We start from the raw sequence: 222,171 nt of genomic DNA on the forward strand, positions 1-222,171 counted from the left end.
CGGCCCGAGGCTCTCCCGGCGGCGCGGTGAAGGGTGCCGGCGGGGAGGGCGCGCAGCGGGAGCGTCCGCCGCCCGCGGTGCCACTCCGGCCTGGGCGGCTAGCGGGAGCCGGGGGCGGGGAGCCGGGAGCACCGCCCCGCCGGCGCGCCCCGCCCGTGGGAGAGGAGGGGCTGCGGCGCGGTGGACCACTGGAGGCGCAGCACAGCCACCGCCGCCGCTGTCGGTGCTGGAGTCCGCGGCTCCGCGCAGGCGGCGCCCGCGCCTCCGCTCCCCGGCCAGCCCGCGCGCCCGTCTGTCCGCCCGCCCGCCAGGGCCGCCCCCCGCCGCTGCCGCCGCAGAATCGGCGGTGCCGCTGCTCGCCTTCCAGGTAGGTGTCCTAGCTGAGGGGACCGCGGGAGCAGACACCGCGGTGCCAGCACCGCGGCCCGGGGGCATTGTGCGCGTCCGGAGGGCCGAGGACTCGGAGGGACGCGCGGGTGGGCAGCCGAGCTTTGGGCCCTGGAGGCGTCACCGCCCCCTGAGGGTTCCCCTGACGGGTAAGCCCGGGCGGCGGGGGCGGCGGTGCCATTCCGGCCCCATGGCCAAGGTGGGAGGGGGTGTCTGGGTCAAGGTCCCCCGCTCGCCACCCTCCCTTCCCCCTCGTTGTTGGGGAATTCCGGCCGCCTGGCTCTCGCGCCCGCATTCCTCCGCGCTGCCCGGCGCCCCCGCTCCTCCAGGCTGCCGGGGATTGAAGCTGGGGCCGGGAGAAGGACTGATGTAATTGTCAGCGGAGAACCGAACCCGCGCGGTGGGAGCGCCGGCGCCAGCGCCCGCTCCAGCTAACGCCTACGCCGCACCTCCCAGCGAATCCGGGGAGCCAAGAGGAGCGGCTGGGGAAGTTGTGCATTGGGTTTTATTGTGCGCGTGCACTGCGGACTGCCCTCGCGGGGTACCCCTGTCCACCCGCTGCTGGCTCCCCTGCAGCCTTCCCTGCAGCTTTGGTCCACACCTCCAGTCAGGGCCGAGTCTGCCTTCCCCCGTTCAGATCGGGACAGCGTTTGCATTGCAGTCAAGACGTGCTTCCCCTGCATCGAACCGGGAGCTGCCCGCAGATCGTGTCGCCGGGGATGCTGGGGGAGGAGGGGAAGGGAGACCTGGGAGGAAGCCGGGAAGAAGTAATGACACCAGCAGATTTTTTTTTTTTTTTTTTAAGCCTCTACTGTTATGGGCCCATCCGCATGACACCTTTGGAGCTGTTTTTGAAAGTTATGACCAGATACTGATTTTGTGGCTATTCTGTGATATACCTGAACGGTAGCTTAAACAGAGACCCAAAGCTGGGGAAAGCATTACATAATGGACATGAAGCAAATGACACGAAACTAAGTGAACCCAGTGGGTTGCCAGATTATTTTTCTCCCAGACGCAAAGTCCTATAGGTTTTTTTTTTTTTCTCCGTACAAATTTCCTTTTTTAAATCATTGAACTAGTTTTAGCAAATTGTATGTTATATTCACTTGTGATTTTTTTCCCTAAATAAGAAAACATTTTTCCTGGACATCTTTTCTTAAATTAAAAAAATTTCATGCTAGCGGATAGTTGTATATCACGGAGATGATTCATAAATGTAGTCTTTCATCAAGGTAAAATTTAAAAATATCCCGTCTTAATGTCATTAACTTTGTTTTCCTCTTGGTTGTGTTCTTTCCTCCCTTCTCCACCCCCATTTGTTTTTGGGAAGCATTTCTACAGTGTTAGGTACTGCAAGCTCACAATGTTGATATTCCTATCCAATGCTACAGCATTGCAGATACAAAGACTAATAATAAATGAAACAGAAGACCTCACAGTAACTCAGAGTGAGCAGAGTTCCCAAGGTCGAAGGGAAGCTGCAGTGTAACTCTGCTATAATCACCTATAAAGAATATGCATAGTCCTCATTGAGTTATAAGGAAGGTCCTGATTGGTGGAGTATTATTCCTATTATTCTTTTACCCCTGAATTTCTTGTGTTTCCCCCTAAAAAATAATTTTTTTCTCAATGTAGAAACAAAACATTTTCAAATTAGTATCTTTGCTTTTAGACAACCTAAAAATCCTGTTTTTGCTCATATTTTCAGTTTTGTTTTTGATAACTCAATTATACATTCAATGGGTGGATTCCTTTTGGGATATTGCAGTTTCAAATTATGATGGCTTATCAGATGTCTCTTGGTATACAGTGTGATGTGATTCTGCTGAACTTTTACAGGATCTCCTAAGTTTTCTTGTCCCTGGATTGCTTTAACCTCATGTTAACTTTACTCTGAGAAGAAGGATAAAGTCCTTCTAAGCTGAAATATTTGTGGTTGGAAATTTGTAGTACCACCACAGAAATACAATTAGGTTAATGCATAAGTAGGTAAAAGTTTTATGTGACTTTATTCATGAAGCTGTCGGATTAGGGAGAAGATTTAAATTTCATTAAAATGCCTTGGTTAGGTAGCATTCAGTGATCATTCAATGGATAATTACTTATGAACATCCATCTGTTCAAGACACTGGTCTAGGTACTCTGGGAAATACAAATAAGAATAAAAAGATGTCTCTGCCTTCAAGAGTTTGTCGTCTAGTTTGGGGGGTAAGTCATGAATTCTCAAGAGGTTTTTGTTTGTTTGTTTTTTGTTTTGTTTTGTTTTTTTAACTGCAAAGGTTAAGTAATGATTATAATACTTTTTAAAAGTTTGTTTTTAATCTTGCAAGAAAGATCTTAAACCACCCATTGACTTCTGGGAATGTTTTTCCACTCAACATTATATCACTATGATTCATTCATGTTGTATATAGCTGTAGTTCACTGACTTTCATTGCTGTACATTATTCTATTATGTGTCTGTAGCAATATATTTCCCTGTTCTGCCAATGGCTTTTTTTTTTTTTTTTCCACTTGAAAAAAATTTACAGAGAGTGCTGCTCTGGTCATTCATGCTTCCTGGAGCATGTGTGCAAGTGTTTCTCTTTGGTAAATACCAAGGTACAGAATTATTGATTTGTAAGATGTGCAGGTATTCAATTTACTAGATATTGCCAAATTATTTCCCAAAATTGTACTTGTACTAATTTGCACAAGCCAGGGAAATAAGCAAACACAAGTCATCAAATTCAAACAAGCATTTATATAGGGGTGTGTGTTGAAATACTTTTTTTTTTTTTTTTAAAGCAGGAGGATAAACTTAAAACCTAGGACAGCAGTTGTGTTCTGAGAGGACCAGGCGGATGGCATGGGGAGGAACACATAGGTAGATATAAGTTATTGGTAATGATTTAGTAGCTGGAGTAAGTTCATAGGTGATCATCATATTGAAAGAAGGAAGGAAGGAAGGAAGGAAGGAAGGAAGGAAGGAAGGAAGGAAGGAAGGAAGGAAGGAAAAGAAAGAAAGAAAGAAAGAAAGAAAGAAAGAAAGAAAGAAAGAAAGAAAGAAAGAAAGAAAGAAAGAAAGAAAGAAAGAAAGAAAGAAAAAGAGGGAGTAAGGAAGGAAGAAGGTCTCATGCATGGATCAGTAATAATTTAAAATTCTAAGGAAAAAGAAAATAAAGACAATATAGAATTATCATAAGGCAGACCAGACTCCTGTACCAAAAGACCCACAAGACGTCAGTTGAAGGATGAGGAAGCAGTCCCTGTGTATAGGCATGTACTGTGTAGAGTTCATGGCAGAGGCTTACAGGAAAGATGAGCAGGAAGTGGCCTTGCTGAGAAGAGGAACCTCAGCCATCTTGGACAGAGGAAATGAACAGAAGTAGAAGAAGCCATGGGAAATTTTCCAACAATGACCTACTCAAAGAGTTTATTAAAATGTCTAGAGAACTGATAGAGTGGTGGGGGGGCGTGGGGGCGGGGAAGAGATTCAAGGCAGGATCCCTGGTTTGGAAGCTGCTGATTGAGATGAGAGTTCTCCATTTGGAGAGAACTAAAAAGAAAGAATGGATTTTAAAAGATGCCGGGAGAAGAATCCAAGGCTTAAGATCCTAAGTAGGAGGAGGACGAAGGAGTCAAAGATGTTTCGCTTTAAAAGAAATAGAGAAGTTGTGGTAGGAGCTTTAAGTGTGATTAAGACATGTCAGGTGTGGGGTAATAGGTATTCAAGCTCATGTTTGAAGACATGAACATGGAGCTGGTGGGCAGTTAGGACTCTCACAGTGAAGACTGTGATTTTCTAATGATGTATCTGGTGCGTGTGGAAGAGTATCCGAGAGGGAAGAGTACATAAAATGCATTTGTGTAATTTTTTATTTCTTGTGTAAAGGAGGTAGATGATTAGTGGCTTAAGGTGTGAAGAAGATGTTTTGGATTGACAGGAAGTGGGTTCAGGGAATTGAGAGTGTGCTGGCATCACAGTCAGAAGAGTTGGAATCAGATCTTTCTTGACAGTTTACTAGTTGTGTGTCATTTGGGGAAACAAACCCCTCTGATCCTCGGTTATGCACATCTAAAATGAAGATACTAATAGCCACTTCCTGTGAGGGCAGGGAACAAGGTGTGATTGAGGGACTAGAGTCTTTAGGACTGATGTTTGCTTTCATACTATTTCCCATCTAATGTTGTGAAGTGGCACGTGCATTTATATTCTCTGACATATACTCCCTTGAAAAAGATAAAGGATTTCAACCCTTGAAGTTCTCTTCATTAAAATAGAGAGTTACTTATACTCTCCTATGGGGACAGGATAGGGCTTTTATTTCTAGGGCTATTTTGGAATAGCGTCATTTGGACTGAATACCATTTTAGCTGGCATTCTAATTTGTAAATAGTATGATAGGTATCCAGCATTTTCTCATCCTATTTTAAAATTGCTTTTCTGATTTTACTTACATTTCTTGACTTCTTCTCATCCTCTCTAATGTTCTTTTCTCACTGATTTCGCACCAGCTGATACAATGATTAGTGGCTGTATAGTTTTCTCTAAGGCAATCTAATCCTCAGTTGCCTTTCCTTGGCATAGTGATTTGGAGAACATCTTGACATCTTGCTGGTAGTTCCAACAGCAATCGAATGGAAATGTGGCAATATCTTAAAGAAAAAAAAAAAAGAAAAAAGAAAAAGAGAAAGACAGACATCCTGGAGGAAAAAGTTTGTTGTTTACTATTATAGTCAAAAGTTATCAAAAAGCTCCTCAGAGAGTAAAGGACTCTCGCCATAAGCCTCTGTTATTCAGGGAGGATTAGTCACATCTCTCGCTTCAGCTCTACATTCCCTACATCCCCTAAATAGATACAAATATTTAGTGATTTAAAGTCCAGACTGGACTCAGTAGCTGTGGTTAAAACAATGAGCTAAAATTAATTTTAGAGCTAACTGGCATGATATACATCTCACTCAGTGGAATTGCAGTGGAATTGGTGGTCTGCTCTTCTGGCGTGGTTCTGAGTGTCTGTGAACTTTGGAGGCAGTCCTGCGTCTGTACGTTCAATTACCACACCCCACGCTGATCACGTTCACGGAGAGGTGACCAGAGTCTGTGGGTCTCACGTGAACGTGACATGGGCCATCAAGTACCTTTCTTCTTTATTCAGCCCATCTTTACTGAGTACCTACTATGTACCAGACATCATATTAAGTGCTACCCAAGGCAGACTCGACAAAAAACAAATCACTGTTGAATATGTATGCGTGTGTGGGGGGTGGATCTGGCTTTGGGTTTGGAATTTGCATGAAGTATCTATTTTTTCTTTTGTTCCTTAAACTTTTTCCAGATTTATGTTTAGACCTCCTGGAATTGAGAGTGCTATGAGGAAAAAAAAAATGCAGTCCCTGCAAAGAACAGTTACTTTAAATGTGCTTGTATTTTAATGACTTTTTAAAGCAGAAGGCTTTAAACTCATGGTAAGTCCTTTTGTTATGAAGACACTTCAGTGTTGTCAAGTAGGAGAAAGACAGAGGTCAGGGAAGGGAGAGCTGGGTAGGTGAAGTCAGCTTTGTGAGAATGGAATGTGTCTTAGCGCTGAATTGATTTTTAAAGGGAAAAATAGAAAATAGACAAAGATGAATGGTTATTAAAAGATCCAGTTGTATTACAGGGAATTGACTGTATTGAATCATGATGGTCTCAAGATGAGGTTCCTGGTGGGTTACCCGAACCCTTCTCTTTGAGTTTGTGTTACTTACTTTGTGTAGTAGTATAGTTTTAAAAATCAGTTCTTTTTTTTTTGAAAGTTTATTTACCTTTTTAAAAATCTCTACCCCCAACGTGGTGTTCGAACTCACGACCCCGAGATCAAGAGTCTTCTGACCGAGCCAGCCAGGTGCCCCTTAGTGTAGTTTTTGTATTAAAATAAATCATAATGTAAATGTTGACTATTTTTAAATTGTAAGGATTACATTAATTATAGGAAGCAGAAAAGTCCAATGACTCTTTGTGCTGCTGGTTTGGCAGTTTCCTTGAAAGTAAAACCTACGCTGGGTGAGGATATTCCATCCAGCAGGACTAGTGTCTCAAAATCCATGGTAAGCTGTCAAACGGCAGAGCTAGAAAGGAGGCCAAAGCAGGTAGCTTACTATCCAGGACTGTCTACGGGATAACTGGCTTAGAGAGAGATTGTTAAGTATGTAACTTAGCTCTTAAGCTTCAAGTAAGTTCCAGTAAGTAAATATGTAAACAAGTTTAAGTAAAAGTAAGTTTAAATAAGTAAGTAACATTTAAACAAGATATTGGCAGATTGTCATTTGAATGTGTTTCTCCAGTGTTGACACTGAGTACAAAGAATTCATGATTAATACACCAAAAATTATCTTCTCCTTTAGAGATGATGGATTATGTTTTTCTCTGCTCACGAAGACCTATATATCAATTTATGAAATAAATGAAGAAAACACTCAGGCACTAGAAATACTCATCTTTGCTTGATGGCTGGTGCTTGGATTACCTTTATATTAGATTACTAAGATTTAGAGCTGAAAGAGGTTTAAAAAATCATCTATTCCAACCTCTCCCATTTTCCAGCTGGGTAACCTGAGGTCTGGAGACTTGCCCAGTGAGGTGCAAGCCCCACGTACAAATATAGCTGGAAGTTAATGTGCCAAATAATTTACTTCTGTTGGGGGGTAACAGGAAATAATGCTGTTCCCTAAATTATGGGTAAGTGAGTGGGAGAATGAACCAACAGCAACCTCTGCAGTGGAATTTTAACCTTCTTCTGTATCATTCTCCTTCTTGAGTAGCCAGTGTAGAAAGTGAAATCGTATCTAGATAGATAGATAGATGGATAGATAGATAGATATAAAATTTTCTTGGGTTTTTAGAGAAAAGACTTTGTTCTGAGAGTATGATGAAAGGAATGAACACTACAAATACCATTATTTAAAATTTTTTGCTGTTTGCTGTTTTGATCCCCATAATTTTGTCTTTAACTCCATGGGCAGGGAAGGATAGAGAAAAATTAAATTATCCCGGGCTAGATACTTTTGTCTTTTCCTTTGACATTCTCTTTCCCTATGCTAATATAAGAGAAAATCAAACTGTGGAGGGAATTGAGTCAGGAATGGAACATTAACTTCTACTTTTTTATCTTGCATCATATCGAGGCAATTCTCACCATAGCTCTTGAGACAGAGACCTAGCCACCTTTTGAAAAGAGCGTGGAAGTAGAAGGGAGAACAACAGCAGTATATTTTTAGAATCTTTTTTTCAAAAGTCAAACCTAAAATAAACCTGGCCTCAATTTTTAGGAATAGCTTTATTTCACATCTTCTATACCAGTGCCTAAGTTTTATCCTAATTTGAAGAAGTTGCTTTGATTTTTTAAATATGTAATACATTGATGCTATAAGTAACAAACTTATCAATTACTAAAGTTTAAAGAATAAAGTATCTAAAAGAACATTAAAAGTAAAAAAATTGTTTCATGTCATTTCTGGAGATAAAGTCTGATTTTATTTTAAATTAAGATAACATTTTTGCTTTCTGTTTATCTGTCGCAGCTAGACAATCTTTTGCATATTCGCAGCCCATCAGGCAACAATCTGAGCAGTTTTTGTTGTATAATTTTCCTAGAATAGAAAAAGTAGCACAGTTTGAATGGCATGTTGATTATGAAAAGACATTAATGAAATTCTTTCTGATCTCAGTAAACTTCAAATCGAAGCAAGAACTATAAAAAGAGTGTGATCTCCAAGGTAGGCCAAGCAAATGTAGGATTCACATGAAATTCCATGAAGAAAGCAATGAAGGAGCAAGTAAAATCTGCAAGAGCTCAGGGTAATGGAAGAGGAAGGTCAGGGAAGGAAGTAGATGGCTCTTCTAGCCCAGCTTGTCTTCCAGTCTCATTTCAATTCCATCTGATGGAGATCAGATATTAGGGAAGGGTATCTGTCTCTACACTTAAAAAAAAAAAAAAGCTTTTATTATTTTGAAGAATATGGAATGAGTAAAAGACTGATAAACTCTATTTAAGGAAAAATATCTGTACTGGCAGAAGATAAATATTACCACATGGGAAAGAAACTATAACATGTCACAAACAAGGTTTAACTCCTTAAGATCCAAAGAGCTCCTATAGATCAATTAAGGAAAATGTTAATCTAATAGGAGAGGGGGCAAGGGAATGAACAGTTCACAAAAAAGGAATTACAAGTGATACTTACAAATATGAAATTATGCTCAACTCATGATAAGGGAAATGCAATTTTAAACTATTTAACCTATTTAGTTGGAAAAGATTTTGATGTTTGTTAATACCTTATGGTGACAAGGCTTTGGGGGTAACTGACAGGTTGATGCATTATTGGTAGGGATACAAAATGGTACAACATCTATCAATAGCAAAATTAAAAATTCACCTACCTTCTCACCCCTGGAAATCTAAGAAATTTTTCTGTAGATCTACTGTACATCGCAAGATGAATTTGCGCAAAGATGTCGATTGCAATCCGTAATGGCAAAAGACTCAGGGAAAGCTAAATATCTAAATATCTATCAGTTTGAGATTGGTTAAATAATTAGGAGCCGAAACAAAACGAGGTAGCTATAAGTAACAAACTGTTATCAATTACTAAAGTTAAAGAAGTAAGATCATTTTATATTTGCTGATATGAAATGATTTCTAAGGTATAATGGAACAAATCAAGGTGTAGAGTGGGAGATGGCCATTGGTATTATATATGTGTATAGCTATGTGTATAACTGTAAAGACTATCTCTGGAAGATGGCATAAGAAACTGGTAACAGGGGTGCCTGGGTGGCTCAGTCCTTAAGCATCTGCCTTCGGCTCAGGGCGTGATCCCAGCGTCCTGGGATCGAGCCCCACATCAGGCTCCTTGCTCCTCTGGGAAGCCTGCTTCTTCCTCTCCCACTCCCCCTGCTTGTGTTCCTTCTCTCACTGGCTGTCTCTCTCTCTGTCAAATAAATAAATAAAATCTTAAAAAAAAAAAAAAAAAGGAACTGGTAACAGTGATTGACTCTGGGGAGGAAAACTGGATGGTTGGGATGGGGATGGAAAGGACACTTATTTAGGACACTTATTTAGTATGCCCCTTACTACCTTCTGGATTTTTAAACATGTGAACATATTATCTATTCAAACCAAGATCATTTTAAAATTTAAGAAGTACAAACTTTCAGTTATAAAATATTTAAGTCATGGGGATATAATGTATAACCTAGGGGATATAGTGACCAATATTGTAACCACTTTGTTTGCTGACAGATGTTAACTAGACTAATAAATGGGGATCATTTCATAATGTATAAAACTATCAGATCACTATGATGGACACCTGAAATGAATAGGATATTATATGTATGTTATATTTCAATTAAAACAATTACTTGAGGATCACTTTTACTGATCAAGAATGTTGAGTAATTGTAACCAAGCAGTTGTAACAAGTAGTTGTTAAACTTGTAACCAATAGCATTCCTTTGCAACTTTGGGGCTCATTATGATCTGATGTAAGAACACAGTAGTTACCATAAAGACTCTCCTTTACCCTGACATGCTAAAGTCCAAAGAAGAGGGAAACCGCAAGTGGTTGCCCTTTGGGACAGAGTTGTTGGCCCCTGCCCTTTCCACACCCAGGTCTCTCTCTCCCATCACTTCTGTCTCACCCCCTCTTACCTCATCATTCCTGAAACCCCACAGCAGGCACTATCCCCTACAACTTAGCGGTTCCTTCTTGTTCCCTGTTCCACCAAGGGTCTTCCTTTGGCTGCCCCTTGTGGATTTTGTCCTGCCAAGCAGAGCAGAAGCTTCTTTTTTGGGCCAGTTTATACTTGTTCAGAGTATTGGAAGTGAATGATCATTCTGATATTCTTTAATCCTGTCATCTTTCTCAGGATCATTAATTTATTTGACAAAATATCACTTGAGCACCTACTAAGTCAGAAAAGGACACAAAGTCAAAAAGTGCTCATGAAATTCACATTCTAATGAAAGTAAATAAAAAGTGAAAGACAGTTAATTGCTGTTTTAGATACTATTAAGAACTGTAAGGACAATAAACGTGATCGATGGGGCCTGAGAGCAGTAGGTAGTGGTGGTGGGTGTATGTTTCCTAGCACTGCTATAACAAAGTGCCAGGAACTGGGTGGCTTAAAACAAAAGAAATGTATTGTCTCAGTGCTGGAGGCTTGAAGTTCAAAACACAGGTGGGTCCCTCCGTGCCTCTTCTACCTTCTGGCAGCCCTACGTATTCCTTGGCTTGCAGTAGCGTAACTCGGTCTCTGCTGACCTTCTTCCCATGGCCTCCTTCCCATGTCTCTGTTTGTGTGTCTCCTCTTTGTATAAGGACACCGGTCATGATGGATTAAGGGCTGACCTTACTCCAGTATGACGTCATCTTAACTACATTGCAACGATCCTATTTATGAACAAGGTCATATTCTAGGGTATTGGGGGTTAGGAATTCAGCATATCTTTTTGGGAGATACGATTCAATCCATAACAGTGGGCTGAACTGACCAGGGAAAAGGCCTTCCTAGGTGAAGACATTTGAACTGAACCTCAGTGATGGGGAAGAGCAGGTTGTGAAATATCGGGGTGCAGATCCTTTCCTGCCAGAGGCAACAGCAAGTGCGAGGACCCAGGGAATGAGCCTGTTGGAATCTAAAGTTTTACATTCTTAAAAAAGGCAAAAAGAGTATCTGGTTTGGCCGGTTACTTTTATGGTTAAAGTCAATAGGATTTTACTTTTGAACACTCTTGGATGTTTTCACTCTTGGTGAGGCAGAAAGCAAAACATTTTTTCCTTAAAAAATAACTGCTGAGGGGGCACCTGGGTGGCTCAGTTGGTTAAGCGTCCAAATTCTGATTTTGGCTCAGGTCAGGATCTCAGGTTTGTGAGATCCATGCCCAGCGTGGAGCCTACTTGGTATTCTCTATCCTCCTCTCCCTCTGCCCTTCTGCCCACCCCCTAAAATATTAACTGCTGAGAAATCAGGCCTACAAGCAGTGGCTTATCACATCTTAAGAATTTTGTTGATTAAAAGTTTGCTTTGCATTTTAATATTAGAATTCTCCATCACTATTTTGGGGTTTATTAACCTAAAAACTTCAAGTATAACAACATCTGAGAATTAAGTAGACTTTGTAATAATAGAGATTATTTTCTAGAGATTAATTAAGGCTAAATATGGCCTTTAAAAACCTAACATCATATATTAAATTGTCATTTTCAACAAGATTATAACATTTTTGTAGTTCTCCTCTGTGATACCTAATGCTAAGTAGCATTAGCATGATTTTTATTACATATTCATGAAAATTCTTAGTTTTCTTGAATTTAAAAATTGATTCAGAGTACAGAAAAATCTATATGGAAATATAAATTTCCTGGGATGTTAGACTGGTACCATCTTTTAGTATTCAGGAGTTAAGATGAGGTAACTTAAAATATTATAATATTTAATGCAAAATTGACAGTATGATATTTGCATTAGGATATTATATATGCATACTTTAGCCAGAACTTTGATGTGGTTAATTCAGATATATTTGTTTATATTAGAGAAAAAATATTACTTATGAGTAACAAGCTTCTGTAAAAAATTCTGAATGAGTTAAAAAATGCTTATGTAAAATACAATTTTTATAGAGAATGGCTATTTAGGTAAAGCTTGGGGTTATAAACATAGACTGGGGCCAGTCTGGGTTCAAATCCTGTCTTGGCTTTGTCCAGCTGCATGACTCTGAAACAAAGTCAATTAGCTCTACTTTGCTTTGGTTTCCAAAATGGCAAATATAAAAATGGTGCCTAACACAGAGGATTGTTAGGAAGGTAGAGTGATTAATGCATACACATTTCTAAGAACAGGGCACCTAGTAAGTGCTATGGAAGTGCTAGCTGTTAATATTTTACTGTGTTAATTAAAAATTAACTATATTATTCACGAGTTGGACACTTACTATGTAAAATGTAAATATGGTCCTAATGTCTTTTATGCCTTGTTACAGATCAAAAAGCTAATTCGAGGGAGAGAAGAAAATTTTCAACAGTATTTGTTAGGCTCTGTTTTAATGTTACTAGCCTGTCAAAAGTATTTTATATGCTGACCCACGTAGTTACTGATAGCAGTGACTATGTTCAAGAGATTTTGTTAGGTCTTAAAGAAGAAAGAAAGATGATTAAGCTGTCAATCCTGCTCTCAAGAACCTGCCCATCCAGTAGGGGAGATAAGACATAGTTCAGTATAATACTGAGTGTAATGGCGTAAGTTTCACACCCAGAGTGTGATTTAGTACTGTGAGTGCCTGTGGAGGCTGTGACGTATCTGAGGAGGTTTTGTGGTTAAGAGGGGCATGGATAGGGGTGCCTGGGTGGCGCAGTTGTTAAGCGTCTGCCTTCGGCTCAGGGCGTGATCCCAGCATTCTGGGATTGAGCCCCACATCAGGCTTCTCCGCTGGGAGCCTGCTTCTTCCTCTCCCACTCCCCCTGCTTGTGTTCCCTCTCTCACTGGCTGTCTCTCAAATAAATAAATAAAATCTTTTTAAAAAAGGGGGGGGCATGCATAAAAATTTAGGAACTGATGACATTTTTAGGGGGTGGGAAGACAAGATGGAGAAATGTGGGGTAGAGGAGGAACAGAGAGATGGATGGGCGAAAGACTGAGAATCATGTCCCCGAGTCAAGAGAGGAAAGAATTTCTGGGACGAGAAATGGACTATCACAAATGTAACAGAAGAGTCGAGGAGAGCAAGATTTTAGAAAGACCATGAAAAGCATTCCCTCCTCATCCTCCTTGGGCCAGAGATTTGTTTGGGTATTCATTGACTTTTCTTGACAAAACAGCATATAATAGAATTTCTGGGACATGGCATATAACTGAAAGAATCATTAGGTCAGATAAAATATCATTTATTTTTATTGATATGATTCAAATATAGTAAAATTTCTAGTTGTGTGTGTGTTTTTAATTCTCTAAAGAGCACTTATAAGACTAGCTACCATTTGTTTAGCATTTTTTTGTCTGCCAAGCATTCTCTGAAACATTTGAGATGATTATCTTGTTTAAAGCCTTGCAGATGCTCTTGTAGTCGATATTGTTACTTTCATTTTATGGATAAGGAAGCCATGATCCAGGGGGAGGTGACCAACTCAATCCAACTGTAGCAAGTGACCAAGGTGGATTCGAACCTGGCCTGTCTGGTCCCGAAGCCTGGACTCTTAACCAATTTTAGTTATAATAATTATTCAGTACCTTCAAGGTATTTTAGATGCAGAGTTGTTAAGACCCAACCTCTACTGATGACCGGCCACACCGGCCTTGTTGCTGTTCTTTCCATAAGCCTGTGTTATAACTCCCACCTCAGGGTCTTGGCACCTGTTCTTTTTCTTTCTTTAGAGCACCTTTTCCTCCTGGGCTCCTCCTTACCTTTCCCGCGTCAGCTCGGTTATCAGAGAGGCTGTCCCCAGCACTCCACTGAAGTGTGTCCATCACACCCCCATCCACCCCCATCCGACAACATCTTCCTTATGAGTTTATTTGTTGTTTTTCATCTCCTGACTTTCTTTGTCTATCTTAGTTACTGCTGTATTCCCAGGACCTAGTTCATGATGGTCGTTTAAGATTGGTGGGATGCATGAGTACATGATATCTCGGAGATACAGGATTTTAAGTCATCAGTGAGATTCTGCAAGTTCTTGGAAATGCTAGAAGTGTTCAGTCATGTCAGTGGTTGTTCCTTTTCTATTTAACATGTCTTTTTCCAATAACTTTGACTTGAAAACTAGGTGACATTTTAAAGGACAGTAATAAAACTTTCTGCTGTATTTAAAGTGATACAACTTCATTGTAGAAAATTTTGTAAACACAGAAAAGCATATTTTACAATCACTTTCACTCATCTTTCTGGAAGCTAAATTTTAGCGTTTGGATGTATGTTTTCAGTTCTTTACAGATTGCTTTGTTTTTCTCAGCAATGAATCATGATGATTTCTTGGGTCATCCATTATTCTTCTCAACTTAATTTTAAAGTAGACTTTATTTTTAAGAGCAGTTTTGGGTTCACAGCAAAATTGAACAAGAAAGCATAGAAATTTCCCATATATCCCCTTCCCCCAAACAAGTTAAGCCTCCACTATCCACACCCTGTACCAGAGTGGCACATTTGTTAAAATGGATGAATCAGCTTTGACACATCGTCGTCACCCGAAGTCCATAGTTTACAGTAGGGTTCACTCTTGGTGTCTTATATTCTGTGGATTTGGACAAATGTATGGTGACATGTATTCACCATTATCGTCTCATAGAGAGTAGTTTTACTGCCCTAAAAATCCTCTGTGTTTCGCCTTTTCATCCTTCCCCCCAACATCATTGCCTAGCAACTTCTGATCTTTCACTGTTTCTATAGCTGAACGTAATTTTTAATAGGTGTAGAATATTCCATTTTATGCACTTGCCATGTTTTACTTAATTCTACTTGGACAGCGAGGTGGTTTTTCTGCATTATAAATAAGCTGGTGAATGGCCTTGTACACAGATTTTCACTTACAACTCTGATTATTCCCGAAAATGGCCATATTGAGTATTAAAGGATATGAACACTTTAAGGCCTTTCTTACATATCCTCTAACAGCCCCATCCTTCAGATGTTTTCTAAAACTGTTTTTCCCTCCCACTAAGAATGTATGAAAGGGCTTAGTAGGAAGAATTGTCCTATTAGCTGCAAAAATATAGACACAGTAATAATCACGGACGTATGTACAGTTCATATGTGCCAGCCATTGTTTTAAGTGCTGTTCTTGATTTCACTCATTAAATCCTCACGATAATGCTGTTGGTTAGTACTATTATTAGCTCCATTTTAAAGATCAGAAAACCAATTCTCAAAGAGGTTAAGTAACTTGCCCAAATGGTTTTCTTAACTGTAACGTAAGCCATAAACCTCAGCTTATTGTGTCATGTGTTGTGTTTTTCTGGCCCATAGTACGAAGTCACCAAATGTCACCAGTAGTATTTGGGATAGAAGTAGTAACATCAAAGACATTTGAGAACTAAAATGGTCATGGAGAATTTTTTTTTAAAGATTTTATTTATTTGAGAGAGAAAGAGAGAGAAAGAGAAAGAACGAGCAGAGGGGAGGGGCAGAGGGAGAGAGAGAAGCAGATTCCCCGCTGAGCAGGGAGCCCGATGTAGGACTCGATCCCAGGACCCTAGGATCGTGACCTGAGCTGAAGGCAGATGCTTAACTGAGACACCCAGGCGCCCCTAAAATGATCATAGAGAATTTTATTGGCTCTTAGGTTTTCAGTTAATGGATAATTACTCAACTAAAATTTTCCTTAATTCTTTCCTTCAGATTTCAATCTTAGATCTAACTCACTTGGCATTTTAGTACAACATTTATGTTGATTAACTACTTAATGACAGGTTATAATTTTTTTTTTTAATTTTCTGAGAAGAAACTGGATGTAGCATAAGTCCATCAGATGCTTTGAATTCTTAACTCTGCGTTTGCTATTTTAGTATACAAATGCTCTCTGGCAAATTGTAAAATATGACCAAAATTATTATTATTTTTTTGACCAAAATTATTAATCCCAATTGGTGATTAAAAGAAACATAGACAAAACTCCACTTTTCTTTAAACCAAATAAGAACTTCCATATGACAGCAGGTGAAGGCAACATTTTAATATTTGGCTTTACTGTGGAAATTCTGTTTTAAACAAATAAAAAGACATACTCTTTTTCCTCCTTTCCACTGTTCTTCCCCAAACCTCAACCATTACCCTTCATACACATTTTGTATTTCTGTTGATTTGCTCCTGAGGACGCTTGCATATTTGCTGCTAAGTGCTTTTCTGGGCCTTTTTAGAAAAAGGCAGACTGGTTTATTGCCTGGGTTTGGGGCTATATCCTATGGTTTCCTGGCTCACTGAGATATTGAGTCTTCAACCTTTAGCTGCCTTTGAGTGAATTTCCCCGATGTCATGGGGAGCCTCAGTGGGACTGATAACCATTAAGGGTTGTTTTTTATTTTCACTTGTTAAATCCCCAAAACTAATGCTATTAGAGGGCTTTTCATAGAAACAGAAAGCTCGGTCTATTCATCTTTTTAACTCCCACATCACACAGCCTTGTACATAGTGGGCATTCAGTAAGTGTTGTTGAATATATAATTTTTGTTAATTGATTCATATAAAATTACACTGTATATTGTTTGCTATTAGAAATGCTAATTATGGGTTTATTTAGTTTGTATTTACACTCTAATCTTTGGGAGCATTGAAGAAAAAGCTCGTAGAGTTTTTCCTTTAAACTTTAAGGGAAAATACATATTTGGATAAAGCAGTGCTGTACTTCTATTTTCAAATGTCCATTATAGGGTCGCCAACTGGCAATTATTTGCTTCTCTATGTAAGAAATATATTTTAAAAAATACTTTGAGTAAAATGCCTAATTGTTCTTTGTAAGCAGATCACATAATGTGAAATGATAAGGTTTAGGAATTACATTTTTCAAAGCCAGCAATAAAGTAAACAAAGGTTAACATGCATTTCTTTAAGTTGAAGATGCTAGAGTGGTTTAAAATAGTCCATTTGACATTTCTTTACAAACCAGTAACTTGTGAGTTAATTGCAAGTAAGGTTCTGTTTCTTCAGACACATTAAAAAACTATCCACAAACTTTCTTCCTTTCTCCTCCTCTGGCATCGGTATGATGACTGTACTTGAAACAGGAAATTAGTAATTTCTTTTTGAAGGTGGTGGTAGAACGTTGACTTTGACAAGTTAGTTCACATCTGCCCCCAAGTTTTAGTTTAAAAATGCAACTTGGATGATAACATTGCATCTAAAGGAACTTTGTGCCAGGATGTATTACTGGGTTTTGGGGGGGAGGGAGTTACTTGATAATTTTATGCAGTTTTTCATGCTTCCTTAGAATTGTATTTCTAAAATGGATGGATTTTCTTTAGGAATTCTAGAAAGCTTTTAGGGGAATATTCCTAAAATTGTATGCTCTACATACATTATTATTTTATTGAGAAAGTTAAATTCATCTCTTTGATTTGAAGGTAGTTAGGAATCGTGGTTAGTCCCCTGCCTAAAGAAGATATTGGTAGGCAGTGTTGGGAGTTGGTGGGTGGTAGACAGCTGATTTCCATAAAATCAGAATGACAACGTGAGAGGGGAAAATGGCCATGCCTCAAAATCATGGTTTTGGGAGAATTACTTTGAGAGTATTTTGTGACAGACAGATGCCCAAAGTATCTGTCATTATATTCTCTTGTTGTCTTAATACCTAAGACTTAACTAGCACATTAGCCTTTCTAGCATTACCCAAAAAATCACAGAAAGGACCTTCTGGTCTACCTCTCTCATTTTGTAGGTGAGGAACCTGAGGTTCTGAGAGGGTCATGGAGGTGTCCAAGCCAGGGCCAGTCTTATATTTATCATCACACGTCTGGCTACTAATCCATCCAGACCTGGTACACGGTACACATTAGGATTGATTTGCAAATATGTATACAGATGAGGAGAAAGTCCTGATGGGACCAATGGTATTCTTTTTCATCCTGAGAAATCTGTCTACCGATTAAGGTTCATGGCTGTTCTTACAGTGCCTTTTCAGATGTGATGTTAACTTTAAAATCAAGTCACATCGTAGGCAGAAATAGATCCTGCCTTGGTCTGTTTGGGCTGCTATAATCAAGTACCAAAGACTGAATAGCTTATAACAACAGAAATTTCTTTCTTATAGTTCTGGAGGCTGGAAGTCTGAGATCAGGGTGCCAGCATGGTTAGGTCTGGTGAGGTTATCTTCCAGGTTGTAGACATCTCATATCCTCACATGGCAGAAAGAGTTGAGGTTTTCCTCATGTTTCTTGTACTTGGGGTTCATTGAGCTTCTTGGATCTGTGAGTTTTTAGCTTTCAAGAAAGTTTGAAAATTTTATATCATTATTGCTTCAAAATTTTTTTCTACCTCTTCTTCATTCTCCTTCCTTTGGGAGTCTGTATTTACCTGTATATTAGACTGCCTGCAGTTGTCTTACAGCTCACTGATACTCATTCACTTTTTAAAAATTCTCTTTTCTCTCTGTTTCATTTTGGAGAGCTACTATTGCTATGTCTTCAAGCTTACTCATCTTTTCTTTGGTAATGTCTAAAATAATCCAGTCCAGTATATCTTTCATCTCAGACCTTGTAGTTTTCATCTCTTGAAGTGATATTTGGGTCTTTTGAAATATCTTCCATGTCTCTAATTAACTTTTGAACATACAGAATACAGTTATAGCTGTTTTAATGTTCTTGTCTATTAAATCTAGTATTTGTATCAACTCTGGATTGAGATTGATTGATTTATGTCCTTATTATGAGTCATAATTTCCTGCTTCTTGTGCCTGGTAATTTTTGATTGGATGCCAAATACTGTGAATTTTATCTTGTTGGTCCTGGATATTTTTAAATTCCTATAAATATTCTTCAACTTTGTTCTATGATGCAGTTAATTTACTTGGAAATAGCTTGATTCTTTTAGGTCTTGTTTTAAGATTTGTTAGGTAGGATTGGAACAGTGCTTAATTTAGAGCTAATTATTTCCCAGAACTGGGTAAGATTGTTCCATGTACTTTGTCCAGTGTCCCCTGAATCATTAGATTTCACAGTGTGGCAGGTGGGAGCAGGCACTGTTCTTGATTCTGTGTGAGTGTGGGCATTGCATTGTTACCCCCAATCCTTTCTGACTTTTTTTTTTTTCAACCTCCTTAATTTCCTTATACTCATGAGCAGGACTCAGCTGAGTTCTCGAGGAGAACTCTCTGCATCTCTCCAGAATTTTCTCTCTGTGAAGCTCTCTACTTTCCTTTGAACCATAGCTGTCTTGGTCTTCTGGACTTTTAACTCAGTAAGTCTGCTGGTCCCTGCATGGCTTCTCCCTCTCTGTGCTGTGGCCAGAACTCTCAAGGCAGTAAGCTGGTACAATCTTAGAAATCACCTCACTTTCTCATCTTCCAGAAATCACCGTTGTTGTTGCTAGATGGTGCCTTGAAAACCATTTCTTCATATGTTTTGTCTCCTTTTTGGTTGTTTTCAGTAGGAAGGCAAATTTGGTCCTTGTTAGTTCATCTTGGCCAGAAGTGGAAGTTCCCTGGGTCTTTGGAAAGTAAGGAGGCAGTCAGAGGAGTGAAATAGAGGCCTTGAGAGGTTGTGGGAAAAGTTTACACAGGCAATGTGGTAAATGGGAAAGCATAGTTAATGTGCTAAGTTTCTCCGGCAATATTCGGAAGCCAACTGAGGGAGGGGGCTGCTGGCTTTATTGATTCATTGATGATTCTTTAGTAGCCAGTATTTATTTATTTGTTTGTTTAGTGCCTGCTCTGTGCCAGGGCCTTGACATACCTTATTTCTCATTTCTGCAACAAGCTTGAAAGGTGTTGTTATTGATAATCCTTCTCCACCCCCCACTTTCTTCCCACCCTCAGTCCCAGCCCTTCTCAATGTCAGAGGTGAAGAAATAGAAATGTGAAGTGACTGCCAAAGTCTTGCAGCTTGTAGATTGTATAATTAGATTTCAAGCCCCATTCTTGTAGCTTCCAAACCAATTGTTCCCTACTACTTTCTCCTTGTCAACAGTGAAATTTGTGTTGAGAGAGTGATAGGGCAATTGAGCATGCTAAAAAGGGAGAGGTTGCAGGGACAGCTCCTGACTAACTAGATCAGGAAAGGAGAGTGTCAAAGATGAAAGCTGATGGATGAGAAAAAGAACAGTTTCAGAGGCCTTAAGGTCTCTGTGGCATAGTTAGCCTTGGATTATGGCAGTGAAAGTGATGTGGAAGAAAGACGTTCCCAGAATTGTACCTGATTTTCTGTTTAATTCTGGATCTCTAATAACAGTTCCAGATACATTATAGATCTGAAAAAGATAAAACAACAATGCTTCTAGAAAAGAAATAAGGAAAGGTTTTTTAAAAAAGATATAAAGAGTACTCATCGTAAAGGAAAACATTGAAAATTTGACTGTAGTAAAGTTATTTTATTAAAAACACTGGCAGAGAGCAAAAGAGCAAGCAATAGAGTAGAAGGTATTTCCAGTGCATATATCCAAATCATTTTTAGGTCAGTCACTTGGACAAGTGGGAAGTTAAAGGTAGTCACTTATTGAAATACTCATATGTTCTATTCTTTCTATCAGAAATTCATTAACAAACACAATGGCTTTGTATATTTCCAGAATTGTTTGTCTAATCCTCTTAAGGGCATTATGCCACTAAGCAGCACAGCTAAGTGTTTGATCAGTTTTAATTAGAGTGATCATTTGTCACACTTTAGAAGCATTTGGCTCTTGGCTATAGAAGTATCAAAGTCTGGGCAAAGAAGTATTCATTCTGCCATCTTTTAAAGTTATATCTCAAACTGTTAAAACCAGTCACACTTTAGTTGTTATGAAACCTTCAGCTACTGAAGTTTATTCAGTATGCTGATTAATCAAATTATACATCTAATTTTCCACAGTGATTCTTTTGTTAATATATGAAGGCCATGCAATTAGGATTTATCTTATTGGCTATTTTGAGAACGTCACCATCTAATTTTTGTTTTGTGTGAAGGATTATAGTGTTTTCCAGTAGATGGAATGCAACAACAACAACAAAAGATCCTTTTTTGGATTCTTGTATGAGTAAAAAGCTTTTGTATACTATGTCAACATAAAGAAAAGTGAGAACTCACAGATTAAGTGAGAACTCAGGGATCATGAGCAAAGACATAGCAGTGAGACTGGGTCCACAAGTTGCATGTGAAAAAAGTGTCACTCGATAGTTTTCTTCTATATACAACAGACCAATGGGACAGAGAGTCAGAGCACAAAACCCTGAAGCCAACAGCAGTTCAACCTATATACCAAGTGATATTACAATTCTTCCTTTATTTTTTTGTTTGTTTTTAAAGATTTATTTATTTATTTTAGAGAGGTGGGGAGGGGCAGGGGAAGAGAGAGAGAAGCAGATTCCATGCTGTGCAGAGCCAGACATGGGGCTCAATCCCATGACCCTGAGATCATGACCTATGCTGAAACCAAGAGTCAGAGGCTTAACTGACTGAGCCACCCACACACTCCTCTCCTTTGGTTTTTAAGATGAAGAGAGAGTTAGAAAATTTGATTCACGTGGAATCACTTAAAAAAGGATTTAGTTCAGTTACCAAAGGCTTTTTAAAATATATATATATTTTTATTTTCAGAGAGAGCGAGTGAGCAAGGGGAGGGGCAGCTAGAGAAGGAGAGAGAAGATCTTCAGCAGACTCTGTGCTGAATGTGGAGCCCGAAGCAGGGCTCCATCTCACGACCCTGAGATCATGACCTGAGCTGAAATCAAGAATCAGTTGCTTAACTGACTGAGCCACCCAGGTGCCCCACCAAAGGCTTTTGTAACATCTTTTCCAACTCTCCCTTATAGGAGTTGGATTTTTTTTTAAATGAGAAAATGGTATAGCTGGTGGGTCCAGCTTATAAAGGTGTGTGCACCCGTGTGTGCTGGCATAGTGCTGTGGTATATTAGTTTCCTATGGCTGCTGTAAAAAAATTACCATAAACTTGGTGGCTTAAAACAACACAAATTTATTCTTTCATAATTCTGTAGAAGTCCAAAATCAGTTTCACTGAGCTAAAATCATGGGGTTGCAGGGCTGCTCTCCTTCCAGAGGCCCTAGGGGAGAATCCATTCCTTGCCTCTTTCAGCTTCCACACTGCTGGCATTCTTTGGTGTTTTTTTAGCTTGTGGCCACATCTCTCCAAGTCTCTGTCTCATCTTTACATCACTCTTTCCTCTGTTCCATCTTCTCCTTTTGTGTCTTTTTTAGAACTCCCTCTCCTCTCACTTATAAGTATACGTGTACTTGCATTTAGAGCCCACCTAGGTAATCCAGGATAAGAACCTCTTCTCAATATCCGTAACCATATTTTTTTCCCATATGAGATAATATTCTGTCTTTGGCTGTATAAGGTAACATTCACAAGTTCTGGGTATCTTGGCGGAGCCATTTTTCAGCCTGCTACAGTTGGTTTTTCCAGCTGTGGGTACACCTGCCACCAGGAGATGCCTGCAGAGGTGCATTAGCAAACATCTGGATGCCGTGAGTATGCAGGGGAAGTCACCTGCAGGAACCCCAGGTGTGCTGGACTGGAGTTACTGCTCTTGGGTGTGTTTGAGAAGAGGAAAAGATGGAGGTGGAGGGAATATTTTGAAAGAATCTTAAGAGAAGATAATCAAATGTTCAGAGACCTTTCTAAAGCTACAGTGTAACTAGTTAAAGAAAGTCTAATTTAAGAGGTAATGACTTCTGGCTAGTATTGAGACTACTTTTACTTTTTCAACTATTTGATGTTTAACGAATATTAACCAAAATATGGAGATTAAGTTTAGAGAACTGATATGCCGGTGTGATGAGTAAAAAGGTTTTATTAGAATCAAAGCATTGTTCAATTGTTGTTGCTCAGTTTGGTCTTAAACTTTTTTTTTTTTTAAATTGACATACACTTAAAAAATGTGCAGGTTTTGTTCTAGGCACTTTTTACATTTATTAATTAATTTTACATTTATCATACTTTATTTCTTTTTTCATTTTTAAAACTCATAATAACCCTAGTAAATCAATAACTATTATCCCTGCTTTACAGATTTATCTGTAAAGAAACTGAGGCACTGAGACGTTAAGTAACTTGTTCGTGGTCACACAGTTAGTAATGGATTACCAGGATTTGAACTGAGAGTCTATATTCTTAACTATATAAGGGTTGGCAAGATTTTTTTTAAAAGGGCCGGATGGTAGTTATTTTAGGCTTTGCAGGCCATCCAATCTCCGTTGCAGCTGTTCAGCTCTGCCGTTGTAGTAGTAAAGCAGCCGTAGATAATATGCAAATGAATGGATGTGGCTGTGTTCCAGTAAAAGTTTATTCACAAAACTAGGCAGTGGGCCAGATGTGGCCTGTGGTCCATAGTTTTCAGCTTCTGCACCGTGCTGTACAAAGATGTTTTTTATATATTGCTTTAATTTTGTGTTTTCAAATAACTTTAGACTTACAGAAAAGTTACAAATGTACAACAAGATTTCCAGGTCAGCTCTCATGTGTTCCTCCTAATGCCAACATCTTATATCACTATAGTACACAGATGAAAATAACATTGCTACAGTACTGTTAGCTCAACTATAGACCTTATTTGAATTTCACCATTTAAAACCATGTGATCCTTTTTCTGTTCACAAGATCCAACCTGGGATCATCTCACATTGCATTTAATTATTATGTCTCTTTAGTCTCCTCCAATCTGTGACAGCTCCTTTGTCTTTCCTTATCTCTGATTACCTTGACACTTTTGAAGAGTACTGCTCAGATATTTTGTAGGGTGCCCTCCAATCAATGATGGCCTGATGTTTTCTGATGATTACAATGAGGTTATGCATATTAGCCAAGAATACCATAGAGGTGATGTTGTGCCTTTCTCCAAGCATCATATCAGGAGATGCATGATGTCAGTGTGTCTTATTATAGGTAATGTTGACCTCAATCACTGGATTAAGGTGGTGTCTGCTGGGTTTCTCCACTGTGAAGTTACTATTTTTCCCTTTGTAATTAGCAAGTAGGTTGGGGGAGATAGTTTGAGAGTAAGCACGAATCCTGTTTCTCTTCAACCTTTTACACACTAATTTTAGTATCCATCAGTGGGTCTTGACTGTAACAGTTATTACTGAGGTGTTTCCCTAATGGTGAGAAATGCCTCCCTTCTGTGAGAAAGAGCTATCCTTTCTCACTCGTTATTTAAGTATTTATGTCAGTATAGACTCTTGGATATTTACTTGATTGTATAGGTTATAATTCAATTCTAACATTATTTTCTTTGTTTCTCAAATTGTTGAAACTCTGGCCGCTGGAAGCTCTTTTCTTTTTGAGCACTGCCTTATAGTTTAACCAAAAATAACAGTAGTTTTGTAGTCTCCTCCATCCTCTTGCCTCCTTCTCAGAAACAACCATTGTCACCCCCTTTAGTTAATTGTTTTGATATTAACCTCCCTAAGCTAAATATATTGCTATTTTATTATTTTTAAGTTGTAAGAATTGCATAGTAATTTCTTACCATGGAACATTAGAATCAGCTTCTTTCCTTTTCCCTACCACCAACTTCCCATCGTCCCTCATTTCAATAGAGTTATATTTTGGTTAGATCAGTATTCAGTACCTATGTTACTGTGACTAGGAAAACACACTGCATTGCTGAGCCGTGGAGTAGACAGACCATAATTATTCTTCTCCTTCTACAAAATTTTGCTTCACTTTAGTTGATAATTGTGGTTTTTGTTTGTGCTTTGCTTAGTCTTCTATGTATTTATCATGAACTTAACCCAGCTTTTCATCAGTTGTCTAAGTCTTTGCTTCTCAAATTGTGATTCTTGGCCCAGCAGGCTTTGCGTCACCTGGAAGCAGAGTATAAATGCAGAAACTCACGTTCAACCTGACCATCTGTATCAGAATCCATATTTTAACAAGATTCCCCCACATTAAACCCTAAGAAATCTGGTATACATTTCCTCTAAAGATGTTTACTGACATCACCACCACAGCTTTCTGGCTTTTACTTCTCCAGCTGGGCTGCCTTCTGTACTCAGCAGGGCACGTCTGTCATCCCATGTTCCCTTTGGTGTTTTCCAGGGACTCCCCTCCATATCTCTCTCTCTACCTCTCTCTCCCCTCTTCCTCCCACCGTCCACCCCCTTTTTTCCCCTCCTCCAAAAGATTTAATAGGTACAATATAAAGAATTATTTCCGACAATGTGAAGACCATCAAGTCTGATGCTAAAAAAGGATACAAATTTCTTAATTGTATTGTGCAGGTATATATTCTTAGTAAATTTGTCTGCTTGTTTTTCACGTCTGACAGAGTTATGTTAAGATCTCCCACCACAATTCTGTATTTGTCACTTTCTCCTTTTAGTTCTATCATTTTTTGCTTTATAAATTTTAAAGCACTATTATTAGGTGTGTAGAGTTTATGGTTGTGCTGTCTTTCTGGTGGATCGACCCATTTATCACTAAGAAATACTTTTTTAAAAACTCTATTAATGACTTTGACTTTAAGTGTATTTTATGTGATATTACTCTAGCTAAACCATCCTTTTTTTTTTTTTTAAATCCAGGCTCTTATGTTCAACTTTTCTGTATTCAAATTATATTTCTTGTAAGCAGCATAAAGTTAGGTTTCTTTGTTTGTCTGAAAATCTTTGTCTGTTAGTTTGAATATTTAATCTATTTACATTTTAGGTGCTTACTGACATATTTGGAATTAAATCTATTTCTACATCTTTTTCTCTCCTCTCTAGCCTCTTTTGCATTAATCCAGTATTTTTTTTATTGTTTTATTCCCCACTCTCCTCCATTTCTCTTTCACACCCTTCATTAGCTTCCTGAAGCTGTTTTGACACTTTAAATGTCTATAAATGTTTTTACCTATTCTTATTCTTTATTGCTGATTTGATTGGACACAGAATTCTAGGTTGGAAAATTTCGGACTATTCAAGGCATTATTAGTCCATTGTTCCTTAGGTTCCAATGTTTCTGTTAAGAAGATGAAAGCTGTTCTAAAACCTCATTTGTAAAAATTTAATCCCAGTTTACTTTTTGTCTGGCTGTTAGTAATATTTTCTTTTTTTGAATCCAGTTTTTTCTGGGTATTTGGCAGGCTAGTTCAGCCTAGGAAATTCAGGACCTTAAGATCTGAAACATCTTTAGTTTTGTTGATGGTTTTCCTCCCTCATTTCCCTCTATTATCTCTCTCTCTCTCTCCCTCTCTCTTTTTTTGGGGGGGTTGGGGGATTCTTTTTATTTGAGTATTGGTCTTCCAGAATTCATTGGTTCTCTAATTTTCTTATTTTTTCTCATATCTTTTCATTTTTAATCTTTGTGCCTAGCTTCTGGAAGATTTCCTCAGCCTTATTTTTCAGCCCTTCTATTGAGTTTTTTATATCTTGATTTCTTTTTTTCCCCCCCTTAACTATACCTTTCCTGTTTTGTGGATATAATATGTTCTCTTACTCCTCTAAGGATGTTTTCTCTTCCTTGTACAATCTCTAATTCCTTCTTGTTGCTTCCCTTCTGCTTGCTTGTTGGCCTATCTTTCATGTTAGAGCTTTTCCTTAAATATCTGGTGATCCTCGATGGTTTACTTTTATTTAAGAGTGAGTCCCCAGAGAGCTGATTTGGACTTTGCCAGCACTCAAGTGGGTGTTCTAAAGTGAAGACATCAGACAGAACCAGTTCAGTTCCTTGAGGAAGCCTGCCCCACTATCCTAGCAACATCTTTAGGTTTTTCCTGTTGGTCAGGACAGATTTCATAGAGAAAAATCTCCCAAGCTTCTACCTGAAGACTCTTGGCTTGGCTACCATTTCTTCTTACCTGCTAAATAACTTAGACGACTTTTTAACTTTTTAAGACATAATACCTTCTTCCTCTTTTTTTCCCCTTCCTATATTATTGCTACATGTAGATATACCACTGTAATGAAAGTAAAAGCTGAAAGTAAATTTAAAAATTAAAAAAAAAAAAAAGGCTTTCAAACTGGCCTTCCCCTGAGGTGAGGACAGACTATTAGATGATTCAACCCAAGGATATTGTTTGATGGCCATCCTTTGAATATCATGGCTTGATGGCTTTTTAAGTTTTGATATCAATTTTGAAAGACTAATGTAGACACAATATGCCTTATGTACACTGGACATATAAGTGACCACTGCCTATCTCTCTCCCGGGACAGAACAGAGGCTAGGACAGGAAGTAGGGTGAAGATGGTTATCGGGAGTCAAGCTATCAAGTTCAGATGGGGCGTGACTATGTGGATAGACCAAGATACAAAGTCCAGGAGTTTCTGAACCTAGTAAATCCTAAGAAGGTTGGGCAGAGGAGGTGCCTGTGTACAAATAGGGGAGTAGCTGCATACTTTTTATATGGCTTCAGAGACTTTGGATAGCAGTATGTCCTGAAAACCCAAGGGTCTTCGGTCTTCGATTAATATTTGACCTTACTTAGGACTCGCCTTTTACATTGTCCCTGACCCCAAAACTACCTTTCCCCTTCGGGCTCCTGCCAGAGCATGGTTGCTTCTGGAACTTGCTGCTTCCTTCCTGACCACGGCCTGATGTCATTTTGTAGGGAATCCCTAACCCTCCTCTACCCCTGTGGCCCTGCCAAGGCTTGAGTCCTTGCCTTAGCATACTCTGAAGTACCCGCCACATCCTCGTCTTTGGATTTGGATGTATCACATGCCAGCCACTGGCCCTGACTCCCCGCTGCTGCCCTGCATTACCCCTCTGCCCAGCTTTCCAACTTTTCCTGTGGTGAGGAGTATCATCTTTGTCCGTTCTGGGATTGCTGCAGAGGGAAGCTCCCTCCTTGAATACTAAATTGTGCTCAATGTATTTTCTTCATCAAAGCATTGTTACAAATGGTGGTTAGGAACTCTAGTTAAGCTCTATTATGGTTAGCACGTAGCCTGGGCTCCACCATTTATAAAACACAATTTTTAAGGAAAAAAAGTTTCAAGCTCCAGGTGATAGATTTGAAAAAATGAACTTTTTGGCACAAGTCCCATTGGTAAGTTGGGGACGACCTTGTAACAGTACGCAAAGGAGGAAAAGTGTCGTCAGCAAATATTCATTAAGTTCCCACTCGTGCATCACACTGTTGGGGCTGCTGGATCTGTGGGCCTCTGCTGGGCCTGTTTTTATAAGTTATAATAAGGCCGCCTTATAAAGTGCCCTCTGAACGTTGGCACATTGTAGAGCTTTCCCTGACATCTCTTGTGTCGTACTAATGGGGAGGATTAAGGCAAGAAGTGTTCCCAGTCGGAGAAAGTGCAGTTTCAGTTTAAATGTGGCCTTTCCTAGAGCAGGTTCTTTTAGTCACTGAGCCTGCACTAATTTGTGTTACTCTTCTGGGTGCTGGGGCTCTCTTAGAACCTTTAAAAAATTAGCACTTTCTGTCGGTTCAGTGTTATCTTTCAAGTGAGACGCTTTTAGAATAATGTGACACACAGCGATTTTCAAAAGATTAAAGCAGTGTGTTCGAATGTGAGCCTTACAACTAATTGCCTGAACTAATTATACATAAAGGGCCAAGCCATTAGTGTTAATAAGAAGTGACTTCAGAAAGTACAGTTTGACCCAGACACTGAATAACTATTGCAAACAGTCTTCGGTGAGGTGGTATTCATTGCATATAACAGCTTTAGCTAGAAATTGTTCATGTCCATTCAAATTGGGTTTTCCCTAAGTTGTTACTCTTATACTTGGTTAGTTCCTTGTCAGTGAAAATGTGTCCCCTTTTGAACGTGGAGGCTGAACTAGAATAGCTCACAGAGAAGTTTTTTGCATAAATAAATGTGTACTCTATGAACATGGATCTTCTTGATTGCTCCCATTCAGGCTCTTTTTCCCACCCACCTGAAATGTCCGTGCTCCCAGGGCTCTATCCTGGGTCTTCTTCTCACTCTATAGTCCTTCTCTGTTTGACCTCATCATGTTCTGACTCTGTGCTAACAAATTCCCCATATTTATCTAGACCAGGTATCTTCTGGATTCCAGATGCATATTTTCATGGGGATATCTTATAGGAATGGCAGAGTTGTGCAAGCCCAAAACAGAACTGTGAACTCTCCCAAATCTCCCCTCTCCCACCCACCCTGGCTCTTCAACTTGGGAAGTGATCCAACACAACTCCATGTCCTGGTGATTCTCTTCCAACCATTTCTGTCTGTCCCCATCACCCTGCCCTTCTATGTCCCTATTGCCTCCTTCCTGGACAGTAGCAAAAGCCTTGTAACTGATCTCCCCAAATTCAGTTTGCCTTCTGCCAAATTTTACACAGCTGCTAGGATTAAGGCACAAATCTGATCAGGTCGCTATCTGCTTTAAAGTGTAGAGTGATTACCCATTATAAGGATCAACGTCTTTCACTAGTGTGGGCCTTTGATCTTGTATGCTCGTCATCCCTAGGTCATAATAGTTTGGGGTTGCTGGCCCTCTTTCAGGTGCTTGAATTCACCTAGATCCTTCCCTGTGCAAGGCCTTTGTACAGATGGTTCCCTGGGCCTGGGATGCACTTCCTTTTATGCTCTGTCTGATTACTGCCTACTTGCCCTTCTGGTTTTAGCTTCAGTTTAATTTTTCAGTGACGTTCCCAAAAGCCTTCCCCAGTTGGTTAGATTCCCCTATTAAGTATGCCAGCAGCATCCTGTATTTCCTACCACTCATCATAATTATAATTAAATGAGTATTTGTATAATTACTATTTTGATGCCTGATTATCCTACTAGGCTGTAAACTCCCTGAGAGCAGGGACCATGCCTGTCTGGCTCACCATTCTCTCCCCAGTGCCTTTCATAACAAATATTTGCCAAATGAATGTATAATGAATGCTGTCGGACAGAAGCTGCGGCATATGTTATGTGTATCTGTACTTATGTTTGAATAGGGGGTATCTGATGTTCTAGGACTCGAACACTTCCCACTCCATAATGAGCAATACTGGGAAAGCCTTATTTAGATCCTGTTAACTGTTCAGCTGTTGTGTGCTCTTTCCCCCTTTATTCTGGAAGTAGACTGTATTGGTCAGGGTTCTGCCAGAGAAATAGAACCAGTAGGAGCGAAAAGATGTACTGCAGGAATCGGCTAATGTGATTGAGGGGGCTTCAAGGCAAGTACGAAATGTGTAGGGCAGGAGGTCAGGAAAAGCAGGCTGGAACTCACGGACACAGGGAGGGCCAAGCTGCTGCTCACAGGTGGGATTTCTTCTTCAAGGAAGCCCCAGTTCCACTTTTCAGGTCTTTTGATTGGTTAAAGCTAGCCCACCCAGATTATCTATGATAATCTCCCGTACTTAAAGTCAACTGATTATGTACTTCAATTGCATCTCGCAAATGCCTTCACAGCAACCCCCAGGTTAGTGTTTGTTTGAATAACTGGAGACTGTAGCCTGTATCTAAGTTGACACATGAGGCTGACCATCAAATAAACCTTTGATACAAAACACCAGTTTAAAAACAAAGTGAACCTTAAAAACAACAACTTGGCACTTCTGGAATTGAGAATAGTAATTAAATACTTATTCAGTGGGCTTATCAGCTATGGAGATAATGGCCATTCTAAAGAGGTTTTGCCTCTTCCGCTGAAGTGTGCCAAATAACCTAATTACTCTGCTATTCAAAACAAATATGTGACTACTTCAAATGTGAATTAGTAATAAAATTCTAGGAAAACTGGCTACACATAAGTGTAGTGCTCTTAATAAGTGGACAACAGTGTCTTCCGTGGGTGCCTTTTGATTTAGTGACACAGCAAACATTTCCTGAGCACAGAGCTGGGCAGTAGAAATACAAGGTGAAGCAGAATGCTACCATATATTTTGAGGTCTTGTGGTGAATTTAAGTGGACAAACAAGTAAAAAAAGAATCGCAGGCCTGCAGTTTAGTGGGTTTGTAGTATAGAATGAGAGGGTGACATGGTTGGGTGGCAGAGTCTGAAGTACCCTCAGCCCCAAGCTTGGGGAAGCACCTTGATTCTTCAGGGAGAGAAGAGGTTCTCTTTTGGGGAGTGCCATGTTTCTAGAATCTAGGAAGAGGCATCTGAAGTAGAAGGTGAAGCGAGGGAAAGAGAGGGTTAATAGCAGGAGTCTAACTAGAGGCTGGATTCCAGCATGACCAGAGTTTATCAGTTGAGTGAGGGAGAGAGAGGATTTGAAGATGAAACTTGGAGGTTAATTGCTTCAAAGATGGGTACTGTAACAAGACCAGTCATGGCGGTAGTTGTATCAGAGGAGGAATGGATGTTTAGTTCTGAGGCAGGTAAAAGGACAAAAAGAAACACTACTTACTGAGCATCTGTGCTGGGTCTGCTGCATTGACACACATTCTTTCATGTCAGTTGAGATGCTGATGTGACTTTTAGCCTGTATGAGATCACCCAAGGAGTATCCTGAACCAAGGGAGAAGTTTGAGGAAGATGCTTAGTATTGAAGATTATTTTTTAGGTGTTCAGTCTTTTTATAAGGATAATATAGGTACTTCATTTTGAAAATTAGCTGACATTTGATTCTAAGAGGATATCTGTTTATAATTAAAAATGAATGTCAGCTAGTCACTATTGGGAATGAAAAAAAAAAGACTAACATTCGTCAGTGATTTCTGTGTGTTGTCTTGCAACTCCCAAAGCAAATTGAGAAAGCAGAGTTTTTTGGCCTCCAGCATGCTTCTTGGTACATGAAATTGTATTCACTAAACCTGCTTTCCAAATAGGCAAGTGCAAAGGGCTCTCACTGATCTAATCTGGGAAAATTGCAGCACCAAAATAAATAATGTTAGTAATGTATGATAAACCATCAGATGAAATAAGATTTGGTGAATCTATATTGATCAGTAAATAAATGGGAATGGGCGAGGGAAAGCTCTTCCTTATAGGAGAATGCCAACAAATAAATATGGAAAAATGGAAGAAAATAGAAAAATCACCATTTGGCAAACATCACAGTGATGGTTGATGACTACAGGAGTTGTCAATGGGTGGGTGGATGTTTGATGAAGAACAGGATATTGGAACAGGCTTATGGTATTTTTCCACAAAATACTCATTATTCCAGAGGAGGAAATGGTGCGTGACTTTACGGTGAAGACTGGCAGATACAAACCTGTCCAGGTGATGAAGGCTAGCACCATCGGTGATGGGGTGATCTGACATCCTGTGCCTCTTGGTGTGATGTGCTGAGAAGAGCACAGCATCATTTGTGGGCTCTTCTTGCTAGGAATACATGGTCCAAATCTGTGCATGAGGAAAGATCAGAGAGGCCCAAATTAGGGTGACCCAGGTCACCTGAGAGAGTCAAAAGTTTTGACTCTTTAAAATTGTCGAGGATGAGACAGACAGGTAAAGACTGAAGAACTGTTCCAGATTGAAGGAGACTTGTGAATGTCATGTTGAGTGTGTCATTGTTTGGAGAAATACATATTGGAAAATACAAGAGCGAGGGGCTCCATATCCCCAATTTACTCTTGCGTGGTTCAGAAAATATACTGAAGGAGGGAAACTGAGAGACCACAGTAAATACAACGAATGATCTGCATCGGTTCCTTTTGCCACAAAGGGAATCATTGGGGTAGTTGGCAAAATTTCAGGAGGGTTTTTAGGTGAAAGGGTGAGTGTTCTTTGTCCTGTTCTGGCAATTTATCTGTAAGTTTCAAATTGCTTTGAAATGAAGTTTTTTTGTTTTTGTTTTTTTTTTTAAAGTGCTAGTGCTTTTCTGAAATCCAAACTAACTTTAATTTCCTTTTTCTTTGGTCAGAATTGGATAGGATTTGTTCCTGCTGTCAGAGGGCAAGCACACTGCACTTTTAATGAGTATATTAAAGAATGTTAAACATTTCAAGAGTAGGAAAATGCCCAAGTGACGCATCTGTAGGCAAGTCGACTTCTTGATTCTTTGCCCTCAAATGTAAATCCAGGGTAATCGTATTTACCTGGCCTGTCTCGCAGGGTGGGGGCTTCTTAGGGCAAAATGAGACAAATATGTAAACATTTTTCAAAAAGAGAGAATACTAATGAAATATAATCTGTTATTGACCAAATGGTGTGTAGAGATGTGTGGTCTGATTTCTGATATCTTAATACTAGTACTAATAGAAGTGTTCTGCTTTGTTAATGGGAATGCTTTTCCCTGTGTTTCTCTTTTTTCCTCTTTTGCTTCTCAGATATCTCCACACTCATCCGGTGGCTCCTTCTCATCCCTGCTTCTCTTTCAACTTCCACTTTTCCCAGCTTTCCTTTCTTCTCTAAATTTTTTCCTCTCACACAAATTCTTTGCTTGTATATTTTATTCTGTCTGCCTCTTATTCCCTTCTCCCCCTTTTATAGTCTTGTTTCTCTGCCCTTTTTGTTGTAGCCTCAAGAAGTCTTGATATAATGCTTCCATTTGCTTGTATTCAAGAGGAAGGCCAATCTGAATTAGACTCTTAGCAACAGACTATTGGTAACGAACGAACTTGTATTAATAGCTACTATTGATTGACTGCGTACTATGGGTCGAGGATTGTTGGTTGCATTATCCATATTCACATTTTATCCTTACAACAACATTTCGGAGTAGGTATTTTTATCCCCATTTTACAGAATAGGAAAGTGAAGCACAGATGTTGAACCATTTACCCAAAATAAAAAAATGGTAAGTGGTAAAGCCAGCTTCAAAACCCGAGTGAATTTCAGAACGTGGGGTGCTTCATGGGCTACCATGTAGCCCAAGGATATTAGCTCCATTCCAGTTGGGTTGTACAGTTAGTGCCCTGGTCAATGAGTATCAAAAAGGAGTGAGGGACAACAATGTTGTATTGTTGGTTATGCTGGCGGCAAGGAGAGGCGAAGCTGACTTACATGTCAGCGTCTGAATGGCTGGTTCTTGGCAAGTAATTATCTATAATCAGTGCATGTTGCTGCTGAAAGCTTTCCCATTGGACCCCTTTCCAGCAAGATTCTCCTTTTGGAGTGTAACAGGAACTAATTACGTGCTATTAAATCCAAGACCCATTTCATAGTCAGAGGTTCCAGTGGTAAACCTCACATGTCAGAAGCAATTAGCGACATCACGAGTGTCATCTTCAATATGCTGACCTCGGATAGTTCTAAATAACCATCACCGCGGTGCTATCTGAGCAATGTGATTTCAAGGCAACACATTCTGGACATTGTCCTAACTAGTGTTCTGGAGATTTCAGAAACGTGAGAAGCCAGTTAATTCTGACAGTTTTTAGATTTTGAGTGTCCAGGAAAGGGGCTAGAAGTGCTGGGCAGAGGACGAAGCCATGCTGCCACGGTTTGCGAGCTGTTCTTGGGGCCCCTATTCTCACGCAGTTCTGACGCAGTAGCAGCTTTGCACCAGTGGCCCCTGGGCATGCACGGACCAAATGCCAGGATGTGAAAAACAGGCTTGGCCAATGCGTGAGAAACCAAGTTCTGGTGGGCTAGTTTGCTACCTGGGATTAATGGAAAGTATAGCCTCCACTTTTTTTTTTTTTTAAAGCTATGAAGCGAACAAACTCCTAATTGGAATTTGAAATACTTGCTAATAAAATGTATCTCATAGCTATATGTCCTGATTCTATTTTTATAAAGAAAAATGTGAAATTCAAATGTATTTTTCTTCTGGAAGTAAAGTATGTTGCAGAAGTGTCATCAGTGGGGTTGTGTACAGAGGGTACTTATAGGTTGCTGACCTTAGGATTATCTCCTGAAGTGGGATCTTCCTTTTGGTTTTGGATTTTTACCGTGTTACTGAGACACTGTATGGGAAAATGCAGTGACTGGATGCTGCTAGAGTGTGGCTGAGCAGTGAAAGCATCTGAAAAAAGATTGCCCTCGTGGGATAACTGGACCGTGTCCATTAAGCCAGGTTCTGTGCCAGAATGCCGGCTCCGTTTTAGGCTTAGCTCAGAGGTAATTGACTCTTCAGCTCACCAAGGCTGCTCGACGACTCTCTGTGGTAAAGAACGTTTTTGTTTCCCCCTCCATTCTGGGGCTTGGCTGTTTCAACTAGACTTTTCGTATCGACTGTAAATTCTAACCGCTGCAAAGCAGTCTCTGGAAATCCCAACTGTGCACAGCTGAGAGATGGCCACTTAGCATATGCCTTAAAAAAAGGAGAGAAAAGGGGCGCTTGGGTGGTGCCGTCAGTTAAGCATCTGACTTTTGATTTCTGCTCAGGTCATGTGCTCAGGGTTGTGAGATCGAGCCCTGGGTAGGGCTTGTGGGGCATTGGCTAAATTTGGGTGGGCATGGTGTTGTCACTTATTTTAATGTAGGGTGGGAACACTGCTAGGAAATACCTGATAAACACAGTACTGCTCTATGAGTACATTGTAAAGTAAACATACAGCCCTTTGATAAATGAGTGTGTCAGTACTGAGTGAAACTGAAAGAAAACAGCCTGTAAGCGGAGATGAAGCTATGAACATGATTTTTAGGACATAGAAGTTAAATTCTAAAATTATTTGGTCCTAAACCTGTTTGAGGGATGTGTGTATGTGTATGTGTGTGTATGTGTGTACGTGATGCATTTTTTCCCTTGTCTTTCCCAAGTAATAAACTTCTAAAATATCTTCACAATGATATTGGCTAACCCTCAGTTTGGGAATAGAAGTTAGCAGTGTCCGTCAGTCAAGTACAGTCTGTTCCTACAGGGACGTAGATTGTAAAGGGTGTGGCTTTGATTAGTGAGCAATACTCACAGGATCACTGATCGAGTCAACAAGCCAAGTTTTTGGCGGTGGGCAGAGGGCTGGTTTCACAGTTGATGATACATGAAGTACCATGCTTTAGATACTTCTATTTGGCTGACCAGGTGTAAATGAATGTATTTTACTTTCCTGAGCTCAGATCTGTACTGCCAAGTGACCCCACACAGACACAGCATTTAAATCATCCCCACTGGAGTCAACCACGCCAGAGTTCTGTATTTGAAAAACTGCGCATTCTTCGATCCCATGCTCTCTATTGTATCTCTTTCTATGTATGCATTGGGAATAGAGGGGAAAGAGGGAAAGCGTCGGCTAACGAAATCACCCTTACCCAGTCTGTAACCGGAGCTGGCTTGCAGCACGTTTCTGTCCAACTCCGGGAAGTTCTGATTCTGTGATGTCAGAAGCAGCCCTAGGCTACAGCTTTCCTGGGTAACCAGCGTGGCTTCCAGGAATTGATGCTGGTGATGTCATTTTAACCTCCTGTCCATCCATCTCCCTAAAATCCATATGTGCTTAAGGACCTTCTATATTCTTTTTTTTTTAAGATTTTATTTATTTGACAGAGATAGACAGCCAGTGAGAGAGGGAGCACAAGCAGGGGGAGTGGGAGAGGAAGAAGCAGGCTCCCAGCAGAGGAGCCTGATGTGGGGCTCGATCCCAGAACACCGGGATCATGCCCTGAGCTGAAGGCAGACGCTTAATGACTGTGCCACCCAGGCGCCCCAAGGACCTTATATATTCTAATTCATAGAGACGCAGATATTGCAAAGTTGTTTAATAACCTTAGCCTAAAGCAAAGGTTTGTTGAAAAAATAAAACTTCTTGGTATGCATGAAAATTAGTTACAATTCCTTTTAACATTTCAAAACTAAATGTTGCTATGGGAAGTAGTATTTGTTCATGGCCAAAAAAAACATTAAAGTGGAACTTCACCCAAAAAGTAAAAATCACCTATAATCCCCTTATCCAGAAATAAATAGCATTTGGTGTTAAATACTCAGATTTTCTTCCCTAGGATTTATATTCCTATAAATAAGTTATTATGTGTATATTTTTTTTCTTAGAAAAATGGAAACATGCTGCTTTATAAACCTCTCCCTTTCCTTAAGCTTGCCCCAACCAGAGAAAATATTTGAGCCATTTTTTTCCCCATGTTGGTGGCTATATATTTACATCATCATTTAGAATGGCTGCAGAGATTTGCCAGACACATAGGTAGTGCCCTGATTTTTTGCTATAATAAGCAATAGTCTGATGAGCATGTTCATACCTATGAATGGGCACTTGCTTGATTGTATACTTAAGATACACATTTAAACATAGTAGAGAGGTGCCTGGGTGGCTCAGTTGGTTAAGAGACTGACCCTTGATTTCAGCTCAGGTCTTGATCTCAGGGTTGTGAGTTTGAGCCCCATGTAAAATAAATAAATAAATAAAAATAATTAATAAATAAAATAAATGTAGTAGAATTTGTTAGATCAAAGTAGAACATATGTGGAAAGCTTGTGAGACTTGTTACTATGTTACTTTCCCCAAAGTTTATTTTGATTCTTTATCCATTTGTTATGTTAAAAGTCATTTCTTTTAAATTGCATCCTTGTTTTTCAGGCTGAGCATTTATTTCTCTGTGATGTGCTGGCCATTTGAATTTTGTGGTACATTGACTAGTTTGTGTTCTTTTCCCATTTTTCCATAGAGGTGTTCCTGTTTTGGCTTATTGTTTTGTGAGCGCACTTTATGTTTTAGGCACATGGGTTTCCTCTCTGCATTGTAGGTATTTTGCCCAGTGGATTGGAATTTTGAATGAGACTTAGTCAAATGTAACATTAATTTAGTGAGTATGGGCATGTTTTTCAATACTGAGTCTTGCTATTTGAGAATAATAGCTTAAACACTTCTGATCTAAGGAGATTATAAGGAGTAAAGGTATGGAGTGACTTTTCCCAGGCCTTTCAGTTTATTGCCTTGCCTCAGAGTAGAACTGTTTTTACATCATTTGAGAAAATGGAGTAGCTTAAGTGTTTTTACCAGCTAAGTGATTGGATTCCATCTGTTTGGTTTTTGATTTATTCTTTTTAATGATTTTAGCATACTCACCTATTGTTATTCCTTTTCAAAGCTAGTATCTTTGGCTCTTTGAAATAGATTGTTCACATGGGTCCTTATGGCTTTGGGAGTCTGACAATTTTATGATTATGCAAATGTTATTGAGCTCATCTTGATGGATGTTCCCTGAGCCCTTGGCTGATTGCATAGAGACTGCGCCTTTAACTGTCACAGGGTTGGCTAGTGTGACCTTCACATCAGGCTGCGTAAAACATGCTTGCCAGGCATCTTAGGACAATTTGGAGCGGTTGCCCGGACAACCTCACTTGCTTCTAATCAAATGCCCAAAGGATAACCCAAGTCCCAGTGGGAATGCCTCTTCTGAAGGGAGGAACTCTGTCTTTAGCAGCGGAAGTGCATTTGTCAATTTTAGGGCACTTTGCTAATGTGTCGGGGAGATGAGGTTATGCCATGATCTGACAATGAACTCAGGGAAGGGAGAGAATGAAGGAAAAGTGCATCAAGAGAACAGGGATAGAAGAGAGGCAAGAGGGAGGAGAAGGTCGCCTTGAAGTAAATGGTAGAAATCAAAATAATGAATACCAGCATAAAAAACACTGTAGCACAGGCACTGAAAATGAATACCAAAAAGTTATGTTTAGGAAAAAAAAATCCATGGCCAGTAAATGAATATCTGGCAAGGGAAAAAAAGGTGGTGAAGACTTCTGAAAAGCATACAATAACAATATTTTTTTGCTGAAACAGACTCATCTAATGTGTTTGGCCAACCCTGGTCTAAGGAAGTAACACTGTTTTCATCTTGTACTCATCACTGTGGCCTGAGTAAATCATGAGTGATTTTTCTGGAATTAGAATGATGCCACTCAGAATCATAGTACACACTTTTCCTTGTTAATTCCATGAATCAGAGCTGTTAGAGATTTGAAACAAGTGTAGTTAAAGTCAGTTTGGTTTTTCTTTTAAACAGAACAAGTCTACAGTAAACCGAGATGTTTCTTATGACAGGTGGCAGGGTTTTAGCTGCTTGAATAAGTAGAATGCAGATTTGAGCAGAAAGGCATTGTGTCACCCTAGGATGAAAGCCTTTCTGTGAACATCAGTGAGCTGACCATTCTCTGTTCTCAGAACCATCAGTCAGGTGCTTAATTCATCCCATTACATTAAAAAAAAAAAAAAAAAGTCTGTGACTCACTCCTAAAATATCCACAACTGGTCTTAAGACTCCCTTTTTTGAAGATTGCAAACCAAGTCCAAGAGAGATGCAAACTTTACTGTTGTCAAAACTGGCATAGCCAGCGCGTGATAAGAGGTGCTATCCAAGGTAGTTACTCGATAAATGTTGGGCAGTGGTGATATTGTCCAGATTTCAGAACCTTTGAAAGCATAAGCCTTGCTCAGATATTTTCTAGAGATTGGATTTCTTAGTTGCAGAAAACTATGGTTTCCGTTAGAGTTCTGGCAGGTAAGGGATGGCATATTGTATAAAAACAACAACAACAACAACAAAAACAACACAAAAAAAGAACGTGAGGAGTATTTAGTGAAGAAGTGATTTAAAGAGTCGAGAGCAGGGCTCAGGGAACCCCCCAGGTGATGGCAAAGCACTCCACAGGTAACAAAGGTGGGAGCCAACACTGTCTCTAGGCCAGAAGGAATGAGGGAGGAAGCAGTGTTCTGGGACCCAGTGAGAACCAGTGCCCATGGAACTGTAAGTGTAGATCCAGCTCTAGGCAGGACTGGGACAGGTAGGAGATGGGGGTGAGTTCAAGTATGTCAACTCCTCTCCCCTCGCCTCTCCAGTCTCTTGCTGGTAGCTTCTATCTGGGAGCTAGAGTAAGGCATTCTGGGTAATGCAGTTTATATTGATCAATTTCCTGGAGCCAAGAGAAGGGTGGAGAAGGCAGGATCATGGCTCTGGGGTGGGGAAGGGCAAATGGAGAATAACTAACACAGTGTGTAAATCTTCTGTTCTCTAAGGATCTTCTTGCCCTTTGGAAGCATACACATTTGGAAGAGGAGTTATTTATAAAAGAATGTCTTTTATAGGAGCTGGGTACTAGAACAGAGACACCAGTCAGTCTCATGATTTTCCCAGTTGATTACTTCCTTTTTCATGCTCCACTGAGTCTAGTGTATATTGTATAATTGCTGTTATTTCTTTACATGTGTGTCTCCCTCTCTTAACATCAATTACAAACTTCCTTTTATCTGTCTTAGTTTCTCCAGCATCTAGCCTAGTGCCTAGCTTTTAGTAGAAGCTTATGTCTTGAGTAAGTGATGGAACGACTGTTTCCTAGCCTATCTCAGGATAATTTTGACTTCTGCAGTGTACAGGCTTACCTCAGAAATGCCACGGGTTCAACTCCAGACCACCACAATAAAGCACATCTCATAATAAAGGGAGTCAGATGAAGTTTTTTTGTTTGTTTGTTTCCCATTATATATGAAAGTTATATTTACTCTATACACTAGTCTATTAAGTGGGAAATAACAGTATGTCTAAAAAACAATGTATATACCTTAATTAACAAATACTTTATTGCTAAAAAATGCTAACCATCATCTGAGCTTTCAGTAAGTCCTACTCTATTTGCTGGTGGAGGGTCTTACCTCAGTGTTGATGGCTGCTGACTGATCAGGGTGGTGGTTGCTGAAGGTTGGGGTGGCTGTGGCAATTTCTTAAGATAAGACAACAAGTTTGCTGCATCAATTGATGCTTCTTTTCACGAACAATTTCTCTGTAGCATGTGATGCTATTTGATAGGATGTAATATTCCATCTAAATCATTTGTTGTCATTTCAACAATCTTCATAGCATCTTTGCCAGCAACTGATTCCATCTCAAGAAACCACTTTCTTTGCTCATCCATAAGAAACATCCCCTCATCCATTCAAGTTTTATCATGAGATTGGAGCAACTCAGTCACATCTTCAGGCTCCACTTCTAATTCTAGTTCTCTTGCTATTTCTACCACATTGCAGTTACTTCATTCATTGAAGGCTTGAACCCCTCAAAGTCATCCATGAGGGCTGCAATCAACTTCTTTCAAACTTCTGTAAATGTTGATATTTTGACCTCTTCCCATCAATCACAAATGTTCTTAATGGCATCCAGAATGGTGAATCCTTCCCAGAAGGTCTTCAATTTACTTTGCCCAGATCCATCAGAGGAATCACTATCTATGGCAGCCTGTAGCCTTATGACACATATTTCTTAAATAGTAAGACTTGCAAGTTGAAATGACTCCCGGATCCATGGGCTGCAGAATGAATGTTTTGTTAGCAGGCATGAAGACAACATTAATTTCATCGTACGTCTCCATCAGAGCTCTTGGATGACCAGGTGTGATGTCAGTAAGCAGTAATATTTCTAAAGGAATCTTTTTTTCTAAGCTGTAGATCTCAGCAGTGGGCTTAAAATATTCAGTAAACCGTGTTGTAAACAGATGTGCTGGCATCCAGGCTTTTTTGTTCCATTTATAGAGCTCAGGCAGAGTATTAGAAGTCACATAATTCTTAAGGGCCCTAGAATTTCAGAATGGTCAATGAGCATTGCCTTCCAATCAAAGTCACCAGTTGCATTAACTCCTAACAGGAGAGTCAGCTTGTCCTTTGAAGCTTTGAGGCAGGCATTGACTGCTCCTCTTCAGCTATATAAGTTCTAGATATCTTCATCCAATATAATGTTGTTTTGATTACATTGAAAATCTCTTGTTTAGGTAGCCACTTTCATGAATTATCTTAGCTAGATCTTCTGGATAACTTGCAGTTCCTACATCCACACTTGCTGCTTCACCTTGCACTTTTATACCATATACCAAATATATACATATATATATAAAAACTCCTTCTGGAGTCTTAAATGTCTTAAATGTCAGGAAGAAAACCTTAAGACTTGGGTAAGAAAGGATTTCCTAAGTGTTTTCTACTTTTAGTCTTCAGAAAAGATTTCTTAAGATACAACAACAAAAAACAAAAACCCACACATTTAATATAAAAGAAAGACTGACAAATTGGACTATATTAAAATTAAGAATTTTGTTCATTTAAAGAGGCATATTGAATTCCATAATGCCTAAAATTTGCTTCAGTATGATTTGTGGGAGGGGAGATAGGGGCATAGATGAAACAAGACTGGCCATGAACTGATCATTTTTCAGAATATACAAAGAAGTCCTACCAATCAGAAGAAAAGCATGAACAACCCACTAGAAAAATGGGCAAGGATATGCATGGGTATTTTATAGATACAGATAAGGAAGCACAGATGGCCAAAAAAATATATATAAAATGTTCAACTTCGTTTTGTGATTTGGAATACATCTCAGAGCCCCAATGAAATGCCATTTTATACCCATTCAACTGGGAAATTTGAAAGATCTATTAATGTCAAGTGCTAAGGCAGATGGAGATCCAGAGGATCTCACAACTGCTAGTATACTGGTGTAAGTACCTAAGGAAATAGTATTGGCATTATCTCATGACCACATTTCCAACATTTTACTCCTAAGTATATATGTAAAAGAGATTCTTGCACATATGCACCAGGAAATATGTGCAGAAGTATTTATGGCAGCACTGTATACAACATCAAAAACCTGGGAAAACCTGAAATGTCTGTGGGCAAGAGAGTGGATTAATAAACTGTAGTATATGCACCCAATGGGACATATACCACAATCAAAAGAAAGTATAACAAAAGAGTAATTTTAATAGTACATATACTTCCCTTTTCTAGAAATTTAAAAACAACTAAAATTGTAACGTAGGTTTTAGGAGTACATATAGGTGAGATGATAATATATAGAGAGAAAAGTAGTAGAATGTTGAGTACAGGATTCAGGATGGTTGTTACCTCAGGTAGTAAGAACCAGGAGGATGAGACTGGAAGAGCCATTTGGGTAGATAAGTTATGATAAAGTCTATTTTTTGTGGCAGGGTGATGGGTTCATGGTCACCTATCACAGCTTAGAAGGAGTGAATGAGGGCAGCTCATGTGGCCCAGAGATGTGAATGTGTCTCATCTCAAGACGGTGATTAATCCAGCTCTGTGCAATTGAGGTTGAATAAAACAAGAAAGGAGGATTAGGATGAGTGGAAAGGGAGCAGTAGCATAATACATTCAGCACCAGGAATTTGGAAATTATACATTTTACATAGGAGGATAATCAGGGTGTAGGCTAAGCAGCTATTACAAAGAGACACAAATAAAGCTAATTGCCCCAACAAGATGGATGAGCTCTTTCCCACTTTCTCTCTCTCGTTCACATAATAGTTTAGATCAGAGCCATTTAATAAAAACACATGAGCCACATGTGTCACAATATTAAATTTCCTAGTAGCCACGTTAAAAAAGGAAAAAGTGAAATTTGTTTTAACAACATATTTTATTTGACTCAGTATAGTCAAAATGTTACTTCAATATATACTCAGTAGAAAAAGTACTGATGAAATATGTTATATTCTTTCTCGCTTACTAAGTCTTCAAAGTCTGAGGTCGTTTACACTTACAGCACATCTGGGCTTGGACACTAAATTTTCATCCAAAATACGTGATCTGTATTTAGATGTCATAAAATTTACAGTTGAAAAAAGTAGTTTCACATGCTCAAGTTTTTCATTAACTAAATCAAGTGTTGGTATTTAAGTTAATTAAAATGAAATAACATTAAAAATTCAGTGCCTTCATCTCACTGGCTACCTTTCAAGTGCTCAGTAACCACACGCGGCTAGTGTCCATCTTAATGAAAGAGCACGTCTAGTTTGTTAGTTATCAGAATGTGCTCCCCAGCCTCTTGCGTTGGATCAGCCATGTTAACATCACTTGGGAACTTGCTAGAAATGCAAATTGTGAATCAGAAACTGTAGAGGTGGGCCAAGCCAGGTAATTCTGAGGCACCCTAAAGTTTGAGAACCCATGGGAAAGCGGTCATTCAGAGACCGAGGCTCTGTCATGTTGCATTACCATCATAGTATTGTCCTCATCTGCAGGGTAGGGCTGGTTGGCTAGAACCACTTCTGCGTCCTACCTGTAGGAAGGTTACGGACCAGTGAGGAGGGATAGAGTGGGCAAGTAATTTCCTTTTCTAAAGTCTGTGACCCAAAATTGCATACCTCCTTCTCAGATCCCTTTGAGTAGGACCAAGTAGCCATTACTTAGCTGCAAGGGAGGCTGGGAATTGTAGACTAGCTGGCTGATCGTGTGCCAGCTAAAACTTGTGGAGGTTTCGGTTTCTGAAAGGAAAAAGTGGAGAATGGATCCTGAAGCAGTCTGTAATCTCACCACAACAGGTAAGTACAGATTGATTTATTTTGTGACCTAGAACTTAGCCTAGGTTTTATTATTTCATTCTATCTGATCTCCATTGGTATATTGGGTTTCTTGGAAAAGTCAAATAGACAAAATCTAGATGCATATAATGCCTAAGGAAGCCTTAAAGGTGCTATGAAATATGTATAAACTTGAAAGGTGCCAGAGATAGTTTGAGCCATGAAGATCAGCCCCTGACCATCCTTGTTGGAAGCAGAGATTATGCGTGGTGCATTGCGTGGATGGCAGAATTTACCCCTAGGTGAGATTATTCAAAGGACAGGTATAGGATGGTTTCAACTCCACTCTACAGAGATAATACTCATTGACTAAGTTGCCTAGCTTTTTCACTGTCAGGGTTTAAATAACATGTTACATTTTGTTCTTGTTTCTATTGTCTTGAAATCACATGGGTGGTGCTCCTTACTTCCAGAACACTGAGCTTCCACTCAGCCCCCTACCTTATTTGGGACTAACAGTTTCCAATTGGTCTTCAAAAGTAGTCCTGGCAATACCCCTGCTCAGTGCCTTTCCGTGCTATGTGATAGCGGTGGGGCCTGTCCTGAGCCTTGGGTGTTCTTGTTGAATTGCTCTCACTAGGAAATAGTTCACAGTGACTCAGCATATGTGATTTTTTAAAACTATCATATAATTTGTAATTGTAGCTGACACTGGATAACAAATAATTATATAAAGAGATTTCCTAATGGCTTGAATAGAAACAGTCTATGGTATACTGCCTGGAATGTATTCATTTTCTTAATATTGAGAACTATAAATTATCTCACACTCTTTACAGTTCTTGAAGCACTTTAAACACAGCTGATTCAAGAGACCTGTTTGATATTATGAGCGTAGAAATAGGAAGAGCTGCTTCTTCAGTCTTTGGATAGATTTGAAATCGGGACCTCGCCTGTAAAAAAACAAAACAAAGAAGATGAGAAAATACTCAAAAGGAATCCTTGAATTGCCTTCAGAAATGAAGTACATGGTGAAAGTCATATTAGAAGTTAGATTAGCAGCTGCTTCTGTTGATGACTTTCTAATTCCTGTAAAATGGCCTTGCTCTCTTGAGACCTGTGGCCATTTCCATTGGTTTTACTTGGCCTTATTTTATCCTGGCTACTTCCTCTGAATTGGTTAAGGCTTCTCAGTGGGCTGTAAGCAGGACGCCTTCATTTCTGGCAGTTCTGTTTTCAGTGTTAAATCATCCAGAATAATTGGAATTATGGTGAATATTATTACTTACTCCAGTTGGTCCTTAAAATGCTTAGTGTACCTCATCAAGAACCCCGGGGTCCTTAATTTCTCTCCCATTTTCACAGCCATGTGGGGGACCTCTTGCCCTCTGGGTGTAAGGTGGTGATGATGTATGTGTGGGAGCGGTGGCCGGGGTTGGATGTTCAGTGGTTGTAGCAGGAGCTTTGTCGTCATAAGAGATCTGGCCATGGACGAGCTATTTAATCTCCCTATTTTCCCGTCTTTCATAACAATAACCTACTTCATGGGTTGTTGTGAGTGTTAAGTACGGTGATCCACTTATGATGAGCTTAGCATAGTATCTAATACAGAGAAGTACCTTATAAGTACCAGCAATTAATTAGTATTATTATTCACAGTAGGTGCCCTTCTAGAGACACTGAAAATGCTCTTGGTGTTACACTTTATATATTGAAACAGTAATGGTTCTCTAGGACTAGTTTTTCTCCTTTTCTCTATAACTTACTTTATTTAGCTTTTGAATAATACTAATCTTATAGTCTTAAAAATAATATTCACTCAGATTAGTAGGAGAAAATGCAAATACTTTCCCTAACAGTTCTTAATATTAATTATAATATATATATCTGAGGTCATATCACTTACTCAGTTCCTGTGGTACATGTCATAACACTGCTTTGGAGAGTAAAATAGTAATAATAATGACAACAACAACAATCTCAACTTTTGCACTTACATCTGAATTATTATGGAGCAGGGGAGTCGGGGCAGGGGGGATACCTGTCCAATTCAGGTTAACATTGTTGAAGATTTCACAAGTTGTGAATTGTCAACTTTCCTGGACTTCTGCTGTATTAGTATTTCAGGCTGCGGTATAATCCATTGGCTTGTTACCAAAGTGCTAGATAGCTAGACAGACAAGTAGTTACTTTAAAAAAAAAAAAAAAAAAAAAGCTTTTTTGACTTGCGATCATTATAATTCACAGAAAGTTGCCGAAAAATGTACAGGAGGTTTCTTGTACCTTTCACTCAGTTTCCCCCAAAGGTAACATCTTCCATAACTGTAGTACAGAGCAAAACCAGGAAATTGACATTGCTACCACCCATAGAGTCTATTCAGATATGCAGATATTTTCTTTCAGTCTATAACTTGTCTTTTCATCCTATTCGTGGGATCTTTTGTAGAGGTCCAATTTTGATAAAGGTCCAGTTTATCAGTTTTTTCTTTTTACTGTCTAGGGTTGTTTTTTTCAAAAGCAGGTCTACACAGCACCTGCTTTGGCATCATCTGAAGTTCTTGCTACAAAACCCATTTGCTTGGGCCCCACCCCAGACATTCTGAATCACACTCGTGGGGATGGGGTCTGATAGTCTGTTAATTTAAGAAACTCTCTAAGATCTGAGAACCACTGATTCAGAGAGTTTGTCCTTGAGTCTTTTTTATTCTTTCGTGACCTTGTCTATGACTGATCCCATTCATTCCTGCCACTTGTATTATCAAATATGTGTGATAACTTCCACACAACCCTCTGACGAGCTCTGGATTAGCTTCTTTGCTGGATGCTCTCTGCTGCTACACATAGAAAGTCTTTAGTAAATGGATTATTGGTTAGATGTTACTTTCCAGGACCCCTATGAATAGGATGTAGTAGAATAAAACCCATCCTAATTATTATTTATAGATTGTCTGTCAAAAAGGCCAGACATTGGTCCTGATGGTTGAAATGACTTAGTTATATAATATTTGGGGGGGGATCTAGTTATATAAATAATCTTAGAGTTACTTGTTTCTTACTTGTACCTCTTCTTCCCTTCATTAGAGCAGATAATTTGATATAATCTCTATTTGGAGAACAATTCACAGCATTTGGTGAATATCAAGGTTTCTGTGATTGAACAACCTAATATTTAGATATGTGGTTGCTCTTTTTACAATTTTTAAGTACTTTTTTCATCAACATGAAGAACTATTCCTTGGGTGTCTTTAACAAAGCCCTCTGAAAAATGACAGTTTCATATCTGGATATTTTATTTGATGTTGGAATGTAATTAGAACCTTTATTAAAACATCAATTTTAGAATGTCTCAATTTTATATCATTTGTTTGAAGTAGTTTTATTTTTTAATTTTTTAAAAGTTGAATTCTCATTTATTTTTTAATTTAATTTTATGTAAGTTAAATTCTCATTTTGTGTGCTCTCCCTAGTCATTTGCTCTATTTAATCCATGTTTCTAGTTGCTGCAGTTCCTTAAAAATTAAATTATCCTTTTAAGATGATAGGACATGCTGGAACAGGCCTTGTGCTAAAAGGTAGCAGCTTAAAAGGATGGTGAAATGAAACTCTGTTTCTTATATGTTGATCTTGGAAGAAAATGATAAGTCTAGGAAATAGTGCTTACTGGTGTTTGTGTCTTCAGACAGTACGATCAGAGTTTACCGGCAAGAAATGAAAGCTGATTTTGTCTTGGTTGTAAAGCTGGATTCACTTACTATCACAGTAGAGAATAATGATAGCCGTAGGCCATGATATCCATCCTGTAATAAGGAATATTATGTGCTACCATATCGTGATAGCATCTTTTATGTGCAACTCTCAGGAGAGTTTGACGTCAGAGAGACTCGATTTCCATGTGGGCCAGCTAGCTCTGGTGACACAGTCTCCACTAACTTCCGATGGTCATGTCAGCACCGACAGGTGCCGTGGGATATACAAGGGGATCTAGTGACAGCGCGATTGGTGTACCTGAACAGAGACATATTGTTAAGTGAGTGGTCACCAAAAACATGCTGGTAGGATATATTAAGTGTGGTACAATCCAGGAACCTTGAGTCCTCCCTGCCCCACTTGGATGTCAGAAATCGTTTCTAGTCCTGTATAGGCATGCCTTTGTCTTGGATCTCATCATAATTTGAAACAATTTATCATCAATGATTTGAGACCTCAGAATTACCCTCTTGACCTTGGCTTCTTGTCATTCCTTTTCTTATTCTTCCTCCTGCCCGACCTGGTACTTGCCTCTCCTATGGTGCCTGGCCTCCTTTCTGTCTTCTCAGTTCATCTCGTTTAGGTTTCATTGCCATAGTTTGCCCCTCAAGCAAGCCGATTCAGCAGGACTGTCTAGTTTTTATTACTTTTTGTCCTCCTCTGAGTTATCTGGCCAATCCGACCTTGAGTAAACCCTAATGTTATTTATTCTGTTATCTTTTGCTCCAAGGATAAATGACTTTTTTGCATAAATCTTCAGGAACCTGAGTTGATTTTGTTTTTCTCCTGCCAAACCACCAGAGGTACTTGGTAAACCGTTCACGTCCCTCTGACTGCTCTACCCACGTAGGGGCTCTTCCAAGTGGCTTCCCCTCTCAAGATCCTACTTCACCCCCATATTGCTGCAGAATTCTTGCTGCTCATTTTTCTAAGGAGATATTTCAAGGCCATCCAAGATCAGTTCCCTTAACTTTCATCTTTTTGATCTCCAATTCTCTGTATTTACTGTTGTCTCTGCTTCCATTCCCTGTTTCAGACAACTTGGAAAGGTCTTCTCTTTTCCAATGCTCATCCCCCTGTTCTGCCCTTAGTCGTATACCTGCCCACTCTTGTGAGACCCTGATTTGTCAATACATCCTTTCTTTTTATAACTTAAATTTGGTAGCTTCTTACCATATGAAAATGCTCAGATCTTTCTGATCTTTTAGAGTAGGGTTTCTCAATGATTGACTATGGATATTTTGAGCACCATCAGTGTTTTATGCTGGATAAGTCTGTGTTGTAGGGGGCAGTCCTGGTATTGCAAACTGTTCAGCAGTGACTCTGGCCATTACTCACCAGATGCCAGTACCAATCTGGAGTGTTCCCAGACATTGCCAAATATCTCTTAAAGGGCAAAATTCTTGCAACCAAACCATTCCATCCATCGCTCTTCTGCTTTTCTTTTCCTTCCCGTCATCACCAAGTTTCCCTGTGGACCACTCACTTCTTATCTTTACTTCCTCACCGTTCAGTCAGATCTCAGTCAGGCTTCTGACACTACCCATTCCCGAAAATGCTCTCAGAGGACTGAAATAACCTCCTGGCAGCTAAATCCAGTGACTGGTCTTTTCTCAGTTCCCTAATTTTCTGCAACTTTTGACACTGTGGCCTCATTTTATGGTATCCATCTTATGTATTCTTTTGGCTTTCCTCCTAGCTCCCTGTCTCCTTTAGATCTCCTTTCTCCTAGACTTTCTAAATATAGGCACTCCCCTCTGTGTAGGCCTCTGCTGTTTTCTTTTTTCATGGTTCTCATCCCTTCTCATGTCTCTTCTGGTCACTGCTATGCAGATGACTTCTAAATATAGATTCCATTTCTCAGCTGCACTCTAGGCTTACATGTCCTTTTGCCTCTTGGGTACGTCAACCTGATCTTCTACTTGACACATTAACTCAATATATTTCAACATGCTGAAAAACAAACTCTTCACCATCACTCCTTTCATTGTTTCCCATTAATGGGACCACAGATCTTTGTATCAGTGGTTCCCCAAATGTTTATGGTTGTACACCACGTCACTAAAAAGTTTTTGTGCATGTTACATCCAAAGTATGATATTTATTAATAAATTTTATACATGTGCCATAGTGTTAAGTTTTAAAACAGAAAATAGAAATTTTACAAAGGTTAGGGAAGATGAAGTTAATGCTTAAGATTTTACCTTAAAACCTGGCATTGGACTTTGTGCTCAGCAGGGAGTCTGCTTCTCTCTCTCTCTCACTCCCCCCTCCCCCCATGCTCGCTTGCTCTCTCTCTCTCTCAAATAAATAAATAAATCTGAAAAAAACTATTTAGATAGCAAATTATATGTTATGTGTCTTTAACCACAATTAAAAATAATAATTTAAAAAGTCCTTACCAGAGAACCAGTCACATAATAATTACTTACTAAAAGTCGATGTTAATAATTGTTATTATTATTTCTATACCACTGTTATTACTAATTGTCTCTATGGGCCCTTTCATACTTCTCAGTGTCTTAATTTTGGTTCAATAATTGATTACCTTACTCACTGGGTCTCACAGAGTTCCTAATACAACATAGTAGGTACTCAAGAAACAGTTATTAAATAAATAATGTGACAACAATGGATTACAATCATTTTTTGCTTTTCTTCACATTAGGGATTTAGTTCTATGAAAATGGGCATGGCATATGAGTAAATACTTAATTCATTTCTATTCGATGTCGTAAATGTACTAATGGCCTTCTGTATGGATGGTTATTCAGTGTAGAAGTTTATATTTAAGACATATTGCAGATACACATTTTACTCTAGAAATTATGTTGCCACATATTGTGTATTGGCCATTTTAAAAGTTTATTTTATGACCTCTAAAAAAGGTGTTAGCATGATTGCTTGGACAAAGGTGGGATTAAGATGATTTTAAAGTTTATCTTCTGAAAGTGTAACTGAGAAGCTACGTTTTTAAGTGGGTTAGATGTGGGAAGTGTGCACTCAGAGAAAGAAAAGAGAATGCTTGGTCTCAGTCTTTCACTGCTAAAACTTTGCCTTTCACTTGCCTGCATCACCAATACCATTTGACTCTTCTAATCTCATTTCACAAAATAGCCACCTTCTCTTTGTCCTTCATTGGCTACCAGTAACCTTTTTGAGCAGTCGTCTAGCTCAGCAGCCTACTTTCCAGTAAAATGTAATCACAATTCCCATATCGCTCTTGGCTTCACTGTCTGCTCCTCCTAATTCCCCCTTTCTGCGTGAATCAGCAGATGTGGATGACGTCATCTTTTATTTGGCCGTCTCGCTGGTGTTAAATGTCGCCCTGCCAGAAGTCAAGCATGGTAAGCCTGCTTCTGCAGTTTTTGCTCTTATGAAACTGGTGGAAATTTTGAATGAACAAAGAATTTTGAATCATAGCAATTTGGTTAAAGAACAAAAAGTCAACCCAGGGATCAGATACGGGCTAGGAATCCCTTACAACCTGAAACCATGAATCAGTGGTTGATAAATAAGTGATTTCATACCATCTTGTCGTGCTTTTCAAAATACTACCAGTTGGCCAAAATGTGAGTAGGATATTGATGCCTTAAGTTTTTATCAAAGACATAGTAGATGAGCTTACTTAATCATCTAAGACTTATCTTAAATATTAAAAAATGATAATTTAAAGATTTTTTTACAATAGCTATGGGACAATATGCATAATACATGAGCCACAGAAAACCTTCAAAACTGTAGTTGTATTTTTTTTAAAGATTTTATTTATTTGAGATAACAGGGGAGAGAGAGAGCACGAGCTGGGGGTGGGGGGAGGGGCAAAGGAAGAGGGAGAAGCAGGCTCCCTCCTGAGCAAGGAGCCAGGTGATGGGCTCGATACCAGGACCCTGAGATCATGACCTGCACCAAAGGCAGATGCTCAACCAACTGAGCCACCTAGGTGCCCCTGCTTGTATTTTCTTATATAAAATTTATTTATATAAGAATATTGTTAAAGTTATCCTCATATGTGTTTCATGTATTTTATTAATACGGTCATTTATATATATTATAAGATATATAAAATGGATAGCATATATAAAAGTTTATAAAATCTTCAGTGCTCTGTACCTGTTTATTCCAAAGACTTCTCTGCTTTCTCAGAATGTGAATTGCTGTAATTGAGAATGAGCACTGTTCACAGTTCTTAGGGATGATCTGTCTTCCCCTCATTGGTCTGCTCCTTGGCCGGGAGTAGACTGTATCCAGAGGTGAATGAGAGGGTGAGGATGCCAAAGAAAGCTGGACAACCTTTACCCAGTTGAGTTACTAATCTAGATTATTAAGAATGACATGACACGCGTACTACATTTCTGTGTCATTGAATCCCACCACTTAGTTGACTTTTCCATCTGGAGGTCTCAAAGACATCTTTAACTTCTTAACATTGTGATCGAAGCCAATCTTTTCATCCCCTGCATAGCAGCTAAGCCTGTGCCCCCTGCTGTGTTCCTCTATTCAGTCAGTTGCTCCAGCCAGAAACCCAGGATCCATCGCCTTTGATGCTTCAATTCCCTCCTGCACTCCCTACCCATATTAACAGTCCTATCCATTCGTCTCTAGAATATATCCCAAATTCATCCTCTTCCACTCCCACCTTAGAAAACAAAACAAAACCCAGATCTTTTATTTGACTCCAAATTATCTGGCTCCAGCCTACAGCTGTCACTTCATTTCTTGCCTTCCTCTCTTTCCCGCTCTCCACTCAAAGGCTGCCAGTCTTTTTCTGGTCCTTGGTATGTCCAGTTCTTTCTTGCCTCAGACCCTTTGCACACACTGTTCCCTCTGTCTGGAATGTCCTCTCCTTCTTTGGCCTCAGTGTTAGCTTAATGCTAATTTCTCTGAGAAGCCTTTTCCTCCTTTCAAGTCAAGTTAGGTCCCTCTCCTATTTTTTTCTCATAGTAGTATGTCTTTTTTCCTTCGAGCATAATCATATGCTTAGCTGCTCGTTATTATTATTGTTTTTCTTCTCTCTCATTAGACCATAGGTCCATGAGAGCAAGGGCAAGTCTGTTTGGCTTAACACCACATTCCCAGCTCCTAGCAGTATGTCTGACACGTAATAGATGCTTGGTGTATTGCATGAATGAGTGAGTATCTTTTTATAATAAGAGAATAATAATATTATTACAGTCCTAACACTTTCCCCTTGTGTGTTCGAGGTAGTAGATTGTTTTCTTGACTTGAAGGCATTCAATAGATGGTGCTACTACTGTATGCTTTTATACTTTCACGTGATTCTGCATATCTTGGTGTTTGCTATTCAGAGGGAGACTACTGCTTATGCTTATTTCGTGGTTCCTGACACTTGGTTAACAATTTAATTTTAAATCACTACTGAGACTTGCCTCATATGGAAAAAATAACTTATCTAGGTTATTTAAAATGTATGAGCCCTACTGTACTGTGTAGAACAGCAAAACTAATTTGCTTCTTTGGTAGTGAAAAAAAAGTATTTTCTCTACATGTGTTATTTTTGCCTCCCACAAAGTGCTAAGTTACAGATGCAATATTATCTCTGTAATAAAAAGATCTCGATTGAATGGTAGGAAAGGCTGTAGCAGCCATATTAAAATGTACTTTTCCAGAGTATGCTCTGTTTCAGAGGTAACAGGGATGCAAGTGAGAAATGACATGATGGATTTGACTGCCACAGTTTCTTACTGGATGATTCGACAAAACTCAAGCATGTCTTCCATTGCTAGAGGGTTTCTGTAGAACCGCGTGAGACCAGCGTGGGGCATCCCTGCCTCTTTGTTCCTCTGGGATGGGTGGTTGATTTTCTCTAGATGCCTTTTCTAGGTGCAATGGCTAAGTGTGCTAGGATGATTTCTTACTGTTTTCTTCTTAATTAAAAAAAAATCATTGACTGTAACATATGGCAACCTTTTCATAACTGCCCTTCTGCTAATTTGAAAATGCTGTTACAAAGCGTATGTAGTTGGACTCTGTCACAGTTTGCTAGGAGTCTTAACTAAAAACTCAGGCTGGGGACCTACCCCAGGTTTAGAGATGATGGTTTCACTGGGCAGTGGTGTGGGACACAGAAAACAATTCAGCCACATACCCTTCAGGAGGACAAGGTTGATTCTTAGTCCAAGTCAGTGTGTGGTAAACACACTGTACACCCAAATAGTGTGTCTGACCCTGTGTGGGATGCATAGAGAGGAAGCAAATACTAGCTCTAGTGAGAAACAAGTATACGTGGAATAATTAGATCCAGTGATCTAGGCACAGGGTTGTTCTCTGCATCCACACACTCGGTGTTTGGGGGCCTCACAATGACACTATAACAGGTGAGGGTGTGTGTGACTGGTATAGTTATACCTAATTTACTGATGGGAAAACTGAGCTTGGGATGAGTTAGGATGTGTTTGTTCAAGGGGAACAGGCAGGGAGTGGCAGCTCTGGCGCCCACAGCTGTGTCTTAGACTCTGGGCCCCCGGCCTTAAGTTCCATAGTACACCCTAGAGGGTTTCAAAGAAGAAAAAGCTGTTCATGGGCCCCTGGGATGCTGGCCTCAGTGGCACTGACATGCAGCCTCTGCCCTCCTTGCCCTCACAGTTTTGGAAGAGACCCTGACTTTGAAAGCTGACTTGGTAACCTCCACTTAAAACTGTGGCTCCTTCCTCTCTCTCACTCCATGTTTTCTATCCTCCTTTTGGCATTTCTGCAGTTCTGGCCTTACCTCTGGCCCTCATCTGTCTTTCCATTCCCAGCTTTTTCCTTGATCCGGCTTCCCATTTGTGTCACCACTCTCTGTCTTTCTTCCCTTCACTGTGGGAGCATTTCCTGACTCTCCTTTCTGAATGCCATTTGCTCCTCAACCCAAATCTGCTTCTCAGTGGGATCACCAGAGGTGTCTGAGGATCCTGTTTTTCAGCCCTTACTCTCTTCCGTACAGTCTGTATCTGGAAACCAGCTGCCATTTCCGGAATGTCTCCTCAGGTGGCTTCTGGGCACCTTCTCTTTTGGCTGCATGCCTGCTGCTGTTCTTCATCCTTCAGTGCTCTTCCTCCACTTCTACCCCTTAAATATCTAAACTCCCAGAGTTGTCGCATGGTTCTTGGAGACATGAGCCCTCAATTACCCATGGGCCATCTCTGCACATCCAGCAGCCACCCCCTGTGACCAGAGAGATAACTACCCCCAAGATCTCCAGTTCCCACCCTCTCCCAAGGTTCCAGTATCTATCGTATCTCACCATGCCCAACATAGAGCAGAAATTCTTTCCATTGACTATGGAGTCATTCTTCAGTTTCCCAAAATAGAAGCCTTGGTGTCTTCTTTACATGGGGTTATCAGGAAACCTTTTTGCTTTTATCTCAGAATGATTTATCATGGCCTGCTAATTGGCCTCCCTTCCAGTCTCACCACACTGCAGAATGTCTTCCATTCCGCTTCTAGAGTTACCTCCCTCGCTGTTTAGTCTGATTGTATCAGTCTCCTTACTCCAGGTCCCCGACTCCCCATTTGTCTTCCCCACAGGGCAAGGGCCAGTTCCATTGATGGCCACCAGCAACTGTGCCCTCCATGCTCAGACACTCAAAAGTGTGTGTTGAATGAATGAATCTGGTTCCAGTCTCACTTCTCCGCTTTCTCCCCCAGTGACCTGCCCCTGTGCTATTGTGCCCCCAGCCCCCCACCATTTCTCATGCATGCTCAGTTCTTTACCCTGTCCTGCTTTGTCATTTTTAGATTTTTTTCTTCCATGTTCCTTGTTTCAACTCACATTTATTTTCTCTTGGGCACCTTGTAACTTTTCAGTTCTGACAAAAAAGTTCTTTTATCTTTTTTCTCTATTTTCTTTGTTGAAGTCACTCACCTCTCATTACGTTTCTTCCTTTTCTTGTCCTCATCCATTTCTGGGGTTAATTTTTGTGTTTCTGATTCGAGGCATTTTTTTAATTCTCCAGATGCTTGTGTGAGGATATTTAAGTCAGTTTTGAGTATTGTTTCAGTTTCCTTCTGCTTCATGGTTTTGGGTGGAGAGAGTTTTGAGCAGCTCTTTGGTGTGGTCCTGTTTTTCTCTTCCCAAGCATTTCAGCGGCACTCTTCCTGGTGCAGGAGCTCACGTCTCAGTCAGAGGTGCTGTTCGTCTGATGTGTGCTGCTGGTGGCGGACGGCGAGGCTCTGGTGTGTCGCAGGAACCTTACTTTCTCTCCCTTCCTTCTGTGTCATAACACCACTCGTTCTCCTTCCTTCTCTCCCAGAAGCAACACTTCCTCTGAGGCCTGTGTTGTCTCGCCTTCAGGCCCTTTCGCTCCGGGGAGCTGGGGCTGAGAAACTGGGCCTCTGTGTGTGATACTTGGACACTTGGTGCACAACTTTTGCTCTTTGGGGGTGATTTTGTCTGGGCTTCATCGGCGTCCCCTCCGTGCCTGTGTTCTCTTTGCACACTTGCCTCTCTTCACGCTCACTGGTATGCAGGAGCAAAGAAATGCTTCTGGAAATTGGTGTTTCTTCCAACACTGATGAATAATTTGAAGTTTGTGGTATTCTGTGCCCCTAATTGTGACAGATGGCTTGGGTCTTGTGAAGACATTTGCCATCTTGTTGATTTTGTAGTCTTTGGGGCAGGATGTGTAGAGAGTTGGATCCAGGCAGCCTCCATGGTCTTCTAAACTGGAAAGCTCCTGCAGGGGAGGTTACATTCCCTGAGCTTTTAGGTGAGAAACCCAAGACAGAAAAGCTAAGGAATTTGGCCAAGATGGCATGGATACCAAAAACTAGGATATAAGGAGAATTTCTCCTTTTGCTTATATCAGAGAAGGTCTAATCCGCTATTACGAAGCTTATTTATGATTTAGCAGAGGGGCAATGTAAATTATCTTTCTTCTTTAAAGATTTTATTTATTTATTTATTTATTTATTTGTCAGAGAGAGAGAAAGAGAGAGAGCGCGCACAAGCAGGGGGAGCAGCAGGCAAAGGGAGAAGCAAGCTCCCATTGAGCGGGGAGCCCAACATGGGGCTCCATCCCAGGACCCTGAGATCATGACCTGAGCCGAAGGCAGATGCTTAGCTGACTGAGTCATCCAGGCGTCCCTAAATTTTCTTGATAAATTTTAACAGTACTGTGCGGAAGTAAAAGTCTTCTGAAAAATGTTTAATGTTTCTTTTAAAGAAATTTCAGGTTTGGGGGTGCCTGGGTGGTACAGTCATTTTAGTCATGTTGGGGTCTGACTCTTGATTTCAGCTCAGGTCATGTGATTGAGCCCCACGTTGGTCTCCGTGCTCGGCATGGAGTCTGCTTGTCCCTGTACCTTTGCTCCTTCCCCACCCCTAAATACATAAATAAAAAAATTTTTTTGAAAAACATAAGTGAGTCTTCTCTTTAAAAAAAAAACGAAATTTCAGGTTTGGTTGTGGGTGTGATGGTATGTAAATATGTACAGACAGTGTGGCTTTATCTTTTTACAGTGAAATGGAATTTTTTTCTGTGATTGTCTCTTGAAACATGTTGTTGAAGATCAAGAGGAATGTAATCAGATTTGTAACCTTAATGTTGGTGCTTTGAAGGTTAGGAGAGCACAGCCCCTGGTGGAAAATGGTTCTATTTCATTATGGAAGGATCAGTAACTATCACTGTCCATGCGTACAGCAGTGTCAGGTTCCTTTTACTGTGATGAAGACGTTTGTATCAAGTCTTCAGTCTTAGTATTTGTCTTGAGCATTTGGTGTGGGGATGTGAGGACTAAGAGTGTCAGGTATTTTAGAAGGAGAGATGAGAGTTCTCTCTTTGTTTCGTTTTCTATCTACACAAGTAGCATCTACTCATGCTGATATTTTGAAAAAAAAGTACAAGGAAAGAAAATCATCTGGAATCTCATTGTCTAGAATCAGCTATTATTGATTTTCGGGTATTGTTTGCTCTGCTGGTGCTTTTTGTTTTTTGGGTTTTTTTCTATTGTATATTTTGCATGCTAGTTTGTAACCTACTTTTTTGGTGTACCAGTAAAGTGTGAGCATTTTTCCAATAAATCATCTATGGCATGATGTTTATTGCTATAAATTTATTCCTTTACCTAGATGTGCCACACTTTACCTAATCAGTCTATTATTATTTTTTTGTGGAAACTGAACTTTATTTTTTATAATAATTTTTATTTTGTTATGTTAGTCACCATACAGTATATCCTTAGTTTTTTATGTAATGCTATTATTGATTTAGGTTGCTTGAGGGCATTTTTGCTATTATTGCATTACAGGGAATTTTTTTACAAATTTATCTTTGTATACACTTTGATATGTAAGGAGCAACTGACTCACCTTTTTAAGATTGCCATTTTTTCTACTTGGAAACATAGAATAAAATGTACAGACTCTCTCTATGTCTATTTGCTTTCCTTCAACTTTTCGTCTTTGTTTTGTGTTTAAGTAACTCCCTACAGGCTCATTCCTCCCCCCCCTCAGTTTTTCTCCCTAGAGTTCACTTTTGCATCAGATTATTCTCTTTTCTGTAACTTTGGGTGCCATCTGTATGCTGTTGATACCCAGACACTGATCTTTTAGTCAATTTACAAGTAAATCTCCAGCTGCTATTATAAAATCTGTAACAAGCTGTTTGATTTATAATCTCAGAGCAGGACTGAAGATTTATCATCCCTCCCACTCTCCCAGCAGGAGAGAGTTCTGAACCGCAGAGCTGAGTTATCTAACTGCCTACTGGACATCTTGCCTGAGGTCACCAATAGACATTTCGAACATCAAGTGTAAAAAAATAATCATAGTCGCTAACATTTTTTTTGAGAGTACTGTGTGCCAGGAATCATGCCAAGTGTTTTATATGCATATGCCCTTTCTGTCATAGTCACATAGGTTTACCATATTTCCCACTTTACAAATGACAAAAACAGACCATAGCAGGTGACATAGAGGCTAGTAAATCTTCCTTTGTTCTTTATAGATAAGCTGGCTGGTTTGCAAAATGGAACTCTTGATGCTTCACCCTATAGTGTCTTCCTAAAGTATTTCTTATCTTGGTAAAGGGTGAGCTATCTACCCAGGAGCTCATGCCAGGAAATTAGGAGACATCCTTGGTATCTTTTTCTCCCTCATTTATTAGTATCTCCTGTTGACCCTATTTTCCAAATACTTCTTGAATCATGCCACTGGTCTGCACACCTACTGTGCACACCCCGCTCCCCCATCCAGGCCACGGGCTCATCCTTTCTCAACAACTCCTGACCCTGCTTCTGTTCCTGCCGCTCAGGACTCATCCTCACCCACAGAGTGGTCTTTATGTATTCAAATCTAATCCTTCACTGCCCTGGTCACACCCTCCCATTCTCTTTCCAGCCTCACTCTCACTTCCCTTGAGGAGGCCACACTTTCTTCTCCTCAGGGCGCCGGCACCTGCTCTTCCTTCTGCCTGAAATGCTCCTCAGCTCCGTTCTTCACCTGAATAACTCCTGCTCCTGCTTCTGGTTTCATTTTATTTTATTTTTTCTTATGTTATGTTAGTTACCATACAGTACTTCATTAGTATTTGATGTAGTGTTCCAAAAATGTCACTTCTGCAGAGCAGAAGCCTTCTCAGATCCTGAATGAGGATTCCTCTTTAGATTCTCGGTCTCCTGCCATTCACCCTCACAGCACTGAACACAGTGTATAGACTCCTAATCTTAGATTTAGCCTCATCTATAATATAATCTTAGACTCTGTGGGGTTATTTATCTGATAACTGCTCCCCTCACCTGTCAATGCCCTGAGAAGTTTGTGTCTGTGTCTATTTTTGTATCCTTGAACCTCAACCCTGAGCACAGTCCTTGGCACATAGTAGACGTTCACTGAATATTTGAATAAAAAAAGCATAAACATACTGAGTTCTGACTGCATCTGCAAGTGAAGTGAGCTGGGACGTCTCTTTCCCGTGTCCAGAGGTGTGGGTGTGTAGCTGATTTTCTGTATTTGTCCAGCAGGAGCCAAAGGACTGCGAGCAGGGGACCCACCTTTAGGCAAACAAGGGAGTGGTAGGCTCAGGGAGTAGAAGATGATACATAATGGAGGAGTAAGACTCAAAGGAGGGAAAGAAGAACCGCAGCTCTGCTTTTGTCCCGGTGGGAGAGCCCATTGTGATCCCTAAGAGGGTTTGAAGGATTGAATTAGTCCCAGTTCTTAAAGTTTTGATTTGGTAAGCCATCTACTCTGTCAATATTGTGAAGTCAGACTCAGCAACAGTTACTATGAGTTGTTTTTTTTTTTTCTTCCTGCTCCTCTCAACTAGAGGGATATCTGTGTTTAATTTTCTATGGCATAACATTTCATTAACTGTGAGTGTGCCATTTCTGCTTACAAGGGCTTTCCGTGGAGCAGAAAGGAGATTACAAGGGGCCCTTCATGCTTGATTACTGCAGAGGAGGCCGTATTCAGCAGGAGCCTCTCGGAGCCCATAATCTGTCATTCTGGCAATCTGTCCTCCAAGGTGTCTACGTGGGGCTCTTTTAAGGCTCAGAGTCATTTCGGTTTTGAAGCCGTTGTTCTTTCTGATCATGCACCCTTCCTGCCTACACCATGAAGTCCCAGAACAACTGTGTTGATTTAAATTCTAAATTTCTGTAACAGTGACAGTACCTCCACAGGCACTGACACCGAATGGAGACGATTGCCGTATTCCTGCTCTACTGCATTTTCTTCATCGGACTACGAGTAATGTGGCAGCAGGCGTCCTGGGCGTGTGCTTGTCATTATGTCATGCCACCTTTTGAAATGCCGGACTCTGAGCAGAAAGTCATGTGCTTTCTTAAACAGGGAAGATGTTTTGGATGAAACAAAAAAATAAGAGACTTTTGTTCTTATATGGTCCATGGTTTTTGTTAAACAAAAAGGACTGACTTAGATGCCCTCTGTATCACAGATAACAACATTGGTACAAATTTGAATATGCAGAAGGGCATAAATTCTATCCCATTCCTGATAATTAACGTTAATACTTCTAGACTATCTTTGGTCAGCATGAATTAGATGTCTGCTCTTCCTTCCTTCCTGGCGTGATGAGATCATGACACGACTCCATCCTAGTTTTGGATCTTCTGCTAAAATAGTACAACCTCTTGATAAGCAGTACATTAGGGATCCCCGCATGTGATAACAGCCCCTGGTGTGACTAGGCCACTGGTTTCTGCAACCCTGAACATTTCTGAGAGTGGACCGTGGATAGAATCTGTAGAAGGTGGCAAATATTGGCGAACATTCAAGCCACTGTACACGAGAAGTTGTTACTGCTGATGAGTTTCAGGGAATGCTTTTGAAAGAGAAGTATAGAAGTGGATGACAAATTGAATTGATTGGGTCTTTTTTGTTTTTTGTTTTGTGCTTTGGTGAGGAAACTTCTTCCAGGAGACATGAGAATTTCAGACATTGATGATTAACTTTGATGTGGGTAAAGGTTTGTTAGTAATTCAGTAGTTTAATGAAATTTTAGACCTAGTCCAACCCTGTCCATTTCACAGGTGGGGAAAGGGAGGTTATCCCAGTAATGTCATCCTGCTTATTCTCATAACTCGCTATATTATCTTCATGCTGTGTATTCTAAAGGGATAAATTCAGAGTCAACAAATCAAAAGTGGATATAACCGTTAGTGTGTTCTTTATCGGCATGTTGATTTTATCCATCATCATAGTGGAGGTGGGGCTGCGAGTTGCCATATTTAGTAAATGAAAATATAGGACACCAAATTAAATTTGGACTTCAGATAAACAAGGATTTTTTTTAAGCATAGAAGTTTAGTACAGAATGCAATATTTGGGACATACATATACTGAAGGATTCCTGTTTATTTGATATTCAGATTAGTTAATAGATGGTTCTGTATTTTATTTGAACCATATTGGGGGCCATATAAACTGGGGGAAATATAAACTCAGAACCTAAGTCTAACGGTGAAGGTTTTATGAACAGGGTGATAGCTAGAATCGAGTTTTAGCTTGAAGCCTTGATTTTTCTTGAAATGACCAGTACTTTGGTTACAGTGTTGTGTAATGTGCTCTCGCATAACAAAGGAATAAGAGGTGGGCAGTTTCAGTCATGGTTTTGTTCAGTAATTTCATAAACAGCAGCTCAGATGGTGTTCCTTGGGCCATTCTGAAACCCAGCAGTTGGCAGGGTTAGCCAGCACTTTTTGGGGAAGTCGTGTGGAAAAACCCAGACATGGCGCTTGAGGCTGCCTGAGGAGGAGGGCAGCAGGTCACATCATGCAGGGCAGAAAGGCCAGGCTGGAGAAAGGCCATGAAAGGCGCGTGTTCGCCTAAACCAGGTCTTAAAAGATGTTAGCACACTGAAAGTAGGCACTTGGTGCATACGTCTATTATTTGAAGATAAGATGAATGCAAGGCAATGTATCCAAGTGACTTTCTTATATTTTCGAACTAGAATGTGCTTATTTAAAACATCACGCTGGCATGCTTATTTACTTTGAAACTTGAACCAACACCAACAACGGCACACCAGGCCAACCCGTTAGTCTCTTCAGGGTGCACTCTGACTCTTGGGAACTAGACTGGGACGTTAGAATTGAGTTACACCACTTGTCTCTGTCTCTGTCCCTCTCTTGCTGTCACTGCCTCTCTTTCTCTTTCCCAGTGCAAGTTGTATTTTGTGATAGTTGTAACTGACGAAGGTTAGCTTAACAGACGAGTTAATAAAATAAAACAAAGGAATGGTCCGTATGTCCACTGGGCTTCCCTAAGTTGAATATTAATGTGCCTTAACATTGAAGAGTCAAATATTTAGAAGTCCAGCTTTCTCATTTCTAAGTATAATGGATTCACGTTAAGAATGTAATTTTCTGGGGCGCCTGGGTGGCGCAGTCGTTAAGCGTCTGCCTTTGGCTCAGGGCGTGATCCCAGCATTCTGGGATCGAGCCCCACATCAGGCTCCTCTGCTGGGAGCCTGCTTCTTCCTCTCCCACTCCCCCTGCTTGTGTTCCCTCTCTCGCTGGCTGTCTCTCTGTCAAATAAATAAATAAAATCTTTAAAAAAAAAAAAAAGAATGTAATTTTCTTATCCCTAATGTTGTGATTTTATATGAGCTCGTGAACATTATTTTGGATAGTCAAGCTTCAGTGGGTTTTGTAATAGGTGAACCTTAATTTTAAGCATGTGAATTATCTACATCATTTAAGTTCCTAAACCAACTTCCTTCTGGAGGGTGCTTGTAGGCTTCTTCTCTCAGCCATCAGGTTGATGTTTGTACAAGGCACTCAAGCTTTTCTTAAGGCATTAAGTTTTGCATTAGTAGGAAGTTTTGCAAAATAAATCTTATAGTAAATAAAAGTAACATTTATGTTATCCATCCTTTTGATTTATCAGTTCTATTACTATTTTTTCAAGCAGGAATTACTGAAAAATGAATAGATACACCTCATGTTTCTGTTGAAAGAAATATACTAATAATCTCCTCAAACATTCCAAGATGGAATGTTAGTCTATTAGTAATTAAAAATCTTCATTATTAATTTGTTATGTTTATGTATTACTTCACAGCTTAGAAGTTACTTTTATTTCCATTGCCTCATGTGGTACTTGGCAACAACCCAACGTTATTTTGAGTGAGATGTGCAGGGATCATTATCTTCAGTTTATAGATAAATAAAATGAGGTTCAGAAAGGTTGAGACTTGCCAAGCACCCGAGAGCTATTAAGTACTGGAGAGGGGATTAAAGCTGTAGTCTTTTAAAAAGACCGTTGGCATGGGAAATTTTAAACATGTACAAAGTAAACAGAATAGTGTGGTGAACCCCCATGTACCCGTCCTCCAATCTCAACAATTATCAGTATTCTGCCACCTTAAATCATCTACACCTTCACCAGCTCTTACCCCCACATGGTGATGATGATAGTATTTATAGTTTTTACAAGTTTATATACATTAAAAAGCACTGATCTTAGCTATATGGTTTTGACAAACGGCTATATCTGTGTAACCTATACCCCATAAAGACAGTTCTGTCTCCCCGGAAAGTCAGTTCCGTCATGCCCCTTCTCAGTCAACTCCCCACCCTCCCTAGGTAACCAATGTTGTGGTTTTGGTTTTTTTGGTTTTTTGGTTTTGTTTTTTGTTTTTTCCTACCAGAGATTAGTTTTGCTTGCTCTTAAGCTTCACAGGAGTGGAATCATTCAGTACATACTCCTGCGTCAGGCTTCTTTCGTTCAGCATCATCGTGGTGAAGCTCCCATCTTTTGACCCAAAGTTAGGTGGTTTGTTCAGACTGGTGCTATATTCCTGTCTCATGGCTACAGAAAGATTTCCTGAATGATACTCCGAGAAAACCCAGGTCCTGGCCTCATTTCATCATTGCTTAACCTCACATAGGGAGATGAACGTTTTTTCTTTACGTATGAAGGATCCACCGTTCCCTCCAGTGAGAGCACATTCTGTTGGGAAGGTTGGTGGTGGAGGAGGTGCTGCACCGCGCCCTGAGATAATCTGCCTGTCGCTAGCCAAGTCCTGTGCCTATAAGGAATGCTTCCCCACCCCGTAGGTCCCCTCCCTACTAATTTCCCCTGATGTTGTCTGCCTATATGTTTTTGGAGGTCTCTTGATCAAATTCCATTTGAGTTTGTGCTGATTTTTTAAGGTCAAGTACTGATAATTGTAAGATTCAGAAAGCCATTTACCTGTCTCGTCATTTTTAATGGGATTACTTAACAGTTTAGTTTTGCTAATTAAGTAGAAGAGGAATGATCAAAATAGTGGTTAAATTACTGTACCCAGAGCTTGCATTTCATTTCATTTCATTTAAACGAAATCAGTGAGAACGCAACATTAGAATTAGATCCAAATGTGGTTTTCTTCTGTAGGGAATTTTCTTTGAATTCTTTAACTCAGTTATCTCTATTTTAGGTTACAGAAGGACAACACAGACCAAAAAGATGAAAGCAGAATTACCCTTTCTTTTCACTATTAGGGGATATATGTGTAAGGTTTTCTATAGGAAAGGCTCATAAGTAGAGTGGTGAACCCAAGGATGAGTGAATTTATAGGTGCCTCTGGCTCCTTTGGCAGACAAACAGTTTCTTTCCCAGAGAAAGTTTATACACTGATGTTGCTGAATTACTTGTAGTTTTCTTTAACTGATTGAAAAGAAGAGAGTCTGAAAGGTAAAATTAACTTGGTTTTATTCCATTTGCTGTTTGTGTTAAGTTTGAGTCGATAATAGTGGATGATCCATTTCCCCATGAAACCTTTGAAGGATGTGGCTGCTTCTGGTGATCATAGCACTGAGGACCATTGCTGAGATCCTGTTCACTCATTAGGACGTGCCGCATGGTGATCTGAATCTAACATTCTTCCCCAGTTATTAGCTGGCATGCTTCTACAAAGAGAAACTCTTCTGTATCAAGTTCTCACTTATCCTGAGGCGCAAGCTTGTAATAGAAAAGCAAGATAAATGCTGATTCTTTCCCTTTATTTACCAGTTTCAAAATGAGTGGGTTAACTGGCTTCCTCTAAAAGTGACCAATAACTTTTTAAATGAATTTATGGATTTCAACACATCTGATATGTTTGAATCCATTTGCAATCATTATTCTGTTTGATGATCAAATTACCCAGTTTTTGGCTGGGGGAGCCTCTTCTAATTGGCTTCTGAATTGTGTGTATTTATGTATGTATGTATGTATGTATGTATGTATGTATGTGTACATGTATTAATCAATCATTCACTTATTTATCTTTCTACTTATTTATTTAGAATGTCTTTGATAGACAAGATGTACCAGGCTCATTGTACTTTTTATTCCCAGACCTCAATTCAGCCATTTCTCCAAGGAGCTCCTGTTCCTTTTGATGGAAATAGTATTTCAAGACACAATATGAACACCAGGGGTGGTGATTGCTGCTGGCTAGTCATTATTTCTAGGTCCTTTCAGGGGATGAAGTTGGGAAATTAAGCAAATTGCTTCATGAGTTTGGACTGATACTTCCAATTCAAATTAAAGATTACTAACAAATGGTGATTGGTTGGAGAAGTGTGGAGTGAGCTAAGGAAATAATTATAAAATCACAGAAAATGGAATCGCAAAGGGATCTTGAAATATATGATCTGGTTTTCTGCCTACTTCTTTGCCCTTTCACAAAAGCTGCATTTGAACATGTCTGAGTAGAGAAAAGGATCAAGAAGGTGAAGCTCAAATCTTAGTCACTGGCTTCAGCCGTACAGGAAATGGCTGGACACCTTGATGTGAAGTGATTTATGTGAAGTGAGGAGATCAGAAAACACATTATGGCAGTTCAAATGGAAAACTTTGTACTGAGCGAATTTCAGCTTCGGTTGACCCTCCTTCAACTGTTTTCTCACTTTGAACTTTTTCTTGGAGAAGGGCTTTTATCTTTAGAAATGAGATATTTGGTGTAGGAAAGCAAGGCAAAATTAACTGCCAACAAGCCCCTCATTCGCCCGTGGTTCTGGCTTATAGTCAGGAAAGCTCTCTGCGTCATTTTTGTCAGATTTCTCCTATTGAGCTGAACTTGAATGTTGTTGTGGTTATTTGAGAAGCAATGTGTGAGAAAATTCGACTACTATTTTGTATTCTACAGGGTGGAGGCAAGAGGCCCAGGCTTCAGTGTCCCCTGGTTAGTCTGGAAGGCATCTGTGTTCATGTACACATTCAGTATCTAAGGCAATACCTTACACATATGCAAGTTATTATCATAATGAGAGATGCAAACATGAATATTTACTCCAAAGGGAGTTTCAGAATTAAATACAGATGTACATTTTTGTTCTTTGCTAGAAAAATTGCTTATAAGAGTTTAAAATGCCAGTCTCAAAAGTATGTCTGCTTTCACACTGAATATCTACAGTAAATGAAATAAATGTGTTAAATACTCTCAATTGTTTTAGTATTAAATTTTCTCTAATGCTTTTCGCAAAAGGGAATTATTTTTGATGGGGAAAAATACAAATATGCCAGCTTTTTAAAAAAAGATTTTTTTTATTTATTTGAGAGAGAGAGAGCATGAACGGGGGGGGGGGAGGGCAGAGAGAGAGGGGGCAGAGGGAGAGGGAGAAGAAGACTCCCCTCTGGGCAGGGAGCCCGATGCGGAACTCGATCCCAGGACTCTGGGATCGTGACCTGAGCCGAGGGCAGATGCTTAACCGACTGAGCTACCTAGGCTCCCAAATATATCAGCTTTTAAGGTTAGTAACAGCATGTTAGCTAAATTCTATTTCATTATTATTACTCAGAATCTGTCTCCAAGGGAAGCATTTCATGAATCAAGATACATAAATGAGGGGCGCCTGGGTGGCACAGTGGTTAAGCATCTGCCTTCGGCTCAGGGCGTGATCCCGGCGTTCTGGGTTTGAGCCCCACATCAGGCTCCTCCGCTATGAGCCTGCTTCTTCCTCTCCCACTCCCCCTGCTTGTGTTCCCTCTCTTGCTGGCTGTCTCTATCTCTGTCGAATAAATAAATAAAATCTTTAAAAAATATGTATATATTAAAAAAAATACATAAATGAGGTGTCATTTATGTTTATTTTAAGCTTAATATTCATTTTTAAAGAGGAAATGTTAATATTTTGAAAAAGACATCAGTGAAATGCAATGTCGTATGGACAAGTTTCCTTTTGATATATTTTTTTAAGATTTATTTATTTTAGAGAGAAAGAGAGCATGTGCAGGCAGTGAGGGAGTGCATAGGGAAAGTAAGAGAGAGAATCTCAAGCAGACTCCCCACTGATCAGGAGCTCCTCAAGAGGCCTGATCCCATGACCCTGAGGTCATGACCTGAACCAAAATCAAGAGTCGGAGGCTTAACTGACTGAGCCACCCAGGTGCCCCCTCCTTTTAATATTTCAACAGAAAATAGCTTAATAGCCTCTCTCTGTAAGACTGTGAGATCCAATGGATTAAAGGTGGAAGAGGCTGGCCTTCATTAAAATTAAAAACTTCTACTGTGTGAAAGATAATGCCAAGAAAATGAGAAGACAAGCTACAAACTAGGAGAAAATATTTGTAAAGGACATATCTGGTAAAGGACTGTTATCCAAAATATACAAAGAATTTTTAAAACCGAACAATCAGAAAACAAATAACCTGATTAAAAAATGGGCCAAAGTCCTTAACAGATACTTCACCAAAAAAGAGATATAGATGGCAAATAAGCATATGAAAACATGCTCCACACCATATGTCATGGGGGCATGCAAGTTCAAACAGCGAGATACCACTGTGCTCCTATTAGAATAGACGAAATCCAGAACACTGATAACACCAAATGCTGGTGAGGATGTGGAGCAACAGGAACTCTCATTTGTTTCTGGTGGGAATGGAGAATGGTATTGGCTGCTTTGGAAGAAAGACTGGCAGTTTTTTACAAAGCTAAATATACTCTTACTATATGATCTGTAGTCACTCCTTGGTATTTACCCAGAGGAGCTGAAAACTTATGTCTACCCAAAAACCTGTACAGGAAAGTTTATAGAAGCTTTATGCATAATTACTAAAACTGGAAGCAACCAAAATGTCCTCCAGTAAGTGAATGTTTCAGTGGCATGTTATCTAGCACTAAAACGAAATGAGCTATCAAGTCATGAGAAGACATGGAGGAAGCTTAAATGCACATTACTGAGTGAAAGCAGCCAATTTGAAAAGGCTACATACTGACTCCAACTATAGGACATTCTGAAAAAAGTAAAACTATGAAGGCAGTGAAAGGTTATTAGCTGCTCAGGGGTCGGAGCGGTTGGGCAGGAAAGGGATGAACAGATGGACTCTGAGGATTTTTAGGACATTGGAAATACTCTCTAATTTACTGTAATGGCAGACGTCATTATATATTTGTCCAAAGCCACAGAGTGTACAATAACAAGAGTGAACCATAATTTAAATTATAGACTTCTGGTGCTTATGATGTGTCAATATGGGTTCATCAATTTAGCAACTATGTGAGTTGGGAGGGAATGTTGGTAATGGGGGAGGCTGGGCCCATGTGGCTGCAGGTGCACGTGGGAAATCTCTTTACTTCCTCCTAAATTTTGCTGTGAACCTAAAACTACTCTAAGAAGTAAAATCTTAATTTTATAAAAAGTTCTGGGAGGGAAAAAAAGGTGCTAGAAAAAAAATTGGAATCCTAGGGTTTCTATATCTCTCAGTGTTTTTTGGAATTCATATGTTGGGAAATATGGAATAGAGGTGAAGAATCAGAATTGAAATTCAGAGTTGGAGAAAGTAGGTCCAAACCCCATATAACACTCAATATACCAAGCGCTTGGTACTGTATTAGTTCTCGTCTTATCAGGAGTTCCAGACTCGGTCTTTTGTAGACATAGTTGCAAATTTATAATGGAAATGGAACGTGTGTTAGTGTGATCCTGGACAAAAGTGCAGGTAGAATAGACGCTCGGAGCCGGAAGGAGCTTTGGGATCATCTGGTAGCCTAACATCTTCAGTTTATAAATAAAGAGACCAAGCCTCAGAGACGCCGCTCAGTGACTTGCAAAGCGACACACTTCAAAGCACCAGGGCTGTGACTTGAAACCCAGACATCCAACTCCTGGTCAGTGTGTTTCTCAGCTGTATTGGGATGCGCGGTGATCACACCTTTCTCTCTCTGACCGCCTGTCTTTCACACCTTGGTTAAGAAGCCTCAGGGCTGGCAGAGATGCTCAGGTGGAGGTACATGTGTGCTTTACTCACGAGACACGGAAATTCTCAGTACCTTCCAAAATGAGGATGATCAATTTAAACTTGGCCGCAGGATATCCTTGAAGCCTCTGACATTGTGGCCTTTTGCCAAGAGCTTTTTCCTCTTGTTGGTGAGAGTCACACCAAGCCCATATTTAGAATAGAGGACAGGACGGTAGCCTGGTAACAGGAGGCTCAGGGAGCTGTCCAGAGTAGGGGGGCTCCTTACATGATGACCCACGGTCGGGCTGTACACAGAACGCTCTTCTAACGCTGTTCTAAGCCGTGAATGCGATTTGCTTTGTTCCTTAAGGTCTTCCAGTTATTCTTGAGTTATGGAAATGATCTAACCAGGGAAAAGTAAAATCCATAAACATATAAAAAAGTAAATTAAGTCCCTTGAAGTTACTTGATCAGTAGCATCGTTCCGCCATATAAATGTCAAAACTGATCACCATGCCAATACAGTGGATTTATAAGGCATCGTCTCCTTCAATAATTGGGCTATAATGTATTTGGCCTGCAGGCAGTACTTGCTCTGTGGGTGCGTGTGAGACCCTCACAATAATTGCATAATCTCCAAGGGGTCCCTGGGTCGTAGGTAGGGAATCACTGGTGTGCAGCTCAAGGGGGGTGTGAAAACTCAAGAGTATTATCAGTGGGACACAGTGGTTGGGTTTTTTTTTTTTTATATGTTACTTTTTAAGAGTTTTGTACTATTTCTGTTTAAAAAGTGTGTGAATGTGTGTGTATGTGTGCAAAATGACTAAATACAGCCCCCAAAATTTGCACAGAACAATTTAATTTAGTTCATGCCGTTTCAAGTTGTAGGACTGACTAACTGTCCCACAGCTGTAGTAGAGGTCATGGAATCTTTGCTAGTGGCTTTGACTTGAAAGATTTAGGCCAGCTCTTGGAAGTGAGGCAACACTTTGGGGGTAAGTGTGAGCAGGTCAGCACGCTTCCCTGCTATCACTGGCCTCCATCTGATAAGACTGAAGCATGTATGCACTAGACTGTTTATTCCTACCAACATTCATGTGGTGAATCCCTAACCCCCAAAGTGATGGTATTAGGAGGTGGGCCTTGAGAGATGATTAGGTCCTGAGGATGGAGCCCTCACGAATGGTATTAATGCCCTTATATAAGAGGCCTCCCAGAGCTCCCTTGGCCCTTCCACCTTGTCTAAGCCCCCCAGTCTGTGGTATTTCTATCTGGCAGGCCTAATGGACAATGTCAGTGTACTGGGTCCTTCAACCTTTCTCTTTCACTTTCCTTGTCTCTTGCTCCCCTTCCCTCCTCTACCCTTTTCATCACCTCCTTCCTTTCCTTTTTTACTTCTTTTGTGCTGCAGGTATTTGAGCACCGTGGAGCTGTGGGAAGTTTATAGACTAGTGGTTAAAACATGCACCTAAAAAGGGATCACAGAAATCTCTATCTGCCAACTTGCTTCAAATGCTGGGGCAAGAAAGTGGTGCTGTGAGATGCTGACAGAGAGAGAAGGCCCTGCCTGCAGGATCAGAGAACGTTCCCTTGGGACTGATGGTTGGGCTGAGTTGGGATTAGCTAGATGATGAAGAAAGGGAAAGAAGTGTTTTCCAGGCAGAGAGAACAGAATGTGCTTCAAGAATTGAAAGGAAGGATGACTGGGGTGGGTGGGGCAAGGACAAATCGCACTGAGTTTGTAGGGCTGCCTGTTTGGAATCTGGTCTCAATCCTAATCCTCAATCTTCTGTGAAATGCTTCTTTGTGCCCAGCTGATTCAGGGACCACTTTGCACCCAGCTGACTGCATATATGTGTTCTCTGATTTTTATGGGATGCCTCTACCCCTACAGCTCTTCACTGGCTGTGTTAGTCAGCTGGAGCTGCTATTAACAGAAGCTGGCCACACAGTAGGTGGCTTTAACAACAGATACTTATTTTCTCAAAGTTCAGAGGCTATAAGTTCAAGATCAAGGTGCCATTGGGGTTGGTTTCTAATGAGGACTCTTTCTGGCTCATGGATGGCCATCTTCTCACTGTGTCCTCACATGGTTTCTCTATGAGCTGGAGTGGGAGGGGGGTCGAGGGAGAGATTGATCTCTACTGTCTCTTCCTCTTCTTATAAAACACAAGTCGTATCTGATTAAGGCTCACGCTTCTGACCTCATTTAACCTTTATCACCTCCCTAACAGCCCTAGATCATATCCAAATACAGCCATGTTGAGGGTTAGAGCTTCAACATATGAATTATGTGGGCACATATTTTTAGCATGTCACACTGACCTGTCACAACCCGGAGCATGACTTTTTTTTTTTTTTTAATTTTATTTGTTCATTTGTCAGAGAGTGGGAGAGAGAGAGAGCACAAGCAGGGGGAGCAGCAGGCAGAGGGAGAAGCAGATTCCCCACTGAGCAGGGAGCCTGATGTGGGACTTGATCCCGGGACCCCGGGATCATGACCTGAGCCAAAGGCAGATGCCTAACCAACTGAGCCACCCAGGTGTCCCTGGAGCATGACTTCTTTTTTTTTTTTAAGTATTTTATTTATTTATTCGACAGAGATAGAGACAGCCAGTGAGAGAGGGAACACAAGCAGGGGGAGTGGGAGAGGAAGAAGCAGGCTCATAGTGGAGGAGCCTGATGTGGGGCTCGATCCCATAACGCTGGGATCACGCCCTGAGCCGAAGGCAGACGCTTAACCGCTGTGCCACCCAGGCGCCCCTGGAGCATGACTTCTGATGATTGTCCCCAGGATAGTACCTCATGATTTACAGTGGACAGGTATCTCGGAGGAGAACAGATGAGTAAAAGCCTGCAGCATTTGGGCTTCTCCCTTTGAATACCAGAGAGAGAACAAAACAGAAACTGCTTCTATGAAGTCAGCACGCTCCATCATGAAGCCACAGGGCTTGTGGTGGATCAACTTGCTCCGTCTCTGAAGTGGGCGTAGCTCTTGTGAGGGCAGCTGGTGCTCAGTGGCTGGGATGCTGCAGGTCAGCAGGAGAGTCAACAGGAAGCCTTAATACATGGAGAAAGGCTGACACTTCCAGATGCAACCTGCTGCCTCGTGACTTCAGATGATACCAGGTAGCTTCAGAATCATGTGAGGCTTGCCATCAGTAACAAGACCACAGAGAAGAAAATTATGAAAATAAAGTCATCCCTGGTTCTTGCCCTTTCTGTCAGATCAGTGGTAACTATTGTTAAGTACATTCAATTATAGGGCTCATGCTTTTTCTGGAACTTTTAAATTAATGACCCTTAGAAAAGTCACATTTAAAAAGACATATTGGGGATTAAAAAAAAAAAAGACATGTGGGGGAGATGAGTAGCCTGGCATCCTACACGTCATTCTCAGGGGTATTTCCTGGGTGTGTGGATATGCAATGGCAACAGCAGGACTATGAGCACTGTGGGAAGAGGAAGCCAGAGAGGCATGGCATTTTTTTTTTTTTTTGCCAGTGCATTGAAAACTATCAAAGCAAGGTTTATCATTTTCTCCTTGATGACGCGAGTCTATCGATTACATCTGTACTTTCCCTACTTGAACTCTTCCACATTCTTATTATAGGATTCTATAATAGGATACAATCATATAGAATGAATTTCACTCTATTATTGGCTGAAAGGGTTAATGAAAGAAAGAAAACTTAGAAGAGCGTAAGCCACATCCTACACTCTACTAGTAGATAGAGCTTATGTAAATATGGACTGTGTACTATCTGAAGTGTTTGACAGATTTACAGGCTTCCTAGGAGGCAGAGAAAAGTGAAAATCCGAGGAAAAGAACACTGGCCAGGAAACGCAAGGCCGAGAGAAGTACCGTGGTGGTGATAGATTAATAAACAAGAAATTATTGAACACATACTGTGTATAAGACTGTGCCTGGCACTTAAGGTCATAGAAGGATTTAAAACAACCAAGGACTTTACATTTTAAGTTAGACCAGATATAAATTTAAGCAAAATATAAAATTGTCAAGTAATTGAAAAAAGTACAAATGAGGTGTCAGAAGGTGGTGTATGATTTATTGCCAAATGAAGAGTGCTGCCAGTGAACTGATTTTCTCCAGTAACATCCAAACTCCATCACAGCGAGGACCACAAATGGCATGCTTGCAGTGGTTAGTATAGCGGTAGGCATTCATTAATTAATCAAGGTGAGGGAACACTGAACTTTTTAAAGTAAGGATGGTGTTTTTTGCTTGCTGTTTGAAAGGTGTAACTTATGTACAATAAAGTATGCAAATCTTAAGTGTAGGCTCACTTAATTCTCTCTCTCTGTGTCTATGCATAAAACCATCTCCAGATGAAGATCGAGAACATTTCTAGCACACTGGAAGGTTCTGTCACACCTCTTTCAGTCTGTACTGCCCAGTAATAGCTGCCATTCTGACTGCTGTCACAGCACTTAAATTCAACCAGTCTTTGAACTTCAGGCACATGGAATTATATAGCGGTCCTCTTTGTGTTGAGATTTGTCCACGTTATTGCTTGCTGTTGCAAGCGTCAGTAGTTCATTCTTGTTCACTTCTGTGTATTAGTCTTAATGGGCATTTGGCTTATTTCAGGTTTGGTGCTAGTAGGAATACAGCTGCTATGAACATATTCAGCTTTGTCTTTTGATGGACGTAAGCACTCACTTCTCTTGAGCACCTGTCCAGTGGGATTGGCGGGTCAGAGAGTATTACTACCTTTAGCAGATAGTGTCAGACATTTTCCCAAAGTGGTCATCCCACCTTACATTCCCCCCAGCGATGTAAAATAATTTGAATACAGATTCTAAATTGTTTTTATAGGTTTCAGTAAAGTTCATTATAACCCAAGGAAGGGAGAGAATGCATTTTTCTCAGTGTTAGTATTGCTCATATTTCCAGACTCTAAGCTCTCGGGGCCAGAGCACAACATAGGCATTCAGTCAGTATTTGAGTGGATCCTGAGATAGGTCCATAGTTTAGGAAGGAAGGTGAATATGACAGCAGAGCCTAGTGGCAACCAGTTATTGAATTCTGACCTTTACAGATATCAAGGCTCTCAGCTTTATCCCTTGCCAGTTTCATGATGTCATTCTTTCTACAATTCTAAAGGAGTCTGCTCTGTGCCAACAAGTCTTGTCCTACTGTCGCTGCTGAATAAATTTAAGGCTGTCCAGCAAGGCCCCTAGTAACACAGTTGCTGGTCCAGAATGGGTTGGTGACTGAGTGGGACAGGTTTGTGGACTACACGGTGGTAAGGGGAGCCTATGATAGGGCCTTGCAGCACAGTTGGGGGTGGGCTCAGGTCAGGTCTATACCAGGAAAGTACAGGAAGCAGGCAGGAAATGCTTTCCAAGAAATTCTTCTGTTTGGTTCTCTTATCAAGGAATAGGAAGAACCACCAAGTCTGACCAGGGATAATTTGAGTCTGGAAATATGTACAGTGTGACTGTTGGGGAAAGCTGCTTTAAAAGCTTACATTGGGGGATGCCTGGGTGGCTCAGTCGGTTAAACATCTGCCTTCGGCTCGTGTCATGATGCCAGGGTCCTGGGCTCGAGCCCCGCAGAGCCCCGCATGAGGCTTCCCACTCAGCGGGGAGCCTGCTTCTCCCTCTGCTCCCTGCCCCCCCCCCACCTGTGCTCTTTCTTTTTCTGTCAAATAAATAAAATCTTTAAAAATACATAAAATAAATAAAAGCTAATATTGGGTACCTCCTACGTACCAGGTATTCTTCTTTCCTCGTCATTATAGCCCTATGCAATGGGTACTCTTAGAGGCCCATTTCACAGATACGGAAACCAAGGAACAGAGAGAAGACATAACTCTCCCACAGTCATGCAGCTAGAGAATGGGAGAGCAGGATTTGAATCTAGAAGCTTCCAGAGGCTGGGTTCTTAGCCACTCACTGCACAACAGCTGCCTATTAGGGTACTTTAAACTTTTAAATTCATAGTCTTTATTTCTAGGAACCTCGTAAAAGTTGGGTATATGAAATGAGCATTTCACAGATTTTTACATGTCATTTCTCCCTGGGATGGCAAACTTGTAGTCTGAAGAAATTTGACATGTAGAAGTATTAGAATAATCCAATGATCTCAGTTTTTGAAAAGAAAAATTTTAACCTAGTATTAGTTGATCTGTATCAGAAGGCCTGTAAATTAGCAGCCAGACATACTATTCAATAACGTGTCTGTATTTTTGCATAAACTATGGTGTATGCCATGAGAACTAAAGAATAATTCTGAAATCCAGAAATTTGAGAGCTAAAAAACCATTTACCAGTTGAGCGTCTGCCGTGTGGTACGTGCAGTACTAGGTCCTGGACACGTATTATCTGTAATCTCCAAAGCAACTTGAACTAGGTTTCATTAGATCCCAGATCCCCACTTTTCAGATGAGGAAGTCGAGGATCAGAAAAGCCGAATAACCTGCCCAGTTTCATAGCTAGAAAGCATCACCACGGGAATTTGAACTAAGCCTGTTTGACTCCAAGACCCACGCTCTTTCCGTGATACCACGCTCTTCCACTTATGCCCAAAGGAAGCACTCAATTTCAAGGAAGTTGCTGCTCTGTGATAACATAGTTCACCGTGCTATCCCCATCCATTTTTTTTTTAATCAGTCTATGGCATCAAATTAAATTTCCAGAAGAACAGTTTTTGAATTGTAATGGCATTGTTCCCTGTCTCAACATTTTAAAATGTATTCTGATTTTACTGACAATACTATCTATCTAAATACAGGGAACTTCAGTCGTAAGAATGCTAATAGACCTGATTTAGTTGTCAGACTTTTTTGTGGTCTCATGAGCAAACAAGTAAGTTACTGTGGAAACCATATAGAAACCTAGATGAATTGATACGGTAAGAGGCCTAAGAAATGGGGCAGCTTGAAATAATTTCATCAAAGTAGCATAGGGGATAAAAGAGAATGACTTAAAGAGAAATTAGGCCAGGGTTATTCAGTTAAGTCATAGATACAGATTATACAAATCATATATTTGTTTAGAGTCTGTTTTATCATTTAAACCATTGTGTAATTCATAACGATATCACTGTCAATGTTTACCTAATTTGTTAACCTAAATTTTTAACCTTATTCTGACCTCCATTTGCATGTGGTGGTAGATTTGTACTTTAAAAGAGTATATGTAATAGTCATTTTAAAGGCAAGTCAGATAAAATGGAGTCTCCTGGTATCTGCCCCAGGGATTCAGTTGCCATTCCAGTAATCCAAGAGACGCCAGCAACATGATATTGGAGAACGAATGTTCCAAATGTCATTGATACAAAAGCCATATCAGGTAGAGCACCCAACAGAAATTTCCCATTAGCACGACTCTGAGTCGGGCCATCCCAGTGAGAGCGTTCTTTCATGTGGGGTTAGGGCTTAGGTCATGTATTCTTTGCAGGATTGGGGGCTTAGGAAAATTACTGATGTCTAGGAGTGCGTATGAGAACTCATTTATGTAACTGCTTGTAAACTGAGGAGGCAGAGCCATGTCCTCTGTGAACGCAGGACTGCAGACAGTAGGCAGCTGTCGAGTGGTCTGGCGAGAACATACGGATCGGCACAGCCCTGCGGCATCACCCCAGACTGAAGTCAGCCTCTCCTTTGTGATCCAATAAGCGTTTGAATGAATGCCATCCAAGTGGCCTGTTAGGGCTCGTGAACCGCTGCCCGAGCAGTATCAGACTGCCAGGGTTTTGGGGTTCTTTGGTTACTGTTTCTTTCTCTTGGCATTTGTGGGTTCTGTTATGGGTCAGATTTTCTGATTTTTGCATTTTGGTCCTTGAATATTTAGAGTGTAAGGCGTATTGGACATGATGATTAAAATGATTATTATATACATAGGTCTTGAGAGCTCTTTAACCAAAGCCCAGAGGCGACCAGTATTTTGAGCCTGTAAGCAGAGGAAACACAGGATCAGCGAGCCTCTGTGTTCTCTAACTTGAAAGTACATTATCAGTTGCATGAGTAGGAGGGAAGCTTTTAGCGCACCACTGTTAGTCGTCGTTGGCAAGTCACTGGATGGTAAATGTGAATGGCGGTTTCTTTGCCCTAGGAGTGGCATTAAAATTCTCATTTCTCAACTTCATGAGAAAACAAGTCTTGCTGCATATCTTTTAAACTGAAGCCTTTGTTCCTTCAAAGTCATTCTGTTCCTGTCCATTTGGTTCCCGTGGCCGGTCACAACGAGCTTTACCACACTTCAGCAAAAAGTCTGAGTGCCGGCCATTGCAGGTGTGCCCATGGTGCGGTTGGGCTTATGAATATGAGCCAGATGTGAGCATTGCCCTCAAAGAACATCCAGTCTGGGGAAGAAAAGACACATGTCTCAAGAACTCTGATCAAGATGGACTGAGGAAAGTCCATGAGGTACTGAGCAAGGATTGTGAAAGTTAAGAACTGGAGGATTCCTTCTAGCTAAGCCATAGGAAATGTCTCCCTGTCACCCACACAGGGTGTAAAGGAAGGGTGGGATTGAGATCTTGGAGATGGAAGGGGAGACTGTTTTAGTTAGAGGAAACACACACACTGGGTAAAGAGTGGGTACATCTGGGGGAAATTACTAGGAGTTCTGTTGCGTTGAAGATTTCAAGAAGCCTGTCGTGGAAGATAGAGTTAGAAAGTCAGTTGGGGTTGGGTCATGGGGACCTTTCACGCTAGGATAAGGAATCGGGGTTTATTCTCTCTTTTCTTCATTTCAAACTCTAACACAAGTGTGTGACTTTACAGTCTGATTATTAAGTGTGATTATTAGTAGAAAGTAAAGTGATCCTTTTGGCAGTTTGTGGGAAAATACAAAAATTGTGTTGCACAGTGGTATGGGTCAGAATGGCTTTTTTAGGCTGAAAATTTTCCCCAGAGGCAGTGCTAAATATATCCCATAGCCCTGTCACTACGGTGGAAGTCAGCTACGTCCCACAGCCCTTATTTTGGTTCCTCCTTAGGTTAAACAATGTGAGGATCTATATTTCATGGGCTTTTTGTTTTTTTGTTTTTTGCCAGGTAGGTGGTGCTAAAATGCCTAATACCCCATTTCTCTGGCAAGCAAGCTGGTTTGTTTGAAATATGAGTCATTAAGCTCCTTTATCTTTCCTCCCAATTTCCTACTTTGCATTTTCCCTTCATATTGGGCACTTTGTAAGCAGTGAGGTGGCTCATTGATTTGCTGCCCATAAAAGAGCAGCCCTGGTCTTTTTTCTATTCAAAAGAATTATTATAGTCTACCTGTGATGTGCCTTGGAAATATTCTGAGCTGGTATTTTTAGCTATTGGAGGCTAACAGGAAAAAAATCTGAATTTTATCAGTTAGGATAGAAACACTTTTCAATTGATAAAAACATTAGTGAAAAGGGCTATCTTTGTTAGTGCTCTCTGGCTGATTAACTCTGTTGACTAAAGCTTGAGGCTTATATGGCAAGGTCAATTAGGTCTACTCTGTGGTTATCTCTCAGAACCTCTGGTCCTGGCCATTGATCTCAAAAATAATTATAATAATAGCAAGCACTTACATAGCTTTAAGTGCTATACATATAAACTCACTTAATTTTCAGAATAATCCTAAATAGTAGGTATTATTACTGTCTCCGTCTTTACAGATCATGAAATTGAAAAGCTGTGTGATTAGCCCAGGGTCCCATTGCTGGTTACCGGCTGAGCCAGGATTTGAATATAGACACTTGGGTTCCTGAGTCTTTACTCTTGATTTCATTAAAAGCCAAGGACACCAGTAAGAATGTCCCCAGACTTAAGTAAACACAGTATGTGTCTTAACATTTAAGGCCATTTATTTTGTATGGCAGAAAGCTTTGATTTAAGAAATTTCACACCACGAGCGCCTGGGTGGTTCAATCGGTTAAGCATCTGCCTTCGGCTCAGGTCATGATCCCAGGGTCCTGGGATCGAGTCCTACATCGGGCTCCCTGCTCGGCGGGGAGCCTGCTTCTCCCTTTTCCATCTGTATGATGCTCCCTGTGCTTGTGCTCTCTCCCTCTTTCTCTCTGAAACAAATAAAATCTTTTTCAAAAAAGAAGAAAGAAATTTCAGACCAGTGTTATGATACATAGACACCAGAAATCTATTCAGCATCTTTTGTCGCCCACGCATACATAGCTAGACTCCTGGGCGAGGCTGCACGGTGGTGACATTTGAGACCTGAGCCAGGACTTCAAGGATGTTCAGGTGTTCAACAGGCAGACAAGAGCACCATAGGTACAGGGAACAGCACGTGGAAAAGCTCAGAGGTGAGGTGGCATTCAGTGTGTATGTTTGGTGGAAAATAGGGTGTCCAGGTATCTGAAGCAGGGTGGAAGCCAAGCAGAGTGACAAAGACGCAGTGTAAGGCTGCAGGTTGTACCCTGCAGAGTTCACCTCGTCCTCTCTGACGGTGACTTTCGTTTTGATCAAGGACTCACAAATTTTTATACCCAGTGTCAGAGGCTTCCCAGGTGTTCTGATGCTCACCTGTAGGTCCATAGACCCCTTTCCCCCAAGCAATAGAGGCTAATCGAGAATCAAGAATAACATAGTCAAATATATGCTTCAAGAAAGGGGAGGACTCTGATGGCCACGAAAGTGCCTGTGGGGGGGGGGGGGGGAGTGGTAGGAAGTAGAGACATCAGGAGGCAGGTGCCCGTAACCAAGGCTGGAGATGGCCGAGATGGCCGAAGAGCGATGTTGGGGGAAGATAACGTGGGAAATGGAAGTGAGCGGACTTGGGGTGAGCTACATGGGAAGGTTGCAGATGAAGTAGCTAGAAGAAACTGCAGTTTTCTAGCTTGGTTTGAGGCTAGGTAGTGATATCACTAAGGAAAGCTGGAGACAAGAAAAGGCAAGGATAGACAAAGGGGCAAGGGTAGAAAGGTAAGGGGCTTGATTTTCAGACCCACTGCGTTTCAGGCGCCCGTGATATATTCCACGGACAGTTGGAAATGCAGTCTGGAGAAGAAGTCAGCATTGGAGAGAGACTTAGCCATCTCCCTAGCAAAGGGTAGGTTGAAGCCCTCGGAGTTAGGAGTTAAACAGGGCTGCCCCGGGGGAGCCAGGGAAGAGGAGGGCACTGGAGGAGCAGCAGTGAGGCTGGCCGGGGCAAAGGGCACTGGGGAGAGCAGCAGCAGCGGCGCACCGAGCGTTTCCCGAGCGCAGGGTCTGTTCCGGACACTGTGCCTGTGTTAGCTTGCTTACTCCTCTGACACCCCCGTGACGGAGTCACACTTTCCACGTGAGGAACCCGAGTCACCTTCAGTGGTGAATTAGTGGTGAGCATCAGTGAGCCGGCGATAGTGAATTAAGCTTGCTTTTCTCATAACTCTTTTCTAGACTTAAATATAGATGGGTAAGCTTTGATGACAGTATTTCCTTACTTTCCCCCCTGGTTCTGTGAAGTAAATATAGTATGATCATCAGAATTCATGAAGGAAGCCTGATCTGAGACTTCCATAAATTTCTGAATTCCCTGGCTTTCTCTCACGTGAATATTCTGTTAGGATTCTTGCATTTCGTAATATATTCTTAGTTAATAGATTAAGCTTTCCCTGAAGTTTTTTCTCCCAGTGAATGAGCATTTTGGGCCTTGGATGGAGCACTTCCTGAAATGGTTTCATGAGTCACATTTTCATGTTTCCTCTTAGAATAGACATTGGGCTCATTCTTAGTGGTGATCTGAGATTTCACCAAACTCTACATCCCATTCTAATCTACCCACACTTGTCTTCTTTCCTTACGTGCATCGCTTCCTCAGAACCTCTCCACTTTCTTTTCCTTTTTATCACTACCCTAGCAGTAGAGATTTTCTTTGGAGCCCATTTTCTCAGAGTCATTTTTTTGCGTCAGTTCATCAGTTATGTACTTTGAGGAACAAAAAACAATGAAATCACACCAAGTTGCCACAGCTGGGCTATCTGCTCAGCTGGGGTCAGCAAGCTATAGTCCAAGGACTGAACACTATCCACCACTTTTTTGTAAGGGAAGTTTTGCTGGAAGGAATGTAGCCTTGCTCGTTCATTTGCATATTGCCTCCAGCTGCTTGCCTTCTGCAATGGCAAAGTTGATTAGTTGCAACTGCATGACCCACAAAACCTAAAATGTTTACGGATTTGGACCTTAACAGAAGAAGTACTAACTCTTGCTCTGTAGCATACCACTTTTGGAGGATCAGAATATGTCCAAAGCATATTTATAGTGCTTTACAGGTTTTTTCTTTTCTTTTCTTTTTTTTTTAAGATTTATCCATTTATTTGAAAGAGAGAGTGAGCAAGTGGGGGGAGGGTCAGAGGGAGAGAGAGAATCCTGAAGCAGATTCCCTGCTGAGCGCAGGGCCCCCATGACCGGAGCTGAAATCAAGAATTGACCATTTAACCAAGTGAGCCACCCAGGCAACTCCATATAGTGCTTTAGAATTTTATTTTACTCATCTGATTAATAGAACCATTGAGTAGCTTCTGTAATATTTGTTTTTTGGATATAAAACGGACATTGTCAAGTAAATAATAAAATTGAAGACTCCTTTAAGTAATATATAATCAGAATTCTTACCTGTATAATCAGTCATCTGAATTTTTGTCAGCATTGACAAAACCATTAAATTTGGAAAAAGAAATTTTCTTTGAATCTTTAATAGATGCCAGGTCCTTAATTGTGCTTGGCCTTTGGGATTTGGAAAAATATAACACTTTCCCCACCCTCAGAGAAATACATGTCAATTTAGACCAAGTCAGCTATAAACAAACAAAAAATCTGGAAAAATTGGCCTACCTCATAGAAATACAACAGATTGAGAAGATGTGCCGAGTAAAATATTTCCGTTTATTAGCATGTTGACCATATATTACTTCTTCAGTTATGTTTCTGAAAAAATGGTTGTGCTTTATTTCCCACTATTTTGCTAACACAAGAAATGCGTGATGCCAAATAGGATCCCCTTCTGCTCTATCAAATATAAGTTCTTCACATGTCCCTCCTGGATGCCGGCTCTTCCAAGTAGCTCTGCCCTCCTTTGGGGGCTGCTAATATCTTCTGAGGTCCTCTCTTGCCTCTGGGTTCTCTTTCCTCAAATTTCTTCTCCTGGATCAGCCCCACTGATGCATAATCACATGGTTCCCCTGCTCTGAACTCGACTCCTGTTCTCTACAGCCCACCTAGTGAAATCTGGTCCTGTACTAGCATTTAAGACCTTCTACAGAAGTCTTTGTGGAAGGTCTTAAATGTTCCATACCTCCTCTCTGCCTTTCCTCCACCCGACCCCCTCCTTTTTTTTGTACCCTAGACTCGAGTACTGGAATACAGTCTGTGCTTTCTCATCTGTTGATTTTCTTTTCTTTTTAAACATTTTTATTTATTTATTTGACAGAGACAGCCAGCGAGAGAGGGAACACAAGCAGGGGGAGTGGGAGAGGAAGAAGCAGGCTCCCAGCGGAGGAGCCTGATGTGGGGCTCGATCCCATAACGCCAGGATCACGCCCTGAGCCGAAGGCAGACGCTTAATGGCTGCGCCACCCAGGCGCCCCTCATCTGTTGATTTTCATACACTTTTCCTCACTGTTTGCAATGTCCTTCATCCACCTCTGCTTTTGTCCATTTCTTGCCTGAATCTACTTATCTTTCAAATTCCTCCTCGTTTGAGCAATTTCCCCCATCTACTTTCCACCTGCCTCATAAATTCTAAGCTAGAGTGAATATTTTCATGCCATGAATATCCATAACATATTTTCTGGTTTTGTAACTTAAAAAGATTATTCATATACTGTATCCTGTTATCTATGGCTAAACTCTAAATTTCTTTTTTTTTTTTTTAAGTTTTCTTTATGTAAGTAATCTCTACACCCCACATGGGGCTTGAACTCATGAGCCTGAGATCAAGAGTTGCATGCTGTTCTGACTGAGCTAGCCAGGCGCCCCTAAACTAAATTTCTTAAGGGAAGGAGCTTTATTTTTGTTGATTGTTACATTTCTATATTTCTTTAGTGTCTGGTTTTGATGTCTGTATATAATAACTGCACAATTGACGTAGTTTTGAGTGGATAAATTAATCAGTGCTTAATGGCAGATGTGAAAACTCTGTTATGTTGTATCAGATGGTGAATTTTAACTTATTTGATATATGGTAGCAATAATGAGATTAGATAAATTTCTGAATTAAAAATCAGCTGTTCAGTTATTGACAGGAAAACCGCAATAATTGCTGGGTGAAAGTGCCCACAGATCGTGTTTTTCATCTTCAAGAAATTACCCCAGAACAGCTTGTTTTCATAGACTCTATAGGGTTGTAGCATTAAATCTATTCTCCAGGGATTTAGACACCGTGTAGAAATCCTCAGTGTATTTGGGATTATCACAGGTAAGAAGAGAAAAATCAATTTCTTGTCTAAACCCTGTTGTCAGTGCAAAAAACAAAAGAGCAAAATCTTTTTACCAACTAAGATATTTAGTGGAGACAGTAGCCAGAGTAAACAAGATAATGAGAAAAGGTCTTATGCCATAGTTTAGGCTGCAGTTTTCTGGGAAAGCAATTTAGGATGTTTGACCCTAAATAAAGACCAATCCATCTTTGTGAAAATGATGTGGGCATTGAGTCAGCACAACGGGACACCTAATGTACAGAAAATAGTAAAAAATGTCTCATGTCTAAATAAAATCTTTAAAAAAAAGGGGGGGGATGCCTGGGTGGCTCAGTCCTTAAGCATCTGCCTTTGGCTCAGGGCGGGGATTGAGCCCCGCATCAGGCTCCTCCACTGGGAGCCTGCTTCTTCCTCTCCCACTCCCCCTGCCTGTGTTCCCTCTCTCGCTGGCTGTCTCTCTCTCTCTGTCAAATAAATAAATAAAATCTTTTAAAAAAAATGTCTCATCTCTTATTTTTGTTGTGAAATGGACTTTGCTATGTAGACTGCTAACTTTGTGAAAATACTCTTCTACTGGTCTTTCTGTTTTTACTATTATAAGAATCTTTTCTTATAATAGTAAGTCACAGAATGATGGAGCTTGTTTTATCTTGTCTCCATTTTGCATTCTATGCATTAACTTAGTAGCTACACGAGACAGTCTAGTGTTTGATAGAATACATCCTATGCTCTGAGGGGCCCGAATAAGAAATGAGTGGAATGTGTGGGGAGTGTGCTGGACAAGAACATGGTGTATAGTGGGCAAAATTCAGACCGTGGGAGGATTAGTCACACAACTTACAGGAAGAATTCTGTTGCAAAGATAAAGGATCATTTGCTTCCTGAATGAGCCATTCAGAAGGAAACTTTGCCAAATCACTAAACTCCCTGATGAGATTCTGCAGAGGCTCCTACCCAAGTACTGGTTGGTATAGAAGACTTTGTTTGAATCAGCCTTTCCAACCTTTATAATTTCTAATTTATTAATTGCTTAGGTGGAAGGTGTTGGGGCAGCTTTTTGGTCTGCAGAATGTATCGTTAAATTAGAACATGATTCCTTTCATGTGTTACGAAAAAAAGCAGATATAATTTTTTAAAGCATTAATTTTGGTCATAGTTTTAAAAAGAAACAACCTCTTCCCATCTCTGAGTGTATTTTTAACAAGAGCTTTAAGAATTAATCTTCGATATTTGTTGTCACAGGAATAATCAGACTTGAACTTTATAAGCTTTGTACCTTTGGACTTCTGCCCTGCACACAGTTTATGTGTAAAAGAAAAAAACCTGTACAGTTACTTAATTAAATAAAGTTTTGTTGTCACTTGGTTAAACTTCTTGGTTTCTGAATAAAACAATATATTAGCCACCTGCAAATTTGGAATTTGAATGTGATGATATAAATCTTTCTGTCCTAATCAAGTTTTTGAAGCTGAATTAAAATAATTATTCCTAATATTTCTGGCTTTAGTACCTATCAGGGATGATTGACTATATCTGAACCACATGCTGATAGAGTGCTACTCTTTAATCAGAGTGGTCATCTCCCCGCCCCCCCCCCCAAGCTTATAGAAGGCACTACACTTTATTGTGGTTGCTGTCTTTTTGAAAATTGCACAGAATGTCCATTGGAACATTCACTATAGTCTCAGAACAGGCCAAAACTAATTTTATTCTGTGACATTGCATACACAGTGTGTGAAAATACACATTTTTGTGCAAAAGGAACAATAATAGATTAATTTCTTACAAAGTACATACATATAAATAGAAGCATTGTAATTTTCACTTTTACCTCACACTGTGTGCGGGGAACTAAGGTCCAGTCCTTGCTTCTCAGACTCAACCCAGTCTGATAGGGGAGATAAGAGGTATAAGCAAGAGGTAAGACCGAGACAGCTGTGTATGCCAGTAGACTTGACCAAAGTATCAGGTGTGATAAGTTGCTTCTTTTAGCAGAGATCAGTGAAGGCACTGGGGGTTGTGGTTTTGAGCTAGGTTTTGAAGGACATGTAGGCAAAGGAAAAAGAGATGAACGAAGTGGAAAGATGCTCCTCAGGCTGAGGTCTGATATACATAGTCTGGCAACAAAACACGTATGCCATCTGGGAATTCCTTAGGTATGGTCAGCAAGATTCTGCCTTCTTCCTGCCTGTTTTCCTCTCCTCTGCTGCTGTACTGGGGAAACAGAGAGGAAACTATGATTTTACCCCATGGTCATCTGTTCTCTTTTACTTTCCCACTTGCCCTTTCAGGATGGTAAGAGGTTATGGCGAGTAAGACTAGGGAAGAGGAATGGGCGTGGGCGAAAAGAAACTCTAATGTAGTGTGGGGGAGGCGGGGCCCTTTGCCATACTTTTCTTTCTTTTCCTTTTTCACAGCTTGGCAGAGCCCATCATAGAAAAGAGCAAAGAAAAGTGGGGAGGGGATTTCCTGCAGCTGACCATATTCAGTCTGCCTATAATTATGTGGGATTAAAGAGCATGGATTGAGTGGTGTTTGCAGAAAATAAACAGGTATCATGCTGAGCATGCAAAAATAATCTTGATGGACCCTGACTTTAGTTCTAGGCCATCATCACAGTCATCAATTACATCTTATTCAGGACCTGTAAGATGCATGGAATTGTCTTACAACATAGTAGAGATTTTAAAAAACCATTTTTTTGTAGAGCTGTAGGGGGGTTTAAAACACCCACCTTTTTCCCCGGAAGAATGGTACTTACAGGAGCCATCACAGCATAGGATCCTGAGTAGACCTCAATCTTCTTGCTCTTCCGTGAGGTCATCGTCTTTCAGAATACGTGTGTGTGCATTAATTTTTTTCCTTTTCCATAAGTAAAAAGAGAAAAACTAAAACCAAGTGAAAGAAGCAGCTTGAAAAATGATCAAAGCTGGGGAGTGATTTTTAAAGCTACCTTGTGAATAAATGAACCCGCTAGAGAGGTTTATGGCTTGAAGGAAAAAACCGCTGTCATATTTCCGGATCAGAGTTACTCATGTGACTTCTACTTTGGAGTACTTACCAGGTTTTTTTTTCTTTCTCCTCCTCCTCCTCCTCCTTCTTCTTCTTTTTTATTTTGCCTTAAAGTTTAAAGTGAACATTATCTTTTCATAAAATATTCTTTGCCTTCTGAGAAATAATGTCAAGTTGAAAACTATTCTTCGATAGCAGAGTCAGCTCTTTCTGCTGGAGGATTGTTCTGGGAGTTTGGCAGTTGCACTCTGTATGGCAAATTATAGACTATTAATGAGTCTTTATCAGGGCACGGTGATAGTACATTTATATGCTTATGTGGTGAAACCACTTCATACTTACTGGTTTTAAAAACTAAGGTTTAGGGGCACCTGGGTGGCTCACTCAGTTAAGCATCTGACTTGATATTGGCTCAGGTCTCGATCTCATGGTTGTAAGTTCAAGCCCTGCATTAGGCTCTGTGCTGGGTGTGGAACCTACTTAAATAAATAAATAAATAAATAAATAAATAAATACTAAAGTTTACATTTAATTGGAGGATTAAACATGTTTCTGGAAAATATGCTTTGTCCCCTTTTAGAAAATATTTGTTATATAAATTTAGAGTTTTCTTACTCCAGACTCTGGATAAGATGTCAGTTATGAATGTTACTGATGGCTGGCGGGTTCAGTGGCTGCATCTTTGAGATTCCATAAGACTGAGCAAAGGAGGTAAAACCTGAGACACCATCCCTTATGAATTTTGTCCTCAAAAGATAAATTGGAAGGAATTTCCCGATTGGTCATCTGCAGCCCCCTGAGAAGCTCATGAAAGTTCTGCGGGGTTGTACTGTATGAGTGTAATCTCTCTTTTTCAGTTCTGCCCCTTGCCACAAAACAGCAAGAGAAAGAAATCAAGGAGCCACTCCTGTCATCGACCATATCACCCTAGACAGACTGAGTCCCAGGGAAAATAGCTGCTGGCATTTGAGGATAAACCACTTTGAACAGCTTTTACCTTAATGCTGACCTGGAAGGCTTTGACTCCTGGTTACAAGGTGAGTTAGGAGAACACAAGCTTAAGATCAGGAACAGGGTTAGATTAGGCAGTGCTTAATAACAGCAAAAGATTAGTGAGACATTACCAGATCACAGGAAGGTGTTTCTTTATATATTCTTTAATGTGTATATCAGACCAAAAAGTAATATGTAGTAATCCTGGTTGTGTTTAGGCATCTTGAGAAAAAGTTCTGCTGGATTTTTTTTTTTTTTTTTTTAAGGATAGGAAGTAGAAAAACGTATCAAAATATTTGTTAATCTTTTTCTATCTGCAGCCTGACATCATGTAGAATTGACACCACCCTTCCCTTCTGGAGTAATAAAGCTGCAGATATAAGCCTACAAAATGAAATGTTAACCCTGCTTGAATTATATACATATATTCACACACATGCATGCACGCACACATTCTGAAAATGCATCCACTTTTTATAATCTTTCATAGAAAACAAGTAGCTGATTTTCTTCTTTTCCCAAGAGATTGAAATAACTAACATGGTATCAGCAGTGCTTACTATGGGGGCCCCTTGTCATCTTTGATATTTGCAGTTACTATTTTCAGAGCCACTTCACATGCGCTATATGATATCTTAGGCTCAGTGACTTTGGTCTTCACTATTTGGACACATTCCTCCCAGTTATACAAAACTTTCTACTTTCTTGAGATGAGTGACACCCAGAGTAGGGGGGTGTACCAGTAGAGTTCTTGGGGGCTTTCACAAGCTGTGTGTCCTCTACTCAAACTCTTATTTGCCCTGGGGCGCGGGGTGGTGGTGGTGATAATTTAGACATCTGTAATTTGGGAAACACCCCAAATCTGCTGATACTGCTCCTACCCTTTCCTTGCATGGACTGGTTCCTCTTGGTAGAGCAGAAACCAAGGCTCAATAATTTAGTGTAATAATCATAGTTATATAAGAAGCTTTCTGTTTATTACTGCATTATTTAAAATTACACTTTAGAGCAGAGCTTGCAAACCAGCAGCCCATGGGTCAAATATTAGACTATAATCTTTTAACCTGTGAACATTTTCTTTTTTAAAATGTAATTAATTGCCAACATTGGACAATCTGGAAACTTCACAGAAAAATCAGACACGTAGCTTCTCTTGGAAGATTAAAAATCTGGTCTTGTTACTATGCCAAGGACTGAAGTTTGCTAATCTTTATGATGCCCGAAGTATTTAATGCAGCCAGCCTTACAGATTTCTGTTACCTGCCTCGGTGCCTGTAGGCTTCTGCCATCAAGTTTCCTGCTTTAGGCATCAGTTTCTTTTCTCCTTTCATGAAGTTACTTCCACGTGCTTTACACATGACATGCTGTTAGTCTTTATTCTTGTTTGGCATTTTATTACTTTATATAAAATATGTGTTTTTTTAAAATGGTGGTTTTCTGAGGTTAAGCTCACCCCTCCCAGACCAGCCTAAGAAGAGGGAAGACTTTTCCAGAATCACAATGGTATTGCTCTTAGTTTGGAAATCTGATTTGCATAGTGATGAGGTTAGAATCATTCTTTCTAGACCTTGAGGTTGTCATTTCAGAGTGATATTTTATGACCCCAGAGGTCCAGCTCCTGATCTTACTGTTTTCGTCCCTGGGAGGCAAAAGTGATTCAGTAATTTGGCCTCTTTTTGAATGACACGCATAGGGATTAGAGTCCATGTACTAGCCCCCTATTCAATCCAGACATCAGAGTGATTCAGTGTGCCATCTACACTTGTAGAACTTTTGACCTTGAGAAATCTCACCATCAGAATCAGATGTACCTTCAAGCACAGTCGGTTGTAGTCAATCACAAATTGTCTCTTTCTGCGTCTTTGATCGCTGTGTATTGTTGGAAGCTGAACTAGTTACAGGGATGTTCCTATTAATTTGATATTGAATCAAGCTTTTATACGGTAATAAAGAAATTTAACCACAAAGGCATTTCAAATCATAGGGTCCTTTTCTGTCCACATTAGCTAAACCCAAACACTAATTACTTGATCGGAGTTTACAGATGGAAGAAACTGACTCAATCCCCAAACAGCAGTTCTTGTACCAACAACTCATTTACCTTCTAACTAGTACTGCCTGTTACTTTAAGTAGATTTTAGGCCTCAGGATATCCACTTTTAATGTTGAAGCAGACAAGACAGAAGGCCAGCAGGTTTGGATGTTTATTTTGGGTAGTTTAGGGTCCTGGCTGCATTACTTTGCTCTGTCTCAGGAAATTTTCTAGGCCAGTGTTGCCTAGGATCTCCTGATACTTGACCACAAGCAGAGATGAAATGTACAGGAGTCCCTTTGACCATCAGATTTAAGTTCATGGGAATAAAGTAAATGGAAATTTGTTCTCACACACATTTGCTGAGTTGTGAGTTGACTACGAGACAGAAATTAAACTCTTCTTTAAAAGGAAAATGTAGGCGATTAGCATCTCATTTCCTTTACGAAACGTGTTTGTGTTGTTCTTTCAACACAGGAATTAGTTTGTATGCATGTATCCTCAGGAAATATTTCAGAAAGCCCCCTTTATCTCATTTTCTCGGAGTTCCTGTTATTACTTCCCCATTCCCTCTTACTTAACCAAGATGGAAAAAATGGAGTAGGGAGTGCTTAGAAGCCATTAAGGACCTATAAAACAGGTTGAAATGCCGTGAAAAAGGGAAACTCAGTAAATCAGCTAACCAGTCAGCAAATATAACATGGATAGAGGAGAAAGTGTGTTCAGCTCTTTGCTGATGTTTGCTCCGTTTTATCTGTTTTGAAGCTTGTGAGATTCCTCCCTCAGGTAGTAGAAATGGAGACAATATCCAATGAGAATTGGCAATGCCCATGGATGTCATTTTACCTGCCCTTTTTTTCCTCTTCTGGGCTTCTCCTCCTCTTCCGTCTCTCAGGTTGAAGGAGGTCTCTTCTCAACAGGCATCTCATTCTGAAGAGGTAAAGGGGCCAGGGGGAAGGTAGCAGGCCGGTAGCCAGGTCTTCTCTAGAGGGAAGAGGAATGAGAGGACTTCAAAATATCCTTCTCACTCCATTGGTAAGAATGGAAACAAAGGACCAGGAGAGAGTCTTTATCCAGGGATAAAGGCTGTGCCCAGACCAGTCCATCCCCATATGTTGTGTTTCTCATTCTGGTAGGTGAGGTTTTAGAAAAATGGTCACCCCCAAATCTGAAAAAATTTGGACCAGCTTTGAAAAGTAAATTGTGTGTTAGACACATATCCAGTAAACGATATGAAGAAGTAATTAAGTGAAAAAAAAAAGTATACTGTTAATATCACAGGTTTTGTAAGTGAATAGTAAGGAAGAAGGAAATTTTGATTTGTCTTGTAAGATTCTTTTCATCTTTTGCTGTTCTTTTAATCTACTTTAAAAAGATACCTTTCATATAGAAAAATTTCAAACTATACAAAAGTAAAGAAAATAAATAGTATAGTGAACTCCCATACACACACACCCAGATTAATTTATCCCTCCTCCTTTTTATTCTGAAGTTATTAGAAGTAGACATCGGGATTCCTGGGTGGCTCAGTGGGTTAAGCATCTGCCTTCGGCTCAGGTCATGATCCCGGGATCCTAGGATTGAGCCTGGCATCGGGCTCCCTGCTCAGCAGGGAGCCTGCTTCTCCCTCTCCCTCTGCGTGCTGCTCCCCCTGCTTGTGCTTTCTCTCTCTGACAAACAAATAAATAAATAAAATCTTTAGAAGTAGACATCATGTATTTGGATCAACTAATATTTGACCCTGAAATACAGTCATCCAGGAAAAGCAGAGTACATGCTTTTGATAGACAGTTTCAGAGTTGATACTTGAGTTTCTTCAGAGGGTGATCAAAGATATTTCTTTGTTTATTTTTAGGGGAAGAGTTCCCTTTTTCCTTGAGTATCATAAATTTATGGATTTTAAAAATATTTGTTATGTTTTAATTAATTGCAGTGATTTTTTTTTCCTGGATGCTCAAGTAATATCTTTTTGTTCATTGGGATTCCTTTCCAGTTGGCTCCTGTGTATACATATAGAAAAGAGAGCCTGTCATAAAAGAATCCCAATGAATTTTCACAAACTGACCATTTCCATGTTATCAGCAATCAGTTCAAGATACGGAACATCCTGGAAGCACTCCTGTCCCATTAATTTCTTAACCCTGCTTTTCGGTACCAACAGGATGCCCCAAGCTCCTCTTGTACATTTCATATCTCAGTCTAAGTATCAGCCATTCCAAGTAGCCCTGGTTCTTTTTGGTAGTTAATGGAATTTAGAAACGACAGTCTAGGTGTTAGGAGGGCTCATTCTTATGGGTTTTCACCGTTTCTCAGCTTTTTCAAGGGGAGGGTAGAAACTATATATATTTAAAAAATAAAACATATGAGTGGATACTGATTTTTTTTTCAAGTCAACTTTATGGAGTTTTAATATTATTTGATTTTATATCTGTATCTCTTTTCACTTACACAGAAATCTTGGTTCAAAATAAGATTACAAACTTATTTGCTTTATTCTTTAAGTACATAAAAAATAGTTTCAAATGAATAAGCTCAGCACTACTACTACTTATTGTGACTTTATTTTTATGCAGAAAAAAATCTAGGGTTTTATTTATCTTTTATTATCATTATTTTTGGTCTTTCAAAATTTATGCATGAGGTCAGAAAATGAATTTTTCCTTCAACTCTGTTTTGAGTATCAATGTTGATATGTTTCTTGGCAGTGAAATTCAGTTTAATAACCTTTAGTTCACAATAATTTGAGTTACTCGCCACTCGTTACATCATAAGCAGGAGATGTTCCAGAAGCGACAGTGGGATTATTGTACTCTTTGGATGGGAGATCAATGTGTGCTGTATTGGTTGTATTTATTAGTGTCTACCCTTCCTCAACAGGGCAGCTCCAGAGAGAGGAGAAAGACAAACACTCTAAATGAAGTAGAGAGCCTGAAAGTGCCCCATTTTTGTCTTCTTGCTTCTTTTTATTTGATAAGTGGATATTTTATCAATGTGTATTTTGGAATGCCTTTTTCTCCCCTTGGTTGGTCAAGCGATCAAGTGCTTTGATTTTTGGACACATTTTGTAATATTTGACCCTGGGATCAATGTGAGTGTTCATGGAGAATATGGAGATAGGTAGTCTCTCCCGCCTCCCTGCCTTCCATCCATCCTTCCTGCCAAACATCTGTCCTTCCTTTCTTTTTCCTACTCAGGTAATTTCTGGACCAAGCTGAGGGCTGAGCATGGGAAGGAAATAGGAGAACTGCATCATTCCCTGTTTTGTCTCTTAAACTTTTCACCTGTCTCCTCAAAATGTCTTATTCCCAAACCACCGCCATAAGGTTAGAATCCAAGATATGAGTTCTTTCAAATATACTTTTACATACAGAAAAATGATTAATACTGTAATTAATCTAACTTTGAGGTTAATTTGAAATTTTTCTTTATTGACTTTTCACATCAGATGAATAATGCTAGGAAGGACTGTGTGCAGTGAATCAATGAGACACATCTACTTTGAAAAGTTTGGCTTTTAGAGAACAAGAATGTATTGGGAGTAATAATTCTAAACTTTCCCCCAGTAAGAAGTGATTTCAAAGATGATGGACTAACACATAGGCTCCCCGAAACTTCACTGTGTATGTCTAGTGGTAGACTTTTTAAAAATAAACTTTTATTTATTTATTTTTTTATTATGTTCAGTTAGCCAACATATAGTACATCATTAGTGTTTGATGTAGTGTTCAACGATTCATTAGTTGTGTATAACACCCAGTGCTCATGCGTATTAAGGATGGTGGTAGACTTTTAAAGGTTTGAGATTTCAGAAACAGTAACAGTTTAAATATATGTGTGTTTAATCCTCTGCCTTGTATCACCCCTGCTCTATCTGAAGTGTTTACTCATTTATGTAGGCATTCGTTCATTCATTCAGTCATCCTTGTAGCAAAGTCTCTTGAGCGTGTGTCTACTCAGAATTCACCAGTCACTATTTTGGGCCCAGGGATTCTAACAAGGAGAGCAGGAATCATAACTGGTAAAGTCTCTGAGGACAGACAATAAGCCAATAAACAAATAATGTAACTATTGAGTAAGATAAGTGTTGTGAAGGAAATGAAAAGAATATTATACTAGAAAGTGACAGAGATGGTGCCTGTTTTGCGGTGACATGAGCTGAGAACTGAAGAACGGTTTGCTGACTACATTTTCATGTTCAGGGTACTGAATTTGAAAGCGCTGTACAATTTATTTAAACAATACCTACAAATTTGGCATGTGAATTTATTTCCAAATGTCTCATTTTTTTTCGGTTGGGACTTTAAGGTTAAAATCTCTTGTTTTGTCAGCTTCTAAAAACTGGAGGAAGTCCTCGGTGAAGAGTATATGGGAGCTTGCTGCGGTGTATTTGTAACTTCTCTGCAAATCTTAAATTATCATGAAATAAAACACTTAAATGAAGAAAACTGGTGAAGAAATACCAAAGTTTATAGTAAATCAGGTACAGTGTTTCTTTGATTTGCAAAGATGATGTCACCAGATTTACACAGGAAGGGACCGTGGGAAGGGTGGTGCGTGTTGAGAATTGTGACTTAAATGCTCTTGCCCTCGACCCATCATTCATTTTTGGACTAGACCAATTTTCTCCTTTTTCTTAATCCTTTATTTTAGCTTCTTAAATTTCAGAAATGTAACAAAACTTACAAATACAGTTAATTGACATCTTCCTTTTTAAAAATAATTTATGCGTTTTCTTGAAATACTCTTGGACTACTTAGGATGTTATCTTTCACGTGAATACGAGCGAGCCTTTTTCACACAGGGCTTTTTAATAAACTGGCATCATAGATAAAAGTTTACCCGGACCAAAGCAATCCTCTCTGTCCTTTATCTTATTAGTATTTCTCAATTCGTGCATTTCTAAACGTAAAGCATCTTCTTTTACACGTTAGGGGTGATAGAGAAATCTGAAGTTGGCAAGAAGGCATTAGATTCAGAATTTCCTTTGTGAATGCTTTGCCAGCTGTAGTGCAGATTAACAGACCTGCCGTGGGAAGCTGTTTGAGAGTCTACAATCTTTAAAAGTACTTTGCGGTATCTGGTCCCGAGAATGCTTCCTAATCTTCCATCGCGTCGTTCAAGGACCAGCAAATTGTAGCCCACGGGGCAGACCTGGCTTGCAAGCCTGGCTTTCGAAGTGAAGCTTTATTGGGACATAGCCATGCTTACTTGTGTACATATGTTCTGTGGCTGCTTTTGCACTACAGTGGCAGTGTTGAGTAGCTGCGATGAGACTGTATGGCTCGTAAAGCCTAAGATATTTTGTCTGGCCCCTTATGTAACAAGTTTACTGACCTCTGATGGAGTCGGATGGTGACCGGGTGATCTCTGTCCATTTCTGAATCTGGGATCCAAAGAATGTTATAGTCGCAAGCATTAGTAGGCAATAGGGTCCTGTTGGTTCATGATAGAGCTTTCTGCTTTATTTTCTTTTTTATTCATAAATGGAGATACTGTGTGTGTAGTAAAAATAGTTTTTTATAAGCTTTCTAAAGTTTTTCATAATAATTTTAGTAGGGTGAAGGACATTGAAATGTGAAATGCTGAATACTTCAGTTATCACTGGAGATTCTTATTATCATTCTTTTAATTTCTGAGGAAAAATGTTAACCATTCCTTTATTTTTGAGGCTTTAGATCTATTACTTGGGAGTGACTCTGTCATACTGAATTATTATTCCCTAGTGTTGGTGTTAGGTCAGTGAAGAGTAGCAGTCCTTTACACCTGCTGCCCAGAGGCCAGCTGGTTGGAACACAGTGCTGGGCCTCACAGGTTTTGACCCGCTAGTGTGGACTAGCTCAAGAATTTGCATTTGAAACAAGTTCCCAAGTGGCATGTTGGTCCTAGGACCATCTTTCAAAACCTCTCTAACAGACAGTTAGCATTGGCATTTCCTAGGCCTGAGATTTGGGGAAAAGTAACTTTTTTTCATCTCAATTCAATATCAAGTGACATATTAAAACTTCCATTGAATTCCTTAAACTTCCACTCATCATCTTTGTGACAGGACTGACTAATGAGCCAGATACTGTTTCACTACTTTTATCTTTTCCAGTCCCAAACTTCTTATTGCTGCCTGTCCCCACTGCTCTTGGGTTTCGCTTTAAGGAAAAAGGGGGGCAGGGGCAAGCGCCTGTGTGGCTCAGTCAGTTAAGCATCAGACTCTTGATTTTGGTTCAGGTCATGATCTCAGGGTCATGAGATCAGGCCCCATGTCTGACTCCATGCTCAGCATGCAGTCTGCTTGAGGTTCTCTCTCTCCCTCTCCCTCTGCACCCCACCCCCGCGTTCTCTCTTTTTCAAATAAATGAATAAATCTTAAAAAAAAAAAAGGTTCCTTTACTGTTGTTTTCAGTGGCATTTGGGGGTAAAACAGATCCTGTATTCAGTTTGCCAGCTTTATCCCAATATGCGTGTGTGTATTTTATTTTATTTTTTTAAAGATTTATTTATTTTAGAGAGAGAAAACATGGGGGTGGGGGGGAGAGGCAGAGAGAAAGGAAGAGAGAGTCTTAAGTAGACTCCCTGCTGAGCACAGAGCCCAACGTTGGGGGGCAGGGGGCTCCATCTCATGATCCTGAGATCACCGACTGAGCCGAAACCAAGAGTTGGTTGCTTGGCCGACTGCAGCACCCACGGTGTTATGTGTGCATGTGTGATTTAAAATACTTCTTTCTTTCTTGATTCCCATAAAATCCCATGGCATCATTTGGGCACCGAAGTATCTTCCCTGCATAAAGGAAACAAAGGTTCTGAGACACAAGATCTTGTGATCTGCTGGAAGAGGAAGGCTCAAGCACAAGCTGTTTGACATCCATTTCTTTGTTAATTATAACATACTATGAGATTGATACTATCCGGACCTCAAATGTAGTTTATCAAACCATTGCTATTACTTCACTTTCTACCAGTCTCAATTATTTTTGATACTAAAATAATCTTAAGTGTGTTATTTGATCATTCTCTTATATTTAAGTGTAGTCTTATTTTTAATAAGAATATGCCCCAAATCCATTGAAAGACATAAACTGGTACATCAATTTCTATTTAGTGTATTTTTGTTAAATTATGCATTTCCCCCCAAAATACTCTTGATCCTTTGATAGAAAATTAGCAAACCTTTTTCATAGGGGTTTTTAATGGAATAGTGTCATGGATCAAATCAGTTTCAAAATTGGTACTCTTGAGACTTAAGGGTCCTGAACCTGTTCATGGAGGAAACTGATGTTCTCCCGGGTACAGTGTGTCCTCAAGTCAGCTTCCCCACATGGTCATTTGTAGGAGGGGCTCAGAAGAGGAGGTGTAATACCAGTAACCATTTTGCACAAATTACGACATTTACTTCTCACAACTTCATGAAATAGATGTTTTTATTCCTGTTTTATAGATGAGGAAACAGAGGCACAGAGAAATTAAGTAAATTCCCTGAGGTTTCATAGCCAGGAAATGGCAAAGTTGGGATTGGTTTCAGACCTAGGCAATCCTTGGATTTTTCTTTCTTTCTTTTTTTTTTTTTTCGTGTAAAAATAAAAGGAGAAAACAGCACAGAATATAGGCAGTGGGGTACTGGCAAAGGTTGAAAAATCAGCTCTCTGAAAAAGGTGGGGGGTGGGATGCTGATTTACATGGCTTACGTACTCCTACCACGGCCAATTTCAAGTTCGCAAAAAGATATCTTTGAAGGCTGGTCTGGCGAGAGATGCACCCAGTCGCCTCCTGAGCCAGTATAAACCGGCTCCAGCTCACCACTAGGTGTGTGTGAAGATCGCCACACCCCAATTAAATAAGTACAGGAGGCTGAAGAGCCTGGGGCCCGGCAGTAAATCCTCCACGTTATTATCAACTGTTCCTTCTCTCCCCTGACAAATGAATGAGCAACCACTAAAACCAACACTCACGCTGAATGCCCGATGCAGATAGAAGTATGAGCACCTTCATAGGTGGGTAAAGGTCTACATAACCCTTGCTATTCTGGAGGGATGACAGTTTTGTAAGATTCTGCTTCAGGCTCCTACGCATGAAATATTTGTGATTGGGTAGATAATGGCTAGTAAATTAGGTGGGTGGCAGGTGCGGTAACTCTGTGCAGTCGGGCTGCTTCATCTGTGTTTTGAAAGAATTACACTACTGCCTCTATTCCTATTCCTAACGTATGACTCGGCACCAGGGAGAACAGAACAGATTATGCCCCAGGCCTCAAGAGTACCATTAGCAGCTTGGTGGGTCTTTTTTTAGGACAACCGAGAGGTTTTCTCTTGGGAATGTTGAACTTTGTACAGTCTTTCTCTCTAACTACTGAGCAGATAAGGAATTCCAGTCTGCAGCTCATTGGGATTATTTGGGGCTACCTTTGGGCAAATATAATAAAATCAAAGACTGCCATGAGGGTGATCGCTCAGGCAGGCTGTGAGCATAATCCACTGTGTTTAATGTATATAATAGAGGGCTTACGTCTTAACTAAAGTGATAAGCCCAGGAAACAATCGGAGTGGTTTCTGTGGCCCGTGACATCAGACTGCAATGATGAAAGTGACATTGTCCCCACCCACAAAGATTATACAGAAAAAGTACAGATAAACACCGTACAGTGCATGTTCAATCACATATGTATGCACAAAGATAGAAGTAATACCGATTGAAGTGGCAATTCTAATAGGTTAAGAAAGATTTTATAAAGAAAATGAAACCTGAGCCCAAAAGAGTACAAAATTAATGTCTGCATGTTATAAAAGTCATTATAGGTGATAGTACAGGAACGTTTTTATTGTTATAAAATATACATAAAATTTACCATTTTAACAGTTTTTAAATTCTCATTTCAGAGGCATTAAATATATTCACATCCCCACAGCTACGGTCTGAATGTTTGGGTCCCCCCCCAAATTCATATGTTGAAATCCTAATTCCTAAGGTGATAGTATTAGGAAGTGGGGCTTTGATCATGAGGGTGGAGCCCTTGTGAATGGAATTAAAAGGGATTCTGGAGGGATCCCTCGCCCCTTCTGCTAAGTGAGGACGCAACAAGAATATGGCCATCTGTGAACCAAGAAGTGGTTTCTTACCAGATACCAAATCCACTGGTGCCGTGATCCTGGACTTCCCAGCCTCCAGAACTATGGGAAATAGATGCTTGTTTATAAGCGGCTTAGTCTATGGTATCTTGTTACAGCAGCCCCAATACACTCAGACAACCACTTTTTTCTTTTTTTAATTGAAGTACAGTTGACGCACAATGTTACATTAGTTTCAGGTGTGCGACATAGTGATTGGACAACTCTTTGTGCTATGCTGTGCTCACCACAAGTGTTGCCACCATCTGTCACCATCCAACCCTATTGCAGTACCATTGATTATATTTCCTATGCTGTGTCTTCCATCCCTGTGACTTAGTCATTCCATAACCGGAAGCCTGTGTCTCCCACTTGCCTTCACCCATTTTGCCCATCACCCCAGACAACTACTTTCTTGAGAGCTTTTTCATCTTCCAGACTGAAATTCTATACTTATTAAACACTAGCTCCATTTCCCCCACTCACAGACGCTGGCAACCACCCTTCTACTTTCTGCCTCTGTGAATTTGACTACTCTAGGGACCTCATATAAGTAGAATCATACAATATTTGCTCTAATTTTACGTAGCATAATGGCTTCAGGGTTCATCCACATTGTAGCATTTTCAGAATTTCCATCCTTCCTAAGGCTGAATGATATTCCTTGTACGAATGTACTACATTTTGTTTATTCATTCATCTGCTGATGGGCACTTGGGTTGCTTCCATCTTTCGGCTATTATGAATAATGCTGCTATGAATATGGGTACACAAATATCTGTTCAAGTCCCTGCTTTCAGTTCTTTTGGGTGTATACCCAGAACTGGAATTGCTGCATCATATAGTAATTTTATTTTTAATTTTTTGAAGAACCACCATGCCATTTTCTTTTTAAAAAATAGGTTCCTTTTTATTTATTTATTTATTTATTTGAGAGAGAGTGAGTGTGAGTGAGAGAGAGAACGGAGTGGAAGGGGCAGAGGGAGAGGGAGAAGCACGCTCCCCACTGAGCAGGGAACCTGACGCGGGGCTCGATCCCAGGACCCCAAGATCATGACCTGCACCAAAGGCAGGCGCTTAACTGCCTGAGCCACCCAGGTGCCCCAAGCGTTACCATTTTCAATGGCAATTATACCATTTTACATTCCCAGTAGCAATGCATCAGAGTTAAATTCAGAAACATTTTCAACCTAAGCCATTTTATCTGGTTTAGCCAACTCTTCAGTATACCCCAGCTCAGCACAGAAATGCTTATTTTGACAGGAAATTCCTCTAGAGAACAGGACATTTGCTGCTACTCCAGTCACTTGGTACCTCAGTAACAGTTTATACACAGTCAACATGGATTAATGAATTATTATTTAAGGTCACAAAGCAGAGGCCAAATCTTTGATGTTTCCTGTTGTTGCCAAAATGTCTGCACTCTGCTGACAATCAGTACCTATTAGCAGTCATGGGATCCGTAGTTTCTAATATTATTTTTCCTGTTAAAATATGAATTATGACATTACCAAGCTTCCTTTCAAAACATGTTAGCAAGAGTCAGAAACCAAATGATGAATGAAAAAGTGGCTGACAAATCTTAGAAAATTAGCACTGGTAAAATTATCAAAGTGATGGTATCAAAATGGCCTCGTCAAAAATGTCCGTGGCACATGCTTTCATCAGAATCACGTGTCCTGTGATCTCATTATGTTAAATATGTTGCCCAGCTTTTGTGCCCATAGATTGTTTTTTAACCTGTACTGGTAACAATCCTTTTAGAAATATGAACTCCCAAGGATGTATGTTCTTAGCCATTTAATAATGAAAGCTTGTCAATATCTCCATAGGAAAATAAGATGCATGTATACCCAACACTTTTCACATCATTTCTGGGTTTTATTTTTTATTATTTTTTAAAGATTTTATTTATTCATTTGAGAGAGAGACAGAGACAGAGGGAGCACAAGCAGGGAGAGAGGCAGAGTGAGAGGGAGCGGCAGACTCCCTGCTGAGCTGGGAGCCCAATGTGGGGCTCGATCCCAGGACCTAGAAATCATGACCTGAGCTGAAGGCAGACACTTAATCATCTGAGCCACCCAGGTGCCCCATTTCTGGGTTTTAAAGAATGTGCTAAACTCACTCATGAATCCCAGGTTAAGAACCTCTATATTTGTATTGTATGCCATCAGTAATGTACCATCCTGTAAGGAAAAAAAAAAACAAACTAGACTTGTCATTTAGTTTATTCATTGATTTATTAGTAAATTAAGGGTAAATAGCAATGTAAGAATTTGTTGCATGGTCTTTGAGGTCAAATAGATTTGGAAACCAAACTGAGGATCCTATTTAATAAATTTCCTAAACCCTACCTTCGTCATCTGTACACTATGAATAACAGAAGAGTTCCTGAATGGGAAGTGTGACATCTGGCCTGACACATGGTAAGAGACTGCTGTTTTTATTGGTACTTTTCCCCTGACACAATAGAGAAAGTGAAAAAGCGATTACTACCCATCACCAGCCTATCCCATTCCCCCACCCCCCTCCCCTCTGAAGCCCTCAGTTTGTTTCTCAGAGTCCATAGTCTCTCATGCTTCATTCCCCCTTCTGATTACGCCCCCTTTCTTTATCCCTTTCTTCCCTAATCACTTTATGATGACAATGTTTTGAAGACTCAGTTCTGGGAATAGTCCAGTGCATAATGTACAAAACCCAATAAGACGTAAAATAAGAGGAAAGAGCTGGGCCATATTCCTGGAATATAAATTTCATACCAATTACAAGATTAAAACTAAATTAGAAAGAATACGTAATTATTAAATCTAGGGCATATGTCCCACTTAGAAAACACGTCGTCAGCTCAGTAAAAAAAAAAGCTCAAATTACAGTTTTCAAATAAGGTCATTGCCACATTATAATTTACTAGATTAGTGTGATATTCAAAAATGGCTGACTTCAGCTGACTTTCAGGGAAACTTCAATATGAAGTCACCAATAAGTAAGTAGAGCAATTCTTAAATCATTAAGGAAAGTTTAGGCTGGTTCACAAACCAATGTGACATTGGTTCTAGTGCTTTCCCCAAGGATTTGTTTAGATTTATGTATAGGGGGCAGTCCGTTTATTTTGAGTTGTGTACTCCTTCCTTTGCTAGTGCTTTGTGTTAAAGGGGATGTGCCTTTGCTGGTACCTCACGGCTCTCTGGATTGCTGTACTCCTACTCCATATTATACATAAGAGAGATCCACGAAGAACTGATTTTGCCTTCATGAGGCTATTAGAACCATGCACTGGCATTTTCTGGTGCTCTTCTTCTTAGGTTGCAAAAAGGAATGGAAATGCCTCCCTCCCTTTGATGACCATGGGTCTTTGAGCCTGAACACAGGAACTCTCAATGGAAAAGGCTCAGGACAGGGCAGTCCATCTTTCCAGAATATCAAGGTTCCTACAGGCCTCTCTACCCCCTTCACTGAGGCCCTTTGTTGATCCAGCAATGGGGTGGATCCCCGGCTTTCCCCACCTCATTGTCCATGGAGGCAGCTTTCAGAGTCTTCCCCCACCCTGTTCATTTTCTTTGACCTTGGTTGTGTCCAAAGATTAGTTGGACAGCTGAAGGGGGTTTTTCCTTCTCCTTGTCTGGCAGATCCCTCCTTGAGAGTGCTTTGTCAGATGCATGCAACATACTGGTGTCACTGTAATACCCACAGTGCACTTGGGTAGTCTGTATAGGCAGATTTCCGGTAAATAACATATTTGTAATCATGAAGGTTCCAGAAAGTTGGGAAAAATCTATATCAAAGTCTCTCAAGTTATAATCTTTATAATTTGTAATTTTCAGAACAGGTAAAAATGCCTATTAGTTTAAGTAGGTGGAAGAGGATATTCAGATGTAACAACAACTATAATTTTGCATCAAACATGGTTTCACAGAACCCAGCTAACTAGAACTCTCAATGAAGCAGGTCCCCCTTTACTATAAAGAAGGAATTATCAGAATATAAGCTGGTATTAAAGACTTATTTCATATAATAACCTTGAGAAAGTGTTTTCCAGAGTTAGTCCCTGCTCAGCCCAGTCTCCTGTACTTTCTACCTGGTGTGTATGGCATTTCAAACTTCTCTTGCATTGATTGGCGTAGTGTCTGTGTTCAGTTCGGTGTGAGAGAGAGAGAGAAACAGAACGTGTGTCCACCTTCCTTTTTCCCCTAACAGCCATCTTCTTTGATTCTCTACTTGAAACAGATATAAAATAGAACATTTTAGCATGTTTTATTTCTATTTATCCATAGTTTATATGTCTTTAACAGCAGCTTTTAAAAGTTGAATTATATTCTTTATCTCAAAAGAAAAAATATTTTTCAAAATGAAAATAACATTATTGAGTCTGTTTCTTGAATTAATATGTACCCGGTTTAAAAAAAAACAAATATTTAAAATTCAGAAAAACAGTCGTCTCAGATTTCACCTCCTAAATTGTTGGTACTTGTGCTATAATTTAAGTGGGATCTTGAATTGTTTTTATCTTACCATCGCTTTAGGTGATGTGTACACACACGTACACACACACACACGATATATACATGCATTTATTTATTTTTAGAAGAGATTTATTTATTTATTTTAGAGAGAGAGAGCACAGAGGGGAGGGGCAGAGGGAGAGGAAGAGAGAGTCCCAAGCAGACTCCACGATGAGTGTGGAGCCCGACGATGGGCGGCTCGATCTCACAACGCTGAGATCAGGACCTGAGCGGAAACCAAGAGTCCAATGCCCAACTGACTGTGCCACCCAGGCGCCCCACATGTATTTATTTTTAAGACATTATTTGAAGAGCAATTTTAGGTTCAGGGCAAAACTGAGCAAAAAGTACAGAGTTTCCACATATCTCCTGCCCCCCACACATAGCCTCCTCCACTGACAACATCCCACACTGGAGTGGTACCTTTGTTGCAATCAATGATGAACCTACATTGACAGGCCATTATTACCCAGGGTCCATAGTTTACATTAGGGTTTACTCCCAGTGTTGTATATTCTGTGGTTTGGACAAATGTATGACATGCATCCACCATTACAGTATCATACAGAATAGTTTCACTGTCCTAAAAATCCTCTGTGTTCCACTTATTTATCCCTCCTCTAACTCCCAACCCTGGCAACCACTGCTCTTTTCTCTGTCTCCATACTTTCGCCTTTTCCAAAGTGTCATGTGGTTGGAATTATGTAGTATGTACCCTTTTTAGATTGGCTGTTTTCACTTAAAAAATGATAGATAGATAGATAGATAGATAGATAGATAGATAGATAGATAGATAGATTTTGTAACCAGCTATGTTACTGAAAGCTTTCCATTTTTACCCCCTTGTGGTTGATTTTCATTTGATTCTCATGTGCCTTTCGGATGAACAATTATATTATTCATTGGTTAGCACTCTCAGAACAAAAGTGTTAATAAGGTAATAACCAGTATGATTATTTTGTTGCTGACATTGATGGAAATAGTACTGATGTTTCACCATTAAGCCTGATGTAGATTGATTTATGTGCCTGTGTGGGTAAGCTTACATGTTTGTATGTACAGAATAGCACATAGAAAGACAGGCATTCCAAAACTTGTTTGGAGTTCTTAAATATTTGGGGATGGATATTAAATGGTGTACTTTTAAAGTCAGGATGATTATAGAATATGTAGCCTTTGAACAATGATCAGTTTTAGTTATTTATTATAGATTGCAGCAATTATCTAATTTCGTGTCTTCTATTCCTTGGTTATATACTTTTTATGACCTTCTTTCTGTACCCCTGTTTTTCTACATATTTAGAATCAAATGTCTAAATAAATAAATAAATAAATAAAGTAAAATAAGCTGATAAATCCAAGACATTTATTTATTTATATTTTCCCTATATTGGGCTTTTCTAATTTCATGAATTATAAACTTAATGCATTTGTTTTTATTCTTTTGTGTTTAGTAATGGAAATGATTAAGACCATTAATCTTTTCCTTATAGCTTTAGGTATGTTCTACATTTCTAAATATTTTTATTACATTATTTTGTATATTCTTTGCTTGCATTTATCTTTGGTCTTTCACTCTTGAGTTAACTGGAGAATTCACTCCATCATTCAGAGAGAAAGACAGAGAGGGGAGTGGGGGGCGGAGCATGGAACAGGACTGAGTACTTTTGGTTTCTGATCTGTTTTCAAATATTCTACAATATCAGTTTTAATTTTTCTTCAACCTAAGGTATTCTTAGGAGACTATATTTTCAAACTCTTTCTAGGATTAACCCCTGCTTGCTTCCATTTTTTCATTAATATTTAACTTATTGAACTGATTCAGAGAATGATCTAAATTCAGCAATATCATTAGGATCTATCTTATTTTGGTTTGCTTTTTACCAGTTTTGCCTGATAAACATTATTTTTCCAGATAAAGGTGTTTGTTTTTATTGTTAAAGATTAATTTTCCAAGTTGAAGCCTTCCTTATGTTCAGGAATATTTTTGAATATTATTTCTTTTCTGCTTATCGCCTTCAGGGCCATTCGTATCTGTAGATTTGGGTTCCATTATCTGTTAACTTAAACTGTCCTTTTTTCCATTTGCAACTTCAACTTGATCTTTTGAACCTACCTATTGACTAGATTTTTCTGCAGAATCATTCGGTGCTTCATTAATGCCATTTTAATTACTTTAAAAATTTTGGTGTCATCATTTGTTTCCTTAATTTCTTACTTTTGCCAGTTCCCATTGCATCTAAACCTGTCTTATTTCTTATTCAGAGACTCTTTTTTTTTTTTTTTTTAATTTGTGAAAGCATGAACCAGTGGTGCTCTAAAGCTGCCCGCTCTTTTGCTAGGACTAACATTCTCGATCAGCCCTCTAATTATCTCTTGCACATAATAATTTGCTCTCCTATTGGGGCAATAATTTTTCATAGTGTTTTATACATACACACCTTTTTTTTTTTTAAAGATTTTTCATTTATTTATTCGACAGATTTAGAGACACCAGCGAGAGAGGGAACACAAGCAGGGGGAGTGGGAGAGAAAGAAGCAGGCTCATAGCGGAGGAGCCTGATGTGGGGCTCGATCCCAGAACGCCGGGATCACGCTCTGAGCCGAAGGCAGACGCTTAACCGCTGTGCCACCCAGGCGCCCCAGATACACACCTTTTTAAAAAACTTTTCTTTATGTGAAATCTGCTCCTTGTCAAAAGAGTATTTGTCCAGTTATCTTTGGCTCCCTTCATGTTTACTTGATTAGCGTTCAGATCCTCTGAAAACTCACCCTATGGGGCTACGTGATGTAGAACATAGGTCTGTCTTATTCATTTCCTTAGTAAAGATTTTAGAAGGGTGGAAAGTGACCAGTCTTCATCAGTCACAATCAGAGAACTTGTCCGTTTGTGTGTTTTTTTTCTCAGTTTTGTAAATGACTGCTTGGGAGGGGAGGCTGTATTTTGGGCAGGCTTTGGGACAAGTCCATGCTGCTCTTTGGGAGTCAAGACTAAGGAAAGTAGGAAAAGACCAGGCAGGGCCATGAATTTGTGTGCCGGTGTTTCTGCGCCTCAGAAAGCTGTTTATCTGTGGCGAGGCTTTTCCCTGTGCTTCTTGCTCCTTGCCTCTCTAATCTAGAGGGATCCCGTGGAGTTTGCCAGACTTTCTTCTTATAATGCCACTTCACTGTCTTAGAAAGGGAGTGGTAGATTGGTTTCACACACGCTGGTTTGGTTGTGAGTAAAGTGATTCCTTACATTTTATGGCATGTAGTGGCCACGATGCTTTAGTGAAAGTACCAATGATCTTTTTCTTTCTTCTTCCTTTTTTAAAATTCTTTTAGCCCCTGCTTTTCGTCATTTTCTGGGGAAATGTTTATCAAATCTTACACCCCCATCTTTTTTAGAAAACATTGGCTTCTCTTCATGAAAGCAGTCCTTGATTTTCTTTTTCTTTTTGTAGGTTAATGACCTTAGGAATAAAAAGATTCCCTACCCTCTCTCTTTAAGGAAAAAAAAATTGAATATATAATGACATTGTAATGACTGTAATATATAATGACAATAGGAATTCATTGCTCTGGTGATGATCTTGATAGAAAACTAATTTATTCCACCCAGCAGTACAATGACATTTGCATTGATAAGATCAGTTGATGGCAGGAATGCCTTCCCCTGTGACTCCTGAGGCTGCTCTTAATTCTCTGTAAATAGGCATGCAAATAGTGAAAAAGACAAACTATCAACAACTCAAACACTGACTTAAAACAGAATCTAATGTCAAAACTATACCCTAATTTTATGAAGGTTATCTCGCAAGTTGAGGAAAATCTTGATTGAGCCAGGTCTTGATTATGACCAACCTCAATTGCTGTTGCAGAAAAGGAGACTGTGAGAAAGGGCAGAAAAATTATTACTTAATTCTTACAATCTGTCCTCATACTTGGAGACCCTAGATGGCCTCAACCAGAACAAGTGGTATCATTTCCTCCCAATTGTGTTAAAATACAAAGTGTAATTCTCTAAAATTTCAGATTAAATCACCAAGATTGGGCAAAGGACTGGGAAGATAAAATTTTGATTGGCAGTAGTGTGGGGGAGGTCTTCTATTGCAGTGGAGACTAGAGGATACCATTTTACTCTTGACTCTCTCACTTACAGACTGTAGGTTCCAACAGGACTTAGAGCAACTTGAAGGGAAATAGAACATTACAAGGGGAATTTTATCTTTCACATTAAGGTCAAATATAAAACTCATTTAAAACCATGTTAAAATCCGTATTATAAGGAAAAGCCATCAAGCATCAAAGGAAACAGAGAAGAACCATAAAATGGAAAGTGTAACATGATATGGCCGAGATAAGCCCAACTATTAGTTATAACATTAAATGGAAATAGGAAAAACGTCACTAATACTAGATTTTTTTTTTAAACACCCAACATGATCATTACTGGAGGAATACATAATACAAAATGATACAGAAAGTTTAAATGTAAAAGGATGGACAAATTTCATTAATCACTTGCAAACAGAAAGAGAGCAGCTGATATCAAAGCAAAAAAATATTGAAATGAACAAAGATGATCATTTTTACCATAATCAAAAGCAAACAGAATTATTTGGAACTCTTCTGTGATGAATCTCATTGTTTCAAGATACATGGAATAGAACCTAAATGTCCCAGTAGAAGCATGGCCAAATGTATCATCGTATATCCGTGTGGTGGCCTTATATGTAGTGATTCAGAGCCATGATACCGAAGTTCCTTTGTTTACCAAGAAGGCTGTTACCAATACGTTGTTGGTTGAAGAAAGCATATTGCAGATAGAGTGGATATTCTTTTCCCACTTTGGTTAAAGTAGAATCAAGTGTTAACTGAGGTTATTTCTAGGTGATGAAGCTAGAGTCAATTTAAATATTTTCATCTGAATTTTTAATCTTTTCCTATGGTGAATATAGTAGATTATTGCCCCTAAGTATTCGTTGCCTTATATTGAATGTGTTATACTTTCATGCATCATCAACCTCAATTTGCCATGTGACCTGCTTTGGCCAATGAGATGTGAGTGAAAGTGACATGTGCCACCTACAAGCAACCAGTTTAAGAACTATCTCATGATGCTGCCATGACGGTTTTCCCTTGTCACTTGGGAGTTGCTCTTAAAACCTGGAATGAAGAGGATATAGAGTAGGGGTGCAGCTGACCTCTAAAGGACATGTAAATGAGACATGTAACTGAAGTTTTCTTGTAAGCCTTTGATATTTGGGGGTTGTATATTACCATGTCACCACTTAGCCCAGCTGATATAGTCAAGTTTCAAATGTTTTCATCTGAGTTCAGTTTCAGATGAACACATGCAATTTATAGTGCCTGTGAACAGCAGCTTCTAGAAGTCTCCCCTGCCACCTCATGCTTTAGTTAGGTCTCTGGGTCATAAATCTGAATTTTATGTCACTCAGTGTAAATGCAAATGTTAGAGCACTTAAAAACAATTGTAGTAATCCCACTGATATAAACGGGGAAGGAGACAGGAAAATTAGATGTTCAGCTCTTGTATTGCTGTTATTTTCAGCAACATTATTTTTTTCATTGAGTATAGGAATTATGTTGGCGTTGACTTTAAAATCTATGATCTTTCAAAAAAATAAATAAAATCTATGGGCTTTCCTTGGCTTAAGATTTTGTTTAGGCAATTTATGAAAATGTGCTTTTATAGAGATGAAATAATTTTTTTTAACGTCACACTAATTCTTATATTCTAAGAGTAAAGAGTAAATAAGTGTAACCTACTAACAGAATTTAGACTTACTTTCATAATGCGCTTTGAAACAGAACAGGTGATCAAACACTTGATTGATAATCAGATTGGAATGATCTTTAGAGGTCATTTCATTCAACTTAGGTACTTGAAATCCTCTTTGTTAAAAAAATTCAGAAATCAAAAGAAACAACAATAATGTCTAAAATGATTCTTGGAATGAATTAAATCCTCTTAATTGCCTTTTCTTCATTCTTGATATTTTTCAAAATATTCATAATTGTCATTCAACCAGAATGTTGCCCTTTCATCATCAGCAAGTGACCCTGAAAATGTCACTTTAAATTAAAACAAGAACCAAGATGTTAGCATTGGTGTTAATGGGGAAAGTGCAGTTGGGAGTTGGGTACAGTTAAGAAAAAAAAGTTCAAAAGAGGAAATGTTGGCTCTTGATGTAGCATGGATTGAATGTACTTCCAAATGGATAACAGTCTAATAGGTTTGATTGTTTCAACCTCATCCCTTGGGGGCACTTGAACACATCACAGAACCTCATACTCTTAGCTCAAGTGTCAGCATCTTGTACGGTGTCTTGGACCAGAAAGTACTTCAAATCAAGGACCTGAGCAGTGTTCTTGCTTTCTGTTTGCTGGCACCAGAGCGTGGCTTGAGAAATTTACTCACATTTACTAGACTCCCTTCATACAATAAAAGAATTAGATGATCATCTATCAAATGTTGACTTCCTACTGCCTTTTGACAATACTAAATGGAACCCGGTTTCCAGCCCATGAAAGAGCACTGCAGCACGTTTCTATTAATCCAAAGACCAGTTTTGTTACAAGAGAAAACTTTCCAGTTTGGAGGCTACGTGATGGTGACAATGAAGTTGAAATCTTAAGAAAGGATTACAAGTTTTATTCACTAGAGAGTCCAGGTTTCCCAATTTATAATAATTTGCCTTTTAATTATTGGGATGGTTCTTTTGAATATTCTCTATAGCCAGGTGACCATTAAAATCCTGATTAACATATTCAGGGTCACATAACTCATTAACATAATGTTGCAGATTTAGAAAGTACAACTATTTCAGACCTGTTTAAAATTTACTTGCACTTGCAGGGTTTACACGATCTATACATAAATCATGCAATACATTTATATTAGTAACATAATCTGTTAAACCTTTGTCTACAGCCTCAATTTCTCTGCGCTCTGGAACTACATTTCCAAGTGTTTGTCACCATTGGAATGCCTCGATTATACCTGAAACTCAGTGGGTCAAAACCATACTTGGGACTTTCTGTCAATCCAGGATTTATTTTGGCCAACCCTCACTCAGAATACCAGAAACCCAGGAGGCTTCCTCCACCCTGCCTTCTCCTCCCCCTCCCCCCCAATCCTCCATATCCTATTACAACTGCCAGGACTGGATGCCACATTTCCTGCCACCCCTCTAATCCATCATCTCTTGCTTCCTGATTGGGGCCTCCCTCATCTTAATTCCCCAATTTGGTTCTCCTCATGGCTGTCAAAGTATCCTTTTAAACACACAAATCTGGTTAGACCACACTCCTTTATGGCTTCTTATGCTTACGATAAAAATTGAAATGCTGAACACGGCTGACAAGGCCCCATGGGGACTGGCCTCTGCCTCTCTCTGACCCATCATGCCACTCTAATCATGATGGCCAGCACTAATTCCTTCATCATGCCAAGCCGGACACCCAAGCACCTGGTTAACTCCTGCTCGTCCTTCAGACCTCAGCTCAAACCCACTTGATCAGGGATACCTCTGACCTCCAGATCTAGTGAGTTCCTCTCGCCATGTATCTTCCTCCATCTTTATTCTTTTTTGATTTTTTGATTGACCGTCTTGTCTTCTGGACTGAATTTCAGGTCTCACTTTTCTTTAGCCTTAAGATTGCTTTCTGATCATTGCCAGGAGCTTTTTTTTCCGACCCGTGCTATAGTACGTACCCAAGTGTCCTTTGCTTCCTTCAAGGAGTATTATCATTGAGATGGGGGCTAGAATTTGGTCCTCTGTCTTCTTGGAAAAGGAAACTGCTTTAGTGGTCAGTCTTGTGGGTCACAGATTGTTGGGTAAGCTTCTTATCTTACACTATCATGCTTACCTTTAAAAAAATTTTTTTAGCGACCTGTATTGCCAGTTAACAATGCTTCTCTCAGGCACAAGTTTTTGGTCCTAGTACTTACAATGCAGGCTTTGCTTACATGAATCCAGGTGAGAAATGAAGTGGCTCTTGGCTATAGCTAAATGAAGCAATTCCAAGCTTTAACCCAGTTTCAGACAGGCCCATCCATCTGTAGATTCTTGAGAGCCTGTTGGTCATTGACTTGAGAATCATATGTAGGTATGCCATGGTCTTGAGATGGAAATAACTGTGGGCAAGTGTATTCTTGATCTTTCCTAAATGCTTGATCACACAATACAGAGAATGCATGAACCCTTTTGCCCTTTGTGTCTGTTTTGTGTTGGATTTAACCATCACATACGTGACTTGACTGAACTCAACTGAAGACAGATATGGGCTGAGCTCTTATTATAAGCCATTGGGCAGGGAATTTAACTTTCAGGGGAGGGAACTGATGTACTTTGGCATGAGGGTCCAGAACATAACATTGTAATCTGCTTTAAACAAAGAGAATGTGAGGGAACAATATGACTTTAACATATGGTTTCTTTCCATTTTCCTTGTTGACATTTATTTCATATTAACATTTTTAGCCTCCACCTTAAAATCTAGAGGAAGAAATAATGTTTCCTTATATGTCAGAGTTCTTTCTCTCATTAACATTTTGGTATTTTTTTCTAACTATAATGATTTTTTATTTGTATTTTAATTACATGAGGTTTTTGTTTGTTTTGCTTTTAGGTATTTTGGACACCTTCAATATTTGCCTTCTCCTTTCTGGTCAAGCCTGATTCATGAAATGGAACTAAAGCTGAAAAATCATCTACTTCTTTGTCTGCAAATTTGAGACACAATTGGGATGGTCTTAAGCGCATACATCTAGACTCTAACTGCAGCTATGAGTTCAGACGAGAAGGGCATATCCCCTGCTCATAAAACCTCCACTCCGACCCATAGAAGTGCCTCTTCTTCAACATCCTCGCATAGGGACAGTCGGCAGGTAAGAGAATAGTACCAAGTACATTTGTTATTTTCTGCAAATACAGTACCATTAGGATATGATCAGCTTGCTTGCTACTTAATCCTGAAATCTTGTTGTGAAGATTTTAACTCCACAGGAAAAGTCACTATGCCATGAAGTTCCTGCTCTTGTTTTTCCATTATTTAGGATTCTTTTTCTTTTTTTTTTTTTTAAGATTTATTTGTTTATTTGACAGAGAGAGAGACAGCCAGCGAGAGAGGGAACATAAGCAGGGGGAGTGGGAGAGGAAGAAGCAGGCTCCCAGCGGAGGAGCCTGATGTGGGGCTCGATCCCAGAACTCCGGGATCATGCCCTGAGCCAAAGGCAGATGCTTAATGACTGAGCCACCCAGGTGCCCCTAGGATCCTTTTTCTCGAGTGTAGACCCCAGGAAGGGTGGCTAGAGGAAACCCTGCTTTTCTCCTCATTGTGCACCTGAAGAGGGGTAGCAACTTCAGGAACTTGAACTCTGCTCTCTCTCTTTATTCCTGGAGGGGGAAAGGGATGTGAGCCTTCAGGTCTCTCACTGGCCTGCCCAGCACTAACTTCTTTCTGTTGGGTGTTTCATGGAACTTGGTGACAGTCAGATTCAGGAATTAGTATACAAATAAAATCATAGTATCAGAGAATTAAGGGCAGGGAGAGCTCTGCTAATGCTTAGAGTCCGTAGAGAAAATAAATTCTTGTTTGATTATCCCGTGGAGTCAATTCTGTCCATTATTTTTGTTTACAGAGTTACTTCGTTACTACTTCCGTGGCTGTTCTAGCTGCCAGGGCTGTGGGGGGAAGTTTGTTCTATGAATTTTCTTCATTGTCAAAGCAGGTGGTGGTTTTGCCCAGCACATGTCTGAGTATTGCTATTGGCCATTATGACATTATCTCGTGATAGGTTTCTTTGTTGTGTAATTGGAAATTCACAAGAAGCAGGTTTAGTTAACTCTTTATAAAAAGGTTCCTTTTGAGGAACATTCGCTTAGTAAGTAATTCTTGCAGTGTTTTTATGTGTTCAAGGTATATTGCCTAGTTCCCAGAAGTATGAACATCAGTTATTTCATAGTCCATAGTGTAGACGTGGCTCTTGAGACAGCCCATCCAGATGTGAATTCATTCTTCTAGATGGTGGGAATGCACTGCTGGGGTGTTCCCTTAGGGCGGCCTCAGTCGGCAGACCCTCCCAGCACTCCCTCTTCCATTTCTAGCAAAAGATTCCAAGGTTACCTGTAGGAATCAGAGAATCCTTACATGTGTATCTTTCCTAGATGCTCAGGCAGATAGTTCTGCTACCGGTATTTTGGACACTGGTGTCCTTTGTTCTAGAATTCAAACAAGACATCTTCTGTTCATGAGAAGCAGTTATATCGTTAACTAAATCTGTGATTACACACAGTTATAATGTTTACTGCATTGCATTCATATAGTAAAAGAAAGTAGAAGTACCATGAATGAAAACACATTTATATTAAATTACAACTATATGCTGAGCTGCTTTCTAAGTTTCCGATTTCAATTTATCTTTCACCTGCCTCTCTGTCCTTTCTTGTTACGGCTTCTCCCTTTTTCCTTTGCCCTGGGCATTTCAATTGAGAGACATTTTAAGCAGCCTGGCCTTTCCAGCTGCTGAGGGAAGGACGGGATCGACCCGGGTCACCCTGGAGAATTCTGGCAAATGGAAACAACGGATGATGGCCACGGGAACATCTGTCGTGCCTTGTGCAGCTGCCTGTTGCCCCCGAGCTCCGGGCTGCTGTGCAAAACCACAGGGAGAAACCAAGCCCCCGGTCCCCAGAGGGAGTTGGAAGGTAGAATATGTGATCCTGGCTGGCTTGTGAATGAAAGTCTTGTGATGACATAAAGTAGCGTGTCTGTAAATGGAGACAATGTTCAAATGGTCATTATTCTCTAAGGAGGGTTAACTTTAGTTTCTGTTTATCTCAGTGGGTTCAAACTCTCCCAAATACTTTCTCCTCCCGTTCCTTCCTGCCTCCTGTTTTGTGTCTGTTCATCTCTCTCAGGGGAGAGAATAAAGAACAATTAGAGTTCTGTTTTTCCCTCCCTATCTCCATCACTTCCTAACATCCGGTATTGACTTGTGGAAATCAGAAATCTTGAGTGATCCTGTGATATCCTATGATGCAGTGCTTTTTTATCTGCACCTATTTTTTGTGTGACTGTTTTCCTAGTGAAGGGATGTGGAGAAAGTGTGATGAATTAGTCTTCCTTGAATGTTACCGTTCTCCTGACGAACATCGATGCAGAGGGAGCCCATCCTTTCTCATATATGGGTCATATAAGTAAACGACCTGCATACAGCTGAGGATACATTGATACCTTAATGCACATCCTTTGCCTCCTTCCCAAGTTCTAGTTCTAGATCACTCATTAACTGATTGGGCATTTCTACTTAGAGGTACCACTACATCTTAAATTAAAACGTAAGTATTAATACATAAGTCCATTTGCTCTCAGGATAATCATGCTCTCACAGACCCAGGGTCAAAGCCATTCCTTTCTCATTTCACTCTCCCACATTCGGTACGTGGACAATTTTTATTGATTATTTCCTCTTCATAATGGGACCACTTCTTTCTGTTTCCACTGTCGACTCGCTAGCCCAGACTCTCCTCATCTCAGCATCCTCCACGGTACTCTGGCCTCACTGTCTCCCTTATGGCCTTGTGAGATCGAATTTCCTTAATACGGTAGATTCATTCTCACAACCTGTCAAAGACTCTTGTGTACCAACACAATTAAGGCCAGATTTCCTTAGGTGGTATCCCATGACCTCCATGATCTGATCCAACCTCAGCGTCCCGTTTTCCTCCCACCCGGTACAGTCTTGTCTGTGCGCTGTTCCTAAATCTGCCTTATCCCTGTCTCTGCCCTCATCTTTCCTACGCAGAATTCCCACCACTCTTGCTCCACCTGGTCCCTCCCTGTGCTTCAAGGACTGGCTCCTGTGAATTTTCACTGACCACTCAACCCCATCTTGCCCTCTCCCTCCTCTGAACTTTCACAGAACTTTCTGACAGCATTTGACATGTTTGTATTGTTTATCTTTTTTTTAAATATTTTATTTGTCAGGGTGAGGGAGAGAAAGTGAGCACAAGCAGGGGGAGCGGCAGACAGAGAGAGAAGCAGGCTCCCCGCTGCTCAGGGAGCGCCATGTGAGACTTAATTGCAAGACCCTGGGATCATGACCTGAGCCAAAGGCAGATGCTTAACCGACTGAGCCACCCAGACGTCCCTATATGGTTTATCTTTTTATGTACCGATCTCCTCAACTGTTTTGTAAGCTCTTTTAAGCAGACGACACACTCTAATTCTTCAGGGACAAGCCTTGCGCCTCAAATATTTTAATATGTTCCAGAAGATATAGTTAAAGATCTGCAATGGTATTAGTCTTGTCTTCTTATTACAACCTTGCCAGTCCAGATTTACTTGTCCTCTCTCCTCTTCCTTTCTCATGGATTAAGTAAAACAAAGAACATCTGCCAAGTGCATAGTAGTAGTTGGCCATCTTTCCTGTGGCCAAATTCTGTAGCACAACAGGTGAAGGAGAGAGAAGAGCTAGGAGATGAAGTGGTTCAGTGCCCCTGTGATTTCACCAAGTGTTTCTTCATCAGCACAAGAGGGTCAGGACTCCACTTAGTATTAACAAGTTGGAAGGCTTCAGTAATTGTTCCATTTACATTTCATTGCAGACTGATACTCAACCTTAGAACATCTCACAAAATTAGCTCTGTGTGTGTGTGTGTGTGTGTGTGAGAGAGAGAGAGAGAGAGAGAGAAAGGGAGAGAGAGAGAAAGAGACAGACACAGAAACAGAGAGAGAGATCAACTATGATTCATAAGCTGCAAGAAATATATGCCCTAAATTTTTCAAAAAGGAAATAAAGGAAGTGATTAAGACATCTAGGACTTATACATAAATCAGCATTTCCGAATGTATGTGCCGAAGAATGCTTTCCCCTTGAAATGTTGCATGAAAAGAGAGTTTTATTGTCAAGTAAGAGAAATGCTAAACACAATCTCTTTTTGCAATATACATTAATAGATTAAGGACACTGATAAATCCTGCAGTTAGAACTTTAACTGAGCACTTCAAGAATCTATTAGATTGTGGATTTTTTTTTTAATTCTCCTAAGATTTGGTTGTTAAATACCCAGATTCTTCTCTCTTTTAAGAAATTGGAAGATCTTGGCACCTGGGTGGCTCAGTCGGTTAAGCATCTGCCTTTGGCTCAAGTCATGATCCCAGGGTCCTGGGATGGAGTACTGCATTGGGCTCCCTACTCAGCAGGGAGCCTGTTTCTCCCTTGTCCTCTGCCCCTCCCCCTGCTTGTGTTCTCTCTCTCCCTCTCTTGCTCTGTCAAATAAATAAATAAAATCTTTAAAAAAAAGGGGGAAGACTTAGGTACACTGGAGCCCAGATTCTGAATGGGCAACACTAGACCAGGCTTAGGAGTGGCTTCCCCTTTAGATGGGGCATGTACCCTCTGATCGACCACAGTCCCTACCTTTCCTTATTGTACTTCTGTACTTATGTTTCCTGCTTGGCCCCAGAAGCATTTGAATTGCCAGCCCTGATCCTGGATGTCAAGTCAACCACAGTAATATTGAGGTTACCAAGGGTGATTTCCACTTGGACATTAAGAAGGCATCTCAAACTTAACATTTCCCTCTCAAATCTACTCCTTCCCAGTCCTCCTTATCTTAGTAAGCAGCAAGTCTGTCCTTTCTTTTGGTACAACCAGAAACTTCACCAGGAGTCATCCTTGACACATTTTCTCACACCTGCTTCCAAACCCTCAGTGAATCCTGTTGGTTCTACCTTCAGATGTACTTGGGGTCTGACCACTGTTTACCACCTCTTCCCCCTCCACCCTGGTCTGAGCTACCATCGTGTCTCACCCGGACGATGGCCATAGTCTTTTACCTGGTTTCCCTGCCTGTAAGTCCCTTGCCCGGCATACAGGCCATTTTCACAGAGTGGTTGGAGTGATCCCTTCAAAACCTACCTCAGAACAAGCCACTTCTCTGATCCAAACCCTCTACTGGTTCCCTTCTGTCTCTACATAATCCTTGAATTGCTGACCATTGTCTACAAGGTCATTCATCCTCTGGTTCTGCCTACCTCTCTGATCCCATTTCCTGCCTTGTTCTCCTTCACTTAGTTCTCTCCAGCATTTTCCCAGTTGTGCTCCCACCTCAGGGCCTTTGTGTTTTGGACCCCTTTAGCCTAACTTGCTTCTCCTCCAGGCATCCCCACGTTCGCTCAGATACTTGATTCATTCTCCAAATGCACCCTTTTTGGATAGCCTTCTCCTCTCTGCCCTGCATACGCTCATCATGCATTGCCTACTCACATCTTATCTGTCTTCAAAGCATTAACCACCACCTGATACGTTACATATTTACCTGTTCACATCGTATCCCCTTCCTCTGTTGCCTGTCACTGACCTGTAAACTCCCTGAAAACAGGGATTTTATTAACGTCAGTAATGTATCCCTAGCACCTTACACAGCACTTCACATAGGGTATGGCACAGAATATATCTGAGTGAATACATGAATGAGGAGTCGGCATGGAGAGAAAGATTGGGAATCAGGTTCCAGAGGTCTTGGTAGCTGTGAACAAATAGTCCTGAGATTGGGAGATGACAAAGAGAGAAAGTAGTGTGGTGGGGAGCTCTGTGTCTCCCAAGAAGAGTGGATTTTGAGAGTGGAAGAGGGATCATTCAAAGGCGGCCGAGGGGAGCTGAGAGCACAGACCTTTCTGCTGGCTGCTGGCAGTGATTATATGATGAAATAAAGGGTTCGTGGCTTGTGAAGGAAATGGTGTCAGACAAAAGCAAAGTGTTGGGAGCATTCTGCATAGGTGTTAAAAATATTGGTGGGGGTGGGAGGTAACATTTATTCGAATATAGTTGACATACAACATTACATTAGTTTTGGATATACAGCATAGTGATTCCACAACTTTGTACACGATGCTACGTTCGCCACAGCTGTGGCTACCATCTGTCCCCATACATTGCTATTAAAACATCACTGACTCTGGTCCCTATGCTGTGCCTTTTATCCCCGTGACTTACTCATTCCCTAACCGCAAGCCTGTGTCTCCCACTCCCCTTCACCCGCTTTACCCAACGTCCCATCCCCCTCCCCTCTAGCAACCATCAGTTTGTTCTGTATATTTGTAGGTCTGATTCTGCTTTTTGTTTGTTTATTCATTTGGAGTTTGGTGTGTTGTTGTTTTTTTTTTAAGATCCCCCTTATGAGTGAAATCATGTGGTATTTGTCTTTCTCAATCTGATTTATTTCACTTAGCACAATACCCTCTAGGTTCATTCGTGTTGTCTCAAATGGCACAGTCTCCTCCCTTTTTTGGCTGATTGTGTGCGTGTGTATGTGTCTATATATATGTATATATGTAGACACACACATACCACATCTTCCTTATCCATTCATCTATCGATAGACACTTGGGTTGTTTCCATATCTTTGCTATTATAAATAATGCTGCAGTGAACATAGAGGTGCATATATCTTTTCAAATTAATGTATTCATAACTTTTTTTTTTTTAATTATGTTCAGCTAGCCAACATAGTTAGTCATTAGTTTTTGGTGTAGTGTTCAACGATTCATTAGTTGCATATAACACCCAGTGCTTATCACAACACATACCCTCCTTAATGCCTATCAACTGGCTACCCCATTAACTTTATTTTTAAACAGGAGTTACTATTTCCCAGTCATAGTACTTATTTTATGGTAACATTATATGATAGGCTGAAGTTATGAGCAGCTGACTGGATTTTGTTTTTGTCTTGATAATTACTCTTACATTTACATATTTTAGAGATTTTTTTTTTTTTTTGCAATATACAAGACTGAGACCACCTGTAGAGTTCTGGGATTAGGGCCAAGGATCTGCATTTAAAAAGTGAGGCCTCTATTTAGAGCCATTGTTTATTTTTATTTGTATCATTATCAGGTCATTTCAGAAAATCAGACACTATTGCTCTAAGAATTTAGGATTTGCAATGCATAATTACCAGATAATAGTGTCTATTATTAGTATTAAACACAATTAGAATTGTTATAGCTTTATCAGGTTAGACTTTGCAAATGCTTCAATGAGTCAATCTTTTTAGTTTAATGAAAAATCAAAGAAAAAAGTATTAACCATTCCTCATAATGATTTTAAAGCTCACTGAAGCTCAGAGATAATAAAATAAATAATTTTTAAGGAAAAAATTATATTATGAATAAGTCATAAGAGGCTTGTAGTTAATCTTCTTGCCAGTTTTTTTTTTTAAGATTTTATGTATTTTTTTGAGAGAGAGATACAGAGACAGAGAGAGTGAGCAGGAGCAGGCAGGAGGGGCAGAGGGAGAGGGAGAAGCAGACTCCCTGCGGAGCAGGGAGCGCGCCTCCCAGAACGGATCCCAGGACTCTGAGATCATGACCTGAGCCAAAGGCAGACGCTTAATAGACTGAGCCCCCCAGGCATCCCTTGCCAGTTTTTATAAAATATTTATTTAGTATCTAGTCAATCTTCAACAACAAATAGAAGCTTTCAATTACATGGGTATCTAAAAACGTTTCCTGCACATTATCAACGGCAGTACATTCCGAGACCAACCATGGCCTATTCAATTAATGTTCACCGATGACAAGTGAAAGCTGTCCCCAGCCATGATTGTGTGGGACTCCTGGAACCCTGGGCTGGCGACATAAGCTCCCCGTTCTGGTGTCAGCGGCGTCTGCAACACATGCAGCTTTCATTAGAAGTGAGGAAGGTGCCTAAAAACCCAGAAAGTAGAAGAGTTCCTCATCAATGTCTATACCTTATGTATGGGGTTTTCATACAACATTTCTTCTTGGACAGACAGGCTGATAAAAATATCCCCAGCATATACATGGACTGAATTGGAATATGTCTTTTCCAGTCAAACCTCTGAAGCATCTAATTCAAATAGCTTTGTTAAGTGAAAGAACCAGATCACTGCTTTGAAGTACAGTGTCTATCTTCTGAATACGAAACCTATTTCCGTCTTTGAGTTGAGAAAAATAAAATGTTACCACAAACAAAAACATTCTAGTTTGTAGAGGAAAAAAAAAAGCCAGCATTCCTGATTTAGTACCAGACCTCCAGTTTAAACTCGACCTGCTTCCAGTGGGACCTCACTTTTAGGCCTTAGGACCAATGTCAATGTGGAAGAAAAAAAGAATTGCTTGCAAAAAAGCATTATGACCAACTTCTTCTTCCTCTTCTTCTTCTTTTTTTTTTTTTAAAGATTTTACTTATTTATTTGACAGAGAGAGAGAGACAGCCAGCGAGAGAGGGAACACAAGCAGGGGGAGTGGGAGAGGAAGAAGCAGGCTCCCAGCAGGGAGCCTGATGTGGGGCTCGATCCCAGGACTCTGGGATCATGCCCTGAGCCGAAGGCAGATGCTTAACGACTGAGCCACCCAGGCGCCCCCCACTATGACCAACTTCTGTGCTTTAGATGCATTGTGTAAATTGGGTGTTCTGAAAAATCTAAATATTAGGCCAATTTCAAGAATAAACAGAACAATACCAGCACCAGCTAATCTTTCATGAGCTCTCACTGTGGAAGGCTGGAACGACCTTCACCTTTTTCAGAGACCTAAACTATGGCATAAAGTGGCAGAATGTCTTCCCCACAGCTAATGAGCCACTAAGACAGGATTTGCTCTGTGGACACCTGGTTCCAGAGCCCCAGTTCTTGGCCGCACCACTGTTTGCTTCATTGTGAGGCTCGACAAGCTCAATGTCCAGGAGAAGGGCCTTCTGTACACTGCGAAGCAAACTTTGTGAGGCAGCATTTGTCAATTATTTCTGAGTAATGTTTTGCCACCTCATTTTTCTCCCTCAGCGATAACATTGATTCATTTACGTCCTCATTGGCCAGGGGAACAATAAACCCAGTGCTACATGGACCAACATGTTAGTAATTTTTATCACGAAATACTGTTGCCAAAGGCAAATCATGTTCTTCGTGCTTTCCTGAAGTCTCTGTATTTGCACATACACCCTATTGCTTTGGTAATGGAGAAGTTTTGACCGTTTGTTTGTTCATTGAAAACTATGATCAGCCTTTCCTGTGAAATGAAATGAGCAGCCCCGTAGTTGTCTTACTGTCCCCACCGTTTGGAGATCACTGTCACTGCTGCTTGGTGTTTACAGTGTGTATTCAGTCCCTGTCAAATGTGCTGCAGTGGAGACCCCTGGAAAGAAATTTGCCACCTGGCACTCGATGCTCGTTATCCACGAGTAATTCAGAACGTGACATTATTGGAGAAAGAATCTGGCCGCTGCTTTCCCTGCTACGTTTGCAGAATCCTCTGGTTCTGTATGCCTGCTTTATCAGTTTCTCACTGAGGAAGTTATCTCTTACTACTTGAGCTGGCTTGTTTGGGGTAGCATTTTTAGAGCAGCAAATTTGTCTGTCAGACCCAAGATTAACGCTGCCTGTTCAGTTCAGCATAACACCAAATGGAAAGAGCCGCAGTATAATCAGTTAGTGAACCCCAGAGGGTCTCATTCATAGGTCATCGAGGGGACCTGGGAATCTGTCATTTACAGAAGCTTCCCTGGGAGACTGTTACTCACCCAGGTTTGGAAAGCATCGCTCTTACAGAATACATTTATAGGTGTTTCTCAAGGACTATAAAAACATCATCTCCAAGGACCATAAATTCTACAAAACTGCTTTATTTGATTTTCAATTTTGACCAGTAGAAAAACGTTACCATCCCTTTGCCCAGTAGCCACTGAAAGTGGCTAGGCTGTAAGTAAAATACTGTCACAGAGGTAAAGGAAAGCCCCATGCGTGTTGCATACTTTAAAGTACCAGACTTCTTGACTTCAAATCCTGATTAAGAGCTGATTTTGTAATAATGATAATAGCCAGTGTTCGTGAGGTTTCAGGGAAATGGACATTCTCCTGCGCTACTGCAAACTGAGCATGTTAACTGATCTGGCTTTTCTGGAGGGAAATTTTGTGGTACATATCTAAAGTCTTTTAAAAGTTCGTCCCATAGAACACAGTAACTCAGCTTCTAAGAAATGTATTCCGAGGATGCACCAAAGATACATGTAAAGATTTCTGTGCAAAGATATTTATGAAAGTATTTTTAATGTTCAACAAGGAGTTATGTAAATAACCTATCTCATAGTCATGCACTGAAATATTGCACTGCGCTAAAAATGTTTTTGAACAATGTTTCATGCTGTGGGAAAATTGTACATTGTTAATTGAAGAAAACTGGTTATTAAGTTGAAAATATAGTATAATTCCAATTTTATTTTTAAGAATTAAGTGTAGGGGCACCTGGGTGGCTCCGTCTGTTAAGCGTCTGCCTTGTGCTCGGGTCATGGTCTTGGGGTCTTGGGATCAAGCCCCACATTGGGCTCCCTGCTCCCTCCACCCTCTTCCGCCCCCGCTCGTGTTCTCTCTCTCTCTCTCTCCCTCTAAAAGAAAAAAAAAAAAGGATTAAGCATATATAGGGACATCTGGGTAGTGCAGTCAATTAAGCGTCCGACTCTTGATTTCAGCTCAGGTCATGATCTTTGGATTGTGGAATTGAGCCCCCTGTTGGGCTCCACACTCAGCACGGAGTCTGGTTCAGATCCTCTCTCTCTCTTATCCTCTGCACCTCCCCCTTGTGCTCTCTCTCTCAAAAAAATAAATTTTTTTCCTTTTTTTTAAATTGAGTGTATATATGCATTGAAAAAAAGCTGAAAGCAAATGCAACAAGATATTGAAAGAGTTTGTTGCTGGTGTGATAGTTTTAATTTCTTTTTTCTTTTCTGATCCATCCCCCTCAATTTCTACAAAGAATGTTAATTGCTTCTATAGCAAAAAAAAAAAAAAAAAAAAGTATGTCATATCTTTTGAGTCCTATTTTGTGAGTTAATGTGTGTATGTAGCTTTAAAATGGTATTTTGAATATAGTAAATATAAATGTCAGCCATTTTAATAATGAAATTGTAAGCCTTAACACCTTAAGTAAAAAATTTAAAATTAAATGAATATATAGGATATGCCATGTGGGAAAAATGCAGCAAGGTTTTTAAAACCATCTTTGAGGTGCTGATGCAGCAGCTGGCCTACCAATTCTCCTCTTAACTACCTACCTGTATTTATCTCACGGCAATTTAATTTGTTTGTTCTTTCATTCAGCAAATATTTATGGGTACATACCGGCAAATCATAGATATATCTGCTTTGAGTTCATGCAGGTGATCAAATGAACTCTGCTGTAAGTACACATACATAAATGTTAAACAGATGCATATAGGATTTTTTTTATTTTTTATTTATTTATTTTTTTTTTGCTTTTATTGTTAGTGAGATCGTGTGAGTGATTGTCGTACTGAAAGCATTTGTCTGTTCTGGGTTGTTTGAGTAGCCTTGTGGAAAATTATAAGTAATCTTGACTTTACTGTTCTGTTCAAGTCACACATAACTGCTGTCCTGTCTTTTAAATTAACTCTGCATGTTGCAGAGCCTTTGCTCTTGAAGTGACCTAGTCTCTGTCCCTGTTATTTGCTGTTGGTTTATAATTGCTGCAGTGAAGTATGATCCAAGTTGCTGGGGTTTTCAGTGATTTTGTTAGCGTGTTTGTGAGTGTTGAGAGTACAGGTAAGAAGCAAACCCACCAGGGGCGCCTGGGTGGCACAGCGGTTAAGCGTCTGCCTTCGGCTCAGGGCGTGATCCCGGCGTTCCGGGATCGAGCCCCACATCAGGCTCCTCCACTATGAGCCTGCTTCTTCCTCTCCCACTCCCCCTGCTTGTGTTCCCTCTCTCGCTGGCTGTCTCTATCTCTGTCAAATAAATAAATAAAATCTTAAAAAAAAAAAAAAAAAAAGCAAACCCACCAGCAAGTTCTGGTTCTACTGCTCCTTGAAGGCAACCGTGGAAGTTAAAAAGCTGTTTATTCACATGCCTTTTACCACTTCATGGTCAAGACTGCTGAACTGCTCTTGGCTATCAGTGAACCACTTGATGGAAAAAAAAAATCCTGATGGTATTTCTTACGATGCACTGTTTCCAGCCTTAGGCCAAGTTCAGTGTGGGGCCATGGCTATTGGTTCTTAGTAAGTTTCCTGTTTCTACGCAGAAGGAGGCAAGACTGTGAGGACTGCTACATCTCCCTTCAGGTTTCCCAGATGTGCCTTGTGGAATTTTCCCAGCCACTATTTCTAAAATTTTTTACTTTCATTCATTTCAGTGGTGCTTATATGGAGATTTTTTATTAATGCAATTCTGCCGTCTTTCAGTGAGAGTAAGACAATTATTACTATAAAGAAAATAGTAGAATTACTGTTTATTCAGGCATGGCCTTCTGGCTTTGGTGATTTTAACATTTTATGCTATTCCAATAATAGTAATAGTAATAATAATAATAATAATAATAATAATAATAATAATAATAATATTTCTTTGCGGGAGTTATTAAGAAGACAGCAGGCACGTCCACATGCCTCTGCTGCTTAGAAGGGGGCGGGGTCTGCATCACCGCCCTGTGCTCCTGCTCTCTACCACTAGCAGGCATCTCGGGCATCTGTCTGCACTCACGTTGTCAGCTTCCTCGGTGAGTTCTGATGCTGTGGTCACGAGGTGCTGCTGCTACTAGGTTGGTCATATCAGGTATGGATTCTTCACTTTAGATGTCCTACCCCGGCCAGGTGTTTGGACACCTGTTTCTGTGGCAGTAAAAATACACGGGATTCTTAAAGATTTATTCATAGAGCATTTACTGTGGAAATGTCAGCTCCCATTTCTAAATGCCCATGGTATGCCAGGCCCTGGCAGCACTATTGTGTCCACTAGGTGCCAGCTCTGTGACTTACAGTGTCTTCTAAGGTAGACATGACCATCCCCATTTTACAGCTCAAGGACACTGAGGCTGAGAGAGGGTCATGATTTGCCCAAGTCACGTGGTAAATAGCAGTACAAGGGTTGATGTGCTCATCTGTGTGACTACAAATTTATGTTCTTTTCTCTGCTTCGGACGCTGCATCCCTGAAGAAAAAGCTGGCTGGCTTGCTCTTAGTTCTTGACTTGGAAACGAACCTTAAGGTTGCACCATATTGAAGAGTGCTATATCCTTTTTTGTTTTGTTTTGTTTTACCCATTTCTGCCTCTCTGCTTCCACAAAACGTTGTGGTCGAGGATGGCCTTTGATGCATTCAGTTAGTCTTGAGGGAATACACTGCTTGAAATTGCTGCTGTTTTGCCATTTAACGTTGGCTTTAATTTCAGTAGAAGGCAGTGCTTAAAAGCTTGGACGCAGAGTAAAATCCCGATTCACATTCCAAGTCCAACACTTACTGACTCCGTGTCATTAATTTAACCCCTCTGTGCCTCTCTCGGTTCAATCAGCCGTAAAATAAATGTCATAGTCATTACTCAGAGGCTTTTTGTGCAAATGGAATGAAACAATCCACGTGAAGCCTAGAGACGGGCATGCAGAGAACACCGAACGCCGCCCGCCGCCTCCGCCCTTATCATCAGCGCTATCACATGGAGGTTATGAGCATCCCTGAAATAGTGTCGCCGTGTTAAAATTAGATGTAACTAGAGGAGACAAGCCTCACAGCCAAAAACCTGGAGAAGAAAATACTTTAGAAGTTTATAAACTTAGGTATTTTTCTTTGAAAATATTTTACATAATTCACAAATATCAAAGCAGCTTAGGTGTGATCATCCGATGAACGGTTTCAGTGGCGGTAACGTTCAGAGAGCCGTGGGCCCGTTCTCCTTATCACTGTCCTAAATTTGTATGAAAAGCGAGTCTTTGCAGAAATTTGTAGCCACAGCCCGAAATAGTCACAGCAGTTCCTGTATGTCTTTGAAATGCGATGAGAATAAAGACAGACCTCACAAACTCGCAGACCCGTTCAGCGGATCTTGTGTGCCCGCATTTTGGGAATCACGTTCCCCCTCCGTGGGAGTTGCACCACATGAACTCTTACGAAATCAAAAAGCTGTAGTGACACGTGTGTCCTAGACCCCTGGCTTTATGCTAAATACGCATCCGTTTTCTCTGAGTTCCTTAAAAAACTGACCTGTAATGCAGCTGGGTTCATCGCTGTCACAAATGTACCACTCCAGTGGGGCACACTGATAATGGGGGGAGACTATGCCTCTGTGGGGGCCAGTGGCATGTGGGAAATCTCTGAACTTTCTTCTCAGTTTTGCTGTGAACTTAAAACTGCTCTAAAAAAAAACGTCTTAGGGAAAAAAAAAAACCACTGACCTGAAAAGTTGTAATTTTAGTATTTGAAAGGAAACTTGATTTTAGAAGAATAATTAACAGGTTTATGTAATCCTTTATTTAACCTGCTTATATAATATGTATAGCACCTTGAAGATATTTGGCATATGTTTCCACATCACCGTGAAAGAATATGAAAATAGCCAATTGGTGAAGAAAAGAACACAAAAGTATAGCACAGATTATGATCTTAAAGGAAACCTTGTGAAATGGATTCATTTTTGTTACTGAAGGTGTTGCCACATTAGATTTGACCCAGCCATTAACTTTAAGTCTATGAAACAAGAGCCCTGTGATTAATCCACTGGATGTTTCACTTTTACAAGTTAAGTTCTTTAAATGTTTTCAAAAGCTCTATCCTATTGGAGCTGTGATTTTTTTTATAGTTCCAGTATGAAGCTAGAAGGCAGTTGTATGTCTAACCATGTGTCAATGATTGCTAAGGGTCTCTACAAACTAATCAGCACTCACTGAAAAACTCCAGAAATTTTTGACTGGCCGCCGTGTGCAGGGTCTTGTGCTAAGGGTGGGTTGGCAGTAGAGGAGGTGGGATGCCAAGGTGAAGATGAGCTGGTCTTTACCTTCAATCTAACTAGAGTCCAAGGCTGAGTCTGGTGAAGTTTGAAAACTGTCTTCTTTTTATTCGCCGATATTGAAAATATAGCATTCAAGTATTTAGATATTTCATTACAAAGTGTGAATGCGTGGCTCAGTCACTTAAGTGTCTGATTCTTGATTTTGGCTCAGATCATCTCAGGGTTGTGAGATCAGGCCCCGCATTGGGCCCTGAGCTGGACGTAGAGCCTGCTTAAGATTCTCTCTCTGCCCCTGCCCCCCTTTAAAAAAGAACAAAAACAAACAAAACAAGGAATCAAAACAAATAATGAATGGTTATGTGTATGATTAAATAACCTCAGGGTTATGCTTTTGGCTTTAAACACCATCAGTGTGAAGGCAGTTCTTAAGGTAGTGGATAACTTTTTTAGGACTGGATAATAAATAGTTGGATAGACAGTAATAGGTTCTAATAATACGTAAGACCGCGCAAGTTTGCATAAGAGCCTTTGGCTCCTGCATTATCATTACAGAGTTTAAATGAAATAGCTTATTTTTTGAAGCTAGTTACATTTATAATAATGAGTATCACCTGGTAGTTTTAACAGTTATGCTTTCATTTTTTAGTAAAATATATACATACATTTGTGATAATAAAATATTCATTTATTTACAGTTTCTTAGTAAACTTTTTATGATTATCTGTGACTTGGCAAATGAACATTTGGAGCTTGTATTTTTCACTCAGCTTGAATGTGTGCTATATTGTACTATGTTTGAAATAAACGAACCTCTTTTCTTCTATAATATAAACTGTTTTGTAAAACCAGGTGGAAAAAAGCTAACATTGTGTTATTTGTCACAGATACTGCAGTAAGTATTTTGTAGACTCTTCATGGTTTGGTCCCTAAGCCTTTTGATTCACAAAATCCTGGCAACATTTTAAATATTCCCAGGTATCTATAGAGACAAAACTCATTTTTATCACACTTTAAATATCCTTAATTGATCTTCTATGTCTGTGGTTTGGTTTAGAAATCAGAGGTTTAGTTTCCTTCCTCTGGCTAAATTCCTGAGTTAATCCTTTATTTCCTGCTACATAGTTGCTAAGATCAAGTTTCTTTCCAAGTTTTGCTTTTCTTACCATTTGTCTGGGGCAGGGCAGGGGGTCGATGTGTGTATGTTCCGTTGCCCAGCAACCCTCAAGGATGAGGGTAGACGAGGGCCCTTAAAGAGAGGCTTGAGCCAAATATATTTCACTGGACAATTTAGAGAAGTAAAAGCAGTAGCCAAATGGAACAGGTTTAAGATGCGGGTTTGCAAAAATTTGTTCAGCCTTATTTGGTCTTTGGTTCATGGGCTACCTTCTGAGAGTCACTGCTCCAGAAGCTGGGGGTGTGGAACGATGAGTGGGAGGTTTGACCTTTCCTTTTCTATTTTCTATGTTGTATTTTGAATCTTTTATAATGAGCATATATTAGCTTTGTCATTTTAAAGCATAAGAAAGAACATGAAATTTGGGAGGAGGGACGATTACCTCCCAGAAAAAGGTAATAATGTTTTTGTTTCAACAACAAAATTCTCATTTTAGTTTCTAATTATGTGATCTCAGAATACATCTAAATTTTAAATGTAGCTGTTATGTTTTGAATAGGATCCTATCCAAAGTGCCAACATGAGCAAACAAATAATGCAAGTTCTGGGTCCTTTGCTCCCTTCTTGTCTGTTAAAGATCTGAGCACATACCACCAGTTTTTACCTCCGTAAAATGGCTTTGCTTTTTCTTTTTTTAAGGTAAAATGAAAACAGTGGATAGAGTCTGACATATTTATTTGATAAAATATCATAGTTATAAATGGCACAATATAATTCAGTTTCCACTAACGTTTATTTAATATCACAATCATATATCTCACTTAACATTTACATTAAACTTGTAAGTTAGCTCTTACTATTCTCTCCTTTTCCTGAAGACAAGAAATAGGTGTGGAGAGAAATTAAATTAACTAATAGCCCCAAACAAGTACTTAGTATGTGTCAGAACCCAAGTTCAGTTCTTGTTTCATCTGACTGTAGGCCAGCGGTTTTTCTTATTTTGCTCATTTCTCATCCTTTTAGCAGATCTAATGATTCCTGCCCAACAGTAGCAGTGTTCCTTTCTGGGGTGAAGACGGTGGGAGATTTTCCCTGGGGGGACCATCAGAATCTATGTGTGGGATGATATGTGTAGTTTGGAAAAGATGCCAGAGATAATTCAACTTCCTTACCACCTGCCTTGATTGACACTCTCTGCACTACCCCACACTGTACCATGATGGTTTGATTTTAGTCTATTGACTTTAGAATAGAACTTCTTTCAGCTCTTCTATTTAATAACTGTAAAAAGGTTTTTTTCCCCTCCCACAAATTTACCAGACAGTTAATTTCATGGAATATTTCTGGGTTAGTGTATTTCCTTCTCCCAGAAATAAATTTTGCATTATGTGGGGTAAGGAAATTTTTTACCTTTTTTTTTCATTTTTTTTTTAAACATTTTATTTATTTATTTGACAGAGAGACAGCCAGCGAGAGAGAGAACACAAGCAGGGGGAGTGGGAGAGGAAGAAGCAGGCTCCCAGCCGAGGAGCCCGATGTGGGGCTCGATCCCAGGACTCTGGGATCACGCCGTGAGCTGAAGGCAGATGCTTAATGACTGAGCCACCCAGTCGCCCCTTTTTTTCCATTTTTTTAAACCTAAATTCAATTAGTTAACATATAGTGTATTACTAGTTTCAGAGGTAGAGGTCAGTGATTCATTAGCCTTATATAACACCCAGGGCTCATTATATCATGTGCCCTCCTTAATGCCCATCACCCAGTTACCCCACCGCCTCATCCCCCTCCCCTCCAGCAACCCTCAGCTTGTTTCCTATGATTAAGAGTCTCTTGGTTTGTCTCCCTCTCTGATTTGGTCTTGTTTTATTTTTTCCTCCCTGCCCCTATACTCCTCTGTTTTGTTTCTTAAATTCCACATAGGAGTGAAATCATATGATAATTGTCTTTCTCTGATTGACTTATTTCACTTAGCATAATACCCTCTAGTTCCATCCATGTTGTTACAAATGGCAAGATTTCATTTTTTGATGGCTGAGTAATATTCCATTGTATACATACATACACATTTTCTTTATCCATTCATCTGTCAATGGCATCTGGGCTCTTTCCATAGTTTGGCTATTGTGGACATTGCTGCTATCAACATTGGGGTGCAGGTGCCCCTTCGGATCACTACATTTGTATCTTTGGGATAAATACCTAGTAGTACAATTCCTGGGTCATAGAGTAGCTCTATTTTCAACTTTTTGAGGAATCTCCACACTATTTTCCAGAGTGGCTGTACCAGCTTGCATTTCCATCAACAGCGTAAGAGGGTTCCCCTTTCTCCAAAAATGCCTTTGCTTTTGACTATCGCACAAAAGGCACTGGCACACATATGAATACTCAGCTACATTTATCATTTTTCTCTACTAATTTGGGTAAATCCAGGAATGGAAAGAGCAGAGTCGCAGTTAATACTTAATTTGTTCTTGGACACTATAGCTGTCAGATTAGGAATTCTTGCTAATCCCTGACCAACTTTATATTTGGCCCCAAAATATCTGTTCTTATTTCTTCTGTTTCCTCACAAATTGGAGAAATGGGAGCAATTCATAAACTTTTAACTATAATGATTCTCTTTCTAATAAATGACTTTAAAAATACATTTGGGTGGGATTTTAAAAATCTATGACTGGACCCTTTATTTTCAAGGTAAAAGAAATAACCAAAAGCTTAAAACTTACCAAGAAATTAGAATAATTTTCTCAGGTAAAAGTGTAATTTTCTTCTTGAAAAAGCAAATATTAATCTAATAGTTTTCCAGCAAGATATCAAAAAGAGAGTCCTCAATAAGTAAATGTAGTGCTTATCTTGTCTGTTGAACCAATGAAATGTTCTAACTAGAGTAAAAATGTTACATTTCATTTTCAGCCTATACCTAAATATTAACTCCATTGAGTTATTTCTTTGATGTCTTTCAAGTTTATTCCCCCACAGAAAATATTTAATTTTTCCCAAATATACAAGTAATACCTACTTATTACACTAAAAAATGAAAATATTAAGAAAAAGTTAAAAATCCCCTATAACCCTACCACCTTCCTGTAGCTACTGTTAGCATGATGGAATATGTTTCGATTATATGTATAGCGTCATCATATTCTGCATACTCTTTAGAGCCTGGTTTTTCAGTTGACAGAGCATCATGTGGGTAGTTTTTCCATGTCAATGAATATATATCCATATTGTCATTTCAGATCACTGCATGGAATCCCCTTATAAGTCATATGTATTAGTTATTTTTACTATAATAAAATAATAAACTATCTGTCCTTATATCTTTGTATACCAGTCTGATTTCCTTAGGGTAAAGATTTAGCTGTGGGATTGCTGGGTCAATGAGGCATGTTCTTCTTTTTCCAAAGACTTCGTAATAAAATGGCTCCTCTTTAGAAAGGTTATACCCAATTTATACTCCCTTTTCCCCAGCTGATCCATTCTTGAATCTGATGGTTTAAAAAAAATCATTATTATTTTGGTTTCATTTCTTTGAATACTTCTGAAGTTGAGGTTGAACATCTTTCCAAATGTTCTGCATGAGTTGCCTGTTCATGTACTTCGCCTATTTTTCTGTTGGAATGTTACTTACTGATCTGTGAGTGCTTTTTATAGTCTGTAGAACACATCTACTGTTCATTGTATCTGATGAATTGTTTTCTTTGTGCATTTAAAAATTATTACAAGATATTACAATTATAATTATTTCCTAAGGATTATAAGAAACTCTAGAGACTGAAGTGGTATTAGGGCTCTGGGCTTTTTTGATACAGACCTTCCTTTTTGTCTGTTGCCCTTGGAGAGGTAAGCAAATATTTTTATGTAAAGCTAATTGCCTAAGTGGTAGATATACATTCTCATAAAGTTATAAATATGTTGAGACATGCTCTGTGGTTTTTGCAATCCGTGTGATCTCTGACCTTTTCTCCGAGCCTGAAAGCAGCACTGTGGCGGCGGCAGCCGAACCGCATATGCAGAAGAGGGGAAAACCAAATCCTGGCTGACATGTTTCTGACTGTTCCTGCTGCCTTTGGTCTCCCTCAGGAACTTGCCATTGTTCACATGGCTCACTGGTCTCACTGTGATCTCTGTGATCTCACCCCCAGGTCCATCGCATGAAAAATGGGTTGTCTAATCCTGGGCTGCATTTCCATCTATTTTCAGAGTATCCACGTACTGGAGAGGACTGCTTCCTCCAGCACCGAGCCCTCTGTCAGTCGGCAGTTGCTAGAACCAGAGCCGGTCCCCCTCTCCAAGGTCAGTGACGGGATGTGGTGTTTCTCAGATGGCGTGATGCCTGCTCTGGGACCAGCGGAACTGTAAACAGGTCTTCCACCTGACTCCCCTAAGGTAGCTGTGATTCCTCTTGTAGGCCTGCGCTGCCACATCTTTCTGCCCCCAGTATGTAGGCTTTCTCTGCCCGGTGCAAGGGAGGAATGGAGGAAAGTATATTTTTCTGGGAATTGCAGGAGTACAAAGATCCAAACTACTCTTTAGTTTAAAGGAAGAGAAACTATTGTCATTATCCTGTTGGAGACATGAGCAAATATTTCTGCGTCAAGCTAATAGAAAAAAAAAAAAACCTGCAATACTAACAGCAACAGCTACCATGATTGCCTGTGCACTGTGTTCCAGGCATGGTGCCAGGTGCTTAAATACATGATCCCATTTAACAGAACCCTTGCTAACAGCACCATGCAGTGGAGGTATCTATTACGTTTACAAATATGGAAACCGAGAATTAAGAACTTGCTCGGGTTCTGAAAAAGCTGCTAAGTAGCAGGGCAGGGATTCAGACTTAGACTGTTTCAGTTCTACCCCACCCGCAGGTCCAATAGCGCCTGCCTGGAGGGGCTGTTGGATAGTCAGTCCCAGGCTTCTCCTCCCATCTGGCTTTCCTCGCTGTGAGCTCCGAGAACACCGCAGACTACTGATGAAAACCTCTTCTGTTTAATGGAAGCCAGCGTTCCCTTCCTTCAGCCTTCTCTTTCTTGGACTGGGGAGACCTCTAAATTCATTTATGTCTCAAATGCAAAAAATCAGAAAGAAAATCCCTACCCCTTGCTCGAAACCCTGCAGTTTTTTTCAGCAGGCTGCCTCTCCTATGGAGAAACTCAGAAAATAGAATGCATGGGGATTTGGAATGCAAATATAAAAATAGCACTTTATTTCCCCAAAAAGACTTTGAAATATGTATCACTGATTCTTCCACTTTGCTTTTCCTACATTAAATAGAATCCTTTAAGGAAAGAACACATTTTATGGTATGGAATACATATGCTTGTACTCTTCATATTTGGAAGATATTGCAAGCTATAAAGTTTGTGTTATTGGACAGGAGTAGACTGCAAAACTAAGGAAAGGGGGTTATCAAACTTAAAAAACAAATTAGAGAGAAAGAGAAAATGATCTGACTTCTATTTGAATGGCAAACAGAGAATGCCAACTTGGTAACTACAACTAGTAATCTCTTTGAAAACATCAGTTCTCTCTTACCGGCAGCTATTGGAGAGAGACTCAAGAAACACTGGGGCAGTGGGAGAGGCCCCTAACATTTCCTGAGCACCTACTTTGTCCCAAGCATTGGATCAGCACAGATATTCTCTCACAGAATCAGCCTACTGGATGAAGTGACTACTGATGTTCTATCATTTTACTGATAAGCAAACTGAGAGACTTGGAGCATAAGTAAGTTAGTTGTCCAGAGTCAGGTAGCTGGGAGGTGTGTGCCGAAGACCAGGATGATGAGAGAGACAGGGTGAAAGGAGACCTCTGAGACTGACATGCAGAAACGGAAAGGAGAGTTGCTGGTATTAAAAACACAAATCAGGAGGAACCTCCTGGTTGGCAAACATCGGAGGCATTGGGGAATCGGTGCCGTTGCAGAGGGCACGGAAGCTCTACGCCCTGTGCCCTCTGCGTCTGTCCCACCCGGCTGTTCCCAGTTAGGTCCTGTAATAAACTGGCGATCTCGTAAGTACAGGAATAATAATAAAGAGCTAATGCGCACAGGACTTGCTTGGTCCCCGTCTCCCACCCAGTGCATCTCTAGCGTCCTTGGCATCTCACGGTATACTCCGGCTACACCCGTCTGCACACAGTTCCCAACCCTGGCCGTGCTCTTTCTCTGCTCCACGGGGGCATGTCCGTTCCTTCTGGAATGCTCTCCTGCACCTAGCTAGAACTCCGGCTCTTCTAAGTCAGGCCCACAGGAGCCCTTCTTCAGATGCTGCTCCTCACCTCCCTGCCCCGACCCACCGTCGGCCCCAGCCTCTCCCTGTGCTTAGGACATCTCTTACTTTATCTTACATTCTTTCTTCCATCAGGTCCTCTAGAAGGACAACTGGCAGTAGGGTGTGTGTGATTATGGAGGGAGAGCCCTCAGGACAAGGGTAAGAGAAGAGCTTAGGGCAGTGAGGTGCTGGCAAGATGGGGTTTGGGCTGGCGTCCCCCCTTGAGCCAGCTCCCAGGGTGAGCCCCGGAGCGTGAACTGTACCGCAGAGCTGCTCTCACCCCGAGGCAGGGACTTTCTGTTCCCTCGGCTGTTTGTACTCTTGCGTCCTTCAGTGGCTGAGAGTCTGGAGGGAGGGAGAGGCCGAGGTGTGGGTGCCCCAGCTGTGGAGGAGGGAGGTTCGTGCCCAGGCGCGAAGGCCCCAGCTTCCGCAAGCAGTTCACGGGGAAGGGGAAGGAGGGCGCGTCGGCCGTGCGCAGGCAGCTGGCGCCTGGATCCACCGGCCTGACGCAGGCGGTGGCTCGGGCGCCAACAGCGCCCACTTCTCATTGCTCCCCCGAGCTGTTGCCCGCCTGCCCCCGCTGTAGGACTCCTGCTCGTGCTGGGCTGGTTTCGTATTAACAGATACCACCTCTCTCGGCGCCTCCTGAAATCGGAGGATCCCACCCATTCCAGACACCAAAGCATCTCACCATCCCCCAGTCCCTTTGAGAGAAGACGGACACCCCGGCACTGGTTGGGGGCAGAAGAACACCGTGTGAAGCACCCATCGTCCTGACTCAGGCTTTGCTGGAATTCTTTGTTTGGTGTTTTCGCCTCCTGAGGCGTGTTCCCGGACCACCCGCCCTGCCCGCAGCCCTCGTGCCCCTAGAGCATACCCTTGAGACAGGAAAGGCCTCAAAGGAACAGACTAGGGCTGTTATCAGATCACTTTCTGGTTTTAGTTGTTATCGTTAGATAAAAAGTGTATTTAAAATTTCTAGAATGGCAAAAATGTTTGTATTATCTGACTCAAGTCCTGATTAAGTTTCTATTATAAGTAAACCAACAAAAATTGGAGACTTTAAAACAGAAAATTAGTATCCATTGAAATTACAAAAAAAATTCTTCAGTTTTCAGAAAGTGATTTTAACTTTCCTAAGGTAGACCTAGTCTGCTAAGCATGGAGGTGGATCGTATTGAGTACTGAGATGGGCTGTTTTCATATCTTACACACCTTATTTATAAAATTATCATCGACATTTATCATTGAAATAGGGAGGGTGTTGTTTGCTCTGGATTTACCTTGTTGCCTGTCAGTTTGACAGCTTATTTAACGGTAAGAACTGTATTAGGATTCTTTTCAATTTCTTTTGGCTTTAGTAACATCAGATCAGAGCAAAAGGAGTTATTTGTTCGGAGCTACTGCATTTATGTTTAAGAAATACATTTTAATTTTTTGCCTTCTCTATCTTACCCTTTTTTTCCCTCCTCTGTAGTTAAACCAAGAAAAAAACTACTGTGATAGAAATCAGTAGCCATAGCGCCACAGGCATAAGCTGGTATTTTAGTCGGAGTTTAATTAGAAAAAAATCCAAAAAGCACTGTACTTTTTATTAAATATTTCCACTTTTACAAGTTATGCAGGGTATTCATATAGATATGACTACACACACATATACACACCACACATCATATATGTATGTACACACACATCACATATGTGTACACATCACACACACAGAATAAATCAAAGATGAACACTAGCCTTCAGATAAGATCTAGCTGAAAATGAAAATGTTATTCTAGAAATGCTATCCGTGGATAGGGCTACTAAAAATAGAAATGTCATTAAATACAGCTGCTATCTAAGAACAGAGAAAGCTCTAATGAATATATTTACACATATACGGAGAGTTATTCTTTACTTGATTGTATCAAACTTTTTAAAATAAATCAGTAGAAATCCATCATTTTTATGAAAATTTTTATCTACTTTTCTGGTGATGGTAGAACCTAGTGTTTTCTCTGATTATTCTGTCATTCATAAGCAATGCTTACTTGTTGAGTTGCAGTTCAATATATTAAAATGGGAATACCAGAGCACCCCTCTCTGTGCTCCAGACCATAATGCCACCTGTACTTGTATTGTACAAAAAACATGGTATACAGCCTGAAATTGTCTCATCGGAAACATTTTTTAAAAAAATTATTTTATCTAGGGGCACCTGAGTGGCTCAGTCTGTTAAGCATCTGACTCATGAATTTGGCTCAGGTTATATCAGGGTCATGAGATCAAGCTCCACGTCAGGCTCCACGCTGGGCATGGAGCCTGTTTGGGATTCTGTCTCTCCGTTTCCCTTTGCTTCTTGCCCCAACTCACGCTCACTTGCTCTCTTAGAAAAAAGAAAAAGAAAAAAATTATCGAATTAACAGTTTTGACCAGCTTAGTCACGGTTCCTGACAATATTATCTTCAAATAGAAAATTACTTCTTGGGCTGTTTGTAAGAAGATACTTACAGATACTGTAATGGGTTCTTAATGTTGATGAATGGATAGCAGTAGGTGTGTTCCGTAAGGTAAATAGTTCATTCACTGGGGACCCCTCAGGGATGACCAAGTAGACAAAGAAATGACACTGGTCTCAGATTGGTGTTCCTCATCCAGTAGGGGGCATTTAGAGTTGGGTTTGGGAGAACAGAGGCCCAGTGTTGGCTGAGAGGGCTTTTCATAAGCCAGGAGTATCACCTGGGCTTAGTGATGCTCCAATGAAGCAATGTTCAGCTGCATCTCCCGGAAACATAACTTACTGTGAAAAAACACAGCCCCGTTTATACATACTTGACCTTAAACATAGATTTCACTTGGCCATAGGGCAAGCAGCTTCTGGAATGGAAGGAGGGAAAAAGAAAAAGGGGAATGGAGGGTAAATACGTTAGCCTCAACCTTTCCGTCCCCGGGGGCAGCTTTAGTAACTGATGATGGCACCTGGGCCTCTGGGCCTTGTCAGAGCTTCGCGGGCCTTCAGTAGGCTCTGGGCAGCCACCACCTAGACCTTTGCACCCGCAAGTCCATCAGCCATTCCTGTTGAAGCCTCTGTTTGTGATTGAGGGATGATTCCTGATAGAATGTATCTCTTCAGAAGGCGATTTCCCCAGTGAGCTTGGGATGGGGCATTCTGCAGAGAGGCCTGCCCCCCTCTGTGGAGCTGCATCCAGCTTCCGGAAGCTGAGCCAGCAGAGCGGTTACCCCGAGAGGTTGTGCTTCCCTGTGCCGTGGGAGGGGTTGTAGCTGTTGCACGTGACCTTGTTGCTCGTGCCTCTACTGCTTCAGCGCGCCCCACGCCTGAGATCTAGAATACCAGTGTTTGCCTGGTCGGCAGGTACTTTGGAACTGCATAGGCCCGTAGGAATCACCTGGTCCGGTGATTTGAAAACCCGGGATGTTGCTAAGGGCCAGGTATCTAACATGGGGGCGGGCCCAAGGGGCACTGGTGCAGACTGAAGGCTTCTGGGCCCCCTTCCCTCTGGGCAGGCCCACTGCTGCCGGATCTTATAGACTTGAACAAAACTCTCGAAGCTCAGATTTTTTTACATCTGAGATCTTCTGACTTTTAAATGTTGACAACTCATTAAAAAATTTAGACACCATAGACACACAGAACGTGTCTTATAAAAGAAGAAACCATGATTTGGAGGGTGATCATGTAGCCTCTAGGATCCCAGATTTCTGGCCTTGAAGTACAGGGCTCCCAAGGGTGTGTGTTTCAAAGGATGTGTGTCTTCCAAAGCATGGACTTCTGGGTGATGTGTGGCAAGCAGGGCATGGCCTGTGCCTGTCCCACTCTGAAATGCACGCAGCCCGCAGCACCGCCGTTAGTGAAGTGGGTGATGGGCCACTCAGAACACCGAGGCCTTTCCATTTTACACAGAAGGCCAGCACTCCACCCTAATTGAACATTTGTCATCAAAACAGCCTTACTTTAAAACGTTAAAGTGCCTTGGTGCCCAGAGATGAACTGTCTGGAAAAATGCATTTTAAACCTTCTGAGTACATGCCATCAAAACTCCATTCTGCCCTGCAGTCCCCCCGCCAACCATCTCCGATGGTCTACCTGGAAACTCGTTTTAACTTCACTTATAAGCACAACGCTGTGTCGGGTGTTAGACTTGGCTCCAGAACGTGGTTCATACTTCTGATGTGTCCAGTGCTGCTTCAGAGCAGCTTCCACTTAGGAGTCCACTCTGACTGTGTCATCAAACACTGAAAACATGTGACTCGTTTTTCTTCTTTTCTCTCAGGAAGCTGACAGCTGGGAAATTATAGAAGGGCTGAAAATAGGCCAAACCAATGTCCAGAGACCAGACAAACATGAAGGCTTTATGCTGAAGAAAAGAAAATGGCCTTTAAAAGGCTGGCACAAGGTACCATTTTCATCGTATTCGTCTTCAGATCGTCTTCGTCATAGAGAGCCTCTTATCTGGTGTCATTAGGGGGAAATTGAGGAGTATGATTGCATGTATAAAACTAATTTTCACAGCCTTTTTTTTAACCGTATGGGCTTCAACCTATTATACCTATTTAAGCCTGAGATCTGTAGTACCTGTATTCAGGGAAACCGTATTTTACGTGATATTTAAAGTCCAGCTTGTACGTGTTGTCTACTCTGCTTTTTTCATTTAAAAATAATATGAATATTTAAAAAATAATAATATGAATATGTGCTTATTAAATACTCTCTGAAATAAGATGTTTTTAAATGCATATGTATGTTCCATTGGATGGATTTTTATTAGATTCCACCATTATTGAACCAATTCCCTGTTGCTGGACATGGAGGATATGTCTGATTCTTTTGCTATTATGATGTGATGAGCATCCTCATACACAAATTTCTATGTAAGTCCTTGGGATAAAGTCTTGGAATTATTGTTACCACTGCAAACTAAAGATGTACAACCACTGATCTTGGAAGTTTGTTTACTGCCCTTGAAAGTATGTGGTTTCTTCTTCTCTGCCCTACCCCACATCCTTTCTCCATCTTCCAGTTTTAATTATGGAGAAAATATTCTGTACTACACTGTTGCAATTACCTGAGTAACAAGAATACTGTAATGCTAAGAAGGAGAAAATTCCTCCATTTTCAGCATAAGCCCCTCGATAGACCACCTGTACCTTCTCTGAAGTCACTGGAAGAACAGGTTCATCTGCTTGACACGTTTGCCAATGGATTTCATCTCAGGGCAGATGGATCTGTTGGCCCAAGTGGCTGGGTGGTGGCTGTCCAGTTGCCCAAAGCAGGGACATTATGGATTAGGATCCTTAGGAAATACATTTTTTGCAATTTTAGGGAAAGACTTAAAATTAATGGACAGGAGATGTTGCCCCACTCCCCTGTCTCTGAGGGTGAAATAAAAACAGGTCCAAGAGGCTTCTGACTAGTGTTTCTTCTCACTTGTCAGAAGCATCCTCAGTCTCTCCTGAACCTATAATATTATCCCAATACTAGGAATTTCTCTCTACCCTTGCTCTTCCTTGGACTTTGGTCTCCTGGCCATACTCCTTCCCAGAATCACCTTTCCTTTTCATTCTGGCCTCACGACTTCGCAATTCCTCGAATCAGTGGCCTTGCTAATCTCTTCCCTAGTGATCACACAATAGATTATCCCTGCTAACTTCTTTGATAGGTAGAAATGGAAAAGTAGAGAAAAGAAGTCAAAGAAACCGATGTTATGAATCTCATTCTCAGGTCGACATCTCAGCAGCCACTCTTTCTGGGCCATGCCTTTGAGTGTTTTTCTATGTAAATAGTGGGAGGTTCACACTTGTATTGCCTTTTCTCCAGATCTCTAATACCATCAGATATTTATTCAAGCATCAGCATATTTGATTGCCCAAGTCTTGGGTGATTAAGTAATCAAGTGTTTTTCAGCCATGGAGATGCTTTCTTTCAGTGCTTACTTGTCACCCCTAGGACCTGTGTTGAAGGGGTTTTCATGGCCTTCTGTGAGTTCTGGCAGAGTATACCCGAGCCTGCCCGCCTGCCACTGCGGCAGCTAAGTGTTCCCGAATCACATAAAACCTTCCCAGCAGACCAATTTTCCAACAATAGAAAGACTCCTTGCATCTGTAGAGACTGTAGGAGGGCATTGGACCCGTTGTTCAATCGAGTCCTAGAACTGTTTGTTCCCGTGTGAATTGCCCACGGAAAGGAAATCAACAGAGGGTTCCTGGGTGTTTGTGAAGCAATGATGGCTGAATTCATTTGGACTGGACCAGGAGCATCTTGGAGGAGACAAAAACTGCCAAAAATCTCTGTCTCTCTCTTTCTCTCTCTTTTTTTTGCCCTTAAAGTAATTTAAAAGCAATTTTTAATCTCTTTTACTAATAGTGAAATGTAAGCATTTTGCTAAGTAGAGATGCAAGTATATTGCTAAAGCTGCTTCTTAAACTTTCCAGATAATTTATTACTCGTAGATCTAGTTCATGGACTCCTGTAACAGACGTGAGCATTTTCAGGAATTTTCCATGGTATCCAGGGAAATGTAGGAGTTTACATCCAGGGTGAAAAATTCCCTGTAGAGAAGCTCCTCACAGAATCACTGTGACCTCAACTGAGTTATTCTCATTTCTCACTTTCAAAAACCCCCCAGTGTGATTCATTCAGAAAGTCCCCGCTGTGGACGCTGAGATTGCACCTCCCCAACCCCACTCCCTCCCAGGAAAACCATGGTGAAAGATTGCATTCCCATCCGAGTATGTGTAAAAGAACCCAGTAGGCTGATGAAATGAATTCAAGCTCGGATTTCCTGACCGTTTAATGTGACTGACGATGACCACGGGCACTGAATTCAAATATATGAAAATGATCAAACGTATAGATTGCTAAATGCCAAGCCACGTTAGATGCACACTTGTGAATGTTTTATATAATTCAAAATGCACACGGTAACCGGGGGTTGTTTGGTTCTTGCAGCGTTTTTTTGTCCTGGATAATGGAATGTTAAAGTATTCAAAGGCACCACTTGATGTAAGTAGCACGCAGGACATGTTTCAAAGATGGTTGTAAAGTGAGTAAACACCACCGTTGTGCAAGCCTTGTGACGTAGTTACCAGCTTTGTGCATTTGTGTGCCTGTAAGATGTAACAAGCTACCAAACTTCCATGTTCCGGGCAACGTGTGTTTTATGCTTGTGCTCACACTAGCATAACAATCTCTAACTGGCGCATGAAGACTGAATTTAACAATTGTGATGGATGTCGTTAAGAACAGAAGGTTAAACCTACAAGCGATACACTAATAAAATGACCCCTTCTGTCTTGGAGAGAAAACCCAAAGAGACTTTTTTCCTGCATCTCTCAATAAACTATGCTTTATGTGCTTTTTTTTTTGAGATTTAAAGCAACCTTTGTTCTTATCTATATCCTTTTAAAACCTATCTTATGAACTTCATTTCTGTTTCATGTATCCTTTTATCTTGGAAATCCTAACTCACTAACATTACTGCAAATTACTTTTCTCGAAGAAGTAGTTGTTTGCATGTAAAACTAGAAGATGCCATCCGTCTTGTCATTGTGGCATAGAGAAATAACTCAGGTTTCCGTTTTGTCCCCATGTCTTTCATGGAAGCAGCTGTGTGTCCTTGATCAGACAAGGGCAACCAGAGGAGGCACTGGCTGCTCTGTGCTCTCAGTCCCAGCTGCCCACTTCGGCCTTAGCAGCTGTCTTCTCGTTGATTACTTGGGGGATGTTCTGGGTTGTGGGTCAAAGATTGATCATAGTTATTTTAGGAACCACTAAACATATCTTTTTTGGGTTATAAGCTGTGCAATCTAGTACTGTGAAGATTAGCATTATAAATTATGCCAGAAACAGGACTAAGAAATAAATAGTCTTGGGGCACCTGACTGGCTCGGTCGGTAGAACATGTGACTCTTGATCTTGGAGTCGTGAGTTCAAGCCCCACATGGGATGTAGAGATTCCTAAAAACAAGTAAACTTAAAAAAAGAAACAAATAGTCTTGTTTATTGAAATTGGTGTGAAGTCACAGCAACTTCAACTGTCCTCAGATTAAGGACCTTAACCATTACCTCTTTGTAAAGGAGGTGTAGTATTCCATCCCCCATAGATAAGTTAAAGATTACATTACACTCACTTCAGTACAGAAACACATCAACTCATATATCCTTCTAGCCTATTTACTAGTCTTCTGACTTCAGATTCAAAAGGGGAAGGTCCATGGAAGCATCGATGTCGGACTCTCGGTCATGTCAATTAAAAAGAAAGCTCGGAGAATAGACCTTGACACAGAAGAGCACATCTATCATTTGAAGGTAAAGTCACTTTTCAATAGTTTGAGAATAGAGAATAGCTTCTCTGCCATTAGCAGGGGAATTCACTTGCCTGTGTCAGTGCTAAACCAGAGATTGGTTTCACCATTACCGTCTCCTCTTGTTCTTTGTTTTAGGTGAAATCCCAGGACTGGTTTGATGCGTGGGTCTCCAAACTGCGCCATCACCGATTGTATCGGCAGAATGAAATTGTCAGGTCACCGAGAGATGCTAGTTTTCACATCTTTCCTTCAACCTCCACGGCTGAATCCTCACCAGCTGCTAACGTTTCTGTTGTGGATGGAAAGGTATGACTTTTGTTATATGAAAATCAGCCCAGAAATTGCTTGGGAAGTTATGTAGGCACGTAACTGAGTCTCGTTTGACAAACCAGAAAGAGAAAGTTTATTTTGTCAACTAACCCTCAAGACAGCAATGACATTGGGCATCAGAGTTAATCACAAGGACAGATTAGGTAGAAATATGGATCACCAAGAGAACTAGCAATTACTTTTCCTTTCTTTGAATGGACCACATCCTAACTTTATATGACTTTGTACGGAGACTAGGAAGTAGAGTGAACATTTGGCTAAGCAGCACCTAGAAATTGGTATCTTCCTGGGTGGTAATAAGAAGACCACAAAGTTTGAAAAATGAAACTTGCTTCCTTGCCTTGAACTGTAGTGTATACATGACCCAGAGAGAGACCATTGAATTTTCCCATGAAGTTAAGGTAAATTGGCTAGAGGATGTGACCATAATATACACAGTAGACTGTTTGAATGACTAGGTGCTGTGTTAAGCATTTGACATTCACTCATCTCTAATCTTTAATATAGCCCAAGCTCAGAGACAGTAAAAAAATGTTTTCAGAAGAGACAAGGCCATTAAACAGCTGAGCCAGAATCAGAATCCTCATCTCTCTCTTCCCCAAATCCATGCCCTTCCCATTATACCAGGTACCAGATTAAGGGAGGCTGAAGTTGTTCTTTGGGCTATATTAAGAGTTCATTTTTTTATGTGGCTGAAAAGCTAGAGGTGTTGCCTGTTAAAAACCAAAGTGAAGACAAGAGGCAGGGAGACCGTTGTTTCTGCCTTTGATTTAGTAATTAAGTTTTCTGAACCATGGCCACATTGCGGTGCCCAGGGTTGTTCCAGCTCCCACTTGGTACCTGACATTGAGAACACAGACATCTGTGAATAACTGGCTGCTATAAGGAGCTGGGTTTAAGAACCTTTCAGTGAAGATTCTGCTTTTCTCTGTTTCCTTACTTAGGGATATATATATAATATATATTTCCAAGTGTTTCCTTAGCATAACATTGAAAGACCTCATGGAATCTGCAAGACCAATCTAATCAGATTAAATGAAATACTATTGTATTCACTGTTTACTATTTCAATGGGAGTTACCTTAGTAATTTTTGTTAAATCCCATTAATTGTATTTCACAAGGCTCTTAAACTTTATTTCATTCTGGTTATAGCCTTGCCAAGGATTGTTCAACCAACGCCATCCTCCTAGGAACAGTGTATTGGTTTAACCCTAGTACTAACCAGTTCTGAAGTGAAAAAGAAGGAACCAAGAGGTCAGAGGGTAGGAAGTAGGGCACTTACTGAGGGACCCAACATGAGATGACTAAGATTGTCCTCCAGTTTCTCTGGGCCCCCTGTGCTCTCACCACAGAATACAGTGAATCCCAGGATTCATCCAAGCTAAACAAGAAATATATCCCAGATGGATATTTTAAAAATATGAATGTCTCATCCTTTGCTTCTTCTGCTTCTCCCTGCATGTTGATAAAAGACATATTATTTTCATCCCTTGTGTTATTTATTAAATAACTTGGGTGATAGCCAAGAACAGAGAACTGAAACCAGTTCCTCCCCACTGTTTGCCTTGGAATAAGAAAGCCTTTCAACTCTGGTTTTTGTAGAAGATCTGTTGCTGTAGTTATGAATGACACACCTCTAAGATCAAAGTCAGTGAAAGATTTCCATTACATTTCGCAAAATACAGGAAGAGCGAAGAGAGCTTTCTATCCCTTGCCTTGCATTCTAAATACCAAATTATGAGACTCCTGAACGCTAATTGGTTTGTGGCCCTGCATGGGTAATAAATAAATCTGGGTTTGCTAAATATGTGTATCATTCGCTTCATGATGATTTAGAAGAGACACGATCAATTATAATTGAATATGAAAGTCAAATATGGAGTTTTAAAGTTGTTTCAGCTTTTTCAGAGGTAATCTTCTGCTCTTTCAACTAAGTGTTCACGGAACTCACTGCATTATCTCCTTACTTCCTGCAACTTTATTTCACGTAAAATCCCTTTACTGGAAAGTCTGTCGGCTGTAGGTAATAATTATTTGCTGAGACTGCCTTTTTATATATTACCATTTTTAATATGCATTCAAAGCGTTGCAAGGTTGCTTGATGGTGGGTAACATATTTAAGAATCTCATGTGGCTGACAAGTCCTTGAGCTGATCGTAAGGGAACAGAGAGCTTTGGGGAAGGAAAGGCCTTCAATCATGAGTTAAAAGTGCTGCAATAAGGACGCTGTGTCTAATACGCCCTGCTGAGCAATTTAAACTCCTTGAGCTGGCAGGCCCTTAAGAGTGGGAGCTGTGACATACTTAAGTGTTGTCCCCTTCCTTGTTCGGTGGAGATGGCCGCCTACAGAGTGCTGTTCTTTATGAATTTGGGCTTCGCTGACCATGTCCAGGTTTAGCCTAGAGCCTTCTTTCGTATTTTGAGTCTGCCCTTTCTTCCTCTTTTCTGATGTCACTTTGAGGATACCTCAAAATATTTTTTAAAACTCACCTAAGTATACTGTTTCTGCTCACCCATACACTCCCCTTTGTTCACTGCAGGTGCCACCAAACAGCTTTCCGTGGCAGTCCCCTTTGCCGTGCAGCAACAGCCTGCCCGTGACCTGCACGACCGGCCAGAGCAAAGTGGCAGCCTGGTTACAGGACTCGGAAGAGATGGACAGGTGTGCAGAAGGTTAGTTCTTGGCCCGCTGGGCTCCCAGGAGAAGCCGACAAAACAGAAGCCAGAGCGGTGAATCGTGGCCGCTGAACCTCGCCCCCTCCAGCCTCCTCGATTGCCTCCCCCTTTCCTTGTGCTTATTTTTCCACACCAGACCCTGCCCCTTCCCGTGACTCCAGCTTGCCTTCTCCTGCGCCTTACCCCTGCTGCATCTGCTTTCACCCTTCCCCTGCCCTGCACCCCACCTTCCCCCCTGAGCCTCCCACTCCCCGGACCCTGCAGGCGGGTGATCTCACCGGCCCAGCGCAGTCCGTAGAGCGCCCCCACCCTGGCTCTCCAGTGTGGCCGGGTCCTTTCTCCAGCTGCCTTCTCTGCTGCTTCATCTTGCCCTTGAACAAGTGTCTCCTGACAGCCCTCCAGAAGCAGCACAATGATGTGGCACCTGCTCTCCACGGTTCCCTGTTACCGGTGTCCCATTCTGCGTCCGTTGTTAAATATTCTGAACTTAGACACCATGCCCTCACTCTGCCATCTCTGAGCCTCGTACTTTCTAGAAACTTTGCTGCTCCCTCGTAATTAGCCCAAGCATTTTGGTCCAAACTGCCACAGACCATGTCCGTTCTAGGAGATAGTTTTCTTTTGACCTTTAAAACTGAGAAAACAAGGATAGTATAACAAGTATTTTGTGAAGACATTGGGCCTAACGTATTTTTATTAATTTTTTTTCCTTTATGAAATGATGATGAAAGTAGATGTGAGAATATTTTCTTATGTCCTCACTTAGAAAAATTGAAATTGTAGGGTGACTGGGTGCCTGGTTGGTTAAGCATCTGCCTTTAGGCTCGGGTCATGATCCCAGGGTCCTGGGATCGAGTCCCGCACCCGGCTCCCTGCTGAGCGGGGAGCCTGCTTCTCCCTCTGCCCCTGCTTGTGTGCTCTCTCTCTCTTGCTCACTCTCCTCACTCTCTGAAGTAAATAAAATCCTTAAAAATAAGTAAATAAATAGTAAATAAAATCCTTAAAAATAAATAGATAGATAGATAAATAAATAAATAATTGAAATTGGGCAATATATGTTGATCCCCACCACAAAAAAATATATTTTTTTTGCTCTACATGTGCGTGAACTCAAAGCCTTCAGCGTTTTGCTTAGCCCTTGCCACATCCCAAACTCAATCTTTATGTGAAAATACGATTTTGAGAGGGATGTTATATGCATAAAGCTGCCATTCCATTAAAAGGGTTTTACTTGAATGTATTCACACAACATGCAGACATTCGAGTATATGAACTTAGGGTTGGGGAAAGAAGCTGGCCCTCACTTTCCTAAAATGCTGCCATTTCGCCTCCGCAGCGGTTCTCGACAGTTCAGCCTCTCCTCTAACATCCGCCACGTTCTACACACTCACAGCATGGAGCCTGGCTGCCTGCTTTGCTGAACAGATTTGGGACCACAGATGGGGACAAATCCATTCTTCTGACCAAAATGAAGAGACATCGGCTTTGATGCTGGGAAAGCCCCTGGCTGGTGGGGGAGGGAGGGAGGCTTTGACTCCGTGTGTTCAGAATACTCTGTGGCCCTCGTGCCTTCGGTCCTATCTCAGGGGTGCTCCTCCTTCTCCCCGTCCTGACTACTCTACCTGTGTCCTCCGTCCTGCCTTCCCGTTTCCTTCAGCGTTAGTGCAGTCATTACCCCATCTCCCGGGGATAGCCTCTCTCGTTCATTCACTTCTGCTCTCTGCCCCTAGACTCCAGCTTCTCTCCGTAATTTGATGTTTGCCCTTCTGCTCTATGAAAAAAGCGTTCTTGGTAGCCAGGGGCCATCTGATTTCCACTCAGTCCTCAGACGTCATCCTCTGACCTGCCCCGCGGGACCTTCTCTGATGGGACTTCTCCCGTAGGCCCCATGAAGTTTTCCTTTTCTCTCCAGCTGCTCCTCCTCTGTTCCACTGGATTCTCATCTGGTCGCCTTGGCTGTGGGGATGGTCAAGGTTCAGTCTTCCGCCTTCGGCTTCAGCTAACAGTGACTGTAGTTGCCTGGGTGCTCACCACGGGCCAGACACTGAACTGAGCACTTTACGTACATGGTTTTATGTAAATCTTCCCAGTAGTACCAGGCAGGATTATGAACCCTATTTTTAAAGACAGGCACACTGATACTTAGGTCAAATAACTAGCTCATATTACACATAAATACTTGGCAGGCTGGAGGGCTAACCCAGGCCAACTAGATTCTAATGACGATGCTCTGCGCTTTGGAGATGACAGGCGTGCTCGTAGTTTCGACTCGGGAAATCTCTGTTTTGATATTACAGTGGTGATGGTGATGATGGGGAGGGCGGTGGCAGGGGCAGCGAATAGGTGTCAGGCACTATGCGACAGGAACTCTTGTGCTTGTTTTATATGCAGCAACTCATTCGGTTCTCTCAAAGCCATTTTGCAGGTGAGAAAACTTAGGTACAGGGCAATCAACTCACTCTGTCCCAAGTTCACACAGCTAGCAGAGTGGAACTGGAGTTCAAGCGTGGGCAGTCTGACTCCAGAGCACAGGCACCGTATTCCTCTCAAAAAGGCTGAAGGCTCTCAATCTCAGCTCCGCATCCAGCCGGGGCTACATTCCCACGCCTCTCCTTGCGGTTGGCCCTGTCTGTCTGCACTCGCCGGCCGCCTCCCCAGCCTGTCTGAAACCAGCCTCTGTCTCCTCCCTGAAGTGACCCCAGCTGCTGGGCTTCCCTGCTTTTGTCAATGCTGCTGTCCTAACCACCCCTAAGACATCAGAGGATCTCTGACCCTCCCGCTGTGTTCACCCAGCCACGACAGAGTTCTGTTATTTCTCTGAAAACACCCACCCCTCCCCATGCCCTCATCTGCCCTCCTCTCAAGTGTCTGCCTCCCAACTCAGACCAGCATGCGCCCAGTCTCTGGTGCGTCGGCAGCCTCCTGGCTGGCGTTCTCATCCTCGGTCCCTTGCTCTGCGGCCCCATCTCTCACAGGCTCGGGGGAAATTGCTGTTCTGACCGAGTTTGCAGCCCTGGGCCAGCAGTTAGCAGGCCGCTGCACTCAGCCACGAGGCACGGGTATTACTCTTCCCCACTTTGCAGGTGAGGAAAGCGAAATGCATGCAGGTTAAGGAATGTGCCCAGGATTACACGGCTGCCCTGGGGGAGATGTTTGACTAAACAGCTCTTTGTCCACTAGGTGCTACTCCCTCAAGACTGATATTTTCTTAAATAGCTTTTATGCAAAATTCCCTTCATGTGATTCTCTGTGGACTCTGTGGCTTTAGCCCAAACTACTTAGCCAGGCATTTCGAACCCGCCTTCCAGCTTTCAGGCGCCACCTGCCCTTTCAACCTTGCTTTCCACTGGCCCCACTGGACTTATTTACTGTTTCCCGAACATCCTCGCACATTCCCTTGTCCATGCTTTGGCATAGGTGGTTCTTTCCCTCTCTGCCCTTCTCCACCTTGCGCTTTTGCTGAATCCTTTCCATCAATCCTCCAGACCCAGAAGAGATTTCACTGTGTCTTTTAAGTTTGTTCTGATGACTTCAAACCACAATAACTCTATTTTCCAAACTCCCACGACACTTTTCTTTGGTCTCTCCTAATCATTTCATAGAGAGTCCACACTACTGAGGTTTGTATTTCAGAAGTTTCATGTAGCATCTTCTTGAACTCATAGCATATCTGATTTATACTTTTAATACTCAAAGTGGTGAACCATTCATGGATCTGAACATATATCAGGCCAGATCTTCTCAAGTATGTAAGGGAATTGCTCGGCTCCCGTGGAGACAGTGTTCTGTATGCCACTATTGAAGATGGATACGTGATTGTTTAACATACAAAGTGTTTGCTTTTTTTTTTTTCCGCCAGTATGTAAATTCCATGAATCTTACTTGGTTGCGATAATCCCTGTACTTAGAACTATGCTGGGTACACAGCATCTTCCATCAGTGGTACCTACATGAAATAATAAATGGATAACTTTGGATATACCTTAATTTATTTAACCATTCCACAGTTGGACGACTCGTTTCTTTTTGGAACAAGATAGGGCATGATGGGAAAATAAATAAATTGCTAGGTTAGTTTTTAACTGTTCACCATTGTGAACTATCTCAGCAGTTTTTCTTGGCATAGTCTTTCCTTTTTCCCCATTTCTAAAACTAGATTTCATCTCAATTTAAAGAAATTCTTGAGATTTCTTTTTTTTTAAGATATTTTAGTTGCCTTTGGCAAATCTTTATAATCCTCTGTACATCCAGACGCTTAGGCAGGCAGCGAAGTCCTGCCAAGGATTTCATCTCCTATACATTTCAAGCAAGAGAAGTGGTGGGGACCGGTGTGACTTGCTCCAGCGGAAGGCCCTGGCAGCATGAGTCCTCGTGGTGTGACCCATGCCCACACAATTTTCTCATCTACCATCTCAGCTGCTACTCTAAGCCAGGAAGGGCAGAGAGGTATATATAACTGTCATCAGGAAATGTAAAGTCAGTCCTTGTCTCCTGACTCTTAACTTTAGGTCTTTTGCCCTTGAACGAGTTCATTTACAGTGTTCTCCTTCCGTTCTGATTGGATATTGTTGTGATGGTTTGAAGCCTGTTTCCAGAATTCTGTGCTACCTGCATAGACCATTTGTGTACGTGAGTCACACTTACTAGGAAGCATGAATGTAATAGTCACCGGATAGAAGGCTCAATGCATGGATAATGTGAAATAAGGTTCCTATTAGCATGTGCTTATGATACAGTTTTGTTCTTTAAAATGTAAATTAAGGGGCGCCTGCATGGCTCAGTGCGCTAAGTGGCTGACTTGATTTTGGCTCAGGTCATGATCTCAGAGGTCAGGTGTGGAGCCTGCTTAAGATTCTCTCTCCCCCTTTCCCTCTGCCCCCCCACCCCCCAATCATGCACGTGCCTGCTGTCTCTCTCTAAAATAAATAATAATAACAATAACAACAACATGCAAATTAAAAGGTAGGCCCTTTCTAGCCCATCTCCTTTCTCCTCTTCCCTCTAACCCTCCTTCCTTCTTTGCATTACTTTCTTTTTTTTCTTTCTTTCTTTGCACTACTTTCTTCCCTCCTAACTTTCCTTTCGTCCTCTGTATTTTCTACCCTCCTGAGCCACATAACTTTGTTTCCTCAGGGAAGAGGATGGGGGCACAAGGGCATGGCCTCCCCTGAAGGTGGAGGGGGTGGGGGCAGGTGCCGTCTTCATCAGTACTCTCCTCCCACCTCCACTGGTTCCCTCTCTGAAGGAATGTGAAGGCCACCGATGGCCAGCAGTTTTTGGAAGCACAGCAGTAGTGCTTAAAAGCCCGCCCGGACTCCATCCTGAGGCAGATACTGTAGAGAAGAGGGGAGACCTGGGTATGGCCTGACTCTAAAATTGCTGCCACCCTGTTCTCCATAGAGTGAGCAGTGACTGGGAGTCCTGGAAAGACCCTTGTAGCCATTACTCCTCTGTTTCTATATCCAACAAAAAAGTCAAAAAGTCAAAAATCCCCCAAATGCAACTACCTATGTATCTTTAGCCATATTTAAAGGTTGATTGATTGATTGATTGATTGATTTGAGAGAGAGATAGCATGAGCAGGGGGAGGGGCAGAAGGAGAGGGGGAGAGAGAATCCAAAAGCAGACTCCCTGCTGAGCACAGAGCCTGACACAGGGCTTCATCCCAGGACCCCAGGATCATGACCTGAGCCCAAAGCAGCCCTTTAACCAATTGAGCCACCTAAGGGCCCCATCCCTCATAGATTTTAAAGAAACCATTCATTGCAACATTGTTAGTGATCGAGATCATAGGTGAATATGTCTGCCTGACTTTGCATTCCATCTTGTTTTCCTGAACTTGACTTTAACTCCATCCAAATTCTAGGCATCCACCCTGTAAACTATTTTAGGAGTAGGTGGACAGGTTCCTAAGAATAAAACCAAAGAACAGTTGCAGGTTCCTTGAGTGTGCTTCCTATGTGACAAGGGCCACCTGAACAGGAAAGTGAGAACACAAAATGTCACTGAGATTGTAATAGCTAGCTGTTAATTGGTAAGTAGGCTTTAAACTCATTTAATAATCAGTGCTTTTTTCAGAAAAAAAAAAAAAACCATAATAAAAGCAGGAATCCCAGCTACGGTCTTCAGATCACGCTTGTAATGTGTTATGGGTCTGTTACTCCTGGAATAGCTTAAACTGAAGCAGTTTCCCCTGTTTTAGAGACTTTGTAGTTAATTTTAATTTGGGCTATTGTTTGGAAAAGATGGGCTATCTGTGTAGATATGAAGTATAGTTTTTCCATAAAGTAGAAGTTTATTTTGTATTAAAAATACCACTGTGCTTGTTTTACACCATTTGTATACATGTGGTGATATTCATGCTGAACTGTAAAATTCAGGAATTAAAATGTGACCCTGTAATTCTACAAATCATCATCATCATCATCATCATCAGTGCTTTTAAGTTTCTAAACCAGAGAAGGGTGTGTTTTGTTTCGTTTGCCAGTACCGTCATTTATATAAACACGGATCTCCCTAATCACACTTGCCACCGTCATTTATATAAACACGGATCTCCCTAATCACACTTGCCACCGTCATTTATATAAACACGGATCTCCCTAATCACACTTGCCACAATTTGGATCATCTTTTATTACCATCGCTGCCCCACCCTGCCCAGTTCTGATCTATTTTTATTTCTGATTTTTCTTAGACCTTGCACACTGCCAGTCAAACCTTGTGGAACTTAGCAAACTCCTACAGAATTTGGAAATACTTCAGAGAACTCAGTCAGCACCTAACTTTACTGATATGCAGGTAAATATTACCAAGAGGACTTTAAGACGTTAACACAGAATTTTTACTGGATTGTTTTATGAATATATAAGATAACATTTAAAGGGAAGTAACTACAACACAGATTAGTTTATGTTCTGGAGTTATTCTTAATATTTTTGAATTCTTGGTGTCATTGTGTTAAAATGTCTATTTTGAAATATTTTACATTTAAGTACAAACTAATAGAAATAAATATCTGAATTATTCTTCCATGGGTGTATTGCATTAGAAATGATAGCTTTGAAGATATAACTTAGATACTCTCAGAATTACTGCCATCTTTTTTTTTAAAGACTTGTTTATTTGAGAGAGAGAGAGAGAGAGAGAGAGAAAGCACCTGCGTGCGAGTGGGTGGAGGGGCAGAGGGAGAGGGAGAGAGAGAATCTCAAGCAGATTCCCTGCTGAGCACAGAGCCTGTCCCAGGGCTCCATCTCACCACGCTGAGATCATGATCTGAGCTGAAATCAAGAGTCGGTTGCTCAACCCACTGAGCCACCCAGGAGCCCCACTGCCATCTTTTTATATAGAAAAAAAAAATGCTAAAGATCTCTAATCCTGTTTTCCTTTTGTATAGCAGACAAATATATTTCATGATTAAGTTATTTCTGCTTTTAATGCCCACTGTGCGTCAGATATGACTTTCTCCCCTGGCTGGTTTGCTTTAGGTGGCCAACAGCGATTCTTGACTAACTGCTGTGCTCTTTGTCTCTATCTGTATCATGTGTGTGAACTTAATAATACTTTGTTGCTTTTAACTATTTGTGTAATGTAGGCTAACTGTGTAGATATTTCAAAGAAAGACAAGCGGGTCACAAGACGATGGAGAACAAAAAGTGTCAGCAAAGATACAAAAATACAACTGCAGGTACAAACTTTACTTTTCCTTCATTCATATTTTTATATGCTTTTAAGATAGTAGTCTTTATATATCAGTCCATAGAGGTTAAGAAACCTAAAGTAGCTGACCTGCTTTAAAGCCAGTGTTTTACAGACTGGGTTGCACTATCTAAATTAGTGGGAAGTCTTCTTACTCTGGAATAAGTAAAAATCATTTAAAAGAAAGGTAAAAATTATTTAATATGACTACAAAATGGCATTTTCATTCTCATTTGCCACCTTTGAACCATTAAAATATAATTCAACAAAAAATCAGGCTAAAAATCTGGTGTGCTGTAATGAGCACTCATTTATATGTACTACATCTTAAAAGAGCCTTTCATGTATTAGCTTTGTTCAAAATTTTATATGTCAATAAAAAGGGATGAGGGCTGCAAAAGATTGACCTCAACAAACTCAGGTTCTAGTCTAATCAACTGTGATTTTCTGGCAGTGTAATCTTGCGCATTTCTGTTAAATTATCTAGGCTTCCATTTGCTCCTAGGTAAAGTGATGGAGTTAATCTAATGATCTCTGAAATCCCTTTCAACTCTAAAATTCTATGATTCTTCCAAACAGATATCGTTTGGCCATCGACAATCACTTTTAAAATCAATCATAAAAGGCTTGATGATTCATGATAAATGTACTTGAAATTTATAATAGATAAGTTGTTTATTTGAAATGAATAATTTTAAATCTTTAAAGGAAGAGCATCTTATGTTAGTGCATTGTAATGATATGAAATATGGTAAGTGCCTAAAACCTCTTATGTCATAAATCATATTACTTTCAGATTTTTAAACAAGAATGTTTACTATTCTGATCCTAGCTATATATTATAAAACAAAACAAAACAAAACAAAACTCTTGCCCTGCATAATCAAAATCAGACTTAGGATTTTGCTTTTCTTTGTATTACACTATAAATCAACTTATATTCTAATACAAAGGTAAAGGGAACTATTTTCCAGAACTCTTTGGTGTTTTCTGAATAAATAATAATTCTTTAATTCTGATTATATTGATATTCTTTGTGTTGTAATTCTGAATGTGTAAATAACAAACTCTTTGTTGCTTTGCTTGCTAACCTGGTATATTTGAAAATAAGTTTTCATAAGCACTAAAGATGCATGTTTTTCTGGTTAGAATATCTGTATTCTATGAACACAATTTATAGTGGTCCTTCAATAGGTATGGTTTTTTTGGTGTGTTCTATTCAGAACATTAATACTATAGAGACAAATGTGCCAAATGACTTCACAAAAAATTTACCTGAAAGTGCTTTTGGCATTTTCAATTGCTTTGGACATATGATTGTCTAGTTTTGTGGGGACTCTTTTAAACATGATATCTATGGTAATCATAGCCAAGAAAAAAGAATCATTATAAAAAATAATTGCAGGTGGCCAACGTCATAAGAACATCCACATTTGTAGGCAGATAGTCTTTCAGTCTCAGTTTTAGAAGGTATGCCCCTGAACAGATTGCCATTCACAGCTATTGTCTCCACCAGGCTGGCTGGTCCTCAGAGGATGTGAGCACAGTGCCCCTGGCTGGCCTGCTGGGGCTCCAAGGCCCACCGTGGCCCCCATGCCACTCAGTTTTTTCCAGAGGAAACAAGAGTGCAGGTCTGAATAGCCCTTCTAGTCCATGCTTTTCTGTGTGAGGAGAGTTTTTGAAGATTTTTTGAGTCATCAGAAGAAATTGTTCAAAAAGCAGGAAAATATTTTTCATTCATGCTTCTGCCACATATTTGGGTTGTGTGTTTTTAAGTTTTTATTTATGCTGGTTTGCTTTGTTTTTATTTTGCCAAAGAGTAACAGTATGGCCCTTATGATACTAGTTTAATTATTTTTGAGGAAAATTGAAATCATCTCATCCCCACACTCTAAGAAAACTTTAAACTTTTGAAAGTAAGAGATTTAGTTCTAACTCCAAGTGGAAATCAGTAGACCTGGGGGTGGCAGTGAATTCTTTATTACTCCCAGAGAAACCCTGCTTGCACTTAGACTGGTAAAACAGAACGTAAGGTAGGGTGAATCCTTCAGAATTTGGTATTATCCCTGCACCTTTTCTGCTCACCCAAACCAACAGGCCTTCTCGGAGCCCTTAGGATGCTCCTTCTTTATAGTGGGAAGCTACTTGAAAATTTCTCCAAAATGCACACTTGGCTGGGGGATCCATAAAATCAGCCAGGGATGCCTATGACCAATATAAATGTCTTTCTTTACACATCGATATTTTCCTTACAGAGAGGCATGGCATTTATTTTTATTTAGTGGATTTAACATGCCCCCTACGTTCTCCCACCCCAGTACACAGGTTTTTCCCTCCTTGACCATAGGAGACCCAGCAGATGGCGCCAAGTATTGGTTTTGAGCCCATAATCATCTCCTATTTGAGCCACCTTCTCTGTGCCATTGTTGCAGCCAACCTGAGAGGCTGTGTAGCGAGCGGCTCACGGTTCGGCCCCTCTGTTGTCGGTAACTTGGAGTTACACCAGCTGTCTGTGGAGGAGCCCAGACTGCCCGGTGGTCGTGGTGGTTATGCTGCTGCTGCTGTTCTTAATGACATTATGCACCGAACGTTGCGTCCAGCAGGCTGCAGTAGTTATTTTGAAATAATTATAAAATGGAACATTTAAAAAAATTGACCTCAGGAGAGTAGAAATGAAGAACATGTTATACTGTATGCTTGATATCTTATTCGTAACATGGGTTCGATTGTGCTATTGGTTCGAATAGGAAGGTTACATTTTAGACCTGCATGGCCATATCTCATAGAAATATGAGAAATCCTTTGTGTAATTCATTGAAGACATCTGTCCTAGAAAGCTCTCTGGAGGTAATCTTTTAGAAAAAAAGGACTTTCTCCCAAACTTCAGATTTCTGGTTCTAATAAAACTCTCCTTATCCTTATTACACAGTAACCGTTTGACTGTGTTTCCAATGAGGTAGAGGAGGGCAAGAAGGGAAGGATTGTTAAACGGTGCTATGAATGAGAGAGCTACTAGGTTTCCTACATGACTAACAGCACAAATTAATACTAGCTCCCTAGTTGTCAGAGCGAATGAGGAAGAGCAGGAAGCAGGGAGTAGCAGATACGTGGTCAGGTATCGTTCACGGGTAGCTGTCCTAGGTCTCACAGATGCTCACATTATACTGCAGGGCAAAAAGAAGTTCTTTCTCCTTTCACTTACTACATTAAGCATGAAGGGATTTTGTATAGAAAACTTTTTTGTGGGAAACACATTTTATATGGATGGATGTGTTCAATAAACATTTACATCATGCATGCAGAAGACTTATGAGCACGGAAGAGAAATGTAATGGGGAAACTTTGAAGAGAATTGGAGTTGTAGGAATTTAAAATATTTTTCTATTGTTCCAAAAAGACGAAAGCAGTATGCTGCTTTTGCTTAATCTGCACTGTTAGGGACCCTAAGTATGTCTCAGTTCATTGGAATTGAATTTATCATTCACAACCATGAAGGGTGAGGGTCTGTCACACGGACAGATGTAAACTTGAGTAGTTAGAAGGAAATATCATTATCCCATGATCCTGTCCACCAAAAAGAGACAAAAAAGAAAGTTCTCAGCTTCGTCTGCTGGTTTTTGCATAGGTGCACATCATTACATGAAACTTCTGCCTTCAGGTTTCCCTAGTTGATTTTTGCAGGCATTGTCCCAACACAGAGGACATTGAATGCTTTTTCTCCTATGCTATGCAACGGGCTTCCTCCTTGGAAAATTCTTCAACCGGAAAATCCCAACACCATTCCCAATGTTGAGTCTCAGAGAGCTTTCTACTAGGGGAATAAATGGGACGTTTTAGATTCCTGGGACCCTTCCCCTTGTACCTTTCCTCCGAGCCAGAAAGAAAAAAATTCTGCCTGGCTAATGGGAGACTCCCATTACAACTTGTTTGTTTTAGCCTTTGTACATTATTTAATAGTTTTTTCCTGTACTTATCTTTATCTTTGCTTCCATTGATTAAATGCCTTTGATTTCATATCACATGAAGAAAACGATATGCACGTTTATTTTACCTTAAAATCACAAGCTGTTCATCGGTTCATAACTTCCCATTTCCTTTTGGGGTGGGGTCATACTCAGCAACTAGACGTTAAGTGTCTGGGGGTTCTGCAGTGAGAACAGTGACCATTTCTCCCAGCGTGAATGTCCCTTTGAATACTTTTCAATGCTGCGATTTAGGGAAAAGTCAACTCCACTTAAAAACTCTCCCTTTTCGTTGTCTGATTATCTTTCATCCTCCCACATCCTGTCCTCTCCCCCCCCTCCTTTTCTCTCATTCACTATCAGGAAGGGCCATCTGCGAAGGGCCAATTCAGCACCACTCGGCGCAGGCAGAGGCTAGCGGCAGCCGTGGCTACAACAGTGAGTGGATTTCAATCTCAAGTGGACGTTTAATAAGAATGAGCAGCTGGGTCCAAGTGGCGCCTCCCCCCCGTTCCCGTGGTGCCGTCTTTGTGCCGTGGCATCGATCGTAGCCCCCTCCTGTGCTGGCATAGCTTTCGCATGTTCTGTGGCTGTCTCTGCATGGCAGGTGTCGCATACGGGTATTCGTGTTTGCAATGGAAAACTGACCACCTAATCCAGTTCTTCTCCTGGCGGTATAAGATGTAAATCCAAGGTGGCGAAACTGAGTACGGCTCTCTATGGTGTGGAATGTCCTAAAATGATATTGTTATTTTTTGTTTGTTTGTTTTTGTCATACTGATATTGGAACCTCTGCTAACTGATTTCTGTTTTTCTAAGAAAAGTCATGTTACTACAGACAAAAACTGTGCTTTTTTTTTGTAGCATTGTGACTATTTGAAAAGGATGTGAGAATAAAGAAAAGAGAGGGTAAGAAAAGGTGAATTTTGATGTCATCTCTAAATGGCTACCCAAACTACACCTAGCAAGGGAAAATTTTCTGGAAAGAATATTGAGCTGAAAATCAGAAACTATATAGTGTGGAAAGGCGAAAACCACCAAGTTAGATGGCGTTTAATATGTATCTAAGGTTTATTAGGAGGGTAGAGCAAGTACTGAAACACATAAAGCAAATAACCAAAATTTTAAATTGACTTGAAGCTGTTTAGAATAGTGAATGGTGCATGCAGAATAGGAAATACAATATGTAAACACAAGAATCCTTTGCTGGATAAAAGCAAATCATACGATTTGCTTAATCATGTCATCCTGTCAGCTTTTTAAAATATAGAATACTAAGTTCATAGCAATCATGGATGTTAGTTTTTTTGGCTATTATAGTATTTTCTGAATTAACAATAGTCTTGCTCTTGCTCAGGGTGGAATATACTTGAAGACTAGAATGAAAAGGTTTTGGTTGCATTGTAAGAGAATGGATACTCATGAGAGGATTGTTGGTTTTCTACTTTTGATTCATAACTGACCCTTTATATCTCACTGCTTAGCTGGATTTTTTGAGAGAGAGAATTGCTTTTGATTATGAAATGAACTAGTGGCTTAGAGTTTATTAAGGGAATTGATTCTTAAACTCACGGTTTTGTGAACATTTGAACAAATTCATGAAATTCATATCATGATTAGTGTTTACCTTATGCATGTATGCATAATATAGGACACAGACATGGTAACAGATTATGCTAATAGATACATGTAAAATTAGTTAAATAGTTCTTAATCTTTCATTTATAAAATTCGGAAATCCAGATGATTATCAGAGAACAGTATCTCAGGATCGAAAGGAAAGGTCAGTCCTTCTGTGAAAATACCTATGTTTCCTTAAATAATGTACTTCTGAGAAGACATTCAGGGAAGCGTTGTGTTTCTACTGTGTTCATTTTTTTAATTGCAGATACATAGAGTGAATATAATAAAACTGGAATTAGAACCTATTTGGATAGAATAGTTTTATATATATATTTATATATTTTTATATATTTATTATTAAATATTTATTAAGTATATATTTATTTTATATATATATTTTAATGGGAAGTAGAAAAGAAAAAGCTTTTAAAATAGGAAAGTATTAATTCCCACCTCCCAGGGTAGCAGTGACCACAGAAGTTGAGAGTAACTTCCAATAATTCCAAGCATCTAATGAGAAAAGTTGGCAAAATTTAGTAATGTATTCAGAAATAACTAGAGGGAATAGTTGCTCTAAGCCCTTTAGGATTTGTAGCTTGAACTCCATAGCAAAGCATGATACCATCTAGCGGACCTTCAGCTTGCCCCCTTGGCCCCCTCACCCCCTCATTCATATCTCAAGTGACCTGACACTGGTGACTCAGCTGCCCTATTTCTCTTGGTGCAGGGTTCCTCTTAATTCCTCGCCTTCCCTCTTCCCAACACTAAGTTATCCCATACATTTTGAACCTATCCTATCCAGCTCGGTGCCTTTTACCTAGAATTATTGCAAATGACTCCTAGTTACTTATTTTCTTTCAGTGAGGAGGAGACCCACTCAAATATCTGGGGCAGCTAAGATTGCTCCCAAAAAACAGTGCACCCAAAGGAGAAGTTTCAGAGATTTATTCTCGTGGATTCTTAGCACTAGCACCCAAAATGGCTCACTTGTAACATCAACCAGACCCAACAGAATGGGGGGTGAGAAAATGAAACACACCAGCCCCTCCCCCGTGGAAGAACACCGAGGGTCCCAATGCAATGAGTTCTCTACACGAGGACCCCTATACACACAACACAGAGGAAGTACAGTGGGAGACTTTTCACATTGGCTCCATACCTTGTATCTGCTCAGTATCTCCCTTAGATCTGCTGTTACGTGTTCCCTTTCTCACTCATGTTTACCATTGCTAAATTTCAGTGCCACAGTTCCACTGTCAATCCATTTTTCTCTTTTAACTTCTTCGTAGACAGGTGTTAAAAGCACCTCCTAACATCCTCATTCCAAACTGCAGTTGTTAGCCCCAGAATATTCCAAGATCAGTCTTCCTCCCTGGCACAGGATTTCGGGGAAGCCTTGGACTTCGTTCCTGAGCAGGGTGTAAAGGCTACATCCAACATTGAGGATTCTCGAGCGCGAAGAGTGAGAACCGTAGACAGCTCCCACCCGAGCCATCACAGACAGAAGACCTAGCTATCACTTAAATTTTTTTTCATACCCAAATTGATGAACAAAAAACTGAGTAAAGAACTCGAATTGAATGCTGAAGAGGCATTCAATGAGAGTTAGATTAATACACCTCAATTTGTATTCTCAATTTCATTTCATGAATTCTTCAATTAAAATGATCCATATGCCTCTTTTAACAAAAATGGTAGCAATATAAACATTTTCAGTCAGAAGTATATAAAAACTGGGTTCAATTGCCCAGGGAACTGTCTGATTGCAGTTTGAATGGAGCATTCCAAGTCCCTTTCCCTGTGGGTTATATACAAGATCAGTTTTACTGTTTTAATTGCCAATTTAAACTTCGTTATGTTCAAAAAATAAATGTGTAACATGTGTTTTTCTTCTTGGCACCTGATTCCAACTTTTAGTAGACAGGCCATTATCTCAGGGACAAGTCTGGGTCCTCACTGGAATGTCTGGGCCTCTACTGCATCGTGGCTTCCCCCAGCCTCCCTGCCTCCTTTTCTACTTCATGCCAGTCCTTGGAGTGTTGAGGGCATCTGAGTGCAGACAAAACCCTTTTCCATGATCCTCAACACATTACATTCCCCATTATCGGACACCCACCATTTCTTTTTATGCTCTTCTAGGTCTTTGTGTCTGGAAACCATATCAAATCCTTAAATCTGCACACTCCCTGATCTACCCATTTCCTCAAGTCTCTGTTTCTCCCCACGACTTCCTAATCTCCACTAACCTTCCCATGGATTCTCTGTGTCCCTCCCCAAAGGCTGAGGACTCACTGCTCTGTCTAGATTTAGCATCACCACAGTTAAGGTCGGATGTTCCCTTTATCTCAATATCCCTCAAATATTCTTCCACATCCTTTATAGGCATCCCCAAAAGACCTCAGTCATTATTATCACAGGGTTACCTGGACAGGATTCTAGCACATCATTAAACCCAAGGACTTAGTTTTCTCAGTTGGTTTCTCTGCCACTTTTGTGTGTCTCCTCTGGAATAGCCACAAATTCTGATCCTGACCAGACAAACAAGTTGTTGACATGTCCCAGTTCAGTGTAGCCAAGGTCCCAGTGGAGGACCAGAGTTACTTGGAAACTCCAGATACCAGACGCCTTGGATATCATATAGTAGCATGCTCAGCTTAGCCGAATTTAGGGAGAAAGCTTCATGCTCACGGCCTTCCCCAGTAAGCCTTGGATATCTTTTGAGATAATAACTCCTTGCCACTGCCAAAAATGGTAGCAATATAAATCCATGGGACCCCCTCCCATCTCAGCTGCCCTCACCCAGGTCCACAAACTGCAGTTTTGTTGGTTCTCTCCATCTCCTCCATCTATCCTGTGTATCCTCAGTACACAAGTACATGCTCCTTTGCCTGTTCTCTCTCTCTCTCTCTCTCCCTGTCTCTGTCTCTCTGTCTCCCTCCCTCCTCCATCTATCCTGTGTATCCTCAGTACACAAGTACATGCTCCTTTGCCTGTTCTCTCTCTCTCTCTCTCCCTGTCTCTGTCTCTCTGTCTCCCTCCCTCCTCCATCTATCCTGTGTATCCTCAGTACACAAGTACATGCTCCTTTGCCTGTTCTCTCTCTCTCTCTCTCTCTCTCTCCCTGTCTCTGTCTCTCTATCTCCCTTCCTCCCTCCTCACCCCTCCCCCCTCACTCTCTCTTCTTCTGTCAGGAAGTTAAAGGCTCTAGCAAAATGGGGGGGGGGGGGAGTGGTTCTGATAATAACTCCTTGCCACTGCCAAAAATGGTAGCAATATAAATCCATGGGACCCCCTCCCATCTCAGCTGCCCTCACCCAGGTCCACAAACTCCTAGATTTGTTGGTTCTCTCCATCTCCTCCATCTATCCTGTGTATCCTCAGTACACAAGTACATGCTCCTTTGCCTGTTCTCTCTCTCTCTCTCTCTCTCTCTCTCCCTCCCTCCCTGTCTCTGTCTCTCTATCTCCCTTCCTCCCTCCTCACCCCTCCCCCCCTCACTCTCTCTTCTTCTGTCAGGAAGTTAAAGGCTCTAGCAAAATGGGGGGGGGGGGTGGTTCTGATATACATCTACATCAGACAGCGCATTTTCTGTTAGCTGGGAAGTGTGAATTAGCCCTTAATTTATATAAAATTCAGCTTGTGGAGGAATCCAAGAGTGATTCTTGAAGATAAGTGAAGGAACATCTGTGCAGTAGGAATTCGGGGAGGTTATTGGTAATATGATTTACAATAGAATTGGTATTCTCATTTTCCAAGAATGTTTGGCTGATGTCATTTATAATGGTCAGGTGTAACCTTCTAGAAGGAGAGGGAATGGTGCTTTGCCCCCACCCATCACAAGCCTAGCCCAGATCCAGTGTGGGCAAGGAAGTACCTCTAGCCATTTGGGAAAATCTATAGTAATATGACTTTTTTTACTTAATGCTTTTCAATATTGGCCATTTCATAAGCCATGTTTGTATGTGTGACAGTGTTGTATGTAACATACAAAGGTCAACGACAGTAATTTATATCATATATATTTCATTTACCAATGTATTTTAATAAATCAATTTCAAATTTAATTGAGTCTCTTTAAAGCATGATTATATTTACTGTTAAACTTGTTTATGTTTTATCTGATGGCCACTGAGTAAGTAAATCTTTCTTGCATTTTTTACCTGTTTGGTAGGCTCCTGCTCCAGGCTCAGAAACAAGTGAGCATAAAAAGTCCTTGACACAAGTACCCAGACTTTGTAAGAGTTCCAGCTACTGTTTCCTGCCAGTGATTTTTTAGATCCCACTGTGCGTTCAGAGCTGAAGCTTATCTGGGATTCTGCCTTTCCTTCCTGTCCTTCTGTAGTCATCTCTTCCTGTAACAGGGAAAAACCAATGAGTCCACGGCAGTACTAAATCTACTCTCAGAAGTGAGACTCCTTCCCACCCCAGCCACCTGCCAACTAAACGCGTACTGAGTGTCTCTGGGTGTGTCATTACAAAGGAACTTAGTATTTTGAAGAGGGACGCGATTTTTCCTATGTACGAGAATGTGGACCGATGTACTGTTGCTCTTTCCTAATTTGTGCTGTCCCCTTTCAGGTCCCTTTCAGTGCTACCATGTCACCGGTCCGCTTGCACTCCTCCAACCCCAACCTTTGTGCAGATATCGAATTTCAGACTCCTCCTAGCCACCTCACCGACCCTCTGGAAAGTTCAACGGATTATACAAAGCTTCAAGAAGAATTTTGTCTAATTGCACAGAAAGGTAACAACAAATATAACGTGTCCTTAACAGAAGCTCTCTTCTTTGGTGAGCAGTTGCCGTTTACACTTCCATCCTTGTCCAGGTGGTCATGGTAGAAAGACTAAGTAGTGTATATACTGATCAGAGTTCTAGAGACAAAATGCAGTGGGGGTATGATGCCTGCCTCTTGGTTCACAGTTTTGAACAAAGAAAGAAAGTGCCATAATGGGGGTGAAGAAGAAGGAAAGACACGAAGATCCTTATCCTAGGCAGGCCAGCAGACACTACAACTCAACATCTCTTTTTCTGTGTCTCTTAGTTCTCATTTAATACAGACTTGTGGGTTATCCTTAGAAGGAATTCTGTTGTGATTCTTCTTTTCCTTTATTAAATAAAGTCATGGATTTTGACCGTAGCTCAGGCTCAAGTAGGCGGTTCTGCGCCGTGTGGCATGGCCTGGGCTTGGCAATATTCGGCCAGAGGCTGGGCTGGACTGAAAGGTCCAAGGTGGCTTCACCCATGTTCCTGGCATGTTGGTGGGATGGCTGCAAGGTCGCACACAGCTGTGTCCCTGTCCCTCTCCATGACAGCTCAGGGCTCCGAGGGAATGGAAGCTGCCAGTCCTGTTCACGTGGCACTTCCACTGCACTCTACTGGCCAGAGCTTCACAGGCCAGTTTGGATTTGAGGGGAGGGGAAATTGAGCCCACTGAGGAGTCCCTTTTTTTGTATCAAATTTTCAGTAAGGCATGTTGCATAAGTTCAGGTGTTGTCAGCCACAGAGAGCAGGGTCTAATAAATAAGAGGCAGGTAGTAGCGTGTAGGTGGACTGAGCAGTCCTGTCTGTGTTTACCAAGAGCCTGCCTTCCAAACTACCATCCCCCAGTTTTGCTATAATATTTAAATTTCAGTTGCTGAAATTCATTTTTTGACTTAAGATAGTACCTTCCCAGGCATTGTCTTTTAAAATGCATAATCTCTTGAAGAAAGATACACATTCTGTGGTTTTCAATCATTAACATCTATTTTGACTTAATCACATTTATTTACCCTGAGGCTGTTGGTAGTAGGTGATAAAATATTCTTGAAAATGTGTGCTAAGTGGAACATCTCATGTGCCCCCATAATGCTCAAGAGTTTGGTGGCTCGGGAAAAGAAGGGGCACACACTGAGAGCATCTCTACGAATGTTGAAGTCAACAAGATTTCATACTCTCAAACCATCATCAAAAATGTACTATCAGATATTTCTTTAATTCTATAATCCCAAAACAACTAAGCTAAATCATCTCCTCACCACCCTTTTTTCCTGTAGATTTCTCAATTGAGATTCTGTAAGGCCAACTCTTTTTCACCTGCTATTTTACTCCTGATACATTTTTATTACATTTCTTAGCCAGATGCTAATTACATCATTAGACTAGAGCAGTGTTATTTTCTTTACACAACAGCATAGGATTATGGCCAGTAACTTTTACTTCTAACGGCAAGGGGACAAGGGGTGGTTGTAGGAGCAGGCAGAATGAGACAACAAATGTGTGAATTAAGTATGTATAGCACAGCCTCTAAAGGGAGATGAATAAATTTGACGATAGCCCCAGGAAAGCTTTGTGTATTCAGTTGCAGTCCTGAGGTTTTCAGGAAATCCATGTTTCAACAGGATTTTAAAGCCTGTTGAAACAACATATTTTCTTTCCAACTATGCTAGAAAAAAGGGCTTTTCTATGACTACTGAGTGAACTCTTTAGAAAGAATTATGGATTTTGAGATGTATGAGAGTCTGCTTTTAGAACCGCCAGTGGGGTTACTGTATTCCAGCTATCAAGTTATTACCTTTAAATTGATGATGACTAGAATGTGGCACATAAATCAGTAGATTGTGAGTCCCTCGTGATCCCACCATTTTTCCCTCTTCATTCAGGCCTGGGTTTTTTTTACTAAAATTTTCCGCTTCTTTTAAAAATAACTGTTCTCGAATATGGAAATCCCTATTTTTAGAAGACTCTGCATATTATAGAAACTGTTATTATAAAGATAGGAGTTGGAAATCCAACGTTCTTGTATTTCAAACTTAAAGACTACCCCAGAGTCTACCTACAAATGTAGGTTATTAGGTATACAGAAATGGGGGGGGATGTTGTTTTTATTGTTGCTTTTATTTTGTTGGGGTTTTTTTGTAGCTTTATCGAGATATGATTAACATATAACATTTCATAAGTTTAAGGTGTACCTGGTGATTTGATACACTTAAATACTACAAAATGATTACCACCATAGCATCAGCTAACACGTCCATTGTGTCACATAATTACCATTTCTATTTCGTGGTGAAAACATTTAAGATCTACTCTCTTAACTTTGAAGGATATAATACAGGATTATTAACTATAGTCATCAAACTGTACATTAGCTTTCCAGAACTTATTCATCTTAAACCTGGAAGTTTTACTCTTTGAACGCACTGCTTACATCAAGATATTCCTGGCTGAGAAAGTAATTCGAGTGCTATTCTCAAGACCAAATCATTTCCTACCTCAAAGAGAACTAGTCAGAACTTCTAAATCAGCTTTTCCTGGTTTATTTTGGCAGGATTTATAAAATGCACTTTTTGGGTACCTGCTTTGGGAAATAATATCTGGATAGTTCTAAATTATTTGCATGAGAATTCATCATACACAGCACTGTTCAAATATTCTTATCAACCATGACAGAATAAAACCTGTTGCCTTTTCCTTCTAGGAATTATAGATTAATTTTCTAAATGTTGATATTTAAGAATTGATATCAGTATTTTGTATCCTGCTTCTAAGTCATTTCTGGTATGAAATGCTCAATTTTTTACTCCAATTAATTACCATTACCATATTTGTTTTGTGTATAGGTATTTTGGAAGATTCCATTGTAAGGCTGACTTTTAACTAGACTGTAATATAATCCCTCCAGATAATGTCTGTGCATGAGTTAAAGTGCTGAGAGATTTGTAATTTTGTATATTCTTTCTGGATCCATTTGATGTTTGTTTCTCCCTTTTCCCCCCACCCAGTGCATTCTCTTTTGAAGTCTGCATTTAATAGCATAGCTATAGAGAAGGAGAAGCTTAAGCAGATGGTTTCTGAGCAGGATCACAATAAAGGCCACAGCACGCAGATGGCACGGCTCCGACAGTCACTGTCTCAGGTAAACGAAAGTGTTTGTTTCACTCTCGTGATGCATTCCCTACCCCGTAATGCAAGATTGGGGGTGGAGGTGGTCCGTCATGCATGGCACGTTCAACTGAAACTCCCCCCAAGACATTGCAATGTCAGGATTAAATTTTAAAATGTTTTTAAAATAATTAATTTAATTAAATTAAAGTTGAAGTTAAATGTTTCTTGCAAAATAGGTCAAGGTAAGAGTAAAAATCAACTAAACTTGCTTATAAACATATAATTGGTTTTTTGGCTGATTGAATATTTTTGATGCCTCTCAGTGGTCATTTATAAGACTGCCCCTGGTTTTAAAAGACAAATCATGCATTTAGACATGATTTACACTTCTAATATATGTTCCAGAATATATTTAATCCAGTGTTAAATACAACAGTATCTACTAGATCTTCCACACTTCATATTTTCCCACTTATACCACATCTCAATCTGTTGAAAATTATTGCTTCCTCTTACCTGTTTTTTTCTTTTCTGATTTATACTTTTAGAATTTTCTTCCTATCTAAGTTATGCTCCCTGAAGCTAGACTCATGTATTTCAAGATATATTGTACATCATAAAATACATTCAATATATATTCATTATATATTATTCAATATATATTCATTATATATAATTCATTATATATTATTCAACGTATATTGATCTTCGTAATACTCATCAAATACCGATATATATCAAAGTTGAAATTTCTGATAAAAATCCTTTAAAACTGCACTTAATGCTTTTTTACCCTGAGCACTTCTCTGAAATATTTCCTTCATTTAGTCTATAATTGCACTTTTAAAAAGTCCTTTGAGAATTCAATGTTGTTATGTGATTTTGTGTGCGAACTCAGTGTTTATATAAAATATTGTTCACTTCCTGGTGCCTTGGATCAGAGTGAAGGAGCAAGCAAATCCTGGGTAAGTGGTTTTCCATGTGGATCGGCTCCTGCTTGAATAGTTTCCCTCAGTTCCTAAATATTGACAAACTGTCTCGCCATGTTTTATGTCCCTGAACTGTCAGCTTACCCTCAGTGTTAAGTTTCATGCTATTGAGTATTGTTACCTGGGCCACACTTGCCGTGTTCACCATAAAACACTGTCAGTTGAGGTGCATATCCTGCTTCCGGTGCAAAACCGGGGGGACTCGGGAGCATGCGCACTCACAGCAGCAGCTGTAGGGCCAGTCTGCAGAGGGCTTTCATCATAAGCACAGTTTAATGGTTTGCCTTGGGCTCCTCACGTCATGTATCTGTCGGAACACTCAGTCTGTGGTAATTGATCTTTGGAATCATTATTCTGAAAGTATCACGAATCAGAGAGATCAAAATAATGGTTAGGTAAACATACAGATGTCATCCTGTAAATGTGCAAAATATATTCTTATCCCCCTGAACATTGCAGTGTTTCCTTCAGGTGTAGTAAATGATAGAGGCTTAGTGGTATACGCGTGTATTAAGAAAAATAAGAAAATATGTTTGTTTCTTTTGTTTTTCCTTTACACAAACTTTTTTTTTAATTTTTATTTTAATCATCTGGTGCTTATCACAAGTGCACTCCTTAATGCCCATCACCTATAGCCCCCATTCCCCCACCCACCTTCCTTCTAGTGACCATCAGTTTGCTCTCTATAGTTAAGAGTCTGTTTCTTGGTTTGTCTCTCTTTTTTTTTTTTCCTTTTGCTTGTTTTGTTTTTTGAATTCCACGTATGAGTGAAATCATATGGTAGTTGTCTTTCTCTGACTGACTTTTTCACTTAGCACTGTACTCTCTAGCTCCATCCATGTTGTTGCAAATGGCAAGATTTCATTCTTTTTATGGCTAAGTAATACTCTGTTGTGTGTGTGTATGTATATGTGTATATATAAACACCACATCTCCTTTATCCATCGATTGGTAGACACTTGGGCTACCATATCTTGGCTATTGTAAATAATGCTGCAATAAACATAGGAGCGCATGTATCCCTTTGAATTGGTGCTTCTTTTTTGGGGGATGGGCAGTAAATACCCAGAAGTGTGATTGCTGAATCATGTGGTAATTCTATTTTTGACTTTTTGAGGAAGCCTCATATTGTTTCCCACGGTGACTGCACCAGTTGCATTCCCACCGATAGTGCAAGAGGGTTCCCCTTTCTCCACATCCTCACCAACACCTGTTGTTTCTTGGTTTTTTATTTTAGCCATTCTGAGAGGTGTAAGGTGATATTTCATTGTGGTTTTGATTTGCATTTCCCTGCTGATAAGTGATGATAAGCATCTTTCCATGTGTCTGTTGGCCAGCTGGATGTCTTCTTTGGAGAAATGTCTGTTCATGACTTCTGCCCATTTTGAATTGGATTGTTGGTTTTGGGGATGTTGAGTTATATCAGTTCTTTATATATTTTGGACACTAACCTTTTATCAGATATATCATTTGCAATTATCTTCTCCTATTCCATAGGTTGCCTTTTAGTTTTGTTGATTGTTTTGAAAATGTATTTGTTTCTTGCTTGCTTGCTTTTGTTTGTTTGTTAAGACAGAGAATGGAAAGTAGAGATCTGGTTTGTGGCGTCAGATTAGAAATGATGATAAAGAGGAATTTTTTAATGATTCATTTGTTCATTCATTTATTCATTGTATTTCATTCAACTATGAGGTATAGTGCAAGGTTTGGAACACCAAGATAAAAGTAACTGGCCATGTCCCCAGGAAGCTTATGATTTGATTAGTGAGATGAGCAGTGTTTACCAAGGAAACAGTTAAATGGACCATGCTCTAGTCCATTCAGGGCAGCATAAGGGTGGTGCAGATTTCTGGGGCTCTGGTTTTTCCAAAGAATGGGAGATCCCTGACCTTAGAGCAGAGCCACAGATCAGGAGGAACTGAGCTTTGAACCGGGCTTGAGTAGACAGCAGGAGGTTACAAGGAAGGGCCCAATACTAACATGATAAAAGTAAAATAAAGCAAAGTTATATCCACTTTCCATTTGGGGGGTTAAATATTTCCTTCTTGTGTCAAAACATAATTTGTTTGCCTCTAAACTTAGAGCTTCAATAGATTTTTGTTGGGTTTTCGTGGGTTGTTTTTTGTTTTGTTTTGTGGTGGGTGGTTTTTTTGTTTTGTTTTTTGGCTGTTATATATATATATTTTAACCAGAAAGCTCAATTGTATCCTCAAAAAGTGTAAAAATAATTTGGTACTATAAAGACAGTCTGTTATACCCTATTCACTAGAGAACTCAGTGTTTCCTATTGTGTGTTATCACAGCATTTCGGCCATGTTCACGTTCTTAATTCTTCCCGTACCTCCCACTGGGCCAGTAGTACCCTCGCTGGCTGTCTCTACTCATTGCCCATAAGGCTGGACTCTCTTTTGGAACTCACCGTCGCTTATGCTTAGACATTTAAGAGTATAGACAGTTTACTCCCTTCTAGGAAATTGCTATCTATGGTTAAACCACTAAAGGCGTATCTGAAGAATGGCGGTTAACTCATAGTGGCCTAAGCATGGGGTGAACGAGGAAGAATTAATCTGGAAATATCTAAGTAAGTAGATGGGAACCAGCTCATTGAGGGCCACACAGAGGAGTTTAGGTTTATCTCATCAGTGCTGGGGAAGCCTTATAGGATTTTAACTCATGAGTGATAATGCCAGAAATTGAAAATATGAGTGCATATTTCTTATCTAGAAAGCTTACTCTGGTACAGTATGGAGAATGGTTGGAATTAAGGTGAAACTAGTTGGACAGAGTCTTAAGATACTTGAGATAATGCAGACCTGGGCTGGGGAAGTACCAGAGTTGGTAGGAGGAAGGGATGAGTTTCAAAGATGGGGGAGGGGGTTGGTTAGAATCAGCATGGCTTGGAAATCAACTGCATGTTAAACAGGGACAAGAAAACAGAGTCAAGACTCTTTGTGTAACACAGTAGTAATAGATCTTTTCCCTGAGACTGGGAATACAAGAAGAACTAATTCTTCAGGCCTAAGTAGTGATTTTTTTGGAGACTGAGGGGTCTGTGGGCCATCCATCAGACAATCAGATGTATGGATGTAGAGCTCAGGAGAAAGGTCTGGCTACAAAGAAAGTTGCGGATACCCTGGTACATTGGCAAAGTTATAGATATTGATAAATCAGAAGAAAAGTGGGTCAGGGGTGCTGCTATATAGAACATTAATGGTTAAAGGACATAACAAAAAGAGGATCCTTTGATGGAGACTTAGGGGAAGCAGCCAAAGAATTTGGATGGCGCTGACCATTGGGATCAACAGTAAAGGGTTTTGACCGTCTCAAAAAGAATGATTACGCAGCAAATAGTATATGGACTGAAAGTCAGCCTTGGAGTTTGGTAGCTATGTCAGCATGTTCATATTGTGACGGAAGAAACCAGAAGACGAGGAGACAGTGCGGATGGGAAACAGTTAACTGATGGAGCCATCCTGGGTTGGCCAACTCCATTTTCACTGCCCCTCTTTCAACATAGCACTCAGAATTGAACAACATATTTAAATAGCGTACATTGAGACAAGCGTTCTGAGTATGTCTTTATATTAGCATAACTTCATGTTATAGTGTGATTTTAGGTGGCCTGAAAGCATCCTCGATCCATATGCGAGTGTTATCAGTTAAACTCCCAGTTATTTTTCTTATAACCAGTTAAGTCTCTCCACAGAGAGGGAAGGCGAAAGAGACCATATTTAAATAACTTCTTAAATTAGTCTAACATTTTTTAAGTATATATTTTATTTGTTATAACTATTTGGTATATGTAAAATTATTAAAATGCTGCTTTTCAATAAAGCTTTTAAGGATATCAACTTGGCAAATTCCATCATCCTTTTAGAAGACACATAGCATAGAAAATAACATGAAATTAACATTCTTCACTACCTGCTCAGAATAAATTGTTACCTGCCTTGGGCATGTAATAATTTACAAGGCTGAACAGGATAATGAATTCCTCTTCTAAAGTGATATTTCTTCCCTGATCTATGTGTACACAAACATCCATAATTCTGTTATTTTACCTCCATGAAACTTTAAAGGTAACTTTTACACCGGAGACGCAGCCTAGATTCAAATCTGTAAGACAGGGCATTGTATGCGGTCTCTACACTTTATTTCACAGCTAAAATTTCATGTCCTCTGTAAGATAGTACCCTGAACACCAAGATCAAATAGTGTATAATAACGCTAAGGTAACTTCAGTACCCCAGATTACTATAATAGTAAAAGATTTGACTTGACTTGAGTCTGTCTCAAACACATTACCCTCTAACACCGTAATTAGTTTGGTCTCTGGCCCCAAAATCTGTGCACAGCTTATGCTATATGTACTGGGTGTTGGGTCCATATAAATGTGAGCGGCAGAATATGTTCCTTGTACTAAATGAATTTCATTTAATCAACATGCCATAGATTGTTAGATGTACCATCATTATGTGCAGTATTAAAAAAGAAAACAAGCTGCTGTTCATGAAATGGACAGTGCTGCCGAGGTGTTAAAGGTAGGAGGACACGTGCTTCTAAAATCAATGAAATACGGTATATATGGAAATGTAAGCAAAAAATCAACTGAAGGCACATAGTACCATAATTAAAATCCCAATTGTAGTGTTCACCATCCTTACTGTCTACAATGTTTCACATACACAAAGTAAATATTCAGGGGTGTTTATCCGGATAAAACTTCCAAGAGTATTCCTGAATTCGTATCCCCTGAAATGTGGGAAAATTTGTTGTGCATGAAGTTATTCTTCATGGAATTATTTCTATCGCTTTTTAACTATCCACTAAGTTTAAATTGCTGTCATTTTGGACATAATTTGGCAATATTTCTAAAGACTTAAAAAGATTTTATCTTTGACCCTTTGACCCATGACTGATATGTCTAGTCTGAGGAAGTAATGCTGAATGTAGAAAACCATTATGCATAGAAACATTCATGGCAGCATTATTTATTCCAGGAAAAATCAATAATACCATAAGTATCCAGTTATAGAAGATAATCACTTATTATGCAACCATTAAGGTCATATTTGTGAAGTTTGCAACATAAATATTTATATACAAAGAATAAGTGGCAGACACAGATGTAAAGTATGTACCCATTAAATAATGTGGAATATGTATAGGAAAAAAACTAGAAAGAAATAGACCAAGCTTCCAACCGTTGGTTGATAGGGTAGTAAGGTATGAATTAAAAAAAAATTTTTTTTTTTTTTACTTTTTGTGTTTTCCAAATATACTGTAATAGTAGGTACTCATTTTAAAATTTTTAAAAAGGTGATTTATAAGCGATTCCCAGGGTTTGGTTGTTGATCATTCTCACTTTGACAGCTGCCATACTGATTTTCTCACTCCTTTTTGCTTTTATCCAAAGGGCTTAAGTCTCTGAGGATTCCATCTTGCCATATGTTTCATATCCTTCTCCAGCCCTCGGGCTTCCACGTTTCCTTCCCAGAACCCACAGTTCTGTTCAATAAAATGTATCTGTCCGAGTCTCACCCAGTCGAAGGTCATCCTCACCCATTGTCTGCCTGGCTGAATAATGGTAGTTAATAGCCAACACAGTAGGGATTTGGACAATGATTCTGACTCAAGATTTCAAGATGGTAACTTCTTTTATAGATTGAGAAGGAACGGTTTGTTTCTCGGATATATTAAACTTGAATATGTCTGAAGGACATGAGGTATGGGGAGATGAGCTTGCTCTGTGGAGAGTTTTGTGTGGAGTCCAAGCTCACTAACTCAAACAAGTAGTGAAAACAACCCTGGAACCTGCCTGGTGAAGAATCTAAGTATAGTTCCTATGGCGCTCGCTCCCTGTTAGGTCTTTGGTCCCATCTGCCACTAATAGAGCAATGTCATTACTGACACGTCTCCTTAGCTTTTCTTGCTCATTGGCTGGTGTGAGTAGCTAATGATGCCCCTCCTTTTTCCTTGCTTCTCTATGGTTCACGATCCTTGGGTATGTTCTGAATGTTGTTTCTGCCATCATCTGGGCTCTTCCATGTTAATTATTGCTAATAGTGTCCTTTCACAGAAAATATCTATAATCCTTCATGTTCCCAAGATTTCCATGATACCATTATGGAGAAAGTGGTTGAGTTTCAAGGGGGGAAGTAATAAATGTGGTCCCCCGCACTGCCTGAGAGCACGACACCACAGAGCTTGGGGCACTTGGCTGTCGCAAATGTCAGAAACAGTCTGTATGATCAAGGCAAAAGGAGGAGCTTCCCGGGAAAGATGTGCAGAAATGGACCGTTGCACGCTCAGTTGTCTGCCTGCTTCCACCTTCTGCCGCTGAGGCTGCCAGACTTGGAAGAGTACTTATTTCCATGCTCTTGGGGGCTTTAGAGCACCACCCTTCTTCTACCACTGCATATGTATTATGAACACAATTTTCCTTTTGAACTCCTGGTTCATCCCCTATCACTACTATGGCTAGAGTTACTGTGTGTACCTTCACACACACCTGCAGACACAATTGCATTTCATGACAATTGGCTGAGATAAGAGCTTAAATGAGAATTTCACGTCAGCTATTCAGAGCAAACAATAGTACAAGCTTTGTGATACATGGCAAGCCTGTGTTGAAAACTCCTACTCTGAGGAAAACCATTATTTATCCTCACCACTGAGTCTTCGTGGCATTGTTTTGTTAGCTCTGTTCCAGTGACGGTGTAGTTACTTTGGAGAAACCCTCCATTGAAGTTTGTCTGAAACCATTAGGTCAAGACTATGATTCTGCAGTTAAAACTGTCAAATGCACCACCATGAGGCCTCCCACTAAAAGACAGTAAAATACATCTGATTCTAAATATTTCAGTAAACGAGAACTTACAGCACACTCATGGGCAAAAAAATAGTGAAAGAACAAATAACATGGTGTTGTGACCACAAAGGACGGGGTAATGCGGTATTTTTTTTTTTCCAACTACCAAGTATTTGAGATTTTGCTCTAGGAAAGGTGATCCTGACCACTTCTGCAGAATGTAAAGATATTAGGATTCTTCCTTTAAAGTATATGGTTCATTTACTATAAGAGTAATCACCTTTTAGCTAAATAACACATCCCTGTTTTCTCAAGGAGCTAGCCATATATTTCCTTCAATGCGTCAATGTAGCAACTATAAGATCTGTATCCACCTTCAGTCCATCAATACCTGACAGCCCACTGGACCAGGTGTGTTATATTTTGCACATATTTTACAAGCTGGATACAAAGAGTTTAAACAAAAGCCAAAAGCTGTGAGTGAACAATTTTCTCAAAAAGCAGACGCCGTGTTGGAGGGACAGAGGAGAGGCCAGTCTATGCTCCATGCTCAAGGCCTAGGCACTGCTCAACGCAAGTGTGAAGTTCAGCCACTTCATAGTTTATCCTGTTTTAATAGATACCGAGTTCGAATTATGATGCTATATTTGCATGTGTATTGGTTTACTACATCCATACACTCCATCTGAAGGACAGCAGTCCGCCCATTCCCTGGGGGAGATGCCTTTGCCAGTCCTGACGTTTAGGCATCCACCTCTGTCTTCTCATTGCTGATTTTAATGCAAAGGAAAGGAACTGTCCAGCTTCTCACTGGGCTTTGTTCTCACATGTCCTTTGATCCTTGATGTAATTCCAGTTCGCTACATCTATCTTATATATACGGAACATGTTCCCATGCACCCATGCAGTGCAAGTACCTTTGTCCCCAGGGCACCCGTAGGGAGTAAAGCTCACGTAAAGCTATTCTCTTCTTGCCACACATCCTTAACTGTTATACCAGGTAGCATTTTTCCTGATGCAGAGGGTATGTTGAAAGTAGTGATGGCGATAACTTGGAGTTAGTTCCTTCCGGTGATATGTTCTTTATTGTGCTTGTCAGTGTCTGCACTGCTCACTGAAGGCACCTTTTGGGCTACACCTGACTTCGTTCTGCACTGTCATGTGTTATGTGCTCCTAGAAAATGAAAATACAACTATTTTTTCACTGGAATAAAATATAATGCTACAAATTAAAGCCAGTTCATTGTTCACCCCATTTCCAAATAAATTTTAAGATCACTATCTGGCTTGGAGACAACTCCCAAATTTTAAAAACTAGAACCCAAAATGGAAAGAATCAGTAGTTTTTATTGCAGGGTGTAAAATATAATATATATGCGGTGGTAGACCAGGCGTGGATGTAATGGGCCTGACTCCAAGGGGGAGAAAATTCTATGAATCATTTTTATGAAATCCACGAACTCTTTCAACCCACTAACCTACTAAGTAGCGCTCTTTCTGTATAAAAAATGAATCCCTTAATTCTGAGCCATTCACTTCCTTCTTACCGGTAGGATCTGGCCTATAATGACTTCAAAAATTATAACTAAGAACATCATAGACTCTTGTCTAGTGTGTTTTTGTGTGCTTATTCTGTTTTATGCTTGCTTATTAACTTGAAATTACATGTGCAATTTTTGTTATTTTAAGGCACTCAACCAGAATGCTGAACTAAGAAGTCGGTTGAACAGAATACATTCAGAATCTATTATTTGTGATCAGGTTGTCAGTGTAAATATTATTCCTAGCCCTGATGAGGTAAGGCTCATTTTTAATAGATGTAGAGTACTTACTTTCTAGCATCTAAATCAACTACGTATCTTGGGGTTTTTTTTAATACAGTTCTTTCACTGTTAATAAGATTCTCTCCATAAATATTTGTATTGTTGACAGTTTGGTCTTCTTTGGAGTGAAAGATGTACACGAGCTCGATCAGTCTTTATTTGTATTTATATCTGTGTTCACCTGATGCTACCGAATATTTGGTTTACGTATCGGCTCCAGCTTGTGAATTCTCTGTGTCTGTCACAGTCTTCATTTGAAATGTTCCTTATCATCTAACGGCCCATGAAATGTTGGGGGAAATAACCTATTTAGCTGAGAAGGTCTAAATGAAAGCTTTCTTAAGGTTTATTTTAAAAGCCCTATCTTAGGAGAAATCACCTAACTTGACTAAAATAATACTAATGGTGCTATTACAGCCACTAATAGGGATGCGGATAATTAATAGCTAGCACATGTCAAGTGAATGCTTACTGTGTGCTGGGCGTTGTGCTAACAGCCTTACATGTATTATCTCATTTGACACTCCCAGTGACCTCTGAGGTAGGTGCTATTATCACTCCATTTTTCAGGAGAATTTTTGACATAATGCGAAAAGGACAGGAGAACATTCAGTATTTGAGCTAGACGTAGTGTATAATTCTGTTTATAACCCTTGATAAAGTTACTATTTTATAACCATGAGAATTTATACTTTTCAACAGTAATACTAGAGCTTTATATACAGTGATATGATACATGTAACAAGGGGAGGGTTTTAACTCATTTGAAGGTCACATTTACAGAACAGTGTACATTTTACTAGACATCTACAGGCGCCAGGGTCCTACCTTCTAATTGCTTAGGAAATGCCATCCCAAGACAGCTTCTTTTTTATTTAAGTTGCCTACCCTACGCGCACTCACCTTCGTGCCTCACACGGTATCTGGTGACCGTCTTGCTCACTCAACTGCTCAGAATCCAAAAGTATTTCTACAGCTTCATCATTCAAAAATTGTTAACAGTTTTAGTTTGAATCTTTGCAACCTGTTATTTGTACTCTCTCTATATACCACTTACTGAATAAAAATGTAGTTTACCATAGGTTTAATACTCGAGTCATATTATCTCATTGGTTAAAGTTCACAACCATATTGGAAAATGACTTCTATATATTCTGGTTCAAAGATTTAGTTTTATACAGTGTTTTCTTAGCATATCTCTAGAGGTTTCTACAAATATGTCAAGATTTAGCACGCTGGTTAGACTACGGCTAGTAATGACAGATCTGAGAATATGAGAATGAACCTGTCTTCCTAATCGATTCAGGGTCTTCATAGGGGTTCGAGCTGTTAAACTCCACTTGATATCCATTGAGCATTGATTTGAAATCAAGTCACAGTACCATCACCTTTCAGCCGTGCCTTTTGGATTCTTCAGACATATTAGAAGGAAACTTAAGCCATGGTCATTACTGAGTTGCAAGTGAAAATTACTTGTGGTCACCACTCTTTTAACATATGGTGTGCATTTCTCTAGAAATCTGGCCTAGTACGTCATGGTCTAATTTGAACAAATAGCTTTTCTTTCAAGGGAATAACAATGACACCAAATGCTTCTGTCCTCTATAGGCCGGTGAGCAAATCCATGTCAGTCTCCCCCTGTCACAGCAGGTAGCCAACGAGAGCCGCCTCTCCATGTCAGAGTCTGTGTCCGAGTTCTTTGACGCCCAGGAGGTGCTGCTCTCTGCAAGCTCATCAGAGAATGAGGTAAGGTGTTTGATGTGTCAACTCCAGCTGCTTCTGATGAGGAGTTGGGGTGAAAGAAAGTAAGACTATGGGGACTTTTTTTTCTTTTTTCTTATTGTTTTTAATCACAGTAAGATTCTCAAATTGTAAGAAAGCCCAAAGCATGCAAACTACATTTGTTCCTGATTACTGAGCACTGAACACTTCTGGATGCCAACTTATTAAATTTGTTGAATAAAAGGAAAGAATCTAGCATTCATCCAGACGCCGTTGTACGATTTGTATTTCAGGGTATCCGAATAGTTGATGGCAGAGATTTTTTGTAGAGGAGACTAGTTAAATGTAGAAAGAATAAAAGAATTTGAAAATTACCATTTATGTGGATGTGTGTGTGTGCTTGGACATACACACACACACACACACACACATCTTGACCAAAGACATGGATTTGAGCTTCTTTAGAAAGATGATGTCTGGAATATCTGGTTGGGTAATTAAGATTTTTGGAAGTTACCACTGGCTAACATAAAAACTTTTTTGGTGTTTTGTTTTTTACTGAGGTGTAATTTACATACAACATTATTTTCGTTTCAGATGTACAACCTAAGAATCGATATTTGTATGTATTGTAAAATGATCACCCCCAAAAGCCTAGTTAGCATCTGTCACCATACATAGTTACAGAATCTTTTTCCTGTGATAAGAACTTTTAAGGTCTACTCTTATAGCAACTTTCAGATATGCAGTACAGTATTATTAACTATAGTTGCCATGCTGTACATTACATTCCCAGGACTTATTTATTTTATAATTGGAAGTTTGTACCCATAAAGATTTTTTGGGTTCTTCTTCATGCTCATAAGTCTTGGCTAGGTCTTGGAAGCAGGGAATCTTCCTTGATCAAGTTGCAGAAATTGATTCTTTTACTGAAATTTAGAAGTTTAGTCAAGCATACTTTGAATTTTCTTTTTCTTCCTTCTTTCTTTCTTTCTTTGTTTCTTTCTTTCTTTCTTTCTTTCTTTCTTTCTTTCTTTCTTTCTTTCTCTCTTTCTTTCAGCATGGGAGAAGCCGCCAAAACTCTTTCCCACACAGTTGATTAAAAATTTTGTCATTTGAGGTTGCAAATCTGTACTGCATTTTTACAAAAAGGAAATGAAATAGTTGCTGAATGTTATTTCCATATGCATAGAAAGTAGATTGGAAGGAAGCATCCTGACAATTAGTTGTAGTTGTTTTTGGACGTTTGAAATTAGGAGTGATTTTAGAAACAAAAATAAGTGGAGAAGAGAAAGAAAGAATGAACACACACCACTTTTATAACGGGGAGAGGTACAATAGCATTGTCGTATCGTGTACTGAATTTGTTACCACCAAGCCACACACCTGCCTCTCAGATCCCTAGTCATATGTTTACTGATTCACAGAGACTCCCGGGTACAAGCCGGAGTACTAGTTTAATTATTCATAATGATAATTGGTCAGATGCTATCAGATGGACAAAATAATTATGCTTGCTGATTTGCGTCTCTTTCCCTAAGGCCCACCTGCATGGAAACCTAGCTCTAGTCAGGAGGTTGCTTGGTGAGCAAGGAACAGGAGCAGGAACAGTGTCTTGAGTGAACTAAAGGCTAGGAGGGCCGGGATGTCATAGTTCCACTCTTCTGTCTCCATTATGGGGATACTGTACCACATGGACAGGGTATTTGTGTCTGGGAGCCAATCATACCCCCAGGGACCACTATGCTGGAGGCATACTGCCAGCATTTTCTTTTCTGACTCTCCTTTTTCTGACCTCCCATTGCTGATCAGTCCTTTATCCTTCTTCAGTCAGGTTCCGGTCAAATTTGGCTTCGTGTTATTGGAGCTCTGACCCATCAGGTGATGACTTTAGAGCTGTCTCTCTGAAAGCAACCTAATTTCCCTAGGTTTAAGCTCTTGGAGGCACACTGGCTGGGGGCCCAAGTGTCACTCGTACCAGACCCTGACAACACCGAAATGAAGGGGATGTGAAGCAGGTTATTCCACAAGTCCAGGCAGTGTGGGGGTGCCAGCTCTGGGGGGAGAGGGATCCTGGTGGCGGAGGGAAAGACAAGGGGTGCGTGGAGGTGATGTATTCACTTGGAGGCATTGTGAGTTCATCAGACCTCTTGGTGGAATTCTCTGGCCAGTATTTGGGTATTCAGACCTAAAGCTCAAAGAGAGAATGGGTCTGAAGAAGGACCAGGACTTGGCTGAGGACCCACATAACCACTTGGCTGAGACATTGCCCCCTGGGTGCACCACAGAACTCCTCTTCAGCATGTCCAAAACCACACACGTATCCCCAAGTGGGGAGAAACCGACGCGTACTCTTCTCATCTGCTCCTGCGCGTGCTCTTCTACCCAAGTGTTCACACCAGATACCTGGATGTGTCCTTCATTGCATCTGCCTCACTAGGACCCGCCACCATGTTGATTCACTCACTGGGTTCTGTCACGTCTGTCACCTACGTACCGCCAAATCCGTACATCTTTCCTACAGCTTCACTGCCACTACTCCAATTCATTCCTCCATCATCTCCCCCCGGATTACCTGAACAATCCCCATTAGTGGTTTCTCTGCCCCCCTTCTTGCCCCTCTAATCCATTTCCCACTGGACAGCCTCATTCATCTTTCTGAAATGCAAGTCTGACCATGTCCCTATTCCCCAGCGTCCTTAGGATAACTATCTAAATCCCTTAGCCATCATACAAAGACCCTTATAATCTGATCTCAGCTCTCAGCTGCAACCTCTTGCAATTTCTATTCCTCTGGATTCTTCCAGGGGCCAAATACTTGCTAACTGAATAAAGGAATGCTGATAGCACTTTAACACATGATTGATCTGAGAAACATCTGGGCATTAGCTGTCTTACATTAATGTTTTCCATGAGTGAGAGAAAAATCCTCTTTATGTGATATCTACTAATGCACTTCATTTAATGAATGTTCAGCTCCTTTAAAAAATGCTGTTTTTGCTTCCGGAATGATCTACTTCCTTTCCTCTGCTATTAACTTGTTTCCACAATGCTACATGCCTGGTCGCATTTAGGGGGGAAAAAAATCCCTGAACTCTTTTGAATCCCTAAGCTCTTCAGGAGAAGTATTTGTCCCAGGACTTCTTGACCAGGGGGAGGAAATCAATATATATTAATTGTTTTATTATAATACTGCAGAGCCTTAACTTTATATACAGGATAATGTGCATGGACCACAGCCAGATGGCCCAGCCTTAGCTCACACATATGAAAATGCAGATCATACTCAGGGCCCACTGTCATTGTGGAACTGTTTTACATTCTACATGGACCATTCTAGAAGGAAATGGGTATTGGACCATTTTTATCATATATTACTTGGGAGAGATTAGAAATTTAAGAAGAAGAGACTGTTTATAGCTTTTTGTAGGATAAACATGAATGTTTTCTTAGTAAATGTTTAAACAGTACACAGGCATGCAACATGAATTTGGTTTAAACAGGAATTTGTCTCCTCTAATGATGAGCTTTTTTAAGAGAAATCTTGTAGAAGAGTTTGATTTACTTTTTTTTCTTTTATCAAGCTTAAGAAGGTGGCTGATGATTTTACCGTTGGCTCTTTTGCAGTCAATAGGAACTGGAAACCAGTTGCAGTGGGAAAACATGAATCAGAAAAAGACTTTATTCTCAATTTTCCATCTTTATAGACTTGTTCAGTGTATAAAGCAAAACTACCATTGTTCAGTGTGTAAAGCAAAACTACCATTATTCATTTATGTATGCAATAATTCTATCACTATTCTCCCTAAATATAGGAATTATTCTCAACTTTAACTTTTAAAACATCAACAATAAATCCAGAAACCTTAAAGGCAAAGACTGATTATTTCTGATTACCTACAAACTTAAAACTTTCACATGATAAAAAAAAGGGCATAAACAGCATTAAAAAATAAATTGCAGACTAGCCAAACGCAACCTGATGATGAACTGAAAAATGTGTGAAAGAAAACATATTTACACAAGATGACATGCAAACTTTAAAAGAGATCTTTTATGTATGTTAGGTAAATAGATATGAAAAAAACATTGATAATATCTAGTGTTTAAGTGGGTGTGGAGAGATTGTTATTCTCATGTGCTGCTGGTGAGGACAAATTACTACAATCTTTCAGAACAACAATTTGGCAACATGTGCCTGTAGGCTAAATGTGACCCATTTGATCCAGCCATTTCACTTCTAGGAATAAATATGAATGAAATTGCCAGACAGAGTCACAGAATTATATTTACAAGGATGTTCATCCAAGTATTATCAATAATAATAAAAAGTTGGAAACCATTTAAATGCTGGCTAAATTCCTTGTGTTATACCTGTATAATGAATTATGGTGCCATTCCAAATGGAGGTGAGAGCTGTATTTATTATAATGGGAATATATTCAGAACACTATAAAACAAGATGTAAACTGACCCCCTTGTTCAGTATCTAAAGATAGATATATTGTTATATTATTATAGGCATTTTGACATTGGTAATATCCACCAAATGTTAGAAGTGGTTTCCATTAGATGATAGAATTATGGTGAATTTTTCTGTAATCTGTTTGCCCTCATATAATTTCTAATTTTTTATAGTAAGTATATTTTGTTATATGTGCAGGAAAAAATGTAACATTATTTCCATTTTGAAGAAAGTAAATAAGTATCAGCAGCTTTCTTGCGGGCAGTAGAGACGTTGGGTTGTTCCCATTTCTCTGAGTGGCTCTACTGTACTATTTTCTTATCTCATCCATTTCTAACTCCCCTAAGTACATATGTTGCCCCTTAATTTTATTCTCACGCAAATTTTGGTTTCATTTTTGTTCCATGTTGTTCTCTTGGAGAGAGTGGCTTAATTCTTGATTTCCCTCGTCCCTGGATCTTCCTCCTCTATCCCCAAATAATCTGCCAGATTTTGTCCATTATGTTCAAATGTGGCTCTCAAAGCAGCTTTACTCCCAAAGCCTCGTCGTGGCCGTCTTAACCTGTCAGAATTCCCTACCCAGATCTATGTAGTATCCCATCCTCTGAGCTCCCGAAGGAAAGCTGCCAGGCATCTTCCTGAAAACTAAATATGATAGTAATAAAAATAAATAAATAAAAAGAGTAATTGCTTTTGAGAAAAAAATAGGACTCTCTCATCCTCTTGCATGTAATAACTTGTGGGATGATATGGGAACTCTTGTGTTGACGTGAAAAGCCCTCCACAGCCAGACCCTCTTCCTGTTCACCCCACCCCCCATCACAGCCCCTCAGCTTCCGGGCATTCCTAGAATGGAATGTTCCTCTCATGTTTCTCCTCACCTTCGTACACTCTCCTTTCTTTCCGTGCTTCTCCCTGCTTCTAAAAACCTCTCCAACACCCAGTGCCAATTTTATTTCCTCTGGGCAGCCCCTCCTGAGTCCTCCAGGAACAAATAAGGCCTCCTTTTTTGTACATTCTTACTGTATTGCACTGCAGTGTTTCTGAGTACATCCCCGCCTCCCCCAGACCCCCACCCCAGCTGAGGCAGGGAGCTACTTAAAGCCATGCTGTGTTCTGGCTCATGGCCCACTCTCTCTCTCTCTCATGTGTTCATTGCACATGTGCCACATACACTTCCCCCCTCGACCTGTGCTTTTGCTTATTTGGGCAACATTTTGTTTTTAGTCATTGGACTTTCTGGCCTTTCAAGACTGAACAAGATTTCTCATCCTTTCTGTGTCCTTCCCTTTTTTAGGCTTCAGATGATGAGTCCTACATCAGTGACGTGAGTGATAACATATCTGAAGACAACACCAGCGTTGCGGACAACATCTCTCGGCAAAGTATGCATCCTTTCAGCTTCCAGGCTGTTCGGTCTTCTCGCCAAGTTAGAACGCTGGTGATTCAGTGAACAGCTATCTTCTCCCCTCCCTGACTGTTCCTTTTGCAGCTGATCATTCAGTATATTTCATATTTGTATAATCTGTTACGGTAGATGGTTGAAAAATCCATTAGGTAGATGCTTAAATGAAAAAGTTTTAACTACTTGCTTAAATCAAAAGTTAGAGTCTTTCTTATTAAATGTATTTAATTTTCAGAAATTTGACTTACCTTTTCTGGAATAATATTTGAGCATCTTTAACACCTTGTTTAAAAAAATTATACATTGATGTTTTGTGCACTTATTAGCAGCCCTGTGTTGAAATAATCCCATTCACTCTTGAGAGAGTATACTGGAGGCTTAAGAAATGTAACACAATCAGAAGTATTTGAAAGAATTATTTCCTTCCCAGACGCCATGAAATCAAAAAGTCAAAGTATCTTTTATCGTGATTCTTGTCTTTCTCTCTCTTCCAGTCTTGAATGGGGAGCTTACAGGAGGAGCCTTCCGAAACGGACGTCGAACAGGCCTGCCAGCTCCCTGTCCCGACACCAGTAACATTAACCTGTGGAATATCTTGAGGAACAACATTGGTAAAGACTTGTCTAAAGTCTCTATGCCTGTGGAGCTAAATGAGCCGCTCAACACTCTGCAACATCTCTGTGAGGAAATCGAATACAGTGAGCTTCTGGACAAGGCTTCAGAAACTGACGACCCCTACGAACGCATGGTAATAAATAATAGAGCAGTACCTTGCAGGGGGTTGCCAACCCTAGATGTGGACTAAGGCAGAAGTCATTACGATGGCATATTTGGTTTCTGCATAACATTCTCACTGCATAGGTGAAGGAGGAGACAGTTCATTTGCACAAATTGGTCAGGGCCCCAAAGTTCCAGATACATAGGAGATGTATGCTCTGTGACTTAATCTTTGGTCATATGTGTTTCTGACGTGAGGATGTAGAGGTAACCCACTCCTTCCAGGTTTAAGGCATGCCTCGCCTCTCTCCAGCAGCCTTTCCTGAAAGCCAGAAGAGCCCAAGTGTTCAAGAACTTGGGTCAGAGAAAGGAACCTCCTGTTTGTGCTTTGCCCTGGCCCCTACCTCACATGACTGTGGAAAACTTGACTGCCCTCCAGAAAGCACCAGCAGCCACGAGCGTCCTGCACATGGTGCAAAGTCATGCCAAGGACATAACCTATAAATGGGGTTTCAGAGCCTCTGAATGCTGTGATACTCAGGAAACTGGGTGACAGCTGAATGAAGAATACGTGACCTCACATGCAAGGACTTTCACATCCTTTTTGCTCATTTTTTTTACCCATGAGTTTATGAAGAGTCTGTGCAGCTAATAGGAAATGCAAACGCCATCAAATCAGCACCCAGGGAAAGGGGTGTGTAAAATAGAGGAATATGGGACAAACAGACCTGGAAGTAGTCTCTCCTATATTATTTTCCTTTCTTAAATGTTTTAACAGGTTCTTATTGCTGCATTTGCAGTTTCAGGATATTGCTCCACCTATTTCAGAGCAGGAAGTAAGCCATTCAACCCTGTCCTTGGGGAGACTTACGAATGCATTAGAGAGGACAAGGGATTCCGATTTTTCTCAGAACAGGTAAGTGCTGTTGGACTCAGAGAGGTTTCTACGCAGACACTGTAGGAGGACAGGTTGAGGATGAAACAGCTCTTTGATAAACCATTGTTTGTAGGGGGATAGGATACCAGTTAACAGAAAACTCTGTTAACGTATGTAAGTTCTCTCTGTTTAAGCATGAAGTCTTAAAATTAAAGATTCAGTAATTTACTTACATATTCTGATAATAATTCAATAATAGAGATGGATGAGTTGACTAGTTTTTATTTGGGGGTGGCCAATGTATGTTGGAAAAAAATGGCCCTTTATGGAAGTTTTAACACTGATGTCATTGCCTTCTCTTTTGTTTTTAATTACCAGGTTAGCCATCATCCACCCATTTCTGCCTGTCACTGTGAATCCAAGAATTTTGTGTTTTGGCAAGGTTTGTATTTCAATTATAACTTCAAAATCCAATTGGTGAGCCTACAAAACAATTTCTAGTTTCTAAAGGCGCATTATGCTCAGGTTAGATTTCTATCTTTGGGACTCAGAGAATGTTAGTAATTGGTGTGGAATTCGGTTTGAGAAATTAGATGTCCTGGTTTAAATATGAAGCTGTGTCATGTAGGAGATAAGATAGTATACTTAGGAAACAACGCCCTAGGGACAGCAGAGCTCCATGCCGACTGGACCAGCTCAGGGCTATCACTCTACCTCATTATGCCTCATTGTCTGCATCTATAACATGGAGGTTCTGTCTGCTGCCTTCTTGCTTCTTGAGGTGGTGAAAGGAAATCTTAATTGTGAAAGAAGATTCTATAACACATTATCTGTGGTCATGGTCTATTTAGATATGTAAGCATTGTGCTGATTTGTGGCCTTTAACTTACTGAGGCTCAGCGATTTGGATTGAAGTCTCTACTTATACAGTCCCTATTGTTTAGTCAGAATGTTATAAACTCACATAAAATTACAAGTTTCAGAACCTCTTCAGAAAGAAAAATATATACAGTTGACCCTTGAACAAAACTGGGGTTAGGGTGCTGACCCCCACACAGTCTAAAATTCATGTTTTACTTTTAACTCCCCCAAAACTTAACTAGTAGTAGCCGACCATTGACCAAAAGCCTTACCAATAAAATGTAAACAGTCAGTGAACACATATTTTGTATGTTATATATATTGTAGACTATATTCTTACAGTAAAGTAAGCTAGAGAAAAGAAAATGTTATTAAGAAAATCATAAGGAAGAGAAAATACATTTATAGTACTGTACTGTATTTATCAAAAAAAATCTGCCTATGCGTTGATCCATACAGTTCAAACACGTGTTGCTCAAGGGTCAACCATATATGTACATTTAACCATTAAGTGTAAATTTTTCCTTCATGTTTGGAAGGGGGCTTCATTGCTCACAGAATGTCTCTTCTCATATGCCCTTTCTCAGTCTAAAAACGCACAAAATGATAGAGCACTGTTACTGTATTTCATTGCAAAATATGAGAATACATCATTTTTTGATCTTAACAAAGAGTCAGAAATTTTGTGGAGACAGCACTAAGTTCCCTTTAGTTCATCAAAATGGGATCAAGTGGTTATTACAAATTAGCAGGCAAACCTGAGTGTCCCGAAGTAAAATATAAAGCCATCATGTGAGATAAACCACTGAGCCCTGGGCCATAATTTAACAACCAGTGTAGGAACACATTTGTTAATTTCACTTTCTCATACATTTTGCTTACCTTTCTGTATTTAGAGATTTTGTTTTTTCCTGTTCTTCCAAATCATATAACTTTTCAAATTGATGTGTATATAAATCAATGGTATTGCCATACTGCAAGTATTTTTACTATACATCTTATTTTTAACATATCTGTTAACTATTTGCACCATTTAGTTAAAACTCACAACAACATTTATCTAGACATTAAAGCACAGTAGAGTCTGTGTATATGTGTATGTGAATTCACATACACAGATACTGTTCCAAGCTTTTCCCAGTTTTATTTGTTAAAAAAAATATGAAACATGTGTCCTAGAGAAACATAGACAGTAGATTTTTTTTGGTTCATAGTTAATTTTTTCACCTTGGGCCATCCCCAGGCACATGACATGTTAAATCAACAATATAGAATCAGTTGTTGATTGTGAAAGTCCTTTGTGAAATGTACAGCGTAATACAGATGTTAATTTTTATAGACTAAGTGATTAGATATAAAATATATATTTCTTCTCCTCTGCCTATGTTGTTTAGACATCAGATGGAAAAACAAGTTCTGGGGGAAGTCCATGGAAATCCTGCCTGTTGGAACACTGAATGTCATGCTTCCAAAGTAGGTTGCTTTCATTTTCCTTTTGGTGTCTTACCTGCTTTTCTAAATCAGAAATGGGTCTTTGAAACTATAGAAGGTGCCAATGATCCATTTCCATGTATGCCCAAAGCTTCTGTTAACTTCTCCAAAGTTTTGAGAACGGACCCCCGCAAAAGCAAATGAGCACTTCAGCACATGTATCAAAGCTCCCTGCCTCTCTCTCCACATGCTCTGTTCATCACGTCGATGACAGCCAGCCTACCTGTCCCAGGTACCTTGTTAGTTTGCATTTTATAGCAAAGGTTCCCTTTTTAGCCCTCTTTTCTATACAATATGTATTTTCACTTTTGAATTTATCTTAGATCCAGGGACTATTTTTATTAAAGTTTATTGAAGAAGAGTGATGGAATCCTTTCATGGTATTTTTCTAAAGGATATAGCCTATAAATTTTTAGAATTAATTGAAGTTTTCATTGAGACCAAAGGCTTGATTGTTTTTGTTTCTTTCTTCATTTGGTTGGTATTGTTTGGTTTTCCTTTTGTTTATTCAGTGGCAGAATTTGCTGGTGGATTGGATATGAAGGAAGGTGGGCAGGGGGCAGAATTCCCAGGACCACAAAACAGACTTTAAATATTTGCGAACTCATGGGAAGAAAGAGAGTTTTCCCAGGTGTATAGAGAGCCTGCATCATACCAATTCATTTTTTTTTAGAAATTTACAAGTGTTTTATTATGAAATAACATTTTATTTGAAAATACAGATAATGTGCAAATTAAAAGATGATCCGAATCTATGTCATCTCATTCCTTGGCAGAAACTCTATAACCTTCTGTAACCCAGAATTTGCATTAGTCATATGCTATCTATGATCATTAGTCTTTTCTCAAAGAATTTTTCACATCTTTGGTCTTAATTCAGAGTATGAAACAATGTCCTCAGGGTATTCTTTCTTTCTTTTTTTTTTTTTTATTTATGGACTAAGGTTTATTTTATTTATTTATTTATTTTTAGATTTATTTACCTATTTTTTTATAAGAAATTTTTATTATGTTATGTTAGTCACCATAAAGAACGATTTCACAACATTTGCAGCAACATGGTCAGGGTAATCTTTCTTAAAGGCACATCCTATCATGCCTATCTCCTCCCTCAAATCCTTCCACGATGTTCCCATTACCTGCAACATGAATCCAAACTCATCAGTGTGTTGTTGAAGGCCTTCCCTGCTCTGCCCTGTCACCTTTCCAGACTCGCCACCCACCACACCCTCTCACGTGCGGCACACCACTGGCAAGCCCCCAGATGCATCATGCTATTCTGGCCTCGATGGCTTTATCAGTGCCTTTCCCCGGCCTGTAGTGCCCTCCGATCCATCCTCCAAGCTTAGACTGAATCCAGCCTTGTCCAGCAAGTCTTTCTTGATACTCAGCCCACGTTCCAGGCAGATCTAAGGACTCCTTCTGTGTTCTCATGACACGTCCTCATCACATTTTATTATAAGTATTTGTTGCCATGTCCATCTATGCTTACCATACTGTTGGCGCCAAGAAAGCAAGAGACAGGTCCTATTCAACTTGGTGGCTTTAGCACCTGGACTATAGAAAGCACTGAAATGTTCCTTAAATGAATGAATCATATCATGAATGTTCTTGACTACATAGAAACTTTCAACAAAGAAATTAGAGGAAAATGAGGGAAAAGGAAGCTTTGGCCAAAGAATATTCTCAGCCATAGAAACAGTACTTATGTTTGTGACCTTCATTGTTCTTAATCAACATTGTATTCTTCACTAGGTATGGAGATTGCTATGTATGGAATAAAGTCACCACGTGCATACACAACATTCTCAGTGGGAGGAGGTGGATAGAGCATTATGGAGAAGTAACCATTAGAAATACCAAAAGCAGTGTTTGCATTTGCAAACTCACATTTGTCAAGGTAAATGATATCTTACAACAGTAAAGAAAAAAATAATATAAAATGCTTCATAAAGGAGACATAAAAGTTACCTTAAACAACAGCAAGTGAGTGTGTCCCATATCATTGATCCTTAAGGACATTTTAGATAAGAAGGCAGAACCCACTGGTGGAGTTACTCAAGGCATTCAGACGTCCGAACGTGTGGAGGTCAAAAAAGGCACCATCGCAAAACAAGAAGTACTTTTCTTTCTAAAGAAATTTCTTTTTAAATAGCCAGTCGGTGTTAAGTAAAATTCCAGAAAACACGCCTTGCCTATAGCGAGTCTTCTGGTTTCTATTTCTATTCTTGCTTGATTGCAACATAGTCAAATGATCTTATTTTAGGGAGCTAATTATAATGCATTTGTCATTTTCTGAGGGTGCATGTGGATGATAACTTCCAGTCACCATAAGCTTATCCAGCTCTGCCGCTATGATGATCCAAATCCGTTCAAGAAAATCGTCACCTTGATTAACAAGATTCCCGAGCTAGACTACCTGCACAACAGCGTGTGCCCTCAGTCGCTCTGGTCTGACGTGGAACGCGCGGTATCGCCCTAATGGTTAGGTGTCCTCTCGAATTCGTTGTGGTACAGAAACTCCACCACCCCCTTTTAATCTGTTCTACTCCCGATCTCGTTCTGCTATGGCAGACACAGGTAACATATTGGAGTCTTAAAACCCAGTATGTTCTCTTCTTAGTGAAATCCTTTAACGCCGTCCTGGAAGGTCATGTTAGTTTTAATAGAAGATCTTCATTTTTACTCAAGATGTTACTCCCATTTTCCTTTTTTTGCTTGTGGACTCATCAGGTGGCTCTGAACTGAAAAGCCAGGATCGTTACTTTCCCCGGTTGGGTGATGACAGTCAATGTGTGCATTTTGTCTTGTGGGCCATGAGAAACTTCGATTTAGTCCTGCCCCTAATATTTGCAGAGCTCAGGGCAGAAGTACAAATGGAGGCCCCATTCCAAATGTGTAGATATTTAAAATTTGTACGTCAGACCTATAGTCTGTCACATAACACATTCTGTTCTTTCACCTTGACAAATATACCTTTTATAACAAAGCCCACGAGGCCAGGTTGGACACTTTAGAACTCCAAGTTGGGAACCTGGCAGAGCAAGAGAGCCAGTCTTGACGCATGGCCTTCCTGCTCTCTCCCCACCTGTGGCAGCCTCTGTCCCGCTCCACAGGGGGCCTCATCCACACATACAAAGGCAGTCCAGCTGCATGTCCAAGCTCTGTCCACACCTGCCTCAAACGGCCACCCATGGCTGCCCCTCAGGCGCAATTCACACCCTGGTGGTGGGTGGTTTGCCCTTTGGATGGACAAATCCAAAGAAGTGGACAGTGTGAGCTGTGGAAGAAGCTTAAAGCGGTTGGGAAGGGGAATTCTAGGACCTGATCTAGAAGAGGGCCATGGAATCCAGATGGGTGAATGCCCACAGACTTCTCATCTCCCGGGGAGAAGCATGGTTTTCCTGATGAAATTTAGCCATTTACAGACACTATAAAAATTATTTCACAAGCAACTTCTACAGCATTGCCCATTGAAATGCATTAAAATCCATGAACAAAGGAAAAATTTGAGACAGGGGCATCTAAGGAAGAAATTACCAACCCATAAATTAATACTAGGTTACTAGGAGAGAAGCTGAGCCCTCTCTGCCCTAGCATAGAGTAGAGATGACCCCTTTCTTTGAAGATAAGCCCACTAACACTTGGAAAGCCAACCTTTCATATAAAACATTTGAGATAGATTTCTGGAAGTGGTTTGAATGAGTGACTTCAAAGTTAAGAACGTTTTCTGTATGGAAATTATAGGGATTGGTGTTATTAAAGAGACTGGACGTTTTAATTGGGCTTTGGTTTTTCCAGGTGAATTATTGGAATTCTAATGTGAATGAGGTCCAGGGGGTCGTAATGGATCAGGAGGGGAAGGTGGTGCACCGGCTCTTCGGCAAGTGGCACGAAGGGCTTTATTGCGGTGTGGCCCCTTCAGCAAAGTGCATCTGGAGACCAGGTGAGATGGGAGTGAGCATCTTGCCTCTGGAGGGCACCTTGAGTAACAGAAGGAAGGGGATGCCACATCTTGTGCGGTTCACCATATGCTTTCATAGTGAGATTAAAAACATAGATGCTTAAGGTAAGCATAGTTGTATTTTACGCTTAACATACAAATGAGGTCAATCCCAACTTTTGATAATAAGGAATTTTAAAATTGAGGCCAAATCTGACATGTGGTCAGAGACGAGGCTTCATGTAAAGTTATTCTAAATGTAATGCCCACGTGCAAAAGCTAGGTATGTTTATTAAAGAGTTTAGACAATTGAACTATACAAACTTAAATCCTTACTCATATATTCTCTGTTCTAATAAAACAAGGGAAAGCCTGCAGACATCTATAATCCACAAAGTCAATAACTTAACCAGAATAAGTGATCTTCTCACTTGAGCAGCAAAAAGCTGCAATATGTTGACATTTAATAAAAGATATCAAGAGAGTTCTGGTAATACACTAGCAGTAATTGAATATCAAGTGTAAATAGAACAAGCGTCCACATGATATTTATTTTCATTGCAATTTTGTCAGTTAAGTCCTAACTTTAAAATTAGTTGCTGGTTTTCTAAGAGACCTAGAGGAGTATTTAAATTTCCTGCTGGTCGTGTGGGGAGTTCATTCATTCAGCAGCTATTTCTTGAGTAGTGACCATGCATCAGCTTTACTCTAAGAGCTTGGAATACATCGTGAGCAAAGCATACAAAGATCCCGCCTTCGAGTTTAGTTAAAAAGTGCCAATAAATAATCATTTAGATCTGCGTCTTTTTCTAAAAGGAAGTAAATTGTGTTTCTGGTGAAATCTTAATGTTCGAAGTTAATCAGCCTGGCATTTGGTTACCCAGTTGAGTATTTGAGGGGAAAATGATGGCATAGTTTACCCAGTAAAGAGTACTCTGTGCACAAGGTTTTATTTTAAAGGCTGAATTTCACAAAATATATGAACCTACTAGCTCTGATAACTAACACAAAGTTTCCTATCTAGCAAAACACAACCGATTTAATTTGCTTAAGAAAAACCTTAATCTGATTTTTATGACTACACATTTAGTATTCGTGTGGCTAGTAATTAAGCACCTGGGTTCAGGCAGCTTCTGCAGGCTTCCTTCACCTGTCTGCCACTCACGGTGGTTTATTGGCCTTTCAGGTTCCATGCCAACCAACTATGAGCTCTACTACGGTTTCACAAGGTTTGCTATCGAGCTCAATGAGTTAGATCCTGTCCTGAAAGATCTCCTTCCACCGACAGACGCCCGATTCCGGCCAGATCAGAGGTGAGCTTGACCATGATGTTTGAAACGGACACTAGATCGTGGTGTGCTACAGACGCCATCGAGGCTTATTTTCACCACCTTCCTTTATCTATTCATGGAATCATTCATTCCTTCCCTTACTCCACACCATTTGAGACTTCGACCCTAGCTAAGACGGTGTTCGCGGGATCGTAACAGATGCTTAGCTCAGCAGAATTTCCCACAGAAGATAACACAGTCCCTTTTTTTTTTTTAAGATTTATTTATTTATTTATTAGACAGAGAGACAGCCAGCGAGAGAGGGAACACAAGCAGGGGGAGTGGGAGAGGAAGAAGCAGGCTCCTAGTGGTGGAGCCTGATGTGGGGCTCGATCCTGGAACGCCGGGATCACGCCCTGAGCTGAAGGCAGACGCTTAACGACTGCACCACCCAGGCGCCCCAGAAGATAATATAGTTCTTAACAAAAGGTTCCTGCCCCCCAGCCCCAAATTCACCAGAGGTGTGCAAATTCGTGAACTCTGGCTCCACTAAAACCTCCTCCAGGGTTTTCACCTCTTTACTTCTACTGCTGTGTCTCATGGATTGTCTTTTAACCTGAAGAATAAGAAGATAAGTTACAGGAGCACCTAGAAATGCTCCGAGTCAAAGTCTGGAGTTTGTCCGGCATGGTTTTGATCCCACAGGATGTGAGATGTACTCAAAATGCAGTTCCTTTAATACCTTCTGATTCTTATTTTTTATTATTGTTTTTTTAATAATTTTTTATTATATATGTTAGTCACCATACAGTACATCCCCAGTTTTTGATGTAATGTTCCATGATTCATTGTTTGCGTATAACACCCAGTGCACCATGCAATATGTGCCCTCCTTACTACCCATCACCAGCCTGTCCCATTCCCCCACCCCTCTCCCCTTTGAAGCCCTCAGTTTGTTTCCCAGAATCCATTCTCTCATGGTTCGTTCCCCTTCTGTTTACCCCCCCCTTCCTTCTTCCCTTCCTTCTCCTACCGATCTTCCTACTTCTTATGTTCCATAAATGAGTGAAACCATATGATAATTGTCTCTCTGCTTGACTTATTTCACTTAGCATTATCTCCTCCAGTCCCGTCCATGTTGCTGCAAATGTTGTGAAATCGTTCTTTCTGATAGCTGAGTAATATTCCATTGTATATATGGACCACATCTCCTTATTATTTTTATATAGTTCTGTATGCATGTTGTCCATTCTGACAGTTATTTTTACTTTTTCCAAAAAGTCCGAAAATTTCCAAAAATGTTTTCCAAAAATTTACAAATTCCACCTGAGATCATTTTCTGTTTCCAGAGTATTTGTGGCTTTATGTGTTTTCTGCGAAAATGTTCCAGTGTTGAGTGTCCTACTATTCAGTCCTCTTACACTCCCCCTGTCCCCAGAACGTGAGGTCTCACTGTCCAACATTCCAATTCAACCAGCTTCCCATGTGCATCATACTGAATCCCTGCTCTTTTCTCTCATTTTGAAAGTTAAATACAGGTTTTGCAAATCACCAGTGGGTCTGCCTTTTCTTTCTCAGTTCTATTCAAATATTCCCTTCCTGAATTTCATTTACAATTCATTTCCTTTTTGTGTACTTTTGTAATTTCCCCTAATGTTAGATTCTCTTTTTTTCACCAGTTTTACTCCCTCCGATAAAAAGGGAAACTCCTTCCCTCTCAGTCTGTTCTAAAAGTAGGTGGAACACAGCCAGCTGCCATCCTCCCTTCTCTGGCCTTTACTAAGTATTTTTCAGATAATATGGAAAAGGAGCGCAACCCGGTTCTTCATATTGTCCCAAGCCTGGGCTCTCCCATCATCCCGAAAATCTCGAGTTATAGAACCCAAGAGAGCACAGAAGAGTCTTCAAGGCCAAACTACTCCCTTTCTACCCCTAGCTTTACACTGCTGTACGCAGTAATTCAGTTGACGTACCCAGCAAGCATGTTCATCGGTGGGCAGGCAGACAGAGGTAGTGTGGCCTGGGGTGGGAGCGAGGGGACATTATCCGCTCACCATGTTATATTCTCAGCAACTAGAAGGTAATTTTATACAAGACGAGATTATTTTTTTCTCAGCAAAGAGGATGATCTATTAGAGGGATAACTGTGTTCTGCTTAGATATTTGGAAGAAGGAAATGTAGAAGCTGCGGCAGCAGAGAAACAAAGAGTGGAGGAACTCCAGAGATCTCGAAGGCGCTACATGGAAGAGAACAACCTTGAACACATACCAAAATTTTTTAAGTAAGTCCGTTCATTCCCCTAACAAGTTCACATTTTGCAAATGATTGCCACCATCCGTGAGAAACTCCAGGCGAAAAAAGAAAATGAGGGATAGTTTAGTGTCCAGGGAACTCAAAATTAAACCGATTTGGGTAACTTTGGTTTTGGTAGTGAACATATTGAACCAGATTTTGTACATGTGAACAAATCAGTTCTCCTCCACAGCTCGTTTCTTTCTGTGGGCAGCAAAAAAGGGTGAGGGCCTTGCCCAGAATGCTCTTGGTACTTCAGCTACCCCATTTAAAACGGTGGAAACTTGTTTCCAGCCCCGCAACTCAAGGCTACAGTGGGACCCCACTGCCCACAAGGTCATCCTGGCTTCATTAGTATTTGATTTTATTTCCGTCATACGGGGCTTGTGTCATTCAGATTTGGTCCTTCTGTGGTATCATCATGGGTGATTATTACAGGATTATTTGCAGGATTATATATACATCACACAGATGAAGCTGTATTTTCCAAATCCATCTGTTACCCTCCCGAGCCAGGACATATCAGCTCAGAATAACCTCATATCCTTTAGAGTTGCCATCTCGTGCCTGCCCTGGGGAGGAATGCAGCCTTGCCCTTTAGATAACGGAAGTGCACTCCGGGCGGGGACCACGCAGGGGCTCATGGAGCTACTGTTGTTGCGTACTTCTCCTCGCAGGTGAAGCAGAAATAGCCTTGTGGGTCTGGGGCCTGAAGCTCTTAGTACAGCACTTATACATGCCTTTTTTTTGTTTGTTTTTTAAGATTTATTTACTTGTGAGAGAGAGAGAGAGAGGAAGGGGAGAGGGAGAGAGAGAGAAAGAGTCCAGAGCAGACTCCGCATCGAGCACAGAGCCCAACGCGGGGCTCCATCTCACAACCCTGAGATCACAGCCTGAGCTGAAACCAAGAGTTGGCACTTAACTGACTGCACCACCCAGGCGCCCCATACCTGCTTTTTTGCGGGGCAGTTCACTTCTAGCCTTGCCTAGAAGTGATTTATTTGTGCCTTCTGTCCCTCTCCCCATGACCTCATCCACTCCTATTTTAAACAAACAACACAAACAAAAGGAGTTTCTTTTTGGTCAAAAATAGTCAAGTCAGAGATGCCTCAAAGGCTCCGTCAGTTAAGGGTCTGCCTTCGGCTCAGGTCATGATCGCAGGATCCTGGGATCGAGTCCTACATCGGGCTCCTTGCTCAGCAGGGAGCCTGCTTCTCCCTCTCCCTCTGCCTCTCCCCCTGCTTGTGTGCGTGCTCTCTCTCTCTGACAAACAAACAAAATACTAAAAAAATATTTAAAAAATTCAAATCATCAATAAGCAGAGAGGACACTGGCTTACAAAGTACCCCTCATGTATACACATCCTATCTATGGGAGAGGGTCCAATGACCAGGCCACCTTGACGTGATTTGTGCCTAATGTTGATTTTTATATTTCCACAGAAAAGTTATTGATGCCAATCAAAGAGAAGCCTGGGTTTCTAACGATACCTACTGGGAGCTGCGAAAGGACCCTGGGTTTAGCAAAGTAGACAGCCCTGTTCTTTGGTAAACTGGGAATGTAGAGCTAGCCAACATATCACGCTCTGAATGAATAAATAACTATGCACAATTATGTTTCCTAGAGCTCCGCGTGGTTTCTGGGTCGACTGAAAACCGACCGTTTGCTTTTCTATTCATCTTTATAATGGACTTTCAGAAGTGCATTAGACAAGGCCCCTAACCACTTTTGGATCCTTTCTGTTTTGCTGCAACCATATCCCTTAAAAAACATCCACGCCCTCCTTGAAAAGCAGAATAAAAGGAGCAGAACATAAAATCCAAAGTCTGAAGTGTTTGCAAAGAAAACAAACTGTAACTGGTGCTTAAAGCCGATCCAGAGAGTTAAAGCAACATGACATATAAACCACGCGTTTGGTCCTTTGTCTGGAAGCACCATCCCCGCATCATAGAAGCTCCTGGGCCACGGCAGTTGGTCAGCTCAGACTTCGAGTGTGTCTGTTTCATGTGGTGTACTTGTGCTGACCTTGTCAAAAAAGATGTGATACTTCTCAGACCTGTTCCATCTGTACGCCATTGTTCATGCCTTAAGAAATGCAAAGATGTACAATAAATCATTTTTTAAATGTGTGCTCATAGGTTTATGTGAGGGACAGCTCTTTCGAATCATGGCATGATTCACTTTCTGGGATCAGAGCAATGATGAGACTAACGTAAGTGGATTTTAACAAGTAAACTACCCATGCTTTACTTTGATATCTTGGTCACTGTATCATATATCTGAAGGGCAAGAAGGAAAAGGTGTGCTCAGTAGACCTCTGTATTCGCGTTGCTCGTCAAGTTCCTGTCCTGCGACCAGATAATAAACCCTCTTCCACCTCACCTCACAGTGTGCCCTAGTCTTTGGCAATATCTGTATTTGATTTGAACACTCGGCATCCGTGTTAAAACCTTAGAAGGAAATAACAGAAAGCACGTGGAATTTCTAAGCACGTGGGCTTAGGAGTTGCCGTAAATGGAACGACTTTCGAGTGGAGCACAATGTCCCCCGCATCTCTGTCGTGGGCCCAAGCCGTGGCCACCAGCCGAAACCCACTGGGAACAGAAGCTAGAGTACGAGGAGCTTATTTGCATTGTTGAAATGAGTTCTATGCAAAATCATATTTTATATTTTCCTCACATGATTCTGTATGATACATAACGACGTATTAGGCATTTGCCTTTGCTATTGGCAGAGATAATAAAAGAAGCTAAGGAATTGATCCATCCCAACAAAAGCAGGGGGAGGGGCAGAAATACGCTTTGCATCCTTCCGGATTTGTTTTTTCTTCCAATATACAGAGGCTTTTGTAAGAAGCTTGCATCAGTGTTCCTGAGTTTCTGCACGTAGATGACTCTGTAAATGCCTGTATGTTTAAGAAAAAAATCTCTTCGGAGATTTTCCTAGAGAATTATAAAATTACATATATTTTATTCTTAGAGTCATATCATCAGATTTTAAGTGCTATTTCAAGCTCTGAGAACAAGGTTATTGACATTTTACATTTTGTTATGAATTGTTGATTTTAGTGTTCTTTCTCCTCAGCAAAGCATTCTGAAGTAATGGCTAACCCACTCCCAAACCCCCAGTCTCCGCTGAGAGCGGAAGGGAAAACTCTGGAGTGTCCACTAGGTGGAGCAGTGTGTCAGTTCTGAAACGTCCCCCCCTTGTATCTCAGTCCCTACATTATGTGTACCATAGGGTTGAAAGTGAAATTTCTTTTTCTTTTCTTTTTTTTTTTTTTAAGATTTTATTTATTTATTCGACAGAGATAGAGACAGCCAGCGAGAGAGGGAACACAAGCAGGGGGAGTGGGAGAGGAAGAAGCAGGCTCATAGGAGAGGAGCCTGATGTGGGACTCGATCCCATAACGCCGGGATCACGCCCTGAGCCGAAGGCAGACGCTTAACGACTGAGCCACCCAGGCGCCCCGAAATTTCTTTTTCAAAAGTAAACCCCCTAATCCATCGCCAGATCTCAGCATTCCCCTGGCGCAACGCCATCCCTAGGATTCTCAATGCCTTTAATTCCCATTTTGAATCTATAGGTGGCTTGCCTCAAGGGAGTAAAATTATTCCCTTGTTATTGATTTTTTTTTCTGTGCATTCGTCCTGACGTCTTTTTATCTACATCTGAGATACATGCCTTTAATTTTAATTAGAATTTAATTAGAATTGAGTTGTCTTCCCCATAGAAGTATGTTCTCCCACAATTGCTAAAGCTTTAAATACTGTTCTGGTCTGTACTTACTAGCACTTTCCTGAACAGTCGCAAAATATTTAGCCTAAAAATAAGAGAATTCTGCAAAGCAAAGGTACCGCGAGTAGTGAAGAAGGAAGGTAAGGCATTAGGTGACGGCGGTGTATCAGTCAGGTAGCTGAAGGAGGACCCAGGGCCCATCAGGGAAGCATCTCCTATACCTGGCATTTGGGCTGTAATTGAGAAAAAGAATAACTCCTAGAGAGGACCTTCACTGGATAATAAGTTCAAGCTACGAATCAAGAGCTAACCTGAAACTCTGATTAGGGTTTCAAGATGAGAAGAAGAATGTCACATTAATGAAAAGACCACATATTATAATATCCCAGATTTAAAATCTATTTTGAGATCCAGATATCCTGAGTAGACTCCCAATTCAAGCGATCAATGAAGTTTTAGATAATATTTCTATAATAACTGATTCACAAATCTCCCTATTAAGTATTCATGCCCAGGTAATGGCCTCATTCCTCCCCACTCCACCTCCACCTCCCCCCCCTTTTTTTTCCTTTTGATATCACGGTTTTAGAATTGTGCCACTGAATCTGTTTGGGATTTTTATTCACATAATTTGGGGGCTTTTGAAACTAGTTTAAACAGCAAAAAGATAGAATAAATATTAGATCATTCCTGATAAGACCTTATTTCTTAGAATTTTATATAAGCTTCTTTGTTTCAAGGGTACTTTTTTTATTTGTTTTTCCCCTAAAACAGTCCAAACTAGAGGAAGACTTAATATATCTTTATACGTCCCCCGTGATGTATTCATCAGCTCCTTCACCTTTCTGCGCTGGTCGTGAAGGAAAGCAGAATAAGTGACAATGGTCCTGTGGACGTGGCTGGACTGAGCAGATCGAATTATTCTGCTTCCATATGCTGCCGCCCAGGGTGCAAATTTACTCTCAGATTTTGCTGTTATTTTTTTTAATTAAGTCATTATTTTTCATAGGTTACTTACAAGTACCCCATAATTTCCAGGCAGTTGTAAAAATAAACCTCATTTAAGATACCTTTGAATATTACCGATCAATTACAAGTGACATAAAAACTACCAAATATATCTTCCAAGGAAGAGAAACCGAGGGGTTGTCAATACCAAGGATGCCAGGTGGTTGAATTTCCAAACCTTTCGCTCCTCTCCATCATTCTGGTCCCCGTGCCTTTCAGCAAGCCCACTAACAAATCGTTCGCCTCTGTCCCAAAGAGCACTTGCAGGGCAGGGGTCAAAGAGGAACCTGATCAATGGTTTGCTCAGTTCTGGTTACGGCTGTGGTTGGAGAAGACTTTATAATCATAACCTAATGTACAATTTTGTTATTACAAAAATTAATTATCCTTCTTATCTAATCTTGTTCCCTGTCATCCTAGAGAATGAAGTGTTTGGGGGAGCAGAGCTCCTCACACACCAAGGGGTGTAATAAATGTTTGCACTTGGCTCAAGTCGTTATATGATGAATGTGGCACAGGAAATGAAGTTTGTGTGCAAAATACTAGTTTATTTCTATGGGAGCCATTATGTTCCGGAGATATATAATGTAACTAATTAAACAATTATGAATCTATTTTATGCTCTAGAAATGTTCTTTTGGGGGAAAGATGGAAAAAGTGTAATTGGAGCTAAGATTAAAGTGGTTTTGGTTTGTTTTTGTTTTCAGAAATCTTCCCAATCATTTAGAAATACTGCTTATCAAAACATGCTCAAACCCTCTAGGTTTTCACTGAACTTCTTTTGTAAAATTGATGCATTTAAAGTGTACGTTGCATGAATCCTTCTGTTAAGCCCGACTTTGCTTAGCTTTCTTACATGACTGTGAGAATACACCTTACATACCCGTGTGGGGGCGCCCCTATGTGATGAACTGTAAGACTTCATTGCAGCCTTTGCTATCAGAGAAAATGGTAAATTGCTTAAGAAGGGCTTAGCTTTAGTTCTTTCAAAATGAGATCTAAAAACAGAATTCTTTAAAAATTGTGCTGACGCAGCATGCCCACCATTTGAAGCAAATGAAGCCCCATGATGAAGGCAACTCACACGGGGCAGTTTCCTGTCTGTTACATGCATCCTTTTGTTTTCCAAAACCATCATCATTTTTCTCCTTCCTCTGGTCCTAACGTAGTGAGGGGCAGAGATAACACATGTCTATTCTTTAGCACTGTGTCATTGAGTATGAGAATAATATGCAGCCGTTATGCACGGTTGCAGGGAACCACTGCATTTAGCCTCTGGAAACACTATTTAATGTTCATGGATTAAAAATTGCCCCAGAATTATGTATTATTCGTTTCCTTGGTTTCTTCAGATTGGTAGGGAAAAAACATAAAACAATTTCTTATTTTCTGCAATTTTTTCCTATTATGCCTGCCTTCTAACTATAAACTAGGGCAATGGTGATGAAAAAAATCCTGAGTTTTCAGAAAATAAGGTATAATTCTATTTGAGGCCACCTGTTTCTTCGTACTTTAAGCTAATAAGGTAAGCAACAACTTAATACTGTTAACTAGAAGACTGCTGAAACTATGACTTCTTTTATCTTAGGCACCAACTTCCCTGCACCCCCTATTTATCGTCATCCAGTTATTTCTTTAGGAGATGATGTAGTTGTTAGAAACTTTTTCCAGTCATTTCCAGCTTATTGAGATGGGGCTACCATAAACATTCCATATATGAATGAGTAATTTGATACATTTTGACATATATGTACACTTGACACCATCACCACAATCACAGTGATGAACTCCATCACCACCAAACATTTCCTCTGCCCCTTTATCATCCCTCTCCTGCCCCTCCCCATCTGCCACGCCGAGGCAATCATTGATTTGCTTTTATTACTTCTTAAAAATCTGCATAATTTCTTGTATTTATTGCATATGGGACTTTTCTAGAAGACTGTGTGCCTATGGTAGACGCGTGCCTCCAAACTCCTGAGCCGCGATCCCGGTATCCACCACCAATACTAACATATTATAAGAGGATCTCATTAAGTTCTAGCTCTGGTAGCCCAGTAGAAATTTTAGATTTTTAAATAGTTAGAAGATAATAAACTATTTTTCATATCAAAATGGCCGTGTAAGTTAATGAATTCATTTCCATCTTTGTGGTGGTGATGGGGGGGGGTTCCAAAAGAATGGTAACAAAGAACTTGTTGGCAGTGTTGTGGAAACCCTGGGAAGGGTTTTCCTCTTGTTTGTAAGGAACGCATCACTGACAAAGCCGTGGGAATCCAGAACGACTGCTCTCGAAATGATGGCGTCTTGATAATGATGACGAAGGAAGCAGGATTTGCTTCTTTCCTTGTTTGCCACCCTAGCCCCACTTTTGGGTCACAAACGTTGGAAAGCGCCAGGGCTCAAAAAGGCTGCCTGTCCATCTTTGCTAATGCACGCAGTCCTCATGTGAAGATCAAGTTGTTAAACGTAACTTTCAGGAGGAAATGGAAATGAATAGCTGCAGTCCAGGGAGCGTCTCACCACCGGCCGCCGTGCAAGGTGAAAGCTTAGGCCTACTTTCCTGCCCCGCAAATCCTGTTGCTCAAAAGCAGAAGACTTTTCCAGAGACTGTCAACTGCAGCATGATTGACATGAAATGCTAATGAAGGAAAAAGCCAAGAATGAATAAAAGAGAAATGGGATCTGAGAAAGAAAAGTAGGCTCCCTAAGTGGGGCGAGGGTCATGTTCCTTCGGGGGCGTGTGGATGGATTCCCAAGGAGCCAAGTTATTGCCTTGGATGTTTATTTACAGGCAGATTTCTGAGCTTCCCTCTGTAGATTCTGAGTCCCTAGATCTCGGGTGTGGACCATGAGTCTGCATTTTGCCAAGCACCCTTGGCCCCCAAGAAATTTTGAGGCAGATGGGAAACCTCCGTGAGCGTGGGCTGGCCCAACCACCCACTCCCCGGTCCCTGCTCCAATCTCAGGATTTTGTTTTTCGTCGTCTCATTGCAACATTTAGGAGTCAACAAGAAAGTCGACTTCCAGAATAAAAACCGACTAGAGCTTGGTGATTTGTGACTCACCCTGCCATGTGTGACTTCTTGTCACTTTGATGACTTCTGTCCCGAGGCCAGTGCTGTGATACAGAGGTGAAGAGGAGGGAGGACAGAACTCTGAAGCCTGAAAGATGAGACTGTGTTAACTAGGGATGGTAAAATCTGTTCTGGGGGCATTCTAACCAGCCCAAGTAAACAGAACTTCTCCTCTTCAAAGCCATGGATCAACCCCTCCTGCCTTCCATTCCCTCTTAGACCTGGTTCATGCCTCCAAGGGAAGTTCTAAAATTGGGCTGAGGGGGGCCTCCTGGCTGGTGGAAGGCCACGGGGAAATTCTGTGGCGAAGCGCGCTCCTGGTCACCTGACAGATTTTCGATACGAGGTAGAACCACCACCTCTTTATCCACATCAGCTTCTTCCCTGAAAGTACTATATTTTTAAAATTTTCATTTGAAAAAACTCCACTGTGAAATTATTCTGCTTATAATTGAACGTATAAAGGCAATAGTCATACTGTTAGTTTGCATATGGTCATTTTGAGATAAAAAAATTAAATTTTATCTTATATTAGGAGTAGAATTTCAAGCAACTTTCTACAGGAAAAAAATAGCTTGTAGTTAAATTTCCTACTGAAAGAGTGATTATTCACTGAAAAACATTGTCTAATCTGTGCCACCTCGAAATAAGAATTGTGCCTCTTCAATGAATGTTGTGTACCAGAATGTTACATTTGTAAGAGCACAGGAAACTCAATAAATTTTAAACTACGTAAAGAGGCTTGAGTTTTGTGTGTGGCGTGTTCTAATGACTTGTCCACAAAATGAGTAAATAGTTGTATCTCCAGCAAGAGACTTCAAGTTGAGTTTAAAGAAAATTGAACACTTATTCTGACTACATTCCCAGCTCTTTCTTCGTGTAGTAGCAGTGCAGAAACTGTTTTCAAAACAAATGCTAGGACAGAGGACTTCTCCCTGAATATCGAACTTACATGTATGAAGACTTAGGAAGCTGGTTTCAGTTTTCTATTTTATCTCTTGATTATAGGAGTAAAACTGTGTGTAGTTCTTAAAGGTTCCAGGGAAGTCAAGTCCTCACAGATGAGTTTTCCCATTGCGGGCCTCTTGGGAAAGCCCCTAGGGAATGGCTTTTCTTCATCCAATAGTCTTCCCTCAGAAAGAGACTGTTCATAGGGAGTAGTTTCTGTCACTGAGGAAAATAAAATATAACAGTGACAGTGTATTTTTTAATCTTCATACACATCGTAAGCAGAAGATTTATCAGTCTTGACCTCCAAGTCTCTAATTTCTTATAAAGAGGTGGAGGAAGAAATATTTTCAGAGGCGGTGTCAAAGCAATATGCCAAACCTTCAGTCACTAGAATCCCCAAATCGGTTTCCTCTAAAAATATTGGCAGTCAGCCTCTTTCGATCCTGCTAGAATATGTTAAGCGCATAGGCCCTGGGGCCTTGCATCAGCCCAGTTCACTGTGGAGCGTTCAACCACGGAGTCCTGGGGATGGGGTCCAAGGATTAAAGTGAGAAACGTCCCTGTGGCTGGCAGGAGTGCACAAAGAAATCTTCCCTTGCGTCCTCTTCTGCGTACACACCAGAAGTTCTTAAAGAGATGGAGGGAGGGAGGAAGAGAGGGAGAGACAGACTGAGAAAATAAGAACTCCAGATGCCAAGCATATGCCCCTCCCCTTGGTGTATGGAGTAAGCAATGGGAAAGCAAGTGGAAAATAAGCAGCAAAGAGACACAGTAGCTGAGACTTTTATTGCATCGTTTGTGATTATAGAATCAAGGTTGCCATGTCACTTCCCTGGTCCAAGGATGAAATCATGCCAGACAAGGAACCTCTTACGAGTACACATAGTCCCAATTACATGACACTATTGTGGGTTTGTAGGTAGTGATTTCTTGGTTTCCTTTTAGCTTCCTGGGTACAAAATGTGGATGCACACTGGGATAAGTACAGACTAAGTAGGCCGTGTCGCGGTATCTGAGCACGGGAGGCTGGCAGGGCTGCAGCGCCCCCAGCGTGGCTTTTCTCAGCTTTGTGGTCTCAGCCTTGAGTGTTCAAACTCATTTTCTAAATTCCTCACAAATTTGCCAGACACAGTTAATGATATTTAACGGAACGTTCTAAACTTACTTTGTGCAGAAAAAGATGTTTTTCCACAGGCAGTCCAGCTCAACTGATGAAAATGCCTAAAGTCAGCATGGTTAGAAGCCCTCAGATTATTCATTATTCATGTAGATGCTTTAGTTTTAATTTGTTAGCATTTGGGGCAGATCCTGATGACAAATCTCTGTAGGTGGTATTATCCATGCTTTAACGTTGACAATTCTGGGAGAGTCTGTCTCTCCGGCGCGCCATCTCGCCTGATGCTGCCTTCCCAACAGATTTGGGGAACCACAAGAAAGAAATTTCCTTCTTTCTAGCCAGTGGGGGAAATTTGCAAAGCTGCTAATTTATGAGCAGCATTAGTGATTTTAGAGATACCCCAGACTCTACTTTTGTGAGTCACAATTATGAATTCTAAAACCTAGACCTGTAGCTGTATGAGTTTCCTATTGGTGCCTTAACAAATTACATAAGCTTCGTGGCTTAAAACAATGGATATTTATTCTCTTACAGGTTCTGGAGGGGGAGGAGTCCAAAATGAGTATTGGCCAAGCCGGTCTGCTCCTCGTTTCTTCCAGCTTCTGATAGAGGCCTGCATTCCTTGGCTTGTGGCCACATCCGTCTTAACCTCTGCTTCTGCAATCACACGGCCTTCTCCTCTCATGTAGTCAAATCTCCCTCCTTGCTTTTATTAGAACACTGTGGTTATATCAAGAACCCGCCCAGATAATCCAGGATAATCTCCCCATCTCGAGATCTCTAATATAATCAGATCTGCAAAATCCCTTTTGTCATATGAAGTAACATTCACAGATGCAGGAATTAGGACATGAACATCTCGGGGCCATATGCAGCTACCATAATGGATTGACAAGCAGGAGGTGGTGAGTTGCACAATGCAAATGCAAGGGAAGTAAAAAAAAACTGTCATTAAATAGCATAGAATTTAGTAAGTAGTTGCTCAAGTCAAGACATCGAAAGCGATCCTTTTACAAATCTACCACCTTTACCTTAAATAGTGCTTGGCATATTGTAGGTGTGCAAGAAATATTTATGAATGAATGAATGGATGAATACGGCTCCCTATGGAGATTGCAGACAGAAGAAAATGAAAGTCTCTGAAGAAAATAACTTTGAATTTTTTTCATTACATTAAAAATAAGCAAGTATGCGTTGAAACCTTTTTTGTAAAAAGGATTTTCCAGTTCCGTGAAAGTGACTGATTCTGTTCATTACATGGGAAAATGAAATAGGGAGCTTCGGTAGCACCCATTCCTGAGTAGACTCATTCAGTAAGACAAACACCTCTAAAGATAAAGTGGGAACATAGAACACCCCATTTTCAGTGGGACCATCTTGAACAATGGCCTGCCTCTAGCCTTTTCTTCAGGTTCTCCATCATACCGTACTGCATCTGGCCACTACGCTTATGAGGGTGAGTGACTAGAGCTATCTTCTAGACTGAGACTCACGTCATTGCAATGACTGGATGACTTCATATGTCACTAAATAGATCTGACTTCGGAATAGCCAACTCCTATCTCAATTAAACCCTGGTTTAACGCAGAAGGAAAACCAGACTCCTCTAACAAACTTAACTTGAAAAGAGAAAAATGTTTGTTTGAATTGGAGAAGTCCCTTTGTTTGTAAAGGAGAAAACACTTCTCTCAGCCCTCCTCTCTAAACAGACTCACTTCCTATTCTCATGGACATGTGAGCTTGTTGCCTAATGAGACAGTGGAGATTGAAAGGTAATTTACCAATCCCGTTCTTGGGGAGCAGAAGGAAAATGTCACCAAAAAAAATCGCAAAAGGGCCTGTGTGAACTTTAAATAAAGCCCTTGTAAGTGAGGACATAAAGGTGGTACGGAAACCCCGTGCGAGCAAGTACAGGCCTGTGCACTCAGTCAACCGCATCCTTACGCAAATGAGAATCGACAGCGCGTGTGTTCTGTGCTAAGGCCAGAACCGGGAGTGGTTCGTGTCGAGCTAGTGGCATCTGCTGTCTAATCACCAGGAGCAGAAATCTGAACAATTCTGCCAGTACAGATGGGTTTTGTTTTGATAACCTGTTGGTGAAACAGAAATACTGATGTTTCAACATAGTGGGTTTTTTTCCTTTTATGTTCTTCCCTTGGCAAAAATCCAAACAAGGCAAGAGCATTAGAAAATCAGTTTTGAATAACAGGGGCACCTGGGTGGCTCAGTCCATTAAGCATCCAACTCTTTTTTTTTTTTTTTAAGGGAGGTTTTCCTTCTTTTTTTTTTTCCCCCTAAGATTTTACTTATTTACTTGTCAAAGACAGAGAGGGAGAGCCCAAGTAGGGGGGGCTGCAGGCAGAAGGAGAAGCAGGCTCCCCGCTGAGTAAGGAGCCCAATGTGGGGCTCCATCCCAGGACCTGGGATCATGGACCTGAGCCGAAGTCAGACGCTTAAACAACTGAGCCACCCAGGCGTCCCACCATCTGACTCTTGACTTCAGCTCAGGTCATGATCTCCGCACCCTGAGAACAAGCCCCAAACTGGCCCTGGACTCAATGCAGAGTCTGCTTGTCCCTCTCCCTCCCCTGCTTGCCTTTGCATGCACGCTCTCTCTCTCCCTCTCAGATAGATAGATAGATAGATAGATAGATAGATAGATAGATAAAATCTTTAAAAAAAATGATAACAGAGAATGCAAGTGTCTGTGTATTTCTTCTCATCCCCACTACCTTTACCACCTGGAGCCATTGTACTGATATATTTCTCTGTGGAGTCTCTTTATTCCAAGTGGTGTCTTTTCCTCAGTGAGCAGTCAAAACATGAAATCAGCATTTCTCTTTCTCAGGAAATTTGATGAAGAATATGTGACTTGCACAAAATGTTTATCAGCATTTATCATCCACCATTGGCAATTTCATCCACTGCGATGGAATCAATGAGCACGTGTGGAAACAAGTGAAGACCACGCACGTGAGAACAGAGGCTATTTACTCAGAGCTCGCTTTAGCAAGGGAGCCACCATCACTCGTGTTGGGCAGAGACTGACTCAGAGGGAGTTGGAAAGTTCTATATCGAAAAAAATTTCCTATATGCCTAGATGGAAAGCTGTTGGTATGGGGAAGATGGAGGCAGGCTCTCTAGAAGCAACAGAGCTTCATTGGTTTGGGGAGCGTATTTGGCTTTCTCTGGTCCTGAGTTGGAAACTGAGGCAAAAATAGGGAAGCTGGAGCCGTTGACTGAGTCCTGACAGTTCTGGGCCAATTGGGCTGATGGCTGCAGAGGTTCTGGGTGAGAGTTCTATTGTCATATACGGTCTGGCCATCCTCCGTACGTTCTGGTCTTTCAACCAGATTATTAAAAAAACAAGAACAACAAAGCAAAACTCCAGAAGGTTCAAGTCTGCTGAAGAGGCATCAGCATATACTTGAAAAGTGATTAAGAACATTGAGGCTGAAGGTCTGATCGAACCATCGGGCAGCAGAAGGTACGTTTTCATCCTCTGTGAAGCACAGCCTTTCATTCAGGCCACGCGTCTCTACTTCTAACTTACTTTTACTCGTTGTGAGCCCAACTTTCTGTGTGCACGTTCACGTGAAGCAACAGCTGTTAGTGTGTTGGCATCGTGAGCTGTGCCAATTTTATACCACTGTCATAAGATGCTTCAAGTAGAAAATCAAATGAAATAATTCCAAAAGTAGCTCAATTTTTTTAATTCAATTCATATGATTGAAGTAAAGCTTTTAGGAGTTAATTATGTCAAAAGTGAAATATCTGACCCCCATTTTTGTGAATGTTACTATAAATTCCGTTTTAAAATGCCATTTTCCTATACAAGGAAAATATTAGGGGTTATAGTATTGTGGTGACAAAAATGTTCTTAATAAGAAGAAATCGCCACAGTACAAATATGCTAGGAATTGGCCAGAGTACAAACATAGTTTATAATTGTGTTCAAACACGCTGAGAAATCTTACCAATTAGAGTTGTCAAGTTAACAAATATTTATATAAACCCAGTTAAAGTACCTGAATTACAAAATTTTTGTAACAAAACTGATGTTGAATTTTTAAAAAATCTACAGTATTCAACAAGGTTATATGCCATTTACTATCAGTCATCAGTTGAATTTTAAAATGTCTGGTACTTTGAAGCACTACTTTGTAACAATCATTCTAAGTATCCTACAATGCATTGAACATTTTGAACATTGTAACAAGTTCTCTAAATTTTGGTTGCAGTATGCTCAAAATAAATTGGAAATGATTCATCTAAATATTCAATGAGTAGAGAGTCAAAAACTTCAGCTTTTGAAGTTTTAGTGAGTTGTAATTATTGAAAACAAAATTTCCAAACAGGAAGACACTGAATTTTATCCCTTCAAGCGCAAGGTAGGAACTGAGCAAATTTAATGATGAGAGCTCAAACAATGTAGGTGTAATCCTTAAATTCTCCAACTGAGCTTTGGAATATCTAGACTAATAAGAAGAGTCTTTTGATGGAATTCCTATTTTTAATTGGATAAATGTTTATTCTTTACTTGAATGGAATGAACAGAAACACCCAATGGTTTTGCAGCATCTAAATTTGGCAAAATATTCGAAAGAATCATAAATAGAAACAATTTGACACATTTTGTCCTGTAAAATATTTTTGTAGGCACGCCTGAATGGCTCAGTCCATTGAGCATCTGACTCTTGGTTTCGGCTCGGTTCACGATCTCAGGGTCATGAGATCAAGCCCTGGGCTCCACACTCAGTGTGGGATTCTCTCTCTCCCTCTGCCAACATCTCCCCCAACCCCCACTGCAACTTGTGCATGCTCTCTCTTAAAAAAAAATCAAAAACAAAACAAAAAACACCCCACCACCTTTTTGTTGCTTATGGCACTCAGATTGACGGCAAAGGGACAGTATCTGTGAAAATATTTGGGCTGAAATTTTACACATTTCACAACAAAGAAGTATTCGATTTTAGAATATCCTCCATTTAGCAGAATTTACCCCAAATTTACCAAGTTCCTCAACACTTAGAGAGAAAGAAGTTTCTCAGTTAAAAATATTATGGTCTATCAAGGAGAAGTAATTGAAGATTTCAATGTAATCGTAAAAAATCTACAACTTCACAGAATACTGTAGGCAATTTTAAGGGAAAAAAAAGAAAAGAAAAAGAATAAGACCATACTAAAAAATATACACTTCAGAAAATGCCAGTGACCCACTATTAGAAAGACAAATGTTTAAGAAACTGATTAATGTACACAAATATATGCCCAAAATAATTATTCTGATGAGTTTTTTTAATATGCAGATAATCAATATGAAGACATTTTTAAATCTTTATTTTAAAGTACTTAGATATGTATTTTATTGTATAAAGAATGTGTAAACTGTTCTAGATTTTTATTTTTAAAAAGAATTTTATCTTTGAATTAAAATTTTTAAAAATTTTTACAAGTTTCAACATTATAGAAAATACCATTTAGAATATGGGAAAAAGCTGGAAATGACTATGCACATAGAATTTAATTACAAATATGATTTTAAAAATTGAAAAGAGACTTCCTGGAAGTACACAAAAATATTAATTATGATTTTCTCGAGGTGGAAGATTATTTGTTTTTAAATTGTTATTGATTAGGGGCACCTGGATGGCTCAGTTGGTTAAGCCTCAGACTCTTGACTTCATCTCAGGTCATGTGATCTCAGGGTTTCAGGGGCTTGAGATCAAGCCCCATGATGGGCTCCATGCTCAGTGTAGAGTCTGCTGGAGATCCTCTCTCTCCTTCTCCTGCTGCCCCCTCTGCAGGCTGGCATGTTCTCTGTCTCTCTCAAATAAATAAATCTTTTAAAAAATTGTTTTTGAGTAGAACTACTTTATAGGTCCACCAATACAATAAAATGAATTTGTTGGTCAATAAATAAACATTTCAAAAAACATATAATTGTAATTATTTTTAGCACTCCCTTCTCAAATACATCCTGGTTTGGACAATAAATTATATAGTTACCCTATATATTTGTATCCCCCATTCTTTCCAAAATCAGGTTCCTTGAAGCCTTTTCTTCCTGCTGGCCTTTGGTTTTCTGAGGGGTTAGGCCTAAAAAGAGGACTTTTTAAAGATAAGAAATGGGCAAAGGACTTGAATAGACATTTCTCCAAAGAAAGTACACGAATAGCCAACAAGCACATGAAAAGATGCTCAGCATCACTAAATAGAGAAACGCAAATCAAAACCACAACAAGATACCATATTCCACTTATTAGGAGGGCGATTCTTAAATAAAAAATAAAGACAAAATAACAAGTGTCTACAAGGATGTAGGGAAATTGGAACCCTTGTACACTATTGGTAGGAATGTAAAATGGTGCAGCTGATATGGAAAATAGTATGGGAATTCCTAAAAAAAAAATTAAAGTTGAATTACCATATGATCCAGCAATTCCACTTCCGAGTATATACCTGTAAGAGTTTGCCGTGGCCGCCATAACAAAAGGCCACAGACTGAGTGTCTTAAACAACAGAAATTTGTTTTCTTATGGTTTTGGAAGCTGGAAGTCCAAGATCCAGGCACAGGTGGGTTTGGTGTCTCCTGAGGCCTCTCTTGGCTGACAGATGGTCACCCTCTTGCTGCCTCTTCACATGTGGGTCTCTCTGTATATGCAAGCAACTGCTGTGTCTCTCAGTGTGACCAAATTTCCTTCTTAAAAGGAAGCCAGTCAGGTTGGATTAGGGTTCACCCTAAGGGCCTCATTTACACTTAGTCACCTCTTAAAAGGCCTTCTCTTCAAATACAGTCACACTCTGAGATACTGGGGGGTTAGAATTTCAACATATGAATTTGAGGGGGACACAATTCAGCCGCTAACAATACGCAAACAATTGAAATCAGGGTCTCAAAGAGATATTTACGCATCCATGTTCATAGCATTATTCACAGCAGGTGGAAGCAACGCAAGGGTCCATCGATAAATGAACTGATCAACAAAACGTAGTTTACACATAAAGTAGAATATTATTCAGCCTTAAAAAGGGAAGACATTCAGATATATGCTAGGACATGGATGAAACTTGGGGACATCATGCTAAGTGAATTAAAACAGTCACAAAAAAATACAAATACTGCATTCTACTTCTATGAGGCACCTGTAAAATTCATTGAAGCAGAAAGTACAAGAGTGGTTGCCAGAGGTTGAGGGGAGGAGGAATGAAGAATTGGTGTTTAATGGGTATAGAGTTTCAGTTTTGCAGGATGAAATAGTTCTGGAGATCAGTTGTATAGCAATGCAAACGTACTTAACACTATTGAACTCTATGCCTAAAAATGGTTAAGATAATACAGTTTATGTACATCTCACCACAATTAAACATTTTTTAGATAATAAAATGACACAGATGTATACAAACCTTGTACCATTGTTAAATTTCCTTGATTTGGTATTGTACAATAGTTACGTAAGATGTAACCCTTTAGGGACACTAAACCCTTTAGGGTGAACACTACAGGGAACCTCTCTGTACTGTCTTTGCAACTTGCCCTAAATCCATAATTAACTCCAAAGCAAAAAGTTGTTTTTAAAAATTGCATTCTTGTGTTTAAGAAGAAGGAAGTTATAGATCGCCAATTCAATCTCTTGGACCAGCATAACAGAACTTCACGGAGACAGAGATTAAAGAGTCTATTTAAGCACAGCCTGCCCATGAGGGTAACTTTGATCGGAAAGAAGCTCACAAGCTGGGACCCAGCAGGACCAAGTAACCCATGTAATGATTATTACAAGTTATTAGCCATCAAGGGAAGGAGGATTAACATGCTTTCTCACTGACATTGGAGGCTTGGTAATGGCTTCCTACTGAGAAGAGTCCCCAACAATAATTCCGCATGTCGAATGCCTTGTTTACCCAACAGTAAACCATGAGCTATAGCCCAGATTCTCTGCACGTGCCTCACTCAATATCACAGTGTGAGGGCACAAACGGTAACATGGTTTCTAGCCAAGGCCAAAATGCAGGGCCAGGGTTTTCCCTCCAAACTCAGACACAAGATCTACCCTTTCTCTTAAAAGAGAGTTAGTTTCCCCTCCCCCAAACTGGGGTCTAGAAATGTCTAAAAGTTATGGGTGCGATCTGTCTCAACTACCAACTTTCTCAGTAGGGGCAGTTCCGATTTTTTTAATGGCAGAATCGGAGATGTTATCTAGGACTTTATCTAGTTCTTTCACCTATGATTCAAATTTCACATTCTCCACTGTAATGACTGCTTCTAGAAGAAATATTCCTGGTTTCCTGGCTCTGAAAAGAACTCTGACATAGGGCTAGTTATAAAGAAAACTAAAGGAAGATCTCTTCCTTCAAGGCCAAGTAACCAGGGTCATTTCAAGCATATGAAGGAGAAACATACTTCCCCATACCTCCTAATTCACCATGAAAAACATCACTGTAAAGGGCCATTTTAGGGCTCGCTATATGGATTAGGCTTCCTTATCTTTCCATCTTCCAAACTAGGGTCCCCCATGCATGGCATTCAATATTTATACAATAATAATGATGATTATTAAAAAGCCTTCTCTGCACCAAGTGCTTTAAAACATTATCTCTAATGCTCCAACTATATACGTGGGAGGTAGCATTAACCTAAAGTCATGGAAACTGAGGCTCAGGAAACTCAGTTGCCCAAGTTCAACAGCAGAAGAAAATTCAACAAGAAAACAAGTAAGGAAAATAGAATTTTTAAAAAAGATTTTATTTATTTATTTGAGAGAGACCGAGAGAGAGAGAGAGAGAGAGAGAGCATGAGCTGTGGGGAGTGGCAGAGGGAGAGGGAGAAGCAGACTCCCCCCGAGTAGGGACGAATGTGGGGCTCAATCCCAGGACACCGAGATCATGACCTGAACTGAAGGCAGATACTTACCAAACTGAGCCACCCAGGCGCCCTGGGAAATAGAATTTTTTAAATGGTATGTATGGATATGGTTGCAACAAAAAGAAGAAAAACCATAGATGTAAAAGGAGACTAAAATTTTAAGTGTAAACAGTGGCCATTAGGAAAGGGTTTTTTGTTTTCCATTGTTGCTATAGAAAAATTGCCACAAAAGTAGTGGCTTAAAACCACACACGTTTGTTATCTTACAGCCGTGTGGACGAGAGGTCCCAGGAGATCTCACTGTGCTGAAACCAACTTATCAGCAGGGTTCATCCCTTCCTGGAGCCCCGAGGGGAGGATCCACTTCCAGGGCCTCGAGGCAGGCCCCTTTCCTTGGCTCATGGCCCCCTTCTTCCATCTTCAGCCAGCAACATTAAGCCAAATCCTTTTTGTGCTACGGTCTCCGTCTCATTCTCTCTCTTCTGCCTCCTTCCTCTTCAAGACCCCTGTGATTACGTCCAGCGCAGCTAGATAATCCAGATGCATCTTCCTGTTTGAAAATCAGTTGACTAGAAGCCTTAATTCCATCTGCAACCGTAATTCCCCTTCACCATGTAACCTCGCATTTTCGCAGCTTTAGTCCTGTCCGCATCCTCGAACCGCGGAGAGGCTTAAAGACCGTGGAATCGGTTCACGCTAAACAGACGAGCGGCCGTGGGAGTTCACTTTTCCATTCTACCATTACTTATGGAGTACTTGCACGGCGCCGGGAGCTCTTCGGGCTGTGAAACCAGTCACCAAGCTAAAGGGTTAACAGCGCTAATAAGTGCCGCTGCAACGTTTGACTCTGACCCTTTCTCCTTTGCCTTTAAAGCACCTGGACGTGTGGCTATAAAGGCCCGGCCGGAGCAAGCCGGGCCTTCGCGCAGGGCTATCACATTGGGATGGACAGGTCCTATCAGAGCTGCGTGAAGAAGTCACTGGAAAGGTAAGATGGGACCTTTGGGCAGATAGGGAGCCGGGATGACCCAAATCAGCGTATCCCCGACTCTCCCCGTTCGGGGAGGCCCGCGCTCCGTCTCCTCCTCAGGCTGCCTCTCAAGTAGCCGGAGTCCTCGCTGCCTACGCCCGTCTCCGAGATGCCTCTGCCGCCTGGCGGCTTCAGTCACAGGCGCCGCAGATAAAAGAGAGCCCGGGGCGGATTGTTCTCGGTTTTCATTGGGTTTACAGTAGAGTGCCCATATACTGGTACCACATTTTTAAAAAATCCCTGTTAAAATGAAACAGCATAGCAATAAAAATGACTTTTACTGAAAATCTTTAGCCCCCATGGGTTCGTAAGAGAAATCGTCTGTAACTGCCTTTTCTTATCCTGTCTCGATTTGATTTGATTTCAAGGTTACTTAATAGTAGTTGCCCCACGGGGCGCCTGGGTGGCTCAGCATCTGCCTTCTGCTCTGGTCACGATCTTAGGGTCCTGGGATCGAGCCCTGCATTGGGCTTCCTGCTCAGTGGAGAGCCTGCAATCTGCTTCTCTCTCTCTCTGTCTCTGCGCCTTCCCTCCGGTCATTCTCTCTCTCAAATAAATGAATAAAATAGTTAAAAAAAAAAAAAAAGTATTTGCCCCAGAATAGTAGTTGAATAGATTCCTTCTATTTTCTGGAATGATTCTTATAAAACATTTGTTCTCTGAATAAAATTATTTGTTGAAAATTTGGTTGAACTCATCTCTAAAATTGTTCAGGCCTGGGTTTTTGTTTTGTTGAGCTTTTCATTCCCAATTCAATTTCTTTAATGGTTATTAGTCTATTCAGATTTCTGGGATTTCACATGTTTTGAATATTTGTCAATTTTATCGAGGTTTTGAAAGTTACTGCTGCACCGTCGCTCGTAATATTGGTTTATTATTTCTTAAAATTGGCTGTGTCTGTAATTACTTCCCCCTTTTTATTATCCATTTTGTTTCTGTGCATTTTCTCTCTCCCGGTTGGTTTGTTGGTTTTTCTCTTAAATTCCGTCAGAGGTCTATGAGGGCTGTCTTTGGTTTCATGCATAATCCCCAGGATTTTTGGTTTCCTTAATGAATTTCTTTGCCCTTATGGTTATCATTTCCCTCCTTGTTTTCTTTGCTGTATTTGTTGGCCTTTTGTAATCTCATTTCCTAAGCTTATTTCTTGTGTTTTCAGTCAAATATACGCTTTAGGTACTGCTTGTTGTGTTGCACGAATTTTCACACAGAGTACTTTCATGTCACCTGCTCCAAATATTTTGAGATTATCCTCCTAATTTTGTCTTTAACCCAAATACTATATCTTTAAATTTCTAGACGTGTGAGATTTAGCTTTCAACCTGCTGTTGATTTCTAGTTCTATTTCATCATAGTCAGAAAAAATAGTTTACGTGATGCTGATTCAAGTCATGATCTCAGGGTTGTGAGATGGAGCCCCCATGGGGGGGTGGGGGGGTCTGTACTCAGCCAGGAGTCTGCTTGAGATTCTCTCTTTCGCTTTCCCTCTGCCCCAGTGCTTTCTCTTTCTCTCTCTCTTTCCCTCTCAAATAATAATAAAAAAAAATCTCTAAAAAATTTAAAAAAAGAAAAAAAGGAGAAGAATGTCACATGCACAAGAGGCGGGACTGTGCCGTGGTAGCTAAAGAGTGTGTAGGAATTTGAATTCCTGTTTTCTTATGAGGAATTTTCAGGAAGAATTCTCTTCACCGTGAAGTAAGTGCAGTAAATTTCAATATTGTCCTGACAGTAGCAGATCACTATAAAGTAGCATCAACAGGGGTTTTCCTTCAGACTTTATGACACTATACAAGGGTCAGCACCAATCCTTCGATGGGAAATTGCTTCACAAAAGTACCTGTGTGGTTGTTGATTGATACAGTAAGGTGCGTTACCTTGCCTTACCCAGCGTGGCTGGTGTTGAGCCTCTCTGGCAGGGCTTAGAGTGAAAGACTCATAATAACTACCCTTTTAAAAAGATGAAGGTCTGAGATTTGTTCTCTGATTTATAGAGCGTACAGGAATGATCAGTGAGAAGATATACCAAGTTTTTACTCAACTATAAGAAAGGATTTACCATTTTAATAGCCCTTTCATTTAACTAACCTGGAGGAAAGACTGAGTTCTCTTTCTATTCTGTCTATAGAAAATATTGCAAAACTGTGGTCATACAGTGGGTTGTTTCCGTGAGGGTTCAGACTGAGCCTGGGAGATTTGATGATGTGTGGTAAACAGAATCCAAACATGAGATTGGAACTATACCTGATAACCTTTAAGTTAATAATTCAGAGCACTGGCTCAGAAATAAAACATACTCTGTCCAAAAACCTCTGCCACTTTCTATCTATCATGTATAATTTTTAAATAATTTTCACTCAGTGAAAGAGACTACATATGTTGTTACTCTTTTCATTTTAATTGTGATGTTAATCATTTTTATTTAATGTAAGTATTGATATGGTTGGATTTAGTTCTACAATTTTATTCTGTGTTTTTTGTTTGTTCCATCTGTTTTTTGGCCTCTGTTCTTCTTTGCCTTATTTTGGGTTAATTACACATTTGGCCAAATACTAAGCTGCATATGTGCAAGCTGAGATTCTGTAGGTCCAGCAGAGAGCAGCTGCTGGGGTGGGGGGGCGTGGCAGAACAGAGATTCAGAGGTCCCCCAGTGCTAGGAGACATAGACGTTTAGACCAGCCAGAATGGGGAGACCTCACAAAACACCAGGCAGTTACTTGGCGTCTTGGAGGGACTATACTTTAGAAGTAAGATTTAGAAAAGACCCATGTTATCAAAGCTTTATAACAGCCTCAAAAGAATCAAGGTGATACATTAGTAAATTAACTGCTTTCTGGGGGTGGGGGGAACCATTACTCTCAAAAGGAAGACAACAAAATCCAGATTCATTGCAGCATCATCCATGTCCAGTGAGAACTGCAAAATCTTGGCACGAACAATTTCATCCAAGCACCCATCCCCCTTCGCCGAGAGACCTGACCCAACTTTATCATGACTTGTGGCATCCCAAGGCCTTGGCCCTGGAACAACCTAGAAGGCCTTGGGTGCCTGTCTGGGAAAACTCATGGATGCCACCAAAAGAATTTCTTCTCTGATGCAGCTAACACCTGACAGAGGCGCCTCTGACCCTTTTCTTAGAACATTTTTTTAGAAAATTTACAAGGTGGGATCCTTTCTCTGTCCCTTTGAGATGTATATGAATCTGCTAAACCCCAGAGGGTGTCTTTTTCAAGGACCCGAGAGCCATTCCTTGGAAATGTCATCATGGAGAAGGATAGGGCCCCTGTCTCCCAGGCCCTGCACCTGGGTAAGGGCCTCTAGCAGCAGACACAGACAGCGAAGCGTGGCCTTAATCTCCTCCAGCGCTTTGCCGTCAGCACACGCCGGTGTTTACGAGGCCTTCAGGTTACACTAGCGTCACCTGCTAGGGCAGTAGTATGAATAAAATCTGTCTTACAGCCTTTAACTAGTGTTTGAGACCCTCATTTAACAACTAGCTTTGTTGCTCTTTGACAGCAGCATACTCTAGATTAAAAAAAAATGATAAGAGAGGTTAAAAAAAAAAAGGCAGGAAATTGTGACCCCTTCTGAATATGTGTCACATATGCAAGCCAGTGTTGACCACCAATGGTTGTTTCCCAGCCCTGGAAAACCTCTGCAATCCCCCTTCTCTGCTCTGCCAGGGCCTCAGGGAATCTTACCCGGCACATGGACGCCTTGGTGCTTCGGTCCCTGTGCAGGATTCGGAGGCTTCTTTCTACACCTCCCTTCCCTCTGGTACCTGGCCCTCCAAACGCTCACCAACTCAGCATCTCTTAAATCTCCCAGACTCAGGGCATCTCCACACTGCAGTCTGGAATGTACCCTCCAGCAAAAGGCTAGAGCGCCTGGGGCTCCCTTCCTGCATTTCCCCCTCTCAGGTTAACAGTCTGTGCCGTTATCCAAGGTCTGAAAGCAGCCTTGGGTCTTCTGTGCAGTGTTATAGTTGCTTGCAGTGAGAAGGTTAGGCCAGAACCTGTTACGTCATCATGCTAGAAGCGGATGTCAACTTCTCTTACAGTACAGGTGAGAAAACAGAGGAAGGTAAGGTTAGGCAGCTCATCCGAAATCACGCAGCAGTTTACGCACTGGAGCTGGAATTCAAACCCTGGGCAGCAGTCTGCCTTCAGAGCGGCTCACGTAATTGCTGCGTGACAAATGGCCTTCTATAGGCATGGTAGATGTTTGGTTCCGTGTCAGGAAGCATAGTATGTCCTTAATAAAGTCTAGTTGCATTAGTCTTAAAATTCCCAAAGCTCAGTATGAATTTGTATCAAGCCTAGAGCTTCAAGGCAGAAGTTGATCAATAGGACATTAGCACTGCTGCATGAACTGTTTCTTGATTACCAGGAATCTTTATTACTGTCCTACCATTAGTAAATGAAAAGGGGGCATTTGCTTAAGTCCTTTATTGCTTGAGTCCTGTTTATTTGCATGAACAAAATACTAAATCCTTAGTCTGCTTTCTTTTGCCATTAAACTCTACCTTTATTCATTAGAAATATAAAGCAAAACAAACAAAACAAGCCATCAGGCGTGGATGGGGACTCCTACCAATTTCTGAATTTCAAATCACTAAATACTGTGCAGTAACACCCCCATCTGGCCATGAAGGAGATTGCAGCAGAGGGAAGGCACAAGCTCCCGAATAGGAATGCAAATATTTGTAATAAAACCTTCCTCTTAATCTACCATCTAATTCTTAATTCTTAATCTACCACCTAAATGAGCTCTAATTTTCCATCTTATAAAAAATTATGATGAGACCTCTTTAAGCCCCTGCCTTTCTTCGGTTTTAGCCCATGTACTTGTAAACAGTTTGCAGAAGACACGAACAGACCTTTCTCCAAAGAGGACATACAAATGGCCAAGAGACACATGAAAAGATGTTCAACATTACTCATCATCAGGGAAATGCAAATCAAAACCACAATGAGATACCACCTCACACCAGTCAGAATGGCTAAAATAAACACGTGAGGAAACAACAAATGTTGAACGGTGAGGATGTGGAGAAAGGGGAACCCTCTTGTACTGTTGGTGGGAATGCAAGCTGGTTCAGCCACTCTGAAAGACAGTTAAAAATAAAAAGTTAAAAATAGAGCTATCCTACGACCTAGCAATTGCACTACTTTGCCCAAAGGATACAAATGTAGTGATCTGAAGGGGCAGCTGAACCCCAATGTTGATAGCAGCAATAGCGGCAATAGCCAAACCATGGAAAGAGCCCAGATGTCCATTGACAGATGAATGGATAAAGAAGATGTGGTGTATACATATACGACGGAATATTACTCAGCCATCAAAAAATTGAAATCTTACCATTTGCAATGACGTGGATGGAACTAGAGGGTATTAAGCAAAATAAGTCAATCGGAGAAAGACAATCACCATATGATTTGATTTCACTCATCTGTGGAATTCAAGAAACAAAACAGAGGATCATAGGGGAGGGGAGGGAAAAATAAAATAAGATGAAATCAGAGAGGGAGACAAACCATAAGAGACCCTTAACTACAGGAAACAGGGTTGCTGTAAGGCTGGCGGGTAGGGAATGGGGTAAATGGGTGATTGGCATTAAGGAGGGCACTTGATGTTATGCGCACTGGGTGTTGTATGCAACTGATAAATCACTGAATTCTGCCTCTAAAACTAATAATACACTATATGTTAATTAGTTGAATTTAAATTTTAAAGCTTGCCTCTGTCTTCTGCCTCTTCCCCCCCCCCGCCCCCAGAGATACACGTAAATTTCTTCCACACTTCAGTTACATCTACTAGCACAAGATGCAATAGACACGTTGCAGGTGTGCACTCAGTCTGATTAACCTAGGAAGAACTAGCTTGTTCAGGTCCTCTTTCCACGCCGTTCTTGCCCCAGACCAAAAAAACCCAAACAAGCAAACAAGCATATATTTCTTTCTATTGACTCTGGCCTTTCTGATGTACAGATTAACTGAGTAGCACCTGTCTAATTATTGCACATGTTCTCTGTAAATGACCTTTTGATAAATCCTAACCTTAAAACAATTACAAAGGGAAATGAAGAAATCAGGAAATGTTAAATTAAATACATTAAATCAAGGCTTGCTTTACTGTTATCTTCCAACAAACCCAAACTTCCCTTTCTATTTTTCTTTGCTCTTTTTTTAAATTGCAGTATAATCAACATATATTATATTCGTTTCAATGTATGGCATAATAATTTGGTATTTGCATATGTTGCAAAATTATCACAATAAGTCTTGTTAATATTCATCATCACGCATAGTTACAAATTTTTTCTTGTGATGAGAATTTTTAAGATCTCCTTTCTAAGCAACTTCCAAATATAGAATACAGTATTCCTAACTATAGTCCCCATGTTGTACATTACATTCCCATAACTTATTTATTTTATAACTGGAAGTTTATAACTTCTGATCCCCTCATGCACTTCACCCACACCTACCCCCCACCTCTGACAACCCACCAATCTGTTCTAGGTATCCATGAGTTCGACCAAACCTCCCTTTTTTGATACTGGCTTTATCTGGGGGCAGAAAGCCATCATGATTGCCTCTCTGTGAATAATTCTGAATAGGATGTCAAGCTAATAAAATGTTTAGAGTGGACCATACCTTCAATAATTTCCACACGTTTGCAATTTTTCAGGTAAAGCTGTACT

At 40.4% G+C, this 222,171-nt stretch overlaps 1 protein-coding gene across 11 annotated transcripts; it reads left to right on the forward strand.

The window, feature by feature from the left end:
* The first annotated feature begins 207 nt into the window (after positions 1-207).
* OSBPL6 (oxysterol binding protein like 6) lies at positions 208-201,047 on the forward strand. Of its 11 annotated transcripts, XM_087861747.1 has the most exons (26): positions 208-367; positions 87,639-87,818; positions 112,032-112,290; positions 132,480-132,572; positions 138,829-138,951; positions 141,504-141,557; positions 142,749-142,862; positions 142,997-143,167; positions 145,734-145,866; positions 152,567-152,670; positions 153,464-153,556; positions 157,893-157,967; positions 163,731-163,896; positions 166,917-167,050; positions 176,509-176,616; positions 178,251-178,388; positions 184,127-184,214; positions 184,729-184,982; positions 185,730-185,867; positions 186,207-186,270; positions 188,084-188,162; positions 189,936-190,080; positions 191,982-192,126; positions 193,310-193,436; positions 195,554-195,676; positions 197,130-201,047. In XM_087861747.1, exons 3-26 carry the CDS (start codon positions 112,189-112,191, stop codon positions 197,236-197,238), a joined length of 2,880 nt encoding a protein of 959 aa, XP_087717873.1. In that variant the 5' UTR covers positions 208-367; positions 87,639-87,818; positions 112,032-112,188; the 3' UTR covers positions 197,239-201,047. The 11 variants fall into 11 exon arrangements, with proteins under 11 accessions (XP_087717873.1, XP_045662143.2, XP_087717875.1 ...); XM_045806187.2 differs by lacking the exon at positions 87,639-87,818; XM_087861749.1 differs by lacking the exon at positions 87,639-87,818 and having other exon boundaries at positions 178,290-178,388.
* The last annotated feature ends 21,124 nt before the right edge of the window (positions 201,048-222,171 follow it).

The sequence above is a fragment of the Ursus americanus genome, chromosome 1 (assembly GCF_024610735.1).
Source record: "Ursus americanus isolate L20-20 chromosome 1, mUrsAme1.1.p, whole genome shotgun sequence".
NCBI classification, from domain to species: Eukaryota; Metazoa; Chordata; class Mammalia; order Carnivora; family Ursidae; genus Ursus; species Ursus americanus.

Bases quoted from the DNA above. Each gene is read 5' to 3' on its own strand.
- OSBPL6 (XM_087861747.1), top strand. From the start codon at position 112,189: ATGAGTTCAGACGAGAAGGGCATATCCCCTGCTCATAAAACCTCCACT. The intron at 132,573-138,828 runs GTCAGTGACGGG...CTTTTCTCTCAG, and splicing joins AGCCGGTCCCCCTCTCCAAG to GAAGCTGACAGCTGGGAAAT. The intron at 178,389-184,126 runs GTAAGGTGTTTG...TCCCTTTTTTAG, and splicing joins CAAGCTCATCAGAGAATGAG to GCTTCAGATGATGAGTCCTA.